This window comes from Thunnus thynnus, chromosome 16, assembly GCF_963924715.1.
Source record: "Thunnus thynnus chromosome 16, fThuThy2.1, whole genome shotgun sequence".
NCBI classification, from domain to species: Eukaryota; Metazoa; Chordata; class Actinopteri; order Scombriformes; family Scombridae; genus Thunnus; species Thunnus thynnus.
In genome coordinates this window covers 15,229,595-15,517,952 of record NC_089532.1, presented here as the reverse complement: position 1 = coordinate 15,517,952, position 288,358 = coordinate 15,229,595, and the positions used below count along the sequence as shown (strand labels likewise).

Sequence of the window (288,358 nt, the reverse complement as noted above, 5' to 3'; positions counted from 1 at the left end):
TTCCTTGTTGACCTGAAAAAAAGAAACCCCTGTACAATGAAATATAATGCAACCAATTATGATAGAACTGCAATAAAAAGTCTATAGTCTTATCAAATTCATAGAGTTCTGTTTCTGTAGATACTGTTTCAAAGAGGTGATGACTCAACACTATTGTAATCTTTGAGGTTGTAGTTTGCAATGTTGTATTGCAATTTATTACATAATATTAAAAACATATTTTAATGTAATGCAAATTATATTTTTTATTCGTTTTTTGGCTACAGCCCTTTAATAGAAGGTTTTCTTTTGTTACCTGTTGCATAAGCAAATGATTGGATGTTTTTTGGCAGTACGATTAGTTTACTTAATCCTTGCGATTTGTTTCAAATTAATAAGGTTATGTATTGAAATCAAGTCTTGGTTTACCACTTCAACAAACATGCAACGCATTAAGCCGGTTATGATTTGTGCAACTCACGCAAAGCCTAATTAATGTTATTTACACTCAACGTAGAATCAGACACCTGATTTTATGAACACCAGGAATCAGGAACAGCTGTTTGATAGAGAGAAACTAATGATGTCATGCCCAGAATCATCAGCGGGGAGCTCAACACCGTGGGGGCTGTCACTCAACAACAGAATGTCAGCAGCAGCAGGGCCTCTGTTTGGGGAAGGCACTTGTCAATCATCTCTCTGGCTGCGGGGGAGCAGGTGGGCTGACCAATCACAGGAGGTCCCAGCACAGCAGGCCCGGGACCAGGAAGTGAAGCGCCATCTGGAGTGAAGGCGAGTTGTGAGTGGGCAACTGAAACAAAGTGATGACATGCTGGAAGAAAGCTGGTTGAGTGTGCTGCTGGGTATAACAAGGGCATTTGGATTCATGCTGCCTATCACACCAATTCTGTTGTTGATTCTAGTAGTCAGATGGTGCTTATTAAATATGTGCACGAGCAGCCATTCCTCTCATATAAGGGTGGAAGACCAGTGTGTGTGTGTGTGTGTGTGTGTGTGTGTGTGATAGCCAACTAGTATGATGGGTAGAATACTGTTACCAGCATTAACATGGTGCACAAGACATGGTATCACAATACTCACACTGATTAGCGTAAGAGCCCTTCCATCACACACACACACACACACACACACACACTGCATTTTTATCAGTCAGATATTATTCTTAACTTGGGACCAGTCTATTTCCAGCTCCAGGATGTCACTTTAACTTTGACAGTTAACAATTTGCCAGCTCATAAAATAAAAAAAAGGAAAAATCGTAGCAGTGAAAACTGGCAAATTGAAAATTATGACATTGAGTTTGATTTGGGGAAAATGATGAAAAAAATCCATTAAAACAGGTTCTGCATGGAAAGAGCTCCCTCTTTCTCTCTCTCCTCTTTTATGTAACAATGATCTTTTATTCCTTTGATAAGAGACAGATCTGCAGAGAGATAGGTCAGAGGAAATGGAATTGAATGGAAATCTTTGCGCTACATTTACTGAATCATCAATGTGATTAATAGCAGTTAACACCTCGTAAAAATAGAGCCGCAATTACAGCGGAAAATTAGGGGCCAGCATTACCATCATGCTAATAAGTACTGAATATAATTACATTTATCGCAGTATTGTCACAGAGATTGATAAATTCATGCTCAATCTCGTTAATCTCTCAATAACATCCAGCACGGAATTTAACAATTATCTTTTTTGTCATCCTGAATGAAAAAAGGGTGAAAGAAAGAGAAAGAGGTGAGCGATTGCGAGAGCAGACAGAGTTAGTAGAAGATGGAGAGAGGCAGTGTGAGAGAAACAGAGAGAGGGCAGATATGCTCCTGTCCATCTCGAGTATTTTTCATCCTATTCCCAGCAGAAGGGATATAACAGATAATTACCAACTCTAAAAACTGTGTCTTTGTGTGCTGCTCTGAAAGGAGAAACTCTCCAGCACTGAAGAGATAAAGCTCAAAACAAAAGCAGCCTGAATTGGACCAGGATTAGCTTTAATGGTGGTAATTACCAGAGGGGATAACAGCCCGGTCCTCTCTGCCCATCACTGAGGCCCAGAGCAGAGGACAGCAGGAGGGGGCGAGAAAGACCTGAATCAGGGCCCATCCTTGGCTGCCTGTGTGGCTGCATGGTGGCAGCGGTTTAGCACATTCAATTGTAAAACACTTGGACAACCCATCTATGTCTGGCCTCTCCTGTGCTAAAAGCCACTACTGTATCTCACCGCCCCAATAATGGCTGTGCATAAAAAAGCACTAGGCCCTCTACACTGTTGCTTCTTGAATTACAATCTGAGCTGATGGCATGGATAAGAGTGCCCTAAATTATAGCAGCGGGGGCACTGAGGCCTCTCTTTCTCTCTTTCTCTTTCTGTGTCTGTGTCTCTACCTCATCATAATGGCTGAGTAGCATCAGTAAGCCGCACCGTGTGTGCCGATAAAACGTTATTATTTGGGCCATTGACAGTGATGGGGTCTGCTGCCTAAAAACAAGAGAAATTAAAATGCAACATGGTGCCATCTTACACCCTCAGTGGAAGATGGCCCCCCAAACATCAGCGGGAACAAAAGAGACAAACTATATGAGCCATGTGCAGGACATTCAGCTGCTCAGAAGGACATAATTTATCTAGTTTTAAGTCTCTGCTTCCAAACCCTAATTTGAATGCCAACCCTATAGCCCCCAGGGCATCACATATTGAATCTAAATCAAATATACTGTATCCGTGTGCTGCTGTTTTCTCACCTTACCACTTCCACTACCTGTATGCAGTATTTTCAGCGTCCACATTCCCAAGGTGTGCATGGATGTCTGACCTGTGGTGTGTTTGCTTCCTGAAACTCAGATCAATACAGTACAACCCACCAGACAATCAATCCTTAGGGAAGCTGGATCTATAAATATCTCATATGTCCAGCTGAGCCAGACTGTCCACACAGTGGACTGCATTAACTGATCTCACAGATTCAGGATGGAGCATAAAATGCTCTCCCCATGTTACTCATCTTCCCATTGATCATATAAATGTGTGAATTGTTTCTATATCTGTATTGAATGGATGTGTTTATTGTTTCTTTATCAATGTCAAACTGATGAGGAGGAAGAGCCATGAGCTCCAAGGTTACACTAGTGATCTGTTACTGGCATATGTTTAACTTGTAGAAATTCAGGTTAGGGCCTATACTGTAGTTGGAGGCTGTAATGAAAAACACCCAGTAGCCTGGTCCATAGTCTCTTTTTAATTAGCTCTTTTGAGCTCTCACAGAAAAGCCTTCACATGAAAGAATGGACCTGCCATTCAAAACCCCACCTGTGACAACCGAGCCTCATTGGAGGCATGTCTGTCGGTTCTTATCTAAGGGATGAATCAAGAGGCATCATCACATTTCTTGGTCTCTTAAAGCTCCTGGAGGACCCCCTCTGTCTGCTCTCTGTAGGATTTATCTTTTTAATCTATCCACAATAAACCAAGAAGAGTGTCTTCGTGTTCACCTCAAATGTAATATGGATTATTTGCAGGCACATCTCCGACTAGTAATGTAAATGGATATAAAAAAAAATTATAATGACGACCAGATTTAGTTTTTTTACTGAATTCTAAAAATGTTGCCTACAATTGGATGACACCAAGAAGGTGATGCAAGATAACTCAGCAAAGCTGAGTTACATCAATTTAGTCAGCATATGAGCCGTTTGTGCATACAAATTCCTTGAGGCTGACATCAAACGTCCAACCACATGTCTGCCTGCCCTTGCAAGGAAGTCAGGATGGAAATCCCCCTCCTCCCTCCATACCTCCTAAATAAGTTTGTGGTTAGCATCTTTTTTTTCTCTCCTCATTTTAATCCTAGAGAAACTCTGCAGATGAAAGCAGGCTAATGTTGCTAATGTGTGCAATAGTCAGAGCCACATAAACCTACGACAATAAATTAAAGACCACAGGCGTTCTTCTTGGCCTCATGTGACCAAACCCCCCACATACAAACAGACATACGGTCACACTGTCACACATTGTCTTCCAACACCCTCCACACCAGAAGCAGCCAGCAGGCAGGCGCCCACGTTTCCCACTCCAGACTTATCTGGCTGTGGAGATAAAACCATACTATAAACACAACAAGATTTGACTCATCTCAAAGACATGACTGGGAAGCTGAATAATGAGAGAAATCTAATAGCTCTGCCACATGGGAGGATATTATCTGAGTGACCTGTAGCTTATGCAACAAAGTTTCAATTACTTCAGTATTTGAATGAGGTGCGACTTAAACACTCTTGAGCCATACTGTATTGCAAAACTGCTTTTTATACGTGGTCTAGCTTTAATGTGAATCTGCCAAGTGTGACATGAGGACATGATTTGAATAAGTAAGAACTCTTTGCACTATGCATTATGCACATTTACAGTGTATATGTACATGTTCAGTTTAAAGACATGCTTTTCCTCTACACACACATTCACTGACAGACAATTTATGTGCCCTCTCTCTCACACACACATACGTACACACACACAGCACCCATAAAATTCAGATGTCTCCACACTCCATCCTTTGTGAGACCTTATTGTCCTGGTTATTACCCTGGGTATTGTTACAGAGAATTGGTATGCTTATCAAGGCCTGTAGTCTAAAGTTGATACGACACTGGCCTGGCAGCTTCATTAAGATTGATATCCTGCCGCAGCACACCCAGATGAGCTGATCTAGGACATGGGAGGGAGCAACCGAGCAGAGTTGGAGAGAGAGTTAGAGAAAGACAGAAAGAATGAGAGAGTGGGGAAGAGAAAGAGACTGCAGGTCCACCTCCCAAGTAGCTCAATTGCCATCTATTGAGCCACTTGAGCTCAGGAGAGGGGCCAGGCATGCATACCTCTCTTTTAAGGGGACGCTCCCCCTGTAACCTCACCCTGCCAGTCATAAATTACCTTCCCTGGCTCAGTCCTTTCACAGTGGATGCACAGAAGGCCCCTATAGCCTCTCTATGAGCAATTAAGGCCTCCATAGGATGGTATCAAACCACCCTGACCTCATCCAACCTCTCCTGTCATTGTCACCTCCTAAAAGGGCCCCTCCACTTTGTCCTCAGAGTGTCACTGCTCTCAATGTGCATGGGGCAGTAAGAGTACATTTTACTGGCCAGTGGCCATCCCTGTTTCAGAGTTTTATCTTGAGCAATATAACAAGGTCAGAGGTCAACAGGACTGGAAGTTTTTATTTTGTGTGTTTTTGAGCAATGTTTACAGCTGGTTAAATACAGGCTAGTTCACTCTAAATGTGCTGAACTCCAACTGTGTCATTTCATTAGCTGTATGACAACACTACTGTCTCATTTAGCAGATTATTTTCATTCCAGCTGATGGCCTTTCTAGCCATCCTATCATCTGAGACACATTCACTCTGTGTAGCCAAGTGGAATGAAACTTCTGCTTTATGAGAAATCCCAAGTGCTAAATTCAGCCTGTATAGGTCAGGGAAGATTGCAGTGTGTACATTAACTGAGCACACTGGCGTGTCTAATTTGCTGTGGTGGACAAAACAAAGGCTTTCATTGATATCTCCATATCGAGTCAACCCTGGATCCAGTGGATAGCCCTGGTTTCCACTGGCCAGACCTAATGATTTATTGCTCCACTGACTAGCCTGCACACTATCTGATTGGCAAGGCTGGGGCCCATTAAAAGGCATATATTTTTAATCACTGTTTACCATGTCAATAGCAATGCTAATCACTTCAAAGGTGTGTTAATATCCCTGTGCTGGGTGAGGAGACCTGATAAACAAGAACAACTCCTTCTGGTGTTCTTTTTTTTTTTTTTTTTCTAAATCCTAATAAAAAATGACATTGAGTCAAGCATTACTTCTAAAGCTTTCATTTCACCTTTAAGGACCTTCATTAAATAAGGGAGCCCCAAATGTGAGCCACTGAGTAAACATCTGTTATGAAAGGCATAATGTCAAACCAAATGTGCACCATTCTCCTTGTCATGACTCTGTGTGTCAGGTTTAAAAAAGGAGCAGTGCTTTTCAGGAAATGATAAGACCAGCAGAGTGGGGTGAATTTTTTATTTTTTTTTCAATTGTCTGCGGACACTTGTTTAATACCAGCGATGACATTGTAGTGGTGTGACCATTTATTGTCAGTTGATGCAACATTATGACCAAAACACTAATTTTATGTTTTTTTTGTCCCAATGCTTCACCACTGTTATGCCTGCCTTTTTATGATGTTATATTTCTTCTAGCATCTTGAGGAGAATGGGATGACGTGACAGCGAGTTTAATGTGCGTGTGGTGAAATGTCAAGCTCTATCAAGCCCACTGGCCAGTGTGGTGCACACAGGCTAGTATTATGGAAGTGGGGCAGTTGCAGCAGGCCCCTCTGATGGCCTATAGAGTGCTCCCTATATGCACACAGAGTCATTGGGCAGATGTGACCTCGCCAGCACACAGAGGCTCTTTGTGTCCAAGGGATTTAGAGTCCCCTGGGCCTCCTGACTCTAAACATTAACAGACCTACTGCAGAAGGAAAGAGAGAGACCCTTACTCCGCTGACATGCAACATTAACCGGGGCCAAGTCTCTCTCCATACTTACAATATCAGGAAGGGCCCTATATGTACGGATGCATGCAAAGACGCATGTGGTGGGTTGATGCAGGACAAGGCTGCAGCTTAGACACACACTAATGAGGTGAAACAGTGTACTTAGTGAAAATATACCACTTATTGGACAGAGGACATATATATTTATATATATATATATATATGTTCACATCTTCACACTTGTTTACATACAATAAAGAGGTCTCAAAGCACTCCACTTAGAGGAGATCCAGTACATGCTTGGTCCATTTCATTCATTTTTATGCTGCAATATGAGCAGAGGTCAGCATCCTTAACACGATTCAACTCATCTTCAGGGATGCGACTGTTGTCTTGTTACACGAATGTGCTGGGAAGACACGTCCCTCGCCATGCTGTATTTAAAACAAACGTTTTAAATAAAGGACCTAATTATCTTTCAAGGATTGATGTTATGAGCCTGACGTACATGAACTTATCTGGATTCTTGGTGCTTTCTTTCCTCCCTGTAATAGTGTGATTATTCACCACTGTAGTTAAAGCTGCCTTGTGATTCACTGATATTTTCATCATTTTTGCTAATAATAATGATACAACATTTGCATAAAGGAAATGAAACAGGTTACATTTGCATATATTAAAGATTTATATGTATGCATATAATATGTTTGCTCATTTCAGGAAACTAAGCAAGATAATAGTAAGACTAAGACAGGAAATAGAAGGAGTACAAATCCACAGTAAATATTGGCTTTCGTTATCTGCCATCCCTTCAGACAGGAGGCTGTATCATTTTTCAGCAAAGAGCCCCCTGTTCTTGAGGACTAGGCCAGGCCCTGCTTTATTAAATTATCTCCCTTGCTTCGCAAATACAATTTCCTGCATAAATCACTCAAATGATCCTTCAGACTGTCAGGTCCAAGAGAGTGTTTTTCTATCCTATCTGCCTCCGACCAGGTTATGCAAATCCCCACCACTGTGTGTTCGATATCTATTGAGATGCTTCAATTGTCTGCATTTGGCCCTAAATCCTTAGCTTGTCCCCATATTATTCTCCTGCCCTTGATAAAAGTGACACTAAGCATCAAGCCATCAGCAAGTCGGTAATCCATTACCAAAAAAAGAGCATGCCAATTTAACTAAGCCAGAAACACTGACCCTGCAACCTTGACCTTGTAAACATTACAATGGGGGGAGGCCACAGTTTGTGCATTGGAGATCTGCTTGGTGGAGCATTGGGAAGGGCTTATTATGGCCCCTAAGCCGGGGCTGAATTCAATCACATTGGAAAAGGACTGAACAGAGAAATCTTTACCAAGGGTCAGCTTGGTGTAAGACCCCAATACAGAAATACATAACTGCACCAAGTCGGCCAGATAGAAGTCTGCATTATCATCCTCCCTACAGCTAGCTAGCCAGCAGTCTAATTCTGAGGGATAAACATCTGTAATGCATTGGCTCAAATGGGAGCCAGCTTAGAGTGACTTCAGCTTGATCCCGGACAGCTGTTTGGGGACCAGCTATGGCCTGACTGCACAGGGGGTCTCGGTGGATGTCTTGAAAAGGGACCTCCAAAAATCTAAAGGGACAAAGGAATCTCCTGAACAATGTTCTTGCTGATACAATGGTGGTGCACAGGGAGGAAGGGGCAAAGGAGCACTGCCTATTCTAGGGGGTGAATGACCAGCGCATTCCTCTCCAGTCGCCGAGCAGTAAGCGCAGTGACCAAGAGTGACAAGTCTTTACACTGCTTTGTTGACACTCTGTGTGCTTGACCAATACATTCCTTCTGTTCTCTCCCTCACCCTCCCTACTTTTCCCTTTCCCCCTTTCTGCTTCCTTCCTCCTTTGCTTCTAGTTCTCCAATTGCACCTCTATTGGTTTATTTTATTTTCTGCGTGGGTAGCCTTGAGTCGACTAAGCAGTGTCACTCCAGTTACACATTGCTTATATTCAGAATGAAACATAGAACGGCATGGTACGGTACATGCACATAAATACACGTTGGGGTCAGGTCACTGCGTAGCATTACTGACACACATTTGGAACACATGTTTGTTCTCCATACAAGCTACACATCAGCCCTTTGACAAGTGAAATGGGTGAATATAACATATGGGACAGTATCAGGGGTTCATGTGGAGGACAGGGAATTACAGGCCTCTTTCCTCTCTCTCACACCCTCTCCCTCTCTCTCTCTATCTTGCTCATAGATGCACACATGCACACACAGAGATGAGGGTTCCCTGGACTGCAAAAAAAAAAAAGCCCTAAATCCCAAAGACTAACAGCCTAATGTAAGAGGCCAATCCCTGATTAAATTTAAAGTTATGATAAAGTAAGGCAGCTGTACTGCACTCGTAAGGAATTAATTTAGGAATCAACAGGGACATTTGATACAAGAGCCACGGTATAGCTGGAAATCAAGTGAACTGTGCCTTTAAATGCATTGGCACTGACTGATAAAGATGTGAAAGTTATATTTGTCTTAAAATGTGAGTACATTTCTTCAGGTGAGAGGCGTCTGTGTTGTCATCTACAAGCCATTGATTTCGAGAAAGAGAAGAGAGTGGCAGTGGGAAAACAAAGCCACTCTGTGCATAAGTTACGCTGCTTGTTCTGTGTGAATAGCTTATACTCTTTAATTGACTTGGTAAGACCTGTGTTAAGCCCCACAGAGCTTCAGCATCAGCGGATCCACACCTGTGACAGCAGTGCAAGAATGACGGGGCTCATTAAAAACTTGATTCAGATCCTCGGCAGGAACCCTGTTGAGTCGCTTTAAAGCAATGCGCTCATCGGAATGATAGGTGGCAAATACAGTAGAGGGGGAAAATTGGACTTGAAAAGGAATGTCTGTCTCTCGATTTTTTAAAGCCTTCCTCTTAATAACCTGTGTTCCTTTGTACTCTCAAACAAAATGGCTTCTACTGTTGTACACAGGGCCTTTGAAGGTGAGCCGTGACTGGCATACACGGATGTCTTCTTGTAGGGCCTTAATTTGATGCTTGAGCACTGCTGAAACTCCCTTATGTGTTTGTTGCCTCTTTTTGAAAAGAGTAGACTTGCACTTGAGTTAAAGTAAACTGCATCAATTTTTCATGTACCTGTCCTAAAGATAGGCATCGCACTTCCCTACTCCAAAAGCATGATATCCACCGTATATAGTGAACTGCAAGCAATGTTTGACCTTGTAACTCTGCCTATCAATGTGGGAAGTGGTTCTGGAAAAGGTGAGGTGGTGTATGCTTGTGTGGTGTACAAGCAGTGAAAATGAATTCAGTGCAGCGTGTGACGCTTGTGATGAGGAATGTTCTGGTAAATTATGACACAAAGCATAATTCATGTGATAAAAAGAGGGAAATATTGCATAGATGGAGCAGATTATTGGTTTGAAGGCACGTACCTCCAGGCTATGAATATCTGAAGTACCTAGTATAAGAGATAATAAGCACCATCTTAATGGTTTATGAATCTCATTTGATTTATGGTTATTAACCATAGGAGAATTATAGTGGTGTTGTATTGATGGACGGGGGGTATTTCAGGATAGAGCTCACATGATTGTGATGGTTTAACTTGCCAGCTTACAGACAGACAACCATGGTTAGTGAACACTGAATTTGCACAATAACCTGACCTACAAAACTTCATGCTTTTAGTTCTATTCCTGACAATCTTTCCACTGGTTAAAAAAAACTTTCCCCAACTAACAAGTAGCTTCAAGCCAATCATCAGTTCTTCGATTTTTTTTTCTTGTTAGTGATGCCAGAAGTAGAAGTAAAAGGGGAGGAGGGAGAGGAAAAAAGAAAAGGTTTTATCCAGGGGACCGACACCATTCCCGTCCCACACACGCCTCCAAGCAAGCACATCCCCTTGTCGATCCCCTCCCCAAAAAAAGGGGAAAAAAAGAGCATCAATAAAAGAACTGTGGTGCAGATTGGAGAAGGCATGAGTAGATTTTCAATGGGATTTCAGGAGAAGGCACAAGGGGCAGAAATCTTTTGCTTTTGTCTGCCGTTCAAATGGGTCTGATGAGCCTCAAGCTGGAGGCTCTGCTTGTCATAGAGGTCCTGATCTCTTGTGTGAATTGATTTCCATCATTTGGGGGGAGCTGTACAGACTGAGGGTATATTCCTGCCTGGGAGTGGAAGATAAGGGCCAAATGAACTGAGACCAACTTACTGTACAAAAAAGCCATAAAAAGCCATAGAGGAGGGTCTTAGGAGTGTGAAAAAAGAATGAAAGAAAACAAAACCGAAAATATGTTGTCTCATAGTCCGTTCTCAAATGTTAGATTAGTTTTCAAAGAGTAGGAAGCCCTGTCCTGTTGTGACGTTTTCTCTCTGCCAAGCATTTCATCTGATTATGAGTACTTTGCAATCTGCGACAGCATGATTGATGCTCCACTTTCATGAGGGGAATTTTAACAGCACCTCTTCAGCGCTCAATGCGCACCCAATTATGCGTCTGAGCTGGTAACCTTGAATTTATGTCACCATGGCAACAAAACCTCCGGTCATGCATTATGGATTATCATTGAAATTCTACACCCCTACCTAACATAATGAGAGCCCAGGACTTAATCAAATCAGCCCATTCTGTGTGACACAAAGTGAAGAAGGAGCTCTCATTGTATTGGGGTTGAGGCTGGGAGAAGCCAGCCAGGCAAGCAGGCAGGCAAGCAGGCAGGCAGGCAGGCGGGCGGGCGGGTGGCAGACTGGGCTGTGACGGCCCCAGCAGCTGCAGGGCTAGCAGCCTGATAGATGGCTCCCATATACATCAGTGAACATATAGACAGATGGCCCTCAATGCCTGGAATTTCCAACCCAGGAAGCAGCTGTTCAGCCTAACCTCTGCTGTCCGTCTCACCTTGTTGTCATGGAACATTGAGCAGAGAAGGAGAATGTGGATGGTGACATGGTGTGGAGTGTGGTGGTGTACGACGGAGCTTTAGGGTTGGGACAGGGGAAGGGGCTTGACTAGGACCTCAGGCAGAGCTTGCTGAATTTACATTAGGTTGCACTTTCTCATTCTGTCCTGCTCTCTTTAGACCCCTCCTCATTTTTCTCTCTCTCTCTTTTTTTGGTGGGTAGCATGAGAATCTGGGTGGAACTTAAGTTTGTCTTTCGTACCCATGATCACATAAATAGATGTGGAGGCCCAGAATTATTTAGTCCTCCTCTCTCTCTATCTTTCTCTCTCTCTCTGTCTATCAGATGGATGACATAATTGTTGTAAATCACTGCACTGGATTCATGCAATCTATTTTTCATCTCCTCCCTGGCTTCTCCCCCTTCACTACTGCAGGCCCAGCCCGAGCTGTTACATAAAATATTGATTGCTCTTGTGTATTTCTCTCATTGTATGTAAGCATTTTTATTAGCTAACAGGCAAGCAGAGGAAACCAGTATTGCCCCCCCTTTCCCTCACTCTCTATAAGAACTTTTAATAGCTCAGCAGATTTTTGTTCCTCTCTCTTCTGTTTTCCCTGCATCATCCCTGTAGACTACTGGGAAGCCCTGAAGATTTCAGCGAGGGAATAGGAGAGCTGGAATACAGGAAATACAGAAATAGGCCCTTCTCAAGCAATGCTTAAGAAATTGTAGATGCACAGGTCTTTGGGATTCTAAATCATAACCTCTTTTGTGGAAAGTATTGTTTTAGTAAACTCAAAACTAAATAATAAATGGCAAAATGTCCAAAAAACATACCCAAATTTGGTTTAAAAAATGATCTCATCATGACTCAAATGTATTACTGTATTAGATGTATCTGTCATTCACTGGTCAAATGTAGTCTACTCTTGTTTTTTAAGTCTAATCTTACTGTAAGTAACCAGGAATTTAAAAAAAAAGAAAATTCCCCAGCTCCAAAATTGTAGACACATGATTCAAATTGACGTTGCAAGCATTATATGTTTTGGCCACATCTTTATGTCACTGGGAGGAGCATTGTACTAAATGATTAATTCGCATAACTTTTTATAGACTCAATGCAATCATAACAGTTTTTGAGGTGCTCTCTCACTGAAAAAAACAGGGAATCTGTGGGTTGGATATTTATTGAACAACCGCTTTTTGGAAGCAAAACAAAGTCTACCGCAGGCACTCAGGCATATCAAATTTATTCTGAGCACAGCAGTGAAAAGGGACAGTCTATCAGCATCAGAATACTAATATCCAATATTCTGTATTGAAAAAAACAAAGAAAGAGTATTTTAAAATAATAGAAAAAGTTTATGTAAAACAAATGGGAATTCAGTAATTCATCTACACCCCGGGTCCTCTGCAGCTGTCTAACACATCTGCATATTTCCAATAAACATAACCGGGTAATAAATGTTATTTTCTCTGAAGTAAGCGCATCACAAGTGGAGGTGTCATCTAAAATGTATTTGTGATGTGCTTGATGAAGCCTGCTCATCCCTCTGTAATGACACCCCAGCCTCTCTCATGTGTTATGCATCACATCTTGTTACCATCTTCCTCTGAGCATGGCTGTCATCATGTGTCTTCTTAGGCCCCTCCGGAAGCGTCGCATCAGCTAAGGGATACATGGCAAAGAGAGGGGAGCGGCGTTATTAGATGCCTCTCCAACTTCTCAAACTCCAGAAGGTGTCACTCTCATCTGTATTTGCTGAGGCCACCTTTTTCCCCCTGCCAGACTGATTCATTACAGAGCAGACAGGAGACAGTGGAATCAGGGAAGTAGTAGGTGTGAGAGCATTTTGCGTGAGTCCATTCTCACAATACATTATTGATGTTGTATTTTTGTTATTAGAACATCTCTCCTGCATTATGTATATCAAGTTCATGGAGAGTATCATCGTTATATTGTTTTACAGACCCTGATATATATGAGAACATTTTGGCCCGTATTTGAACCTAGTGTATGTAGAACATACAGGAGGCACTTTCACCATGAGTTTTTATTTCTGTTAAAACACTGATTTTTTATTGAAGAAGCACTCAATTCTTCTGTGGCATTTCAGTCCACCGTGAGTGCACGGACATTTTCTTTTGTGATTGCAGAAAGAATATCTTACTAGATGCTATGTCCACTCTACCATAATCACAGTCTAATGCAAATCAGGTCAACCCGTGGTGTTCACTCTGGATCACGCGAGGAAAATAAATAATCACTTATAAATTATGCTTCTTAAGTAGTGCATGCATAATTGAAAAAAAGAAACATTACCATGGTTTGGGGGATAAACTCAGGTTTTCCATAACATGGGGATGCATTTATGGCACAAATGTGCATAGACTGCTTCTCATCTTTAATTCTCCACAGGCTCTTTGTTGTGTGTATCAATGTACTGTGTGTGACATAGAAAGGCATACAAAAGAACATACATCACTGAAAAGTTACTTTTGCTCATCTTATTCATTAATCATCAAGAGGAAGACTGAATCTATATGGAAAGACTGTTATAAACTAATGACTTTGCCTCCCTTAGTAACCTTCCTCTGACAGCTATACTATTGGGTTACAAGGAGAGTCACACTACTGCAGTCCCCACTGCCTCATTTGCATAGAATTAATGATGCATGCATATGCAAATGAGCATTTTAAACAATGTTGATTACTGCCTATGTATTCATAGGCCAACAGTCACACATGTCTGACATGCCACTTCTGCATGTAATTTTCACCACAGTAAAGGGCAACTGGTACAGTCTCTCACGGAGGCTCATCATGGCTGCAGGCAGCGGTGATAACTGCTTAATCTGTGTCTTGACTGATGTTTATTTATTGGTCTGAATCTCTCTTCTCAGATGTGACTGTATTACTGATAATGTCAACAGAGCAGAATTAGCTGTTTACTAGAGGGAAATGTAAGATTTCCATTAAATTCAAGGCTACATGAAGATCAGCAACAATTGACAGGTTCCACATAGCTACTTGTTAGATTTGTCCTCCAAGTATAACATTAATCCTCTTCCAGTGTCCACAGTGTATAGCTCACTGCACAAACACAGGGGCATTGGTCTGACACACACGCACACACACATGCACACACACAATACCCATTTAAAGCTGCAATAGTTTTTCTCCTTGAAGACACGATGAGTCAGGATGGGATCTTGTTTCAGACCCCAGATGTTCTCGACCCTCTAAGCCTGTGGATACATCATAGCATGCTTTCATCCAGATCCTGGCCTGCTGAGGCCCACAGAGGCCCATGGAAGCCATCCAGACCAGCCCTCTCATTTGGTTAAGGGCTCTTCAGTTGTAGGCCAACAGCACCAAGAGCCTCTGCATGTCAATCCCTCCCCCTTGTCTTCCTTCCCTCTACTCTAACCCCTTGAAGTCAGCCCTGTTCTTAGATTGTTGCATTTCTAATGTCTGCATGTCGTGCTATGACTTACTACTGCCCTACAGCAACAGTCGAGAGTGGAGAATATATTTAAAAGGGACAGGAGATGGGGGGAACTCTATATTAATATGAGGCAAATTGTGAGGAAGTGGACAATTACGACTGTGACACATTATGACGTTTAGCCACCAATCTTTCTAGATTTTGAAAACAAATTAACCAAGACTGCAAACGGGTAATTATTCTAAAATGTAAAAGGGATCTGCTATAATGTTTATTACAAGAAGGAATTTGCACTTTTGTAGTCTTATTTTCCCTTTACAATCAGGGTCATAACCTCTGCTTTTACAAGGTTCCATTTCAACACGTATTACACTTTATTGTGTCAATATTTACGATCTGGTTGTAACCTACATCCACATTATATCCGCACTTTGTCACAATTTGCATTTATGGACTTAGACTAAATGGCCTATTTCAGTTGTATATGTTTTTGTAAGGGTAACTCTAAAGTCGTGAGTGTTTTTATAATGCACAGGATCACAAGGTTTTTGCATACAACCCATTCCTTGTATGGGCTGACACCTATAAAAAAGTACTAGAATCAATATACTAATGTATTTTTTCTTCTATTTTTTATTTCATTTCTGTAGCCTGACACAAAATGGTAATGAATGCTCAGGGGATGTTTACCCCATTTAGATTTCATAGAACTTGGTGTCTGCATTGATTAATGTGTGCCTAACCTATGTTTTCATTATGAGAGGAGGAGGTGGTTTGTGCATCCACATGTGTGTTTGTGTGTGTGTAAGTCTGTTTAGGGGCTGGATGGGGGTTATATTTTGGGGTGGTATGATTGAAACCCCCATGCCTCCATGTGGAGGTAATGAACCTGAAGACAAGCAGCGGCTAGCCTGAAATTTCATGCATTGGGAGAGCGTCAGGGCATACATAAGGCTGGCTTGGTCATTTGTTATCGTTAATCTTTACGTTTATGGCTGCAAATATGTTATTAGGAGGCGTGTCCTGAGTATTTCACTTTGATTGGGCTGTGCTCTATGACATATTGATCAGTTCTGTTGGGGAAGGGACAGGCAGGAGGCCAAAGTGACCGAGACCTTGACTTTGGACATCTGCAAAGGCATGACCATGAATGTCTGGCTCATATTCAGCATCCCTTGTAATTTCCCTTTGTAGGGGAATCAAGGGTACGTAAAGCCCATCACATTTAAACCCACCACTAGCTGGGTGGGTGAGTAAGTGACAGCATACACGAAAACCAAGATGGGGTCCGGCAATGACCAGCAGCCTCCCCTGGATTACATTCCAGGAAATCCTATCCATCTTCATTCAAGCATCTCAGTGTTCACTGAAATGGTATGGTGGGGTGGACCAGATTCAGATTGGTTCTATGTGTTTGTGTGTCTCTGTGTGTGTGTACGCATAAGTCATATCCAAGTCACTGTTACCCCCGACTTCACCTGCTATCCCCAGCTATCCTATTTTGGATAGCTCTTAACATGCATGCTCACACCCCTCCACTGGCTGCAGAATTGAGTCTTAATAAGATGACATGATTCCTGTATTAATCATCCATGGAAATTTTTATAGGTGAGCTGCGACTGCCAGGGGCCCAGGTCAAAGCCAGCAGCCCTTGCGTTATCTTGCATACAGCTCATGTCTGCTGCTATCCAGAGACGACAGGGCCTGGATCTCAATCAATTATATAGCAGTCTGAAGCTATAACAGCACTTGCTATTTGCTAGTTCAAGCAGCAAATCCCATGATAAAACCAACAGCAACCTATCACATGCAAAAAGAAAAATGTGAGAGTTAGTTTATTAATGAACCACGTCTAGCTTACCTATTTATGCAGTGGCATTGCTTGCACCATATCCGTCTTTGTAAGTCAGAAAACAATATGCCATTAGTCATATGAAAATTCAGGGATGGAAAATTTCCAATTCATGAAAAAGGTCCTGTATATACATGCACATATACATTTGGGGGCAATGTTGTGGAACTCACTGATCAGTGTCTGATGAAGGTAACATTTCTCTCTGTCTACAGTTAGACTAATGTGAAGGGGAAAGCTATTTGGCACACTGCACTGGGTGACGTTTGTGAAGATTTAGTGATTTGTGGAGAAAGACAATTGCAATAGAATGTGTGTGAATCAGCATTACTTTACAAGGTAATGTCATGCTTGTGGACACTAAGCTGCATTTGCACTCACATGCAGAATGCGCTGGGTAATTGTGGAATGTACTTAATCCAGGTCCTGAGATGCTTTGTAATGTGGATACGTCACTGGTTACGGATTTATCCTTGTGTGGGACAGGACTTTCTCTGAATTTTAGACCTCATCGTCATCTTGATGATTCTTTATTGCTCACATGTCTTGAGTTATTTATACCTACTTGCAAGGATTAGGAGATTAGGAAACATTAGATGGAAGAAAAAATGTACAAAAATGATCTGATAATAAACCACAGCACAGTGAAGACAAATTAGGAACAGATGAATTTCAGCCCAGACAGAAATGCAGACTGTAGTAGTGTATGTGATGTGCAGAGTGCTTTCCAAACAGTTTTTGCAAGTTGACAACGTATTTAGCCGATTTTAAAATGAGGATTAAGCAAGGTGTTGACCCAGCTACCAAGGGACTGTAATCCCAATCACACCTACAAGCCATATTTTATGCTAATAACAGTTCATTTTATTAATTCACCATTAAAAGTGGTGATGTGTTTTCATATACATAAATAAATTATCATGCTAAAATGTCATCAAGATTAATGGAAAGACCAACAGACACAGCATTTATGGAAATTGCAATATTACTCTTTGTAAACCATGGTCTCAGTTAATGGATTTTACGCACCTTTATAGCAGAAAGCCATGGTACCTAGAGAATAGAGATCAGGTGGAAATGTGTAGGTCATTATGCATCTGGACTCCCAACCTTCCTCTCTCCTTAGCCCAGTGCCCAGCTCCAGGCTGTAAATTAGAAGGACAAGTTGTATGCGACAATCACTGTTTATTGCTCTGTTTAAATTCACCCTCCAATCGGAACGACATATTACAGGGTGTAGCTTAAAAAAAAAAAAAAAAAGACAGCATTTAATATAAATGATCTGGCGTTGATTGTGATGGATATACTATGCAGAGACACCTTGCTTCAAGGGCATCGAGGGATAAGCTATCATTTTCTTCCTCTTACGCATGAAGGGAAGAATGACGGAGGGTCCAATGTCATCACAGTGTCTGCAATAACACACCGCAACTCACAGAACCACACACAACCTGATATGCAATAACAAATTGTTTTTACAGCCTACATGAATTGCTCTGGATAGTTTGCATGGTTTTAAATGTACGATGAAAGTGCGGGCTATTTGCATTTAGGAATGTATTGATATGAAACGTCATCTGAAATTCTCTCCTTTCACTGTTCTTTGCAAATATGGCCTCATATGTTAAACTAAACTGTGCACCATGCAAACAAAAGGTTCCTCATTCTGTTGAAGTGTGGGTGACCTTCTGTCACATATTTTGCTGAAGCTATTGCAAGTTTTAGTCTCGGTGGTGTTTTACCTCCTTTCACCTTTGCTGATATTTCAATAAAGAGGGCCAAAGTGACCCAGCTTTATAAACTTGTGCTCAGCATAATAAGCCTATGTTACGATTAATGAGATACCCAGGGCATTATTTGTTATCTTATATATCTTATTGATTGCATTGTCTTTCATCTTTGCAGGCGCGCTCTCTGACTCTCTCCACCGACTCTCCTTCCACCCTCTGGCTGTCTGTTTTGCTCTCTCTCAGTCTCGTTCACTTGTTCTCTCCCCTGAGCCCTCTGTTCTCGGTTATATAGGAGTTGTTGAAGGTTGAATAGTCATGGCATGCAAAGTGCAAGCATGTATATGTAACTACGCTTCCATTACCTGAAGCATGTGTGTGCTAATAAGTCATCTTAAGCCAATGACCCGTACATATCAAGCTTCTTAGAAAAGCGATCCAGGATCACTGCCCATGCAGGTCCTCTTAAAGATCTTATTTATAACAGACATCAAAGGCTCAACTGATTCTCAATCAGGCCTCACACTTTGAGATGTTTGGCAAAAACCAACCGGCTTCAGGGGAACTGAGAGTCACACACACATGCATATACATGCACACACATACACTCATATGCACACTCATCACACAAGTGGTCAAGTAGTACTTTAAGTGTTGATTGACCTCGTCTCAGTTCCAGGATATGAGAGTGAAGCCTGCAGGAAGCCAGACAGCCACGTTTTGTTTGATCACATCCAGCAGTGCGGCTACTGGCAAATTCCAAATGCTGCTCATTTATTGAAGGAAAGCTCAACTGTTTAATGGAAACAGAGAGGATTGGAAGTGACACAGCATAAACAGGAACTGTCAAACAATTAAACAGTGTAAACAGCACAGATGAGCCACTGATGAATCTGGCTGTCGGAAGCCATTTAGCAAGGCTAAGCCAAGTCGCCTGAAAGGTGGTTCTATCTGTCCATCCTTCCATCTGTGACAGTTGCCAACACCGACTTGGACGGATACTTTTAAGTGTTTGCAGAAATGCCGTAGCTTTTAAAGAGAAGGACTATGTTTTAACTTTATAATTTGTCTTACATTTTGCTTAATAGTGTGTACATGTAAAGTGCAAATTGTTGTATATGTCATCTTAGCTGGTAGAACCTGACAATTTGAGAATATGCAATGTGCAGCCTGTCCTCACAAGAAAAATTACATTATAGGTAGAAAATGCAGCCACCAAAATGTTAATATAGTGAAGTTTATGCCACCTAGCGTCTGTAGTAATTCTGACCCGGGGAAGTGACACAGTTCAGTATAAGATGACAAATTGTTATCATTATTGTTATTAAATTAGGAGGAGGCAGGTTGGGTGGATGGCTAGATCGATAGATAGATGGCAAAAGTGGACTTAGCTGCAGGATAAAGCTGTTTGCTTCCCGTTTCCACTCATGAGTTGGGACAGTTTTTTAAAATCCCTAACTTAGATTGTCGTGGTGTTTACTGTTGCCATGACGACATCATGATCTTTCCCTAACCCTAACCAAGTGGTTTTTGTGCCTAAACCTAACTAGACATTAACCCCAGCATTGTTACACCATAAAACATCATTATTTTTTATGATGACTACTGATAGAGGCAGCATATTAGAAAATGCTCCTATGGGTCATTCTGGAAACGCTCTTATGAGTTGTTCTGGAGTGCAGGTACAATCAACCTATGTGGTCGTTTGATTATGAGGATGTGTTGCAATATGAGCACTATTACTGAGGCTATAAACCTTGACAACATCATGCAAAGTGAAGAAAAATAACACTAAATAGAGAAAACACTTCACAGGGAAAGCTGTGAGCAAGTAAAAGTTCTTAGAGTCAAACTGAGAGAAACAGGGAAAAAGAGAAAAAAGCATTGTTGATAGCACAGCGATTCCAATGAAGCAATGAATATTAATACACAGATGCAAGGTTTCTTTGTGAGCGTCTGAATCACTGTTGTGTGTTTATGATAAATGAGCGCTGCTTCTCTCTGTGTCAGGGTCTCTTGACCGACAAATAGCAGGCTAATGACAATAGCTAAAACATATGGTAATGGGCCTTCACAATGCTCTGCTATCAATGACACCTGGAACCTGCAGGGCCACCATTCATGTGAACTATACAGTCATCTTCATATTTAGTGTCTACTGTGTATTGTTTGGGATGATTGAGTGTCTGATTAGCATTATGTTTGCTGCTGGTTTTTTCACTCCAACCCATTGTGTCTCACTGAATGAGAGTGTGTTCTCAAACATTTCAATGCACAGAAACTAGTCTAAGGCAATTTTCAAAGGATATTCTTCTTTAGCTTTGGTTCTGTGCAACATTTAGTCAAAGCTATTAGACCTGATTAATAGCCAGACTCTTTAATATCAAGTTTATAAAAAAGATCTTCATGTTGTGTGTGAAATCGATGATTTTTTACCACAAAAAAAAAAGCCACATCTCGAATATTGTTGGGCATGCCATGTGTTACATGTGATAGGACATCTCCCCTAGTGAATTAAGATCATGTTGCCCATAAAATATATCCCTCAAACCTTAGGATTAACTTTCTAATCTTATTTTAATTCTACTTCAAACATCCTAGGAAAGACCCACACACATACACATGCACGCAATACCTCCCAAAACTCTCATCTACACCCCATCTCCCAGTAGGCAGTGACCAGAATCCTGAATCCCCTCTTAGCTGTGTGTGAAATGTAGAATAGCTCTCCTCTCCCCTGTGCTAATCCAAGCCCATCCATCCCCACAGCACTGGCCTGTGACAAATACAAAGTATGGGGAGGGCTGCTAATCTCAGAGCCCCTGTAGCCTGGGGGTCAGTGGGGAGCTCCTCTGCCGCAGGGCCATCCTGTGAGGCCAAGGCAGGAGATAGCTAGGCCTCAGCCCCTCTGCGCCAAACCGTGCCTCTCGGATTAATGCACCTAGAGGGACATGGTGTTTCTGATGGGCCACAGGCTCACAAGATCACAGGATCACAGGCTCACAACTCATGGGACTCTGTAGTTATTACAGCAGAGAGCTGGAGATCTGGCTATCACCCTGCTAGCGTCCAATCCACTGGTACATTTCTCAGTGAGATAAAGACAAATAGAGAGACAGCAACCAGACAGACAGACAGCTACTATGGGACATACAGATAAAACGAGTATGTTATGTTTACATGTTGAAGTTGTAAGTGTGAATCTAGCTCGAGGGCAATATGTAGCATAGTAGAGAACTCCAATTGTACATTAGCAGAGAGAAACATGTTCCTGTCTCCTCCCTTAAGGATGCAGCCGTGCACTTATATGATGATGGAGAACTAATTCAATAATTAATGGTGATAACCATCATCAGCAGCCCAAATCGATTCTTATCTTTGCCTGTGTTGAGCAATGCTACATTTTTAATGTTCTTGTCATTTTGATTAAGATCATGTCATTGCCTTTGTCCTCACTTATAATGTGAGTCAGAGGGCTGTGAGAAGCCTGTGTTTTTTTTTCTTTATTTAATTAGGCGTATCCCTCACAAGCTATCATATGCACTCTTGCCTTACAGTATTTATATGTTTTATGAATTTAAAATTATGGGTTTTTTATTGGAATATAAATAAATACATTTAATATGGGTGTGTGGCACTAGCTATATGCTTATGCTCATAAACCAATATTCATGAGCCATTATATCATTGGTGATTTTAAAATCAATTGACCACAGGAGGCGTTAAGTTGCAGGTGAGCACTTTGAAGGTTACTATGGTATTTACCCTGCTAATTCCTGTTTCAAATCATGCAAACGCATTTTGTACTGGCACACACACACACACACGCACAATTGCACACTAACACACTTGCACCTGAGCAGGCAACACAGCAGCATCAGTATCCTGTGGTAGATACACACCAAATGACTGGAACCCTGAGGGCTCAGGCAGCCATGATGAGGAGGGATTAGGAGTGGTGGGTTGTCAGCAGGATGCATTTGTGAGAGAGCGTGTGTCTGTGTGTGTGTCTGTGAGTGTGTAAGTGTGTAGGAGAGACGGAAATCTTGCTGTTTTGGTATTGCATGCCTGCTGAATTCAGTGGGTGGAGGCTTTTAAGGCCTATAGATGTCCTTGCTCTTGAAATCCTGAAATCTGCTGCAGAAGTGATGAGGTATTAGAAAGGGTTGCACAGGTAAATCAGGTCCAGGGCTCATATAGTTTGGTAAATGTGGAGAACGAAGCAATTTCATGTCATAATCTTGATCAAAAAACGGAAACTGTTATTTCCATTCCCACAATATTACAATGCTGCGTTTATATCACATGCATATTCAAATATCAGTTTCTCTACAACCAATCAAGTTAAATGATAGAATCCCGGCTACCCAGAATGCTATTCTGCGTCTCAATTTAACCCTGTTTCATATTCATAAACTCTCCACATGACATTTTCCCACTCTTGTGTGATATCCTGTGTCCACACGGCACTCCTGTTTAGAGTGCCTTCTCATCCAAGCTCTAATTCAAAGCCTAAAATTATGGCTGAGTTAAATGTTCTGTTCCTAATGTACTGAAATAATGCTAAATTACAGATGGCTGGTTTTATTTGTGTGAACAAATTTGTAAGCTTAATGGTTTGTAAAACATGTTTTCTATGCGTAGTTTACAAACAGCCTAGGATGCTAGAATCAGTGTTATTCCATGAAATACAATTACCATTAATTTAAGCAACATACAATAATTAAGTGAAGAACAAAAAAAAAAAATCCTAGTTTCCCACTGTGAGTTGGGGAAATAATTCCAGAAACAGTTATGACTTGATTTCTGTGCTGATCAAAAACCACTGAAGCATTCTTGTGTCTTTTTTTGGCACCCGAACACACTGTGGCTCTCACCCAAATGGGTTGTAGCTGTACACATCGTACCTAACCTATGAATAACAAGATAGCTCCAAATCATGCTATAAATAAATACATATTCCCCATTTAGGATAATGATAGTAAATGTGTACCGTATCTGATCACTTTGTCTGAAAATTATATCTACTCCTAACAGATGGTAAAACACTGCCCACAATTAGGCAGCACATGGCCAAGATCTGTCCATTTCTGGAAAGTAAAGCTGACATATTTTCCAGTTATCTGCCAGTATCTGACATTAATCTGGCAAAAGAAAAAAGCATTTGGCACGGCCTCCAGTGCCCGTAGTGGTGTGTGCTTCCTGTCTGCATCTTTGGATGATACTCTATCTCAGGCCATAATATCTTTTTGCTTATGTTGGATTCAGGATGACATTCAAAGCTGATTTTGATGTGAATGTGAAGACAACCTGTTGTCATAACAATTTCCAAAAGCATCTGATGAACAGCTGTTCACTGATGGAAGAAAACTAAACTTGCAGGCTTGGAAGTTCTGTTTTGTTCTGCTTTTTTTTTTGTTTGCACTAAGCACATTCATACGCCACATATCAGGATTGTCAATTATTTACATAAAGAATGATATGAGAATTATCTATCAATTTATCAGCATTACAATCTCTGACATGCTAAATGTGCAATGTTGTTGACAGTGACAGTTCAGAACATGGGGGATGGCTGGAAAGCAGACTTAATCAAGATTGAGCATAGCAATAATCAAACACCATTGGACGCAACACCTGCTAACACTGCAGAGATCTCAATTGTTCCCCCACGTGAGAAAGATGGGTACTATCTAATCAACAGAGCAGGGCTAGTGTGGTGTTGGCAAGGCTGTGAGGTTATGGCCCCCCACTCCCTCCAGTTGTTCTTGACACACCACACACTCATCTCACACCACAGAACAGAAGAAAACGGGTAGTTTCAGGCAACCGCAAGGAGTCTTTCATTTTTAGTTAATGATTGAACAAACAATCCTAGTCTCAGAGCCGTGCCCTCTGGTGGGTGTGGCTACCCCTGAGGCCGCGGAGCTGCTCTCTAATAAGCATCCCCTCACAAAAAAGCCCAATATTTGCTCAGCAACTAGAGGAGGAGACGGAAGAGCCGTTAGGGAGCAGGATATTGGTTGGCTATGACAACGCACATGAAGACAGAACAGGACTGTGAGGGGGGGGGGCATAGATTGAGGGATGGATGGAGCGACAGAGGGGGAAAGAGGGGATGGTGTACTAAAGGAGGAGGAGGAGGAAGGGGATGAAGTAGTGGTGAGTGCTGATGGTTGGGTAGGGGGCCTTTTCTGCCACATATAGCACTACGAGGAACAGATGGGGCCTGATAAATCCTGAAAGGGAGGCATTACCTGCCCAAGTCACCAAGCAGCCACAATTATCACAGGGCTCTGGGTTCATTGTCAATTAGAGTGGCAGTTAAAGCCAGGCAGCAGCTGTGGCAGATGGCTGGGATCCAGAGAGGCTGGGGGAGCCGGGACATAGGCCAGCCCCCAGGCTCTCTCCATCTCTCCTCCTACTTTTTTCTCCATCTCTCTGTCTCTTTCTCTAATACAGCAAGGTCTGCTTTGGAGCAGGATTTACTTTCTTATATTGTGTGTGTGTGTGTGTATGTGTGTGACAGAGAGAGAGAGAGAGAAAATGAGGCTGAAAGAGAAGGAAGTGTGTAGTGAGGACCTGAGACACACTCATTAGAGAGACTGCAAGAAAACAGTGTTGTTTGACATGTTTTTTTTTTTTCTTGTACAGTGCCTGAAAAAAAAAAACACTCATATCTACAGAGCAGCATATTTTGTGATGTAGTCAGCAAATAGCACATTCATTATTTGAGTGAGCAATTAGTATTTTCCATTTTTGCGGTTATAGCAAATGTCTTGGCTGACATTCCTGACCACAATCAGTAATTTATGGATGTGAGCTCATGATCAATAGTAGAGAAGAAATATCCTACCAGATGCATTAAAAAGAATATATAGGCTTTGTAAACTGGAGAACTAATTCACTGCAGTCATATGGTAACAGTTGCTATTTGTTGCAAGCGTTGTGTCTTTTCACTGCCAGGATTCCTCACTCAAACAGTGTTGGAGAAAGCTTGAGACCAAAATGTGCCTTAATGGATTTGATTATGATTCTGAATCCCTGTGCGATGGAAAGCAAGAGACTCTTATTGGGCATGAGTTAAGGCTCCAGCTCTCTCTTTTTTTTTCTTGTTACCCGTTTCTGTGGTTGTGTGCCACCAGTGGGCCTGCCATCTTGGTGAAGTATATGGGCGACTGAAGGGCAGCCTTTTGCTGTGTTTGTCCCCGTGATCTTCCAAGCAGTCTCCCCCTGCCTCCCAGCCTGAGCCAAGGCTCACCAGCAGGCTTCACTTTCAGCAAGTACCACCATTCATCACCAGGCAGGGGTGCTGGAGGGGGGGTTAGGGGGCTACGGCAGGGGGCCAGTAACGGGGCAGTGTGTGCCCCTCACCCCTCCTCTTTTCTTCTCCACAGGCTGCTGAGAATATAGGCCTCTGCCACAGACAGCAGCCACACTCCTCTCTTACACCCTTTACAATGGAGCTCCAAATTTATGCAGGGGAGGAGAGACCTGCTCCCTCCTATTGCTCCCTTGCTCCTTCACCCTTGTCTCTTGCCCCCTCCTATTCTGCTTTTTTTTTCACTGTCGCCCTCTTCCCTTGACTCTCCTCCCTTATCCCTTTCCCCTCTCCCTCCTCTCCGCCTTTCTGGTCCCTCTCGCCCTTTTCTCCCCACTGGGGCATCATTCCTCCTACTTTGTTCCGCCAGTCCTGGGTCCAGCGTCTGGGCTGTCCTGATAGCAGAGAAGAAGTAGCAGCCTATCCATCTGCCTGCCCGGGGCCTGCCAATGAAGAAAGAGGAGCAGAGGTCCTCATTCATAACAATAGCCATTAACAATGCTAACAGCACTGCTGTTGCTGCTGTAGAGGCTGGGGAGCAAGAGGTTGCAGGGACTGGGACAGGGGGCTGCAAGGGCTGGGACTGCAGGGGCCAGACAGGGAAGTGAGAGCGGGGGCCAGGGAGGGCCTGTCGCCGGGCAGAGTTGGAGATTGCAGAGATCCGATAGGTTTACGGGACAGACAGTGCTCTAAAGCATGTTGTTAGGACGTTAAGCAAGCCCTCAGAGTCTCCCAGGCCTGTAAAGAAATATTGATTTCTCTTTTTTTTTTTTCGCCTGTGGTCAGACAGCATGTGAAGTCCTGTCCGTGTGAAGCTAGCTGCTCTCTCATATTGCCCTGTGGCTTCATGCACAGTTATTTAGGAGTCTGTAGTTCAGCAGTAGTTATTTCAGATGTTTTAGAGTGTTTTTATTTTTATTTCGTTTTTTCTTGTATAAAAGATTCTTATTAATAAAAAAATATATTAAAATCAATTCTTACGAGTGAAATTTAATTTACTTTCAGATAAGTGGAGACTGCCTAGCAACTCCACAGAAAATAAGAAGTAATTTATGAAGCAGGCACAGCATCAGCAAAAATACAGTATGTGGGTGAACTTACTGACAGTCACACAATAGCTGTAATGATGCCCAAGTGGGCCAAATATACCTCTGGTACTTTCCCGGCTTCCCTCCTGAGTTTTGACACATTTTCACATTTATCGGGAATGCCTATCTGTCTCCAGCAACAACAAAAGGCACCCCTCTAAAGAAAAACACTGCATGGAGCCTCCTGTGAAATGGTTACAGTAGGCCCTCCCTCACCATGCCTCTCATCCCTCCAATCAAACTGTCAAAAAAGCACAGTCCTTTGTATTGAGTGTTTTAATTAGATTTGGATGGATTTCAAATATGCTCTTGTTTCCTGGAATGATTCTGAGTGAAAGAAGAAACCCTACAACAAGATTAACCACTAATCTATCCTTTAGTTACAGCTACTAAAATCTGTCCATCTGCCCATCCATTCAAACACACAGTGGAGCTTTTGCAGATATTAACATTTGCATATTATCTCTTGCTTTTGTTTAAACAGAGCATTTATTCCTTAGCTTGAGAACCTGTATATGAGACTCGAGGGGGGTATCAGGAACATACAGAAGATTTACAGTAGATTTATGTAATTTGGATTTCTTTCAATGAAATGTTAGTCTCTTCAGCCACCACTTGTATGCAGCATGTCTAGACCGATGTGGGTGTAACTTAACTTGATTAATCGGCTTTGCAACACTCTCCTATTCCCCCAACATGCAGTATGGTATGTAGGTATACACATGATCCTCTCAACATGCTTTCATCGATAGAATTGAATTTGTCCACAGGGCAGAGAAACATACTGTATACCATCAATGATTCTGGTCAATATGATCCCGTTATGGCAACTTATTCTAGGTGGCACAATCAATACTGCACATCGTCAACATCACTGTCTTCTAGACTAATAGTCTTCAGTATCCAATATGGACTTCAGCAATCTCTTTCCAAGAGCTTTAGCAGAAATACAATACAGGCTAAAAGTATGAGTGCATGTAAAGGTATGGACAGTTCCCAGTGATCCACCAACAAAGAATAAAGATTTTTCCCTCACAGTGTGTTTTAACTGTTTTTTTAGTGGCAAACGCAGCGGGTAAACAACTTGATGGCTCACAAGGAAATTGCCTGGAAACCTGACGCAGACTACGCATAATTTGCTGACAAAATTGTCAATGAGTTAATAATCATGGAGAATTGGCAGAGCATTGCAGCTTTTCAATCCATCTCTAATGCTTTCATTTCTATTGGCAGGCGCTGATCTCTCTCCTCTTGGTGACAACAAAGACCTCGTAGCAACACAGAACACACCGAGACAGAAATGAAATCATTTTTATGTCTGTGAGGAACTTGTTTGAATCTGTCTCCAGCACGATTTTGGTGAAAGTTTAGGTTGGGGATTTTTAGTTTGTTACAATATGTCGGAAAAGTATGTCAGTAATATTCAGAATTGTTTCAGTGCTGTGACCCCCTGGTCAGCTGATGAAAGAAAGATGACAGAAACATTTTGCCATTTTTGTTGATTGTTTAGGTCACCCTTGACTTATTCATTTACAGCATAAAAAGACAAAGCAAAACACTTCTTAAATTAACCAGAGAATCGCAGAGAAAATGCAGTTTGAAAGTTTCAAGTTTCGATTAAAATCCCACACCATGACACATCAGCTTTTTGGGAAAGGATGATGACCATGGCTAATATTTTACCCTCACTACCTCTCATTGTCTTGGAAATGTACCCACATAATACTATGCAATACCTTTATTACATATATAGAATGAGTACTTCAACCTGACTCAACTGCCAGATGATTTACACTATGTAGGCTTAGGGTGACCATATTTTCAAACCCTCAATCCGGGACCCTTAAGTGTGCCATACATCCATGAACATGTACATGTATGCACTTATGCACGCACCATAGGTGTTTTCATCAGCATGGGGGACAGTTATTTCAGTTCTTAGCACACCTACTGAGCACACCTTTCAACACCATGGACAGCGCCTCAGCAGATGAAAAATTATGTTTTTACTCCCAAAATCCACCAAGGTATTTGTCAATGTGCACAAGTGCAGTCTGCTGGCTAAATGGCCGACTGTAACACATTCTCTGCCAGCTTCTTTTTTTTTTTTTTTAAACAAAACAAGGAACAAATCTCTTTGTGCCCTACAAATAACTTTATAGGCTATAACATAAAAAAAATAACTGTAACTTACATTTTCACAATGCTATGCCACGAGTTGGTCGTGAGTTTACAAAGATTAAAACATCAGAATATTAAATCACAATTGCATCTTGTAAATAACAAAAACCAAGAACTTTAAGGAAAGTTACCTTTAAGAAGATCGCTGCATACTTTACACTTTGCAGTCTTTCTTCTTAGTTAGTTTCTTTTTTGGAGCTCTCAGCTCTCAGAGATACCACTGCTTATGTTTGGCTGTCGTAATATGATCTTATATATGGGCATTTCCATTCTTGCGCAATCGAAAATGTACTCTTCAAACTCTTCAATGCAGTGTGTGCAGAATGCAGAATTTTCATTGTCTGGTACTTTACAAAGGAAGCAAGACTCCTGGAGCTCTTTAGAAAAGGCTGACTCTCTCTTCAGCATGATAGCTAACCATTAGTATACTGACAGGTTCTGTAACAGAGAGCCGCAAGAATCATAGGCTTAGTGTTTTACAAATATTTGTCAGGACTTGGGACACCGAGCTTGAAACTGGGACAATGCTGGAAAAACTGGGTTGTCTGGTCACCGTGTGTAGGCTTAGCTAGCTCAGCTGTATAGTTATCAGAACCGGTCCTGCAGGCTAACTGAGAGAAAAATGTGCTTCTCTGAGAAGCTGTCTATGTAGTCTGATTTATTAGCTGATGCTACATGAACACCTTCTGTTCTGTTGTTTTTGTACTTAAAGAAAGAAACATTGTCAATGTGCTGTTTTGCAATATAAACTGTTTCTGGCTGAATCTGATGCAAACAATGTAGTTGTGACATCTGCGATTCAGTTCTTTTGGACGGCCAACTATCTATTAAAACCAATCTCACACAATCTAGCCATTTTAACTCCACATAATGTTAACGGTTAGATATAGGGATACTCAACCTCATGATCTGGCAACCTTCAACTTCAAACTGTATTACACATCGTTGACTAGCAGCAGCCCAGCAGAAGCAGTGGTAGTTGAGTTGATGAGGTGGAGAATCTGAAGTGGTTAGTATTTATAGTTTAAACATTTCAAATGTCACAGAGTTGAAAACACTTCAGGTGCTAGCCGTTGTTAGCTAATTTGCTATTGCTGCTCAGACATGTTGTTTAGTTAAACAACTTTATTACTGTTGGTGAAAATTCTTCCCAAAAGGGAATTAAGTCTGATGACACAGAGACACTGAGTGAAAGATCTAGACATAAGTTCAGGAGTTTAATGAAAAATAATACAAGTAGATGTTTTTGAGATGACTTAAAGATAGGTTCAAGCATTGCTGTGGTTCTGTCATGAAACGCTTCGGTTGTGTCGCCAAAAATCCACAAACTGAAAGAAGGACAGAATCTCAGGTGACGTTTGAAAACCTTACAGCAGCTAGTTGGTTTAAACACAGCAGCACATTACCTCCAGGTTTCAATACATTTATTTTCTTGTAACACTTATCGTGACAGATTATGGTATGTTCATTTTAAATATCAATTTTGGTCTCAGATTTTTAGTTAAGTAGTCTATCAAAAAATAAAATATGAAAATCAGAGAGAAATTCATGATACAAGTCTGGTTTCAGGCAAGTCAGGAAATGCATATTCAGTAAAGTAAACATTTTGCAGAGTCAGTGTGCGCTGATATGCCTTTAAAAGAGAAAAGGGAGCTAGAGAGCACGTACACATACACAATTATCTTTGCCTCTGACAAAAAATGTCCCTGCCGAAGTTAAAAGCAAGCCTACACTGTTGTATTAATGACAACATCTGTCAGAATGTTGAGTGAGAAATTCTCTCTTCTAATTTTATATATCTCTCCCCTGATACTCTCTCTCTCTTAATCTCACACCGTGTCTTTAATACACATAATCATGTAAACATGATTTTTAACTTCTTTTCTACCTTAACTCACTTGGCCCCAGAAGTATCCTGAAGAAAATTAAAAGTTTCCATCTGTTTGATGCTGTGAGTCAATATGCATTCATTGAGATGGTTTGTGATACTCTGGTGGCTGGTTTGTTTCAGAGCCTAACTTCCTCAAAGGTAACTTGTTAGAGTCATTATTCAAACCCTTAGAAGCAAATTATTTTCTTATTTGCAATAGCTGAAAGCGGTACTTTTTCTTTGCTAGACTTGCCAATAGAATCCAATTCAGAGCCCTGAGGTATACAAGAGCTTAGATTTTCTATCAGAAGTGGAACAATGTTTCAGGAAGACTGGCCCCCTTACCCTCAACCCTCTCCTGTCAGTATAGACCCGGGATATTCTACTCAGACATTCTGTCTCCCCATAAAAAAGGAAAGTTGGCAAGAGAAATGTTATTGCTTTTAGATTATTATGGCAGATGATATTTGTAGGACATCGGGGTCTTTAAGGAAAAATCAATATCTCCCCAAACGAATCTTGCTAGCCTGCTTCCCCAGAACTCCCAACTATCCCCTTTTTCTTTCTAACCCTTTTTATACAGACAAACTCGCAAACGCTAATAAAAACCCGCCAACATATGCACACGGATACTGCATCTATGGAATTTATGGTTCCGTAGGTGCAGTACATAAATTACATAATATAATAAATTATATAAAGCAACCTGAAAGAACAACCCGCATAAATTGACTAAACAAGTGCAACCAAATTGCATCGATGCATCAAATTATATTGATGGTTCTTTCTGCAAATCCCCATAAATTGGTTTTAAGCCAGCTTTGTAGGTCAGAAGGTGACTTATTGCTGGTATCAAAACTGCAAGGGCTGACCCTTTCACATGGAACATGAATCCACTAGACATGGTCCAAATAGGTCTTGAATCCCTGCCTGTTTGTCCTTCCACTCTTTGCCCTCTTCTAAATGTGTTGATCTTCTCAGCATAAATAATTCAAATCATTGTAACCATTTATTTTAAAAAGCATGTAAAAATAGTGACCCTACTTAAAAAAGTGTCACTATCCCTGTTTTAAGATGCAGGAGTTCCAGTGTTTGTCTTTTTTGCCTGTTTTTTGTCCCCAAAAAGTCTTTGCACAGTCCTAGAAACATGCAAGAAATCTGCTTCAAGTAATTGTTTGATACATTATGTGAAAATGAGAATTTCACACTCACTTTTTTTTTTTTTTTTTTTGTGAATCAACCCCTGCATTGGATTTTGTGCAGCGGCTGACACTACTCAATAACTGTAAGCTCTTGATACATGTCATAAAGCATGAACTCTGTCTGCTGATAATGAAGCAGGTGACTGCTGTATGGCTTCAGAATGGTCTCAAATGCACAGTTTAATGACTGTGTATGTGTGTGTGCATGTGTGTGTGTGTGTGTGTGTGTCATCCTTGTGTGGCTCTTTCACAAGGCTCCTGTCAGGTCCGTAATTGACAGTCTAAGTGGGGCAGCCGAGAGGCCAGGCCCTGTTAATTTATTTTCTCAGACTCTCCATCCATATTTATGAGCCCCTGCTGTTTTGTCTATCACCGCCGATCAAACTTACTATGTAATTGTACTCGCCAAAGCAAGAGAGCCACGTGTGAGTGGTCACTCAGCCCGCAACATTCACATTAGTCTTTATTATTTTATTAATTCATATCCCCAGACCTGGAGAGAGAGAGGGAGAGAGGAATTGAGAGAGAGAGACAGAGAAAAATGCCAGTAGCAACCATGATTAGAGATCAGGAATAGAATAAGCTGCCAGAATCAGGTCATTATGCCAGCACCCTCTGATCTGGCTGAAACTAATTGCTGTGGCTCCTGTGGGTGTATGTCCCATCTCCTTTTAGCCCTAATAGCCATGTCTATCATGGCGTGGCACAAACTCATTCATCATAACTCGCCATTAACACAATGATATTCTAAACACAATAAACTCTGAGCTTAGGGAAAACACAGTCACATTAAAAACCAGTGATGATCAGCAGCGTTCATCATCTAGCTTTAAGATGACCTGTTATACTTTAAGTCCAATTACACTGTGTTGAATTGCAGAATTTTTTACCTCAGCGGGGAAAATTCCTTGCCTACGAGCAACGCACGAGGCATGTTGCTGTTTACCACCAGTCATCCCACTTTAATGAATTTAATTTGTTTACAAACTAACCTCAAGGAAATATTTGCTGGAGAGACCTTGATGTTTGTGGTGTTAGATGGGGGCATACCTGTATCATCAGGGGTAATAGTGTAATTACGTGCTATTTTGATCCCACAAACATACATTAATTTCCATTCATTATGACTTGTTATGTTTTCATCAAAACAACACTGCAGCCTGATGTAAGCATGCATAATGGGGATTACTGTAAGTGGCCCAGTGTTGGCCGGCTCCAGTTTCTCTCCAAACCGTCACTTAAAACAGTTAGTTAAGCTTTTGGTTAATGCAGATTTGTGCTCACTTCAAGTAAAGTTTATGATCATAGGATTAAGTAACATTGTGGCATTCTTTTTGCATGAATTATATTGCTCTGAGGTTGTTCTGAAAGAAATATTTATAAAAGTATTATGGATTTAGTTTTTTTTTTATTATTAAGTCCAGAGACTCAACAATGCATACTTAAAAGGCAGCACTTAATGTGCACTGGATAAATCATTTAAGTCGCTCATTTACTTGAGCTCAAAAGCTTTAATTTGCATGTTGTTTTCACATTTTCTGTCTCACTTTTTTTTTTCTCTCTCTCTCTCTTTTCAAAATATCTGATTGAGTGCAGCTGCTAATGGCTGCATTGTGAGTTATAAAGTACAAATGAATTCTCTTCAGTCCAAATGAAACTTACTCTGATATGGGCTCCCAGCATGCATTGATGATTATAGAAACCCTCCCCGTGAAATTGTCTTTGTAATTGTTTCACTGCTCATGGTAAGCCAGATACTTCCCTAATAAACCAAACTGAGGAGACATCGGAGGCGTTTAGATAACCTTGCAGAGTAAAATTGCTCCCCACAAATGTTTTGCCTTCTAAATTTTATGAACAATCCCCATTTCATTTGGTTGTTTTCGCCAACGTTTGGAGCGTATCACTTTTTATTTTCATTTGATCATTATACTCTGTGCTCTCAAATCACATACACAACCGAGGTTTCAGAATAAGGTTCCATGCAGCCTCTTTCTTTTGTTTTTCAAAATAGTAGCAAAACGCGTGGATTCTTTAAGTTTTAAGACGTTATGGTAACTATTCTTGTATGCAACAACAATGCAAAACAGTTCTGTGGTTAGCATCAGACAGTCAGAGTCAACCAGGCCTGTAATTTCCACATATTGTGTTAACAACATACTGTGCTACAGTCTGTTTACCACATATACAGCCTCTTCATCCTCTCAGTTCCAGACTCCATTGAAACATCATCTGTCCTACAGTCCTGGGGCCAGTCTCAAATCTCTGATAGTCCTGCCTTTTTTGTGTCCTCTCTTGCTCACACAGTACTACCAAATCATCTGCTTGCACAATTTAGTTTTTTAGAACGATTAAACAGCTTTTTAACATATTCAATTACTTCGAGGAAGGAGGAGGAGAGAGAGAGATGAAGGAAAGATATAAGAAATTTAATTAAGGAGAGGAAGCAACTTCAGAGTACTGGAATGTGCCCCAGGTGAAAACATGTCATTGAATTGACTTCTCTGAGAACAGAGGTTGAACCTGCATGCCTTGATTAATCAATGCGCTGTGTTTTCTCCCCTACTTGAACCCAAGGCCAAGCCATATTTCACAGGAACAAATTGAGCGGGGGACTGACACAGGTCTGACCATAAAACCAAAGGTAATTAGGAACCACTGGAAGATGTTCCATAAAAGACAGTGGGTCAGACACATTCAATATACCCTATGGAAGCTGCACAAAGGCAAACAGAACCGATGCCTGTCTGTAGACTAAGCAGAGAGACCACAGGAATATAGTGGTTGAAAAGAGAGACGAGGCACTTTTCACCGGATCTATTATGAATTCACTGTGTTGCAAGTGTGCAAATTTTGATAAATAATACCTTCACATCATGGCGGTAATTTGATTTCCTTTGAGGTAATCTAAACTAATTGACATGAGAACTGAGTGAGGAACACACTGATGTTAAAGCTTCCTGGCACAACATTCACAGCAAGATGTTTTCAAAGTGTCACGACGGAGTGAATACATCACCACTTGTCCTGTGTGATTCCTGTCGGTTTAGTTGAAGCAGCCTTCCTCTCTCATCCCATAACACGCCGTCATCTTACCATGAAGATCTCTCATGTTTCATGGTATGTCTATCCCCTCACTCTTCTATTTTGAAACACGAGCACTCATCATTGTGGCGATGCAGATGAGCAACATAAGAACACTTCAGAGAATCTCTGGAGTAGCTTGAAAATGAAGCTTTTAGTTGAGGTAGAGCAGCAAAGAAGCCAAGAAAAAGAAGGAGGCCTATCAGTTAGTCATTTTACCTAAATGCCTTCGCTGTAGTACACCACTGGTTAGAGGTCCCTTTTTTATTATACCACTGTTATGAAATCTGCCAAGGAGCATCTCTTCTGGCTCTGTGGTTAATGTAGCTTGAAAAGCAAATGGTCAGACATTCAGTCTTCTGTGCTCTCCTCATTACAGTCAGAGACAGAGAAAGAGAGAGTGAGTACTTCTTTTCCCTTTTAGACATGTATTTTGATGTTTATATGCACAGTGAGAGAGGGAGAGAGAGATCCAGATTGCACTGTAAGCATTTCAGGCCACTGATGAAAAAAACAGCCACTGTTATTAAATCTATATTTAGATGTATGGGGTATAACAGCCCAGATCCTGTTGCATGGTACTCACTTGCCATATTAATGCATGTAATTTAATCATATCCAGATTGTGGAAATTGGGAAGTGTCCACATGAAAGAATAAATAATGATAATAAAAGGGGAAAGAGAGGAAGAGACCACAATTGCTGTTTCCAGATACGAAAGAGCATCAAAATACAAGAAAAATTAGATAAGTTTGTCCTCAACTTTATCAAAACCACAACTGTCACTCAAGCCACTGTACATTTTCATGCTAATTCCACCTGCAGTCAATTAAAATCAACATTAATACTCCCTTCCAAACACTATGCACACACTATATTTATTGTAGGTATGTGTATGTATACGTATATGTAATATTGTGTGACATTATTTGGGTGCCCTGGTTTCTATAGTGATATCTGTCTGCCATCATAACAATGAGTACAGATAGCCAATATATTTGACTAGTCATGCTGGAGTTCATGTGGTGGTATGCATGTTGACAAAAAAATGACAAAAAAAAAATTGGCAGTTATATTTCCAAAAAACATGTATTTGGTCAGTCCACGAGCTGGTTATATCACTCGTCCAGGGTGGCATGAGTGGCTGCTGTGGCAGTCAAGCAGACCATCCAGATGGCAACCACAGCATATGTGGCATGACCTTCTGCAGCACGGGTACACGGGGGCACCGAGTCACTGTGCAAACAGCAGGCAGGGTCCTCAGATGTGTGCGGCCCCCCTGGGACACGGCAGCAGAATGAGATGCCCATCACTCTGTGGCTCTGCAGATGCTCCTCACAACTGCCAGGCTTTCAGCTTCATTAGGCCTGGATCAGATACATAGAGAGGAGTGCAGCCTCGGGCTATAACTGCAGCCTCCCCGTGATGCGGGCACACACACACACACACACAGACATGCAGACACAGACACAGTCACATTTGGAATCATTTCTAAAAGGAGCCAATTTCATCAGTGGAAAGATGTGATGGCGAGGGATTTCTCTTTTTTTCAGTTTTGTGTTTTGAATTTGTGCATGGAAGGGGAGATAAAGCCCTTGTGACATAAAGGAGTCGGGGAATCTGTATGAATACAGAAAACCTTTTAATGAACACAGAGAGGAAATTTGTTTCATGTTTGACCAAATTATGATGGAGACGCAGTGATATGGTGATGTCGTTCATGCTAGTAAATCTTAGGATAGGTGCCTCAAAACAAAGTCACAGGAAGACTTTTTTTTTTCAATAAAACGACAAACAGGAAGCTTCCAGAGATAGTGACAAATAAACAGATATGACTGGGTTCAGGAGGTCTTACTCCGATTCATTATCCTCTTTACTGTGAAGCTAACTTGATTGATAAAGAGCAGCATTCCCCCTCGGTGAAATAGGAACACTTCCCCGTGAGCAGTTGGACTTTTATTCATCACCAGTGGAGACGTTCCCCACCATGCAATATGTAATTAGTGTGTAATCCCCTGCCTTTTTAAAATGAGACCAAAAAATGATGATGCGGAACCATAATGAGATATTAATTCAGAAACACTGCAGATAGGCATTTATTTTCTTTTTTTTTTCCCCTCCTCACCTCAATAAAGCAATGCTGTATAAGTTATTACAAAGCTTTAATGTAGATATGGTTATTACAGCAATTTGTATGGGCAACCAGTGTTTCATTTCCGTTTCTGTCTGTCTTTTTCTCATTAAAACCTCAATCCCTATCCGTCAGTGGTCTGTTTGTTTGGAATAACTTATTGGTGTAACAGACATGAAGGAATATAGTACAGGTGGGAGCACACAGATGCACACGTTCGCATTTTTCTTGCCAAAAAACGCACATTCTTATCCAGCCTTGCTTCCTGAATGTTGTCATGTGTGTCCAATCTCAAGCATTTGGCTCAATCATGTAAAATATGTCCCAGGTGACTGAAGCAGGTGGTCCAAAATTTAATCCCCCCCACAACTACTGATGCTGTTCCACCCCTCTGAGGTTGTGAATGTGCGTCCGCTCCAGTGTGTGCATCTATCTGGTGCATTTCAGATTGAATACTTGAATTAGACAGAAATTACTTAAATGAGTTCCCACTTTAGATAGAGGGGTTTGAGCAGTGACAAATGAAAAATGAGTGTAGAGAGTAGAGGAGCATTGTCCAAATGTGATTAATATGAAGAATTGTGTTTGAATAATTGTATTTGAATATTTGACTAATCTATCAAAAAGCCAGTGACAATTCGTTTTAGCTAGAATTCTTCACAGGAATTTGGCTTGACAGTCGTCACTTCTAATGTGAGACACAATATTTAACCAAATGGCCTCAAGCATGTATTCATGTGATTAAATTACTACACACCCTACATCGTTTCTAACTGAGAGTCTACCATTATTTTCATCATTCATCAAAATGCCACAAAGTCACTACAACACATTTCTAATAAGAATTAGGAGGCCCTGCATATCAGTGCATTTAAATAACACTGCTTTTGCAGATTCAAGTTTTATTTTATTTTATTTTATTATGAAACTTTAAACAGTGGTTTCATAAATAAAAAATAAATAAATAAAATGGTTTCATGCAGGAAATTTCAAGTCAAGAAATTTTATACCTTCAATAAAAACATGCTTTGCCTTCCAACATTGATTTGGTGTTTGCATGTGCTGAAACATATTTGTCACCAGCATCTTTTCATATCTCACATTAGAAGGAGGAAAGGTACTCTCAGATTGCATTTTTGGCACTGTGTCAAGAGTGTAATTGAGCATGTGTGTTGGTGTGTGTGTGTGAGTGTGTGTTTGGGGTTGTGGGGCGGGTTGAGGGGGCTTAGGAGAGTTGGGTCATCCTGTTGCCTGGTAACAAGCCTCAGATTGACAAAGGAAGAGCAATTTAGGACTACTTTCCCCAGAAATCAATACAACAGGCCTGATGTGATGATGTGAGCTTAGCCAAGGGAGAAAAGCCAAGATATTTGGTAGGGGTTACTTCATAACCAAGAGAAGAGGGTGTGGAGGAGATTGCATCTGAAACACTGAATATAAAGATATAAGGTCTGGGTACCTGGCTTCTGAAATCTCACTAAAATGAGGCTTCTCCAGCCTTCGTCTCCCTCAGGTAATGAGGACTTTAGCAAAGTGAACACTCATGGGTAGGCAGGAATCTGATTTTAGCTTTCTTGTTCAATACCGTCTGTCAGACTGTCGCTAATATAGCCCTGGGCAAGAAGATACAGTGCAAGGCTGTAATATTGGAGAAGATTGAAATAAGAAAGAAATGGAAGTTAAATAAAACTTTTGGACAGCTGTAGACATGTAGACTTAACATGTGCATTGCCTCTTGCTCACACTAGAAGGCTCAATCTAACTAGACTGGAAATAATTTTATATGCTAGTGTTACAAGTCAGTGAGACATTTTACTTTTAACACAAAGTAGCTGTTTTTTGGTCACTTGGGGGAAGTAGAACAAGCTGTAAACACAACACTGAAATATTGTCACCTTATAAGCATATGAACATAAGCTTCCATTTAGTGTTTCTGGCTACCGGACTAATATAATTCCAATATTCACTCCCTCTTTAGTTCTGTTTTGGTCTCCACCAACTCCTGAGAAAAAACATCTGGCTCTTTAGCTGCTAAATGCTGCGCTAGGTTCACAAGCTAGTTGCAAACTTTGTCTGTCGTTTGTTTGTTCATCTGGTAGCGTACAGTGGGTTTATCAGAGCTTTTTAGCTCAAAACATCTGCCTGCTGAAAACAAGGTGAGTGAGAGCGGTTAGACTGCAGCCAAAACAGTGAAGATGCAGGTCATAAAACCAAAACAATGAGCTGAAAGAAAGACGCTAAAAGCTTCCATAATGCTGAGGGGAACTACAGAGTTGGGTTATAATTCTCTGTCAGCTTTAACATTACATCTAGCCCTATGACCCATGGTTGCTTGTTACCTACATTGTAAAAATTAAAGAATTAGCTTAACAGTCTATGTCATTCACTTACACTGAATAATTTTCTTGCCAACTCTTCTCCACTGTATGCTGAGATAGGCTCATTGCAGCGTCTGTGACCCTGAACAGCGGCTGTGGGTATAAAAACAGATGGACAGATGACTTATGCGCATTTTTTGTTCCACACACAAGATTGTTCAAAATTCACTGTCCAGACATTAATGTGTTAATATGTGTAAGTTACCCTGCAGAGCAAAATATGAAGTTAATGTTGAATACAGACATTTTATGACATGTGAGAGAAAGAAATTAGAAATCACATAGGGGAAACCAATGGCTCAAATTCAGTTTCTGGACTATAATGTCTTAATTTGCACAGAAGGTCTGCAGGGACAAATCTTGGTAACAGGCAAAGACCAGAGGCCATATATAACCAAGGAATTGGAATGCTTTTGTGTGAAAAAGTTATAGAGGGGTGTGTTAAATGACCCTTATTGATTTATCCTCCAAAGACAAATATTGCTGCTAATTTGGCCCCTGGCAGGTGGTAATTTTGAACCCTAACTAGATAATCTACAATACGTATGTGGAGGACTTCAACTGGCCTCAAAGGCAGAAAGACTGTGAAGAAGTGATACACACACACACTGATGAGAGAGGAAGAGCAGACAGGCACGTAGAGGGAAAGAAAGAGAAAGACTGAGATACTCACAATGACTAATCTGGAAGGCTGGAAGAAGAGATGAAGGATTAGAGAGAGAAACATTCACACAGGCTTTTCTCCCACTATAGTCCAGTGTAACCAGACCCCTGTAAGGCTGGACGGTGTGAGCTCTTGATGGGCAGGAATGTGGCTCCTGAGAACACCGAGAGCAGATTGGTGGGGACTGAGAACGGGGAGGAATGTATCGACTCCTGGGCCAGTGGGAACAGAATGGCAGGAGAGGATCGCTGTGACCTGTGCTGACACCTCTGTCATCACATGTCCTCTGTCTCAGGCCAGGAAAAAGAGGGGGTAATAGGGAAAAGGAGGAGGAAAGAGGAGGAGAAGAGGTGAAGGGGGAGTGGGTCTCCTCAGCGCAGACAGCAGGAGGCAGAATGTGTCCAGACTCAAGAGGAGAAGCACGGTTTGTATGCAGTCTGGGATTGAGAAAAAAGGGATAGTAGCCTATGTAACCAAAAAACGCACACTAACAAACCTTATTTGCCTTTAGAGAGTGTGATGCCAAAATCTAATTTCTTTCAAATTAAAAACATGACGAGGCGTGTTAAAAACTGACCTTCAAAGACCTTTCTCTAGCGTATAATTAAAAGTAACCACCCCCAGACAGCGACATTTTATCTGTGCGGTGCAAACAAAGTGTGAATAATGGGCAAGGTGAGACACTTCAAAAGACTGTCACATCAGCTAGTCAGCAGCAGTATTTGGTATCTGCCAGATTCGCAATCAGCTCTCATATCAAGTCCATAATCAATTCATTGATCAGTGCCTGGGATGAAGTCGGGCAGAAACAGAGTCACCCTGGAGAAATGAACTCCATAGTATTTCTGCTTGTCTTCCCTATACAATGATGAGGCAATCAGCCTTAATAATCTCACTCTCTCTCTCTCTCTCTCTTCTCTCTCTTCGTCTGTCTCTGTCTCCCTCTAACATTGTCCGTCATTTACCAATGTCTGCATCATTAGTCTGCCTAGGCTGGCCCTTCTGGACTGATGTCTCTGTGTCAGGACCTGCCGCGTTAGACTGCCGCTCAGGTGTCATAATTCACCTCAGTATGGGCAAGGGGTCAATAGAGAGATGAGGCCTGCTGGCCATTAGCTACTCATGGAAAGACAGTGAGGTTGTGTCAGGGTCAGTGAGGGCCATAGTTGTTAAGCAGAGTACTGCAGGAGGAAGAGAAGGTGGGAAGAAGTGTTGGTATTAAAATGAAAGGAATGGAACAAGGAATAAAAGCGTGAATAGGTTCATTATGAGGCTTAAACTGGTTTTCTAGAAGGATGAAGGTTGAGCTCAGCTGATTTTGGTGTTATGAGTTGCAGAAATGAAAAGTGAAGTATATTGTTCCTGACATGACATGGCAGCATATATATATGAAATAGCTTGGTTTAGTCTTGCTAATAGGTAGCATTTTTTGTAATTTAATTTCCAATTTATTTTATCGGGGAAAAAAAGACTATTAGGTGTTTTGTTCTTTTGTAGACCTATCTAGCTAACGTAAATAGTGCCACCATGACACTGAAGGCTTTTGGCGCTCTTGAAATGCAGACCTCACTTCTCATAAGCAGACATTCAGACAGCTCTGTGCCAAAACAACACATGGGGCTACCCTGGAGGGAACATGTTGCTTTTGGTACCAGTGAGACATAAAATATGATTCAGGAAGTCTAGTTTGAGTAACACATCCATGGGTTTGAAGACATCAGACACCAAAACACTGCACAGTGGTATATAATACTATGAGTCAGGATTTTACAAGTCTGGAAAGTTATAATGGCATGGAGGCCAATGTGAGGAACAGATTTAGACAGGTATTTTACAAATGTGTTTTTCGGGGGGTGGATGGAAGCATCTGTCTAAATAGACAGTGAGTGAAGATACAGAGAGGAAACACAGGGAGGGACAGTAACAAAGGTCAGCTGGAATTAAAGCATCAATGAGAATGTTTCTTAACTGCTATAGACCACCAGTGTGCCAGACATTTACTTTACTTCTGTCCACAAAACCAGACATTTTTCAGTTTTCATATGGTCTTTCAGAATCTGGCCTGTCACACTACACAGCAGCTCTATTCATCATTCATTGAATATAGCAAAACTGCTCATGTAAGACTCATGATACACTGAGATATGTCTGAGATAAACAACATCAACATGTTGTTTTACTGTGGCCTGCTTATTGCCAATTTTCTCTCCACATGACTTTTCAAAAAAAAAAAAACCTAATTTATTAGTTGCTGACTGGGAATTTTATCTATCTTCATACAGTAGATCTTGCACGCTAAAAGAAAAAAAAAGTCCATTGAAGAACTGAGTGACTCAGTCTTGGCTGGCAATTGCTGCGACTCAAATATCTGTTAACAGACTGCTTCCTGGCAGAGTTACATCAGCTCTGGCACCAGCCAGGCACACAGAGAGAGACATTAGTCAGCACTATCCTCTCTCCGGCTACAGCTACTGTGGCGCATCCGGTGGGGGGTTCACAGATCAGGTGATAACTCATAGTTAGTGTCATTTATTGTAATCTGGGCCACTTATAAAATCATATTTGAGGCTAAGGCAGTCATATTATCTATTGCCAAGTTTCAACATTATGACCCAGTGGCATAGGCAGAAATTGTATTTTGGGTGGGCCAATACAAAAGTGAATGGGCCATCTTTTCCCAGAAAAAACTGACTGACTGACTGACTGACTTACTGAAACGTTAGAAGAAGAAAAAAGAACAAACATAGACAAACTGAGTTTACTTTGCAACATTCTGCATCACAACAACAAAACATTGCCTATCCAACATTCCAACATGCTATAAAGGCTGTACACAACAGTATAAAAGCAGGCTTTTATAGCCCTGCCCAGCCTAAAATACAGCATATTTGCACTGGCAAGATCGGCTGCACATGGCTCTACAGCGCATGGCACTGTTAATTTTATTGCACAAAGTGGCAACTAAACATAAACGCGGACAGCAGACGTATTAACTTAGACAGAAATGGCACATGTAACATATCCCTCATGCATTCATTATAGCCTACAGCCATTGTTATTTGGTATCAGTCAGCTCACGAAAAACCAAATCTGCACATTTTATATAAAATTGCATCCATCCACTCTATTCTCAAATTAAGAAAACCATCCATACCATTTTGATAAGAAGCACCTTCATTTTCCATTCTTGGCTGCGCAGGGAAATACATACAAATTTAGCTGTGAATGTGGTTCATAAATGGCACATAAATCGGCAGGTGAACCCATAGCTGTGAAAATATGATTTCAGTTGTGAGTGTGGGGAGGCTGACTAATAAACACCCCCTCCCAAAAAAATGTTTGAGTTTATTAAATACTTGCAGTGATCACACTACAGCAGAAACGATAAGTGCATCTTGCCATTGAGAGAGACGCTGTGTGCATTTACGCACAGGGCACAGCAGTGTTACTTCATTGATTATTTAAATCCCCCGACATGCCAACAGGATTGGTCAGGAACTAATGTTAATTAATGTTCTGTGTTCCTCTACATTTCCAAATGGTCACACACGCAGTCCAGGTTCATACAGTGAAATAATCTGGAGTAAAGCAGCTGTCCTCATGATAAATCCTGAGCTCCATCAGAGCTGTTTAAAACATGTATTTCAGAAGCTAAAAGTTTAATTTTGTTTCCTCTGGAAAGTTTCCTCTGTGCTGTCAAGTTGAAAAAAGTATATATATATTGCCACAATACGAATAGGCCTATAGGTTGGCAGCCACCTGGAAGCTGCAGGTCCCCCAGCACCCCTACTTCCTGCGGTTATGGCTGAACCCGCATCAGTCTGACCAGGAAAAGTGCTATATCACCAGGGAGCGAGCGGCCAGGCTTACCTCATTGTGGGCTGATGAGTCTGGTGGACTCAGTCGATGTAGGCAGTGGAGTTTCTACTTCCTCAACTTTTTTCAATTAACACATTAAAAATTTAGTTTAGCCATTGTTGTAGCATTGACATTACATCACCTGAAAAGCCAGCTATTGGCTGAAGGCAGCTCTGGAATGTCTGCATGTCAGAACCAGAGCAACCAACTACATTCTGGAGACTTCCTACAACAGTTCTGTTTTAATCAGATGACAAATTCAACACACACATCAAATCAACAATAAATCAAGTTTATATTTATTTATTTCCTTTCATATATATATATATATATATATATATATATATATATATATATATATATATATATATATATATATATATATATTTATTTATTATTTATTTATTTATTGTTACAAAATGTATTTTGATTAAACTTGGCTGGGTGTAACAATGAGTAATGTGGGTGAGTCAGTGCCGCCCATTACCGGCTACATGCCTGTCATGACTATGTGCTTCTGTTTCATATAGTCTAGAAAGTGGTTTATGTGTGGATGCATGTTCAGTGTGACACGCTTTGTGCATGCATGCGTGTGTTTGTGTTCATTTGTGTTTACAAACCATAAGCATGCAAACCACATTGAATGTCATTCCTGTAACATGACGGCTGTACAGATGCCCAGTCTTCTGCAGGCAGGATCTCTTCCTTGATAGGGCCCATTATTCTATGGCAAATTGCTTAATGCCCGCATTGAAGGCGAGGTGACAAGGAGAATGCAAGGAATGAATCCTCTGCTTGTAATCTGAGGCGGGATGTGTCACGCTCGGGAGTGTTATCACCGACACAGCATGGGATGAATTCCGCCATTTTCTCTCTACAGGGCCATGACAGAGCTCTCCTTTCTAGCAGGCCCCGAGGGGGAGGAAGAAGGAAAGGGAACCCAGAGAAGGGAGCACAAAGGAGGAACGGATTGACTAGGAGCTGTTGATAAACTTTCAGAATAGTTCTCTGTTGGAAATGGCTCAGTGGCCCCATCGTGAAAGAAAGAAGAAGAAAAAGAGAGAAGAAAAAAGAGCAGACTGAGGGAGAGGGATTGAAGGGTTTCCTTTGCTTAATCAGAGGCAGCTGAGTGAAGGGCGACAGTTAGGGAACAAGTGCTGTTTCACTCTTTGGGCTGTGTTTCAAAGTATATTTAAAATCTACACGGCCGAAGTACGGGTCTTTATAGAATGTCAGGGCTCACTGCTGTTTGCTGCTATAAACGTAATGTCTGTGAATTCTTGCATGCAGCAGCATTATGTATTTTGCCCACAGACACATGCAATAATTTTTACAGGATTCACTCAGACATTTAGAGAGCTGTCAAGACTCTATTTCCTCAAATGAGTCATCAAAAAATTTGCCTTCAATCAAACAGAATGTGGTCTTCTGATCCTTCATACTGTAAGAACCTGACAGACCCTAATAACTCAACTTCACATAGTAATGCTTAAATAATGACTTATCCTAATTATGATGGCTGAGGAGTGTTATGCATTCTTTTTCGATAGCAATTCTCTAATTAGCATATTTTCATTATCTTGGCAAATGAATAATTTAAAGGGTCTGTAATAGACATGAATTATTAGACTATGGTACAGTGATGGATTTAAACGGGTAGTACACTCAATTTGTGTCTCAATCCCTCCCAGGGTGACATGAATAATTAGTAGAAAAGCAGCCGTCCAATGAGTCTTTCAGAGTATACAGAAGTTAACATTGCCACACTGAGTGACCGACTTCTTGATAAATACTTGCCCCTTTGCATTATACTCCTTATTTTTTATGACAAGTTAGCCTATTTGCACTTTAGAGCGAGATCAAAGGTATGCAGGAATCCAAAGTGAGGATCGTAATTACGGGTCAAATAGTGGCTCATTTATACATATGTGTCTAACACTCCACTTGTTTGATTTTTATCCTTTTTAATACATCTTTAAAAAATCTTCCTTCTCTTTGTTCTTATTGTTGTTTGCAGGTTAGACTGAACACTTCTTAGATGATCTAATCTTATTTTTTTTAGAGGGTGCAGAAGATTCAATAAGAAAAAATGTGATAATGTCTTTGCTACCTCTCTCTGTCCTTCTACGTGTCACTTTAGATCACTCTTTCTCTTTTTCTGATTGTCACTTTCACTCTCAACTCCCACTTTCTCGGCCATTTCTCTCTGGTCCAGTTCTAAACAGACTCTGTCAGTGTAAGATGAAAATAAAATGATTTATGTTGTCCCCCTCCCCACTTGTTCAAAGTAATGAGATTCCATATTTCACTTGACAGATGGATTGGAAATTAAAAGCCTTAGATAAGTAATGCCTTTTTGATGTTGGACTGTGAATAACTCACACAGGCTGATTGATTTCAAAACTCTTGTGACAAAGTGCACATGCTGTACAGGGGACAACATGCCCATACCACTATATGTCACACATAATGTGGAGGGTCCGTCTCAGAGAATGCACTTTCCAGGAAGCCTTATTCTCATTCATTGCAGTACATTAGAATAGTATATGGTCGATATTTACAGGAGCAATTGTTGCCAAATGAAGAGGAGAGGCAATGCATTATGTAGGAGTAGGCGTTTCATGTTGAAAATTAGGGTAGTGCAGCATTAGTTTGAATTCCATGCCAGGCACTATTTCCCATTTTTGAGGTACATATAGTTGGATTTCAGAGCTTTTCTTGCAGTGTGACAGCTCTATACAGCAGAGTACAAAAAAAGTACAAAAATAAGCTACATTTTCCTGATGTTATTTTGCATAAACAGCAACTCAATTTTCCCCAAACTTGAACATTCTTTTGTAAGTATCTTCCTCTCTTTGCATCTCCTCCTGTGATTGGCACAGTTTAAATAAGAGAAATCAATAAGGGATAATAGCTTTAACTCAATTTAAATGCACCTAAACTGTGTTCATGAGAAGAGGAAAAGCCTCTATCGTTTCACACCTTTAGTGTACAGTGCTCATCTGAGCATTGCACGTTATATCATTTCTGCATATGACCTTTGCTTCAGCATAATTCTGCTTTTGTTCTTCACAGAAGCCAGTATGCTTTCATTACATCAGCACCTGCAGTCAATTTGTGAAAACAGACAGCTGTCAATTGCTCTGGAGGAGACAGAGTGAAAATATCGAACCGGCTCATTCCACCAAGAGACAACACCACCAACATAACAGTGATTCATCAAAAAAAGTGCTTGACGAGCAGAGTCTTCACTCCACTTTCTATTTTTCATTTCAGACGCAAAATGTAATGTCCCATGTATGAGGTTATGCGCAGGTGCTCAGGTATCTGAATGAATGGTATTAATGGTAATCCATGCTGTCACCTGCTGCTGAAAGACAGAATTTTAAAACAAGCGACTGAGTGATTGATTATGCCAATGTGTTTTCTAGAGGTCATATTGATTGGGGTTGTAAGAGGTAAACTCCCATTTTTACTATCTGACCAAACTGACACTCTACTGACATTCTTATGGAATATATAAACTCATAGAGAATACATGGGAGCTTCTGGGAAAAAAAAGTGATTTTTGAGCATTTTTTTATAATGTATTGTTGTTTTCATACTTCAGTTTCCTATTTGAAGGAAATGGGAAGCTGAAAACCCAGTTAGTGGATATGACTGATGTTAGAGCAGCGAGCCTCATTAGGACCACAGGTGTGTAATGCCGTCACCCTCCCCTGTTGCTCCCCCCCTGATGTTTCCTGGCTTATTTTCTGTTGTGAGGGAAGGATATTAACTGTTACAGAGATCCTTTTGCAGATGAAAACAATACAAACCCAAATATACCAACTCTCTCCAAAAAAAGCACACGAAAATGGATTTACCGAGTCAACATGAGTGTAAGTTGTGTGTGTGTGTGTGTTCCCCCAAAAATGAGACAGTTGCACAAATAATCCATCACACAAACAAATACGTACAAATGAATAAATAAAGACGGATTCCAGGAGCTGGCTGCCATGCTTATCTCTTCCTTGTGTCTCTGAGAAAACAGTGGGTGCTCTCATTAGGCACAGGGACGACATCTAGTGATTCATTACCCGCTCCATGCAAAACCCTGCTATTAAAACTCTAAAAGCCATTAGAGAAATCCATAATGAACCCCACCAGCAGCAGGTGCACATGGGGTGCTGGCTCTCAGAGATGACACAAACAACACGGCTACATGACAGTTTGGGACTCTGTTGCCCATTAGCATTGCTGCCGCCGCAGCCGCCGTGACCATTCTGGTGTAGTTTAATGCTGGGTGGTTTAAAGTATCTGTTGGCTGGTTTCAAGGCAAATGTTGCTCCAACTCCCCTTATTTGACATGCAGTGCAAGTCAGTAAGGCACTGGTTGTTGGCTTGACATGGAGGTGTTAGTCAAACGTGGTGTGACAGTATTGACTGCGGCCTGTTTACTGAAAGGAGTTCAGAACAGGATCAGCTAAACATATATTATGGTAGATCGATACTGGCTGAAGAACTGAGCAATGAGCTTGATATTAGTCTGGCTTCCCTACCAGCCAGCACTTGGCCACTTAAGACTTCCCTTCCTGCAGCTTTTTCCCATCTCCGCCACACAGACCAATAACTGCTGCAGGGGAGTTATTCTTCTACGGTACTACAGATTGATCTGGTGTGAATCTGGTCTGAGGCTAAATAAGCAAACAGTTCGAGACCAGCCAGGAAAAAAAAAATGCAAAACAGAGAGCAGGCGGGAGAGAGAGAAATGTGTATTTGGTCTCCTGGGTCCTGGCTCCCCATCATTATAACCTTAGTCATACTTCATACTTCCTTCCCTTTTATCTTTGACACACTCCATCTGTTTCTCATCATGTGAAACTCCAATATAAATACAGTACCAGGCCTGTATAGTGCACAGGGAACTTTGTGTTTAAGATACAGCCCTAGTACATGTTATTTCTGAAGTGTACATCTAATAATACATTCCTTTAGAAGGTAGAAGGTTTAAAAAAAATGCATTTTAAAGCAAGTAATCCTCAAAGATAACAGTACAAGTAAAGGGAAATGAGAAAGCCTGTAGTATTGTGGAATCACAGTAGAGGTGCATTTGGATCATACAATATATACTGCCCTTAAATCCACATACAAACTGAATGACAGACAGACGCCACAGGTAACTCCCCAGTTTGCAACCCTTCCATGTCAGAATACAATGGTCATACTGACCTCCTGGGAGAGCAGAGTTCATGACCAACTGACCCCTAAATTCCCCATCAAACACAAAAACAAAACAAGTGCGTTCATGCAGGGGTCACAGTTTACGTTGAGAGCCGCCCTGCCTTTAGCCCGTTCAACCTACAAGGTGTGTGGGTGGATGGCGGACCGATCCATGGGGAGAGGGGCCTAGAAATGAAGTATGTCCTGGGTGGCTATGATTGCCCCACCGCAGTGCACCTCATCCCTTCTTCCAGGGTATGCAACCATGAAGTCAATCAGCACGACACCAGGACATCAATCACTCAAACTCCCTTTGGGGTGACCTGCATGCTCCTGGAAAGCATACAGAGTAAAAAAAAAAATAAAAAAATTGCAGCAGTTATTCCAGCAAAAGGGCAGCAGGCTTGAGGTAGGCATTTGTTCCAACCCATTTCTAAGCATAGGCTGTACAATGCAAAGTTATCAAGGCATGAGATTTATCAGTTTAGTGTACTTTTTAATCTCATGGGTCTTCATATTGTATTTTTTGATTAAAATGATTTGGATGAAAGAGTATCAACGATACATTCTGTCCGGATCCTCATATCTTCCAATTTCACATTGTGCGAAAGGAGAGAAAATCAGTTTTTTCCCTCTCGATTATCTCGCATGCAGTTTTGCATCCTCCTCCAAACAAATCTCCTGCTCCAAAGGGCCCTGGCCCCATTAATAATTCCCTCTCTAATCTCTCCCTTCCATCTGATCAGGTCTTTTCTTCACAGCCTCTCTCCATTTCTCACCTGCCCAGAAACTCCATCAACACCTCCTCCTCTCCCTCTGTGCAGGGTTCACCGCTTTTGATGTCCCGTTGTTAGCTTAAAATGAGCTTTAACAACTGTATAATCTGAAATAACATTGCCTTAGCCAATTCCTGGAAAGAGAGGAAGAGAAAAAGAGAAGACGAGGGAGAAGAAAGAACATGTTCCGAGCTAATGGATGTTCCCTGGATGTGTAATGTAATAATTTTGGTGAAAAGGAGCAGGAGAGTATAGGAGTAGGAAAAAAGATGAAATGGATGGATGAGTAGGGGAATAGATGAATAGAGGGCAGGGTGAGAGGCGGCGAGTGAAAGAGTGAGAAAGAAAGAGGGGAAAGCAGATGGAGCCAGAAAGAGGTTGGGCTGATTTAATCTATTTGCAGGGCCTGTGGTTGCTCCGCTCAGACCACTCTGACAGGCAGAGGGGATTTGGCAGACTGATCAAAATTAGAATCTCATACCCTTCTCACATCACATTGGCAGATGGCATGCATGTGGTCATTCTCCTGAGATCTTCCTGCCAATAATGCCATTGAATATGTGATACTGGTTGATGATCTATCGAAGGTACAGTCAGTGCTTGACTTGACCTGACTTTGACAACATAGTGCAACTTAATTCCCTTCCTGTCACCCAGAATGCATTACTTACACTGTCTTTACAGTATGAAAGAGCCAATTTTAGAATCGCCTCTATGTGAATTGTTGATGCACACAGAGTTTAAATGTATCTCTGTGTGCTTGCATGCTTGGCTTGAAGTTCCAGGGATGTTTAATTCATAATCATTATGCAACACAGCACTGGGCTAGCCTTTGCTCGACCCCAGTAATCTTTGAGTATTTCATTATTAGAGATAGCAATCTCTGATTCTGCAGAGGAAAGAGGACCACACTCTAATTCACTCTACCATGACTCATCATTACACTCTAGAGCCTCAGCAAGTAGCTGCACCACCTCCTCACTGTCCTCATCAGGACTAATTCCCATTTCCTTCTTCCCTTTACCTAGCATTAAGTAGTCAGCCCTCCTCCCTCTCCCTGTTCAAACCCTTGGTGTTGGATGTCACTAACAGCACTTACTGGTCCTGCAATACAGCAAAGAAGCCTGCAGCTGCCTGGCCGCCAGTCCCTGGTGTGGTCAGAGTAGTAGGCCTATTGTGGCCAAGCCATTGATCGAGAGGAGTAATGGATCTGGCTTTGGCTGATAATGCATGATGTAATTGTCAGAGGAGTTTAATTATATGCTTATTACATGAGGCACTGAGTATTCACGCACTCTCCCCACTTACTGCACACTCCCTGTGAAGGCCATAAGGAAAATAGTAGGAAAAAAAAACATGTGTTATTTAAGAAGAAGATTTAAAGTCTTAAGTGCACATGCTGTACACGTCCACCAACCACTGTGATTAAAATAATTAAACTTATATAATAATTATATGATAAAAAGAAATAATAATAACATTGTTTTGGCCATCATAACCTTGTATATTTATGGTTTTGAGATTCCAGTTGCCATATACACAGGTATTTCCAGTTCACCCATTGACATTGAGAGGACTGTGAGGGTTCCAGTTAATCTAAAATTTCTATCATAGCACGCAGCCCTTCTATCCCTCCATCCCCTCATCCCTCCAGGCCATGCTGAACCGTAATGGTGGCCTCCTCGCATGTCTGAGTGCATACGCTACACTGAGCAATGCTTTTCAATTACCTGCGCTGGAGCCCTAGACGAAAATACATAGCGCATATTTCTGAGGCAAAATGCTTAGGTCAGACGCACAGAGAAATAAAATATACCTTATGTCATTTAATTTGACAGTTGTCCTTTCCCAGCTATTGAATAGAGGTCGTCACATGTACAGCTGTGGTAGCGTTGCTCATGTACAGTGTGTGTGTGTGTGTGTGTGTGTGGAGGTGTGCAGTCAATGCAGATGTTTGTATGAATCAGGCTATTCATGCTGGGATTTTCCTTTGAAAAAAAAAGAAAAAAAAGAAAAGAAATAAGATGAATCCATACACAACATCTCAGCTACATTATTCACCTCAGCAGGTGAAAAAAAACAACATAGTCCTTATCACCTCATCATCACCTGTGTGAGAAAACCACCGGGTTTAGGTTTCCTCTACGAGCAACACATGAAGGATGTAACCTATTCATTAACAGCAAAAAACCTGAGTGTTTACAACTTCCTAACCCTGTCAGTGCATACGGTAGATGACGTAGAGAGCCCAGAGGAATTAAATGCAATTAGTTTTTAATAGGTGACATGACTTTCGAGGCAAATTAGACACTCAAGAGGCGCTAACTCGCGTACCAGGCAGTGACACATTAAAAAAACTGTAAACATTTAACACAGATTGATAGTAGAGTGGAGAAAGAAAGCATATGACACAGAGAAAAACAAAATGAATCAGAAGTAGGCCTCTAACTACAATGTTAATTTCCACAGTGTCTGAGTAATTGTGCAACAAGCCTGATCAACAGCAAATCCCCACAGGACATATTTAGAAAAATCCCTCATCGGACAACAGCTTACTTATGGTCTCATCTGAAATTACCCCTGCTGATTAATAATGTGTGAGACAGAAATGTGTCAGCACTGCACTAAGTCGTGGCCAGTAATGCTCAGGCCAGTTTTACCTGGGGTTCAGACCGTTAAATAAATTCCATTAATCATGTTTGGGGAGGGGAGGGGGAGGGGGGGGGGGGTGAGGAAGAAAGAGAGGGGAGAGAGGAAGAGGATTTGAAATCTCCTGGTGTCCGCCCATGTCAGAGGCTGCATTAATGAGCTTCAAGTAGGGAACAGAGGCTGAGGCCGTCTGTAATGGTGTCCGCCTGGAATAGACAGGGTTGTGTTTGTGTATATTTGTGTGTGTGTGTGTGTGTGTGTGTGTGTGTGTGTGTGTGTGTTAGTGAAAGAAAGAGAGGAAGGGAGAGAGAGAGTTAGAATACATGGAGTTGTTTGTCAGGGGTGAAACAGGACACCTCTGATCTCTCACACACATCATAGAAAAGATCACTAGCTCTGTCTGCTATAGTTCGCTCCATGTATCTGCCCCCCTGCACAACATTCAACTGTGCTGGATTTGCTGTTTATGAAGTTGGCAGACACCCAGCTATGCAGCTATGCTTCTTCTGTGTTTCTGATATGGAATCAACGGAGCTCTGGCAAAAATACACATTCACCTGATTACACATACAAACTTTGGAAAACACAGATAGAAAACACAGTGAGGCATTTGAACCGAAACATAACATCCAGTCGCCTTGTGAACATCAGTTTGGAGGTTACACTCTAGCCCTATTTGCAGCATTTAGCAATTAGGTGGAAAAGCTCAGATCAAATATGGAACAACAAACACTAGCAGTTATCTTTTTATAATCTCATGTATGGAAATGAGTGTTTGATTTTCTCCTCATGCAAATGAGATTTTCAATTAACTAAAAAAAAAAATCTGGGGCTTGGCAGAGCGTTGCAGGCTTGTCTATTGTGTCCTCCCCACACAGAAATAAATTATGAATACCTAAATAGCATTTCACATTTGAGATAATTATGGTGCTGGGAGAGAGAGAGAGAGAGGGAGAGAAAGAGAGTATCTTTTAACATGCAAATAAAATACACCACTTTGTTGTCTCTTGCAAAGATCAATCATAATTGGGCAGGTACACACAATCACAGGGGTAATTTGATGACCCATTTTATTTTTGGATCACGCAAATCTCTCTGCTCCCTTACCATGTGTTCTGCTATGTGTGTTACTCTGCATTCACTGACTTTGGTAAAAGAATAAAAAGTGTGATTATCAAACGCTCTCCATGCTGATGGCGCAGCACACAGCCGCGTTTCATTTTATTTTCCTCTTCACTACATCACTAAGATATCCCCAACTTTTTTTTCTTCTTTTCTTTTCTTTTTTTTTTTTCTTCTTCTTGAAAAGAATAACATGCCAATTCACATTTCAGGCTTTCTGGCTCCATTTGGAAGTCTATCTGCTTTTCAAATGGCAGAGAAGTAATTGAATGGAGTTGTACTCTGATCTCTAGTCATTCTGAAATCCTTATCACAGCGTCTGAGTTCAAAAGATAAGGGGTTACGCCGTGGAGCAGCTTTTTATGCACCGCTAATGAATGTTCCGTCATCAGATTGGTGAATGAGGAACCAGATAAGTCATTAACAATGAATAGTGTACATATACAGAGAACAAATGTAGAGTGCATTATATAAATACACAGAGAATACACTCATATATGTGTGAAGACCAGCCCACCAACCCACTGACACACACACACAAACACACACACACACACACACACAAATGCCATGATTGTCAAGCCAATTAAGCTGTACAAGGGTTGACATAAACATTGTAGACCATTGGCTTTGTCCTCCCTTAGGGCTGGTGGTTTGTGAGTTTGGCCTGGCCTTATGTAAGTTGCCTCCTTTGCCTTTTTCACACTCCCTGTGGGCTTTGTGAACAGTACAGAGTCACTGTCTCTAATGTAATCTTGTAGACTCTGGGGAAAAAGGCCAAAGCTCTCAAAAAAAAGAGATGAGAAGAGAAGGAGGAGGTCATTCAAAGTCACTTCTAGAGGGAGATTTGAGGAACTACCAAGACCAAAGGCTCATAAAGAGGTGAATGTTTGAAACATACTGTATGGCACCTCACAGTACAGTGTATGCCTGTCAACACATGTTTGCACACGCCGCCGTGCACACATCTTGTATATTGCAAGGCAGCCGGGGGAGGGGGAGGGGAGGATGGCTGGTATGTCTGTGGTTTTAAAAGTGCTAAAAGCAAAAATCGCCAGGTGAAAAGATAATGGAACAAATTCTGAAGTCAGAGTCAAAGATGTTTGGATTTTCTGTGCTGTACGTCGCTCGCTGACCACTTTACTGAGACAAACACTTAGAGACAAGAGTGTAGGTGTGTATACACTGTGCACAGCAAAACGACAGTGCTGAGATTGATGTGAACACCTTTGAGAGCTGCTGGGTGTGTTTACCAGTGGATTTCCACTGTACCGGGGGCTAATTCTGCAGGCCTCTACACACTCACAAGTATCAATCTTCTCTGACCTGGCCTAGAGCTGTGTCCTCCCAGAGGAAGTTTCTCTCTCCTTCTTCTTCCCTCTCTTTCCATCTCACCGCCCCCTATCCTTCCACTATCCTTTCCTCTTACAACCTCTCTTCATTTCCTCCTTCTGTTTTCTCATTTTCTTTGACTCACTCACCTTCTCCTTCCACGTCCCACATCCCACCCTCCCTCTTCCTCTTCCTCTCCCCTTTCCCTCCATCTCTCTTCCTCTATCTGACCTCATCCCTCCACTAAATCTCTCTCCTGTCAAGTGAAGCACCAGGAACGCGGAAGTTGTGAACTTGTGAGGAGTGAGATCAATAAAGCAAGGACAGGCTGAACGATCTACCCAGAGACAATGCATTTTGTGCCGAGAATGGGCACCGCAGGCCATAAATCCTGCCATGCAGCCGTCTGCTGGGCAAAGAGCATTGGTCGTCATCATCATCATCCTCGTCATCTGCAGGGAGCATAGGAGTCACTGTAAACAGTTACGTCAGCCGTCCCATCACTGCCGCTGGAACAGATAAATCCATATTAGCAGGAGTGATGAAAGAGACTTTGATGCATGTTCATAACTGAGTTGCGTCAATGAAATATGAGTGGGCTGTGTCATATATGTCATGACAACATACTGTAGATGGGTTTTCATATGAGGGAGGCACATAGACTGGCTGGGATGAGCTTACCATAAGCTGTTGATGATAAGTGTGATTGGCGACTGAGCAGAAGCATAATCTGCAACCTCTGAGAACTTGAACGCATCTTTGACCTTTTATATGACTCTCTGTAATGATCCATGTTATTGTAGATGCATGCTGATCTACTGACAGATGACAGATATGTAAATCAAAATCACAATATACAGAAACACACACACACACACACACACACGAACACAGTGCCTTAAGTTCTGGTTAAAAAAAATTCAATAACACTAACCAGAGCAGCATTTTAGGGGAGTGTGCGTGTGTGTTTGGGTGTTCGTGTGGGTTAAAAGAACCCACACAAAATATTTTATTTATATTCCATACATAAATAGTAGGCTGTTTGGTCCCGTCCCAGCAGTCTTCATATTTCCTGGTGACATTATCAGCTGTCTCCATCGTGTGCAGAGCGGGAAATAAATTGCATTTTTGCCGGTGGTTCTGTGGCTGTAGACGGCAGGAGGAGCATTATAATATAAAACATGAATAAACAAAATCACTCATGAGCAAATGTGCAGGAGCATGGGGAGGTAATCTCCTTTAGGCATGGTCCTTGAAATTAACTCAAAGAATCTGCACATGAAACGTGTTAAGAAGATTAATCAAATATTTCTCCTCCCCACCCCCTATCCCCCCACTCCCCAACTCCTGCTTCCATTCAAAGTTTTTTTTTTCCTTCTCTTTTTTTTTTTTAATTCAAACATTATGGTAATTACTTATTATTGTGCTTACTTGAGGAAGATTGCTTGGCCACAGGTGAATCGGAGTGAGGCAAAGGATAACGCTATATGTGTGAAATTGTCATATCATCTATTTTCTAATGTGGTTTAGGCTGGGCATGAGTGTGCCAAATGTGAGAGATGTGCATGGCAGAGAAGGCGGTGTGTAGCGTGCACAGGGGCAGTGGGCTTGAATAAGCCAGAAAGCACGTGAACTAGGCAGATAATACTTTTAAACTTTGAAAACTGTAATTGGAAAACTTGAAAAAACACACAGAGGAGAGGGCAAGCAGTGGGTCAGAGAATATTGGTTGACTTTCAGGATAGAGTATTAGAAGGTGCCTGTTGATGTAAAGCAGTAGGAATAGACCTTTTTCTCCTTCTGTCTTTCTGTCTTTCCCCTTATTTCACAGAAAATACTGTATACTGTGGCATCCAAATAAGTTTGAAGAGTGAAGAGAAAAATCAGTAATCCTAAATCCTGAGTGGAAAAACAGTTGACAGTGATTTGAATCCCAGAGGATGTTTTTGTGTCAAGCACTGGATCAACAAAATTGTGCATTCCCATAATGCATCTGTGTCCCAATAGTGGAATTTGCTAGATAAACATCATTCCCTGTATCTTGAACCTCCTCACGGTCATACATCAATTACGGGATATGATGCAAGCTTTGTTCAGGAGCTACAGTTAGACACAGGATCAGGTGCCACTCATACGTCTTTCGTCTAAAATGGCTGTCAGGCATAAGTGCAGGTAAATCACTCATCTGTCAATGTAATCATGCAAATTTGTATTATCCCTCATGTCCCACACACCTCTTGTCACTCATTTATGCATGTTTTCTTCGTACTTCATCGCCCACATCATGTTGAACAAATGCTATTTAAAACACACAATATGTGTATTTTTTTGCTATGTCGCGGTGTTGTTTTACAATTTTGACAAATATTAGATGGAATTTTGGTACAGACATTCACAGACGCCTGAGGATGAATCCTAATGACTTTTGTGATTCCCTTACTTTTCAACTAGCACCAACAACAGGTCAACATCCCCACTTACCCAATACTAATGTGAGGATATACACTTCTTCAGTCTCATCAGGCCACTAGCATGATTATATACTTCCAGTCTTGTTTTTTTTTTTAAATACAAGAAAAGAATAGCAACAAATCTATATATTCTGTGAAGAAACATGCTTGAAGCTTGGCCAGTTTTTAATGACTAGATTAAACATTTTAAAAAAAATTGTCCTTAAGTGTGCAAAATGTGCACTCAAAAGTTAATGACACTATGTCAAAATGAAACATGGAACATAAATAAACACTAAAGTAAAACTTTGTAATGCGTATTGTATGTGTAATGTATATTATATGAAATTCATATTAGTCTGTATTATTGAAGACTTCCCTGTATGACAAAAATAGGAGTACTCTGTAACTGCTACCTAAAAACATTACAGCTATAAATAAAAGTATGGAAATCAATCTAGAAAGAGCACCCAGTGTGACAAAAGAAGTCTCTGTGGCCTTCACTTTCATACACAATCTGAGAAGAGTGACAGAATTTTGAGAGGCAAAGTCACACTCAGACCTTGGAATATGTTATGCTATGGTTTCAGCAGAGAGTATGGATATTGGTATGGATATAGGGGGAGAGGAAAGGAGGGGTTGAGTTTGTGAATGTCCCCAGTGGCCAGAGCATGTGCATGCCTGATCAGTCTGTGGCCTGGTCTAGTCCACGATGACTGATGAGTTGGCAGTGGACCTTGGAGGTTTGGGTGATAGCCTTTCAGTGTGTGATTCACGGGGAGCGCCCTGTGCACTGACATCCCCTCGCACTGTGATTGAGTTCACAATCCTGCTCCATTCCTCCCAAGTATATATGGCTCCCAAATAAATAAATGGCAGAATCATGAGATCCCAACTGCAATACAGTAGCTGTAACAGTCTGGACCACATCCAGCTACATTGCAGATAAGATTATCTTTAATAGTATTTTTTATTTTATTTTTTTTTTTACTCATACTCCTGCATACCTACGGATGTAGCTGGGTTAGTTTGATTTTATCAGCAATGAGATATGGGTTAAGCTCATCTGTTGTACTGAATATAAAAATTTAGATGAGCTCTTGCTTATCAAAGAGGTCAACTGTTGCCTTTGAACTGCTTGCGCTGCTTTGTTCTGCTCTGACTTCTCCACTGTTGACCCCAAGTATGGCTGATGCCAGCATCCTCATTATCAATCTCATCGCTCTCCTCACCTTCTTGCCTCCTCCTGTCATGTTAATAATCGGTGAACTCCTTGAATCACTCAGGTTCTTCAAGAGCCCAGACAGTCTGATTGTCTCCTCCTTGCCTCGTGCACAGACCTCTGGCAGAGCATTTGATATCATGTAAAAAGAGGATTTGCGCAAATAACTCCATAATCTCTAACAGCCAGTAAAAGGGTGACGTAATTGTTGCTGTTAGTGAATAACGAGGCAATATGGAGGTGAGTCATTCCTCGGTGAGAATGGGGTCTTAGCCAAAGACTTTAAGCAGATAAGCCTGTTTGGGCTAATGAATGGACAAATTCAGAGATGTCATCTGATATTTATCTTCCTCATGTAAATGGCAATAGGACACACTGAGGAAGGGCAAATAACTGTACCTGCGTAAATCCATTAGAGTCAATAAAAGGAATTAGAGAATTTACGGTTTTATCATTCATATTATGCCAAATCTTGTTAAGATGCACTAGCAACTTTATTATAAACATACTGCATGAAGCACATAAAAAGACAACTGTCTTTGATGTTGAAAATAAAGACATCCGGCTTGCGTGACTATCCGGTCGCTGTACTAATATCAAAGCATCACTATCAGCACAGCAACATTTGTTTTTCACCATCGCACCCTTATTAAGGGTGAAATTAGCTGTACTTGAAATGAGTGAGAGCTGCATACTGAGCTCCTCATAATGCCAGAGCTGGGGACAGAGATAGGGATCAGGGAGAAAGCAGGACGCATCGTCTGTCCAGACCTCAGATGTTCAATGTGAGTGCTGCTCGTCTTATCAGTCCCCTGAAATGGCCCTCTAATTGGGGACATGTTTCTATGAAATGTGTATAAATTGACGGTAATTGCTTTTGTATGCATGGAAATGCTAATTTTCCTCTATAATGGCTATCAAGAGAAACATACAAACTAGTTCAGTGGGTTCCTGTATCATGGACGGGAGAACAATAAATAAATGCAAGCCATGCGCACAGTCCTAATGTAAAGCAAATGCAAATTTGAAATGGGACTACTATATCTCATCCTTTTGAGTGCTCCTATTGTAATTACTGACTAAAACCTACACGACTGGCCTCCCCATCTCATGTTTTCTCTCCAGAGAATAGAACGCGGACATGAAATGCGGCATCAGAACACTTTTCTGAGGCAATGCACCCACTTGAGATGCTGACTGCTTGTGATAACTCCTGGGTTCAGCGTCCCATAGGCAGAGCTTTGGAATAATCCATTCTCCATACAGATTTCTCCCACGGAAGCTGCTTTATCCCATTATCACAGGCATTATACAAATGTATACCGCTGTAATCCACACACTTAGAGCCTGATGCTTTGGAAACAACCAGCTAGCTTCTGATACAGTATAGCGCAAACAGAGTCACCCTGAGTACAAGTCAATACATACTCTAGAGGAAGGCTGTGTTCACAACAATGTTCAAATTAAAGTTTGTTTGTTTGTGGGTGTATGTGTGTACACATGTGTTGGTGCAAATGAGTGCTCTGAGCAAACTATTTTCTGAGGGAGATGTTGTGAGTAGAAAACTTGGTCTTGGCCGTATGGGGGTGTTTAACATATCCAAGGTCTCCAGCAGAGACATACAGAGACACAAGCGGGTCATGGGGGATGCTGATAGCTCTGTGAACTCAGCAGGTGGTTGAGCGCAAGACGTGATAACTAGATGTTCTCGATGACAACAGTGGTGGAGCTGGTCTGTCCCTAATGTACTGTATTTGCCTAATAGCACAGCAGGCAGCAGAGGTCTGGGTGTGATGAGGAAGAACCACCCCATCACAAACACAGAAGAAGACATACAGACATGCCCCATATACCCTCCAGGCCATGTGACCCATGAAGGACAAGGGATGAAAAAAAATCAGTGTGTCTCTACATCAAAGAAAGAAGAAAGACAGGAAAATGAAAGAAAGGAAAAAGAAGCCAAGAAAAAAATAACCTATTTAAAAAAAATAATCCAGCAAATTATAATTTACTCAGCTGCTCTTAATTGCTGCATACCAGATAGGCTTTTTTGGTCTGGCAGCGTCTTGCAGACATTATTGTTAAGGTGAAGCTTGCCAACTGATGGTTGCGATTTATGCTTCATTGGCTTGTGCAGTGCTGGGGGAGACATCATCCACTGGCAGATGTGCACAGCTCACCACTCTCTGCCACCTCTATAATTGACATCTGCATGTAAGAGAATGGCAGCCGCACCAGTCTGCACCATGTTTCTGGGAAATAAGGCAGAGAATAAGCAGAGCACATCCTGAGAGGTTTGCATCAACTGTCTCTCTAATGCTTGTGAGTGCTCCAGCATTAATGGAACATATTATGCCTCAAATTATGGAATCATATACAGCAGCTGTCGATCCAATTTGGATGTGTTTCTACAGCTAAAACAAGTCCCTCCAGGGGAGAATGTCTAGTTTAGGTTTATAAGGCAAGATTCTGGTCTTTTCAGCTGGCATCTGTGGTGCATTTTATGACTTTATGCAAAAATCCTCCGATATTTTAGAAAGGATAAAGACATGCCTCTGAGGATGGAAGTGCAGAACTAACAACAATGGAATGATCAATAGAACAATGCAATCTGCAAAGGCCTCTGAACAAGCCACTACATTCCAGTGATTAAATCCATACAAGTGTATCCTGTTATTGGTTCAAATCTTGGGCTATTGGATTCATTCAGTTGTAACAAACTGTCACAGAGTTGCCTGATGACTTAATATTTCTTGTGCCTGAATTTCTTTTTGCAATAAATTGTCTTTTCCCAGGGTTTTAAGCTCTCTGTTTTCATATATATACCAAAGTCTCTACAGATCACACATTATTACAGAACTCCTAGTATGATATACTTTAAAAGCAGTTGTAGAAAACATAACGCTTTTATTTCGCATCTTGAATTATTGCATATACACTAGACAAAATTAACTTCTACCTTCAACTGGGATTAAGTACAGCCACCGTAACTAATCAGATTTCTACGACGGAGAGAATTCATCGAGATTTACTGTGGGCTCCCCTCCATTTGGGGTTAATGAGTGTCTTCCACAGCCTCCTCATAGCTATTTCATACCTCGGGGATTTGAATAATTCCCATTGATAGTTTCAAAATCTCCAATGAGACTGGATTAATCAAAAGCAGAGAAAGTAAAGCTGATGAGGGTGAAGCGGCACATGAGGATGAGGATGTCCAAATCATGAAGAAGGTGACTAGTTTTACACAGTGGGCTACATATTCACATTATTTTAATGGCTGGTGGGGGTCTATGACTAAAACAGTGTCAGTAGCTTCACACGAAAGCATAATGATATTTAGAGCTCAAAGTGTGCTACCCCACTACAATCAAACGACGTTTCAACATACTGTAGCTGTCATTTTTGATAAAAAGTGAAGGTAGCCGAAGGTATCTCACCTTCTTTCTTACGATCTAGTAAGGTTCGCATAAGTACAATTCATCATGGTGGTACTTAATTGGTGATCGGCTGTTCTGTTCACTGTTTCTTCTTTTTTGAGCCATGAGGAAAAAGGATTGCTTTGTCTGACAAGCAAGACCTTTGAGTTTGAGCAACCACTTGTATGAAAGGTACATTTTCTGCCATATATGAAGACAAACTGAGGCAAAATGTTAGAAAATTGAAAAGATTTCAGTCAACTAACAAGTTGTGTTTGCCTTTTACTTCATTCTTAGTAAGGTCTATGTTTCAGATTGTTCAGAAAAACACCATTGTCTATCTTCCCACATCCATTCATTCATCTTAGACAAGTCAATTTCATTATTCACAGCAGGGCTGTTGAAAAGCATGTAGAACCTGAGCACTTGCAGGGTGGTAGCCCTATGTGGTATGGGCATTGGTATTTAAGTTCCCTGGGATAAATCATTTACATCAATTCAGTTACTGATGAGGCATGAATACATATGGCGAATTCTGTTCAGATGTGATTTATTTTAATTGTCACACTGGGACCGACTATTACACTGCTGCAGAATGGGTCACTGCATTAGAAAATTAAAGCAGAGGCTCTAATTTGAAATCTATTTGTAAATTCTGGCCTGTGGGATAAAGATGTGCTGAGTGCATATAAATGCCCTCCCAGAGAGGCTTGGACTTCTTCTACACATGGTGAACAGTCACCTGGGTGCGTCACTCCTCCCAGGTGCACTCTGCCACTGTGCTCACTCTGAGGGAACTCAAATTAAGCTGCAGCAAAGGCACACGTTTTACATGAACGAGCATATGCGTGTGGTGTCTGGGGTGCCATGTGGGCTGTGAGGTCAGCAAGTGTGTGGAATGCCGGAGGCTACTTATGTTCTGGATTTCATGGGCTCCATTTCCATGGATCATTTAATACTTTCCCTCATCCACTTTTGGGGATATACCAGTGGAAGTTGGAGCTAGTAGTTGCAGTTGGCAGCAATCCTCGTTCAACTTGGGATTTGTGCAATTAAAGTTCTCAAACTACTGTACAGTTGTATTATTCAAACCTCTTAGTTTGTGATGTGACAGCAGCAGTCTTTGTCAAGGGCAGATATCATCTAAACTGCTTACTGTTGGACAGGTAGTCAGTGAAGAGTAAAAAATTAAGTCTGACTCTCAAACTGTGTAGTTTGAGACTGTACCCAAAAGGTGTGCTCCCTGGTGACATGTCATATCCACTGGCAGACAGGCCAAGACCCCCAAAACCTTGTCTGACAGGTTAGAAAGCATGGAGTAGCTTATAAAGCCGATCTTTCACATGGCCTTTTGTCTTTTGTTGTCATCAATGTCTTTCCTGCTTTGATGTTTCAAGCAGTTTGGGACTACAGTGTTCCAGACCAAAGATGTGCTCTCCGTACTTGCTTTAAGGGAGAAACAGAGGTCATGGTTCAGTCAGACTGTCTGGAAAATACGACCTTCCTCTTTCACAGCCAACTTTTCCCTGACTTGTTTTACATCCTTTGGCAGCATTACTGAGGGGAGAAATCAAGAAAGAGCAGATTTGAATCTGAATACTATCCAAATTGGCAATGACATACTGAAGAACAAGAAAGTCCTTTCAAGTTCAGTATGCAGGAGCGTTTGTCAGACATGATTGTCAGTCTTGGATGATTTTGGAAAGCTGGGTCGCATTCACATTTTATAACACCTAATTTTCTGAAAACTACTCACACACTTGTCAGTGCAACACAAACAAAACACAAACCTAACTATACATTAAACCTATTTGTATACATATACTATGCATGCAGTGCTTGTGCTGAAGAACCCTGAGATTGCAACAACACACTTTCCTCACCGAAACATTTTTTCAGTTGAATTTAACATGGTACTTTGTACTGTTTTCTGAAAGCAAGGTATTTCTTTACAAGAATTTTACTTTACCTGAATATGAAACAATAAAAGAAATGACTTTAGCAAATTCATCTTTTTCCTATTCTTTACTTTCTAGCATTTGGTTAGTGAATACAACAAGAAATACTGTATATACCCTCAAATATGGCACAGTTGAGGACTCAACTGAGTATTGTTTTCACCATAATAATTTCGCAATATCATCGCTCCACACACACAAATCTAAAGCCCCTACGGTTGTAACTTTTTAAATATTAATAGAAACAATAACCAGCCTTTTTCAAAAGCCTGTTTTATGTGCATGGTGAGAGACTGATCATTTCATCACAGCACCTGCACAGAAAAAAGTATGGTTTCCTTTATTCTGTGAGGACTTTGAGTATATATTTTTTTAATAGACCTATGTATTCTTTCTCTTCTAAAGCTGAAATCACTTGCTTCCAAACGGGCTTTTTTTCTGATAATGATCAATCATGAGCAGAGTGAGCGGTGGGTCTGAAATAATGAGATCCTATTTCCCTTTCATTCTACCTTTGCCTTCCAATAGTAAAGTCAGGTTTAAGTAGAGAGAGAGGATGATAGATTAGTTGAGAGGGTTTCTGACAAGAGAGGGAGAAGGAGATAAAGAGAAAAATAATCCAAGGAACAGCAGCTGTTCCATCAAGCTTGGATAAAAGTGCTGCGTAATGCGCCCCCCTTTTGAAATGCTGTGGTACCTCTAGGTCCCCCATCGGCATCTCGGCAAGCGAAGGAGGAAGTACAAATGAGATCATGACAATTGGAAAAATTCCCTGGAATGTCATTCAAATCTAAAAATAAAAAGCAAGGCAAATCAATTATCCAGTTTGTGGCCTACAAAACAGACTGTATGACAGCGCAAGGAGCTCAAGAAACAGAGAATAATATAGTATAGTAGATAGTATAGTAGAAATGATGGGCATGTGAATGTGTGTAAATCTTTCAATTGACATTTTATCATGTGTGCTCTGTCCCCTCATAAACTCATAAATCAGCAGGTAGAATGCCATGATTTACATATACAAACAGCGCGGAGACACTATGAATTGAGCAAATGGGGATAACGGCACACATTTTTGGACAGTTTCCTCAAAGGCATTCATATTGCACTTGTTTGCACACTGCTTCCAGGGTGATGGAAGTAGTTGTATGAAAAATGAAAAGCTTGAGAGAGTTCCTGCCTACTTTTTCACTGCTGCACTTGGACTGTCAGTTACAAAAATTGTCTTAAAGGGGACATATAATGCTTATTTCCAGGTCCACATTGTTATTTTAGGGCCATACTGGAATATCTTTGCATGATTTACAAGTCAGAAAAAACGTTATTTATCTTATACTGCAGCCCCTCAGTTCAGCCTCAGTCTGAAACAGGCTGTTTTAGCTCCTCCTTTAAGGCCCCCCTCCCAATGAGCCTATTCTGTTCTGACTGGTTAGCTCTCCAAGCAAGTGGACAACACCAACAAACCTTAGCAACTCGGGATGTGCAGAGAGCCCAGTATTTCTATTTGTATCTATATTTGTTGAGGCAGCAAAATGATTTGTATTTGTGTTCGAATAAAAGTGGAAAGAGGCCTAAAAATCCTGTTTTTGTTTTTATTACGCGTTTAATTTTAGAAAATGAAAGTGTTACAATAACTGTTAATGAATAAACTACCTTACGAAGGAGGTCCCCACACCAGATCTTGAACTGGAGTCTCCCAGATCATAGACGACTGCGCTGACTATTGAGCTAAAACTTTACTCATCGCATCATTGCAGAAAGGCCTCTACCTATTTGTACACCCAACTCCAGGAGTGATGTCCAACTTAGCAAATGTGCGTCATGTAGCAGGTGGATATGGCTCCCGTCATTGAGACCTGCTGATATTCATTAAAAAAAAACACTATTTGTGCTTAATAACGTATTTGTATTGGGGCAAACCCTTGTTAGCAACAAAGGCTACGGAACAGTTGGCCATTTGTGGGCGAACAGTCTTATGTCAGTTTGTTTGGGGAAGTAGAGGTAACATTGCAAACAGAGGATTCAGAGCAGGCTGGAGCCATGGCTTTTGACTTGAGGGACACATTTTTACCTACCTTCACCTCAAGTTTGGAACATTGACTAAGTTTAACATGTACACATCCAACATTATAACAGTATATAAATGATAGAAAATTACAAAAAGCATGTTATGTCCCTTTTAAGCAGCCACCCTCAATTTTTACATCGGAAAGGTGTTGGTGGAGGGGTTTTCAGATGCTCGTCAATAATCCGACAAGCAGTTTGTTTGAAGCATACTGACCCCTTTACTGACATTAAACAAATGAAAAGTGAGGAGAAAGGGCTTTGCCAAATGTCTTTTGGATACATGTGAGTAGTAACTTACCAGCTTTTCTTTTTTACTGCACTGACAGTGCTGAGCATTGTTCTCAACACCTCCTACTGAATCATGTTTTGTTTTAAGAAATGGCTACAATGCAAAAAAAAAAAAAAGAATAATCTTTAAAAATACTGCATCGATAGGAAACAAAACTTGCTCTGCCAATTGTGACATCTGCTTTGACGCAGCCCATCTTCACTGTCCAACGACTTTGTACATTAGCATGAGTAAAGTTGATGGCACTGAGCACTGTGTAGTCTGAGTTGGCTGTGTGACCATCTTTGTCACAGTCAGTGGCAGGGTGGTGAATGCGAGGTGACAGTTTTCTTTGAGAGTTACAATTGTCATCTCAGAACCTCTTACTGTATTCCGTAATATTTGTTTCTGGTGAATTTATAGACTCATGTTTTGTTTTGAGCATTGTCTCGAAATGAAAAAAGAAAAAATAGAAGAAGCCATCATGCCTCTTATGAGACCAGCATGGAAAATTCATACCTCTGCTTGCTACTTCTTATTGGAATGAAAAACATTACTCCAACACCCATTTCTTGGACTGAAAATAAGGTTTGAATCATGTGAATGAATGTGTTTTGGTTTTCTATGCTACAGTAGCTCCCACTCCTTTTCCACATTTCAAATCTTGTGATTGGTTCTCAGACAGTGCATAATACAGATGTGATATCTAGGTCGCGGATGTCCCAATATGGTAGCTATGTTGCCTGCATGATAATCAGTAATCCACTTTGCTCTGGCTCTGGCCTGGCCACTGACCCCTGCTGACCTCCTTCGAATTGATTTTGCGCTTGAACCCAAAGCAGGCGCAAATTAAGCCAAGATATCAGTGGAAAGCGAGAGAGAGGGAGAGAGAAAGTGACTGGGAGAGAGAGGAGCAGAGGAGAAAACAAAAGAGATGACAGAGAGCAGAACAGCACTTTGAGTCTACTGAAAGAAGGTATTTAGCCATGGGAAAGATAGATGGTTACAGTGACTTACTTTGATAGAACATCTGTAGGAAAGCAGGACTAAATGACGAGGGCCTTGTGAAAAGCTGTAATTTAATAGCCTAATTTCCTGCCCAGTCCGGCAGAAATATCTGTCTGACACTGACAGCTGATGAAAATGCAACAGGATTTGATTTTCTCCCAAGTGGAGAACAAGTTCAGACCTATCTCTCGCTCTGTAAAGTCCCGCAGGCAATCCTCTGTGTGTGTGTGTCTCTGTAAGAGAAAATTCTGGCCATGCTGCTTCATCCTCAGGGCTAATGACAAATTTAGTGATAATCGTCATGTTTTAATTGATGTTTCCGCACCACTGACTCAATTCACGGGTGGATTACATCATGGGGGATGAGAGATATGAATAGTTTTGTAAGTACAAGGCCCGCAGTTCCTTTTATTGCACCGGTTCGCATCCGATCTGTCCAACACTCAAGGCTTTAATGCATAGCGCAAGCAGCCCACCTCTGGGACAGTACAACCTGCTGACAGTCACTGGATGAAGTAGATGGTACATGCTGTCCCATCTTTATGCTGCCAATATTGGACTGGGTAAAAAGCAGCACTATACGTACAGCAAGCTGCTTGATTGCCCAGCGGCCCCCCAGTGCGTCGCGCTATGGAGAGGACTAATGTATTTATAACCCCTCTCATATGTGCACTGGGAACAAATTAGAGACAAATGAGGCAAGATTCCTCAGCTCGCCCTGGAAAGCCATGAAATTAGGGCAGCATCGTTTACAACTAGCACCAGATCACAGCAGCAAACTAATGCAACTTTAAATATGCTTCTAGAAGTGCAAGTGTCTGCACAGTATAATGTGGAGTGATTTACTGTCCAAGTGTTGCACCACCTGAATATTTTGTACATGTACATGTTTTACTCAAGTGGTTAGTTGGAGCTTAGCATGAGAGACATTCTTTGCTTCCTCGTTTTTCCTTCTATTTTCTGTTACGACAGCACTCCTTTGACAATCAAGTCATTGACTACACAAGAGTATCACAGCTGCACAAGGCAAGAGTTTTATGTTTAATGTAACCATCTTATACCAGCCTCAATATATTGAGGCTGCAATAGAGAAAAAAAGGTGTCATAAGGTGTGTTCAGACTGAAAGAGAAGACAATTGTTGAGGAAGCACGATTGCACACAAAGATGCAAGTTCACTCTAGACTGTGCTGAGGCAAAGATGAATCAATATCAAGAAAGCTTTAACTTGCTGTAGAGCTGTACTTCATGAATGTACAGAGACAAAAGGGAAAAGGAGAGGGTCTGTGGGAATTAACAGAAAGAACCGGAGTTTCTGGAACACTGTGAACTGTGTACTGTTTGTGGCGAATGTGCAGATTCAAAGTGTAATATGGAGTAAAGCACTGCACTTCATCTTCAGTCTGAAGGTATGTTTACAGTTCTTGTAGATTCTCTCTTTTTGCCAAAATGACATTTTAGTGCATTTTTGAGTTTTCCACTCACCTTTTGATGTCCTGTTTGTTCTCAGTATTTCTGCTCCTTTGCATTGGCTTTCCATGGTTCAACTTTCATTGGTCTTTCTGAAAAATTGAAACACGTTCAATTAATATTTTGTTAGTACTCAACACAAACATACCACATGTTTCCATTATCACTGGAACACTGTCATATTGTTTTGTTGTTTCAAAAAGTATTCTCTATTGAAAGCGATACTTCAATGTTACGTCAAAATGTTGATTTGATATAACAGATACCATAGCCATATGTAGATCACTTAGTTAGGCTAGTCTGCAGATACATTTTATGACAATATGGTGGCTTTTGTGATAAATGTTTTGTCACTGGTTGTATAAAAAAAAACTTCTCAAAGTGACAGAGAATGTCACATTTTCAATAGTTCACTTCCAGACACACAGTGTCTGCTCAGCAACAAACAACAAACTCTCTATATATGTAAATCAGATCAATAGGATATCCATACAAACGGCCTGCAGCTGTGTGTTGCCATCAAGCAGCTCACCTAATGTAATAAGGAACATCAATAGTTGATTTTCAAACCTAGTGGTGCAGAGAAAGAAAACGAGGATGATGAGATTAGCGCAGCTTGGCTCCAACGTCGAGCTCCATTTTATAAACAGTCACAATTAACACAGGCTGTCATTATACAGGGGACAATGAGATGAGTTGGGGAGGACAGATTAATAACTTCACTGCGTGAGTCAAACTCTGCTGCACTACAAAGACATGCTCATATTTGTTTCTCAGAGTCAACACTGACATTTGGACGTTTGGATATGATCATTAATCATGATAAGCTGAAACGCTTGCATGCTTAGACAGAAGGTGTTGTGCAGTGGCTTACACATCTATTGTATGTTGCTCTTCAGACAGGTGTAATAATGCAGTTTGACAATCTACTGCACAATATGATAACACAAAATTAGCAGGTGTGCTCTCTGTCAAAAATGCCTCCATTAACGGTACATCCTGGACTATGTTCCCTGAGGTGGATTAAGCCTGGTCTTAACTAATTATGTGTTTACTAGAAACAGACATGTTTTCATAAAATGGAAGTAGCTTCCGTTGAAAATATATCACATTCACGTGTAGCTGCTTTTGAGGTAATGTTATTTCATACTCATTACATTTTTGTGACAATGGGAAAGCCAACATGTTATTTTTTTCAATTGATGCAAGTAATTGTTATTTACTTCCTGAAACATGCACTGGGCAACACTATATCTCCTCTATTCTGTATACGAGTTATGTTATTTTTAGTCATGATACATGAACCTGCCACTTCTGTTTCAAAAATAACAAAAGGCTCACACATTTAACATGTGTAATTAGTCTACCTCTCCTTTCATAATCATGTTTCACTTCCACTCCTTGCTTCAGAGCTCCCCACACTTTCAGACAAAGCGAGAAGAGTACAAGTGTATACTCATAATCCTCACTTCCTGCACAGCCAGGGGCTGTGTTTGGAGTGTTTTACAAGAGAAGGGTGTCTGAAGGAGATGAAGCTCTCAGGCCTTCTCTCACTCTCTCGGTTGCATTGGATTAGTCAGTGCATGGTGAATCAGCCGTTTGTCACTGACACAGCCTACCAGTGGCTTTTATAGGCACCAGGTGAACCAATAAAAAAAAATCAGCTTTGGTATCCTCAGGCCAACAGAACAGCAATTCATCTACAAACAGTAAGTGCATAAAAAAACTCTGTTAAACATCCAAAGGGGTGTTTCAGTTTTTTTTGTGTCTTATTTCATAAATCCTCCGTTCCCCAACACACTCACTCCAGCCAACTGCATGAATTAGAAATTACTCTTAAGAGGAAAACATGCATTTTTTGATAGAGACAGAAAAAAGGACCCCTAACAGCAGAGACAGAGAATAAACTTCATTTAAAAGTAAATATGTGTTTACAGGGCTGTGAGTTAGTGGCCTTACAGGTTATAGAAGCATTGTATACTCTAATTGTGTTTGGTAATGTGTTTTCGAAGCGCTGTTATTGCTATTCATGGTATTCAAGCAGGAGCAAATGGCTCTTCCTGCCCATGGACACATAATTGAGGAGCCTGAGGAAGATTACCGCAGTGAAGAAATAAAACAGGGCTGGAAGAAAAAGACAGTTTTGGTAAGAGGATGAAGCAGCAGCCAGAAAAATCAGGGAGCGAGAGACAAAATATGTTTGGAAAGTGTTCAACCACATGTCTCCAAATTATAATTAACATTTTAGAACCTTCACAAAGCCACGGGTGTGGGGCTGATGCCAGCGGAGCTATTCCTTTTCACTGGCAGATGTGATTCTGCAGTGTTTTATTATGTTTATTTACATGTTTTCTCATTGCCAACCGTACATGAGGTCGTTTGAGGAAACACATGTTGCCAAAGGGCCAACAAGCACACACTTTGTCTGCAGGAGAAATGGAGCAGTGCTTAGATATGATGTGCGAATGGATGGATTTATTTCTGAAACAATATCATGATTTTTCTTGTTTTTTTAATTCATTTTTTGCCTCTTGTGTTTGAATGTGGTACTAAAAAAGCAGAATGTTATTAAGCAATCTATTTCCATATTAATAACTACACCTTAGGCAGCCATCAGGTAAGTTAGGTACGTGACTAATAAAACAATAATTGTGCAAATTAGATGTTGTGGATCTCTCACTGAGTCAGGCAATCATCACCCACTACTGTATGTGGTTAGTAAATCACTGTCAAGGGTTGCTGGTTAATGATGTTGACTCATTGCGGGTTTGAACAAATCACTTGCTTCCTTTTTGTCGAGGAAGTGAGTCACGAAACAACTGTAGAAAACAGAAGCTCTGAGACACTTGCAGCATTGATATGAGTGCTGTATCTTATTATTTTTTCACGATAAAAGGAATAAAGAGAGAAATCTTATCTTTCTTTTCAAGGCTGTGATGTCTCTGCTGTCCTGGGGCCTCTGTTCTAATCACTGACCAGTGGATGTTGAGTGGCGGGCACATGGTCCTTGTTAATCCTTTCTCTTTCTTCGCAATAAATTATGCATCAGAAAAAGCTTTTTCCACCTCAATGGATGTGTCCCTTAATCCCTGGCTCCTAAAACCTGTTTAATCTGAACTAAGTCATTAAAACAGTAAAGGGATATCACAAAGGACTTTCAAGGCAATTGGCTTAACGGTAACGTGATTAGATCATTGATCTCTCTGCAAAGCTTTGGGCTTCCAGGTGCGAAATGACTATTTAATGAAATCAGAGAAATCTCGTTACTAGAAAATTACTGATCAAAGTTAAGACCAGGTGACTGGGGTGGCATTGGTATCCATGTATCTGGGCAAAGGTATTTATTCTCCATATCCCCTCTTGACATTACCGAGAATGTATGGGGCCGGAGTGAGAGATCGTGTTCTTAATCCCTTACCAGCCACCATCCATACCTCTATGCATCTTTAACAGGGATTGCTGCTTTAAGCTTTGATAGTGATCACCATTGAGCAACACTTTTTTCACCCCAAATGCACAGAAAGGAAGTGGTCTAATGTCATTATAGCCTGATTAATGCAAGTACCATCTTACAGATCCTTTTCAATTGTGTTTTTTGTCCTGCAGTCTACTGGTTTAGGATCACACCTTTGACGGTATCAGCTTGACGCTGTGTAATACCTAAAATATCACTCCCTAGCCTGGTCGTTATCAAGAGTCAATGAGCTCTGAAAATCTCATGAACTACACTTAAACATGCTGATGACGAGGATCAAGCATATACTTCCACCAATATATCTCAAATGTATCCAGACCACCACCTCACCTGAAGTGGAATATTAGCTGACATCACCATGTAGATTATGATTGTCCCCTCCTATTGCTAGAAATAAATAATTATACCACAGAAGACCTCTTTTCTAATTAATGAGAAGAGATGAAATATCACTTAATTTCAAATTTAATTATGAGCCATAATATTTCCTTCATCGGACCGCCTGCTAATGCTGTGCAGTTTCCTGCTGCTGATGAATGCGCTGTGTATTAAAAACATGAACATTTACAGTTCCCTGGACCGCACATGAAATTTCCCAAGGTAGGAACATTCTGCAGAAGGTGAAAAATACCAGGAAACACACACACACTCACACACACACATACACACACACACATACACACACACAAGCACAGTCACGATATACACAGGACGGACCACCATCAGGACTACACAAGATAAAAAGGTTAATAAACACTTGGTAATGAAAATTAATGACACAAATCATACACAGGCCCTGACACACTTTTCCCTGTTTAATTGCAATGGCTGCGACGAACTCATTTTAATTACCTATATTGCAGCATTGATGTCCTTCAGTGTCAGGCTCCAAAGTTCTCCCTTTGCATATCACTACAGATGAGCATTTAAGGCCATTATCATAACCATGACAAAGGTATTGACTTCTACCCTCAGATGAGTTTTGCTTATGCAATAAGAATTGCCATTAATTGGGGTAATGAGGCTTGCATACTGACTTTCACCACCACTTTTGGTCTCAATCATATAGTGATGATTTTGCATAAAGAGGATTGGCTGGACTCCAGGCTGAGGTCATTAGTAATGTATGGTTGTCATTTAGTTTCACTTTAAATGTAGAAAATGTTAACGAGGTTTTTGAAAAGAAAAAAAAAACAAAAAACGTATAAGATACTTGAACAAATATTTATAAAGCTTAATAATGGTGGCTCATCTATTTCTTTGACAGATCACAATCTCAGAAATGCTCTTTTTACAGGCATGCAAATGCTTTACTTTATTAAACAGCACAAATTGGCATATTCACCTTATTCAGCAGGGTTGCAAGATGTCAATCAGTGATCAATATAACTGACAGATGTGCTTTAAAATGAATTAGCATCCATGCAAACATCGAAGACAGATTAATTTGGTTCAAGTTGGAATTCCACAAAGGCCGGGACTAAATTGGTTACCAACGACTGTCTGGAATCATCTCTAGGGAGTGAGTGTAAATGCACAAAAAGCAACTTGCTGATTTCGCTATTTGTTGCAAAATAAATAAATAAAAAACTGGAGGACTGCTGCTGGCTATGTTTTGATGATGGATTTTGAATAATGCAAATATGATAAATTAGCCAACATGTAGCATTTCACTAATTAATTATAATTAATCATGTTGAAGTTTTCAGAGGTGTAGTCAGTGATAATGTTGTCTGTTTGATGTATTGCCCATATGAAGCCCAGCGTGCGGATCAACCCTTGTCTCTGGGCAGAAGCTTACTGGTCTCCAGTTTGGTTTGGTCTCAAGTTTGTGTCTGCGTGGTTGTGTGTGTGTGTGTGTGTGTTTCATTCAATGTGTCCTCCTCATTCTACCCCACAGATGGGATTTCATTTTAATTGACAGTTACCCAGATCCATTCGTCAAAATGACAAGCAAAGGGGAGGGGGACTGTTGAGTTGAGGTGCACCCTGAGTGTACTCAGTGAGGTATAGAGGTGGAAGTATTTCATTTGTGTGCATTTCCGTCTGTCTACTCATGTGTTTGTCTGCATGTCTTTCTCAAGTTTTTTTACGGGCTCCAGATAGGTCAATCTTAGCATCAAACTGCAGCATCTTGTGTTTGTTAGAGTGTGTATGTGCATGTGTGTGAACTTGTTTATGAGCGCAGGGTGCATAGCCTGCTGATCCATTGATCTCAAGCTATCTCTGTGAAGTCTGGCCTTTGTCTGCCAGATCTACCTCTCCTGCCGTCTTTCTTTTCGCTGTCATTCCCTGACACATGACTCTGACACATCCTGAGTGTAGCACTGGTGGGAAAATAACACATATCTCTGACCTCTTGAACTCTTTCTTCTCCGAAAGCCCTAGAGAAAGAAAGCTTTAGCCGCCCATGCCTCTTTAAATGTCCACCAAGGGACAGGGCTATTGAGACAAGGGGGGTAGAGAGACATTTCAAGACAGGTATAGATCTTCAGCTGGTGTCAGGTATGGGTATTGAGCAAAACAGCCAAGGATTTATAGCATGCACACTTCATGTATTGTGCATGGACTACAAAGAGCCCAGAGTAATAGACAGTGTTGTCAGCAGTTCTCTGCCTGGCTTTTCCTATGAGCTCTGTTCAATGTTAAATCACAGTCTGTATACAAAGCCGGTCAATTCTTTTCCGGGCCACTGCGCTCAGTGTTTACTGTATCATGCTTAAGATTCCAAAACAAATTGACATGCGGAACACTTTTATTATATGTACAAGTCAAGACCAAGAGATTAAGTTAAATGGAAATGCTTAGTTAACACACACACACCCTCAGATGATGGGCTGTCACATGTCATATCAGACCCTCATGGGGCCCGCTCGGTATTCTGCTCACACAGTAAGCGACAAATAGCCATGAACACTTCGCATCAGGTGATTCGAAAGCTGAAAGGGGGTCTGTAGGGGGACGGGTGGGGGGAAGTGGGGGGGGTCCTGAACGGTCACATAATGTTGTCTTTGGATCGGCCCAAGGAAGCGATGTCACAGATCATTCATGGAGCCGGTGTTGTATACATTAAGGAGGGAGGGGAGGGGATTGGCGGAGGCCTCTCCACAGCAACAGAGGAGAGCCTATGGAAAATGCCCCAGCTACCTAGCCAAGACGGTGATGTCATCAGAGTGGAACATGCATTTCCACATGCTGTCTGCTGTACTGCGTGTGTGTGTGTGTCTCCTCCTGTACGTGTGTGTGTGTGTGTGTGTTTCTGGTGGGAGTAAAATGAACACATACACACCTCCTACATGCTGCATCACCTTCAGGCCGTCCTCAGCTGTACCACAGGGATGTTACCTCTTGAATGATTCTCTCATGTTTATTGAATGAACTGCACAACAAGCTCATGTTCATGGGTGATTTATCTTGTGCAGGTGTGATTATGTCAATATATTGATTAATCAAGCAGTGATTGAGGACCATATGCTCTACTGATGATTAATATTGATAACTACGTGCCACCCCGCACTTGACAATACAGATTCAATCACACACATCCGTGCTACAGAATACAAGGTTGAGTGTGTGTGTGTTTAAGAATGTTTTACCATGTGTAACTGGTGACCCGAGGGATTACATCTCCCCCCCAAAGCTCCCGATCACATTGTGTACCGGCAATAGCGTATTGTATCACTGGTGGCAGCCTCTTAAAGAAGTTTGAAAATGTGTGCAGCTTGCTCTTTATTCCTTGCTTTCTAATCCGTTTTGGGCTCACAATGGCGCTTTTCGCAACAATAGTAAAAGCAGTGAAAAGGGACAACTGCAAGCGTGGCCACAGCATCTGAGCACTGATTTCATGTGCAGGAAGAAAAAACAGAGAGTGTGTGTGTGCGCACATGTGTTTTCTGTGCGTGTTTGTGCCCATGCACAGTATTAAGCACAGTGTGGACATGCCAGTCAGTTTGCATGAGGTCATTATACTGTCCCTTGCTCCCTTTGCACATAACAGAAAAGTATGTAAGTTGTACTCATCAGAGTGCTAGCAATGTGTTAATCTAGTTAGACGGACTGTTTGAATGACAGTGGGCGTGACGGGTTTATGTTTAACAATATATCTCTTTAAGTCGCTGGTCCCAGTGTTGTCACAGCTGCTGAAACTTGGCATGGGACAGGCAACAAAGGGGAAAAGAAGGCATCAGAGCATGGGCAACTAGGGCATAAAAGAGAAAGGAAAAAAACATCTATACAGTTATCCACAAGCTGTCAATCTTCACTGTCAAATGTATCTACTTTGGAAAGTGTTTATAAAAAAATGTGAAGGTGCGAGGCAGCAGCTTATCAGGACAGAGAGGCAAAAACGTTGAAAAAAAAACAAATTTATTCACATTACCTTCAACATAATTAGGTATTAATGTGGTGCTACTAAGAGGAAAATTTGTTCAGACTGTAATCTGACACCACTTAAATACAGGATAAATTCCTCATTAGTAAGTTATACTAAGGTATGTGAGTAGATTCTTTTACAGCTCCCAGCAGCCGTGACTGTTTTTTTGCTTTCTTTCTTTTCTTCTTCTTTCCACTACTTGGCCACAGACAGAGACTAGTGGCAGAGCTGATTTGTTGCACTGCATTATGCTGACAGATGGACTGATTGTTGACAAACAGTTCAACTCAATGCCAGCACCGCCACGGTCATCTTCACTCCACTGCCTGACTGTCCACTGTTGTGTGCTGATTTGCTGGAGCTCCCCTGGATGACAACCATGCTTCATCCCTCACTTTCATTGCACCATAAAAGGGTCCTCTGTGGTGCTGGATGCTGCTGTTTACTGGTTAGTCTTTGTCATCATTAGGGTGTCACAGACAGGATAACCAGAATGAGAGAAGGGGTGTTGGGAGGACCGTCAGAGGGTGGAGACTATAACCGTAGCCGGGGCAGGAGTCACCTAGGTCCACAAGAATCAGATCATCTGTCCATTCATCTTCATATGTCTGAATCCCAAATGGCCGCTGAGCACTTGGGAACCCAGAGGGGAAGGACACAGACCAGTGCCCAGACTAACATACATATATCTGATAAAGCTAAATCTTCATTGAGAAGCTATGTGGCTAAAATCTGTTTTTTGTTCACAAAAATGAATCCAACCAAAGGATTTGTGTTTGCAGAAAAATTCAGTAATTCAGAGAGATTAACTGAATGAGTCCTATAAGTTACAAGGAGTCTTTGATCTTGAAAATGATTTGTATGCTCTGTGATCACACAGCAAAGAGGTTCTGGGTATCTGTGTATATTTGTGCCTATCTGCTTGTGCGTGTGTATTTAAAGCCATATGCAGATTTTCTTTGCTCCGCACCTGAAATAGAGGCTTCACCTGAGGATGAACCTGAGCTGAGATCTGAGTTTTTTTGGGGGGTTTTGTGGGCTGCAGACAACCAGCGTCTCACTGACTGTGGGAGAAGATCCTTTAGGTCCTGCAGCAGTCTGTTCTGCTATTGGGATAACGAGGGGGCTCTGATCTCATCGTGCCACGGCTCACTTTGCCGGGAAGGAACGGGATGATGTAATGCTGCTTGCGCAGCAGCAGCACACACTTATCAGATGCACTACAGGAGAGAATGGCTGAGGAACCGATAATAATAATAAAACCTCTACGGTGATCTTACGTAGCATCATCTTTATCATAAACATGATTATTGTAAAAGTCATCCTCATACTCATATGTACACTACACATCTCTACCTCACTTAATTGGAATTAAATTAGTAATTTTATTTTCTTATCAGCAGGATGTGTTGAAGTTATACCTTAAGTTTATATTTCAGTTACATTGCCTTTATTATGTGCTTGACAAATCAAAAAGAGGTAAATAGTACAGCGACAAATGTGTTGTGAAAAAGCAGAACACGCTCACCAGATATTCAGGGCATGAACAGCCATCTAAAGTTGAGAATGATGTGTCGGACAGTTTAATGGCAAATCACATATTCCATCCGATTCACCCTCTACTGAGATGTATAAATTACCAAATTAATTAATTGCTTTTTACAGCAACCTACAAAAGAGCCCATCCATTTACATTACCTTCATCTTTCCCCTTGCCATAGTACCAGACAGTCACCTCCAGAGAATCATACTACTCCCGTCCTGTATAATTCTGGGGTGAGAATATTATACTGTGGATTTTATGCTAGGTAATTAAAGAGATCACTGTTTTATGTCCTAGGCAGGGATGGACCTTCCCTGATTCACAGCCCTACACACTAAAGTGGAATAGCCTTGTTCCTACTCTTGACTTCTCCAGTTTAATTGTCCTTTGTGTCGGGCTTATTTCTTCTCTAACTGCCCTAATATATGATACTTTGAACGCAGCATTCTTCTTTTATATAAAAAAAGGGCTATTGATGCACTGAAGCAAAGCATCGCACCTGTCAAAATGTGATGATGATAGAGACTGCATCACCTGCCTCTGCCCGCTTACCTCACCTCTTTTTTTACATGGTCTTGGCATAGTATAGCAGCATGACTGAACTCAGCGCCTGCAGCCACAGCCCAGCCCTTGTCCTGTCCAACGCTCCTTTCGTGTACGAGTGCCTCGGAGGTGAAGCATGTGTCAGGGGCCATAGATGAAGCCAGAGAGTGGGAGATGAGTCAGATGAACACTTGTCAGGTGATGTCATCTCCAGTGAGCGCTGATGACCGGTCCCAGCTGTTTCCGTGCACTGAGGCACACTCTGCAGCACCTGTCTGAAGGCGTTTTATTTCACACAATTGCAGTACAGAACAGGCTTGCTACTCACAAGGCTTTCATAACTCCCTGGTGATGAAGCCAACAGAGGTCAAACGGGGCAGACAGTACATCTCCAACAGAGCATGGTTCTATACTGTCAGTGGGGCTGAGACAAGTTCCAGAAGGTGGAGAATATCATTGTTTAGTATTATTATTATTATTATTATTATTATTATTTATTTGCATAATTAGCTGTTTTTATTTTAGCACACAAATGTGTCACAGGTGTTACGAACCTCTTAGTAATGCAACCATGAGTATTTCTGATGACATCATTTCTGACACAGACATGGTCATCCACATTATGCAAAGTGTAGTCATACAGTGTAACATCCACCTCACATGGTCTCTCTGAAAACATGATGCTTTCCCAGAGCAAAGTTGTCAAAGTTGATTCTCATGCATAGTTATTTTGTAATAAAACTCCAGGAGTTGAATGGAAATGTAGAGACATGCTGCGGAAAAAAAGAAAATGTATTTCCAAACATTGTATAAAGATTGGATCAGTCGGACTGAACTACACACACTTGCATACACAAGCACCTGCACACATATCTCAGCACAATACACAGACAACACAGCAGCTCCTCACTTATAGTAAATCAAGAACTGTTTCACTGTAATAGCTGTACTTTGTAATAGCCATCGCAGTGGAATAACTCTGATTTAATCTCGCCAGCAATCAATATGTTTTGACCGCTATGATTGATGAGTATTAAGTAGGACTATTAACCGAGAGAAAAAAAGTGTCTAAGTCTGAATCCCACTGCCCACCACTCAGTCAAAGCACTAATGTGAAAGGGAATAATTTGTCAGCTAATTCATAAATAGGTTTAGAACTGTGGACATATTTTCTTCATGAATATGTGAATTACTTGTGCATTGATTTCTATTGTGTGGGAAAATGGGAAATGTATAAAGAACCATCTGTACAGGCGCCTGCAGACACACTTCATTGACGTTTCACTTGGAGACTACGAGAAATATTGCATATGCTGAAACCAGCAGATTGTGTATTTAAAGCCTCTGGTGAATCAAGGTCACATCAGTGACCCTTTTAGTAGTAGCTTGTCATACATTTAGCAGAGCAGGGGATCATTTCAAACTGTCCTCCATCACATTATGACAGATCTTAATTGACTACCGATACAGCTTTGCTGAGTTGACGGAAAAATCGGATTTTAATCTAATCACTGCAATATACCTGATTGGCTCCCAGCAACACTCTGGCATATTAAAACATTTGCATTGCAGGGATAGGTCAGAGAGCTTGTGAAAAACTAAATCCTACACACTGTATATCAGGTTTCCAAATGGATTCATTATGGCTTTTATATAACATTAAAGACACTCTCTGGGTAAAATGTGTCTTCATGTGCACATTTAATGTACGCTAATCGATAGATCTTCCTTATTTTCCAATGTTCTAGTTAGCCTCAACCACTTTAGGTTTTGTTAAAATTATGTCCCTGCTCCTGGGAATCCATTTTTCATACACTCTATAATGCAAACATTTGGTGAATGAGGCAAGTTTGAAAGTTCAAAGCTTTCAACTATAGTTACCCTCTCACTATGCTTTCCCTCAGCAGTCTCTACACAATATGCCTCTTTTTTTGTCTTTGCTTTCCCTACCACACCAAGACAATTTTCAGTCAGTCAGTCTTCCCATGTTTATCACTGAACCACATCATTAAGAAGTGCCCCATGGATCCCTGTCTAAACTGCACGTCGACTTGCTGCCGCCAGCTCCCTGGATAAAAAGCCCAAGGCTGAGCTTGCTGACATTCCCCTGCACAAAGGTAAATGATGGCACAGAGGATGGTGGTCCAGAGTCCCCTCAGTGGTCTTGGGGGAGAAGACAGAGAAGGAGAATGATGATAGATTGCAGGGAGAGGGGGCTGAGAGGACGGATCAGGCCTCTCATACCCAAAGAGCACCATCTGCTGTCAGTTCAGGTGACTCATTCAACTGCGCTGACATGTGCATGTAAAGGAGCACGCTGAGAACACATCAGACTGCCGTCAGGCGCATCGATGATAGGCTGAATATGAAAGAGAGAAAGAGGAGGGTTTGGAGGGAGAGCACTGTGAAAAGAGATAGGTGGGGTACTGAATGTACCATCTCTTTTATCTTCACAGAAAAATTCTGAATTAATGCAAACAAACAACTCTGATTTTTTAAATAATGGATGTTACTTTATTTTATTTTTCATATCTTTTCTGAACATGTTTTATGCTGCATGCTGCTTTAAGTTCATTTGTTTTATGAGAACCATTTCAAAGAAAAATGCAAATATAGAAAGGTACTATAGAAAAATATTTGTGATACAGCTGACATTCTTGAAAATGAAAGCAAAATGAAACTGTTATAATGCACTGTAACATTAACATCCCCCATTAGTTTTCAGTCTGAACATTTCCCCTAGTGTAAACGAATGCTCTATACACATCCTTCCCAAGCAGTGTGTGCTTGCCTTATATTGGCAATATTTCATCTGTAGAACCCCATGTGTACTACTAGAGTGAAATAACAGGATAGCTAAGGGGCGAGAAGCCAGTCTAGTGCTGGTATCAAATGACCGTGTCTGGCCCTCTTAAAACAATGAGCTGTTTATGGTCAATTTTAACAAGCTAAAGTACTTCTGAATGCTGCCTTCTCCTGAAAACTCATACTGCTTAAAGCATCAGAGAAGAGAGAATAGCACAAGATAGCTTAGTGTTGTTGCAAAGGCATACAAACAAATATTCTCCCTGTTCACTGTGGGCTATGGGTCACACAAGCACATGAAATGCAAAATGTGGGCTATTGGATGCCTCTTTTCATATATATGGGAATCACTATCGAGCACCAATCTTCTCATTTCTCATAACCCTCCCTTAAAACAAGCATTGCCTTTTTTTATGTCTTAATAAAAAACTGAATTCCCCTGGAGGGCCCACAATTACATATTTCTGGGATGAGGTGTGGGGTCAGGATCAAAGTCAGGGACTTGTCATCTCCGATTTCATTTCAAGGGTCCAGAGGAGCCTAATTGTCAATAAGGCGCAGCTGTATTGACACCTGTGACACTGCACTGGTTTGCCTCGGACTCCCAGCCTCTCACTCTGCCCCACTGGAGAGAGACTGTCTCCGGGAGTGACGGGGGCGTGCCAATACTAAAAAGGTCGCAATTTATGAAAGGCCATGACATCAAAGCACTGATCAATGGCTTCCATAGGCCTCAAATACAGTGTTGCGATTGATTCTATAGGTGATATTGTTACTGGAGATGTGCAGATGTGCTGGAAGTGTCAAGAGGGGACGCATGCTCAAGTTGAAAACAGGCAATTCTATAGGATTTGCGTCAGTCACACTGCGTGGTTGGACAGTGATGGGAGATCCCACTGACCCCACAGGGTGATGCACGCTTGTCAGTGTGGGACAGGTTTAAAGCGCAGACAGGAGGAATATTATATTATGGTGAATAGCTGCCTTGCTGGCCAGCAGCAATCAAACAGCCTCTCTCGGCTAAAACCTTTTTATTACAGACAATGATGACGGTGTAAGGCTGCGCGAGATGGGATGGACGGATGTATGGGATTCTGATGAGATGATCCAGACAGGTCTACCCAAGGGGAGGTGGAGTACATTAGTGTACATCAATGCCAGAGGAGGGGAGCTCACAGTGTAGACCCATACACCGTGTTATGCATATAGGAACACTCTCCTGAGCTTGAGAGCAACTTAAGAAGTGTGGAACTACTTTCAGCTACAAAGAAACGCATTACTTTCATAATTTATTGAGAATATAAGTAATGTCAAAAAATAAGTTGCCATTTTACTTGATTGAATTATGGGTATTTACCTGGATTGACTAACAAATGCAAAAGGACTATTCATAGATTTCTTTTTTTCCTTGAATGTGAATTATATGGATTCCTGTTGGAAGAATTGGCAAAACAAAAGACCACACACTGATGCAGGCAGACATTACTTCATATGTCAGTGTATGACACATACACACACACACACACACACATATGCTGGTGCAAACACATATGCACACACTACACACTATACACAACCACTGCTATCTCCTTTTTGTGATCTGGAGATGTAGTTAGGCCAGTGTCACTGTCTCCACAAAAACAGTGAGAGAAACAGTGACAGAACATTAAAATAATGTCTGGAATGGACAAGCAGACTCCAGGGCGTCATGAATAAATAATAATACTCCAAAAGCGAGCATTCTTTTGTATTGTGTTGTATTTGTCAGTGCCGGTAGAAGCCCAAGGATGTGGGTGCAGGACTTGCTAGCAAGCAAATAAATAAATAAGTAACATGTTCAAAACTGCAAGCTGTTGTTAAGTCTGTGTGACATACATGCAGTGTCCAGCGGGTTGCATTCCCGCAGCACTGCACATTTAGGTCTGTTATTCTTTCTTTTGGGACACACTTTGCGTTCTACAAATTCTGACTGTTTCCTCGGATTTACTTTATTGTTTGACACCATTTGGTGCATAAATCAAAAGAGTGGAGAATGTTATACTTAAAAATAAAACAATACATTTGATTACCTTGACAGCTAACGTTCTCACCCATCAGCAAGATAGGAAATCTTTCATTTTTGATGAATTACAGGGCGGTTATAAATAAATAAACAAGACTGATGATGTGGAATAAATCCGATTTACCATGCAGAAGATAATCAATACATTAACCTGGAATCCCGTGCTAAAGCACCTTTAGTCGTCAGTACAGTATGTGCTTGTTGACTTTAATTGCAACAGTGTTGGATGCTGAAGCCGTGGGCAGGCAATTGATAGTAGCCATTAGCAAATGATTAGGTGGACAGAGATGAACTCTCATGCATTGATTTGGCTGGCTTACATTTCCGACTTTTGCAGGAGAATAAATAAATTCACCTGCAAATCTATAATGCATGACTTTATATTCATAATTTCCACCAGAGAGGCTCTTTGGCTCCCTGCTTTCCATCGTGTACACAGAGAAGCTGGCAGCTTGTTGAAGTCGGGCGTCCGCGGCGTCTGTTTTGTGCCAAATCGTAACTGTTTATTCAGCCAAACACAGCATTATAAAATGTATTGCTGTGAAGATTTATAATGAGACTGAGATTGTGAAGTGAAACCGCAGGCTTCCCTTCATTCTGCCTTCTAGACATGGTGAAGCCACCAACATATCAAAGACGTTCTTTATCATTTCCAATTATTGAGAAATATTGTCATTTGAGCCATCTGAACCACCAAGTCTAATTTGTTTACTTCAAGTGCCTTAGAAGCCTCTTTAATGTTTGAAACGAGATCCATTCTCTGTGGGTTGTCTGTTGCCCTGAAAACAAATGACAGATTGCACAGGAGAAGTCCTAACTTTTCAACAATAACAGACACATAGTACTCTTTCCTTCCCCATTGAGATGCAGCACACTGCCAAGTACTTTACCTCACCATCTCAACATGGTTGCTTTTCTTCAAACCCAGCATTTGTTTTAACCACATGAGATCTCAATCAAAACAGGACCGGTCTGCTGAAAAGTTCGGCGTTAGTGCGTATTCAGACCAAAAACAGTCCTGCATTAAAAGAAAAGGCAGGATCATGTGTTGGTGAGGGTGTAATGTTTAAAGTACCAGTGAGACAATGAAATATGATCCAGGAAGTCCAGTTTGAGTAACAGATTAATGCAATTTATCTGTTGTCATGATGATTGCGAAATAAATCATAGAAATACAGGCTTGGTTCAGCTTTTTTGCTGGATGACCCTGCATTTTTTTGCTGGGGCCCTCTGCATTTGTAATCTCTGAGAGGCCTGCATTTTTTAACACAGGGCTAATGTCAGTCTAAAAACAGCCTTAGATGTTGAAGGTGACTGAATTACTATGTGTTCACCTTAATTTTTTCCAACATTAAGCTCACCAGTGAGCTGTTCTTGGGTTGTTTGTCCATGTTGTAGGACACATGGGTAGGCAGTAATCAAATAGAGGGGAACTGAGCGTATGGTGTCCTCAAACCTAATTTGGCTGCTTGCTGCGCTGACCCTCTGACCTTTGACATTCCAACCCGACCGACGAGGGCACTGAATCATTTATTTACTTTGTCAAGACATAAGCCAGACGAGGGGATTTCAGCCGCATGGTAAGAATCTTTGGAACTCAAAACACAAATAAGAGCCAGATTAAAATGTAAACAGCGAAGGCTATCCGATAGATGACCCCGCAATAACAGCCTAGCCCTTCTGACTAATAATCAGTATTGATTCACAAGAAACATCTTCACCTATTAAACTACTCATTTTGTTGATTTCCATTGAGCCAGATCAATTAGATCAATTATCGAGACAATAACTTGTGGTAGCAGCAAATGCTCGTCAATAAGAATTGTTCAACTGCAGAGGAGACCTGGGCTGTGGGGGCTAATATACATATCAATACCTGAGCCATTTCTCTTGCATGTTCACAAAGAATCTGTTGTGTTGAACAAATGGCATTAATCGGGGATCATTCTAGGCTCAAAGGTGAAAAGGAGAGAACGGAACCTGAGAGAGCACTTATGACAGACCTTAATGACAAAAAAGCAGCAGGCTACTCCTTTCCCCTTTTCCTCTCTCTCTCTCTCTCTTTATAGCTTATTTGCCTTTGCTAGTTTCTAACCATGTCTCCAGAGGATTATGCAACGGTGGCTTGCCACATATCTTTTTCCAGGGCTATATTTGTGTAGCTCCACTTACCCTTTACACAAACTCTCAAGGCACACCCAACATTAAAAACTAGTTTTTGGAGTGCCTCTGTACAAGCAATTCATCTCCAGATCTCTTGTTCTCCTGCTGAGCTTGTCTCACTGCTTCTTCAACAGTAAGCCAGCCAGCATACTCACATGTGCTGCTCAACTGCTGCATTCCCCCTCCTCTACCTCTAGCCCTTTCCCTAAAATAGACCCATCGCTGGGCCTCTGAACATTTGGCTGTTTCCTTCCTCCCATCTCGTCCACGCCTGTTAGAGGGTTACAGCTGCTCTCTTGCTGACCACAGTTTCCATTGCTCATCACTGTTTAACTCCCAGACCCCTTCTGGAGTCCATTACCAAGGCTAACTTCCCCAGATTTATCACCACTATGACCTGCTGCAGCCAAAACAACAGCAGCATGAACGCGCTGAAGGCTGAATGGGGCTATTCTGACTGTTTGTAGGCTCGATGAAAGTGCTGCAAAGAAATGAGGCCTTTGTTTATTAAAGTATATTTCAAGGATACCTTCTGTACAACGTGCCTGTGTCTAGACAGTGTTGTCTGTGTATGGTGCAGACATTTGGAGGAAGCATGAGTGTGCGACATTGGAGGGATGTAGCCAAGATGGCTTTGATTGAGTCTGTGCTCCAAGTGAGTGGATGATGGGATCACTGCCATGCTTTTTTTCTTTTAACTTCATCCATCGTTAAGTAATTTCCATCTACATTTTTCAGCCACACTGTTTGAAACTCACACAAATCAGTGATGGAAAGAAAATGTGTTCTCAACATAACCCAAAACACGCCCTGTTTCAGTTTGAAGTTCCCAGAACCCTATGTTTGTCAGTCACATCCCGCTAAGGTTATTGAAATGACATGAATTCAAACCATATTGCCATATTGCAAAGGGCTCATCAGCACTTTTAGTATCTTGTGTTGGCTTGACTTTTTAGTATTCACAGCACAAAAACACATCTATCCTCTATAAGTAATGCATACTGGATGAGGTGCTGCTGATGGTCAATAGATTTGCCACCCCGACCTATACCACTGTCTCTGTTTGTTTCCATTACAAAGCAATTCTTATCATGCATAATGCATTTCTAAAATCACTCTGTCATTAAATCATCAAAAAGTTAGAGAGGCAATGGTGAGAGAGAAAGCAAAGGACGAGGGGAGGAGAGAAAAGCATGAGAGCAGCTAGATTATGCATCCCTGAAAGAGCTTATGAGAGAGACAATGAGTCTTGAGATGCAACACTAAAGTATTTTTGTTTCACATGATAGGCTTATTAATCACAGTAATGAATCACAAGACGGTTTGCAGAACAGTGATAAACAAATGCAGATGATAAGCCATGTATAAGGCCCTCTGATCCCAAATGCAAGAGGGGGAGACAGAGAGAAGAAGAAGAAAAAAAACAATGTTTGAGGAACTGGGGTGACCTTATATCCAACCAATAATGGCTCTAAAGGTAGGAGATGCCTATGCTTTGTTTGTTTTTTTCTATTGGCCTGCGTCCACATCATGTGACTATCAAATTTCTGTCTGCGAAAACAAACAAAATGGTTGACATTCCTTTTATTCTTGGTGGAAAATACAATATTTTTTCTGCATTAAAGTGTGTTTTGATATCATTTCTAGCAAGAAAAGTGCATTTTACTTTTGTAATCTTCAGTTATTGTATATGATGTTGAGATTGTCAGTTATTAGGAAGATTGTTTCAGTTCCCACCAGAAAAATGTTGGAATGCAACGTTTTCTATCATTGCTATTGTGGTTGCTATGGACATTGTCTCTGCATTGTGTAGTTATCTGAGCCTTTATGTTATTTGCATTATTTCTTATTTTATTTTTTTAATTTAAAAGGGACACTGTACGGTTCAAACATAAATGTCACCATTTGATGCGCCGTACCAGATTATAGCTGCGGGCTAATTTGCATCTGGAGTCCCTTAGCAGGTCAAAGCAAACAAGAAAAAAAAAACAGCACAATAACAAACAGTGCAGAGTAAAAACAACATGCAAAGTTATGCAAAAAAGAACACACAAGACCCGAAATACAAAACTACACACAATAGCACATCACAATGTATGCTTGTCAAAAGTCAGTGAGTACAGAGCTGAGCAGCTTTTAACAGACTTTTTAAGTTGGTTTTGAAAGTGCTGATAGAGCTGCAGCTCCTCACATCGTCAGGCAGGGTGTTCCGCTGATTTGTGGCTGTTACAGAGAAAGCTGATTGCCCAAATGCAGTGCAGCGAAATGGTATAGTATAATCTCATATAGAGGATATTCTGGAGGATCTAATAGAATTTAGTAGTAGAGGAGGGGCCAAACCATTTAAAATTTTATAAACCAGGCACAAATTTGAAAATAATCTAAAATTCTTGAAGCTCAGTAAACTGTATTTCTACAGTTTCCAGTATCCTACAGTGATGGAAATGCATTAGCTTTTTGTCCAGGATTTTTAAAGTTTGTTTGTATAAAGACTCAAGAGGGCTTATGGCTGTTTCTCCAGCTTGCCCCCAACATGTAATGCAATAAGACATATGGGAAAGAATCATTGCATGCATAAATATCTTGGCTGCGTCCAGAGAGAGAGACAGTTTCTAATATGTCTGAAACTTTTATGTAACTATTTTATGATGTTCTTTCAATAAAAAACATTGATTTTAGACTGCCCCAGGGAGGACATATTTCTTCTTCTTCTTGGATTTCCGACAGACTGCATCAGTCCAGTGGGCAGAAGACAGTCCGCTTTGCATATGTTACAAAACTTTTATTTACTATCTGCTATTTACTTTTAATTACTGAGTTTATTCCAAACCGATCGAGATTTTTGTGTGCAGCTGGTTCAGTCCCCCTCATTCACACACACACAAACACACACACACACAACATTGGCTGAACAAACATTTTGAATCCATAACAAACAAGCTCCTTAAACACAGTTTGAAGCGTTGCATAAGTCCCACCAACACTGCACACCAACCCAAAACCCAATTTCTAGAGCACTAGCTAAAATATCTGAAATAAACCAACATTTTTTACTTTTTCTTAACATAGATCATCTAGATGCAGTGTAATTACTAATTTGGCTGTACTAGATTTGATATATTCAGTAGATGTATATTTTACGACCCACCCTGCTTTGCAAACTGGAAGAACTATAACTGTGGGGCTGATTTGTATCAAGCTGCATGGCGCGGCTCAAGGGAATTGTGGTTTTTAAAACATATTAGTGTTTTTTCTAGAATTGGAAGTTGTAAATAATGAATTGAGAGTACAATGAGGAGTTTACGGGGATAGTAAACACATTTGTTTAATCAGATTTTAAATATCTAATTGTTAAATGGTTGAAAGTTAATTTTAACCATATTTTACTCATATTTGACAGCACCCCCAGTTGTTGAATATACTCACATGATAGCTGAGGTCAAAAGCTCTCTGTTGGTCCCATGTCTGTAGCCTCTTTTGTTGCTGAATTATAAGCCTTCAAATATGCACAGGAGGTCAAGGTTCAAAGGTCAGTATTTCAAAGCAGGAGCCATGTAGAACCTTCATACTCTCCAGGCTGAGAACTTTCCAACAATGTATTTGGTTTAGCTCTATGACAAAGTTTTATGAGGCCTTTTGTTTGTTTATTTGTTTTTTCTTTTTTTAGTGGAAATAATGATCACAATGAGTCACCTTTAGAGATTACAATACTGCTGACAATCTAGAGCATTACTACAGTCTTGGAGGATGGCCTGAAGTGTTTGGGTTAGGTTATGTTCAGGTATATTAAAATTAAATTGGAATTTTAAAATCTGTTTACAGAATGGACTAGTAATAGTAATGAAATGGGATATGAAACTTGAAATAAAATATTGACTGTACAAATGAAATATAGACTGTGCTATGGACAAAGAAATGAAGTTTATGAAATATATGAAAGTGACAAGAGCAACAGGAACTTCCACTGAGAATAAAAGGAATGCCAATCATTTTGTTTGTTTTTGCAGGCAGAAACCTGACATGTCATGTGATGTGGACAAAGGCCAATCGAAAAGAGTAGGCCAAAAACACATAGGCATATCTCAATTTTCGAGCCATTAATTTGAAACTAACGCATTTAGCACTTTGGACCAACGTAGCTATTACAGACTGGGTTGTCACATGCTGCAAATCCTACCTTTCAATTTAGGTCTGTTTGTTTGCTCCATCTTTATCGCCTTGTTTGCTTGTTTGTTTGTTATTTCACTTATTCATTTGATGGCTTGCTTTATAATATGGTAAAAAGCTAGTTGTGCATCTAAGTAATTACACTGTAATTGATGAGCTAATAGACATGTAAATTATGCAGTAGTGTGATGGCAGCAGAGTAGAAAGAGTGGATTGTGCTGTATAATTACAAACTCCAGCTGCCACGCTCCCATGCAGGAGTCATAAATTAAGCACACAAAATTTGAATAACTATGATTGGAGCAATTGTGCACTGTACCTTATGGCAATTATATTCCATGTGGTTCCTATATGCTGTGGTGTCTTTTGCAAACACACAGCTCACCTTTACAAGGTGCAGAACCATGTGGTCCGGTGTAGTTTAGTTGATAAAGCATGTGGTTGTCCTGCGTTAGGAGTTCACTTCCCAGTGGGGTCACAAAAATGCACTCAAATTACAGTAAGTTCCTTTGGGTAAAGCCATCTGCAAACAGCATGTAGGCCTATTTTACTGCTTTACTTGCTGCACAAGCAGGGTGTTTAGTCTCCTTTTTGAGTGAATATGATCTTTGTACCTGAACTGAATCTCTGTGGTGGTTTAAACACTCCTTGCTTTTAATGATCTGCTGCCATATCTGACAGTTAGAAATTTTCTCATTCACTCTTGCGATATAATTCAAGACCAGCTTGAGCCATGTTTAAAGAGGCCACAAAATTCATCAGCAATCAATCTAGTTTCTGTACACAACCCAACCCACAACCCCCCTTTTTTTCCTTTTTACAGTGAGGTGGGGTAGTGGTGGCCTAAAGGTTAGAGAAGCAAGATTGTCAGAAGGTTGTCGGTTCAACCAGACCGGCAGGATAAATCTAGGTGGGGCAAAATGAAAAAGCAGCACTCGCCCCTCTCCAATGCCCTTCTTGCCCCCACTCCCTCATTATCACCACTGAGGTACCCTTGAGCAAGGCCCTTAACCCTGACTGCTCCAGTGGAGCTGCTCAGTGGCCGGCAGATCAGACTGTGGTTGTACTAGAGAGCTTCCAGGTGTAAATGTGTGGAACTGTGTAAATGTGATCAGGGCGTTCCTACAAAAGAGAGGCTTCCTCTCAGTGAAACTTCCTGAATAAATAAAGGTTAAAAAAAATGTACATTTGCAACCCTGCTCCTGCAAAAAGCACCAGGCTGTACTGTTGTCTATATTGACATCATTTAAAGCCCAGACCTGTTGGTAGCACTGAAAGCAGAGCCATGATTATAACCCTGGCATCAGTGGAGTCATTGGTGCAGCCTGATGGGTTGAAGAGCTCTCACGCTATCTGTTACTCATACTGTCCCAGTCCTCCTCTGTGCTCCTGTGCGTAATTACAGCGGTTAATCTTCTGATCCTCCCTTGTCTCCTGCCTACTCTCTGCCTTCCTTATTAGCCCTCTCTTGCCCACCTGAGATTTTTGTCTTCCTCCTCTCCAATTTTTCCTCTCCTAGTAGTCCAATCAGAGTTGCCATTGTTTATTGTGATAAGTTGGGATAATGAACAAATGACCTGCCACCTGGAGCACTTAGAGCCTGGTGTTAAACTCGGGTTATAAAAACCTCTTCCAGCTCTATTGATTTACTGGCAACATTTGATTGTACCCACGGGGCAGGGGGCCTGCAAGGCTGCACAGAGCTCTTACTGTTTTACAGTCCTTATTACACCAAACAAATAAATCTCCTGACCATTAATTCACTGCCTGTGCCCTCACTCTCCAGACTGATAGGCCAAAAATCAGAGCAGATTCAGACTGCTTGGCAGACCCAGCTAGATAACTAGGTAGTTAGAGGCAATGTTTCTTCTCCTTGTCCCTGTTCCATATTGGATTAGCACACCGCAGACAACTTTGAGTGTTCTCGGAAGATTTTATGATCACTCAGGACAAATACACAAGGAAATGATTTGAGTTGGACTATCCTGTTTTTGCAAACAACGGTCATTATTTCTATATCCTGTGAGGCCCTTTTACGATGCCCCCATGGTGCTTCTTTGGCTGCTTCTCCCCTACATGTAGAGAACTAGGACGTGGCACCTCATAGTTAACAAAAGTCAACCGCAGGGAGAGTCAGACCAGTCTGATTTTTACAATGGAAGGCAATTGTAAACACTCAGGGGGCCCGACAAATGGAACTGAGAAGAGCGTTGCACTGGTCCCAGAGCAAAGGCTAAATCAGCAATACATTCAGCCTGTAATTTCAGAATGAGGCAATCCTCTTGTAAAACATTAATAAAGGGCTGTCCAATGAAATCCACTCCACCAATTAATGATTCGAAGTGTTTGTTGGAATAAGCTGCTTGATGAGGATCTTGCCTGCTCTGAAAAAAAAAGGTGTAGACTGTAACGCTGCTGTAAAATGAGTGTTGTTAATTATTTATGGGAATAGACATGTTTGTGCACCTTCAAACCCCTATCTCTCTCTCTGTCTTTCTCCCTCTCTCTCTCTCTCTCACACACACACACACATTACAGTCCCTCTACACTCCTACATTACAGTATACAGTACTGTGCCAGAGTGATGAATAAACTTCCTGCAACACTAGAAGATGAAAGATTCACTGATTAGTTCTTGCCAACATGTTTACCATACTTTGAATCACTACCATACCCCCTGATTGTAGACTTATGTAACGTGGGTTCAAATACACTTTACATCCTGTCCACTGGTTTCCCTGTGGAAACTGACGTATAATTGTCAGCATATGTGTAACATACACACATTCTGTAGCTTCACTCACATAACGTATACACAAACACACACACACACACATACACATAGCATGCACACTCATGTGACGAATCCTCAGTGATGTCACCTTCAAACGAAAGATGAAAAGCTGCCAAAACCATGCTAACCTCAATGACTGGTTCAGATTAAACAGCTTGGTTAGCTCACACAAATGCATACACACACATACACAAACACACATGTATACACAACATGCGTTTATAGTATGCAATCCCGCTCTCAGAAGTCATCACTCAGTTCTGATGTCTTCATCATCCAACAGGGACCGTGCTGGAGGAGAGAGATGCCTGCTTATCATGCAGGACTCACTGGCCACAGCGTGACAGTGGCTTTGAACACTTAAGCTCTGCTGGATATACATAGGCTACAGCACCTGGAAGGTATAGGAGATGTTGGCTCACAGATACCTCTGACTCCAGTTGAAGGATAAATCCTTTTCCCTTGTGGCCAAACATGACATGTAAATATTCATACACATACATCAGTGAAGTTATGATCAGTCAACGTTCAATGTAAACATTTAGAGACAGCATAATCCATCCGAACCTTTCAGAAACTCAGACCTGATCAAAAGTAGGTGTGCTCCTTTACTACACACCACCTGGGATTGCTGCCATTATGACGTGTTCAGTCAGGGCACTCAGTCGCTGGATAAAAAACAAGACCACCAGACAAGCTAACCAGCTAATCTGCCGAATATTCTGTTAATCTGACAGGCCTTGTTGAATAATGAATATGTACATTATCACAGAGGGAGGTATCGCGGGGGACGCAGTGGATCACTTTCCATGTGGTAGCTGGACATGACATGTCTGTTATCAGCGTGATTTCTAATGAGTTAATTCGCAGGTAAGTGTACATTTAGCAGGCCGTGTATGTGTGTGTGTGTGTGTAATTATGACAAAGGTGGAGCTTTCTTTATTGGGAACATATCGTACTTTTGAATTAACCAGCAATAATTCTTTCAATTACAGTAAGATGGCAAGTACAGGGCTCACAGGTTCAGTTTTAAAAAAAAAGATAACCTCTAATCGATGCGTATGCTTGTGTATGTGCATATGTTTGGGCCATTAATGTAGCTCTGAATCTGCCAACGATCTAATCACCAATCTAGAACAATATGACCCATGAATGATAAATGAAAGCATGCATGCTGCCATGACAAAGGACCTCGTCTTGTCAGCTGCAACAACGCTAAATGACTTTCCACTCTGAGATGGTTGTCTCAGTGATTTACACCATCTCTTTCTGGGGCAGTGATTTAAATCAAATACACATTTTATTGTTTATGTATTGATTATCAGGATTTTTTCCAAGCTCAGTTTGAAAACATCTCATATACAACGTGACATTTTACAGCCGCGGCTTCTACTGACAGCCTTTTGTAAAGTTCACGCTGAACACCAGACAACAAGGTGTCTACATCCAGAACCTATTTTCATACAATTCTTTTTATCCCGGTGCCCCTTCCCCCTTTATTGGCCCCCATTTCATTCCATTTCCTTCTGGGAGTAAGGCCCGGCTTTACCTTTCAACCACAACACGTTACCTGTCACAGCGCAGAACACACACACGCACATCCCTGAGTGTGGTGCAAGAGGCATGTGACATCTGTTCTCTCTCCGGTGGGCTCCTCGTGTCCTCGACCTCATCCACATCGTTTCTGAGCACCTGGGAGGGAGGAGGGGAGGATGTATGACAAGGGGACATAGTAGAGAAAAGGGGGATGAAAGGGGGCTTCTATGTGTGTGTGTGTGTGTGTGTGTTTGTTAGTGGGAGGTAGGTGAGGTTATAGAGAGAAAGCAGTCAACCACAACATCAGTCAAGACTGCCACCACCCTTCCTCCCACCATCACTAACTTTTCCCTCCATGACCTTGACCTGAGTTTGGTGCTTTTTGACAGCGTAGGTCCTTGTTGACACCAGCTGTGCTTACCCACTGTGCCAGATGCACAGAATGTAGGCTACTGTGAGGTTGAAAAATCAGAGGGTGGAGTGACATAAAGTGCTATACCGTAAATGCACGCTGAGGTATAGTGCTGCAGTTCAGTGACCTCAATGTTCGAGGTAGTCTGATAGGTAGTAAAATGGATAGCTTTGCAGACTTTTGCTAGCTGGTGGTTAGAAAAGTAGGGACATGGAAAGCCAAGCTGGAAGCGTCAGAGCAGGGAAAGTAAATGCACACTCCCAAATAACTACTATGGTAGCGCCCTTGAGCAATAGAACTGCTTGAGTCATACTGCTTAGCAGCAAGCAATGACCATTATGGCTCACCACTGAAGCCAGCACAGAATAGCCTTAAGTTGCAGCTCATGTAATGGCTAGTAGACGCTGGCTCAAAGAAAACTCTATATTAGTGTACACCCACGTCAAAAAGGAGAACTCTCTATATAAAGCCAATACAAAGGTTTTCAAAATTCCTCCATTTCCTGCCGCTATGCAAAAGTGAAGCGATTATATATCTAATTTCTGGGAGCTGCCATCTTGCTTGTGTGATGTCATTTGGAGCCAGAGTCTGTGCAGTAGAGTCGGGTGGCGGGATGACGGCCCGTGGGACACGTCCCCTCAGCCGTCCTGCCACCTGACGGAGGTTTGAGAGCGGCGGTCACAGCTGTCAATCATGATGTCACACCCCTTTTTATATCAAATAACAAAATTATCAGAAAAATGAGTACTTGAATAAGCATGTCAGATGTGTTCTCACCTATTGGAAATACTCCATTTGGTTTAGGCCCCGGTAGAGCATGCAGGAGGCAGGACATGACGCAAAAAGTACATTGCAGGTGTAATTCTGTGTTTTTAAGGTTTTCACCAGAAATAAAACAGCTTTTATTTTACGAGAAATCACAGAAAGTCCTCTCTCCCATTAGCGTTAGCTTCACAGCGGAGCATTCAGGCCCAGTCAAAACAATGCAGCTTAGCTGGCTTTGAATTCTCCAGAAAATGATCTCCTGTATTCACACATGGGCTCAATCGGACATTACACAGACTTTGTACTAAGAAAATGGCGGGGTAAAGTCTGCTTAATGTCCGGTCTGACTGATTCACACATACAGGTCCTCTGGGTAATGTCCAGAACATTTCAGGGTTGCAGTGCATGTGTGAAAGGGGCTTAATATACAAGTTCCCTATGTCAAATAAATCATCTTAAATAGCTAACTTTGTATGTGACATCACCTAATATTTTTACTAGTTTTAAGAGGAAGTTAAGGCTTAAAGTATATTTTGGTGCATCTTTCCTTATTTTGAGTCTGTCAGGCTATCAAACTCAACGTTTTCTCCATTGTGGAATAACCTCCCTACTAATCTAGCATATTATGTAAATAAAAACAATGCATTTTGGTCAGATACTGCACAAATCCAGAAGCAAAACACCTCTAATCTCAAGCATAGGAGGACTTGAGCAGTATTGGTGGTGAAGGTGTCAAAGTGGTCATGTTAGAAATAGAAGTTGCTTCTGTCAACAAAAAGAAGCTGTCTTCACCAGAACAGTTTGAGACATTTACCCTGTTAAAGTTACAGAAATTGAAAGAGACCTAGAGTTTGCTTTTCTATTACTATGCATACCATTATAAATCTCTATTCTTAAAAAACCTGCAATAATTGACTTTCTGGTCACTTGGGAACGGAAACAAGCTGCGACCACAACACTGACATATCATCAATAAAGTTAATGCGGGAAATGTGTTTGCAATATGTCTATTTACACATTCAGCAGACACACAGCAATGTTAGCATGCATTTGGAGTCTTGTTTGTGTCCATGTGATAATTGTAAGTCTATATTCACTCTGCTTTTAGCTCTGCTTTGGTATCCACCAATTCCTGAGGGAAATATCTGGCTGCTTAATGCTCCACTATGTTCACCAGCTAGTCACTAACTTTGTCTGTGTCATTTGTTGCTGATAAGTAGTGTACAGTTGGTTTGTGAAGCTTTTTCTGTGAAAATACCTGCCTGCTGCAACTAAAAACCACACTATAAGAGCAGTGAGAGTGAATTAAACCAGTAAAACCAAAACAATGAGCTAAAAGATGCTATAATGCTCTGTAAAGCTCAGGGGAGCTGCAGAGTTGATGATAATTCTCTTTGTCACTACAAGTGACCCATTTGGCAATGATCTATTGTTATGAGAAAAATATTGATTAAAGGTGATCTAACAAACTTAAGTTATATTTGTACAAGCCATTGTATTTTCATCAAGTCTAACGTAGCTTCCTTTATTCCATACTCATGTGTCATATTTTGATAGTGTGAGAAGCGTAACTGCTTGAAGCAGAGCCTGTGTCTGTTTAACACATTGACTCAGCAGGGTCATGGGTTCGTTGGCTCAGGCTCAGCTTCCTAACAGCCTCTTCAAATCATTAAGTAATGAAGTGAGTGCCATTCAAATATAAATGCATCCACAAGCCAGGATCCTTTCATGTTTCAAACCATAAATAGTCTTGGTTTTTCCTCAGAGCAATATACCTATCAAAACCATTTCCAACATCTGTTATCCCTCCTAAATAAACTGCAGGATGCTGAGCCAATTGCTCTTGCTGTGCACCAAAGTGTTTTATAATGCATGGGATACAAGGCAGTTATGCTTACTTTTTCTTAATTTGTTAATTGATTATTGCCTAATCTGTCAAAGATCCTGGCTCTGAGCCCTTGTGACTGAACGCACTGTGGTTGTGTTTGAAGTCGCTGAAAACACACACACACAAACACACACACACACACGCATGCTGAGACACACAAACACACAGTGAGATAAGCAAACCCCCAGATGTAAGTCTCTTGATACTTGCTGATTATTGCGAGTGCAGCCACCACTGACCTTGGCACACATATCCATAGCAGCCTCCTTCCCTCTGCATCCATCTCGCTCTCCCTCTCTCTCTGGAGTGGCCCCTGGCCTGCAGCTTATTGGGGGGCCTGGAGCCAGCTTCCCATCTTAGACAGGCCCTAATCTGGGAGGCAAATGATAAGGCTGAGGTTTACAGGAGGGGCTTTGCACACTCACCAAAATTTGCATTTAAAGGCCCTCAAGTAATCTTTAGGCTTATTTAAATCTCAGCAAGACACTAGCAGGAGAGATGGAGGGGGAAAATTCTGCAGATCCACCTCCAGTGCTTCTTTCCCATGGTAGACCAAATCCCCGCCATAAATGAGCGAGGATGTGGATTGCTTTGCTGTTCTCACAGCAGCCCGTCTCTGTGTTATCAATGGCATTTAATTGACTGAGAATTATTTTTGCTCCCCGCATCCAAATAAAACCGCCACATGGGACAAAAGCTTCAACCATCACTGTAAATCGGTTTGTGAAAAAGGCCATTTTTGCCAGAAAAATACAGAGCTATTGACACACAATTGGCTGTGCTAGAATGGAGTTTTTTTGCTTATTTGTTTGGCTGCTTGTTTTACATGAGTAGGTTTGACTATGTGTTTTTTTCATGTGCTCTTTGTTCATGTGATTAAAATAAATATGAAAGAAACATTTGCGAACATTTGTGTTTTAAGCCCCCACAAAGGATTGCTGCTGTATGACCACCTAAGCAAGACATTATTGTCATGCAGGTTCTTTCTATTTTCTTTTTTTTTTTTAAAGCCTCCCTCAAACTTACAGTTTCTCCTCTGTTATATTTATTCTCTCTGTATTTTCTATCACCAGTCAGAATTATTCATTCGATGAAAAAGCCAAAAATGGAAAACACAATAATGAAAACAACAAACAGTTGCTGGCACACCGCTAGAATATATTCTGTCCCAGTTTTTGTGTAAGTGTGTGCATATTTACCAGCTGCTGCAGCTATCGAAGGTACTGTATTGCTGTCAGCATATTCACTAGTTTACTGGCATCACGTCTTGCAGTATGTATACCATAACAGCACAATGCTTCTGCTCAGCCGATTCGCGTCAGCGTCAGGGGGGTTATTTTCAGTGTGGGACTATATGGTGGATCCTACACATCCAGAAGGGATTTGAAAGATTAATCCTCACCTTTCCAACTGAATGTATGTAATTTGGTTTGACAAACACCAGCCCTACAGGGACATTTTCTTCATTAATACTTGACAATGTGCCTTGCGTCTCAGGCCTGAGGAGATGTAGCGGTGTGACGGACGAGAGCATTAAAGTGACCCAGATTCAATCTTTCTTTCTTTACTTGCAAGCTTTTAACACTGAGTATAGCACCTGTGATACAAAATTCAGTTGAGAAAGCAACAAAGACGGGGTGTTAAGGGCCATTATAACAGGCCACAGAGACGAGATGCGATCTGATGATCCACTCAGACTGTAATACACCCTTAAATATTCAAGGGCTGCAAGGTGTTTAAAAGTAGCTTTTGAAGAGCTTAAAAAAACATGTAACAACCTTGCGCACAATATCAGCTAACAGAATAGGATGGTTGTCTAGTTCAAGTTAACAATGTTTTAGAGTTTTAAATCTAAGTTGTTCATTACACATACATCTGCAGAGGAGGTGGTGATTTTAGTCTTAACAAACAACTTTGCCATTAAAAAATTATGTCAGCAACGAACATTTATGTCTTTCCTCCACCACAGGGCAAAACAAACTTTACAGAAGGAGCTGTAAGTAGAAAAACACACACCGTACTGTATATATTCTTTATCAAAACAATAAGACTAGACAATATTAAAGCACATGGAAAGGCTAAACCTGATATCATATTTAATATTCTGCCTGATTTTCTCTTTTGCATAACCCTCTTCACAGCCTGGAGACAGGTCAAATCAAGCTCATGCATATAAAAGCTGTTGCCCTGGGCAAAGATTTAACCAGCCCGGATGAGTCTCAAGGCTCATTGCAGTGAACAAAAAAAAAAAAAACATTCTTGCTGCCATTCTAGCTCTGAGAAATATGAGGAGACGCGAGAAAAGAGATCTGGACAGAAGCCCCCTCCACCTCCGAAACTAACCGTTAGCTTGGCTTCTCAGTCACACTATGGAGACCCTGCTCACTCTTCCATGCCGCAGCCACTTCCTGCTGGCTCTAAACAATGCAGACTCCATTTGGGCCGCCGTAATGGCTGACTGCTTGACATAACCCTTGTCAGTGAGAGCTGAGATAGGTGACACTTGACAGATGTGTAATTGCTGGAAGAGCTCACTGACAGGTGGATGAGCTTAAAGACACCTGATATGCTTCTGAGGCTGTTGACGCAGGGGATTACACCTTTAAGAGGCACCGGCTTCCCCCGGTTGTTGTTGCTTTTTTTCGGTGTACTTCAAGTAAGGGAAAAAAAACTATTTGGGTAATCTATTGGAAGAGAAATTGGTTTGATTTGTTTGAGCCAAGATATGAGTCAAGCATGACAGCGAGAAAAGGTTAAGTCTCCTGAAATAGCCCTCATTTAATACATCTAGATGTATATTCTCTGTGAGGTAATGTATGGTTTTGACATCATCCCGAGCTGGCTTGTAAAGCCTGAGCCGAGGCGTGATAGCTTTCCCTCTCAGGTCAGCCCAGGTGAGGCGGTACCAGAAGCCGGAGATAACACTCCACCCCTATAAAAGACAGGAAGTGAGATAAACATTCGCTCCTTGATTAGGAGCCGAGGTGGGGGCTGCCAAGTGGGAGGTGGTGCAGTCATACGGGTGGAACAGTAAGATGTGGATGGGGGAGCGTGTGTGTATATGTGTGTGTGTGTGTGAGTGTTGTGTTTTATGTGTGGGACTGTAATGCAAATCAATGATCTCCTTCAGTGCAGAGCAGAACAGCACAATGCCTGCACACCTGTCCATCATTCAACATCTCCTGTTCCACCTCTTAAAGCTGGGTGGGGAAAAAAAAAAAATTGCTTTAGCTCACAGTCAAGGGGCTGAAAGCAGGGGAGGGGAGCGAAGGAGGTATGCTTAGAGGCCCAGACATTCACTTTTCTTTTTTCCTTGCCGACAAGACCATGTTATTAGAACTGCAGTTACTAAATTGGGAGGAGGGAGACCGATGCTTTTGGATGTGACCTCAATTGCACTGGCACACTATCTCAACCAAAGTCTCATTTCACCAAGCAAGACAGGGGAAGAGAAAAGAGAAATTGACAATATCTTTTGTACCATCATGCATAGACACCAGATAGAGATTTAGTGATGATATAGGGGGGGTGGTGGCTCTAGCTGTACCCCAGAAGCTCAGCTCAGTTCATTGGGGGTATTTTCACTTATAATTGGGGTAGCTTTCATCTTGCCTGCCAAAAGGCGAAGCAGCGAAGAAGAGCACCAAGAGGGAGCTATCACTTCCCCTATTTCCTGGCCCCAGACAAAGGCATCCAGGCAGGCAGCCTGCTGAAGATGATGTATTTCTGATCAAAGAGCCTGGAGTTGTCAGCAGCCCAGGCTAGCACAGCAACCTGATTGCTCCTGGATAGATTTGTCCCTTTGATCAGAGCAGACTCTGACTGCAGGCACTGTTTATACAAAGGGAAGATGGCAGAGCGAAATCTACTCAGTGTTATGTGGAAACAGGCGTCGGGCTGGGGGAAGGACTTTTGCTTCAGGATATGTTGGCTCACACAATAATACAGGATGATATCTGTTATAATTACCACTAATGAGATAACATTGCAAAAAGCCTTTACTGCAACTTGTTGCTGTGATGCTTTTGCGCTGACAGCAATTTTTTTTTTTTTTTTTAACTTGCATATTACTGTTGATTAGCTGATAAAATTCTGTGTCTAATTACAACCACATACATCAGATATGAGAGTGAGATAATGTAATGTACTTGAACAACTGGTATTTTTACAAAGTGATCAGTTAGTTACACTAGGCAAACATCTTACACATAATCCAAATAACCACTGGCTATGAATTTATGTGGGCTTGAGATGGCACATATTTTGTCATGATATATTGATGTAAATTCAGTTAATGGTATGAGTTAAGAGTAGTTTTATAAACGTGCTACAGAGAGATATTAATGCCATCAGTCTGTGGGATTGTACCTACAATTCCCACTGTGACCTCGGCCGTGTTTTGTCAGGAAAGAACAGCCTGCTTGTACCGAGCTACACGGGTTCAAACACTAAAATGTCAAACACACTTGACTTTAAAACACTCCTGGAAGGTTATGGTGGGGTATGAGACACAACATGAAATACCAAGAGACTAAGGCTGGAAGACTTAAGATGTCCAAAAGGGTCTTCCCAGTTCACTAGATACTGGTAGAATTTGTTAATGCCAAAGACATGCATAGACTCAGTGTTGGAGAGGCTTCATTAGAATAAATTTAAGTACAGAATTCTTAGATCAAGCTATGACAATTATATTGTTTACATCCTTTTAAAACTATCTTGGCGATATCTACATAAATACATATTTAATTATCACTGTCAAAGTATTTCTTGACAGACAGAAAAATAAAAAAGAATAGTCAACATAACATTGATCTTGTTTTCCTCCTCCTCATTCTGCATGTTAGATAAGTTCAGGCCATAGCTTTCAGGGACATCAGCCTTTTCTGTTTTTCTGTATTTTCTGTCATGTTAAACATTAAAAAGGTACAGCTCAGCACACCTCCCGCCGAGCGACGTCAAAGTCAAGGTTAATTTATGGATGCAAAATACTTCATCTCAAATTTTTCTTTTATTCATTTTTTTTTTTTCTCTTTATTTTGCTCTGTTGGTGACAGGTGCTATTTAAAGAGGTTCCAGGCACAAGCATACACACAGTTTAAGTCAGTGGAAAGAGGCCTGAGTGGTTATGTAAGCTGTGATTAACATATCTGACGGCTGCATTTGGGTCAAACAGTGATGGGTAATTCAGGTCATTTCTGACAGCTGATGAAAACAGAAATCATCATGGCGGGCGGTGGGCGTAATTATGTATTTATGAGTGGAAGAGGACCTTGGGGGTAGCAAGCAGAAGAGATGAGCACATACAGAGAAGTGCGCCTGAGTGCTGCGTACCCTGCCTTGCTACTGTAATGACAGCTCATTTCCCTGTGTGGATGTTTTTCTCAGCTCGGTGCCAAGCTTTTGTTAGCCCCACCAGCTTACTGTACCTGCCAGCCAAGCCTTTTATGGACAATACAGGAGGGTTAAGTGTTGTATTATTAAGGGATGAATGCTCTGCTGAGACCCCGACCAAGGGAAACGAAAGCATGTAGGTTTTACCCAAAGGGCCCTCCATGGCAGCTTGTTTGTGTTATGTGAAACACTGTTGGGGTTTAGGCAGATGTAAAGATGCATTTGATGTTGAATAACTCCACGTATATGCGGTTTATGCATACATGCATACATCAACCTCCAGCACTGTATGGATCTGCTCCTTCCTGTAGTATCTCATTGTCCTACTGTGCTCAGCACAACATATAGATCAATATGCAATAACCTACAATAAATGCTGTGTTTTTGTAGTTAGTTAATTAGTTAGTTAGTTAGATTAATTAATTATTCTTCCAAAATTACTTGTGTGTTTGTGGCAAATTTCAGACAGATAAAGCAATCACAAAAGACATTACAGCTAAAGACGGGTATTAAACAGCATAGTGCTCCATAATATCAGGTAGTATAATGCCTCATGGAAATATCACTTTTTTTTTTTTTTTTAAATTTATATCCTCGTATTCGTAACTTCAGTGTAGCACTCAAATACACAGTTCCTCGCCTCACATACAAAAGACAGTGAACTAAAAAAGGAGAACGGATAAAGCCGAATGCAAATAACTCTGGAGTAAAATCAAAGCCATCTTCAAATCAAACCCCCAGTAACGCTCTCCCCTTTCTCTGTCAATCCACTGTGACATTTGTGATATGGGCAACACTTTCAATCTATGGCTGCCTACTCCATTGGCTATGTAAAGTTTAATGAGCACCTTTTGTGGAGTGATATGAATAATGTATACATTACGGAGCTTTAAAGCGCCTATGGTGCATCTGTCTCTACGATGGACGGAAGCCGTGGGAAGGACCAGTGAAAATTAAAAGGCCTGAGGGTAAAGAAGGAGAGAGATAGAAAGAGCGAAAAAGTTGAAGGCAGTCACATTAATTTGAATGCCTCAATGTGCCACTTTCAATGCAGAATAGAAGTCATCAGCACAAGCACAGACCCCCGCCCCCTACCTACACAATCTATCTCTCGTCTGTTGCTCATCTGTGTCAACCTGCTCTTCTGAACACGCTGTGACATGGAGGGGAGGGAGAATGTTTTCTTGGAAATTCTGGAGAGCGCAGCAGGTGATGGGGGGGAAAACACAAGTCAGTATAAAGCAGACAATCCTGTTCCTGCACTCCTGCAGATGCTCATTGATCTCTGACGTAAAAAGGAGATGGAGATGCACTGTACTCTGAATGACAAGCTCACTGTTGTAAAAGGAAGTGTTTTAAAAAAGACTCAAACTCTGCACTTTAAACACAAAGAGCGACGGAAAGTACGCACTTCAAAGTTTACTGTAACTGAGGCAAGAAAATAAATTATTTGAAATGAAATTCAAAACCAATGTTTTAGGAGTTGCATCTTATAAAATAATCTATCTATAAATGGCGAGGATAAAAGCAGGTTAATTGTTACTTGCACTTGATGCTAATTTTTTCCTTAGAACATACTTTGGAAACCTTATTGGAAGAGAAGTACCCAAGCCTTTAACCTCTAAGAGCATTACAGCAATAGCTCTTCCTCCTTTGCCTGTCCTCTCTACCTCGCTCCATCCTCTGCTCATCCAGACCGCTCTGTCACAAACCCCCTAAGCCGAGAGCTCACTGACAAAATTAGAAATCTCCTGCACGTTGGCTACTGCTCCACCAAAACCCCCCATTCAAAAGATTGGTGGGCCTCTATCTTCTTAGAGATCTGCTCCCTGTTGAATAAGCAATGGAGCGTTCCCACTTCACTTGTCCACGCCAGGCTGGCCTGAGCGACCCTTCCCTCCCTTACCCTCTCCCCCCCAACCCCGTCACCCCCCTCCCCTAACCAATGTTTCCATCTCCACAGATTGACCCCCCTCTCCCCCTCTCCCGTCCTCCTCCTCCTCCTCCTCCTCCTCCCTCAGCCCTCGCTCTCAGCCGACAGGGGTTACATGGACACACAAAAGAAGGCTCCGGCTTAGTGGCCTTGTGATGGATGCATTTTCATAGGCCAATCTCTGTTATCTTGGAGAAACAGGTCTCAGCCTCCATTCTCTCAGGGCTTTACAGTTTTCTCTCTGCCACTCACCCCACCCACCCTTTCCTTCGTTTTTTTTCCTGCGCTCCTCCCTCCCTCCATCCCTCTGTCCTCCTCCACCATTTTCCGAAGGTCACTCATTAATACTCCTGAGCATTGATGCTGACCCTGTGACCCTGAGCTTGAAAGCCTGGCTCTCCCATATTGAGCATCCCCGCTCTTGTCCCAGTATTCTCACCCCGGCCTGAGTGCGGAGGCCTGGACCCCCCCAAGGTCAAGGACTGGCTGACATTGGGCCCCAAAATAATAGGAGGCCCTTCCTCTCCGCATCCCCATGGACGCCCCCTGGGTTGTCCCTCTTTAGATTGATTGGCTATGCAGCAACATCTCCAAGTCAATCAATTTCATTCATTTAATGCAGATGCGCCAAAGTTGAGAATTTATCCATGGATTTCAATTTCTCCTGGAAAATAGAAACTCTGAAATGTAATGGATTTGTCAATCTCAATTCAAGTGCAAACACGTATTCTCCTTTTTATACCTCTTATTAGATGTTGCACTTCATTATCTTTAAATTTACACTTAAAGATAAAATTGGATGCCACTCAGTTCACCAGACTGTTTAATGAATTTACCCCATTTCTGTTTCAGTGTTATCTTGTTATTTATTTGTAAATGATTGAAAGTAAGGAAGGCGAAAATTATATGCAAAGCTTGTGACAGACAACCTCGCATTCATATCAGGTTATTTACAGAGTAGAGACATTGCAACACATTGCCATACAGTGTGTAGCAATCAAATAACAATCAAAAGACAAAACTTGGACTTGAACTGGCTTCGATCACACAATGTATGAACCTTTGATTCACCCTCAAATATGAATTGCAGTGTTAAAAATCCCCCTACAATAAGCTCCTTCATTTTCTGCTCACTCTGCAGTTTGCAGCTTCCTCATTTCCCAGCCGTAGAGTTTCACTAGGCCTTGATGTATCATATATCTCTCTGTTTTTCCTGCGTGGCTCTTTTTGGGCCTAAGGTCAAGGGGTGAAATAAAGCAGACCCCATTTTGAAGCTGACAGGGTCTCCAAAGCCTGAACCCGAGGGCAGTCCCCCCAGCCCCGGCCTGACAGAGGCCGCGTCCGACAAAGGTGCAGTTTGTTACAAGCTTCAGAGGAAAAAAAAAAGAAACACAACAGGGAGGGTTATTTGGTGTTCCTTTGACCCCTTAAGCCCTCTGAGATGAAAGGCTTTCAATTTTTACCAGACGAGGAAGACCACTTCAGCACAGAACACGAGTATGGGCTTCAAAGCTCAGCAGAAATTTTAATCAGAGACAAATTACTGTATATTGTGTGGTGTACTGCGCTCCATCGCCACAGTCTGAAGGGGCAAAGGGGCAAAAATAGTACAGCATTACAGAGAGGAGAAACGGCGTAGTAGTAAAGCTCATATGGTCACTGTCTTTTTAAATTATGAAAATCAACTGCAAGATTATGTCAGAGTAGTTAGTTGTGAAAGGTAGGGGAGGTAAAAGCCTGATGGGCTTACATGTATCTGCCATCTTAAATCATGCAAGCTGAGGGCAAATATCAATACCACAATGCTGCTTAAAACAGCATTCTGCCTAATAAAAACATATCTATCATTTACAACACAAGGGTAAGAGAAAACGTCCATGAGTGCTCTGTGCCTTATACCATTTGCTAAACATTTTATCAAATTTTACAAAGCCTGCTTAATATTTAAAGCCTCGGTCATGCAGCCTAATGGTCTAGGGCAGGAATAAGCTATTCAGGGGTCAATTGTTTTATTAAGATTAATGAGGGGGAGCAAGAGGGTACGTCATATCTGTACTGCTTTCCCTCTTTCTCTGAGCACCAGTGAGGCATATTAAAAGGAGTGAGTAAGGTTTGCCACTTAGCTTATCTACGTAAGTGGCTTATGGATGTATTTGTCCAGGACACTCAAGGTACATTTTTTTCATCAATTCATTTTTCATCAACTGATGAACTTACTTCCCCCGCAGAATATATCAAGGAATGCTTCAATTCTTGACTACCTTTAAGTATGTTAGATTAGCATAGAGGGAAACATAAATGCTGCAAATCCACAGCATATGCGCAAGTGTTCTTCTCCACTGGAGATTAGCAGGATATGCACCACATATTAAAGATTTGAACTGTTGATTTTTCCTCTTTTCAGAATTAAAAATGAAGAGCAACAAGGCTATTTTATTAATTCCTGCCCGTTTTATTAATACTACAAAGGTTTTACTGCATCAGGCATAATTTGTTTAATGCAACCGTCTATTTGTCTCCTCAATCAGATAAGAAAAGACTGTTAGAACCTTATGAATACAATTGTGAGGCTGGAAATAAAAAGCACTGAATGGCGGTTGCAGATGACTAACGGCCACCTTTAATCTACCCAGCAGCTCAAACTGCCATGACTCTGATGGACTGGTGCATCTTTTGTCAAAAAAAATACCCAATCTGATGCATCAGAAAGAGGAGCAGATGGAACTAGAGGGTGGGCGGTGACAACTGAGAGCTAGTAGGCGTTCATCTCCGCAGACATTTACACTCCATCAGCCATAACCCCCAAACCACACTGATGTCATTGTTGTAATTGCTTTGACACTTCGAAGCTGGCACTAATCCTGTTTGGACAGTGACTTAAACTGTATGGAAAGAGGGGACACATTGGTTATGTCCACCAGTACATCTGTCCCTATTGGCTGGGACAACATCTGTTTGTGCTGCGTGTGACTGTGGTGTAAATGAGAGGCCAGAACTTATTATAGCGCAAGTTTAAACGGACCTTTTCTCTGTGGTGAAAACCCTCTTGAAATGTTACATGATTCAAATCCCAGCTTAACGCCCACAAAAAGAGAAGAGTTTAAAAAAGGAATGTTTTTAATGGTGCGGTGTCTCTTTTGCTCACTGATCTAATGTGATGCGACACTGAAAATGTTTTTGGTTGAGGCAGAATGACAAGACTTGTTGTGAGAACAGTTTTAATGTGTCTGCTTAGACATGCTGAGATTATACTAGGGCTGCAGTAAAATGCACGGTGCACAGCGTTTCTATGGGAGCATTTACATGATGATACATAACTGTCAAGTATGTATAGCAGTGTAATGAATTAATTTTCAAGCCAAAGCATTAGCAAGAAATAGATTAAGAGAGGACATTTGATTCATGCTGCTGGGACAGGTTTGAGATACATAGGGGTTGGATTGCAGGCTTGGAAAACAAAGATGTCACATGACAGCAGGTCCAGAGGGGTCATTTCATTTCCACTGGACTGCCTTTTTTCTCTAGGCAGAGCATAATGTGAACAATGTTTTAGAGGGCCATCTTCAACCACCATCTTCACAACATGCAAGCCTTTCATGTGTCTGTCTCTCTCCTCGCCTCAGCCCCATCCGTCCTCTCCAGCACGCCTGCATGCACCCTGACACGTTGACAAGCTGGGAGCAAGTCAATGTTGTGGTTGACCTGGGAGGCTAGGCCAGAGACGTTTGGTTCGCAAAGTGAGAGGTAGACAACAAAGTGCAGTGAACTAAAATGCCCCAAGCCAACCTTTAGTCTTGGTCAACATCTGCAAGCCGTTGGGGTTGGAGGACAGAATTGGTGAGTAGACATGGAAACTCGACCTTTGCCTGTCCAGACCACAACAATAGTGCTTAACAGGACAGTTCATATTAAACCTAGTTCCCTTAAACTGAATTGTGTTGCAGATAAATTCATAATCCTTGTTATTTTCATGAATTCAGACCCTGTTTTTGATACTATTTATCAATCGTCATTTTTCAGAAGTAGCCACCCAATGCATTGATTACCTCTCTAGTAGTTTTCATTGTTCGAATCGCCTTCACATGCATCAGAGTTCACAGGAAACAATGCGTGCATGTAATCCAGAGTTGCTATTAATTTTATGTAACTGATGACAGCCTCACTGTTTACTGCTGTTCACTCATATCAGAGTTGCAAGTTACTGCTGATGCAAACCAAACATTTCCTACTGCTACTAGTTCACATTAAAAGCATCAACCTGGCTAAACACAATGTGGTGTTTATTGTGAATAATTGTGAGTTACATGAATCCCAGTTTCGGATCGCTTTTAAATATTACAGGAAGTGATGGAACACAAATGGCCTAAGGGAGCTTGACCTTCAACTCCTCAACAAGATAACCAACTCCATTATACTGTGCTGTTGTGTGGAAAACTACTGGTGCTGTGAGCAGCATGAAATAAGATCACATTCAAGTTTGTTTGTGCTGCCACCAGTGTCGCTGCTGTTCATTCATATAGCATTTCAAAAGCCCCCACAGCATCATCCTGTAGGCTCTGCGTCTTCCCCCTAAAGGGAAAGCAAGTATAGCTGTTTGGTGCTTCCTTGTGGGGAGCGACGAGGTCAGAGCCTGGACGCCATACATCATGGTTTACATTCACATAATAAACTATTCCCCATGAGTTGGCTGACTGAAGTGTGGATGGTTATCTGGAATGTTAGCGGTATTTAAAATAAGCAAAACAAATAAAGATTCAGATTCGTCTCATCATTCATGTATTAACTCAACAGCATCTATCTAATCTAATCATTAAAGGGTCAGTTCACAAAGATGGTATTAAATAAATAATTTTCTAATTTAGTGGTAATACATGTAGCCACGCAGATAGTTTTGTTTTCATGTGCCAAAGACAAAGATATATATCGACCTCTGAGACCTCTGCCTCCCTTCCAATACATTTAAGGTGAATAGTATTTTGTTTTCGATGCTCACAGCACTGAAAAAGATAATATGAAAAATTCAACAGCAGTGTCTCTATCCATAGACAATATCTAAAATACTCCCAGACCTTACTTTTCATTGGGACTTTTTCTTCGGGTGAAAATAATTCCAAAACTTATTTTTAGAGATATAAAATAACAGTCTCCCTTTTTATGTTCAAATTTGTATGTAAGTTTATCACACCAGTCCTGACTGCTGTTTACTACAGATGTTTGGCTTTAGAAACATTAGTGGGTAAAACAATAAACTCAACCATGGCTTGGGATAATATGTAAATGATCAATATTTCTAATTGCAGAGAGGAATGATTGCCATAATTATGTTGACTCTCTAATGAGTCCACCTGTTGGCACCATGCAGAAAACAATTTTCCACTTGAAGAAACATAGCATATGTAAACTCTCATGAAATGTAAAACCAATGGAAGGTCTGCCGTGCTCTGGCAGCTGCAGCCTACAATTATGCAGCATCCGACGGTAACTTGAATACCAATCTGACAAAACAGTGTCTTTCCTCCAAAGAAATGGGATGCCGTTTTACTCTTGAAAAGAAAAGTTATAAAGTACATCAGTCAAACCTAGAGCATCCGTTTCTATTACTATGAATGTAGTGAAATTTTGAAACTCAAGCTTGAACCCAGAAGCAACTGATGTTGCATGTATTGGATATGTTTAGAGGACTGTTGGGAATATAAAAAAGCTATGAAGTTTAATATTTGGTTTATTAAGTCTGTGAAGCATCAATTCCGGGAAAACAAAATATACAGTATTGTACGCATACTGTAACCCCACTGCTCACTTCAAAGGCTTGTCCTGAAATTCAAGAGGACAGTTATTGATCCAATCCCTCAATGAATCGGGAATTGATAACTGGACACTTCAGAATGCACTTTTATGTCTTCTCACTTTGAAGCTCTCCACTCCCATCTTTCCAGGGGATGTTATTTTACGCAAGCGCCTCTTTAATGTTCGAAACCCACACTCCTCTTTGGTTTCACCAGCATTTGGAAGCCTTGTGTCTATACATTCTCACACAGCGTATTGGGAATCCTTATTCTGAATGTAAATGTAAATTAGTGTTGGGCACGACAAAGGGCACCTTTCTTTCATTTGAGATGAAGTTGAACAGGTTCCAGGGCAGGATCAGGTCAGGTGTAGTGAAGGAAGAACCCTTCCTTTATTGTCTCGCACTCCCTGCCAAACCATCATTTTCAATATCCCACTGGGGCCTCTCTAACCCTCAACATCTGTCCCACTTTACCACTCGGATGGTAGAAAGCCGGCTAGTATGACGGGGCACACTGCAGCAGCGCGCAGGGTTTAGAAACTGCTTCCAGACATCTCAAAGTGCTGTCATCTGTAATTTCGTGCATTTACTCGTTCAATTTATTTGTCTGCAATTTACTCCAACTAATCACAGGTGTGTTTGCACTATCTCTGTGAGAATATTTATATGGATAAAACACACATGAAACCAAAGGCCACGTTGTTTAGAAGTGAACCTGGGATGAACAGTCTTCAAATATTTTTAATTGCAAAAGTTGTATTCAATCCATCTTGTCCTGGAAAACCATTTATTCTGACTGTCACTGTGAAGCACTGTTTTTTGTCTTGAAATGACATACTTTTCACAGCTGGTGAAAAAAAAAAACAACAACCTGCAGGTCAGTTTAAAAAGTCTTTGCCCAGTTGAGTAAATAGACTATAAGGAGACAGAAAGGGAAACATCCACAGTAGTCGAGCAACACCGTGGTACCATGTAAGACATCATAAACTCATGTAAGTCAAAAACAGGATGCTATATATTTTGTGAAGGATGTTTGGGGCAGCTAGAACATTATAATTGCATGCCAGTTTTCCCTTTGGGAGAAAATACCTTTCCCCATATGTGGCAGTGATAAAGTATAGGTTTCTCCTGTCTGGCGAGAAAGGTATATCTGCCCTCTAACTAGACAAGGGGGAACAGTAGAGAGAGGGAGAAACAGAAAGAGAGACGGAGGTGTATTAAGGCTGCTGGAGACAGACAGGAAAAAGAGAAAGTGAGAGAGAAAGAGAGGGAATCCAAACCACTGTCTGTGCAGTTAGTAGGTCTGGGGTGATTGCATGAGGGACAGGAGGGAGCTCCATTTACATTGTAGCTGCAGAATAAAAAGCAGCTTTGGCTTGTCAGTTTTCTGACTAGCGTCATGAACCGGGAGATGCCCATGGCTGCTCGTTCTACTTCAACGCAGTTCAATACCTGCCATCCTTACCCTTCTCCTAGTCAAAGGGAGGAATACACAGATGCATACACACACACAGGGTCCCTCTGGTGTGTTTGTGTTTCTGTTTGTGAGCATTTGTTCCGAATCAGGCACCTGGCATCTTTTGGGAGAGCAGGCATCACCAATGAGGCCCCCTGGACTGTCACATGTCTGGATGCAGACCAATGCCCATCACGGAAAACTGATCAAAAGCAAAGGAAAGTACGAACCTTGAACTTCACAGTCCAGTATGCATCCCTGTTGCTTATTATATTCACACACACAAACACACACACACACAAACTCACAGCATGTAACCATATGAATATCTCTCTGCTGATCAAATATTCTAGAAAGCAATTTTTTCTCTTGTTTTGAGTGAGAATTGAAATTCACTGCAGGTTAAATTGGACCCTCTCTCCAGACTGCTGTAATACCCCGTAGTAGGTATAATCAAAGTAATTACAACAATACACAGGTGTTCCACGCCGCACGCCACTGAACACAGCACACGTCAGTGACAGTGGATGGAGTAAACATCACTGAAAAAAAGAGGGAAAAAAAACCCTAACTAATTCAAATCAAGTGTCATTACGGTTACTTTATTGACAGACCGTAAGTGCACAAACAAAATGGCATTTTTTTGTCATCTGCTGCTTAACATGGACATTTTAGTCTCCGTCTGTTCACGTTGCTTTGCTTCCACTTTTCAATTATGATAATCTAAATCTGGTAGAGTGAATTATAGACGAACGACATGATTTTTTTAAGCCCTACAGCAGAGAAAAAGAAAGTGAGTACAGTATATAAACAGTATCAGCAATGCCGATAAGCTCCCTGTGATGAAAATCCCTCACTATTACAGTTATAAGATATTTTCTTTGAACATTTTTAAAATATTTGTATATTTAAATTTGTGTTATTTATTTCTATCAGATCACGGCAAAGATGTGAAGAGGCATACAATCACATTAAAAGCTCCCCATCTGCATTCTCTAAATCTCATCTTGGTGAGAAAGAGAATGAAAAAAATAAAAAGGGGAAGCGTGAAGGGGGGGGGTCAGAGAAGAGAGAGAGAGAGAGAAGAGAAGAGAAGGTGCAATTACCAAGAGCGTAGTCTGAGGGATCAACTTCACTTCAAAGAGGCTGGGCCCCGCGTCCCATGCTCCACACAGCCCCAAGTACCAGTGTTGTGCGAGTAGGTAAACATGAGCAGATCACAAGACTGTTAATAGCAGCCAGATCTGAAGAGGTCTCCACCTTGTGCCTTCCTGCCTGCCTCTTAGATTCTCAGACAAGCCCTTGCCTGGAAGGAACAGACTCACCCGGCACACTCAGCTACTTAATATGTGTGTGTGTGTGTGTGTGTGTGTGTGTGTGTGTGTGTGTATGAGCTCATGAGAATTATCCCAACAGCTTTTTTCATAGTAATTCAACAGCATAAGCACACACAACTCCATGCTGGAGCCTTTTAAACCCTCTCAGCATGCAAAACCAACAGCATGCAATGCAAACCCCTAAAATATGTGCATGGTAAATGTGCTATATGATATTTCTGAATCAAAAGGATAATGCTGCAAACTGTATTCATTTTTAGCAGTAGTTTCAGATACAGCAGTCACTGGGTACACTACATTTATCTATCTGTGTGTGTGCATTGCTGCTGAATTATTACAGTGTTCACTTTGAGACTTATTGCCAAGAATTATCTTGTTCCAGTATGCAGCCAACTCCACGAGTGGATTTTCATTCATCTTTTTTTTTTTTTTTTTGACAACAAAAAAGATACTCCGTCTAAGCCCACCCTCCCCGAAACTCGCTGTACCAATCCAGGACGATGTCTACTGTATGTGAAGTGCATTTAACGCCCACTAATCTGTCATCACTGGATAAATACGATAAGGATAGCAGCGATTCCCCAGGAGTTATCACAGGCCTGACGGCTAAACAGGATTAAACGGTTGGCATTATGCAATGCAAAGAGTGAATAGCGACATTTTTTAAGGAAACACACACCAGCTTGTAACACACAGCTTGTACACTGACATTCACTACCTGTGATTGTTGTTGTTTTTTCATTTCCCTGCACAACTGGGGTGGCATGGTGGCATAATCCATCGAGAGGCTATTTTCAGTCACATGACCAGGGTTCAAACCCCCCGTGTCAGGACATATTCACCCTGATGAAGTGTCACTAGACGCAGGATTCCTACCAGCTCCGGGGGTATGAGGTAGGGGGGGGTGGTGCTGTATCTGACCCTGCTGTCTGACCTCCCCCAGAGGAGCCATGCAAAAAGAGACTTTCCCTTGGGGGATCAATAAAGAATCACATTAAAAGTGTAAATCTTAGACCAGCATGTCCTCAGCATTGCTAATTCTAAGTCTCAGTGCATGTTTGAGGCTGTAGATATGAAGGCACTGACAGCACTGCTTTCTCAAAGCAATATTTCAAGGAAATCAACTGGAAAGGCTGACATCTGTTGGCTAGGATTTGTAACTGCAGCTGAGCGGATCTTAGTGGAGGCAGCATGGTGACAGACTCGGGTGTTATTGCACTGAGGTTTGAAACAGTTCAGAACTGCTGCCCTAGAAGAACAGAGCAGAAAAAACACTTAAAGAGACACATGGGGCAAAACTCCCGAGTCATGAAGCGAGATGAAAAGATGCCTCCAGGCTAACCTCACAGCTGAAGCGGAATCACCCTGAGTGCTTTTAGTGTGCCTTCTCCTCGGATGTCATTTGTTAAGAGAGTAAACCCCTTCATGCTTGTGTGAAACTTAATTCCCTGTTCTGTCCTTGAGCAGTAAACTCTCACCCACTCCCCGGCAGTTGAGAGTGACCCCTCCGTTAAAACAAAAAAAAAAAACAACAAAAAAATCACACACACAGTCCTCCTTTCCTCTTCGACCCCTACTCCGCCAGATGTTACTTTTTGTCTGTGATTTATCGTGCAGTTTAGATAAGGGTAAACAAATAGTCATCACAGTTATAACTGCAAACACTGCTTTTCCGTCGGGCTTATCGCAGGTCACAGTATACAAAGTTAACCGACGGTGTAGAGACAGGAGGAGGGAGTGGAGTAGGGAGGGAAAAAAAAAAAAAAACTGACAAAATTGCAGCTTTTTCTCTGAGTCGCCAAATCAGCCTGAGCATAAACACACCTAAAGTCCTTCTGCACACACACACACATAAATACAACCCTGAGCCCTGACCTGTAGGAATGTGTGCACTCTGTGGAGGACGATTAGCTGGCCTGCCTCTAGCTTCTCCAACACAGAAACCTCATTGTGATAAAGCCCAGTCAATGTTTGCTGACACACGTTATCTCCCGTCCCCTCTCTCCCTGGGCCTCCGGTCGGATCGAGCTGCCACAGCTCTTTACAACAATTTAGGGAACCATTTGTTTTTCAAGGAGCTGTTTACACAATGGCCACCTACAACACAGGGGACACAGAGGGAGAGGCACGGGAGAGGGAGTCGTTTGAAATATAAATCACAACCGTTGCCGGCTTTTATCGGCAACAGCTCTGCCTTTTTTTTTTTTTGTATTCGACTTTCCGATCTGCATCCTTTATCGTCGGGTGAGGCGATAAGAACAAACAAGATGAGGTTTTGTCAGCCACTGCCAATGTATGTAACTACGAGAGAAGAGGGAAAAGAAACACTTATCTATTGTATGTGCATGTGTGCGCATGTAGAGGAGGGGAGGTGATAAAAGAGAATATTCCTCAAGGAGGATCAATAGTTGTTATTCAGACCTGCATGGGTCCCTCCATAGGAAGCACTGACACTGTCCTAAGAGTCTGCCAGCTGTATTGATTTTAATTTATTTTTAACTTAGTGATGGATATGGGACATGTCATGAGAGAGAGGCATTGGTCAAATAATTACCAACATCTATTCATTAATTGGAAGGCAAAAGAGATAGAACACTCAATATTCATTAAAGCCTGCAAAGACTTTGCAAATGTGCTGTCTGACACAAGGATGTCAGAGAAATATGTCGATCACCTAATCACACAATGCAAATTTGTCCCTGTGAACCAAAGTGGACACAACACACTGACCTGTGAGTGTTCTTCACTTTGTTTTCACTTCCTGTTCAGTGAATAAAATATATAAACTTAAAACATATTAAATAATTTATTATTAATATCAATATATTATTAATAACTTATTAACTTATTATTTTAATTCCTTTATCTATTTCTACAGTATATTCTCTACTTTTGTTTATGCTGCACAGTGCATTTATAATGCACAGCGCAATATTTTTTAATAATCAATAATGTAAAGAGTCTACACCTGCTCTATATGAAAAGTGCCCTGAAATAACCTCTGTTATGATTTGGCGCTATATAAATTTAATTGCCTTGACTTGACACTGAATATTTATATTAAACACATTTAATAAGATCTGCTTTGCGATATAACTAAAATTATTCATGATTATTCGTGATTCATCATCTTTAAACACTGCTTTGCCACACTGCAGCATTTTTTTTAAATCTGTTGTTTAGCCAAGAAACATTTTTTTTTCTTCTTCTGGCAGAACACGTTCAAATATTGACACACATCTTGTGTGTGGCGCAGCTGTTTGGTCAGTAGGTACCAAAAGTAGCAACTGGCAGAGACAGAATGCTCAAATGCACACGAGAGGCAGCGTTTTCTGAAAAGCTTACAAATAACATCTTCAGTTATTTCTTGATTAATCCAGTTTATGAAATTCAATCCCAAATAATGAGCCGCAATTAAACTCAAACACTGTTTGAGAGAGGTAAATCTAATTAAGTGAGTGTGTGAAAAGTGATCAGATGACAATGTTTTGTATTACATCCTTGGAAGTTTCGGGCCTCCACAGAATATGAATCAGACTATTCAGCAGATGGAAGGTGCGGCTGTTATTGCTGTAACAGAATCAGCAGTCTTGTCATACATATGCTGCATAAATATATCATCAAAACCCTTGTAACCTGCAATTACCTGATTGGCTCACTGAGTGTGAGTTCCTTTGGTGTGCATCAAGTCAAACTGACCAAAGTGGCCTATGGGTTCTTGCAGACAGGCACCCGTGGTTATTGAGTATCACAACACTAATTATCCTGCATGCAAGCTACTGCAGGGCTTTGCCCTTTGAGAGAAGCAATCAAACAGCTGACGAAAGGCTGAATAATCACACTGCACTGAATGTGCTGGGCATAGCACATGTGTGTATGTGTGTGTGTTGTTGTTGTTGTTAAGGGTAAAACAGGTCAACAAGTAAGTTTTGGTGATAAATATCGATCGCAATGCTCAGATGAAATCAAGCAAGTTTAAGTGTCTTTTTTTTTTTCAGGTCATGTTTCTTTTGGGATTTAGATGAGAGAAAAAGCAAAGAGGCTGCTCATCTGTGTGAAAAACCAAATCAATGTCTTATGTTGCATCATACAGCCTCCTTTCCCACCAAGCTAGGCCAAGGTCGTGGTTAAGTTATGATTACAGTATGATGCACTCAGCGAAGATACGCAATAAAGAGGTCTCTGCTGAACCATAAAACTGTCAAAATACATCACAAATTGTCAGATGCACCACGTACAACATCGCAACAAAAAAAAAAAAAAAAAAAAACACTCTCACTCTTTCTCCCACTCCTCTCTCGAAGCAATCATCACTTCCTCAACTTGACACGGGCTGAATATTGCATTAAACGAGTATGTGTTGGAGAAGAGAAAAACTACATTGATTTTAAAATCCCTTGGTTCTGCTATAGTGCCATGCAGAGTAATGATCAATTATTTGGCCTCAGTCTGACGTTACTTAGAAGCCCCTCTTCCCCTAACAGCAATATGAAGTCTACACTCACTATACAAATCCACCAAAGAGAATCCATTGATTTAATCCTTGGCTGTTCAACTCCTGCTCTTCTTTATCTATGCATTAATGCTGTAAACATCCACCAAACTGGGGGAGGTTAGGTTCTTCCTGCAAACCAGGAAAAAACAAGAATAACAAGTAAGTTTTACTGTAGCCAACATACTGTGTACTATACTGTATATACAGGCAGTGATATGCTGTAAAAATAAGCCTTTAAAAAGTGAATCCTTTTAAATGTATATTTAAATGTTAGTGAGGCCTCAGTGGCTGTTGCAAAGATAGAGAATAAGACTGACAGAAAGTGGAAGGAAAAAATGGAAGAAATTGTGATGTAACATGATCTTCTGAAGTAATACAGTGTTTTTTACTGCTATTTATTAAATGTTACCACAAAAGGTCTCTTTTCCTCTCTTTGAATTCTAACATAACTCACGGCAAATGTGCTATTAGACTTCACTGGCACCTGCCGTGGTTTCATTTCAAGGTGGTTAAGATACTTATCAAATTTATTTTGCTGGAAAAACATCAGTACGAGGAATATGATTTTTTTCAGATCCCTACAGAGACCAAATTTTGACACATTTCCACACTCAGTTTGAAAGCACCATTTGAAGATGACGGTAAATCACACTACACCACAGGGGCCATGAAGCAAACTGCACTTCGGTCCAATTTTTAAGCCTGGCTACAACTCTCCCCCTTCGCACCTCAATCCACTAGCCCAATGGAGAGAGGCAGCCTAAATGCACCATCAGCATTGAGGTTTGGCTGAGCTGCTACAAGGGTATTATGTTCCAAATTCTCTCCAGCTGGAGTGAGGAGAGGCTCGCCCATCTCCTTTTTTTTTTGTTTTTTTTTTTAAACCCATTCCCAAATCACAAAAAAATACCCTTCTTTTACACCATCCATCCATCCCGTTCTTGTCTTCCCTTTCTCTCTCTCCACAATTCAGTGTTTAAACAATCAGGCGCCCGAGAAGTAGCGTCTGAAATTTGGGGGGCATCAGGGAAAGCCTTGTTACAGTGGTCGGGGGAGTGATGGAAAGGGAAAAAAAAAAAAAACATAGAAAGAGAGTGAGAAGGAGGGGGTTGAGAGGAAGAGAATTGGAGAGTGAGTAAGGAAAAAGGAGAGAGCTGCTGGGGCAGGTGCAAGCCGTCCGCATACAAGGTGGCGATTAGGGGGAAAGTGGCCCTGTGTGAGGCAAGAGGAACATCTGTGCCTATTACCGCAGCACACAAAAGACTAGGAGGGGGGGTAGGGGGAAAGACCACGGTCTCCAACATGAGCAGGGCCTCACCAAACACCACAGGCTGAATTGCATGGCCCAATTTGAGGCTTTCAGCGCTGCTCGTCATTAGCATTTGAAAAAGCAAGGCAGGAGCTCGCTCAGTGAGTAACTCATGGGTCGTAGCAAGAGAGTGACTTAAGAGCTTGGAGGAGGTGGAAGCCCCCCCCACCCACCCCCCACTCGGCCTTGTGCCTTAAGCACCTTTCAGGCAGAGGTCTGTTGAATGGAGCATGTTGTGGAGTCATATCTACATTACCACTGCTTAAGATTATGGATAATTATGTAAGAATCAGTGTAAAAAAAGAAGAACTGAACACACTAGAGTAGAGAAATGGCAACCGTATTTGTTGATATAACTGGTGCTGTTTAAACATGATCAATAAATGACATTCTCAGAGAAAGTGTTGTATCCAGTGAGGCTTTTCAGACTAATACGGCGCTATCATCTAAGTAGTTGTCACAACTGCACACTTTTAGCATGTGTCCGTGAATGAACTCGCTCCGCTGAATATAAACTCAAAGCCCATGATGCGCTGCGTCTATACGCATCATTGCTTACTGTATCTCCGCGTTGGCAAATGAATGTTCAATTTGACTCCGACCTTTTCGAATAACTGTATTTCAAAGTGTGTCAACCTGGTTCAAAAACACAGCTAATGGATGGCAAAAGCATGAAAAATAAAACACTCATTCTGGTGAGCGGTGCATCAAACTTGTATACTGGATTGCACTCTTTTTTTCAGAATTGAGAACACTTGGGAGGGAGATGTATTACTTATTTAAATGCCACAAGGCATATATCTGTTTGCTTGAATATTCTAATTTATTCCAAGACAGTAAGTGCCTTGCTGGAGTGAATTATGGATGGTAAATCAAGACGCTGAGTTATTAGTTATGACACCATAAGGTTCTGTCTTAGTCAATATATCTCTCTTGGAAATTGGTATTATTTAAATGGGTTAGAGTGTTGAACTGGTAACTCGATGAGAAATCCTGATTTGAGCAACACTTTAGAGGTAACATGATGATTCATAATGTTACAACAGGAATCACAAACCAGTGAAAACAAATGTCTGTTGTCAGCTTTCTAAATTAATTTAACAGACTGATTTCACAGCAAAGAAATAGAGAAAAAAAATCATTACGGTGGGATTTAATGTTAACTATGACCACTGCGATTTCATTTGCCATAAGCAAGGTCATATCAGAGGCTGCTCAGTGTTTTAAATTGCAACAGAGACATACAGGTGAACTTCAGCTTTACACACACCCCAAAAGTTCTTTTGAAAAATTACCTTCATTTTTGCCATAAGGCTGGTGCCCGGTAACTCTCTCTGTGGGACTCATCTGTGAGAAAAAAAACATGGTGCCTATCTTACAGCCCAGAGCTAAGCAGTCTCTATTGGAGGGGGAAAAATGTTCAGTATTTTTCAACAGTTAAATATCTAAAATTAATTTGGCCTCAGGTTTCAATTTAAGCACCTAAACATTAGTTTTTGTTCTAGGTCACTGTGCACATACTCTATGCTTTAATTGACTATTTATGACACATTTAATTTCTATAGAGATATTTTGAAACCAGGGATATTACGCTTGAAGGCCAAAACATTACCTGATTAATTAATATCTGGAATGGCTTTAACCCAATCCAGAATATTTTATTATGTTTGGATGACAACACCTGTCCATTCACTTATAGTTGCAGTGCTGTAAGTATAGCTGTTACATATGTAAATCACAGTGCCAGTACACAGCAGCTGTTAAAAGTTAAAATTCAAAACACGGCATGATTACTCCAATCGTAACATTTTACCTCCTTAAATATCAATTCACTATCACAAATATCACTGCCTTCTGCGTATGGGAACACAATAGGTAACAGTCACAGGCAAATCAGCAGGAAGAGCTGACCCTTTTCCCTTTACATAAGTACATTTCCTTGATCTTGAGTAAGATGTGTAAAGACATAACAATACATTATGCATGTTAGAGAAGTAATTTGGTCCTATCTGATGAAATTCTGCATTAGCGAACATTAAAGCAGGTAAATTCAAAGGCAGGTCTTCACGCAACTATGACCATGCATGCTGAAACAGAAAGAGATCAACAAGGAGGCTTGAGCTCCCCGTTACTTCAGCTGGCACAAGGTGGTTTCATTCATTAGACTGTTTATGTTATTGGGCCATGAGGTTACACTGGTGAAACATTAAAGCTGGTTTTGAACAGATTAGTAAAACCCCCCTATTTCATCATTTGAGTAACTGCTTTCAGAGGGTTTCAGGATTTCAGTGCACATAAATGTTTGATATGCTGCAGGAGTGATGCATGTGGGCTGCATTGTGCTTGAGAAGCACGCTTCCTGAAGGTCATCAGATCTAATTGTCAGATGGACCAACTCTTGATTGCTGCAACAAATCCCCACAAGGATCGTAGGAAGCCTGGTATAAGGAAATTGCAGAGTGTGTTGTCAGCACAATTTCATGTTTACTGAAAATAAAGCAAAAAGGAGGGCATTTAGGTCAAGTACTGTAAAGAAAAGCCAATAGAATTCAAACGTGGCACCATGTATATTGACAAAACAGTCACTTTCTGTCTTAAAGAACTGTGAAGATGTGTATGCTTTAATACACATCGCATCTACTGCACTATAAGTGTGTATGCACTTGCATCCTTGCAAATAGTGATCAATGCGCACTATCAGTCCTCTAACCTCTCCATCAGTGCAGCAAAGCAGGCACTGGCTCAATCCTTTCCCAGCGTATGATGTAAATGTCCTGTGGTGCACATTTAATGTGATGTCACTGTACTATTGACATGCAGGGATGGACCGGCGGCCGAGGCTGATTTGTTTAATATCTAGTTGAGAGAATTCTATTGACTTTCCTTTTTTCCTCATCTGCTCACAAGATGAAAACATATCTTCCTACGCAGAAGCTCTGACCTAATATGCCTTTCTAATGTTTTTCAGAAGGACATACTATATTGTGTGTGTGTGTGTGTGTGTGTGTGTGTGTGTGTGTGTGTAGGGGGACGAGGGGGGGGGGGTATGTGTGTTTTTGTGCACTGTATGTGTATGTGTGTGTGTTTAGGTCCATTCAGGACTTATATCGATATAAGCCAGGCTTAATCCTTTCACTCTGATGGCTTCAATGACAGCAGCACACCATCAGATAAGAGGTCATTGAACTGCAGCAGCCACCTCTTCATTCAGAATAAATGGGGTGCACCAAGAGTGCACCTTACTATGTGCCACATTGCTCTGGTCATAATGAAAATGTAATGCATTTTAGGGTTCCAGCTGCCATCGCTACTGCGCTAAACAGAACTGATACTGTTGATATTACTCGTATAACTTGCCCCATTTGTTTCTAGAAATGATGCACATACAAAAGAGAAATTTCAACATTTGGTATGTATGAACTTACTCTCCAGGTGTCTTTTCTCAAAAAAAGAAAAAAAAAAAAATCAATTGAACCTATTTGTGAGTATCTTGGCTCAATATTGGCTGCATCATGAGTGCACATATCTGTTTTTTTTGTATGAGTACACCATGATTGGTTAGACTTTCAGCCTGAAATTGAAAAAAAAGGTGTATCTCCTAAATATTCCAGTATGTCCATCAACCTTGAGGCCAATATGAAGCAGGCATCTATCAAAGCCCGTGTCAGACTAATGCTCTTTCCTGTATCTTGGCACAGCATGACCATATGGAACTGTAGATGCTTCCTTTTGCTTGGCTAACCAGTCAGGTTGAAAGGAGTGAGTAGCGCGGGGCAGAGAATTCTTTCTAAAACCATCTAATATCCACACGGGTGTTGCTTTCTGCTCTGTCTGTCTCCAATCCCACTGAGGGACATGAAAACCAGAGACCACAGACAACCTTGATTGAGGCACAGCTGAAACATGCTAATGCTCTGATTTTGTTTTCATTGGGAGGGCTCCCTGGCTGTGGCATATCATTTGATTTTTGCATGCATCGAATCGCTCCATGTGAACTGTCACAACATGTGTTTCTGTCTGCTGACGCCTCAACGAGCACCTCTCTTTGAGCAATCATCTGGGGACAACGCTGGATGTTTATTTTGGCAGAAATCCCATCATGCATTCATGCCCATTTCCTTTGGTTCGAGTAGTGGCCCTGCATGTCATTGTAAACTAGACTGAAAATAGAATATGCACATATGGAGTCCTAAGCCATGCACAAACAGGAAGATTTGAAGATCCCCACAAGCTTTGAAGTGCTTCACAACCTGAGCAATTTCGCAGTAAACTAATTATAATCCAATTTTCTAATCTCTCTTTTTTCTTGCTGCAATATTCTACCTCTCTCTCTCCTGTTCTCTCCACTCTTGATAGTTTAAGACCTGGCCCATTAAAACAACCGGCGCTTTTAATGACAGCATGTTAACGCAGCACAAAAAGAACATTCTCCTTTGCCTTTTCTTCATTTAAATTCAATTATCACCGAGAACAGTTAGACAGCAAGGGAATAATAATAATGAGGGGTGTGCACAGGATGAAGGTGCGCAATGGCCGCACGGTGACATCTTTTGTTCTGTTTTCGGATTGGCAAGATAATGGCAAGGGCTGCCGTGAGGGGGGCCAGGAAAAGTGGAGCTCACCACGCAGGTTATCTTTCATGCTGTACAGGATAATCACGGAGTGGTGAAAGCTGGGGAGCAGCAGAGACATATCTTCTTGGAGATCAAGGTCAAAACAACTCAAAGGAAGGTGGAAATTCAGTTTCAAAAACACTCACAGCTGCCTGAAACATATTGATCTAGCTCCTCTTCCCTCTACCTCCAAAGTCATTTCTCTGATAGGCCCTGGTAGAAATACATTATTTTCTTGTCATAGGCACCACAATGGATCACTGTTAAGAATACACTGCACTTATAGAGAGAGGAGAGGGAGGAATGTTAAGAGCATTGCGTGCTATATTTGAAATAGCAATTCGCAGAGTGACCCCTGCTTCCCATCAGTCCTGTAACACTTTACCATTCAACAAGCTGAATTTCCATCAGTCACAAACATATGACTAGAAATTAGGACCATCAAGAACTGGACATCTGACATCTGGACACAAATAAGCTAGGTGAGCTCAAAAAAACAACAATTCGTCAAGTGTGGAATTGCTATAATTAGGCTTTAAGGTATAGATAAATGTTACGTGTCCAGACTGGACTCAAGCTTGCCTTTAAAAATGCATAGCTGCTTTATACACGGAATCACTCTGCAGAAACTTTACACAGACAGATCAATAACGACGCCTAGCACTGAGTCCTCTAAGGCATTGCAGTAAGCTCAGTCACTGATGTATCTGAGCCAAGTGGCCTTTGCAACAAAGGAATAGCAACTCCCTCTTATTCCTTTGATTCATGCCCTTGGAAGTTGGCACATATTCCCACCAAAGCATGTCTAACTATCTGATTGAAGTGCTTGATGTTAAGCAAAATTGTTATCCTTAATTCACAAAGAGCTACAGATCAAAGTATATGAGACAAGCTTTAGTGAATAGATTATTTAGCATTTGATTTAATTCGCTCAAACTGATAAAACCAGTTTTCTATTGCTTAGCAGACAGTGATGGACAGTGACCATGTTTGTGAAGCTGCACAGTGTGCTGCCAGATGTAGTATCAATAATCAAGCATTTAACTCTGTTGTCTTTTAAATAGTTTATTGTTCCTTGGTATATTTTGGTCATCTCAGGCTGACTGACTGCTGGATGTTGTTCAGACGTTGTCACTCCCAAGTCCTCCACCTCTCCTCTTTTGTTCTGAGCACAAATCCTTCTTTTATTATCCAGGCAGCAGCATAAGGTCCTGACCCCACTTCCCTATTGCAGTTTCCTCCACATTTGATGCTTGCCTCCCCCCTCTTGGATTATTGTAATACTCTATGCACTTGCTTTGATGTAATAACTATGTGCAACTTGTAGTCGGTGTGGAATTTGATGGAGCAATGACCTGACAGATGAGGGAGCGCAACAGACAGCTTGTGTCAAATGTATCCATGTTTTGGATTTGTCATACAAGCATCTATTCTTTATGGGAATTTTGTTGGAATGTTTTCTTCTTGTTTACTCTAAACAGAATTACACTTTTTTTCTGTAGCCATCCTTCATATTTTTGGAGGAAGGCGCAGCTATTTACAGCATGTCAAGTAACTGTGCTTTCCACAGTACATTTAGTTGACTGTTGTAAGTACTACAAATGATCCATTGCTGCAATTAATAACCTTGAATATATTGAGTGACCAACCTGAAAATGAACAATACAAATAAACATTACAACCTTGTATATTGTCATCTTTTTAAAAGTAAGGTTTAATCATTCAATCAATGTGTCAAAGTCAAATCCAAGACTAGGTGGTGGCACTACTGTATATACAGTACTTCTTATTATCTTCTGCCATTTTAATTTATTGACTAAGGACTTAATTGATTTACTGACACCATCCTCAAAGTCACCTCATCTGAAACGTTCCAGAGGAACAACATCACCTCCGTGGATGAGTAGCTTATCCAGCTAATTAACTGTTGTTAATCAGAGGAAATAGATCTAATGAGATAATCTCTTACAAAAATGTAATGGTTGATATCAAGCAAAGCACAACAAAACATGCATTCTGGTGATTCGCTAGGTCTGTATACAATAATACAGGAATGTTAGAGTATATCATTATCATGTTTACATTCTACTGTATCTGAGCATCAACATGGATACTGTGAGTCTGTGTATTATTCTCTTACAAGGTTGGGGCTTTTATAGTGTGGCAAAAAAAATAAATTGCTTATGGCCAAAAACCTGACTTCAAACAGCACAGCTGACAACGAAGTCAATAAATGTGTCACATCAGGCAATCCAGGGAGCAGACAAGGCCAGGCTATTCTGAGATCAGAACCCCTTACTGAACGCAAGGCATTCTAGGTGACTGACTTCATGTTGATGAAACTCACCTGTGTTGGGATCTGACAGGGCAGTTCTACCGAGATTTGGACACATCAATCATTAATAAGAAGAATGTGGCTTTTGTTGGCTTCATAGGGACTTGCAGGAGATGGTGACACAAGCATGCACTCTTTGAGTCTTTCTCCCTGGCTTCACAAACACACAAACACCTCACCTACACACACCCATTGACATGAAGTTTTCTCCGGTAGAATAATTGTGTGCCACCCCTGGCTGTCAAGCCATGTCAGTGTCTCGTTAGCACTGGTATTGGCTCTGTCGTAGCTGGTAGCATCAGGAAAGGTCAGAGTGGCAGTGTCTGCACTGTCACACTGAGCACAGGCTGGACAGACACAGCAAGGCTCTGCCCTGTCTGTCTGGGCAGATCCCAGACAGACTGATCCATGGAGGCTGAGAATCCATGGAGGCTGGGTTTTTACAGAAACACCTCAGAGAGGACCGGATGTGTTTGGTTACTACTGTGAATAAAACATAATAGAAATTAATAAAGCAATATTGTAGTGGTTACCAAAAACAATGATGCACAGTAAGTAGTGTAATTTGCACGGTTTGAAAGAGTATCTTAGCTATACTCTTACAAAACGCAGTGTGGCCATATTGTCTACAACAATTAATACTGCATGTTTCAGGCTGCCATGTTTCCACTGTCTTGTTTCTCTCCTTCACCAATCTGAGTTTGACTCGCATAAGCAGCACAGAATGTATTTGAGTTTTTGAAACAGTCATGATATAACAGTATTCAGATTGGGGAGTGGATGAAGGCTGACAGGTGGAGAGACACAAACAGGAAACCTTGCTGATGCCCTGTCTGCCAAACCCCTCTGATACATGTCCAAAACTCTGACGGGACTGAGACAAAAAAAAACTAGACCCAATTTATTTCACTCTGTTGCTAGCCTTTCATTTTTGTGACTGGCGCCAGGGTGCTTATCAACTGCAAGACTATTAGCCGCATCAAATCAATGTGTTCATTGCTTTCTCTTGCCTCCATTGCTCTCTTCCTTTTTTTTTCTCCTCCTGTTCCTCCCTCTCTCTCTCTCTCTCTCGCTCCCTCTCACTCTCTCTCTTTCTGCCAGACAGGTCAGATATTAGAAACCTGTATTATCAGGTCTTCCCAGGATGCTGGTGGAAAAGTTGATTTGCAACGCCCGATTGAATCTACTTATCCTTCATCCCTTTCCAACCCCCAGCCAGCTGCCCCAGCAGACAGAAGCCCAATGGCCTATCTACACTGAGGTGCCAAGGAATAAAAATATCTATCTACAGAAAAGGGGTTGGTGGGGTGGGGGGGTGGGAGGCTGGGTGAAGAAAGGGGAAACGAAGAGAGGGACAGAGTGTCGGCCCACATGTCACAGATTTGGACAGCTTCGGGGGGACAGAGGGGAGGGGGTATAAATGTACTCCTTGCCTCTTCCCATCCCAACCCCAGCCCCATCCCCTTTGCAAACCTTTATCTACTTGCATTATACATCCATTTATCAGTCAGCAAACAAAACATGTCAACCCCCCCCACCATCCTGAATCCCACCAGCTCACACTGCACACACATATGGGGGCAGTGCTGAGCAAATCATTCAGACAAAGTTAAATTAGTCAAATCACTGAAAGGAGGCGAGCAGAGCAAAGGTCACAGAGGACATTCATTAAACAACTGTAACTTGTGCTAATTGAAGCCAGCTTGCGATAAAGGAAAAAACGGAGAAAAGAAATATTTATCTGTTGACTGGGCTGCCACGGCTGAGTGGCCGTCAGTAGCACAAAGGGAGCCATTATGGCTTTATCTTTGTAAATAGAGGGGAAAGTGAGTCTTGGCTGCAGACGGAGGGATGAAGGCTTGACGGAGGAGTCGGAGAGGAGAAAGAGGGAAGGGGAGGAAGTGGGTGAGGTGACTGATGAGGAGAGTGTGGAGCTGTGGCTGGTGGAGAAAACGGGGAAGAATACACGCAGTGGCAGCAGAGGGGGAACAGCTCCAGAATGCCGCCTTCATCAGGAGGCGATGGCAGGGTGTGTGTGTATGTGTGTGTGTGTGTGTGTGTGTGGTGGGGGGGGGGTGCTCAATTTGTGAATGCAATTACTGTAGACCTCCCAAGTCTGACTACTGAATCGAATCAACACTGTGGTGGCAACTCGAGTGCCTAATTTCATTCTGTATGCCCTTCATTCACAAGACAAAACAGACAATTAAGAGTTCTGACTATGGCAGGTGTCCTCATATAAAGAGTGTCACCAAAAAACTTCTTTGTAAGTGCGATGGCTATGAAAAGTAAAACACTGAGTTACAGCTAACTGACTGGCCGGAGCTCTGTGCTCTGCTGCAGTGACACAGCCACAGATCTAAAAGGACAGCTGTCAATGGAGACACAGATGTCACCGGACCAGAAATCTGTGGTTTGGACAGGGCTTACTGAAGTTTCAGTCTTTGACTTTAATCTCAGACACGGTTGCTCCCTTTAACAAATTCTCCTCCGCACAGAACTCTTTGAGTTATTGGCACGGCTGCACCTGCAATTAAAGCCCAAAAAAGAAACCCTATTACTACCTGCGTATCTTTGGGGTTTCCTGCAGACGTTTTCTGACATCCGAGCCAAATGATGTTTGACTTTTGGGCCTTGGAAACTTTTAATGGAGTTCATTGTGCAATCAACCTGGCTGGAGGAGCCAAGTGAACTCTGACTTTGTAGTATTGATCTCCCCCCAATGTGTTTACTGGCTGAGGTCACCAGAATCCCTTCTCCAGCCTGTAAAGGGGTCAATAATGTCAATACAGTAAATTAGGTAATTCTGCTGTAAAACATCTCAGGATGGTCAATTTCCATTTTAGTAAACTTTATATGCGTGACATACAATTACGTCCACACGTCAACATGTCAAGTTGTCACACACTGCAGCAGACAGAGGAGATTGAATCTGGACCAGGCGTCTGGATGTATATCTAAAGGGGCGGATCTATGAGTAAACAAATCACCTTTTGTCAAGTCCAATGATAAATCACTCCTCTATAGAAGATGGAGGATTAGTGGCATTTAACCCTTTACTACCTTGCCTCTAAAGAGATAAGGGTCAATAGACCACTATACTACTGTTGCTGAGGGGAAACAGCACATTTTTGCAAAGAAAAACTGAAATTAGATGCTTATAATGAACACTTACTTTTATTTCTTTGTTTCTAAAGACTTGATTTAATCCATTTTTACCCATTTGTTTTGCTGATATTGGCTTTATTTCATCATTGTTTGGGGTCTTCCAGATATTTCATGTTTTATATGTTATACAGTACCAGTCAAAAGTTTGGACACACTTTCTCATTCAAGAGAATGGGACGGTGTGTCCAAACTTTTGACTAGTGCTGTATATATATATTCCTTTTGTTTGCCAAAAAATCATTCGAAACACAAGGTAACATTATTTATGTATGGGATCAATTAGAACCCAAAGAGGTCTAACTCCCTGTGAGACCTATTACGAGTAAACTCTTAAAAAACTTCAATATCAGAAATCCAAACAAACAAATTACAATGTGTGTGCCTGCGACTCAAATCATAGATGTTTTCAGAATGAACAGTAATGTAGCTTTTGCATCCAATGTAAAAAACCATTTGATGAGTGAAAGTGCCACAAGTAGTTTGGCTCCTTTTCTTGATGTGGCTATTGTGAAAAGACATACAGTATATTCTAAGACTGCTGGAACACTGTCTATACCCTGATATTATTTAATATGCACTAGGTAATTAAAAAAGTACTTTGAGTATAATTTATCTCTAGGTCCATCTAAATGACACCTTTATTCCTTGTGCTTCTTTGCTTGTACCTATAGATAGGTACGCAGTAAGTATTTCATTGGGACCCTGAATGTATTAAACATTGACACAGTAATGTGTGAGCTGTATCTAAAGTGTTATTGAAAATCTTTTATATTTAACCATAAAATTAGGAAAAGTCTAGAAGTGTCAAACTGACTAAAAAATGTTAAGTGTGATTTTTTAGTTTTAAAGGAGGGCATGGGGTTTCCAGTAGCCTAAACAGAACATTAGAGTTTGTCCACACTGTATTGTAACTCTGGTATACACTATAGGAGTGCCTACAGTCAACCATCAGCACTGCATGTCACAGCAATCAGCAATCAGTTATTTCTTTTCCAGCACTCCAAATATCTCCCTTTTTACTTTTAGAAAAAGACGGATGATTGAACCATCAATCTGGTGCTTTGGGGTCATTTTCAAGACATAATTCTTGCTTAACGGCAATTTATAGAGTAAGGAATAAAGTAGCATCAGTAGCAAATGCATACTCCAGGAGACACATAATGTAGGCACCAGAGGACTAGCAAAAAGGTAAGTGTAATAAAAAATGAAAACGTACCGAAGAGAAATATTACTTTCGCTACAGTGGAATTTACATAAAACTGCAGCATCTAATAACGATAATACAGACCCAGATATAACGTCTGTTCACATTTTTGAAATATAAGACTACTTATCAGGAGATAAGACTTTTTTGTAGGTGAAAGAATCATGGCACCAATCCCGTGACAGAGAGACTAGATGGATCTGTATTACATCTGTGCCATTTCACTCTGCCTCTCTGCAAGACAGCTCTACAATTCAGGGCTGTGAGATTAAAAAAAATATATAAAAAAAAGGGTACAAAAAAGTGCCACAATTTTCTGAAAGCACTGCCCATTTAGTTCTGCTCAGGGTGGACACAAAAGGTTGAGCCAGCGGCGAATATTGGAAAAGCTAACGGTAGGGCTTGTATAATCATTGGGAATGGTCGGGGGCGGACAGAAGCATAAAGCTCCAAAGCACTCCAGACAGACACACATCACACCAGGCCTTCTGAGATGGAAGTCCTGGGTAGGGCCTATTGCTTGATACCACAAGGGAAATAAACTGCTTAAAATAGGCACGAGGGCAGGAAATGGATTTTATTGGAGAACTAATCAAGGGCGCCGTTTTAGTGGGGCACAATTTAGATTTTGATTGGATTCCTACTGACATCGGGGTTATCAATGCGTCTCATACTGGGAGGTGTAATTTGATCTTTGATGTCCACACGGTTGTCGTGATGTATGTCCTGCTGCATGGGCAATGACTGCTGTGCATGTGTTTGTAACAGCAGCACGTGTGTGTGTGTGTGTGTGGGTGAATGCCAGTGTGTACAGGGTTTGTTTTTGGGTGAATGTCAGACAGGGAGGTGCAGAATATAGTGGCTACTTCCCTCTTTCCCTTTTTTGTTTGAAGTGTCCCTCTGGACCAAACTGAGTAAATAGTGATAATAATTCTAATCAGTATTAGTTGTATCAAAGAGAGAGAGAGAGCCCAGAGAGCATTAGGGTCCAAAAAAAGAAAGCTACCTATTACAACCTACTGCACTCACTGACCGTATCCTTATAATTCACACCAGATACTTTAGAGAGTTAAACATGTTGAAAAGAATAGGAGCAGGTTTAGTTCAGATGATTAAAGTCCACCAATTAACCATTCAACTAACTGAAATAATTGAATCAAAAGTCTACAAAAGTGGAAAAAGTAGTGCATTTATAAGGAAGTGAATTGCTTTGCTTACCATGATAATGAAATCAAAGAGATAAGAAATGTTTGTAGCATAAGCTTTTACTCACTCTGGCTTTAAAACATCTAAAAAATAGCAGGGCGCTGGTTGATGTTTGGTTATCAGTAATGAATCACATTAGTTGTTACATACATGAACTATGAGTTGCATATTAATCATGATGAAATCCTTTAAATCCTGATTGGTTCAGAATATTTTGCACTCTTATTCTGTTCTCTTATTTTTAATGATGATATGATGTTAATAAAAAACATGAACACTTCAGCCTTTTATATAAGAAAAAAATAAATGCACATGAAGAAATGAAGATGTTTCCCCGTTCAATTATACAAGAAGCATTTGAATCAAGCAGTCTCCTCTTGAAGCCTTTATTTATGCAGCTACAGTACTTGTCATTTTCCTCTCTGGTTTAAGCAGCGGAAAAATTGTTCAGTGTTTGTTTCTTTATCTATTCATAATAGTTTGTTTATCAGAAGACACGTAGCACATGCAGTATGTCAACTTAAAAAAAAAAAAAAAAAGCAACAGTAATAAAGTGACAATAAAGTTACCAATAGGAATGGTATTATCATGAGTTTAACTTGAGCTGCTTTTCACTCATTGTTCTGATTTTCCAGCCTGCATATAGACTTTATTATTGGCAGTTGACTCTCGAAACAGCAGAGAGTCAAAGTAAACTTGTGAAAAGAGTAGTGGTCCAGATTACAACTTAAAGTCTGTGTAAAAGAAAATCAGAGATTTCTTTCACATTATACATGTTAGAAAATAATTGCTGAAAACACACGAAAAGACTGAACTATGTAGTACTGAATTGTAGAGTCAGAGCATTAAACTGTTTTTAACCATTTCAGTGTTCAGGATATTTTGGGTGGATGATGTACAGGGGTTACTAGCATGACCCCTCCCCACTATATAAACACTAGAATGCACAAATGCATAGTTACTATTTTTACACCAGGTAGTTTTACAAACTTTCATCAGAGACAACCGGGATTCACTTCAGATAATCTGCTGTTGTTGGAGAATGGGGACATTTTCGGTCAACATTAGCACTCAAGGAGTTATTTTAAACCCAGATGAAGCGTCCGCTGATGGCAAATGCTCCAAGGTTGACGGCCACGATGAAGCCACTTTTCAGCAGGAAAGTGAGTAAGATTAAGTGCACCAAACTCCATTGAAAAAAATTTAACATAACAATATTTGGTGATGTTGTTAACTAGTCATTTAAGATACATTTTTACTGAAACAAGTCCACATTTACCTACAAAATATGTGCCGAACTAAAAAGCGGCCCCTAATGTTATTTATTTTAAAAAATATCATCCATGTTGCTTGCCTTAAACCTACAAACAAGGCCTATTTTAAATTGTATATCTTTTATACGGGAGTTTGGTATGAGCATTGTTAACCCAGATTTTAAAGGAGAATGAATATTTAGGTAAGCAGAAACGTTACTCCAATGGGTTCCTCATGTTGCTCTGTGTCACCTGGATGTGTAACTTTCATCTTAACAATGTTTGCTGTGTTTCTGAAAGTTTGTTTTGGAGTCTTTCTACCCTCTAATGGTCAAAAATCAAGCAATGCAGCTTTAAATTTTCCTTTTTGGGGAGGGGGGAGATTAAAGTAGTTTTTGCTGCATCAGTAGTGCTGCTCCAGCCTTAACATGGATCAATATTACAGTCAGAAACTAGCCTAGCTTGGCAGTTAAAGAACAATAATTAAGAACAGAATGAATTGGCAGCTAGCAAACAATGTAGATGCACATCTGTGAACAGCACGTACTGAATTTACTTTGATTTTCACACTGGCTTCTTCCCTTGACTTGTCTGTTCTGCCCACACCATCAGGTGTCATGAAAAACGTTTTTATTGAATTCGACATCTGCTGTGCTGACTCGCAATATCTGAACCCAGTTTAGCTTGTAATAATGTTGGCAAGCAACAGAACTCAGTCAAAGCTCTGTCCAAAAAAGGTGCACTCGACCGGACTGTTACTGGACTGGTCTATCTGCTGCATGTGTCTATAACAATAATAATGGATGGAGCAGAATAGCTGAGGATGAATGAATTGCTTAACACACTGTACATTTACAGACTCTGTGGGCCTTTTTCTGTTTTGCAGCTTCCTTTAATATCTCACAATTTTATCTTATAACTTCTGACTTTGAAAAATACTTATAATATCCTGTTATGCTGAGATGAAGAACAGCGGCCTTTTTTAATGTGCAACATTCTAATCCCATTTAAGTTGCAGCCAACACAGACTAGTGCCAAAATATCATCAAAACCAGGCGGCTTTGATGCCCGGGCCAAGGCTTTAAAGACAGAGGAATGTGGTAGTGGGGGCTAGTGCCAGGTGTATACCACAGCGTAATTAGGCCTGAATCGAATTATAAAGCAGCATATAAAATATAATGTCACTTATTAGCAACATATTTTAAGTGTATTACTGTTAGTATGATTGCAGATACTCTAAGAATAATACAGAGAACCCACATCGGCTAACAATTGAGTACAAAGGGTCAAACAAGTCCTCTGCATATAAAAAAAGCATGGCACTTGAACAATCCATATGAGCAAGGAACACGTGTTCCAAGAAAGGTGTCAACAATTCAGACCAAACTCAACTGGATAATGACTTAAGAGATTCTGAAGGGAGAATACAGGCGAAGCGGACATCACGTCTTCAAAAGGGGAACAGACTGACCCAGACTGCTTTTCATAGCTTGACAGCTCATTCAGTGCCTACACATTTCCATACAACTATTTTTCACATGTGGGGTGTTTGTGAGATTAAAAGCACTTCAGTGCAACATGCTATGTTTGCATGTGAATGGAAGCCATACAGGGAATGTCACATCACTTATCTTTTGTATAAAACTATGGTGTTCCTCTTGTCAGCCGCAAATAAGCCCATTGTATCCTGCTGATAAAAGGCAATCAAACAAAGTATATAATTGTGAAGTCAAGCATTAATTGCCTGTATAACAACCGCCTAATGCTGAAATAATTAAGAATGTCTCTTACTGGGGACTGGCAATGCAATTATCACCTTGATGACTGTGCCATACAAAGACATTCAGAGGAGGGAGACAGAAAATGAGAGAGAAGCAAATAACTAAAATGACGGGGATAATGCAATTAGAATATGGCTGAGAGGGGAAGGAAACAAAGGGGAGACAGCCTCAAGGCTTTTTCCAACAGGGTTGCCATGTCTACATGCTTAATTTGCATCCTTATAATGTCGCACAATTATACTAGATAAGCATCCAAAGTGGTGCAGGGAGCTTGTGCAGCCCTTACATAACTATTTCATAGTTTGTATCTTTGTTTCTTACTTTACTTTCAATATCTGCAAAGACGCCGCCGCTTGAAGTGTCACTTCCTGCTCCTGTCTCTAACCTGCTAGCTGATTCAAAGTTAAATCCAATAAATATTCAGAATGAGCAGGTGTCAAGCAATGCTTCACTTTAGACATTTACTTAAACCTTCATCATTCTGATTCACTACGTTTCAGTGACAGCCAATATGCCCTAAGCTGTGCCATGATATCCACTGCAGAAGGTGCCACTTTTAAACTACACCTATATTAGATACCACAGCTTGTAATGCAGTATGTGATATATACAATAGTGGACAAAGTCATCATCTATAGGAAAAGCGGGGAATGTTCTATTCCTCATTTTGCATTATTAAAGGTGGAGATCAAATGAAATATTCAACAGATGATGTGCTGCTTTAATATTCATAGAAATGAACTTTATATTAGAGAACACATTTTTATGGGAAGTAGACTGGAGGCCACTGATTAAATTTCATTGTTTGATCACTATGCAGGGACATTATGGGGTATTATGAGAGCCAGCCGGTGCCCCCCTTTAGCAAACATTTAGGGGCAGTCTCTGAGGCCACGCCACTTTGACAGGGCACATCACAAGTTTACGATACTTAGATGTGTTTCAAAAAATGGAAAAAAAAAAAAAAAGCTGACTTTTTAATGCAGCGCCCCAAACGTTTTTGAATAAAGATGGGAGGTGTGTGGGAAATATGTAAGTCATAGCATGTCTCAAAAAGCAACGATACATATTCATGTATTTACTGGCAAAGATATCACCTAAGGCGATCATGATTCTGTAAATATGAATAAATCAGATAGGTCCCTGTAGTGCAGTTTCTGTACTTTTATATGCTAGAGTGGCTCTTGTGTTGTTTTGTTTTATTTTGTTTTGTTGTGTTTACATAAGAGTATTAAAGAGTTAATTAAGTTTAAACTAAAAACAAACACAAGCTTCATTACACAACTATCAGGAGAGACGCTTCAGACACTGATCTATTTTAAACTTGGATGAGATGTAGACTAGCTGTTATACAGAGTCTGGACCATTTATTGCTCTCTCTTTCTCCCTGTCTCAAACACACACACACATACCCTCTGGTCAGAGAGATCAAGAGAGGGGGATAGGGATCCCTGCTGCGACTCTTAACAAGATGGCATTCTCCGAGGTCACAGAGGTTGCCAGAGTTCGTGTCTACTTTTAAGGGACGTGAAACTCTACTCACGGTTTTCTAACAGTTGTCTAATTGGATTAGGCCTCAAAGAGAGGCCCCCTTTTTTATCCCTGGCTTTTGTCCATTCGCCTCAGCAGCGAACGGAGCTTAAAGGGCTCCAGACACTGAGGAGGACGGACGATGGATTAGGTGAGGTATCCTGACCAATTAAGACGAGGCCAGGTGTCATGCTGATTGCAGGAAAATTGAGACCTCGGCCGACATGTGTCTAATTCCCCGCTCACTGCCCAGCAACCACTCATTTGCCTGTACGCCACACACTGCACCGCCCCCCCCCCCCTTTTTCTCTTCCTTGCCTCTTCTGCAAAGGTAACCTGAGCTGTCTTCCCTTGACCCTTCTCTTCCGTGGAGAGCTAATCAGACCCACCTGGAGCTCCCCAGGGGTGTGTTAGCTGCTGGCTCAGCTAGCAACAGCTGATCCAAGAAGGAATCCCTGGGACCAACGCTGCAGGCCTGGCACCCAACACACATTGACTCAGGATCAGCCAGGGAGATTTTCCAACTGATGGTTCATTGAACCTTGAGCAGAATCACCACCTAGCTAAGATAAGAAGGAGAGAGAGTGTGTGCGTATGTGTGTGCATTTTTGTCACTTCATGGGGACCTTTTCCAGTATAAACACCAAACCTTGTCGGGACCAGTAGTCCTCATGGGGACCAAAGCCCGGTCCTAATGAGGCAAAAACATCATTTTTGAGGTCCTGGTTAAGGTTGGGGCAAGTTGTGAATTAAGGTTAGGTTAAGGTTAGACATGTATTGGTTAGGGTTAGGGCTGTCCACAATGAATGGAAGTCAATGCAATGCCCTAACAAGGAAATCTGCGCAAACTTATAAACAAATACATTCATACAGGCTATCGTGCAATGTCAGGTAATAAATGTACAAAGTTTTGCATATATTATGCAACAAATGGTAAAAGAAGAAAGAAGAGAGCTGCTTTTAATATAACCCAAAGTTTTATCCTGATATAGTTTTTTTTCCCCTCAATTCCCAGGCGTTCTCTACCTAACTGACTAACTTAAAGCAGCTGTATTAAAAATGTTTATTCTAGAAATGGCTCACAAGACTGCTTGTTTGTCAAAGGGTCGGTTGTAGTGACACACCCAGAGAGACTCTGTAGTTCTCCTCAACTCTGTGGGGCGTTTCAGCAGCCGAATGTTTTGGTTTTCTAACCAGCAACTTTACTGGTTCGCTCTCACCACTCTCATAGCGTCAATTTTTGACACAGCAGGCAGCTGTTTCAGTGAGAAAGTATCAGCACCATACAGCACACAAAATTAGCGACTAGCCGGTGAACAAAGTGGTGCATTTTAGCAGCCAGATGTGGAGATGGAGACCAAAGACAGAGCTGAAAGGAGAATAAATATTGAACTTAAACTTGCCAGACTGTCAGAAACATGACTCCAAACGCCTGATAATGTGGCCAAAAAAAATATTGCAGGTTATTGCAGGTGTAAATGTTTCAAATAGAATAATAACACTACTAGTAAGATACTAGGAGTATAGTGCCGTGTGTGCCAGAATGTGACATTAAAAAACACTCCCCTTGATATGGCATCCATAAAACAAACAGTAAAAACAACTAACACCTCATTGTTTCATTATAAACACGCGGCACTGTACACAGGTATAAATAAATCAAATAGAATGATTCATATATACTTTATATATGTGCTTTTGCTTTACACAATTTTTGTTACTCGGGCTCAGGCTCACTAACATCACAGTCAAATGACTGTCACATGCAAACAGCCTCATATTCCATAATACATGTAACACTGATTCCCTTAACTATTAATCAAAAAAAGCAATAATAACAACAGCTTTTTTCATATTATTTGAAGCATTAAATTATTCTAATATAGCCGAAGGCCAACTGAAATGGAAACAGGAACATGCAGATCCAGTCCATTATGCATTGTTAAACGTTGATCTATGGTTTAATATTTGCTTCCCAACAGCAATGACAATGTGTTATTACCTTGACAGAGGGCCATAATGTTCGTTGACATGTCGGTGATTATTTAAATAAGCTGCAACAATAAATACGGCTCCACATGATCTGAGGTATGAGCCTCACATGGAAAATGTGCAGACAGAGGAGTAAAAATCTAAGTTTGGAACTGAGATCATTGGAGGCTGAGAATGAAAAATATTAATGAGGTGTATCAGAAAACCAGCTCATTGTAATAGTGAGATTAGACTCCAGAACAAAGCTCAAGTATGATGTGAAGGGAAATGACTGAAATGAATGATTTAAGACTTGTTAACGTGTTAGAGCAAGAAAAAAAATGTGATTATGTCTGTTGTCAACATGGAAATAACTAGCTGTATATGCCTAAGGCCTAAGGAATTAGTGAAACTGGTAAGGCTGCTCTTACTGTACATTGTTTAATCCACACAGCTGTGCTGCAGCGCCTCTATATTCTTCCTCTATGTACAGAAGTTTCTTGTAAATAGTTACAGAAAACACTAAATCAACATCAGATTGTTGCTGGAAGTTTCAAAAGTGGCTGTTTCACTGAAATGTGTCTCAGAGCAGTTGGCATCCACATGCGCAAGGGACACACATTTCACTTCGGCTAAGGATGCAAACGTATTCCTTTGACAGAGACACAATAAGTAGCAAAGCATCAGCTAAAATAAACATAAAAGCCTCTTGCCAAACACCAACTGTTATGAAAGGCAGCGGATAGTGAGCATACTGGCATCTACAGCAATTAGAGGAGAAGGGTTAGCGAGGACTCCGCCTGGCCCAGACTTGCACGCCCGCTCTCACACCTGTTTCTGCTCCTGGTCCAAACCAAAGAGAGACAGAGAGAGAGAGAGAGAGAGAGGCTGGTTACTTTGTCGCAGTGCCATCTTAGCCCAGCATCGTCTAATGAGATTAGATGGTTCACTAATGAGCTCTACAGTGAGGAGAGTCAACTGTGAAGTGAAGGTCAAAAATTTCATCACTCAGATGTGCTGTTGGACTTCAGGAGTCATTAACTAATAACAAACAAATGATTTAAAGGAGCCCAGCTATGGTATTTTGGTTGGCCCCTTGAGACTTTCTCTCTCCCTCTCTCTCTGTTTTAACGAGCATCTAAAGTATGGAAGTAAAAGAAAAACACTGAGTAGCTCCACTTCATGAATGGAAGTGATTTTGGGGAAGACGTGCAGACTAAATTAAATGGTCAAATGCTTTTTTCTGTAGGAAGCCACAAATGACACAATTCAGTTGACTGTAAAGAAGTTAAATGGTATCTGGAAATTAACAATGCACAAGTAGTTTATATCTTTTCTGCAGATTCAGATCAAATCACAAATGTAGGCACATTGTATTCATTATGGTCCTTTGAGAGGGTACAAAATTGCTGAGAAAGACTGCAAGCTTTTCCAATAACTTTTTTTCCCCCCATCTCTATCTGGGATCTTTACCAGATGCCCCAGTGGTGAGCTAAGCATCAGGGCAGCAAATGAGCATTTTTCGCTGGCACCTTTATTAATGTGCTGACATAATGTCATACATGTTTAACCAGGTAATAGAAGGCTGTAAAATAATGATCCATATTGGCTTTTAAGACAAGGTATTAATCTCCGGCACCTCTTTTGCCCCTTTACTCTGCCACTTCATTCAGCGGGGGTTAAAGCAGATTGACCTCCCTTCAAATAAAATTAATTGTTTTCGGTATTAATTTTATTTGCCACAAAGAAAAGCTGCAAGGCTGGTGAAATGTTTACCCATATGTCAGCATTTCCCGTTATTGGCACACAACTAAATGTTTGCATTTTTTTTTATTCCGGAAGGATTTCTTATTATGTGTAATACCCTGTTAACCAGTGATAAAATGAATTTCATTTTAGCAATATCAGGAAGATGTAATCAACATGCAATTTGCTTAAGTGCACAAAACTATCATTTTTGTTAGCACTGCATATTTGCTGAAGAAATATCGCATGCCAGAGTGTATTAACACAGGGAGGATGCCATGCATCTTCCCATCAGACCTGAGAGATCCTTGTCACCACTATCTCCTGTAATCTGTTTAATACTGTTTATGTCTGTCCAAATTGAACATGTGGTATGGAATGACTAATGTCAGTCTCATAATTTAGTCATAACGCTCTGTACCCTATAGGGACCATCTATGGATGCTTAGTCCATGAGTGCACTGCATGAATAGTGATCCATTCACCCTTCACCTTTAAAAGCCTTGATGGCGAGCCCCATTCAGATGCAACTACTCTATCAAGCCCAAACCATCTTTTAGATAAAACAATAAAGATTCGATGTGGACGTGTGTGTGTGTCTGTGTCTTCATGCCTGCGTGCATGTGTGTGTGTGTCCACAGAGCCAGCTCCTGCGTGAGGATGATCTCACTGACCCACGTGCTGAAGGAGAGAGAGAAAGAGAGCACTCGAGGTGATGACTTCTCCACTCACTTAGAGAACTTTGACTTATGAGGTGCACTGCATTTAGCCAAGCTAATGCAAGTGAGGGCTGTGCCATTAACCTCGGGAAGAGAGGCAGGCCTAGGCAGTATGATGCATTCAGATTGGCAGAGAACAATATTTCACCATGACAAGCATTTCCAATGAATAATTAAGTGTTTAATATAATGATCTTGAGAGAGAGTGAGAGAGAGAGAAAAGAAAGACAGAAAGAGAGAGAGACAGAGACAGAGAGAGGAGAAAATGGTAATTCCACAATTCATTGCCCTTAAAACCTATCTAGCATTATTACCCAGCAGCATTGCATGGGGGAGAGGGCTTTTGTTGAAACAAATAGGTTTTTGATGGCTCCGCCAGAGTAGGAACGGTTATTAGGTTTGAGAACTCTTTCATGATGGAAGTGGTATCCTGCCGAGCGGAGATCATGAAATTTTAAGTGGGGAATTTACAGCAGAAAGACTGCGGGACAGTGAGGCCGTCTGGGCAATGCCTGGGGACACATGTGTTTTGGTGAAGCATAATGCTCGTCTAATGTCACCGCGAATAAATAGTTAACAAGCTGGAGATAGTTGTGCTTGTTGGAACTGCAGCCTGGTTCACAAAAATATCTTCTTTTATCATTGTTACAAGAAGAATTTGGGTTTAGAGTCAGTTGGGAGAGATGAAACACATCTACAGCAGGGCCAAATCTTACTCTGACAAAATAGTGTCAAGTTGCAAAGTCTGCGGGACAAGTTGTTCAATCAAATGCCAATAACAGAAAAGCAAAAAGATGCTGAGATAAAGCAAAAACTACTCAAGCTCCTTCAGTGTGACTGGCATCATGTCAATACAGTGCAGAGTTTGTACTCAGTGCACGTTTGTTTAAAAAGAAAAGCTATAAAAAGTTTTGGGATTTTATATTTATCAGAGGAGCAACTTAGATCACAGAGCATATACCTTCAATCATCACATTGATGACAGTGGAGCCTGACCACTACTGAAACTTTTTAGACTGGTATCAATATCAATATATGAGATTTAAAAAAGAAAAAAGAATTGATAGGGATGCTCTGGAGGCGTGGGAGTTAAGGCACTGACCACAAACCACAATGTCCCAGTCTGGTCAGGACCTTGCATGTCCCTCCCTATCTCTCTCTCTCTCTCTCTCCATATATCCTGCCATCTCTCTACTGTTAGCTATCTAATAAAGGTAATACATGGCAGATAATGATATATTGGCTGATAATAGTTTCTCAACAACATAAAGAAAAATTCCTGATATGTGATGTATTGGGTGGCAATTGAACGGCACATTTTACAGCACAGAAAAGAACTAGTGGAGACCTACAGTATAGCTCAAATAGTGATATCACAAAGACTCATTTCAGAGTGTTTGTAATGCTTATTTATTTACATAAACAATATGCATTTCTTTCTGTGGCCACTACACCACAATTGCCTCATAGACCTGTAATGTTCCTGAAGGCTTGTTTTACAGTTAAAAAACTTTGTCAGTGCTCTCCGTTGGAAACATTGTGTTAGAGTGACACAGTTTCTAAATAATTTCAAAGTAGTTATTTATTGTTATTTATCAGCCGGCACATACAGCAGTAGAATATATTAGTAATAAGCTAAAATTGTCAGATAGAAGCAGCTATGCTAATGTATCTGTCAGGCTCTACTTTACAATACACAAGACAAGAGTAGAAGACAAGTTAAGTGTTAGCAAATACCCAAAAAGTTGGTTAATTTTTTGGAGCAACTGTTGGATAGTCCCATTACGTTCAACATACAGCATCACCTTGGCTTAAAAAAAAAAGGCTGTGCCAGCAGTTGCTACAGGAAGACATACACATACATTAGTGGACCATCTCTTATGTGGCCTTAGTATATCTGAAACATGCACCGATGGACTTTACCATTTTTTCTCTACCTCTAACAAACTTCTCAATCAATGTTGTCCTCTAAAAGTAAGCCAAGGACTACATTCACACATTAGCATGATTCACAGTCCACCCACGCCCTCCAAACACAGTCTTACATGTCTCCAAATGCCCAACAGAGAGCTAATTTCACTCCTCACACTGGTGACCTTTGGCATCATATATATGTAGTGCTTGTTGCCTGTATGACAGATTCCCATGCATATTCATACCTACATATGGCCCGCCAGAATGAAGCCTGTCTACTTGCTGCAGACTGTAAAGCGCATGAGGCAGTTCATTACTGGGTGTTCTCAATCGGGTCCAGTCGAACCCTTAGGATTTGACGGTGTGTATGTGTATGTGTGTGTGTGTGTGTGTGTGTGTGTGTGTGTGTGTATGAGACGGGTTGATGGTGGTGAGATCATTTTTGGTTGTATGTGTGTGTACGGGGAGGAGGATGTATTGATGTGTGTTTTGTTGTGGGTTGCAGGCGAGAGTGGGATTGCGTTGAAAGAGGGGAGGGATAAGTTTGTGTGTCTGTGGTGGAAGTGATGGCGGCGGTGGGAAGTGTGCGTGTAAATGGCGGGGGTGGGTACATGTCTGCGTTTGTGCATGTGCTTGTGTCTCTGAGCGGTGTGTGTGGGAGTCTGTTTGTGTGTGTTGTGGCACACGCTCACAGGCTTTCTCTTGTTTGTGAGGTGAGAAGAGAGAAAAGTGGAGTCCCTCAGCATGCCTCCACCTCCTCTTGCTCCATCTGCCCATTTCGCTCAGTTCTCCATAAATTAAAAACGCTCTACATCTGCTTTGGGGTACATTGTTAGTTGTGTGCATTCGGTGGTTCCTCTGTTTATGAAAAATTAAACACTTTTCTGCATTCGATTATTCCCCAACTCCCGAAAGCCCCTCTGCAGCAAACATGACAGAGGCCCATGCTTCACCCCAACATGCTGAGAAGAAGACCAGGGCCTCCACCTACGGGAGTGAGGAACATCTCAAGTAAAGTGAAAAAAAAAAAGAAGAAGAAGTAATTAACATCTGTTCATGGTAATAGTAAGCACATGTGTGAAGCTAGGAAATGCTATTCAGCACTGGCAAGTTGACATGCTTTCACAGCAGAAATCAGCCATGACAAAAAACAGTTTGATAAACACTGACAACAAAACCAAGTGCGCTACATGTGTTGGTGTATTTATCTAAACTGTGCATGATACACATGCCTGTTTGAAAGCAAGATGGTAAAATAGCAAAACATGTTCACATTGACTTAATAGAGAATGAATGGTGAGGCTGCAAAACAGCAACCACTCTTAAAACGAAGGAACCTCCACCACTATTTCCCTCGAACTGTCAATTAAACAATCCCCATGTGCCGCAAAATTCCCCAATTGTGCACTTGTTTCCCTCCCTGAATGGATTCACTGAAGACAGGACTGGCTTGATGAAATATCATTTCCAGTAAGTCAGAGCATCTGTATGCAAGAAGATGTGTGCCTGCAGATGAATAGACATTTTAAGGGACAGTGTAGATAATTGGGACAAAAGGGACCACAGGATGCCCCCTTAGAGCAGTCAGCCTTGAGTGGAATAATGAGTGTAATCAGAGGTTGTGGTCACAATGCTGCCCTATACAGAACACCCAGGCCACTGGGGAGGACCTGTGTTTGTCTTTGACATTAACATGCAGGGCTCCAGGGCAGTCATATTTGGCCATGGTTTGGTAACTGTGAGCCTTGTAGCAGAACAGGTGTTGCAGGCCGACGAGGCCATCAATCTCTCACTGGCCTGTCTCTGTAGGATTCAGGGTTAATTATCGTCAAATAAGCCATTAAGGAGAAGGATGGAAGCACAGAGGATGAGGGGATGCTAACCTTGGCAAGAGAGGGACAGCTGGGTGGCTGAGTTAGGTTAAGTTGGCTTTGATTGTTGCTAAGGTACTAATTCTGCCTTGGTCATGTTTATATAAAAATGTAATTTCTGGAAAGATTAACTTCGGTCACAGAGCCAAAAAGAATGTATCACTTTTTAAGAGACAGAATTGAAGAATAATATTTGAAATTTATATGTTTGCATTATCATACAATAACCTTTTAGACTACATTCCACAGTGTGTTTGTAGTGGTTGAGTTGCACCAGCTAATTATAAAGCCAAGTTTGTGTGGGAAGTCCTTCCTAAGTTCTTCGTTACTACAAGCTAGTTTTTGGGAATTTACTAGATTTGCTCCATTATAACTTAAGAAATGTCTTAGCTAGTAAGGACTTTAATCATGTATAACACTGGTGGCTAGGAAATGTTTGATTTGCGGTGCCATCCAATCAAAAGCAATAAACTAAACAGGAGTACAGAGACTTCCAGTAAACAAGAAGTCTCTGTGGCATCACAAGCTGTAATGTAACTACCCACAATAACAGTTTTAGGAGGCCACATATATATATTAAACTGTCAGTCCTTTGTAAATGTAGTTATGACTTTGTTTTAATTATGGACAAATATCTGTGTTTTAATGCAGTTTAGAATGAGAGGGAAATATCTAATTAACCTATGCTAATCTAACCAGTACTACTTAGTCATTTAGACTGTCATTTTCATAATGCTTTGTAATTTGAGGTAGAAAAGTTTGGTACTGGTACTGTATAGCGTCATATTTGTGAAAATCAGCTTACATCATTATTAAACAGCATTTTGATCAGATATGTTTGACCATATTCCAAATTACATTTTGGACTGATCACACATTAGCAAGATAACGTTATAGTTTTGCCAGTTTGTTACACAACAGTAACACCTGGCAGTTAGTGGGTGTAAATACTTAGTTAACTAAGTTAATTAATAATTATGTAGGAACTACTTTGTGTTTGTTTTTTTTGTTTTAACTAGACTAAGTTTGAAATTGGTGGTGCAAACAGCTCCTGAGTGCCTGCAGTACAGATGCCTTGATCACTTTTTTCCAAGAATAATATGATAAACTGGGAAATAATTTGACCACTATACTCAGGTTATCAAGAGAGAACACATGCTCAGGTAAAAAGTAATGACTGAAAGCATCAAAGGTGAGAGTCTATGTTAGAATTATATAGATTCATACCTATATAAAACACCCTCATAAAGCGCACCTTTTTATTGCCGTTCACCTTTAGTCTTAACAGTATCCATCTCATTGTGGATTACTTCATAATGCATAAATGGAAAATGCCATTAGGGTTTCTTTTCAAGCTCTTAACATATTAATTGGCATTACAGCGAATGTCGGATCATACAGTAAATTGTATCCGGTGAAGTCACTGACACCTGACCTATTGAAAATTTTACAGTGTGCTTATACCTTCATTTATCTACTCAATGTGCCCATGAATATTTAAGGCTGACAATTAAACCCCAGCTGACCTGCAGGATGGAGCTGGACCAGCGCTGTCAAAGTGATGCTGCATAAATGCGCCCACACAATCGCACTCATCAAAAACCCCAAAATGCACCCCCACCACCCTCCTACCCATGCTCCCACCTCTCACATGTACACAAAATTGCACATAGGCATACGAGCTTTGTCACAATGTCACACGGTCACAGTGACACGGCCCGTGTATGACAGGCACATCACATATGTGTCATGTTTAGGGGGCATCAACAGACATGGTTTGTGTTTTGTGTATGTAAATGTTTGGGCAGGGTCAAAGTTAATGCATGTCAGTATCCTGCTTCACCTTGGTTTGGTGATGCAGACTGTGTATGGGGTATATAACTCGACAATGGAATATTGAACAATGTAATAGCATGTTGCATAAAACAGCTACATACTGTGTGTAGCAGCTAAATTGTTTTGCAGTGACAAATGACAGGTTTGCAAAAATTAGAAGAATTATCACCTGACTGTGCAGTTTCCCTCAGTTCTGTGGAGCTTTATAGTGTCTTTTAGCCGTTTTGGTTTTCCATTCTCACCAATCTCATCGCTGTCATTTTTGGCTGCAGAAGGCAGCTGTTTTTTTGGGTAAAAGCTCTCAAGACCCACCGTACGCTACAGTAGCACCAAATGTCAGGCAAAATTAGCATCTACTGTAGTTGGTGAACCTAGTGGAGCATTTAGCAGCTAAAGAGACAGATATTTTCCTCATGAGTTGGTGGAAACCAAAATCAGATCTAAAAAGGAGAGAGGATATTGAACCTAAATTTGCCAAATGGTTAGAGACACGACTTAAGATGAATGCTACTGTTGTTCCGTATCTGCCAACATGTTCACCATATCAAGTTAAAAGGTGATATTACGTGTATCAATGTTGTGTTTACAGCTTGTTTCTGCTGCACCCAGGCCAAAAAACTGTTATTGCCAGTTCAAAGAATGAAAACCTCAATTGTGAACTCTTTGGTGACATGATAATTGTGTAGATATTGGCTCTCCCATAATTGAAAGAAAACTGTTTTAGCAACACATCTAATTATTTAATCAAAAGGGTAATGTAGCGAAAACTGATGCACCTCAACACTAATAATATATGGAGTTCAATCAATGTCTCTCTGCTGTCAAACTCTCAAGTTATATTTGATGTGATCCCAGATCAACAGCATGCCATATTCCCTGACAGATATCCATACACACAGTCTGAACGTAATAACCATCACATTATGTTAGACTGATCAGGCTGATTAAAGATATATCTTCGGAAAGTGCCCATGCTGTCACCGTATTTTCATCTCCAACCTTGTATTAGTGCATTTGTCCCCTGAATATGGGTTATACAGTATAGTCTTGGTTTTTAATGACATAAATAATACAGTAAGTCCATTGAAATTAAGCAGTCTTATACAGATGTAGGCTTTCTTACTTCCCTATCCAGCATGAACCACAGTGTCTATAGGTCAGATTACTTTTTCATATGTTATAAAATATAAATGAACCAAAGCTTTTTCAACCCCCCTAATCACTTTCCTATATTTTTATCACAGTGGCCGTGAGGATAGAGGGGGAATGACTTCCCATTCTAATCATATTGTCATACCCTGAGGTTAGACCTTCCATTTTGCATACTAGAAGAAAATGGCATTGAATGAGAGACTTGATATACCGTGAGTGTTAAATATATGTAAAAAGTATTCCATTTATTCATGCTTCAGCAGTGCATTATGTCAAATGTCTCATCATTAAAAAAATAATTTAAGACAAGCCAGATAAAAACTCACTAAAACTTCTCCTAGCCTGTCAACAAGACTCTTCAAACTTTCATGGATTTACTGATTCTACCCAGATGTGAACTCTATTACTTTAAAGCATCCCGAGCACCCACGATGTGGCAATTTAGTACAAAAACATTTTCTCTAAATTGTCTCACACGTCGGCATACCCATTCTAGACTCCTTTCAGGCCCAAATCCAAGTTTCCATACATGAAAAATGTCTGGTTAGGGATCTATCATTATGGCAATCACTCCCTCACTGTTGTATCATTTCTTCTCAAACACACATCTCATCTGATGGCCTGTAGAATGTCTCAGCTAGGGCCAGTATTTCCAGATACACTATTATTTTGCACAAGCGGTGATCTCCACAGGCAATCTGCATCTAGCTGTGGCGTGTGTTTGCCATGGGAATAGAAATCAGACACCTGTCGGTGCATTTGGAATGTTTTTTTTTTTTTTTTATACAACAGCTACCAAGCAGCCGGGCATATCAAAGGAGCGGAGTGAAAATTTCTCCTTGTGGAGTAAGAGAAAGTTATGTTGTAAAATAGGAAAGATATTATGGTTTACAGGCATTGGGGACTAATATAACACTCCTTGTTGTTGCCTCCATCATTGCTGACATCTGGGACAGTAATCATACCTTAAATGGAATCACAGCAATGATGACAGCTTTTCGGATTTATCACTCTTCTCTAAATACCTCTATATTATTCTGCCAATTTTCTATCACAGAGGATCAGTGAAAAAAGAATATGCACCTCTCAATCACAATAAAAACAGACCCCTATAAATGCAGTATATATACACACACATTGTTTTATATTATTTTGATTGAAATGATTCTAATTTGTTGTTGTGTCTATTTTTTCATACATGTTTTAGTGCAAATAAAATAATCACATATTGTGGCAGGTGATATGGTCTATATCTCTATTTGTCGCTCTTCATGTTTCTCTTTTTCCCTTTTTAAAGTCTGTTAAAAGCAGCTGTGTGACAGTGACGTTTGAGTTACCAGCAGTTTGGATCGGTCCGTTGTCTAAATTTGTCCCTGGAGGATGTTTCAAATGTGTGATACCAAGTCCTGGGGGAAATAACAGCAGCTGTGAATGCCATATTGATGATGTTCTTTGCCTCGGTGTTTTCACTGTCAGATCGGCAGCCACTGTAAAGCACAAGGAGAAAAAAAAAATGATGTCATAGGGTCACGGAATAGAATATCCGACTGAGAACCTGGATCATGTGAAGACTATGTGGTGAAAAACAGCTTTATGGTTTAAACAGTGTGAACGCTCATAGTTTAACCAAATTGATGTCACATTATCAATTCAATCAGATAATTAAAGGAAGGAGAGCAGAGTGTTTTCTGTTTATTTAGAGCATGTTGTTACAATTTAAATTTTAGTAACAGTGCATACCACCATATACAGTCTAAAGGTCAGATCTCAATTTATTCTGCAGCAGTTACCCTACCTATATTACATATATAATACCATTAATTCTTGTTGAGTGTCTTATGCAAATTCAATTCGTTCTTATCTCTGCAACTTCATTAATCTGCAGTTACATCCATCCTCGCCTACTTCTTGATCAGGCTGGAGCTCAATACTCTTCATTAACTGAACCTTTTTCCAGGGAATATTCAATCTTACATGAGCCAGGTCAAGCAGGACTACACAGCCGGGGATTGTGATTCTAATCATGTAGAGGAGGACAACATACACCCGTACTTGTTTAATTGGCTCATATACCCATGTTGAGCAGGTGCTGATAACATCCCACATGCACTGTTTTTCATAAGTGCATGGCTCCTCCACCATCGCCCTCCACGTGCCCAAGAGAAGCAAAGAGGGCAAGTAAACGGATAGTCTGCTTGAGATATCCTCTGAGTAATAGCACCCTGTACGTTTGAGGCTTTATAGGGGCTTCATTTGGAGGACCCTTCCCCCCCCGTCCCCCTTCCCCCTTCCCCCTTCCCTCCTCCCCACTCCACACATACACTATTATATAAAAAACATTATTAATATTCACCAGAAATTACTAAGGAGAGCAAGAGAGGGTTGCCATATCCAGATGGATGCCCCTTAAATCTGTCTTCAATTAGTCTCCACTAACTTACATCTTCCAGTTGAATTCTGATTAGCTGATCTGGCAATTTACTGAGCCTAGCTGGAGAGCACTTGGTCCCCCTCCTGAGTGCAACCTAGCTGCATTTGAGTATTATGAACCTTTGATCAGTGTGCCCTTATTACCTATAAAAGCCAATACCATTAGATTTTGCATTTCCTTCCATAGTGCTTTCTCCTCATTTATATAAAAGATCATAGGCTCATGTACAGAAAAAACGTCCAGTGAAATAAAACAGATGATAATACCTTTTAGTTAATATATCTCACATCTCTCTAATGCAACTATGAACCTATGGCCTATCCATCTGTCTCTGTAGCTAGCTACTTCCCTCTTGTGGCAAACCAGGACACAGAGACGCCTGAGAAAATTACTGAGGTCAACATGTTCACTTTCCTTCTTCTTGCATTTTTTAAAGCTTGAAAAAGGAGGTTAGAAATGTGTATATCAAAACAACACTCTACTGACATTCATCTTCACTGCCGACCCCGTGCTCCTTCCCTCCCTCCCCACTTCCTCTCCCTCAGTCCAGAAAGTGGCTCACCAGGGGAGCTAAACCCCTGCCCATTAACATATAGAGTCTTTATTTAAATCCCATTCACTTTTCTATCCATTTCCAAGAGTAATGCCAGCAGGTTACAGTGATGGCATTGCATGAGGCCCTGATTGAGCTTCAATTTGAACATTTTATCTGATTGTGAGGTAAACAGTATCATGATGGATAAGATCTCATTACAATAGGAAAGTGAGAGTTTAATTTCCTGTACATGTTCCATCTTTATTAATGTCAGAGGCAGCTGGTCGTCAATTGCATTACAGGCCTTGGTACTCTGGCTAGGCATCCTGCTTGACACAAATGAGGCCAGAGAGCCAGCTTAAAGGGATTACATTTGGCACAATCCTCCAGCCAATTTCGATTTTAACATTGTTGTATATAAAGCATCACACATTGTAAAATGCTTAACAACTTAGTGAGTTAAAATAGCCTACAAAACATTAAGTGTTATGCCATTCAATTAATCTATGTTATTGTTGTCTTGATGAGTCTTCTCCTAATGTCTTGAAATGGCTGCCGGAGTGGCGAGAGACCAGCTTGCGTAGAAGCAGCGGACTTGTGTTGTTGTATGTCAAGAAGGAAACTTACAGAAGAAGACAGTGACTGTCACACCCTGACATTACTCCACTATTATTCGTCCACTGAAAGAAAGAAGTGAAAAAGAAGAAAAAAACCTTCAATAATAAACCTGTCAACACTCAAATCTGAATACCCAGGAGCCACAGCTGTCTCAACTCTCCTCCCCTGGCGATAGTCATCATCACGGACACTCTCCTTAGAGACAGCATCTCATCTATCAGTCAGTCACACACACACACACACACATCAAACACACAGCCCTCCTGATCACATCATCCCTATTCGTCCCATTATATCTTTAACACGGTCTAAAATACCTCTGCTTCTCCAGGAAGGGAACGGTGGAGGATTGAGGTGCTGTTGAGGTGTGTGTGTGTGTCTGTGCATAAGTGTGTGCCAGTCAGTGGCTTCATTACTAGCGCAGCCTATTGCCTATGCCTGTCGCTAAGACTCTGAGACAGCCTTGTTTGTTTGTTTCCCTGCTGTAATCCTCAGTCGAGGTTTGACGTGCAGAGGGGAGCCTTGGCTGTGTTACCCACAGGCCTCTGGGAGCTGGAGCGCTGTGCTTTGTACCAGGAAAAGAGAGAGAGAGAGGCACTGAAGACTTACACCCCCTGCACCTGATCATTACCATGCTAAATTTATATTGATTGCTGTAGCTTAAGAGCTAAATGTGAGTTATTCCCCCGGCGCGGTCCATGTGTAGGATCTGTGGTGCTGGGCTGCTGGTAATCCAGAGAAACCACAACATGTAGACTATGTTTGGCCATAGATACGGCGGTACACATTATACAGTGCCAGGGAGCATTTATGTTAACCTGACCACCCCTTCCAGCAGTGATTTTCAATGATGAGTTGCACAGCTCTTGGATTTCACATTACATCCAACCTTGCGTGCAGAAACTTACATGAAGCAGGGAAGGTTGCGGACCTGGAGGAGTGGGCAGTCTTCAAGATGTTTCCAGCTTTTCCCGCCCTTGCTCCCCTGGATAAAGTTGTGTATTTGCAGTGTCTCTTCTCCTCCAGGCAGCTTTCATCACACATATGCATATGTGCTTGCCCTTGACATTATCATCAGCAGATTTGTGCTAGGGGCCCCGAGGTAAGGTTGAAATACTGCTGAGGCTTCTGAGAGAGTGGCCTGCTTTAGAGAGAGTGTCCGAGGGCTAAATAAGCACCCAGAGACGAAAGCAGAGGAAGGGAAAAAGCTCAGTAACTGAACCTAGCAGAGCGCCCCTCAGGGGACAGCAGTAATTAAACAGTGATTAAATTAAGGGGCAACGCGGGCAAAACGCTGGCTGATTGACACTCTGCTGGCTCCTCTCTCTCTCTCTTTCTTCCTCTATCTCTCTCTCTGCCTCGCTCTCTCTGCGGGTTCAGCTCTGTCGTGGAGCATTGCTTTCTATTGACCTCCAATTACACACCCACTCTGAATTCTTCAAGGTCCAATTTTCGAAAACTATTTTCTTAACTGTGTTAAGAACATGGATCACTGCACATTTGCTTCTGAGAAGGCTGAGCTTCAGGACTGGAATACAGAAGTTGAGTAAAGGAAAAAAAAAACACTTAAATGCATAGTGTCTTTGTTCTCCCAATACTATCAATGTTTACTTCAGATGAACTCACAAACTACAATCGCTCTAGCGTTGCACACAGAGTACTATCAGTCTTTACTACAAATAGTCTCACAAAAGTACAATCACAAGAAGCGGCCAGTGACTTAGAAGCCGTACTCATGCGGAATCCAAAGTGAGTCTCACCCTTTTCAAGCCTGTAGTCGGGCAGCTTCAGAAGTGCCTTATCAAATACTTTCCTATGGGGGGAAATACCATAAATTACCTTTGGTGACTCCTTAAACCCAAAGCAAATAGACAGACAGAAGAGCTGAGAAACAGCAATAAAACCAGCTTTAACAAAACAATCAGAAAAACCGAGACACTGAAATTGCCTTCCTTCGAATCTAAAATTCTCCCCACGTTCCCGGCTTACCCTGCTTGCCACAGTGCCCCAGGTCTTCAGGCCATTGTATAGATTTTTATAAACCAGGTCTTGTGCTTATGAAAATATTGAGGGTCCTTAAACAATCTGTTAAGTCTTCTGATAGTGAAGAAGGTCCTCTTAGTGTGTAATACAAATTCAAATAGCTGTATGGAGATGGATTATGGGGCAGACAAAGAACAGGGGCCCACTTTAGAGGATGAGTTCAAGATGACAGGTATTGATTAAGTGCTCAATGAGAGCATGCCTATGAAAGGCCAGCCACCACACAGCTCATGAAAGAATCATATAGCTCATACACAAGACGCTCAGCAAACATACAGGCGTGGAGTGTAGGCGTGAGCACATTCGAGCTTGTCATATCGCAGGCCAAATAGTAGACAACCTGCTCACGATTTCTTGGTTTTCTGTGGCTAAAAGTCATTAAAAAATGATATCAAACTTTTCTTATGTATTTTGAAAGCCTATTAGTACCTATATATCTGGTTAACTACTGAAGGCAGCAGACATTAACAGCCAGAAGATACGCTTTTGTGGCTTTTGTGAGTTTGCCCAGTAAGACAGAAATGATTCCTTATGCCAGAATCCATTATTCTTTGGTTTGAACAGCACAATTTGACGCCGCACATTCCTTTACTCCTGACACTGGTATTGGAGGTAAAGGGGGAAGGATGTTCTCAAAGATAACATGTGAATTTAATTTCTTGGTGAAACAGCGGAACTGGGAGACTTAGCTCTCCCGAGCATAAATTGTGCAGTCGATGCGCGGTTGTCAGAGTTTGTGATGATGCTGTGCGCAGACAGCCGTAATCGCAACAGCACTGCCAGCCTGACCCACCTCATCATCCTTGACATTTAGCACAGCGCTTTTCTCTCTCTCTTCCTTCTTCACAGTAAACAAATGTTTTAACCCTGATTTGTATCAGCGTAACCAGAGGACATGCGGTGACGTAAAGTGTGGAAAACTTATGAGAGAGGGTGGCAGAAAGAGGCAGACGAGGGAAGAGAAACACAGAGCGAGGGGAGGGAAATTGAGTAAATGGAGAGAAGGGAGTGAGAAGAAAAGAGATAAAGACAGAGGGGAGGGAAAACAGAGAAACAGAGGGAGAGAACAAATCAGCAGGGAGAACAATCTGGTCAGACTGCCACCTAACAGGGGGTATCTGAGACTAATCTCTAAGGAAAGCTGTCAGGTCTCTGCAGACAATGTTCTGATGGAAACGAGGCAATAAATGCTTCTGCATAAATATGCAGCTTCCTGCCTAACAGTCACTGCCCAGACCTGGGTCCGACCTCATTATCCTTCGCTAGTACTGGCAGGTTTGCATGCCAAGTTACAGGACCACTAAAAAACTCCTAATGCTGACCTCAGTGGGAGGTCCTCTCCAGAAAAAAAGTTAATCAAATCAGAGGGTTGTTTTTTTTTCTCCTTTTAAAAAGCGTAAGTTGTGTTGAATAAAATCTATACTTGACTTGTGAGGTTTGGTTAAATTTCAAAAGCACTCAAACAAACCGTAATTGTTCAACGAGCAATAAGACTTTCTGAGTGGAAACCCAAACATTAAGTATGTATGGTTACTCTTTTTTCCTTTATATATGTAACTACGTGTGGTTTAAAAGTGGATCATATGAATAATCAAAGAGTATGGAAACATCTCCGCTTAAATCAAATGTGTCAGAAAGGAGCATTTTCACGGAGCCATCACCCAAATATTTTCAATATACAATTTCAGATCCATGAATAGCATTGACAAAAAGGCACATTTGACTTGATTACCTCTTGGCATTTCCCGCCATGAATGACGGCAGCAGTAGATAAGGCAATCACGGCACTGACATAGTGTAAATATATGAATATGCTCATTTATCCTGCTCTTCAGATAAAGATATAAGGGCACGTAAACGCATGAATGGACAACGTCTCCCAGCAGCCAGGTCCCTGCCTGCCTGCCTGCCTGCCTGCCTGTCTGTCTGTAGAGGCTGACAGTACAGCAGCGTGCCCTTCATTATCACCGGGTAATGCTCATCACAACGGCCATGGCTTTTCTCCATAAAACCCCCAAGTCTCACTCACAATGAGAAATAGGGGAGATAAGGTGCAGGAGACCATTTCTCTTGACATTCACAACGGCAAACTCATCAGTCATGCTGTCAAAGGCACTGGTGTTGGCTAGTTTGGGATTTATGAGAAATAATGATGGGTTGAAAATAGCCGGTAAGGGCTTTGCTTTTACCTTTGGTTTGGGAGTGTTGTGTATTGAGACACGCTCTGCATAAAACCCAATTTCTTTTGTCAGTGACCCTTGCACTGATTTCACATCCAATCTCACAATGTTCGGGGAGGGTTTGGCTGGGCCTGTTTAAGTTCGCGCTGACATTTCCTCCTCACATGATAAAAGAGTACGTCAGCAATAAGTTTATTTAAAAGAGAGAGCATTAAAAATGGTCACCACTCCCTTATATTCGCAGAGTATTATTCAAGTGAGGGTCAAGGCCTCTGTGCTGTTAATCACTCTTTAATTCATCTTAAGAAAAGAAAAAAATAGCTCTGACTAAAGAACATTAACACGGACCTGTCCTCTCCAGGACTAGATCTGAAAATGGGAACAACAAAACAGTAATAGCATGTGTCAAACACTCACATTTTCACTTCACACTAGTGACAGGCAATGACAGATGCTCCCAGTGCAATTCCCTTTGTAAACATTCTGGGACACACTATCACTCATGTACGAGCGGTTATTGTGATGTTCCACAAGGTCTACAAACTTAACATAAATTATTAATTTTCCAAAGTCATTTGAAAGTGGATTTCAATATTGTTGCAAGAGCAGCATGCTTGAACCATATAGCACAACTGCACAACTATAGATTATAGTCAGTAGGACTTTTAATAGGATCCCTCTGGGACCATACTGCAGGGATGTCCTCAAGCACCAAATTATTAGTCAATTTCAGATTATCGACTTTATTAATTACTTTTCTTAATATATCTTACGAGAGTGCCAGGAGATATAGCCTAACTACCTAAAAGCTGCAAATGAAATGCTCCACATACATTTATATTAAATATATTAATGAAATACTGGATTGCTGCAGTGTGTGGCTCACATGTAACTTGAAAGTTTATGAACCAGTATTAAGGTGCACCTGCTAAAAAGTGTTAATGCTCTACCAAACATTGCTGATAACCAAAGTGTTGTGAAATTACTGGACAAGAGAGCTCTGGGCAATTTTGTTTCAAGTGTGTGAATGAGACCTCTTGAAGCTCAAGGGTACTCGGATCAGTGTGGAAATTAAGCCGTGAGATTGTAGCTGAGGGGATGGTGGATTGACAGCGACATTAGCCCCTTAGCACCTCTGCTGTATCACACTATAGCTCTGTAAAATAGATGGACAGGAATAGCAAATTAAATCTTCTTAATAGTAGCAAGGGATGTACAGTCTGGTTGGTTTGAACTGCAGCACTGTACAAGTGCGGGACATGAAGGGTGGTGTTTTTAGTGGAATAAAATGAAGTGGCTCTGAAGTGTTTTGGTTAATGGGCCTACTCCAACCAACTTCACACAGACGGGACAGTAATATTTATATCAATTTGAAATGAGCTCCTTCACAATGCCTCCTGCCCTATTCTTGAAAAAAGTTCAAAGGTCATGCTCCATTCTTTGCTGTTAATTTGGATTGATTTATTAAATTCATTACATTACTAACATGAACAGACGCTAAAGGGTTACTCAGTAACAAAAGAGTGAGAAAATACTCATGGCTACTGCACTGAGAGCGCTCTGAGCTGCATGCTTTTGTTGCAGCTTTGTTGTTGATGGTTTTCTTACTACCTGTTTTTCTTTTCCAGGTTCAGTGACACCACATTGCTTTGCTACAAAGACCGACCTTAATGTAGACAAAGCCAAGTCGGCAAATCTTTGCACAAGCAACATGCATGCACGCACACACTTTTAACAGTAGGAGGTACACTGAGGGAGCAAGGCGTTTTTCAATGCATTTAGATGAGACCTTTAACAAAGGTCCCTAATGCAGATATCAATGAAGCAAGGGACTGGGCTATCGGAGCGAAATTGGCTGACGGAGGGATGTCACCCCTGTGCATGAAAAATGATGGATCCCATTTGTAAACTTCTCTTCTACCCTACTGCCCCCCCCCTTTTTCCTCATGGCCACATGCACATGCATCCCCCCCTCCCAACCCTCCATCCCCCCTTCATCACCTTCTCTGCCATTGGTTATTAAACAAGGAAGTAAACCTATGACTTTGCTGGCAAATAACAAGTGATCTGGTAAAAAAAAATTGGCACTTTACTGACCATTTCATGTGACTGTCAGGAAGCCCACAGAGGACTAGGAGAGTTCAGTGACAGGATAGATTAACATCATGGACCTTGTTTTTCATCTTCCTTTCATTTTTCATACTATTCTCCAAGGACAACAACAAAATGAAACCAATATCTATGAATCCACAAACAAACAAACAACTAGAGCTTTCCAAATATTAGATTTTGTATGTTGGATTGGACAATCTACTGTTTCTTTCCACTGACTCTGAGGTGGGGCTTGATTTGCGAGGCAACACCTAAATCTATCTAATGCACGGAAGATGAGCAGACTGCTGCATTAGAACATACGCCTTTGTACTCTGAAATAAAACAGATTTATACCTCCTATATAAAACTTCTCTTTTTTGTAAGTGTAAAGATGACATCTGAATGCAAACATCAACTCAAACGATACAACACATGCACACATGCATAATACAACAATTTACAGAGCTTGCAGAAATCATGCTAAGCATATAAAGTGCAATAAGCAACATAATATGCATAGTGAGCATTTCTAAGGAAACAATGATATATTGCTAATCATCTTAGAAGAAATTACTGCATATTTAAAAGCAGTGTGTTGAGTCAAAGGTGTAGAGGTTAATATAGGCAAACAGGCATCTCTGCTGGAAAATGAAAACTTCCCAGTGAAAAGTGATGGCCAGCCTAAACGCTGACATTGCGGTTTCGGTGATTGAGTGACTTTGGGAGGGTTTGTGGTCTGCCAGTGTTCAAAGCTGTGCCTTGAGGGTAAGAGGTAAATTTGCTAAGTTAATCACATAATGAGGCCAATTAAACATTGGAGAACCCTGGTGAAATGAGAGCTGCCATAGAGTGTTCAACAAATGAGGCTTTGTGGCTCTGCTGATTCCCTCTCTGGACAGGGGCTGGACAACCCAGTTTCAGCTGATCTGGCCTCCAATAATCCTCTACTAAGTATTCACTTCAACATTTACGCAGTGTATCTTGTTAATGTATGTAAAGTAGACTGGATTATGTGTCTGTATTGGGTGAATTTAAGCAGGAATGTGTACATTAACATCCAGGGCAGTCTGGATTAGAGCTGTATTTAATGATTTATTTCATCCTCCATTAATGTGTAGATTATTTATATGTAGTAATTGACTATTCATTTACTGTATAAAACAGAAAATAGTGAAAAATGCCCACCACACTCTGAGAATCCACAGTGATGTCTTCAAATTGCTCGTTTTGTCCAAACAACAATCCAAAACACAAAGATATTCAATTTACAATGACATTAAACAGTAGTCCTACATGAAGTCTTCCAAAGTTAGATAAGTTTGAGTTGTTTCAAATAGGTTTCTGTATTTGTGTTTTTTTCTATGCTCTTATCACTTGTCACTGAAGTGGACAATGATGGCAGGTGCTTATGCTTATCAGGATTTATTAATATTCTAATCACAGTCTGATTCTGATAGTTTGCTTAATTTGTCAGTTGGCAGTTACATCAAACCAAACTCACATAATCCTGATTTGAGTAGTAAACTCTTAATTTATTCAATCGTTTTTTAAAACTTTTACTTTGATTATTGCTTATTAAGTCATTTACATGTTATGTCATTGAGGACAACTTTTGGATTTGAATTTTAAAAGATTTGAGACCAAGTTTTCAGGGTCTACAGAAATTCAACAAAGCAAAATCAAAAATTAAACAGTTGATAAATATTTTTTTAGCATCCAACTAAGTGACTGGTTATTTCAGCAGTAGACTGGATTCATCCTGACGGTGTTCAAGAGGAGTGTTATGCAGACTTTCACTTGAACCCTGAATGACACTAGACTTGTTTCACCAAAATGAATGCAGAAATTTACCAAATATTTCCTGACATTGCACCTCAGTTGGTCCCCTTGATGATAACTGCTGGGACGCGTTGTTGACAAGAGTATCTGAGTGTTAAAGTACTCTTGGGGGAGTCTACAGGAGGATAAATCACTCCAGCTGCAATTAGACTTCCCTGAGTGCTTCCTACACTACCTGTAACTCCACAGGCATAGCAGGCCTGAGGTCAAAGACTGAGGGTTATACACTGAACAAGATGAATGGCAGTGGAACAGTGTATTCATGTGCCATCATCTTACACATAAGAGTGCTAAGAGCTCAATAATCCTGGGGTATTGTCCTCTTCCGAACCATCTCTTGTTCACATACAGACCAAAGGGCTGGAGTATTATGACTCCTCGCTTTATGATACTGAAATTTCTGCTTTACCTGTTCATCTACTGAGAGCTAAGGCCCGTAGGTGTGTAGGTTAATTTGGAATGCAGATCAGAACTAGCCAAGGATAGAATATATTGCTCGAAAGCTGTAGGGCTACCATAAATGAAAAGCCATATCACTGTCACAGACACAACACAAAGCAATAAGGAACTGCAGAGAGAGCAGTACATTAAAACATGAATACATGGGGAGATATATGGACACTAATGAAAGAATATTTCAGCGCCATCAAGGGTTTATAAAAGGCCCACCACGCTCCGCTAATCTGGATGTAGAGGATTTGCGCAGAGTAAGATGGACAAGGGAAATTAAGGCAGGCACATTTTACCAGATCATATGGCGATGATTTGTTAATAAAATGCAAAGCGACAGGCTAGATGTGAGACAGCGACTAAAGCATGGCCGTGATTTAGACTTAATCCGTTATTATCCCGCCTTTGAAGTGACCTCGCTGTGCATGTTCCCACTGTGACCCAGAAGCACACTCACAGCTTCTTCATTAGCCAGGATGAAACAGAGCCACAGCACACATGACTTTGATGTCCTGACCTGTCCACACAGATCCACAGACATACAGATGCACATGCAAACAGCAATACCTACATACACTCACACATCACTGGTATCCTTATCACTGACTACACTGAGGCATGGAAAAACATTACGGTTTTTAATCAATTACGGCACTCACCTTTGGGGCAGCACATTCATTACATATGATAGGAGCAGCTAAGGGACAATATTCCGATTGCGTGCTGAGATTGAAATGAAAGAAATTGTATGGTTAGAGGGTAGACAAAGACTGCAATTTCGCACAGCTGAACATCCTGGGCTGAATTTACATATGTGCACACAAAAGGGCTATATCGCATGTGATTTCACTGATATAATTTATGTGTACCTAGTGATTTATCATCCTTAGATCACTGTGTAGAAATAAAGCGCAGATCTCCTAAAGAGGTCCACACATGCTGCCAGTAAATGATAGCTGTTGTAAAAGTTTATCATGGCTATGAAATGGAATGAATCAATCAAAAAAAGGCACAGGTTCCCGTCGTGCAAAATGGTGCCCCAATCAGAGGTAGTTATTCGGTAAGGGCCCGGGGGTTAAAAAGATTAAATACATGCAGCACATGTACACAGAAACACCGGTCTTTGTTAAAAACAAATCAGAATACTCACACGCTGTAATTGAAAAATGCAAGTCGTTGGAAGTAATATTAAACCAGAAGTTTCAGAAACTTAATCTGACTGTTCAAAGAAGCGATCCAGATGTGCTGATAACCATTTATAATGTATGTATATATACTAGCATCTACATATACAGCTTGGCAGTAAGCTAACAATTAGAGATATGTTGATGTTAAAGTACTTTACTGAATCCCCATGCGAAACTATAGATACATACAACATAAAAGGGAAACAGTTCTGGAATTAGGTACAGTACATGGTAATTATGTGGGATAAAATCTTGGAGGGCACAATTTTTACCATGACAGGTTATGGTTGTGTTAGGTAAATTAAAATGTCAACAGACAGCATTAACATAGGACATTCATAGTAAGCATAAATACCGGCTTAATCACGCTTTAATGAAGGAAGCTGAACATTTGGCGGAAGATGGCTCATCGGCTGACATGACGGTAACAGACACAGGAACGGAAATGACAACGAATCACATAATTGGCACAGAAACAACAGCTGCTGGACACGAGCTCTGAACATGTAGCTGTGGCTGGTCCAAAGTAACATCTCTCCGAGGCCTAAGACTACACCAAGACCGGATGAAATGCCTGAAGCAGGTGAGACTGGGACCTCGCATCAACCAGTGTCTCCTGAGAGAAGAGCCAAATCAGTCGAGTGAAGCTCAGCGGCAGGACACAACCCACAGTCCACCAAGCATCAATATTCCAGTTGTTGAAGGAAGGTAAGTCATCCATGAAATCTGAGAACCTGGAACCAATCCAGACAATCCAGAGGTGTCATGGGCCTATCAATGAAACACCAAGGGAGGAGGGTGCCCACCTGATGACCCCAGTGAAGCTTCTACCCCTTGCCCCACTGCTGGTTGTGCTTTACAGTCTGCATAAACAGGACTGAATCATTGACAGAAGAAGCCTAGACTCGACTGATCCTCCTGAAGTTCTGTTGCTACTAGTTTTGATTTACAGTCCACATGAACAGAACTGAAACATTAACAGAAGAAACCCGGATTCGACTGATCTTCTTGAAGTTCTAGGATTGTAAAACCAAGTCCTATGACCTCAACAGTGAGTACCTTCCAGTGGAAGTACATGAAAATTTATCTCAAATAATTTTAACACTTAAATATAATCTTAATATCAAATTTGCTCAAGTCACAAAATGATTTCAGTTGACAGAAATACTTGAAGACATCATGTCTAACAAACTCTGGGACAAATAATATCACTGGCAATAGAGACTCTCAGGTGGGTCACATGGACTGTGTCGCAGTTCAGACGTTGGATTCTGCAAATGTTGTGGCCCAACATGATGGGTGCTTCGGAGGACTGAGACTGCTCCTCCTCCCCAAAACCTACAGAGCAGTGCATTCAGGCAGTCCTCCTCACCAACTTGTAAAGTCAAATACTTTAAAGTTAAAAACTTCCTTGGATGGCAAGTTTCATGATTGCTAGATTTGTGACTTTTCACTGTGACACAAGAGGGAGAACTAGCAAATAATGTACCAGGTTTCTGGTATAGATATTGTATATTTATATATATTTTTTATTTATAATGTGAAGACTATAGGAACAAGAAATGTCTGGGAGATGGCTCTGGATTAAACAACTGGTTACAAAAGTTGACAGAAACATCAGTGATTATGGGGTACTTGGGAATACAAAGGATACCTTTTAGTATCCTCAATATTAAGGCAAAAAGAGGCTCTATTTTTCAAGAAAAAAAATGAAATGGGACATTCCTTGTGGTTTGTTGAAATTTATTTGTTCTAAAAATTCAGACACTTTAGATGATCCATCCCCTGAACTGAAACCTGGCAACTGTCTACAAGCCATTAAGATACTATTTGCTCATATTTTGACAACTTCCTTTCCAACAGGAAATGGAGGTCATCAAAATAGTCCATTTCTAGCAGATGTCACTAATCTAATCTAGTCACCAGAGTCAATACAGTCCATAAATACAGTTTTCCATCTTTTTCTGGCTGCAGTGCCAACTCCTCTAGTCAGGGGGCTGTAGAGATCATTATTTTTAAGTATGTATGTTACTTTGGAAATAATATTTTAAATATCTCCATGAACCCATCAAAATTTCCAACACAATACCTTACTCACAAAGTGCATTAATGTATGGTTTATGTATATGTAAAGCTTTCCTTTAACAAAACCTGGAATCCTTAAAGAAAGAACCCATCTGTGTATTTGGCACACAGTCTGGTAGAGTCTACTCCCTAACAAAAAAGGTGTGAGCACCCATGCGGTTAGCTGCACAACACACATGTTTGCTGCACCTTGTAGAAGTGGAGTTCTTTCCCCAGGCAATGGCCCGTCAGGCCAGACAAGCAGGCCGGGTGTTAAAGTGTGAGCTGGGTACACAGAGTAACAACAGGGCCATCTGCCCTGGGAATGCACACATCCATCTTACTAAGGACACCAAGTCTGGGAACAGATAAAGGAAAACAAGGGGGGGCGAGAGAGAAAGAGGGAGACTGATGAAGCAAGAGAGGGGCAGAAAAGGAGGCAGTTCAGATGAAAGGGAAGAAAAATAAATAGAAACAGAGAAACAAATGTATACACGCATGTCTGTGTGCACAATGTTGATGATGGACTGGAGCTGCAAAGGAGAAAATGAGTGAAGACAAGGTGAGAGAAGAGAGAACAGAGAGGTTGGTATAACAGTAATGTAGATAGAGTTGCACTACATAGAGAAAGCTTAATAATTTCAACAAGCATAGTACATATGTAGGATTTTTCTCTCACTGATGTGATCATTTACAGGCTTACAAAACCTGAAGTGGACATTAGACAAGTAGGTAGTCAGAAAAGAGCTCAAATGTCACTATAGATTAGTTTAAAGCTTAATTTTGCCAATTAATACACCACAACACAATTACCACAGTGCCACACTAGGAAACTTGAGACTTTTGTAAGGTTTTTAATTTAATATTCACACTTTTATTCATAATTAATTAATGTATTTGAAAAACAGAATGCTATTCTCTTTTATTTTACCCAGCATGACATCAGGAAGGTCAGCAGAGATGACAGCAGCAAGTCTCAGCTCCCACCGTCATCCCTGCTTCATAACCATCTGTATACTGTATGACTGTAAACTCTGCAGTCAGCAGAGTGATATCATCTAGCATTCTCCATTTGTTTTTATTTTTAGACCATTTCCTCATCGCTGTGTAATCAGTATATATGGTCCCACTGATATAGCGCGCTCTCTCTCTCTCTCTGACTCCACATTACCTTATCACACTGAGAGCTTTTAGCTGTGCTTCCAGCCATTAGCCTCAGACAGTAGGTAGCTACCAGGCTAGAACAGTAAGTGAGAGGGAAAAGTGGCCTCCTGGTGGCACTAGATGATGTCAGTGGCGGAAAAGGGCTTTTTATAACACCACCTGTCCATCTTGCTAGGAGGCCTGATACAGGTCTTGAGGCATGTGGAGCCTCTCTATGAAATTACCTTTGACAATTTTCATTTCACTTACACGACATATAAAAGTTCACAGACACTTTTGTCCTATTCAGCCTGTGGCTGCAGTGGGCTATAAAACTTCCCACTATGTGCCCTTGAGCAAGGCACTCAACCAAGAACCTGCACAAAAGCTGCCCAGTAACTTGTGATACAAGACTGTGATACTACCGGGGCAGATCCCAGGTCAGCACACCTAAAGCATTTTTTCCAGATGTTTGCTGTCAGAAGCTGTTTGTAGTATGTGGGTAAAGGTCATAAAATGAAAATATGTACTTTATATGTGTATATTCTATTCATCATCAACTATAATATTTTGTGTGTTATAGAGTGAACTGCACTCAACACTGTAAGCCATCATTTAAAATCACTGCAATTCTAACACAGAGAGAGAACAGAAATAGTGTGTCCATTATTTCCAGCAACTTTGAGGCTCTCCGGCTGAAACAAACCTAAAACACTTTAAGCTTCCAGCCTCCATTCAGAACAGAATAGCTGGTTTAACGTCACGTTGAGAACAATTGTTCAGCTGCTTACTGAAGCGTTTGAGCTGGTCAGAGTGCTTGCCATGTGAAACGACTGACGTGTTATTGACAGATGGCCAGGCTCCTGCCCTCCACGGGAGACTTCTAAACAAAACAACTACTGGATACACCAAGGTGATCCTCACATCAATATCAATCAATTATTCACTTATTTGTGCTGGCTTGCGAAAAGCAGCTTGACTGCATCTCATAAGTGCTAGACCGACATGCATTTTGTAAGAGGAGAATGGAGGGAGCTCGGCTATTACCCTGCGTTTCATCCTACAGTTGTGGTGAACTAACTTTCACACTGTCACAGCGTGACATAGAACTGCGATTAAGTGGGTCAATGATTCTTATTGTCTACATTACAGCCATTAGCTTTTATGGAAGAATACATCATGTGCGCCAGCTCTATATTTGAAGTAACATGCAGAGAAGCCTGTTTTATTCATTTTCAAATTTCTTTCGACACAAAACCGGGGTCAAGCCTTAAACTTTTCTGCATGCTAAGTGCACTTGAACTGAATACATAACTAGGGAGGAATATTTTTGTGTGGGTGCCTCAGATATAATACATGCTGAAGAGGAAGAAGTGGCAATAGTACTGTAGTTATACAAGCAGCTGTGTCTAGTGGCTTTAGCAGTACTTGAGGGAGATCTAGTTTATTATTCCTTGTTTAGTCAGCCTCTCTGGACTTTTTCCTTGAAGTGCTTCATGTGAAGTATAAAGTAAAGAACTACTACACTATGTTTAATATGAGGTGCCTTGGTTTGCTTTAGCACATACCATCACACAATCTCTTTCTCTGCCTCATGTTACACAGAAATATTATAGCTGTGCCCTGAGGTCAATGGCAAAGGCCCTCATTCTACACATCACTACGCCCTTGTGTTCTTCATAGCCACCACTATGAAAGGGAGTGATTCACTTTTTTTGATCCACTCCAATATCATTAAGTTATTAGTTGATTTCAGTGGATTTAATCAGCATAGTAATTCCTCTCCATGGGAAGATAAGTCTCTCTCAAGAGCAGTTACGCCGTCCACTATGCCTGCTGATTAGACACAAGCCCCCCAAAATAATTCATCAGAAAACTGCAAAAAATAATTTATCAAAAGTGCTTCTCACAAAACCCGCTCAGGACCTTTGCTTCTTAATAATTAAAGTCCGCAATTAGGCATCTTACCATGCGCTCAGTGTGAGGCTCCATGTAATATTCATAACCATACATAATTATGCAATATATTCACTGAAATAAGAGGCCATATATTCACGGTGGGGCTGTCAAGAGGCAAGACATTTTTATTTGGTTTATAACACTGTTTCATCTTATACATGAGCAGCTGGCTTCTGGAGACAGAAGAGAAGGAGGACGTCTGGTCCTTAGCAGTCTGACACTGTATTCTATGGCTCTGGCTTTTAGAGGAAAGAGAAAGAGAGAAAGGGTGAGAAACAGGGAGAGAGAGAGGATAAGTATTGAGTGATGCTCTAACCATGGGAACCTCTAATATCAAAGTCTGCTGGAAACAACTAAGACATACCTTAGTGGTATCATACACTGACCACAAAGTCTGTCAATGCAAGATGCAGAAAGAAAAGTAGGGGCATTAAATTAAAATGGAGACGAGATGGGGTGCTGTCTCACTTGCATTGTATGATAAATTATACATAATGCTCATACCAGCATGGTAAAGAACTATAGAAAAAAAATAGTCCCAAAGCCCTTGATGGAGCCTGAAGCAAATAAGCAAAAGCAGCAGTCTACAGTGGACACACTGTGGACAAGGTTGGCTTTCATCTTGAGACGCAGTTCAAAGCTACGGGCTACGCACAGAACAAACTGGCAATCAAAGCTACTGTGTAACTGGGCAGTGGTGTACTTCATAGAGCCTGTCGTCTCGAGTGCAGCAGAGATCACACGCAGACGCCTCTCTCACATCACAATGGCTGATTTTCAACACAGTCTTTGGAACTTATTATTTTTCCCCATGTTAAAAAAAAAAAGAAAAAAAGAAGAGACTCATTGCTGTTGGGACCTGCTGCATTTTGAAGGCCTTTCATGACATGTATATGATGAATGAGAAGAAAAGCATACATTTTTATCCAACTTTACTGTAGTTAACAAAGCATCTCATTCTCCTGCAGCGAAGCCATACCCAAGGATACCATTTGTCCTTTGCCTGAATAAAAACTCCACCAGTATTACTGAATGAAAGAGAGGAAGAATATATATTCTGTATGATAAGATGTATTGTAGAGGACTAAGATCCACAGAATATGTGATTACTTGCGTGTCATGAATATCATGGCGCTCTTTGTGGCGAGATTTCATAAGCATTTAATATCCTCACCACGCATTTATTGTGCTTACAAGTTGTTATAATTTGTTACAATAACATGGAACACGTTGTATCCCCATATGGTTGATGAACACTGCTGTGCTCTACATGGAGCTCTACTACACAGCATTGCGTGTTATGTATTTGAGATTACAATTTGGATTGATGACATATTTAATAATGGTATTATTTGCTTAGTACATACCTTTGGAATGAATGTCATGCCGATCAAAGCAAGGAATGTTAATTTTTGACTTTTTCTGTGAAAAAAAAAAAAGAAAGGATAAAAACAAATTTGTTTATATGTAAACATTCAAGAGTCATTTAAGGCTTCTTCCTCTTAGTAACAGACAAAACCAGTGTGTTTTTTAGTCCCCATTGTATGCTGTGCAGCAAAACAATGACCTTTTTGAATATGACACAATTTTACTGTCGATATAATACAGATGTGATTAACATAAATAAGAGTTAAAGTCAAATAGGCGTAAAGGTCATCACTCAGGACTAGTCTCGGGTCTGCAAGGTGATTTACAACAACTTAATTTGACAGTGTGGAGTAATTTATCTGTGACAGAGCAAGCCATGCAACTCTCTGCATGTAGTGTGCACATACAGGGGACAATATGCCATGACTGCACACATCTCATATCTACCCAATCAGTCAAGATGCTTTACAACTTCTGTCAGAGGCCCTAACAGTTCTCATAAATTACAAGGCTATTGTACATGGTGCCAATAACTTTTGAAGGAGAATCTCAGCCAAACTGAACCTAGTAGTATCTCTTGCTTTTATACATGGAAGTCAAAATGGAATATCCCTGATAAAGTATATGGAGGAGGCAGGGCAAGTACTTTGATGGTAGATTTGCTTTTAAAAAGGCCTCCTTTTTTCACTCAGCTGAAAAATTCCTTTCAAGGATAAAAACTGGCCCAGATATTGACATTTTGATGCAAAGCAGGTGGCAGACAGGTTTGATTCTATCTCTTGCGTTTCCTTTCACATCCCACTTCCCTCCACTACAGCTCTGAGTCTCAAGTTATGCTTTGCATCTGTGTCATCTGCAGATCCACTGCGACAGCTGGGGAATATGAGGCATGAATGATGCAGAATCATTTATAAACAGCGACAACATTATAATGTGATAGGGACAGAAAAGTGAGTACGTGGGTCTGGAGTCTGCAACCAATAATGGGCTGTGATTTATTTCAAATGCCCCCTGCAGTGCCCATTGATATTCTGTAGGGAAATCATAACCCGTACTAGAGTGTACAAGGCTGTATCTGGACCACTGGTACAATCAATATGTGGATAATTGAAAGAGAATACATGTATATACGTCAAAATCATGCACACATGTACGAGTGAAACAATACTGATAATGAATGTTGTCAGGTAGATACATCTGCACACATGTGCACGCACATGTATGTGTATTTGTGTACTTTTATGATAGCATGGATGACACATGAGTGAAGTTGGGAGCCTGCTGTTAGCGCAGGATGCAGTGATTTTCCTGGTGTCACACTGACATAGCGAACCTCAGATTGAAGGGCAGACAGTGATAACCACCTGCAGGGATTCACATCTCGTTCCATTTAGTCACCTTTGGAATTTTCACAAGGGACAATAGAGGATGCCAAGAAACCACTGAATGGGCCTCACTACCAAAGCCTATGTTTTGTAGGCAATTAGAATGAAATTGCCTGAACCAGCTGAAAGGCACACTCCCCCAACAGAGGAGAATGTCAAGTTTACATCATTGCTTCGGTTTGTATTTTACCACTATGCTATCTTTTTTCCACCATAATCAAATGTGTATTGCACTTATTTCATTTTTTTTTTCAGATGTGTTCTTCTTTAGATCAATCAAATAAATGTCAGACCATGCAATTCTACTTATAATAAGAAGTCCTAGAGAAAGAAATGGATTTTCACAGTAACAAGGTACATATTCCTCTCATTCTGTCTGAGTGCTTCCAAATTACAAACGACATGGGAAATATAAAGAGTGGTGAATAATCCCTGGTTCTCAGCATGGCACACCTTGATGTGCAGGTGCCTTTAATACTAGAATAAGTCATCGGAGATTGGGGAAGCAAAAAAAACCCCACTCAAGCAGATGGTCTCCATAAAGCATGGCGTAAAGCTCTCCCAGATGTTGAGAGGTGGTTGCGGATCTGGTGACATGCAATGTGAGAGAGGAACTGGTAATGCAGAGTGTATTAGTGGTCTCTTTATGGGTGCATTAGATGCTGTGGAGGGGAACGCGGGGGCTGCTGCTGCTGCGACTGCCAGTGAGCTACTACCAGGCTTTATGCTTTGATGAACCTACCCTTGAAAAACCAGAACATCCGTGACCGTAATTTGCAGAGCCTAGAAGACACCTCCCTCTCTTTAGCCTCCTGGAAAACATAAATCAGTTTCTCATATCATCATCTAGTCATATTCAATGCATATGCAGCTCTAATCAGTAAATGTCAGCTTTCTCCTCTATTAGTGATATATCAGATTCGTAATACTCTTCCACATATGCAGTAAATCTCCGACATAGCCTATGTTTCTTAAAATTCAAATACAGGGCTGCATGAAGTGAAGAAGTGAGGACTTCGCTCGAAAGTTAAGATACAGGGAGTGGAGTAGCAGTTCAGTTTAGGATGCCTCTGTAGTGAAAGCATCAGTGCATTCCAAAGTGTCATCTCTCTCCTTACCACTAAACAGTAGCCCAGACAGGAAGCCAGAATAAATTTCCCCAGTTCACTGTCCCCGCTGAGGACTCGCAGAACATCTCAGTCTGATTAATGGCTGTACACTGTCTAATGAACAGTAATTGAATGGTATAATGCAGTAGGTCCTTAAAAGCCCAGAGGAGTCGTCTTCTTCTGCCTAGCTCTCTGGAAAAGCAAGGCAGTGACATTGTCTAGAGTTGATTATAGTTGACCTTGCATGGGGAGAATAGGGCCTCTGAAATGGCTAACCTAAGCTTCGGGGAATAGGAGCACAGAAAACAGCTGAAAGACAAATGAAATGGACTTGAATTGGAAAAGGAAAGGAATGGATCAATGCGGCGGTCAATAATGATTCGATTTTTTATCACAAAATTCTTAAGAAGAGGAAGACAATTGATCAAACATCCCTCGTCGTATTGGCATTTCTAACAATATTAATTAAGAAAAAATGCTTAGCTGACTGGTTGATAAATCAGTCAATATTGTTAAATCAAAACAAATGATAGTTGTAAACACAATACCACACCAGTGAGTACAAATCTACCCTTGTCCACATTTCCTACAAGTGTATGACATCTACAACATAGACAGAGTCCCCCCTCATAAAATCAATCAGCTCTTTAACAGAGTGCACTCTAAAGGAAAACCCAACCTTCAGAAAGTCCAACAAAAGTCAGTCAAGTGATTATAAGAAAAGCTTTGATAAATGTGCATCAGGCTCTGGCCCGCCATCCTTCGCTCTCTTCCACTGAGATAGCCTGCCTTCACTCCCAGCGGACATCTCCACTTGGCAGAGATGCTGAATCTCGTTATTCTTTATTTGGCCTGGACCACACAGGTCAATATCACACGCACACACACACACTGCCTCACCAGTGTACTGTCTGTAAATATATTCACTATTTAAATTCAATGCAATAAATCATTTAAAGCTTCGGCTGAAAATGTAATCATGTAATTGAATTTGGTCATCAATATCTACTATATACATGCACATATACCGACTGCATGGGGTATTTCACAAGCACATATGAGCACCAGAGTGGGAGGAAATCTGTCCGAACTCGGCTCAAAGTATGAGTCATAGCAGTGCAGTTATCCCTCATTATTATTCACAGCCCTCTAAATGATGAGGTTGCCGACAACGAGACAGCGACAGTCTGTTTAGCCTCAAAGGGAAAGGGGAAGCATATGCATGAATGATGGTTAGACTTTCAGTTAGGTAAGTTTCACCTGCAATACTATTATTTCTGATCTGACAACAACTTTTATCAATCTAAAACATAGATGAATATAAAACGATTGCAATACAAAATCTTGGTACACTAGAGAGTGGTCTGATTTTTTTTTTTTATTTCTCTCCTTTATGGTGTCTACTATAACTTTCCACAGTTCAGGCTTAAATTATACTGCACGGTACTGTAAACTGGAATTACCTGCTAAATCCTGCTTAAGATGTGGTGAGGCATGATGTTTTCAACTGACTAGCTTGCTACCAAAATCCTACTTTCTCCCTATGTCAGTCTTCATTAGCTGACAAATCAAAAACATTCTTGGTAAGATGATTATTGCAAAAAGTAGCTGAGTCTGTACAGGGATTATTATTATTATTATTATTTTCCATTACCTAATGGTCATTCCTTGCAATCCATAGCCAATCTGAATCAGCAACATTCATGTATGACTAAAAGCGATAAGTAATGAACGAAGCTATTGATGAGGTCTTTAGCCAGGGTCATAACTGGCCCCCAGAAGTCAATAATTATCCTGATAAGAATATCTTTATTGCAAAAGTGCATACGGCAGCAAAATCATCACCACACCAAAACATTCCCCTATGGTGTAATTGCCACTGCTTGAAATTATAGTTTTCATTAAAACGAATGTTCAAGGTTATTGATTGCTTAAATAAGACTCAATATCTTCTCATTTTAAAAGCTAAATGAAATTGCTTGGAATAGTAATATCACCCAACTATTGTGTGCATTCATCACAGTTACACTGCTTCATATTGCTGTCCCTCGAGGATTATTAGACCAAAATAAGCGTATTTAAATGAGTGTAATTTCTAGGAACCACAGATCCATGCAAAAACATCTGTATACACAGCTCAGGCCTACTTCATCACTGTGAACATACAAAATAATCAGAGTAAAGGGCAAACATCAAATACAACAACATATTGTTATGGGGCTCTACTCGAATCACAAAGACACACTTTTGTGTATTTTTTAAGCTTGATGCTGTGGTCTAACAGGACATACTGTACATACTCACAGTATCGATAGCTACAGCTAAGCGCTATAAACTCCTACTCTGTGAAGTTGTACCTGAGGCTCAGGTGTCTTTGATTCTGTGTCTCCAGTATTGCACCCTCTGCCTTTTACTGACTCTGCTTGCCCTGAAGAAAGGCTACACTGGTAAATACAGAGTACACAATACGCAGAGGACCATGGAGAAAGAAAAACAGGTTACACACTCATTAGATAAAAGTATAGTTGCTGGAAGCAGGTCTATGTGACGTTCTTGTAATTATGGAAATGGTGATTACCATAATTGCTGGTTAGACCATTTTTATGTGAACTAATCTAAAAGCAAATGAAAAAAATGGACATAATAATAAAGTAAAAATGAACTAAACATGAAATAGTGACTACAAGAAACTTATAAGTGTACTTACATTTTTCCTGGAACCTCCAGACAAAGACCTCTGCAAACACAAACCATCTGAATCATGGAGGGAGGCCTTGCAGGGACTTGCAGAACATCCCCTATCCTCATACTCCTCATCAACTATCTTTGCCTCAATCTGCAGAGAGGGAAAAAAACAAGATCCCCCTTGGCTTCCATTGTACTGTTGTATTGATTTTGTCATACATATTTAGACTGGGAAAAAAACATGGACGTAGTCACCGTGACGTCACCCACTGGTTTGTCGTCTGCGGTTTTGAAGCCTCGGGTTTAGCAATATGACCGTCACCATCTTTGATTTTTTTGAGCCAGAAGTGACCATTTTTGGACGAGAACGTGGACCTGATCCTAGCGCTAGCTGCTAGCTTGGTTAGCATGGTGCATTTACAGCAGCAGCAGTCTATGGTTAACTGTGATAATACTAATGCTAATGCTAATTTTCGTTAGCGAAAAACAGGCCTAAAACCATTAAAACAAAATGTACTTACTGGACAAACTGAACGGCCGACTCCTTAGAGCAGGGGTGTCAAACTCAAACACACAGTGGGCCAAAATTTAAAACTTGGACAAAGTCGCGGGCCAACACTGATATTTATTGAAAAAATATTCCTCCAGATATGACAATGAACCTTGTGCCATGCATAGATTTTAATCCCAAAAGTTCCTCCGCAACACACAGATTTGAGTCCACTCCAAGGATGAAGACTGACAGCTGGACAGTATCAGATGTGTCGCTGCTCACATCCACAGCAAGGGAGAATGCAACGAAATCTTTTCCCTTTTCCATCAGCTGGTCATATAGATTGGTGGCAAGATCACATGTGCGATCAGCTACTGTGTTTCAGCTCAGGCTCACATTTGAAAATGCTTGAATTTTCTCTAGACACACGAAGTCACAAACTTTCATCATGCACTTTTTCACAAACTCTCCCTCACTGAAGGGCCGGGGTGATTTTGCGATATTAGCTGCCACAATAAAACTAGCCTTTACTGCAGCCTCACTTTGTAATATGGCTTTTTTGAACATAGTCTGTTGTGAAACCAAAGTTCTTTTCATCTCCTCTACTTTCTGGCACCTTTGGGTCATGTCCAGGTCTTTGTACTTATAGTGGTGTTTCGTTTCATCGTGTCGTCTAATGTTGTATGCTCCGCATACAAGACAAACAGGTCTGTCTTTTACATATGTAAACTGATATTCAGCCTCCCACCTGTTCGGAAAGCTCCTGTTTTCTGTCTTTCTTTTCGCTACTTTTAGGAGGGGTAGCACGGTGCCATTAGTAGCATAAGGAGAGGGTGTTTCTGGGTCCTGTCCTGATTGACGCGCCAAAACACCAGCAGAGCATTCTGGGATTTGTAGTATTAGCGGTACATGCGCTGTATAATACCGGCGGGCTAGCTCTAGTAGTCATTTGGTATTGCCTCGCGGGTAAAATATAATTACACTGCGGGACTTTTAGTACAACCAAACGCTGAACAAACTTTTTTTAGGCGACCAAAATGTTACACTTTACTTTCATGAACTGAAAACACACTGTGAAATAGCAGTAGGTACGCCTATACCCTGTAAATCTGGGGTTTTGTCATGGTTATGTTGCGTAACGTTAACCGACGTTGTCGCCGTGGCAGCAACTTGTCAATGACATGATAGCCACGCCCAAAAGCATACGTTGCTTTATCGTCTATTTTACTTTAAATGAGACCATAATTTACAAAATGAACATCATGCTGTATTGAAAAAGACTTGAAAATTGCGATTGAGATTTTAAACTTATTAGGAAACAGTTTACTGACATAATACATCAAGTGAGAAGTAGGGTAATTTTCTTATAGACTTCCATAGAATCGGAGTCGCCCCCTGCTGGCCATTAGAAAGGCATGGAGGTTTACGGCACTTCCGCATTGGCTTTATTTTTCAGACCTTTACATTTTGCTGGCATGGTTTGGGTTCACCAGTTCCCTTAAAGCAGTGGTTCTCAACCTTTTTTGGGCCAGTACCCCCCTATCCGTTATCCAGTTCCCCCATGTAGGCTAACTGTCTTCCCTCAATGCTAATGTTCATTATTATTCTGTTATATCATTAAAAAAGCATGTCATTAGAAAAAAAGCAACAGGGTTATAGTGAATGGATTTGAACATTGATTTTCTCATCCTCCCATCGTCAGGCTTTAGCCACTAGCCAGCAGGATGGCAGGAATTTTGTCTTTATCTTATCCATAGACTTACACCTATTGGCCCAATTCTTTATCAGTACTTTTATCAGTTATTTTTAATGACTAAAGATCTTTTTTTTATCATCTTTTTTTCAAAAAAGAAATTAAGAGAATTCAGAGCAGGATTACAATAGATTTCTATTTTAAATATGACAAAATATTGTTTCTATAGCAGCAACAGTAATGTTTCAATCAGCAAAGTCACTATATAAATCCAATATCTTATCTGGAAAGAAATCAGAAATATCAGTAAAATAAATAATATTCCTGACATTAAAATACCAAGTGAAGTTTAGAAGGAATGAAGAACACAGATATCAGTCACTATCAGGCATTCCTCCTGTCCTCCTCCCTCTGCTGCTGGTTGAGAGGAGGAACTGGTTTGAGAAGCTAAGTCTAGTCAGTAGCTAAGTTTACAAGAATTTGACAAATTTTAATACACATTACAAACTAAGCTAAACACAAACACCGACAAATAGAGCAGAGGAGAGGACAGAGAAGCTAGCATGACCATAAATGACACAAAAAAGCAGTAGAGACTCAGCATAGTTTCCTTGTGTCTACACAGAAAGCAGAGCATGTTTAGCAAAGCAGCATCAGCAAGAGCTCCGTGTCTACACCGCAGGCGTTCAGGTACAGTATTGAGCATAGGTCACCCGCGTTTTGGAAGTGCTCAGAGCCCAATACACAAATTTGACTGTAGTTACGCACGTAAAATGGAGGAAAACAGACTCTGATGATAAAATTGTGAAAATGTGCATGTAGGACTAAACTGGCATTAAAAACAGACAAATGCTCCCCAACACCACCTCAACACCCTCCTTTTCAAAAATATTGGTTCCAGCACCCCCAATGTTCTCTGAACATCCTCTGGGGGGCAGTACTGCCCGCGTTGAGAAACGCTACCTTAAAGGGAAGGGTCACACAAATCAACACAAAGTTGTTCTGAGTGATCACCTTTATCCTATGATGAAACATTTCTATCCTGATGGGAGTGGTCTCTTCCAGGATGACAATGCCCCAATTCATAGGGCACAAAGGGTCACTGAATGGTTTGATGAGTATGAAAATGATGTGAATTATATGCTTTCTCCTTCACAATCACCAGATCTCAACTCAAGTTAACACCTATGGGAGATTTTGGACTGACGTCTTAGACAGTGCTCTCCACCACCATCATCATAACATCAAATGAGGGAATATCTTTTGGAAGAATGGTGTTCATCACTCCAGTAGAGTTCAGAGACTTGTAGAATCAATGCCAAGGCTGAGGAACACCATACACATATATATATATATATATATGTGTGTGTGTGTGTGTGTGTGTGTGTGTGTGTGTGTGTATATATATGCAGCTTGTTGTATTGATCTTTCTTGAGCCTTTCTTGGGCAGAAAATTATACTATACTGCACTAGAGGTATATTCTTGATTCTGTTTGAAGGTGAAAATTACACAGACAGGTAAAGCTTAATGGGAAGAAGATGGAAAGTCGATGCCATAATGGCAGACACTTTCTTCATCTTATAAATTCACAACTGGCATGAAATGTAAACAGCTTGCGGTGATATTTTTCAGTGTTCATACTTTTGTGTGTTTGTTTGCTTCCAGTGACAACAACCTCTAAAATTATGACAACTGATGAGCCTGTATAAAGTCAAAAGCGTACTGTTAAGTTAAATGGATTCAGGCAAGTGTCCAGGTGGCCTGTGTTTGTCTGCAATGATGCTGATGATAGTGTTTTTAGAATGGAATCAATTCTTACTTCCTGTCTGATAACCAGACCCAAGCTGTTTCAAGATTGTATGTTAAAGATCTCATCAGGCTGCAGTATGGGGTTGCTGTTTTACCTGATCAATTGGCAGGTCCACCTTCAACTGGCCGTCTTCCTGCACCTCTGTTGCTCCTGCCGTCTCACTTCTTTTGTTTTGTGCATTGAACACACTGCATTCTGAGAAAAGTGATTAATCACAATTACCTCATCTGGCGGCAGTCACTGCCTCATTCTTTTGCACACTCTCATTCTCTCTCCCTCTCTGTCCCTCCATCCCTCACTGCCCTCCTGTCCTCTCCCTTTTCCTTTCCTGTTCAACTTCACAAGAGATCAATGTTGCTGTCAAGCCATTTATTTATTTAGAGTGGTCCCGCAGACGAAAGGGCCACAGAAAGCCACAGCTGCCCTGCCACAAATATGGCCAGGCAGCGTGAACTTTAAGTCTAGGGTTAGTTCTTGACAGTGACAGGTTGCTCTTGATGCATGTAGGGAATAGCTTATATGGCAACGTCTGTTTTTTCCTTGTAAACAAACTCCTTTTGTCTGAAGCTGCTGGATCTGATACGGGGTGGAATGTGAATAATGAAACACACTATTGGACTTGAATCTACTTCAATAGCCTTAAGTGATTTAATTTAAATAATAAATAACCAAGCATATTAGATTAATCGGTGATAAGACAAAGGAACAATGTATGGAAAAATACATTCGGTTCAAAAAGTAGGTTTAGCTGAAAGAGGCAATTATGCAGCTATAGGCTTTATTGTAGGCTTTATTATGTTTTCCAATCAAATATTACTTTACTTTTTTCTTTCTAGACCAATTTCAGTTGGGAAAAGGCAAAATGATTAAAGAAAGCTGGTGCCAAAAGTGCTGCTCCCGTACCAGGTGATGCTTGTGAGCACTACTTTGAGCTATTGCCTGCATGATGGCATCTAAGAGGTGACTGAGTTACAAAGAAGACTTATAAATGTTATCTTTTTAACTCTGGGGCCTTTAGAAACGTGTTTTGTGGGAGGAAACCATAGTATAAGTATGATCAAGTGTCCAAAATGTGACCAAGGAACTGCACTTTGGCTTAGATACAAACAACAGCATCGGTATGAGCTGAACAAGAGAAAGAAAGTCACTTATATTTAATAATGTCACCTAACTTAGTTGTAACATATGAAAGGATGTCAAACTGTGGTAATTAGCCTAGCTATGCTACCATATAATGTATTCGTGGCCCGGGATGAGTCTTTCAAGTTGAGTCACTGTATTATTGTGCACAGATGGTAAAGCGAACACCCATTAAACAACAGCTACTGAATAACAAAATAGCGGAAGCAAAGACACAATTACTGTCTATTAATGATATACAGAGTATCACTTTTAAACAGCACAACCGCTAATGTTCAAACCCATCAATATATAGCAGTATTTTGTCATTTTTATGATCCTTCGTCTGCGTTATTTGTGATTAATAACTTATTACCATTTTGATTCCCACATCAGAGGAAAATTAGAGCATTTTGTTTTTCTCCCACATAGTTAACAAGGCTTTCTGGATAAATATTCAACAAAATGGCCTGATTGAATTCATCTATGATTTAAGCCTCCTTGACGGTGTTTGAAGTCTTGTTCTGTTTAATATTCACAGAAAAGAGTTGTGTTTCTTTCAAAGAGCAGTGAGCTGTGTTCTGTTTGGACTTTAAAGAGCAGGTTAAGAATCCAAAGAAAGCTCCGTCAGCTGGCAAACTGGTTTTTCTCTACATTCCCAACACACACTAGACCCATATTACAACTAATTTGACATGCACAGATGGAGGATTGTACAGTAAAACGGTACATGCGTTCACATACCCAAACATTCGCATATACACATAAATTTTGTAATGTCTTCATAAGCCAACAGGTTTATTCATATCCGCATAGTGAGAAAAAAAGGTGTTGGATTAAAAAAAACACTATGACGACAACAAGGGGCAGGGGAGAGAGCCAGGAAGAGAGATATTTCTATAGAATTGCTCTGCTTACCGCCTGCTGGGAAGAGAACTGGGTTCCTGGACACCTGCCTCTGTTGTTTGGTTCTCTCTGACTTGGCTGTGTGTTTCTTCATCTGGCCCCTGGCTGTGTGCTCAAGGTCCTCTCCAAAGCCTGTGTGAGCAAACTACATAGAGAGACAAAAGAGAGGAGAAAAAAGGAGCACAGATTAAGGCATATCTCCTCAGATTTCTCTGTGATTCATTAATGACTTTTTTTTTGGTGTTGTTTTGTTAAGAGGCAGAAGAAAAAAAGACAAAACATGGCGGGGCAAAACTTGTTTCTCCTCTCTTTTCAAAGCCTTTTTACATTTTCCATTGATCTCTATTTTTCATGAGCTGATATGCTTTGTAGCTCCCCCGTGACTCCTACTGTATTGAATTCATCTGGTTCCAATACATCCCGTGCACAACCTATCAATCACTAGGGAGTGTGGCAAACTAATCATTTATTGATGAAATGGGGCAGCCATGAATTTCTAACTGCATTTGTCTTATTTATCAAGCCAGATCAAACAATGAAAATCCAAACAAGCTTTAAGGGAAAGGGAGGGAGTCGGAGGGAATAACTTATTCTTCAGCAGTAGACAGCAGAAGGTTATTGATGGAGAGGGGAGGGAAAAAAAAAGAGGCTTGGGACATAGTTGCATGGTGGGAGAGTGAAGGAGTGAGAGAGGAAGAGAGAGAAAAAGAGAGAGAGAGAGCAGTGGGGAGAGTTCAGAGTGATGTTCAGACAGCAGGGTACACATCTGAATTAATGCTTCCACAAAAGGCAATTTTCTCCTCACAGGCTCCTCATCCCCTCTGTAGGTAGCAAGGTGAGGTATGTCTCCCTTACAGAGAATGAGAGACACAGACACAGAGAGCAGGAGAGAGCAGACTTAATGTTTCTTTTCAGCTACAGTGCTCTTTACTGCAGCTGCCTGGCTGGATCCCTGGGCTGGCTCGGGGGATAGTGTAGTGATCTCAGGCTTCCACCAGAATACACTTCTAGCAATGGTGTTTGCAAGCTCACTAACATGGAGTCTGGGGAATAGCAGCGTTGTTTCTTCACTTGTTTGCTTTCTTTAATGTACAGGCAAATTCTGTTGATATTCTTTTGAATTTCTACAGCCGTTGGTGGGCTGAGGGAGAAAAATAAAACAACAAAAGAAGAGTGAAGTTTGCCTGGTATATTCAGCGAAGGCGAGTTGAAACAGAGTTCACATTCTAGCGCTGTAGTGTCCACAGCCACACGAGATCAAAGACAGAAGAGCAGTGGCACTGTCGCAGTGGTGAGCTGTTAATTCAGTTTCAGTAACCTCAATTCATCTGTGAGTGATGTGAAACAACTTCACGGTAAAGTTCCAAATCAAAATACATCTGGGCAATCAAAAATTGAACAGCTTGTTCTCTGTGTTTACAGCCTGGTGGTGAGATGTAAATAGATCTTATTTAAATCAACACAGTTAAATCGAGAATGTCTCACTCAGGGAGAGTGGTGAGGAGGGCGCAGGGGAGGAGAACACGGAGGACAAGGGGTGCTGCGGAGCCAAGAGAGTACCGTACAAGTAGCAGCACAACTAGAAACACGGGAGTGGAAAAGCTGAGGTCATCTAGTCTCTCGCTCTGCATTACATATCTACAGTACCGTGCCCTGTGGGAGCAGACAACTGGGTGTATCAGGAGGCCCCAGAGAGAGAGCAAGAGGGAGAAAGAGAGTGCTAGAGTTAGTGTGAAGGGGGCTCAGGGGGACCGAGCAGCAAGTAATCTGTGGCCCTCTCAAGTGGCACAGAACAGGAGTCAACAAGAGGACACTGTGATATGATAGCCAAGGGAAAACGGGGGTCCCAACCAATTGGGCCGACCAGCCTCCAGCCATACTGGCTGTGGTATCAGTAGGAGCCACTCCCTGGCTAGGTCCTCAGTGAGCAGACATGCTGGCAGCAGTGAGGGGGTATAGTTTTCCACGGGGCACTGCTACTTCCCCTCAATGAGATCATCCAGGAATAGCAGAGAAATGGGGAGCAAGTCATCGCTGATGTCAGGGAGTGCAGCTTACATACTGTTTTCACAGTATGCGTCATGTGAGGCACATGTGAAGCACAATTGCACTGCTCATTATGATTACTATAATATGAGAGTACTTTGCTTTGATGCACACCATTATTCTCCTTTTCTTTGTCTATTTGCATTCCTCTCTTCCCTATTAATCTTCTCTTTATGCTATGTCTACCTCAAAGGTTTCTACCTCATCATGTCTGTGAGCACCTAACTCAGCATATATGCTTGCTTCCAATGGGAACATGGTGTGCTGGAGAGTTTCAATATTACTCTCTGCAGAGCCTTCAGTTAAGACTTCAGTGGATACACCGGACCAGATGTCCCATTCAGCTACACAGTCACCGGTGCAGACAGGACAGACACCACCGTTCCCATACAGGGAGGTTGTGAGAGCAAGGTTACATTTTACGCAGCCTCAGTGGGCATGTTTAAAGGATCTTTTTACAGGCATTTCAAACCAGACTGCTGTTGTTTTGTGAGGTCAAACTGAAATTAATGATGGACATGACCCTATAAATGTATGTGTAATCAGTAAGCTAAACAGCTGACAGATCAAGACAGAGTGGGCAATTTTTGTCACATGTATCTTTCCCCCTGAAAGGTCCTTATTAACTGGTCAAATCATGTTTACAAATTCATGAGGGATCAGATATAGAGGCAAGGAGAGTAAAATGCGGCAGCATCATGTCTAGTGAATGACTAATACTACAATGAGCGGCTGGATGCAAAACACAGCCATAACTCTGTCTCTGTCTCCACCTCATGGTATTGTGTGAAATGGCAAAAGCTATGGTAGTGTTGACTCCAAATTTCCTACCTAAAGTGTTAGGACTGAACCTTGGATAAGCAGTTAAGTCCGATAACAGTATCTGGGGTTTAAATCTGTTTTATGCTTGGATAAGTTTTAATAAAATGAAGAAAACTTACAAAACAGCCACAAACGGATTCTAATATTATTAATAAATATTAATCTTATTTCTGAATATAATGATAATCAACCACAGGTACAGCAAGTAATAAGGCAAGGGGCATTTTTCTCCATCTGAAAAAAATTGGCATCTGCCACAGCACTGTCATCTTTCATGGTTAGAAAAATCAGATGTCAGACACATCCTTCACAGGGGGCCCCCCATCTCCACCTCAACCTGCTGAGTGGGCATGTTCTCATCTTTACTGTGTGATTTGGTGTTCGTCTTGGGCCCACAGCAGTGCAATCCTCATATGGATTCAAAGCCTTTCACTGTCTACTTAATCTCAATACAAATTGTCCCAGTTCTGGTTTGAATAAGAGATTTTTTTTTTGTTTTCAGTCTGTGAAGTCCCCCTGGTGCATATGATCTGTCTATGAGGCTCACTGCACTTGATCAAGTGGGCCAGCCTGTCTCTGTGGGGATTACCCATCAAAGTGGAAAGCAACGGTAACTCAATGCCTCCTGCAGACAGTGATTGATGATAGCGCTGTTTCATAACGAATTGCACCCCCACAACAAGTCTCACACGTGGGAAATGTTAATTGAAATGCTGTGTGTGCAAAGATACGCTTTTCAAATGTGATACTACTAAGGTGTTACAGCAATAAACTAGAGGGAATTTAGAGAAAAAATGCAACAATTTCACACGTTGCAAGAAAGTTAACAGCCAGTTGGCAAACTGCACCCAATTCTGAAGCAATAACACTTACCGCAGCCTTAGCATGTCTTGTCTTTCTAATAGCGGGCAGGAAGTCTTGGCTGCGGGGAAAAAAACCAAAACCAGACTTGACAAATTTATCTTCTCTTTCATTTTCACATCGATACAGGAATGATCCAGTGCTTATTTTCAACAGTATGTATACATAAAAACTTACCCTTCAATCATGTGGTTTTCCCTGCTTAAATCCCTGCTGGGGACCCACTGGTCATATGGGAGAGCTTTAAACTTTTCTGCACCAACTGCGACATAGTGCTGGTTGTTCTCTAGCTCAGTGGGACCACAAAGAGCATGTCCATTAAATGTGCAAAGCCTGGGGACTCAAATAAAGGAATATTACAAACTGGAGTAATGTTTTGGGGTGGTTTGAACTACATTTATATGCATAAGTGTATTGAATAGGAAAGAGACATAGTTAGATGTTCTCAAATAGTGCTTGAGTGTCTTAGTTTAATGTTTGCATATTTTAAGAATTCTTTCCAAGCAGTGTTGGCCTAACAAGCAGTTCTGTATTAACTCCAGTGAGCATGTCACAACCAGACATCGTTCCAATCACAAATTAATCAGAGAAATCCTTCCACTCTGCTACATTTTTCTGCGTTTGAACTGAGTAGAAAACCCTCTATATTAGATGAGGAGAGTATTGTGACTGGTTAAATCTTAACACCTCAGTCTTAAAATTCTTGCAACTAATACAAGTTTTGATCAACTACACTTCCTTGCACAACAAGAACATTACTTGTGTCATGAAAAAAAAATCACAGAAACAAAAACACAGAAAAATTCTTTGGAGTCATGGCCTACCTTCTTGCTACGGAGAAAATACAGGTATACTTTTGCCCATCACTCACCCACACATGACTAATTTAAAAACTGTAAGGGCTCATAATGTATCGATGCTGTACAGTACCTTTGCACAGCACCAGTACGAAGACAAACTTTCTCGGTCACCATGGCTAAAACATTCTCCCAGCTTCTGAGAGTATACTTTGGAATCCGTATTCGAGCTGGAGGAACCAGGACTTCTCCGTTGGTAAAGACACTGTGAAACACAACAATACATGAGACATGGAGATCATCCCATCATTGAAAAAGAAAAAAAGAAAACTATACCAGATTTCTATCACTGCATAACATAACAGAAAATAATTTTGTATTCAGCTTAAAATCAATACTCACTTTATCGTGCAAGACTCATCTGTAGTTCTCCTCCAGCGAGCTGAAACCACAATTCTGCTATGAACAACAGGACGGATCTGAAAATTTCAAGAAAATAAACATACACCAGTGGTAGATAAAAATGGGCCATATTCAGATGTGTGATTCAAACTCTCTACATTAGGCCTACTTCACACAAATAACACAACATTTGTGTTTATTTTATAGTTTTATTCTTATTACTGTCATTCAGTCCACTGTAAAGTCAGTGGTCTTGCTTCAGCCACCAAAATAATGCTCTAGGCCTATATCATCATATGATCACACATTAAGTTTTAGGCCTAGCACCTGAAAATAAAGGTAGTTTGATCATTTTCTGTACTGTATAACTGATTTAAAAACACAGGAAGTGGCCCACACCTGTTCTTTCTTCTTGTTCTGTGGTTTCTTGGCTGTTATCTCGCAATAGCTGGAAGGCATTAAAAAATCATGTAAATGACTCAAACAGGCTTCAGGTGTTACAGGTGAAAATATACAGTTACTGATGGTCTAAGATACACGAAAGACATCTCTAGACTTGAAAATGCAAGTTAAAATAAAATACTTTACTAAAGCTATGAAAAACTAATTGTACAACTGAATATATAACAAAAAATTGCTCTAGAAAGTATGCTAATTACGTAAACTAAGGTTAGCTGAGAGGAATGTGGTCTGCAAGACAGCACAAATACGCAACCGTTAACGCAACGTTTAAACTACTGCAATGGAGTTAACAGCTATATTTTGAGGACTAAGTTAATTAATGTCCATCCACTAAAAGAAGCGAACAACATGGTACCTACTCCAGCTTTTTGAACTGCTCATTTCCCGCTGCTACATAAACACCGCCGTGCGTCAAGTCGTCCAAATGCTGAACTCTGTGGCCCTGCCTGGGAGTGTACAGCTTCCTCACGGCGCCAAACGGAGCTTCAATTCCCCTGGTTAAAGAGGTCATGAAATTGTCAAAAGTCACCACCTGACGCGGGTTCACAACTATTTTTCTTCCTGGAAAGAAAGCGTCCCCGTTCCTGTAGACAATTATTGTTTTTGTCGGCGGCAGGTCACCTCTCCCTGATGTCCCGGGCATAATTTTCTAAGTTAGCTTCAACAGTTAAAAAAAACACTATAACGGCGCTTGGTGTCAAAAGTCACTAGCAGGTGTTTTGAGCCTCCGGAGACGTAACTGGAGATAGCATCTGATATGGAAACCAGTTCCTCCACATCAGAGGTGTAGCATCAAGAAACCTATACCCCGTCTGTGTTGTTGTTGTTTACCGGGGTCTTCCTTTTGTATGAAGCTGATTCCAAAACTTAAGGGTTTCCAAGGCAACCAGAAGGGGAAAATTAATCGACTGTAGTAACCGCAGCAGCTTTAAGATGACCACAAAGTAGGCCTATACAGCCAATAACATATCTGGCATCCATTAATTTGAGTTCTTATGTTTACAGCTAAGTCAACATTTTGTGCTATATGTTGAAATGTCTTATTTCTTTGCATGTGATATAATAGGCTGTGTGATTTTTAAAAAATGTTTTACAGGGTTTTCTTGCCAGTGGCCCATAATCCACATTCTGTGATCTCTGGACTCCTACCGTTGAATGAACCAGATTCAGAAGTCCATGGTGGTTTGCATTTTGAAGGCTGACTGGTGTATCATGTGCTGGAGCATATATACAGTGGGTGAGTTTTACATTGCAACAACACATAGGCCAAAATGTAGACTTGTAAGTTTAAAAAGAGAGTAGATTATAACAAGATTTAGTTTGGGCAAAATTCCCTAACAGTAAAATAAAAAGTAACACTAAAACTGGGTCAAAACAACCCCTTCTTGAGTGGCTTTCTGGGTAACATTAACCCAGTATTGTGTTGGTGCTTTACTGACCCAAATTGGGTAAAATTTTAACCTAGTCTGTAGAGGAAAACCACAATATGGGCATCTGGTTTAGCTGAGTCATCGCTCTCACATTCTGAATGTGTGTCTAATTGGCTTTAGTTTAGCCTGGATTTTCTTCACCAACTTGTTCCCCAGCGCCACTTTTACTTATTTTCACACAGGCTTGTGCTGCTCTTCTGACATTCTGAAATCTACTAGATCTACTAGACTATGAATGCTTGTTTACGTTACCTAAAAATATTAAATACTGTGGCAAGAGCAAGTAATGTTATCCATTTATTTGTTAATGTTTATAGAATTTTATGTTTTATTTAGGTGTATGTCTTAAGTACACCTCTGACCTTTCATCCCTCTATGCTCCATGTTTCTTTACACGTCCATGTACACCACTACTTCTGCATCTGAATTAAAATAATATATTTCTGTAGTGGATATAAAAGTGATAATAAAGTCACATGCAGTGCTGTATGTGTTTTTTTCTTGTTTTCATACACTGAAGCCCTAATCTCCCTTTTGCAGGCCACTTCACCACAGACTGTCCACTGTTCGACAGAACTGTCTAAATTGTTTACCACAAAGGTAACCAGAGATTGCACCAACAATGGCACCTAATTGGTCTATGCCAGACAACTCCTGGTCAATTAAATGCATAATTCATCTTGGCATTAATTATTCATCTCTTAAGGGACTGGTGCTGTGCTTTATTAGGAGGACTGCATCATGCATATTCAAATTCATTTTCTTAGTGGGACGCAATAGGATATCATCTCAGCTGGGAGGCCCATCCTAAAAACAATACGACTGTAAGACAGCTTGTATTGATCGCACAACTAAACCAAAGAGGGTTTGCAAAGAGGAAGGTGTGTAATGTCTCATTTTTGTCACTCAGCAAACATTACACTGTCTAACGGTTGCTGTATAATTAATCTGTTATTATTGCTAACTCTCTTGTGTTTAGATAATGTTATTTTTAAATAATAGTCATGTCACTGTAAAATTGTCTGTTAATTTAAAAAAAATAACACTATATGCCATTGTGTTTAGTCTACACATTGTGTTTTCTAGTGGTATTCCTTCACTGTTACTGCACAATTCCTCCTGTGTCTTGTTGAGTAGAGAAGCAAGGGGAAAGTTTACTTTAATACGCTTAAAAGTTAATGCCACCCACTTTAAAAACCACAATTTCTACAGTAATCACTGTGCCCTGGTGGTTAAGTCAATACTTCACATTCACTCTAGAGATTGAAAAGTGAATGTTTTATGATGTGAGGTCACTTTGATGTACTGCTCAATAGATATAGATACTATACAGGGCACAGCCTTTGTTGACCCACAAGGTTTTTGTGTGAGTTATTGCACCCAAAGGATTTTTGCATACTAAAGAAGGAGGACTTATCCGTTAGCATTAGGTTAGGGTTTTGAACAGAAGACTGAAGCAGCAAAAACATTTTTTACCACTAGGTGGAGGCTTTTTCAGGATTTTGATCGAGGCGCTGCTCCACAAAATAACTGTAATCAACACAGGCAGAGAATAATGTACAGACACTGTCTCTCTTTTTTAAATTATCAGTGAATGTTTATTGTACAGCAACCACCATAAAATGTATAATATGAATATAAAATGCATATTGTTTTCTATTTCTCTGATTAAAAGCACCCAACTGGAACAAAATTTTTATTTAATTTCATATTTTATGCAGAATATACAGGCCTCTACATGGATGGATTTGTCTTGTTTGTTGATGGCATGGTTGCAGATATTGCTCAGTGGATAGTCTTCATAATATAAAAACTCAATACATTGCCTGGCAAGCTGCTGGAGACACTAATGAATCACACAGTATGGGATTAAGGGTGCGCATAAAATAAGAGAAATTCTAACAAAAGAACAAAAATGCCTGTATAAATAGCTCATAAGGAAAAAGATAGAAAATACAGTATACTACTTTCCACAATTTGTGTGTCACTTTGTCATCTTATTTACAGATAGAAGATAGAACACAGAAAAGTTCATCTTACTTTTGCTTTTTCATATATATATATTTAAGGTTTTATCCATTCTTTCAGAAGTCTCTTCAACATGGACTAAACTCAGACACTGTCTTTGTCGAATTCACAAACAAAATACATGGTGGGGTGGCACGCCACATCAGTCCACTCCCCAGAGGCCACCATCTCAGCACAGTCCTCATCATCATAGGCATTGTTGGGCTCTCCTTTCCTCCATTTGCTGAAAGTGGACATGGGAGACTGATCCACATAGGTGAAAACACCCTCACGGTCCAGGTCATGAATGCCAATATAGACTCTGCTCAGGCCTGCTTCTGTAATGTACCCTGCGATGGCTGCGTTGGCTCCCTCATCCTTGGGCATGGCCAGGTGCCCTCCCCTCGTCTGACAGTAGACTTCGGCATCAGTGTAGCGTTTCTCCTCCTTCACCAACAGATAGACCTTACTGTCTGTCTCTTTTATGCCAGCAACAGCTGCAGGGGAGGGCAGTGCTGAAAAATGAGGACTTGTATTTCTATAAATTTCACATTGACATGCCCAGCATTTGCAGTTCTTTGAGTATAACAAGTGAAGCAATAGCATGGATATATGAAATGATAACGATGAAGAAAAACAAACATCAAAATGTTTTCAAAATTGAGGACAAGTATTTTTGCGATAGACACAGAATGCTAAAATCATACCATTTTTAATGAACTTCAGTTCGGAGGATAGCTGTGCCACAAGAATGTCCATTTCTCCAATCATCTTTCTCATTGGTGTGCACTCACATGGAACACCTAACAAGACAAAAAATGTGGGTGATTACCATATTAATTAGTTGTCAAAAATTTCACCAAATGTGTGTTTAATCCTGCAGAAATGACAAACTGAAGAAGATGGTTTTATATTTCACCTGGCTCTCCATCAGGGCCCCTTGGACCTGGATCTCCCATATCTCCCTTTGCACCTGAGATAGAAAATATGTGATTATTAATCAAAAATGAAACATGCTGTAAACTATGTATTCAAAACAGAGGAACATGTCTGAAGAATATTTTTATAATGACCTTTCATTCCACTTGGGCCCACTTTTCCATAACGTCCCATTACGCCTTTCTGTCCTTTAAGCCCAGGTGAACCTAAAAAGGGTGTGTGTGACGTATTTTGTACTGTGCAATCTATTACAAAAACTATATAACATCTAAACAACATTTCTGTAGACATTGCGCACCTTCAAAGATTTTCAAGTATTATAGATTACCTGAAATTTTCAAACTCGCTACCATTAGAATGCTGATGCTGTGTAATCTCCTCTAGTATGTTAAAAGTATGTGAACACCACTCCTCATTAACGTCTTCAGTAAACACTTCAACACTGAAAACCATTTCTCCTCCAACCTCTCACCCAAATGTAAACACACAGCCATCTCTGGATGGCTTGTTAGTGATGTAACAGCACATTATCAGCCCGAGCAATGTGATCTTTGCTCCAGTTCTTTTTGTTTTAGCCAAATGGTAGTGGTGAGAAAATAAGGAAAAGCATAACATTTGGGTGTATTGCAACTCCTTTTCACCGTAATGAGAAACAGTATATTCTTCAAGAGGTATGATATTCTAAGCAAATACATTTTTGTTGAAAATAAAAATCAAGACAAATATTCTGCAGTACAAAAAAATGATACCAATTTCTCCTGGAGGGCCAACTCTTCCTGGTCTCCCCGGTGCCCCCTTTTGCCCTTTCTCTCCTGGTTCTCCTTTTGCAAAGAAGACAGCAAAGAAAATTCAGAAAACATGAAAACAGAGTCTATTTGTGCTCAGTTTGTATGGTGCATGTGTAAAAGCATGTAGAACAGCATGCCTTTGAGTCCCGGGACAAGGATCTGAACAGTGCAGGGCTCCTCTGTCAAGTGCTGTCCATAAGATGTCTGCAGTGTTAATAAACTCAGCACATACATTAGTATAATTGGCAGTAAATGCTTCTCTCCTCTCATCCTTCTACATGGGCCGGTTGGTAGGCTATACTAAAGAAACAGGAGAGATTGAGAAAATACAAATTGTTAAGAATTATGCACAAAATAACTCAATCTTGACTAGATATCTCTAAGAATATGCAGTATTTCAGATCTGAAATAGGGGAATCAGAAGTGAACATTTGTTTCAGCAGCAAATAAATAACGCTACAAGTTAATCCCATCATATAGTATAAACCTATCTTCCATTACATCCAGTTTTACTGAGGCAGGCTAACAAATTCCTGCAAGAACACACCCTACTGCAATCAAAACAAGCAAACATCCCATTTGAATAAGAAACTATACATGCAGCATTTATTTCACAAAAATATACCCCAAAAAACTTTGAAAAAAAGCATCATTCTTTTCCCTGAGAAATACTCGGGAGTTGCCTTAACTCCTTCCACGTGTTTATAGCCAGAGACACTAGTTTAATGAAGAAAAACATTGTTTTAAACCAATCCATATATATCTTTCCAATGAAATAATGCTTAATGTAAACAGCTAAGGATATGGAAGCCACATTCAGAATCTCATTCACATAAACCAGCCTTGCTATAATAAACTTGGCATCACTAATATCAGGAATACATATAATATCTGAAAAAAGTTATTATGACTTGAACAGTTTACTGCATTTCAATGTGTATAGCTTACCTGTAGAGGAATTATCCAAACAAGAAGCAGAAACTGTTGCCAGCTTGCAAGAGCTTTGAACACTACTGGTCCAACAGAAACATTTCATGCTCCTCCACAGGCACGGCAGAATGTGTGTGATAGGACATTATAAACACAGATAAAGTCCAAAGCAGCTGGGGCCCCACAGATAATTAGCTGGGAAAGTAGTTGAGTGATTGACAGCAAGAGGGGCCGATAGCTACACTGACTCAACTGCAAACTTTATCAGATGGAAAAGCAAATGAATCTACAAAGCTTTTTGGATCATTTCAGACAATCATTCTAATATTTATTCACTCTGATGTTCACTACCTTTGTAGTTGTAGTGCTATATTACTTTGCTTTAGTTTGTGTAGGGTGCCTGAACTTTTTAAAACAATTTAATAAGGGTGTGGTTATAGCTAATGCAGTTTATTGTATTAATATGCTAGATGACATAAGAGTCCCAGTTCTCTTAAAGCTTTCTGGGTCTATGTAGTATGAAAAAATTACTTATCTCTATATGCTCCTCAGAAAAAATGGAGTATATTTTGTATGAGATTAATGATACAATAGAACCAAACATATAGTGTTGTTTTTCTTGGGAGGACAGGTTCATATAAATGTGCAAATGTTTACTTTCTACAGCAACACAGCAGGGAACCATGAAAAGTTGTGGCAGAATCTAGTCCTCTCATTCCTCTACAAAAAGCTCACTGAATTATTCAGGGAGTCCATTTGATGATTTTTCTTAGTTCTTACACAAATAACAATGTGATTCAATGTCAAGTAAAGAGTATTTATATTCCAGTTGCAGTTAGGCGTGTGTTTCTGTGGAAAAGCAGAGATACTGCTGAAGCTGGCACGGACTGTAGATCTTTCACAATCTTTGTTCTTATGAGTGATGGCTCTATCTTGTTCATATTTTCTGTGGTGTAACTGCACATTTTCTGCACTTTGATGTCCAAGAGTCAATCCAAGTCAAGCATTTAGATAAATACACTAGTTCAGTTGTGCTTCATAGCATTTGTGCCATCATCATTTCCCCAGAGTGCAGTGGTTCTATGTGATGATCATCTCTCCAGTGCATCCCTTCTCTGCTCTTCACTCCTCTGCATTCCCATAAGAGGGTAGAGGGAAGTCTTAACTGGTTAGGGATTTGACTTCAGACATATAGATCTGCTTCTCCCATATTTGGCCACCTGATGGAGCTATTGTCCATGCAAGCACAGCAGTGGACTTCGGTAGAAGTGGACTTCAGCAATGGAAACTGTATCAGCCTTTTTTTCTTTGCAAAATATCAGTCAGTATAACATTACCTCACACACCACATCATCAAAATTATAAAAAAGTTGTCAGTTATTGCTTGAAGGATGTGCTTTTGTTTCCAAAGATAAATTATATCAGCGTCTGATATGGTCAAGTGATGCTTGTTTTTGTTGTGCATTATTTAAGATGACATGCAATTACTAACTTGGACTTTTAACTTGTGAACAAAAAATGCCCTGTTAGTTTTTATATGCTGTCATCTAGTGTCAGTAATCAGATACGCTCCAATACAGGGGTATCAGATATCCTAATTAGATTTACAAACCCAGAGGCGGCTTTCAATGGTGGATTGGGTGTCTCCTTCAAAAATCCCCCCAAAAGTTTTAGATTACCTGTCTCTGAAATATTTATGACTCTCAAGGCAACATTTACTGTCTTTTCATTGCAGCCAATGCACCCAGTAATCGGGTGTGTACTTAATAGACCCTCTCTCAACTTTGTTGAAGTTTAATCTATATCATAAGCTCCAATGTCAATATATTTAGTAACTTCAGTGGTATAACAAGAGTCATAGTGAGTGTAATTGTATAGTGCATGTGGTGACATATGGATAAAGATCGCTGGTTGCTGACTTGATATTCTTTATATTATTTATTATTTTTTGACCTCCCACATTTCTTAACAATAAAAGCAATAATAACTCATACTCTAAAACAAACAAACACAAAACAGCCCCACCCTAGAGCTAAAACTGCATAGTTTGATTTATGTATAGCCTGTTTATGCTATATCATGCATTTCAGTCTTCATCAGATTAAAAAATATTTTTTAATTTTAGAGCACTCATACTCATGCATATTTGTAAAGGGATTCATTTGTGTGTCATTGTGTTCTCTGTCATGTCGCTGTGAGGAAACTATGTCAAGTTTGGAAATATGTCTGGGATTTACCTGACACAGGATCTTACGAGCAGCACCTCAACGCACCTTTAATAGTTTACAGTCAGAGTGACGTCACCTGTGCTCACCGGAGCGTGAGCACAGCCTGTCATCCAGACAGCTTGCAGCAGCTCCGTCCGTCCTGCACCGGGAGGAAAGAACGAGAAAGCTGGGACTATTGCTACAGCCACTCATCCGTATGAGGGACCTAAAACTCTTCACTGTCGCCCTGAAAGTAAATTTGACTGTCTGAAGGATACGAGTCGTAAGTGTCCACGCTTGTGTCTAACTTTTACACTTTTTAGCAAATAGCCAGTTCCAGAAACAGCTTCAGGTACTTCGTGTTATCTTTACAGTAACCTTATCCTGAGATAGCCTAGAGTGAGTGCAGTGTCTCTATCTGCGTATGCTAACTATAACTGTCTTTAATCACAGCTTGCTGACTTAATGAGTGTTTGCTGTCACACTCCTACAGTAGTCATTATGGCTTATATATAGTGTTTATAACGTGCCGTTAGTCTCTTGCACAGAGGTTGTTGATATGTTTAAATTCACCTAATTATGAGGTTGTATTGAACTGACTCTAAAAATCACAGTACCTCTTTTGAACTTGTATGACATCATACACATTTATAGTGTCTTTATAGGAATAACATGGTTACATTAGGTGTATGTACTGTAATATTTATTTCATTCAATTGCGTTATCTCCTCTGTCTGCCTAAATTTTACTATCTCTTACACATAACCACTCATGTCTAAATACCAGAACACCATCTTGTCTGACCTTTTTTTTTTTAAAGATATACCTCTGAGAGTGTGACCTGTGTGTACTGTACATCTCTCTTCCTCCTGTTGGCCTGTAGCTGATATGCATTTTCCGTGTGCCTTCCCCTGGTAGAGAACAGGAAACAAGAGGCAGGAAACAAGAGGCGTGTTTGTGTGTCCTGCTTCAACTCTGACTCAGTGTCCATTCATGTCTGTGTATATTTATGTTTCCTTCTCCCTGTACTGGATGTCTCTGTGTTTCACAGGACATTTGACACCCCTCTGATCTACATTGCCTCGAATGATCACTGACTTTTATTTGTTAGACTTGGACCTCTCTTGAAGCGTCTCACCTCTCTCTGTCTGGATTAGGGTCAAACACTAAGAGGATTTAAGGCTGCAGAGTCAAAGTTACTCATGAGACATCGGTCTCAGTTTTGTTGAGAGCTTTGAGATGCTTTGAGATGTGACTCCCTAAGTGATATACCAGATTGTTTGGTATGCTTTGAAAGTAGCATATGAAAGCTCTTGGTTCAGAGAACAGAGCTGTATATCATGAGGGCAGATGTGTCATGTATGGAGTTGTGTTTGCAGCACATGGGCACGCTCTTTGTGTATGAGGTTCGAGCATGAATTTCGCCTTTACTCTATATGGAATATTTCCATTATATGAAGATGTGTGTAGCTATGTAGGCTTTCAGTGTTCATGTAGATTTGAACTGGACATGCTGTAATAAAAGCTTTGTGATAGGCAGCTGTCTAACATAAACAGTCTTGAGGATTCCTCAGCCTTGATCTCACGCTTGGAGGTCGAAGATAAAGTAATCTTATCCTCCTTTCTCCTTCTGGTGCATTTACTCAAGCTTTTCCTTGCCACTCCTGCTCTGAATGCAGAGTTGTGCTATGTATAGTTTTAATGTTTGTTAATCAAACGATCACCACTGCAACAAGTAGTGTGCATGCAGTCTAAGTTTCTAAGAGCTCCAGATAAAGCCTCCGCACTTGTTGCAACCAACTCTGATTAGTGTTGTAAATTCAGATTTCTGTATTTACCTCTTGTGTCCTATCAGTGTTAAGACAATTCATTGGCTTTACTGCTGCTTTTTACAACTAGCAGTGAGGTTCAAGAGGACTGGTATTATCTTTCAGAATTGATAATTTGCTTTTATGTGGGCCGCAAGGTGATAACATTGTAACATTGGTGCGAGGGTTTCCTCTGGTTGTCTCCAAACATACCAAGAACAGGCAGTTTAGGTTGATTGACATCTCTAAATTGCCCATAGATATGAATATGAGTGTGAATGCCCTGTGATTGACTGGCATCCTGTGCAGGGTTTACCTCGCCTCTCGCCCAGTGTCAGCTGGGTCAGCTCCAGTCAAAACATTTTTTTTTTTTATTCATTTAACCTTTACTTAACCAGACATTATTTTACGAGAGCATCCTGGCCAAGACAGGCAGCAGCACAATTAACAGGGTTGCAGACATAAAAAAAACATATCAATTTACAATGGAAATAAAGAAGAAATTACAGAATTGTAAAATATTGAAATATTCATCAGTGTTTTTTGAAATCATCAACATCAGGGATAAAACAGGGACAATATGAGTCAGTAAAAACATCTACAGCCAGATGTGCCTGCCTCCAAGTCATTTAGAATTACTTTAAATGCATCCTGTGAGACCAGCTCCCAAAGATTCAGGTAGTTTTGCAACAATTTCCAAACCATATTTAAACACCTAGCTCAGTAGTCCAGGCTTTAGGGACATCTACTATAAACAGAAGATTAATGCTCTAATAATAAATGGGCCATGTAACAATAAATTGAGATAACAGCATGCCCTTTGTCCGACATAACATTCACTTTTTGCGGAACCAGTTAAAATATTAAGCTCATTTAGGCCTACATTTTTGTAATAAATCCATCACAGATTACGTAGATGCAAACTAGGTTTTCACTCATTATTCATACAACTAAGTTGTTAATTATTTTGTATATCATTACATATGTTTATTTTGCATCAACATAGTTAGACAGGTGCTCTTCAAATAATCCAGTTCATTTAAATTTGTAACAGTATTCTCCTAAAGCAAAGCATTTGATGAAGCTTAATGTAGAATTTGTAGAATGTAGAATGTTTTAGATTTAGCCAGACAGCACCTTTCTACTCTGATGGGTTTACCATCTGAGTCTTGTGTTACAAAACCTTTGAAAGGAGTGACAGACTGAAAATTGCAATGGCGTATCACTCGTCAGTCCGCAGTCGGCTCCTGCCAGATGTACTGTAGGTGTACTGACCATACATGACATGTGTTGATAATAAAATCAATTAAAGTCTGACTGCTGCTGCCTTATTACTCTTAGCACTAACATGCAATAATTTATGTTTAGTTTAGGAGGACAGAAATGATTAACTGGTATTACAACAAAGTTATTCTGCTACAAAATTGATCAACTATTCAAAAAGGCCTTTTAAATTCCTATTTCAGGAATATTATATAACAGAAAATGTTCAATAATGCAAGATCGTTATTGTGTTGCCACATCTATGTCCAGAAGGAAGACAGAAACAGATGGAGATGGTCACAGGTACAGGTTACCATCTCCAGTCTGCCCCTTCGTTGGATCCAACATAATACTGAGTTGATATACCTGGTGAACTTTGGGTCCTTATTGAAGGCTGCATCAGCAGTTTCAAGCACCTGTCTTGTCTGATATTTGACCTCAATCCCTGAAGCTAATTAGACACTCAAGCATAACGTCAGCACTTTTGCTGTGAAGAACTCTCTGGTTGTAGGATTAACTGTCAAGAGCTGTCAACGACACGCATGTGAAAAGCATGATTTCATGCTGATGATGCTTTGAGGGTCTGCCAGGGTCTAGCTGCTGTTGTCAATTACAAAATAAAGACCTGCAGTTTTGATATACAGTTGAATTCATAGTGTGTGTATTTTGGAAAAATAACAGTGTTCATTGATACCAATATGTTGTATGTAAATGCAATATGTTTGTGCCTGAGTCAGACTAAACTAGAATGATCAGAAAGCTTTATGTGTATTCCCTCTAGTGATTTTAGTCTGCTGCCTGTATTTGTTATTTGTAGTTATCCAAAACTTAGATTTCATCTTCTATACATTTCAGTGTTTCTCTGTATTCAGATGTGAATAATAAACTATATACTTTCATAGCATGCATCCCAGATCAATCAACATAATATAATAATATCAACATATTAACACATTTCTGACCTGCTTTAAGTAGCGTTGCCTCTTCGAGAATTTTTCTTTACTTTGGCTTAGGTGTAAGTAAAAAAGATTAGCTGTCATTTCCCTGCAAGTGTGTGTTTGTCTCTGTGTGTGTGTGTGTGTGTGCAGCCTAGGAAGTAATTATTACTACTTTATTTGTGATCAACACTAAACTTTAAGCTTTAGCAAAGGGCTGACTCCAATTTAGGTGCATAAGAGCCAATATACTGAAACTACTAACTTCTATAGTACTCCACAGAATTTTACATACTTTGCCAGTGGCCATTGACAGAGTGATTTGACAGTCAAATTTTAATTTTTATAGTCGCAGTCTTAGGTGCTTTCGTGTGAACACTGCAATCCAAACATCGACTGACAGGCCTGAGATGCTCCAAACATGGCTGAACAGTTTATGTCAGGTCACTTGGGATAGTGTTGTCCTCACTAGGGATTGCATAAGTCCCTCAGGAGACAACTCAAGTCATGCTCCACTGGAAAATCCTCTCACAGAAGATCAGTAAGAGGAATAACAGGTTAATGGAAAACAAATGAAACAGCAGTAAGTGGGTCATGTCCCAATCACACCATGTAAATGGCTGAGAAATGCTACTGTAGATCAGTTTGACAATAAAATCCTACCTCTATTTGTTTTTGTAGGATTTCAATCAAGGTTCAGTCAGAGCTCTGATATTAGTCCCCATTTCAAGCAAAAGTTCATTCTTTACACAAAAGGTTATTGTGGCTTTTCACTGTATTGTAGGGTTAAGCAAAGACATGGATGTTATGAAAGGACACAGGAGAACATTTTGCCATGCAAAAAAGGTTCAGGTGCTTCTAGCCAGGACAGAGAAATGGAAAAATAACTTACTGAAGATTCTTATTCATGCAGTCTTTATATTAGCAATGTTGAAATGAAAACATTTATTTGTTAGGTATGCAGCTGTGAAGCAAAGTTGAAGTTATAAATTCAGTTGCACTTCAGTAAAAATGCAAAACTGCGTACAGCACTTTGCATATTGCCTATTTTAATATATATGTACTTTACTTTGTTCCTGTTGTGTCTTTTCCTCTTTCTGTTTCTCCCAGTTGTGTGGCTGTGCTGACTGGAGGTAAGCCATGGAGGATGGGAAGCCAGTATGGGCCCCGCACCCTACAGACGGGTTCCAGCTGGGCATGATTGTTGACATAGGAGCCGACACGCTCACCATAGAACCACTGAACCAGAAGGGCAAGGTGGGTTACCACACACACACACACACACACACACCCTGGCTTTCCATTTACAGGCAAAGTGAGTCCAACTGGGAAAATGGGCGATGGTAATGTTTTCCTTTCATGTGGTTCTGCAAGTTGATGGGAGAATTGCGTTCACTGAGTGGGTCACATAAATTGGGTGTTGTTTTCCTCTATCCCAGGAGGGGACTTACCACACACTCCAATACATACATTTATAAATTAATTTACAGTTTCATGAAGATACTGTACTTACAGTTTTTATAATTTTGTCAAACTGTCTGTATAAACTGCAATTTAAGGTTATAAAGGCATTAACACAACAATGTGTAAAACGTGAGAAACATGAGAGACCTCTTGTACAGAGGCATGAATAAATAAAAAGAAAAGCAGCAGGTGTTCTGATAGTGTTGCCTAGAGGGAGAGCTGCTCATTAGGAGGTAGAGGCCACCTGTTACACCTGAGCCATCATGTGTCCCCAGCAAGCAGGCCTCTGATGTTTACACCCGACATGTAGCAGTTGCTTTTGAATTTGTTTTGTTTCAAGTGCTCTCATCACAGCTACTGTATATGACTTTCACACAGCAGGCTTGCTATAGAAGGAATAGCACAGATGTATCTAGTATCATTAATGATGGCTCTGTTCTATGCAGCTGAGCCAGTAAACAATTATTATGAGCCAGCATGCAAAACACCAGGGCACTGTAACTGATATTATATACTATTATTATTATTATTACTTTTGTTATTAGTTACAGCTGTATTTGAGTGAAAATACCCCATTTAAGGACAATCTATTACTAATCATTGATAACTTTATGTTCCTCTATATGTCATATTCATGTATGAAATATGAATTCCTTGCTTGACAAAAATATCTTAATTCCTTGACAAGTTACTTTTTGTCTAGTTTGAAACCTTATTTTCCTTGAAATATGTCTTCAGAAAAACATGTCTTTCCCTAGAAATACAGTCTCTTCTTTTTGAGAATCATTTTGAATCACATTTTTATATATTTAAAATTGATACTGTACTTCATTCTAATCTCAAGATAACACCAGTTACAAGAGACCTGTTGAAACAAAGTTGCATAGGAAACGGGCAATTATCTTACCCAATTGACAGAAGATAGCATAATATTAAAGCCTCTGGAAACGTGACTTGAAATCATAACAATGCATATATGATATCAAAGTTGAGTGTCTCATTAAGCATCCACAAAAATCTGAACGAAACTTAACATTCATAACTATTAGAAAACCTAGCTCTAAAACAGCTCATTTGGCTGCTCAAACCATTTCGCAGGACTGTGTGGGCATGTCCAGATCACGTTTGATTGACAGCTCACTTTCAGCTCAAGTACCACTTTATTTTCTATTCATTCACTAAAACGTTTTGCTGATATGGAATAAACTACTAAATCTATCAAATGGACCCTACTTGGTTAGAAAGCTTGACTGATTGACTAACTAGCAAAACAGGTTAGACCACCCAAATCTGTGTTTTTATTTAACTATACCTCCCGGAGTATGATGCTAATCGTTTTAGCATTCTCCATTCACATACATGAAAAGGTTAGCATAGCTTAAATGTTTTGCTATTAACTACCAAATCTATCAAATTGACCCTACTTGGTTGAAAGCTTTAATAATCCACTAACAAACTAGGTACCACCTGAAACTGTTTTTATTTAACTATACCTCCTGGAGTATGGCGCTAATCATTTTAGCATCTTCCATTCACTTACATGAAATGGTAGCATTAGCTTTTTTATTCAAAACTTTTGAGCTTATTATCAACTACCCCAGTAGTCTACTAGTTATCTTGACTAATTGGCTAACTAGCCGACTAGAGTAGACCACACATATCTGTTTTTATTGAACTATACCTTCCAGACTATGAAGCTAAGTGTTTTAGCATCTTTCATTCACTTACATGAAACGGTTAGCATTAGCATTGCTATGCTACACTTTTGAGCTACTTATCCACCCCGTGATTAATACAGATTTGGATGGTGTACCCAAGTCTGCTAGTTAGCTTAACACAGTAAATTTCAAACCATATCAGGCTAATTTGAATTCTCATTCTAGCTAAAAGCAAAGAAAAGTGCAGTGCATTGTTTTCTCATGGGGAAGATGAGAGTACGTGTTGTGAAGTCAGTCTGGCCAGATAGCCACGTCAATCATATTTCTCTTAAATATGATTGGGCAGGTATTTATTACGTAATAAATTCCCTAGTTTAGCCCCGCCTAACTGCAACCCTGTAACAAGGGAAGGGAGAGAAACCTTTTAAAGAATTACATAGGCTATGTCAAAGGCTATGTTCTCATACTTTTTAGGTGTTTACTATATGCACATTTGATCCCAAATTACATGATTAATAGCCAATCATGGATTTGCCTTTCCAGGGGCTTTAAGACTGGAGCAGATTTGAATAAGTAAGAATTGAAGCTCGCCTCGAATAGCTGTGAACTTGGACTGATCGTCGCAATGCATAAACTCTGCCCCATTTAGTGAGGAAATAAAAGGCCCATTGAGTATCTTTTTTTACTGCAGTGTTGAGCTCATTAGTGCCTCAGCCTGGTTGTCTCTTCTTTGTCAGTTTTATTAGTTAGACATTTCTCACATTATTGTTATTGTGGCTGATTTGAGCCAAGTTACTGTAGAAAGCACACAAAGCAGATTCTGTTTATGCCAACAGCCTATTAGTGGTAATAAACCATGCATCATAGCACAGACTGGGTCACACTCACACACACAAGCAGTGGTATTTATATCGGAAGTGTATAATGAAGATCTAAAGAAGTTTATTATGTTGATCTATAGGTAATAATCAGAAGGTCATTGTTCTGCTTTTACCATGTCACTTGGTCCGATTGCCTTCCTATATGTGCAGCGTCAGTAAATTCCGTGGGCCTGTTTAATTGTTATGGTTGGAGTTTGGTTGGTTTTAATAATACAGTGACTTCATTGGTTCCCACAAGATCAACACAGAGCGCCACCACCGTCTCTTCTGTACCACACACACACTCACTTACTCACTCAGGTGTTCAGATCCTGTTGCTCTCCCACCAAATTATTCATTATCCTGCCATGTCCCCCCTTGTTTCTCTCACAGCCGGCTTGTTCCATTGAGTTTATTTCCATTAACTCAGACTCTTAAACAATAGAGTGAGAATATCAGTAACTAATTTAGCCTGGGAACATGTAGCGCCAAACATCATTACTGTGATCTTTAAGCATGATGAATGATTCATGTTTATGCATGCTTGCTTAGCTATTTTATGACTTTTTAATATGTATTTTTTTTTAATGTGTCTGCTACCAAACATTTGTTTTGTGTCGTAAGCTTTTCAAAAAAACAGAAGTAAACGATTAATAATCTTGTACATGTTGACACAGATAAGTAGAGACAGTGCTACTTGTAGTAAGTCTATCCATCGTGGAAGCCATTTTAATGTTGTAGTAAGGAAAACTATTTATGTTTCAGACCTTTCTTGCTCCGATGAGTCAAGTCTTCCCTGCAGAAGATGATGTCAACAAACACGTCGATGACAACTGTAAGTTACAGTAATGCTCAGTCGGTTATTAAGTCCATTTTCACAATCAACAAGAGCTTTTTTCCCAGGAATAATTATATTTTATTTGTCTTGTCTGTTTTTTCTCTCTTTTCAGGTACCCTTATGTACTTGAATGAAGCCACTCTTCTCAACAATGTCAGAGTGCGGTACAATAAAGACCACATCTATGTATGTTTTCTTCTCCTGTTATACTTGTCTACGTTAGCACCAGTATAATGTATTCTGTATATGCTCTTGCCACAGTTTAACGCCACTGCTATCCAGTTGCATCATAAGTAGATTCTTGATGGAGGACAGAAGGAGAGAGGATCCCTTTCCTTGTTCCCCTGAGGGAAAAGTGCCAGGTGGTAAAGAGGGAAGGGCTAGCAAAGGGTCACAGAGTCAGACTGGCAAACCCAATCCTGATCCCAGTCACTCATTTAGGAAATGAGGGACAGCTGGTAGATGGGAAAAGTAAGGCAGGGAAACAAGTTAAGGCGGGTCTCACCATCCTTCATTGGACTCTTTTTCACCTCTGTTGTCTCTCATTATTCAATAATTGATGTATTTTTGCTATTTATGTATTAATTTCCTCTAAATGCAGTGACACTAATCCTACCTATATTTATATCTTTACAGACTTATGTGGCCAACATCTTGATAGCTGTGAATCCTTACTGTGACATACCCAAACTATACGGCCCTGACGCCATCAAGTCATACCGAGGGAAGTCACTGGGCACTCTGCCACCTCACGTCTATGCTATAGGTGAGAGCTCACACCTAAAAGTAAGAGCTAAAAAAATAAGTAACAGGTCTATGTGAAACACATTATTTTAAAAAATGATAAGCACTGCGAGGTTACTTTCTAAAGAGACTTTAAATGTTATCCTTTATTAACATAACTGAATTGAAACATATTCATTTGCTTGTTTGTTTCTTGGGGGGATTGGCAGGCTTCACCTTGTCTTTTCGTAAGCCTTCTTGTAAAAGTCATTCAAAAGTAACAACATGAAATTGAGCCCTGATTATTCCCTGTAGATGCTGTTATTCGCACAGTACTACACTGTCATGCTGGAAAGGCAATTAATCTGTGATATGTTTTTTTTTACTTGTTTGTTTTAGCTGACAAAGCCTACAGGGACATGAAGGTTCTAAAAATGAGCCAGTCAATCATAGTTTCTGGCGAATCTGGTGCTGGAAAAACTGAAAACACCAAGTTTGTTCTCAGGTATGAGCCTACATGACATGATGTGTCTCATTTCTTCCCTTCATCCTTACCTTGTGCCCTCTCCATTCAGGTTATGTGTTGAAAAATCTCCCTTTCCAAACCAAGATATTTCACCACCATACCTTCACTGCACTGCATTTAGAACTACTAATATACCTTGCAAATATCTCACAAACCAAGATGAAGAGTAGTAGAAGGTAATAGAAGATTAAACTGGATGCAGTTGCATCAAAAAGACAACTCTCCTCACACTTGCCATCAGCCTTATATGAGTCACAAGTGGTATTTTATTCCATAGTTTGTTTTTTCAACTACCCATCATAACTGTGTCTGTGAAGGGTGATGCCAAATGTTACAGAAATCAGAAGAAAGGTTTTCAGAATTGTTCAAATTGGATAAAAAACCCTTATCCACTGCAGTTGTATGTCTGGAATGTGTTAGTGTGTCACTTTGTCATGTCATAGCTGCTTTGGAAGTGAAAACAACTGTTATGTAGTAATCTTTAAACTTTTGAGTGACTTTTTTGTCTTTCTATTTTTATCTTCTGGTGATTTGCTGTATATATTCATTATTGTTGCTGTTCTCCTAATTTCATCCACATCCTGTAGATATCTGACCACAACATATGGAAGTGGTCAAGATATTGACGAGAGAATTGTAGAAGGTAATACATTAACAGACTAATAACTCATCAGTACTGTATGTACTGTGTGGGGGCAGTGTGATCCTGATTGTGTTTTTCCTATTCAAACTTCAGCAAATCCCCTTCTTGAGGCCTTTGGAAATGCAAAGACAGTCCGGAATAATAACAGTAGTCGCTTTGGAAAGTTTGTGGAAATCCACTTCAACGAGAAGGTAACAAATGACCACTGATTACGTTCGAGGTCGATCTGTTGTTGTTGATCTGTTGTATGCTGTGTATGAACCATGAATAGTAAAATCTGCTTTTAAAACCTGATTCTTCTCCTGTGTCACCAGAATGCAGTCGTGGGCGGATTCGTCTCCCATTACTTGTTAGAGAAGTCGAGAATTTGCATGCAAAGTAACGACGAGAGAAACTACCACATCTTCTACAGGCTGTGTGCCGGGGCATCTGAGGACATCAAGAAGAAACTGCACCTGGACTCTCCAGACAGCTTCAGGGTCAGTGAGCTCAGCCACACAGCAGCATCTTCAGTTTCAGTATTTGTCAGTAAAAAAAAACACATATGATATTGTCACCCAAGATCAGCAGACAAGACAATATAATTTTGATTGTGTCAATAATTTTGTCTAGACTTTGCCAATATGCAGTTTTAATTAGTTATTTGGAGCAAACATGGGTTGGCAGTTCTGTGGAAGCCCACTAGATGTCACATTAGTGTATTTTTAGTGGTATCTTGACACAAGTCAAAACACAAGTCCTCTCAAGTGGAATCAAAAAATCCCTTCAGTAACAAAATATTTCAAAATTGAATTATGCCCCCGCCCCAAATGCAATTATCAACACAGTGGGTGCAGTCAGAGACCATAAAGGTGTTTATCCCAGCCGTTATTTTCTTCTGCATGCTCTACAAAACAATACTTAATGGAACAACAGGCAACTCGAGCTGTTCCTTTAGATGTTTATCATAGTATCATAATATCAGGTCCCTTAGGTGACACCCACATCAACAGAGGCAATTACTTCATGCGATTCACTAGAAGACAGCTGTGAAGCAATATTGAAAGACAACAGTAAATCTTTCAGATGATGAAAATCAATACAAAAATCCCACCAAGAGTGAAATGTATTTACGTTATTTCTGATACATATTTGATTTGAATTACATATTTTCTGATTTTAATTCATGAAAATACAAATTTTATTTAAATGTTTTTAAGCTGCTTTTTCTCTGTTGCAGTACCTGAATCGAGGTTGCACCAGATATTTTGCCAGCAAGGACTCCGATAAACAAATCATGCAGAACCGCAAGAGTCCTGAGGTAATATCAAGTTCTGATGTAGTGTAATCACTCTAATCTGATACATTATTATTTTACTTTGGATGAGTAAGTGTCTAATGTCAAGAAAATAAAAGTAGTTTTCAATCCTTTCCTGTGGAATAAATGATTAAGATAGATATAGAGTACTGTAAAGCAAATCCCTGATCATATTTAAGTAAATCAGTTGCAGGTTAAAGGTGAAATTATATGCAAGAATTGGTCAGTAGGAATATTTTATGCCAAGAAATTAGTTCAGGTCTGTGTATTTGAAGAATTATGTACAACATGAAAAAGAACCAGTGCCTTGTTGAGTTGAGCTGCAAAGCCTGCAGGAAATGTGTAATTAAGATCAAGAAACTATTAGAAGAATAAGTGTGATGTGTTGCTCTCTCAGGGACTAATTATGAATGTTCAATTCACTTCTTGTTTTCTAAGATGGAATGATATCTTCTTTTATGCTGATCACATTTCTGGAAAAATCAGATGAAGTAGTGGTAAACAAAAGAGCTTTCAGGTCACTATTAATGGATTTACTCTTAATGGGTTTTATTTAGCCAAGAACATCAGGAGCAGTACAATGAATGAAATGTATTTGACCTTTAAGGGAATTCATAACCTCTATTGTTTGAATTGTCATTCACACTTAATTATGCTTTTTGTATATAATGGTTGTAATGTATTGATGGAAGTCATGTAAGCTGTGTGGATGTAAGTACATTGTGTGCCATAATTATGATGCTAATTAAGTCATCGTGCATCTTTCTGTCCCGCCAATCGTCTGTCTTATATAGGACAATAAGGTGATGTTTCTTTTTTTATCAGGGCTTTGTGCTCCCTGTTCTTTATCCTGTATTTTTTCCAAAGTAAACACTGAGACTCTCAGGTTTTACGTACTGCTCTTTGTAGTGTAAACAGGGAATAAGAGTGCATGCTTCCTCTTTGTCTGCATGTGTCTGACAGGTTTGAGTGGAATTGGTGCTGGGTGGTGCTTAAATGGTAAAAAAACAAAGGACATTTGCTTATTCAGCTTGTTTCAATCATACAATGCAGGGCTGTACAATTATAGTACATGGTGTTTTTTTCATAGTTCACAATCAATATGTGTTAAAGATTGAAAATGTATGTTACAGTGTTAATCAGGAGTAAAAATGTAGTCATAATTGTGCAGCCCTTGTTTATTATCACTATATGATTAATCTACGATCTTGACTCCTTCTGTTCAGTGAAATTTCACACTGCATGCCTTTTCTTTCTGCTTTCATCACTCCTGAGAAATTGCAAAACACTACATTGGCTCTGTCTTTTTTTGATGCATGAATAGTTGTCAAGACATTTGGAAACAAAACTACTGTAGCAGAAAAGCCTTAGTTCATAGGATGGTGTGTTTGCTGTGGCTGCTGGTGGAGGCTAATTTAACAAATTAGTAAAAATATTTTGGTTTATTGAATGTGCAAAGTCCACGTTGAACATGTGGCTTTTGTTGTATGGGCTGTTGTGCTCAATTGAGAATCAGATTTACTCCGTATTTAAGGAAAATTAGATTAAATCACTTAAATACAGAACTTAGATTGCTATTCATAAATTGCATCTTGTTTGAGTAAATCATGATCTGAATTGAATGCTCACACATCGCCTATTTCTCTCTGTGATGTCTGTTTAGTTTCTCACTCAATTGTATGTTTTGCAGCATGTAAAGGTTGGTGCACTGAAGGACCCTCTTCTTGACGACCAGGGTGACTTTAACAGGATGTGCGTGGCCATGAAGAAGATTGGTCTGGATGACACTGAGAAGCTGGATCTGTTTAGGGTAGTTGCTGGAGTTCTGCACCTGGGCAACATTGACTTTGAGGAAACAGGAAGCACTTCAGGTAGGACAGATGCTGAAACTAGAGATGTTTACAAGAGTTTTAGGGTAATCTGTGATCACTTTGATGTCCTTTGCCCTGTATTTTCTGTCTTTTTTGTAGTTTTTTAGCCATAGCCATAGTGGTTATCACTGTTCATGTAAACCACCAACATCATCTTAATTTTTCCAGCTTTTCTGCCGCCAGAAATAAGAAAAACTTAACTTTCTTATTAAGAAAGTTAATTGTACAATATTTTATGAAGTTAATATACAGTCAGCTGAAATGAACTGAACAAGTTAGCTTTTTCAATAAATATGATCTCACATATTTCTGCAGACGTGTGTCATCAGATCAGTATAATATTTTTAAGAACAGATCTACAGTATGTCCTTGGATATCACCATAGTTTAGTCTGGAGATAAATAAGACTTTGGTTACCCTGGCAACCATGATATCTCTCTCTCCTTGTCCTTTTTTGCTCATTCTTTCCCTTCCTCTCTCTGCAATCAAGGTGTTTATAATTTATTAAATAACTATACTTTAAAACTTTCTTCAGGGCAATTTTCAGTATTTTCTCACCCGCTACAATTGGTGCTAGCTCTTGCATTTTGTACACTATACCTTACACACAGTGAACCTGAACACCAGCTCTGCATCAGGTTGTTGATTTCACTTATTCATAGCTATAAGATCTAACCATTCACTCTCCAACCTATGAACGTCGCTGTGCTGTTTTTGATGGGTCCCAAGAAAGTAAAAAAAAACTTGACTATGCATGTTCTATTTTGGGACATAGCTACAAAACTCAGCTATGTCTGCAAAATCAAATTAATAAATCATGGTCTGTAAAGTGTAGATTCACTACTCCAACATCATCATCCAACATCGAGTTACAGTATTTGAATAGTGTGATCACATTGCGGTTTTGTTATGAAATGTGTTTGTAATCATTTCCCTTAAAACTTGCTGATAGGAATTTATAAAGTACAGTTGGTACAAAGAAAAATAAAGGTATTTTGCAGAACCGTGTATTGTAGTTGGAGGATTATTAAGGCTTACATGTCTATCTGTCTGTTTGAGGTGGCTGTGTTCTGAAGAATCAGTCCGGACAGACTCTGGAGTACTGCGCTGATCTGCTTGGTCTGGACCAGGATGATCTGCGGGTCAGCCTCACAGCAAGGGTCATGCTCACTACAGCAGGGGGCGCCAAAGGAACAGTTATCAAGTAAGAGCAAACGCATTCAGCTTTAAATATCGGTGACCCTTTGCAACTTTTGTTTTTTGGAGAAGAAATGATCCTCTTAGTTTTGTCCAGAAGCCACTGTTATTGTTTGTTGATAAAAAAAACTGTCAGCTGTACTCTCCGAACTAACATGAGTTCATGATAGATTTGTAAATGCCTGATGATCCTTAGACAGAGATTAACGAACAGGAATTTAAGCTAAGCAGTTGTTGCTGTACTTATCAGTATTAAACCACAACATACTAACATGTCTTTATTGTGTAAGACATTTAGATTAAATCCTCAATTAAGCCTTACTTCATGGTCTTAGTATGAAGAGAGAGTATGGTTGATCTAATTATTTTCTGCAGGCAAGTGCTCTGTGAGTCTGTGCCTCAAACACCATTGCAACCCCCAGTGTAAAACTGACACACTAACACAAATGTTGACAGATTTTGGCGATATCTTGCTTAGGTAAACTGTAAAAAAAAAAACACATGTTCAGAGGAGAATATGGTGCAGTATCGTCACTGCTCCTGTGTACTTTGGTAGTGATGTGGTGTTTGAGTGATGGGGCCAGGTTTGGTAGATTAATATTTCAGGAAGGCCAGATGCTGGCCTGGCCTGGAAGTGTTTTCTCCACATAAATAATGCAGTCTGTATCTGAGGAGGCAGGCGAGCATGGCTGCACTACAGTAGAGGAGCAGGTGGAGCGAAGGGGGCCTGGCTTTGTCATTAAGCCCCAGACAGATCCAACCAACACTTGGGAGGGTGAGGGCAGCTAGAGGGCGGTGGATGTGATGGTATCAGGGATGACTGAGTCTCTAGCTAGTGTGCATATGAAACATTGCTATGGATAAAAATGCCTGTCAGTGAGATGAATCGTAAATATTGCATGTGTTATGGCATTCAACTCACGGCATAGTGAAACGGAGAAAATGTAGCTTACCCTTTGTTGAGCTTCAGTAATGATAGGTGGACTGTTTGAAATGGATGAGGTTTTTTTATGAGGACCAGGTGGGTGGAATATCAAAAGAAAAAAAGCAGACAAAGATCTATCATAGCAAAAGACAGACCTTTTTAATTTCAAATTCACCTTCTTCCCACCGGGGACGGCTAAGGTGAACTCTGGGCCACTGTGGAACTGCACTTTGTCCATACAGTCAGCCCCTTCTAAATAATTTAAAATAAATGGTGTTAAATTGCCATTAGAGAGTCTAGTAGAGTTCAAGGTTCATATTTTAGTTTTAATACCTTATCTTTGGCTCAGAAACTCTCATTTGAAAATCATCGCCTACAGTAGCTTGAATATAGAGATCAGAAGGACAATAGCACTATACAGCACAAACTGACACAACTAAACTTTTGCTACCATATGAAAATTGGGTTGATTAAAAAAATAAAAAAAAAGAGGTTTAATAAGAGACCAGAATGTCCCAGTTTCTGACTGTCTGTCACTGCCCCACTTTGTGTGTCCCCCCAGGGTGCCTCTAAAGGTGGAACAAGCAAACAATGCCCGCGATGCCCTGGCCAAGGCAGTGTACAGCCGCCTCTTTGATCATGTGGTCAAACGAGTGAACCAGTGTTTCCCCTTCGAGGCTTCCTCCAACTTCATTGGGGTGCTGGACATCGCTGGCTTTGGTAATAAAATGCAGTTAGTCTTCGAGAAAATGTGGAAGTTGTAATTAAACTCAAGTCAATGTGTAGATTCACATTAAATTCATCTTACTCAAAAAGCAAATTCATGTAACATAAACTTTAAACCTGAGTGTGTGCAACTTTCCAGGTTGACTTCATTTTGCTGCTGTTTCATTGGTTTGTTTAGAATTCAGTCTAATAAAGAGACACTTGTCTGTGCAGCATGTTTCTCTAATGCATATACTCACTTCATTACCAGGGCTCTTGCTTGTTAATTAATTTTCTTCGTCTGCCATAATTAACACAGGCTTTAAAAATGTTCATTTTGGAAATTAATTTAAATATACTGCATGTTTTTCTTCCCATCTCTTAGAGTATTTTGAACATAACAGCTTTGAGCAGTTCTGTATCAATTACTGCAATGAGAAACTGCAGCAGTTCTTCAACGAGCGTATTCTGAAAGAGGTGGGTGAACAGCGTCTAGATTAAGGTGATTTGGTGTGATACTTTTCTTTATACTGGGAAACCTGCCAGTCTTGTCACTCACAAGCCAAACTTACTGGTTCTTTTATTAGACAGGAACCACAGAAGTGGTTGGCACTCTAAGCTTCTCTCTCTCCCTCTTGCTGTTTTTTCACGTGTATTTTCCCTCCATCTCTTCTGCGCTCTTTCATTAGAATGCTAATTTCTCAAGGGACATGATGAAGCCTGTTTCTCTCCTGTGATCTCTTAACGTTATTCTCTTCCAAGGTCTCCAATTAAAGCTCCAAAATTCTGGTTTAAGCCCCCTTTTCATTATCTGAATTGTGTGTTGTCGGTTTAATGTTTTTTGTTTGTTTTTTTGAGATGGATAATGTTCTGAAGCCACTCCAAAAACTCTGAGCAAATTTGCACTTTTTAAAATAAAATACTCTTTTTACTTGTTAATTTTTGACTTTTGGTCATGTCTGTGCAGGAGCAAGAGCTTTATCAAAAGGAAGGGCTGGGAGTGAATGAAGTGCATTACGTTGACAACCAGGACTGCATTGGTAAGTTCTTCTGTGCCACCTTCCCTCCCTGCACCTCGTTAATCCTCAGACTCTGTGCACTGATTTAAATTTCACTCCTTCACTTCTCAAAAGTTCCCTGCTGAAAATTAAAAAAAAAACTATTGAAGCACTGCATACTACCAAATAAAAGAAAACATAATGCAGGACTTTGATCATATGTGTCTCTAATGTTCTTTAGTTTGAGCTGGTTTCTCAAATGACCAAAATCAAAAGTATATGTGTGTAGGAGTATGTGCATTGATATCTCCATGTACTGTATCTTTACCATCTGTGATTCTCTGGCATGAAAAAAAGTGACAATCAGTGTCACTTTAAGTGTTGCCTTTGAGGGCTTGTGCTGCAAAACACAAGATGTACTGACAGAGACGCTGCCGTCTGGAGAACCCACACACAACAAATGTATTGAGGATGGTTCAAGTGTAACATCAGCTCACGCACATGGTATTCATCTGGGCCATACCTCATGCTCAGGGCTGGTCATCAGAGCAGTAAAAATACACCTGTCAATGGGACAAAAATACCGATTTCTCATTATCCAGGAAGTTTGTATATCCATGTATCTGAAGGGAGCAAACATAATGAGTATTTGTGGGTTTTATGGCCTCTTTTGTGCTACAAGAAGCCCGGAGAAATGATACCCCCTTGTTTTTGTTGTTTCTGTCGTCCAATGAATCCTCAAATAAATGGGATGAAGTAGTCAGTGTATCAAGGTGAAGCAGTCTGATTTGTATTTCAAAGGCTGTGATTATTCAGGTACGAGGTTAACTGACAGCCGTGAATAACATTTATGACTTGCAAATGACCGTTTGGGTTAGCCATTAATTCACTCTTCAATCTTCAGGATTTATGCACAGGTGCTTGTTCATGCAAATTTTTTCTGGGGTCCTTGGCTATTAGATGATATTCTAAACACAGCATTCCGTATGAATAATTCAGATATATGGCTAAGTGAGCATCCTGATGAACACGTTTTGTGCTTTGAATATTCACATCCAGAAACAGTAAACAGTGGAAATTTCCAAGAAATCTCACATACATAAACTGAATGTTTAGTGATTTTTTAACCTCTGTATTATAATCGCCACTGAGATCTACATCTCACCCGTTTCAAAATACTTCAATAGGGATTCATTTGTTTTTTTTACTCTTTGTAAACATTAGAGAAAGTTACGGGTAGGAAATATTGCCAGTTTGGACATGTTAAGAAGACTAATTTCCAGGTTGTGTCCTGAAAATATGAGGCATCTTAGAATAATTGATATAGAATGAATTAGTATCCATAGTGCGGTTTGCTATACAGTACATTGTAGAGCTGAATTAAATACTGAATACTGTTGCTGATACACATATAATTATTGTTTCCAGACCTAGTTGAAGCAAAGCTGGTGGGAATCCTGGACATTTTGGATGAAGAGAACCGTCTTCCTCAGCCCAGCGACCAACACTTTGCACTGGCTGTTCACAACAAGCATAAAGACCACTTCAGACTGACGGTCAGACCTCTAAGCTGTACTCTCTTTCCATCACCCTCTCTCTCCCTCCTTCTGTCTTTCCCACCCCTGCTCTCTCTTCAGCACTCTGCTTTTGTTCTCTTTCTTTGTGTATTATGTTCTTTTGTGAGAGCAGGGAGATGCAACTGCGCATTGGTTTTGTCATTGTGATCATTTTTACTCTGCCTGTTTGTAACAGCAATTTTTGTGAATGACGCACAGTCCCAGTTCCTCCCCCTGTCACCGTCTTTGTCGCTATTGTTCATCACTCTGCCAGTATCTTCGCAAGCATGAAATCCTTTTAGAAATGTAGCCTTGACACCAATTCAAATTGAACATTAGAGGAGCTAGCTGCAGCCACACTCAACTGCAGGGAGTTATTACTCAAATAAAGAATATTTTATACATTTAATAGGGGATAAGACATTAATCTTAATGTAAAGTGCTTGAATTTGCTAACATTTCTGCTATACAGTTTTCACTTCAAGGATAATTTATAATGGCTCTCCTCACTGATGAAGCTAATGGAGTTTAAAAATGTTGGGTGCTACATTTTAGTTTTTATTCAGAAGAATACTGTTGATAATGGATTTTTGGGGTCATTTGTAATACTTTGGCCTCATAAGAAAAATATGGCATTTAAAAATATATCTGAACTGTTTGCAGTTATTTTTTTGTGGATTCATACAAGTAAAGATGTTAAATAACTACAAATGACCTTGTATAGAGTTTGTGAGAATATGTCTGTATTTATCACATAATTTCTGGCTTTTTTTTGCTGGATTTTACTGCACCTTATTGAATTGAGTGTTTCATTCCCCAAACTCATTCAGTCGTGTTGTGGATAAACAAGATTCTTCTGTAGAGATAGCGATGGACGGAATTAGAAATCAATACATATGTGTTTTAGCACTGTCATTAAATATGATTTGCTTTCTTCTTCTCCCTCTCAGGTTCCCAGAAAGTCGAAGTTGACGATTCACAGGAATCTCCGGGATGATGAAGGCTTTATCATCAGGCACTTTGCTGGAGCAGTCTGCTATGAAACAGTAATTATTCACACAGATATTATTATATAGGGATATACGGGCAGGGTAGTATCCACAAAATCAAATATTATAATATTTTTCACCATAGACCTCCTAAGACAGTGTTAGTAGTAGTTAAAGCTGACTAAAAGTCTAAAATTATAGTTTAGTGGCAGCCATCAATGACAAATCACAGCAGAAGCAAAAAATCCGGATGTTTTGGAAGTTTTATGTTTTGTAGCCTTTTCTTCATCCAACCTTCATATTTTTGTTCCCTGAAACACATTTGTTGCCGTAGCACAAATGTCACAACAATAAGTGCATTATCCCTACGAAGGCTGCTTCTATAATGTGCATTTAGAGGCATTTTGGCAGTATGGGGAGCTATAAGGATTAAGGCATTCTTTCTTTGTTATCTGCATTTTGTACATTTGTATAAAAGTCTGCCAGTATATACATGTATGCATTTGTGTTTGTGTGTGTGTGTGTGTGTGTTTGCCTGCCTGTGTGTGTGTCTGTCCACACAGACTCGGTTTGTGGAGAAGAATAACGATGCCCTCCACATGTCCTTGGAGAGCTTAGTGTGTGAATCGAAAGACAAATTTGTTCGACAGCTGTTTGAGAACTCCAATACCACCAAGGACTCCAAACAGAAGGCGGGCAAACTCAGCTTCATCAGCGTTGGCAACAAGTTCAAGGTCGGAGTGACTGTTGGAGTTTGTCAGTTTTGATTGTTAGCGTAAGAGCAACTGAAATAAAACCTGCGCATGATTAGTGCATAATAATAGATTTAAATTTTTACATAATAAATAATAATTAGAAAATAAATTGTAATATTTCACACTCATGATGAATCCAATAAGACACTTAAACGCTACTGTCTTTTATTTCAAAAGACATGTGAAATATAATTAGATTAATTTTATATTTGCATTTTTAAAGAGTTTTTGTCCTACCGGATCTGTGTATATAATCCAAATTAAACATGCACAAAAATACATGAAAACAAAATCCAATTAAATAGATGTACAATTTGAAATACACATTGCTGCTTTATTAAATGTTTACAGGTTTAAAAGTGCAAAATATTGTGTTTGCAAGTATTGCAAGTACAAGTGTTTCACATTGCTCCGTTAACTTTTTTAGATTCTTTTTAGACCCTCCTAACTCTAATCTCTAGACCTGTTCTGTAACTTTTCCCCTTTACACTCTTCTTCCCATCCCTCCTTATTCAGGGTTTCCCTCTTAGATTTCTTCCAGTCTTCCTCCTCTTTCCTCTGAGAAAACCTTCCTTGGTGGATAAAGCTGGATAAGGTCTGCTTGAGGTATAATAGAGAGGAGATGAGAGAAGTAAATAAGAGAAAGAAGGAATGAGACAAGTTCAGAAGTGTGTTGAGTGGAACAGTAGCACACAACTTTCAGCAGCATGTCTTATGTTTCAGCAGAGACCAAGAAATCCAACTCCTGTGTTATTTTGTTCTTCATTTTCCTATATGTGTTGAGGCAAAGTGAAATTAGATCTGTTTTTTCCATCAGATAAAAGCTGTTTGTGCATCATTTCTAAACTGCATCTTTTTCTACAGACTTGACGTTTCTTTATCACTAATTCAGCTTATTTGCTTTTATCCTTAGTGCACCAGACACAAGCACAAAGATGATGTGCATGTTTCAAAATGGGAACAATAGCTAGAATGCGTTCAATACGGAGAGGAAATGTTGGACTGAGTGTGTTCCTTCCCTAACCTGTTGACAAGGATGTGTGGTGCTCTCAGCTCACGTGGAAACAGCTTTTTATTATATGCTGTAGAAACAAATCATTTAACATGTCCTTTTGTCTGCTTGCATACACAGACGCAGCTAAACCTGCTGCTGGAAAAGCTTCGCAGTACTGTGAGTTTGAGTATTTTGCTTTTCTCAGAATGAAAATAATGTAAATCATCCTTTACAACATAAACAGTATGTATTGTAGATGAATGTCCTCTCAGATGCTAATTATGGAGATGACAGATACAGGCTGAGAAATACAGCATACAGTGGTGAGACAGATTGATTTTTCCTGATTAACATTTATGTTTGCAGGGCTCAAGTTTTATCCGCTGTGTAAAACCCAACCTGAAAATGGTTAGCCACCAGTTTGAAGGAGCTCTGATTCTCTCACAGCTGCAGTGCTCAGGTAGGACCAAAAACAGTGTGTGCAATATGTAGAATTAGTTTTAAGTTGTTTTATTTACAGTTTATAATCTTTTGGATGCATAGTGGACCAACTTAAGTAGATTGTCCCTAAAGTTGGTCATTCTCATCCCTCCCACACATGTATTATTCGCTCTAGCATATTTAGGACCTACAGTCTATTGGTGGAGATACAGGAGGCGGGCAGCAAGTACCCAATAGTAAAAATATTTTAAATCCAGCTTTGATGCAATTTTAGATCTGGAACTGAATATTGGACAATTTTTCATAAAGGAAATTCACCAGTTCTTTGTGGGAAGTAATGTTTATTATACTCTATTAGAGTGCAATTTGTCATGATTTTCGAGTCAGTTTCTGAGTCATTTAAAATAATTTTTATGTTTTTATACGCAAATGTTGCACCTGCACTTTGTGCACTGACTATACTTATATTTGGAGGTCTGCTATTTGCTTCTCGTTGATTTAAATTTAAAAATCCATATAAAGAGTGCTTAATTATTCATTTTAAAGTCGATGCATACTGCTGATTGGCACAAAGTTAATTTGATCCCCTAACAGCCTGTGTGATTGTGATTATTTATATCAAAGACTTTCACTTCTTTCACGTAGTTTTTCTATACTTTGCGCCTCTCCTGTGGATATGGAACTTCCCTCACTTACATGCACACACAAATACACACATTAGACATTGATAAGGTGCTTGTCAGGGATAAAACAGAACAGTGCATGCTGCATGTAGGGGAACAGAATTCAACTCATAATGTTTCTTCAATAGACTGTCAGTAGTGAGAATGTTTTAGTGTACTGTAATTTATAAGCCTTTTATATGTCAAGAACATTTTTTCTTGGTTTGTTTCTCTTGATTAGGAATGGTCTCAGTGTTGGACTTGATGCAGGGAGGGTTCCCCTCCAGAGCCCCCTTCCATGAGCTCTACAACATGTATAAACAGTATATGCCCGATAAGCTCACACGACTGAATCCACGACTCTTCTGCAAGGTTGGATTACTTAAATAAAATAGTTTAATTAATTGACAAGACTTACTTTACTCCCCTATTGGAGTGATGCAAAGTGTTGTGCTGAGTTTAAATAACAAGCTAATCAGTTTAAAATAAGGCCTAATTAGTTGTGTAATTTGTTCAACACAAAAAAAGCCTATAGCCATACTGACACATTTGGGAAATGATTAACTAATATAAACAATTTTTTGCCCTAATTTCTTAACACATATATGATATTGCTGTGTAACTTAATATGAATTTATTCCTCTGTAGGCTTTGTTCAAAGCTCTGGGACTGAATGATCATGACTTTAAGTTTGGATTGACCAAAGTGTTCTTCCGCCCTGGAAAGGTACAAAAAAGTCAACAGAAATAATCATGCTCTACCGTTGATGGTTATTTTGTGTAGCTGCAGCTTCAGAGAACACAAAAATGCCCCAAAATAACGATTATAGCTTAATTACTGATTGTGTGTTGTATGTCTGTGTGCGTACGTCAGTTTGCTGAGTTTGACCAGATCATGAAGTCTGATCCGGATCACCTCGCAGAGCTGGTGATGAAAGTCAACAAGTGGCTGGTGTGCAGCCGCTGGAAGAAGGTCCAGTGGTGCAGCCTGTCTGTCATCAAACGTAGGTTGACTCCATTAAACAACAGAATTCTCAATGTATTACTCAAGCTGCCTCAAACACACCAACACACAAAAATCCCTCACTGGAAAACAATCCACATCTCAGAGAGTATTTCCTACATGAGACTTTTAGACAAAAACTGCAAATGAATAATTGAAGAAAGGCCAGTAACACAACTTACTTTTCTGGTTAAGCTATTTCACTTTTCATTGCCGGACTATGAGATGATTTGTCATTTCCTCCGACTTTATTATACAGCTTCGATAGCCATATTAAATCATATTTCATACCTTTCCTTGCATTCTGAATATTGAAAGGAGCCTCTAGCAATACAGAAGAGTGATCTAAAAGCAGTTCCTTGAACCATTACTCTTTATGCCAAGTTATTGATTCCAACCATTGAACAAAGTGTAGTCTGGCTTCTGCTTGTTGGTGTAAAAGCATCAAATGAAATTACATTGCAGTTATAACAGAACACCGCCTCCGCATGACCACATATTTCTTGCATAAGTGACATTTAAGTGTCCCCAGTCCTGGTCGTTTATTCCCTTCAACACTTCACCTTATTATCGCAGGTTCATTTGTGTGTGCTGTGTGTACTTGGTGTGAGCTTATACGTGTATGAGCAATATTCTGTACTGTTTATATTTTGCATCCCAGATCAATAGTATCCATTACAGCAGTGTATACATAGCTATGTTATTACTGTAGCTGTATAATAATTTGAGCTTTAACTTTTCAGGTCAGTTTTTCTCATGGCTGTCTGCTATTTATCTTTAAAATAAAGTTTTTACAATTATATTTTATATTTAAATCTCAAGAGGGAGTTTCTGAACTGTTTTAATGCTATACTGGCAGTTCTTGCAGATTAGTATAGTGATTCATTCAATAACATTGTGTCCAATAAATTATATGAATTATATATGAAATGTATTAATTTAGATCTGCAACAATTAATCAATGAATCAATAAGTCTATCAACAGAATATTAATTGGCAACAATTGTTTTAGTCATTTTTTAATCAAAATTGACAAATATTTGGTGGTTTCACCTTCTCATATGTGAGGTTATAATGCTTTTCTTTGTCATACATGATAGTAAACTGAATATCTTTCTGTTTGGGACTGTTGGTAGAACATAAAAAGAAGTATGAAGATGTCCCCTTAGACTCTGGGAAATGATAATGGTCATTTTTCACATTTTATAGACATAACGACTACTTGATGAATCAAGAAAATAATCCTTAGTTGTAGCCCTACATTAATTTCAAATGTAGAAGTTGTGTTTTTTATGAATGCTGCAAGAGACAGTATATATATTTGTTTGAATCCTGCTGCTTTTCTCATCCTATTGTCAACAGTTAGGAACAAGATAAGTTACAGAGCTTTGGCCTGCATTAAGATTCAGAAGACTGTCCGCATGTGGTTGTGTAAGAGGAAGCATAAGCCGCGGTGAGTCTCCTCCTGGTTCTAGTATCCAACCCCCCCCCACACACACACACAGGCACACACACTCACACACATGCATCATTTTTACCATCTTTCAGTTTGTCTGTGCCTTTTGCTCTCATATTTTGTCTTTCGCCCTGTACTCTTAATGGTTTTTTTTATATAAACGGATTCACACTTGGTGGGTTTTGATGGCTTTCCACATTGTGCATTTAGGAGTTCAAATCAATCTAGAAAGTCATTGTGGAGACGATGTCTCACTGCACTGCTTTGAGAAATATAGCATATCCTGCTGTATTGGGTTGCATTCAGAAAAATGGCTGTAAGAAGCCAGAAGAGTTTTTGAATGTATGGTTGCATGTTTTATACCAACATTCACTCATATAGTTCAAGGATGTCACAACCCAAAAAATATATCATTTCTTTGGTAAAAACAAAAGATAGAATAAAGTACCAAAGATATTATCTAAAATGTATCAAGTCTATGAAAGTATAGTAATCATTAGAAAGTGTTTTCAACTTAATCACTTACTTAATATGCCATTTCTTTTAGTTTAATTAATTTAATTGCTCTAATTTTGACATGTTTATGTTCAATATAAAATCTTCACTCCTCTCATAGCATTGATGGTATGGTGAAAGTTCGAAACCTGAAGAAACATATGGAAAGGTTCAACGAGGTGGTGAACGGGCTGAAGGAGGGCAAACAGGAGATGGCCAAACAGGTCCAGGAGCTGGCCACCTCCATAGACTCTCTGTTAGCCAAAATAAAGGTGAGTCATTGGTATGTTGATGTTAAACCTCTTGCACATCACCCAAGGATAATTTCCAAATTGTAGAGATTAAGTATCACCTTTTAATGATGACTGAAAAGCTGCTTACAGTATGTCATAGGTTTTTAGGTGCTTTGAGCATGATACAGGCTCATGAAACATTTTGCTGTTCTGTTTTATTTTTATCTATCAAGTGTACTGTGTCGTTCTTTCTCTCAGAATCAATACTTTCAATCACCTCAGGATAAAGAGCGAGGTGAAGAGGAAATCCTCTCCTCTCCAATAATTTAATTTAGTGAGGCTGTTTTGCTAAATTATCAAACTTGGTTAGTGAAATCCCAGCTCTCCCTGTGCAATAAGCATGCATCTTATTGGACCCTCTAGGTACAGCGGATCATCACAAATAAATCCACATATTTTCCAGACATCTGGCTATAGAATTTCCCAATAGGGTTGATTTTTTTTGTACTCTGTAGTGACTTGTATGCAACAGGTATGATTAGACTGCTCATGGTTCCTTGAAGTATCCTGATTGACAATGAAGCACCAGTCTTCCCTTTCTTTCCTCTCTACCCCAATCAGCTTCCCCACCTCCCCTATGTTCCTCTGTTAGCCTATTAGCAGCCCTACAGTCGCCACTCGTGATGCTCTGAGTGCTTAGAAATTGCTCCTGGCGTGGCGTCTCCGAGTGAATAATGTATGAGATGCCAATGCCTGTCATTCAGGCCTCTGTACATTGGGGACAAGACCTTGTGATCTTCCCTCCCTGCATCACTGTTAGAGACTCACACTAATGAATTTTCACAATATGGTGACCTCTTCCCCCCCTGATGATTGTCTGACAAGTATAGAGGGGAATTGAGCATTGTGGCTGCAGTGTGCAAGTGACAGGCACAGTGTCAGTCAGTGTCTCCCTCATTGCCACATGGGAAGGTTGCGCCATGGTAACAGTGGAGCATGGGCTGAGTCAGGGAAAGTGCACTTGGTGTCACTACCCTGAAAATGTACCTTTCCCTGATTGAAAGTTGGCACAGGGTTTAAGTTTCTTCAAACAAACTCAGCAGAAAATGCTAGGCATCCTGTTTTTATTATTAATAAACACAGGGCAGTAATGGTGTCCAAGGCAACCCTCTGCTTTGAACTCCACTGAGCCTTGAGGCTGAAAAGTAGATTGAAGAGTTAGATAAGTAAATAAAAAGTAGGTCTTCATTTTGTGACCATGACCTTTAATGCTCTTCCTTCTCTTGACCCCCCCCCCCCCCCCCCCAGGCCACAGTCATGACCTGGAAAGAGATTGACACAGAGTACCAGGGGCTGGTGAAACGCTCAGAGCACCTGCTGTCCTCTATGCAAAAGAAGAAGCAGGAGGAGGAAGAGACTGAGAGGCTGAAGCACATCGAGGAGGAGATGGACAAAGAGAGGAAGAGGAGAGAGAAGGAAGAACAACGACGCAAACAGGAGGAAGAGGACAGAAGACTGTAAGGGGAAGATTATCAGTAGACATTTTAATAAATATAATGTTAAATGTTTTGAGATTATAAGCTGAATTTCAGTCTCAGTCAAGTTTTCTCAGAGTAACAATTTTGTCCTTTTTATCCAAACATTTTAGGAAAGCAGAGATGGAACTGAAGAGGAAGCAGGAGGAAGAGGATAGAAAAAAGCGAGAGGAGGAAGAGAAGGTTATACAGGTTTGGACAACCCTGAAATATGATATTTTTCCATTCTGTACTATTGTAGTCTCCTGCTGAAAAGTTGTGATGCCCAAGACAGAAATTTATGACCATGAAAAACAAACAAAATGTTTAAGGACACTCCAACATCATGAGATTTCAGAGTTAGATGTCGAAAAGTGCTGCAATAAGAAGCTACAGTATGTTGTAAGGAAATCGGTCTAGAAGATCAAGCAAGCAGCAAAGGCTTTGTGATTTTTGAGCTTTGCTGTTTGGCTACTAACTCTCAAAACTCAAACGTCAGAGTTTCGTGTATCCATTTGAACACATCAATATAAATACATTTTGATACAATAATAGCATATCAGATTTAGTTTCTCTCAAAGTTGATTTTTATATAGTATCATACTGGTACAACATGCAATATATGTGGCTTCCAAAGATGTAGTATAAAATATGTGAATTTTGCAGTTAATGTGCATTGAAAAAAAAGCCTTCATTTTTCCTCTTGGTTGCAAACTCTGCATGCACTCCCACCTGAGTGAAACATTCACTTGCTCAAAGGTCATGACATTGGTCAGATTCCCAGAGGGTTGCTTACACAAGTTTGATTGATGATACCACTTCCCACCAAGCTTCTCCTAACTAAACTACTTTGTCCCTCTGTGCGCTCTCCTGTGTTTTATTATCACGCCTCTTACTCGCATCTGTGCTTTGTTACCTTTATCCGTCTCTGCCTGTCCTACGCATTCACGTTTTATTGCACTTTTTTGTTTCATTGTTCTTTCCTTCCTTCATTTCTCTCAGCTGACATTACAGTTTTACACATTACTATATATTGTTTCCTCTTTGCTTTTTCATTTCCTTTCTTTTCCTTTCTCCTTTTTGCTACATTCAACCTGTTCATCCATCTGTCCATACATCCACCTTGCACTTCCTCACATCACACCTCCTGCACAATCTACAGCCTTTTTTATACACTCAAGGCCAGTTGGATATTTGCATGCTGTAATTTTTTTTTCTCTCTAGCCGTGAGACAGTTGACACCAGGCTGTCATAAGCCACATGTCTCAGGAGACTCTTAGTTTGTTTATCCCCAGCTGCGCCAGTAAACTCTCTAAGTGTGTGTTACTTCAATGGCATTTTGCTTTGTCTTCTCTGTTCTTTTCTGCTGTGTTGAAGGTTAGTCTAGCACGGTATCTTGCTCTCTCCAAACTTTTTATGGTGTCTTTCATCCTAAACTTGTTTATTGTAGTGTCACACTCAACAGTATTTATTTTCTTGAAGGAGAACACAACTCAATCAAAGGTTTCCTGTGTGTTATCTTTATCATCCTCAGTCATGTAATGAGTATTTGTGAACATGAAAAACATGTACATAATCGTCTCTGACATCTGGAGCTGTTTGATTTTTTTTCCAGGATCTTCTTGAGAATGAGTTCAAAGGTCTTATCCTGCAAACAATGAATTTGTAAAATTAATTGAGAAAGTAGGTTTTATGGTTGGTTTAAAGAAGTCCTTGCTGTAGAGAAGCTATTCCAAGTATAATTCAAGAGTTTTGCGGGTCCGTAAAACCTGTCTTGTATTCAGTGGCAGTAGAGCAGCTCAGCATTCAGATGGTGAGTTTGGGTTCTCATGCTTCAGGCTAGTCATGTATCAGAGCTGCTGATCGGACCATCCCACAATATGAATAATATATTCTTAACTGGAAAGGTATTCATATTTAAAGCTCCTTAAAAAAAGTATCCATTGTGGGCTTCATTAGTGGCTTTATATGATAGGAGATAGGAGATGTCTATATATTATATGTCTATATATTATATATATATATATATATGTATATATATATACACACACACACACACATGTATATGATATTATAATATTAAACTTTGTGCTAGTACCAGATGTGTCTGCTTAAGTGATAAATAAAAACCCAAAGTTTGAATCTAGGTCAAGTCTGCTGAATGTTGTTGAATTATTTGTCTGTTGTGTCTAGACAAATAACCAGTAAATCTTTATTAATACCCTTTCCACCAGGATAAATAGGTTTAATCAGGCTTGGGCACACAGCAGTCCTGTAATTGTTATGAAGGTTCTGGCAAACAGGGCAGAATTAGTATTTAGACAGGATCTAGATTCGTGTAGATTTTATGAAGTCACATTAAGAGCGGAAGTGTTGTGGTGATTGCGTGTGTTTACAGGCGGAGTTGGAAATCCAGCTGGCTCTGGAGCGTGAGGAGCAGGCCCAGAATGCCGCCATACTGGAGCAAGAGAGAAGAGACAGGGAGTTAGCCATGAGAATCGCCCAGAGTGAGGCTGAGCTGATCACTGAGGAGGGTCAGATGGATCCAGGCCTGCGCAGGTATTGTATACGTAAATATAAGATACACGCAGCTCTTGTGCATGATCTGCAGTGTACAGTCAATAAGCAGTGTGAATAATAACCACTGTGTCATTTGGACCTCATCGTGCATGTATAACTGCATTTCTTCTGTTGCTGTGTTCTCTCCCAGTGATGAGCCTTTCTCAGATCTTCCTATCTCTTCATCCTCAGCCAGAGCCATGTAAGATATCAGCACAGCTTTCTATAACTGCCCACGTCCAAGTGTAACTAACACCAGCAGTAATCACTCACTCATTCCCCTGATGTCTGTCTTAATCTCTATCGTAGTCCCAAATCTCTCAGCCGCTTTGAATAGATGTAAGATTATACCAGCAATGCAAAGCCACCATAAAATCCTTTCATTTTAAGAAATCTCCAGTCAAATTTTGAATGTATTCTGGGTGTTCTTTTATGTGGCACGAATCATGAGATATGCCATTTGCAGAGGATAATTATGTGTCATCATGGGTAACTGCAGAAATTAAGGTGGCACACTAAATCATAAATGAGAGGTGGATCAGAATGTCCAGCAAGTGATTTTTGTGTCTCTGATCTGAATGTGCTCTGCATGAGTCTGCAGTGTTTAAAGCTCGTCTCTATCCTTTGCAGTGCTGGTGCACAGCACAAGCCCATCAAGGCTATCTATGTGATTTTCTTGTCTCATACATTGATTTTTTAAACTTGTTGGGTCATCATGTCCTCTGGATACATGTATAGTAAATATCCACGTTACGTGTTTGATAATTACAAGAGAAATTTTGTTGTAAGTCGTAACTAACTAGCTCTGCTTGCACCTTAAATCTCATTAGTGATATCTGTGTTCCCTAATTACCAAGAGCTTAGCATTGTAGCTATTAGTAGACTGTTGTTTGCAAATATTTGTTCCCTGACGACTACTCACAGTATTCACATAATAGTCGATATTGTTACAAAATGTAGGATGCTACCAAAAGTGTACCATTATTATCAGCAGTTTTGTGTGTAAGTGAATACAAGACAAAGTGTCCTGATTATAGACAAGGTGGAGGCAAAGAATGCTTATTTTCTATATCAGGACATCTCATCATGTGTCACCATGTTTATACCATGCAGGTAAAAAGGAGAGCTGTGTTCAAAATGTCATAATTTTTTGAATGTTTGTTGTCAGTTTAACCCAGTGGTTCCCAACCATTTTGGCTTGTAACCCTCACAGGTTATGGCCTCAGTGTGGAGTTGTGAGCAGCTCAAGCAGAGAATAATCTTGTAGCAGTCATCCATTTGTGGGACTCGCTATCATTTCCCTGTGCCAAATTCGTGTCCCCCTGTTCCAAATTTGTTGAATAGTTGATTGGAGGGTTATTCAGATCACCTGTTGTGCAGGGTGTGAGGACTAGCTCCCAAATAGTAATTGAGAGCAGCTGGGTGCATTCCCCTCTTGGCCAATCAGGACGTGACACCGCCCTTTTTCATGGGTTTAAGAGAGGAGAGAAAGTTCTTTCCTCAACTGGTTGCAGGCCTCATTTGTAGACAGTGTCTGACAGAAACTCTGGTCTGTTCAGGCCCTTCTGAGTCTTCCTCCCAGTCTGTTGCCTTTCTGGTTTGAGATTACCTTTGAGGGAATACAAAAAATAAATCTTTTGACCAAGCAACCTGCATTGGGTTGATATTAGTGCTATTTGAGCAAGAGGTTGTGCTTGCCTCACAATAGCCTAACACCTGCAGGCTTTGTATTTTGTTTATTTAAAGAAGCATTTTTTCATTAGAATTATCGAAGAGGCATTTGTTTATTATTATTACTAAAGAGGCATTTTTTCATGATTACTAAAGAGGCATTTGTTTGTGAAGGGGACGTTTCCCAAGTGACTTTTACTTGTTTTTTATTTTTATTTTTTTATGTGGCCGGGAGCTGGTTCTCAGGTTACTTTCCAATCAGCTGTGGTCTGGAGGATCAGTACCACCACAATCTTTCCTTCTTAAACTTTTGTTTTAAGGATTTTTAGAGGCCTGAAGAAGTCCTGACCCCCAAGTTGAAAATCACTAGTTTAACAGGTGGTTTGGGTAAAGCCATTGTAGTTTAATCAAGGAGGGTTAACAGATTATGTATAGGAACACAATGCATAGTACTGTTCCCATGGTTACCTACAGTTTAATTTACCTTACACACTAGCTGTGTTCAAAATCACTCTCACATTTACTCATTCACTATTTCCTGTATAATAAATTCTCAGTAGTTTTACTCTATAGTGAGCAGTGAGTTGAACTTTCTAACAATCATTGTCACACCATCACTGTCAGCTGTAGAATTGCACAATGTAAATTTTTGCATCTATGACTCATTGTGACTCATTGCATTGTGGGATATTTAGCAAAAAATAATGTACATGCCATTGACACTATTTTTTTTTTCCTTCCATTGTGGGAATTTTTGAGGGAACTACATAATGTGCATCACACTCACAAATTCAGACACTCAAATAAAATGGTGGTCGGTAAATAAATTGCACTATATAGTAGATATAGTGGTTTCAGACACAGCGATTGACAGTGTTTAAACTTCTGACTGAAACCACTGTATGTTTAACAGACACATGCCTGACAATATTCAATCAAACACAGTATATCATAGCTTCACACCTCATACTCCTAAACCTTAATCTCAGTTTGAACTCAGATACTGTCAGTGTATCTGTTGCTCTGCATTTCCTCAGCCTCACTTTGTGTTTTAAAGCCAAGAGAAATCCTTTCAAAGCCTTATTTGTTCGCACAAAATTACATTTGATCCAATAGTCTGTACAGTAATCTTGTCAGTGTTGGCTCGGGCATCCACGGGCCATGTTGCATTTGTGTCCTACTCTCCCTATGAGTCAGCTGATCCCTGGCAACCAAAAGGAGACTCAAAGGACACGTGTGTTGCATGTGCACACCGCAGTGCTTAAGCAAAGCATGCATGCAGTAGATGCATACCCACTGGATGGTGTTGCTTGTGTAGTAGCTGAAGGACAACAAAAAAAAAACCCGGCCTCCCTCCACCTCCCTCTTTCTCCAACCAGCCATTTCCTATTCACCTGCTGCCAACAGTAAAGCCTTGGCCATCACTTCACTTCTTTTTCCCTTCCTGCAGCAAAAGTAGAGCATCAGCTCTGGTTCATCACACACTCACACATGTCTCAGCCAGAATGACATGATCCTGAATCGGTTTTATCTTTTCAGTCTATGGGAATTATAAATGGTAATGGTAATCTGGCTAATGATTCGTAGATCACTAAACCTCTACTCTGAGACATGAGCAGCTATGCCGACTGTAAATAGGGAAGGTAAATCCTCAGCGTTATTGAATTAGCAGCCTCAACTCAGCAGGGAAGCTGGAGATACGATTGACACAAGCTCAGACCTGCTGCGGCAGTCTGTTAAGTAGCTTAAAATCTGTGCCTTCAGTTTGATTCATAAATTGAAGTAGCACATGAATACACCTCTCTGACTCCTGCATAACATAAGCCTGGCAAAAGAAACGGCTACAGTAAAATGCCAGCAGATGTAAGCCGACATCTGGCGAGTTGTAACATTAGAAGAGCTTTGCATCATTTTAAGTGGAGTTGAAACAGGAGGCTGCAAGGATATGGACAAACTGCTTCTCAGCTCCCCTGCTGACCGGCCTCTAATGTGAATTTAATCGTCTGAGACAGTGAGGAGGGCGCGGAAGACGTGAGGCATCTGTTTCCATTTCTCACCAAGAGTGGCACACTTAATATAGTCTGTTGTCTTTTTAATATTCATTTATTTTCTCTGAGATTGAAATTCAGTTTATTTCTCATCACACTATGGTTGAAAATCATTAGAAGCAGGATTATTATACATGAGGTGTTCCTTTACTGTCAATTCTTGGCTTTGTAAATGCTGTTAGATGCTTTTTCTGCAGTTCTTTTAGAAGATGACACTGTTGTGAAACTTGAATCATATTCAGTGGTAAAAAAATAAGAAACCTAATGTCCTGAACCTCTGTTACTCCCACCTTGTCACACTTGTACCTCTCTGCTCTCTCGCTCTCTCTCCCTCTCTTGCCCTCCCTCCCTCCCTCTCTCTCACACCCACTGCATCTGTTCTTTGCCATAGGGGTCCTCAGGTGCAGGCAACCAAAGCTGCTGCTGGTGTGAAAAAGTATGACCTCAGCAAGTGGAAGTATGCTGAGCTGCGAGATGTCATCAACACTTCCTGCGGTGAGAATTCCCAGCATGTTCAGCATCAAACATCTAAACACACACAGGATAGAGTGTTTGTTTGTCTGTGTGTGTGTGTGTGTGTGTGTGTGTGTATGCACTGAACCAGCCATTACAAGCAGACCAAGGTGGTAGAGTTCCTACCCTCTTTCCCCCACATTAAATAATTCAGAAGTAGCTCATGTTTTGGCACTTTTTATACCACCAACTCTGTACACACAAGTGTTTCATGGGCACTCTGTGGCTTTTTTTTTTCTCTCAGTAATTTTTTTGAGTAGCCAAAGTGGCTGTTAAAAAGCTGAGACTGCAGCTGTACAGAGCGTGGACACAAGATGTCTTGTCTGACAAATCAAAAGGCCGATCTGAGGATGTTCCCACAGCTGCTGCAGCTCATCACCATTTGTTTTAGTGGTGGAGAGAGGAAATTATCACCATTATGGAGGATGGCTTCTGCTCTTCCTAGTCATTCCCAGCCAACCTCTCCTCAGTCGGCATGAAAAGCAGATGCCTTTCCTCCGGCTCCCTCACCAATGTCTTTATAACTGTCACTGTACTCTGATCAGTATGAGGGACTCTGATATCCCCTGTGGGATTCCAAGGACATCTGGCTAATTTGTGGAACCCATTTGCTGTGGTGGTGGTGGTGCTGGTGATACCAAAAAGCTGTGTTTTAAGTCCAACTGATGATAGCCTTATTTTCTCGGACCCTAACTCCTCATTATACTACATTATCTACATCATCTTACAGCTCTTATTAGCTCCAATACAAGTTTTCTCTTACAATTACACCATACTTTATTCCCTAAACATTTTTGTCTATTTTACCTTCACCGTGGAGGTATCTGAGGTTGTTTATTTTGTTTATACACAATACATCAATTAGTCATGAGCCTTAGAAATCATTACAGACACCAAATGTTCTCAGCAATAGTATTTTTTCAAATTACTTTTCATAGAAAACACAATATTTACCCCCAAGAGATTAAAAAAAAAAAATGAGAATACAAGTATAGATACATGATATACAATATGAGAAACAACTTTTCAAAATGTTTTTTTAACATACAGTATTTCATAATTACATATAACCCATCAAAAGGCAGGTTGACGTTTTCAGTACAGAAATGCAAATTCTACTCTTTTAAACTAATTTTTCAAAACACAATATACTCTTCCATCTCTTTACACTTGAAGTTAAACTGCAGTTGACCTCAATGCATCGCTCTTTTAACATACTCTTTAAAAAATCTAGATATTTTTAGCTTGGCATTGTAAAACTCCATCCTAATATCAAAATTAGAAAGAAGTGAATGTTAACAATCAATGTAGAGCTAATACCTGCAGATCAGTCAACATAGGATAGAAGTGATTATGAAAGTCATTACTGTTATGTTGTGTGCACAGACATTGAGCTGTTGGCGGCTTGTAGAGAGGAGTTCCACCGCCGTCTGAAGGTTTATCATGCATGGAAGTCCAAGAACAAGAAACGCAACGATGATGGAAGTGATCAGAGGGCTCCAAAATCTATCACTGATTACGGTTAGTACAGTAAATGTTGTCTGTATTGTCCTGTTGCTCCACTGTATATTACCTCAACGCTTCGCCTGTGGACATGAGCACAAGTCTTTATATTTGCATATACAGCACATAAACATACTGTTCATTCACACATGCACCCTACACCTCAGGCACATCAAGTTACAGGTGACAAGTGTTTATTTTCTCCACTTTTGCCCCATGCTTTCATTGGCAGGGATTAATGACCTGCACACAAATAACCTGCCTGTGTTTCCTAACTTTCAATTAGCCGACGAAATGCAAAGGCTGAAAAATGCAGCTGCCTTCTGTCTGGCTCTGTCAGAAATATTTGTTCTAATTAGCAAGTAACTGCCAGCTATGCCTTGTCAGGTCCAGTGGCTGCTAGTATGACAGCTCGCCGCTTTGCTCATTTCATTCTCAACTCAACCAAGCATGCTCTCTGCCATAAACACACACACACGTACACGTTATTTAGATGCTTGAAAGCTCACTGATGTGCTGCATTTCCCCTCTTTTTCATCTTAAAAACAAATATTAAGTTTGATGGGGAATGGGAACATTAGATTTAGTGTTGCTTCTACTTTCACTGTATTTACTCGCCGTTCTCTTTTGATATGATGGCTCCTGAAAGCTGTGCTGATTTTGTTTTCCTTGTATTCGGATCCTGTTCTTGGCCTCTGCTGATGCAGCAGGGGTCTTATAAAGGCCATTTCATAAGAGGCTAAAAGCTGCTTTACCTGGCTTTTCCATGTGGTATTTACTTGGACATTTCCTGGATTCTTTTTGATCTTGTATGTTTTGAAAGCTTCATATTTTGTTTTCTCACCCACTCGCTCCGTATTCTTTGCTGTTAGCAAAACATGAGTATTCTAAGGTTACATTTCTTATAGGTTGAATAATAGATCCTTTTTCCTGAATACTCCCCTAACAAATCCCTAACAATGCTACAACAATCTCTACTTCAAACTCAAATCTGATATTTTAATGATCGCTCCCAAACGCTCTGTCACTCCGCAGCTGAACAGAACCCAGCTCCTCCAATAACAGCCCAGCATCAGGAAGTGGCCATGAACCGCCAGCAGCGCTATTTCCGCATTCCTTTCATCCGGCCAGCTGACCAATACAAGGACCCGCAGAATAAAAAAAAGGGCTGGTGGTATGCTCACTTCGATGGTCCCTGGATAGCCAGACAGATGGAGCTCCACCCAGACAAACGACCCATTGTGTTGGTCTCAGGTGAGTCACAGAGAGAATATCTCTTGAAATCATGTTCAGATTGCTTTATATTCTGCAACTAAACGTTATTTTCATTAAAGATTAATCACATCCCAGGTTATGGCCTGTAGTTTGGACAAGAGTTGTGTCTATTTCAACACAGGAAGGCTTTTTCCTTTTCAAAATGCTGAGGTTTTTAAGGATTTTAGGCCTAAATCTAACAAGTATGCAGTATTTCACAAGAAAAGTACAAAAATCAGAGAAAAGTTAGAATTTTTTTGTTTTACATAGAACACAATTTTGTGTTTTCATCTGGTTTTCTTCCATTTTTTTATCTTGGGACCCCTTTCTGTGTCCCAGCCCTCAGTTGAGGAACTGCTGGTATAGCCTATAAAATGTCACAAGCCCAAGGTGAAGTCTACCAGTTGCTTGAACAGTCCAAAATCCAAAGAAATTTGCAGTGATATAAAAAAGCAACAAATCCTCACATTTGAGAAGCTGTAACCAGTGAATGCTCAGCACTACACGTGTTTATTCTTGTGTACAAGTACATGTCCTTTAAGTGAGAGTCTGTTATTATTCGTCCTCTACTCAGGGAAAGATGACATGGAGATGTGTGAGCTGAGTCTGGAAGAGACGGGTTTAACCAGGAAGAGGGGGGCGGAGATCCTGCCCAGGCAGTTTGAAGAAATCTGGGAACGCTGTGATGGAATTCAGTACCTCAAGAAAGCCATTGAGAACAAGCAGGCCCGTCCCACATACGCTACCGCCATGCTTCAGAGTCTCCTCAAGTGAACCAGAGCACCCAGATAAGCGCGCAACCACGAGTCTGGTCCTGAAGCATGACACTTGTGGACACACTCACAAACATAAACATGCACATTCAGAGACACAGCGTACTTGTGGTGTGAGAGATGGGAAATCTTACTGTAGGCACTCAGTGTTTCATTCACTGAAATATCTCCTTTTTAACTACCTGTATGTCTTTTCTCTTGTTTTATTTTCTGTTTTTTATATCTTTTTATTTTGCTGTGTAACACCGTATTGGTGTAGACTTAGATTTGTAGACTTAAGATTTATTTGTGTTCACTCCTCTTCTCAGTTTATGTTTTAATGGAATACCAGCCTGAGGCCTTAAATTGCGATAACACTGCACTACACCAAGGAAGTCTTAATTGGTGTGTAACCTATATAGCTATTAACCTGAAATCTTAATGTTCGAGAATAGGGGCAAAATATAATTGACTTTTAGAGAAAACGTGTAGAGATGCTTCAAATAGTGTGTAACAGTGTTGTTTTTCTCAAGTCATGCTTTATGGTCTTTAATTATTAAGAATCTAATTACTGTTCAACCTTCACATATACATCCAATTATAATTTTTGACAAGCATGTAGTTTAGTATATTGGATGACAAAATAGTTTTTCTTCCTTAGTTTTGAATTGAATACTGAGGTGACATTAATCATGAATAGAAACACAGTAAATAAGTTATATTTACAACATACTTATACAATGTTATAATGTATTTTATAATAAATAAATTCTAAAAGGTATAATATTATATCTCAGTTCTCTCATCTACTACACATGACTTCAAGTTGGACAAAATCATGTAATGGCTAAATTTCTCCTTTTTCATGACTGCACATGAAATAACACCTCCAACTCTTTTTGCTCCAGAGTGCACCTTAGAGATTAATCCTTTAAAGGAGTGCTGGGTTTATCTTAGAGGTTTTGTCTTTTCATCTCATATTTTCTTGCTGCTTATACGGCTCTTGAAATTCTTGAAAAAGGAAACTTTTTTTTTTTTGTATCGTTGCTCATTTGATATGCAAGATTGAAAGGTAGAAGTTTGTTTTCACGTTTGCAGTTTGGTGGGTTTGGGGTTGTTTTACAGACAATGTAATTTGTGTGTGTGTTTTTGTCCATGTATTTTATTAAACTGATCGCTTGACGCCTCTGTTAGGCCAGGCACATTTCAACCATCTCATTTTTCTGATGACGTCATCTGATAGCAGTACCTTTGTTTAGGCTCACACTTATTGAGTTACAGCAGTTGACTTTTAATGATTCACTTCCCTCTTTGATCTTATGTTGTATGTTTGCCTTTGCTCTGGAATACTGTAGAAAATAAATGTATGCCCCCCCCCATATTCTTCATTGTTTTGTCTCACTAAGTTACTGTAGATAATTGACAAGTGTGAACAAGTTAATTCACAAACTTAGTATAATACATTAGCTATTAATGGTCAGTGCCCTGTAACTGGATCTGACATTCGAATGGTAAGACCAGCAAACAAGATTAGCATGTAGATTAATTAAACAACAAAGGCTAATGTACTGCTGATGTCATCACTGAGCTGAGGCTCACTCCCATTAAGTAATTAATGGGATTAAACTTGACTTAAGGTTCTCTTCAGTGCATATTTTCTTCATATTGTAGATTTCCTGTTGTTGTACCAACAAACAACAATAGATAATCAACACTATTAAACCATAAGTAAATGTGACCTTTCTTTATCCGACTGAGATTATTGTCTATGACAGTGATTAACTAGATTTTTCATCTGTTACATCTGGCTCAGTTAGACCAATCTAACAAGCTTTGAGCATTCATAAACAAGCGGAGAAATATTTAGTGCAAAAAAGAAAATATTTTATTGTTTGCTTTTAAATGTAAAATGTGTAAAAAAAAAAAAAAAAAGAAATTGTCCAAATCTCAAAAGACAAATGATTAGTGAGAAATTTTGAATAGGACAAACTGATGGAAATATAACACAGCAGCCAATAGTTTCTTTTACAATATGTCATGACCAAAGTCATCAGCTTATACATTCTTTCTCTTTTTGAGACACAACAACAGTTAAGAACGGCATTAAAACAATAAACAGCATGTACAGTCTAAACTTAAAGATACCACCATGTGTATCAGTTTGTAAATAATAAATACCTCATTGTGAGGAAAGAACAACCTTTGCCAAGGGTTTACAGGAAATGTTCCTACCATTCAATATATAAAATAAATATTAGGTTCCACTTTAAGACAACCTAAATCAACCGTGTACTTTAACATCCACAGCCTTCTGTCTAACAAGACACTTTCATCACTATGAACAATGAATCTCAATCACTTTAAAACACCATTTAACTGATCTACTGTACCTGTGTACCAGGTGTCCCATATACAGTTAAACAGCAACAGCTCAGTCTCTTCTTCCTCGTGTTTCGCACTGCGTCGCTGCGTCGGCTGTTCCTCAGAAGTTATCAAAGAACTGTTACTTCAAAACATTCGTTATCCGATGCCCTCAAAAGACAACATGTTCTGTATTCATTTGGCAGTCGCCACGTCTAGGGGAGACAAGAGGGAGAATGACAAATAGCTCATTTCAGGTGGAATTAGACAATAAATGACAGAATACTCTCGTAAGTATATCTTCAAGTTATTTACAATTGAATACTTACTTAAACTCAAAAAGGGACTATTTTTCATAGCCCTAAGTACATTGCAGATCAAGCCATGCATTAATTTATACGACTATCACATCAGGAAATGATTTCAAGGTTATAATATTATATTTGAATAATATTTTTTTTAACGGTAATGATTTAAATGCACACCAATGATTTGGTTTGTGAGTGAAAAATCAGCAGCAGCTGCATGCACAGATGTTTTACCTTTGTATGCGTCATAGAGCTGTAAAATATTTGTAAATGTTAATGAATATTAACAACACCAGAAGATAAAATGCATATTGAATGTCTAAACTGTGAAGATATTGTACTATAGTCTTATTTTGGTTCATTCCCTGAATGTATTTCATCATAGTACCCAATAAATCCCCAAATTATCTCCCTTTCACTTTTCTGAGGGTATGTTTTGGGATTTGGGGTCGAGTGGATATTTAAATCAGCTTCAAAATCAGTGTTCATTTTTCCTCACCTCATTGTGTGGTATGCAGTGATGGAAGTCCACCATTTCTGAGACTAACTTTTCTGATCTGGTTGTGTAGAGTTGTCTGGGGATCTATTAAGACAGAAAGTAGGGCTTCATTAATACATTATAGAACCAGAGGCACTTCAACTAGATAAGCAGATGTAAATAAAACCAAGCACTATACAAATACAAGGGATCGGTGGAAACAAGATCTACTACAAGCCATTCATTTTACCTACAGCCGCAACTACCTCTTGTTGGATTTGGCAAAAAAAGATCTTCAAAGTTCTGGATCATAAAAAGGCTTGAACTGTGTTTGGATCAAGGCCTCTGAGCAACTTCTGAAGATCGGTATTTAATTATGACCATTAAAGCCAAACTGCTTCAAAAGATATTTTGAAGACACAAGTTCTGAATGCAAAACATAGATGAAACATATATGGAGGATGAGAGCGATACAAACTTTGCTGCATTTATTTGGTGAGAGTTTGTTAGAGCAAATTAGTATTAGTTGAACATTCAGGGTTAGTAGTTTGGTCAGTTTAGCCGTTTGTGCAACACAGCACAATGTACCTCAATACTCAGATGTATATTTTCAATTGAGGCAAAATGTTCTTGTTCAGACTGTTGGGATTGAGAAGAAGCTGAACTTGAAGGACACGGCAATGTGGACACTTGATTTAAGACACCATCATCATTCTCAAACACTGGGTTCACCCTCAAAGTATTCTCAAAGGCATAGGGAGCAAGGGTGTGCCTACAACGTAAAGGAGATTAAGTGGTGAATGAAAATACATCACACAGCGAATCACAGCAAAAGCAACACCCTGTAATAAAAAATGATTAAAAATATAAACGACAAAATGGCTCCTACTTACACCAAAGTGACAGCCTTTCTCGTCTTTACGCACTTCTTGTTTATGAATACTAAGATGCCGATGACGGCACAAACAAGGCAGAGACTTCCCACGAGACAGGTTATAATTAGTGGAGGGTCTACCGGCATTGACACCAGCTCATTGCAGCGTTCTCCGTGGTAGTGCCAGTATTTACCTACAGGGCATCTGAAACACATGTGGAGGAAAATATAGGTTAGAGAGAAGCAACCTACATACACAATGTGATCACGTTTTCAGTCTCCGGAGAGTAGTTCTGTGTAAGGCTGGCAGACCTTCACTAGCTTGTTGTGCTACATATCACAACCTCTTGACTTTGTACTACATACATTTCTCAAAGAACTTCAGTATAAAGTCAAGAGGTTGTGATATGTAGCACAATGAGCTAGCAAAGCACTGGCACAGTGGTGTCTGCTGTACACAGAACTACTCTCCTGAGACTGAAAACGTGATCACTGTTATTAGTCTTTGGAGATGTTTCTTAACAAACTAACATGACCGTAATCGTCGGGGTTAAGGAACATGTCACCCAGTGCAGCAGTGTGACTCACTGACGTGTTTTTAATAGTTTTGGAAAAAAAACAGAGGTCTACAGCACAGAGGAATATGATATATCAGGCTTTGGATACACACACAAATACTTGTAAGTAGATAAATTCATTGTTGGTTTGACTCTGTACATGAGATTTGATGACAATAAGAAAAAAATAGAAAATCACCAGCCATATTCTTTAAGTTAGATAAAGATGTGTCTTTTTCTGGGCTACAGTCAGACTAGTTGGCTGATCTTGTATTTTTCTTCCTATTGGTGCATTCAAGGAAAGTCTGACATTCAAGGTTTAAAAGTTGGCTGCTGAACAGCAATAACAATTGCAAGAAACTAATAAATACACATAATCCCTTCCACAGCATCAATATTTGCTTATTGTTTTTGTTCTGGGTGTTACAATGCTTGTTTTTCAGCAGTCAACTCTCAAATCTTGGACATCCTTGATTTGCACCACCAAGAGAGGTTTTTCAGTCCCTCTTTGCATATATTGCATTCATTACACTGCATTACAGCACAATAAAAGAAGTTTGAGAATGACTTTTTAAAAATTGTGATGGATTTCCAATTTCAAGCAAATCTTAAGTCTTCTCAAGTTACAATAATGAAATGAGTGCAAAATAATGGCTGATAGGAATTGTAAAATCTTAGAATAATTCTTTTGAAATTGTAAAAAAATAGAAATGTACAAAAGAACTGTAAATACACCTTTTGCAGTTAACAATGCAAAAAGCTTTCGCTTAGCCCACGTGGTTTGTGTTTTCTTTTCATCGTTATCTATTGAGTACCTGCAGGTGGCTCCATGTCCTGGGATTATTTCGCACAGGCCTCCGTTGAGGCAGTAGTTTGGCTGCACAGTGCAGGTGCTCTGACAAGGCAGGCCATCCACGGTGCTGTAGCCTGGATCACACAGACACTCTGCCTCATTCGTCCAACTGTTTACCACGCAGCGTGAAAACTCATTGCAGGCCAGGAACTTGCAAGGGTCTGCTTGGTCAGCTGAAACCAACAGAGAGGAGAGAATGGAGACAAGAGGAGCAGCAGATGAGAAGAGAGAGGTAGGAGATATTCAGTGGAGTTAACATTAATGCAGTGCCCACCTGTCTATCACTGTCTGCAGATTTAGAGGAGAAATTAAAGGGCATTTTGATTGATGAGAATGAAGGTGTCTGGATCACACAGAGTCATGAACTCAATCACATTTATACTGCACCTCACCTACAGACTGTGACAGACAGCAGAGTGAGGATGTGTGATGTGGACAGGGATTCTGATCTTGTGGCATGAATGAGCATAATTCACTTTGAGTGCAGACCATGGATTTGTTTTATTCTGCATGAGGTGTCTGCATCCTGTCATCACATCATCCAGAATTGCCATATTTCACTCACAAAACCGGGAAAGATGTGTCTTTTAGAAACTGTGAATTTACTTTTACTTGAAGAATCACAAAAATTGAGTGTTTTAAGGGCAAAATGGTGATTACATATAACGATTGAGTGCATCTCACCTGGTTCTATTTCCAAGGAACGACTGTCAATCTCAATGTCAAGCCGTTTAGACGCAGCGTTACAGAAGTCTTCGAGCACACAGTGAACAGCTTTGGTCACATTATAAGGTACTGGCTTGTCCAATTTCATCCTGCTGTTTACGACAACACTGCCATTCCTAAAGTTGAGGATCTCCAGCTGCTTAAATCCAGTCAAATTGGACTGTAGATAGGGTAGAAGCTGTGGGGAAAGGAAGGGAAAGCAAATTAATTTTTCCTTATTTAATCACTTTATTCAAATATACCCTTTTCATTTTTTCATAGCTTATGTAAAGCCATTTTCTCATTTGAAAGGATCAGCTGTATGCTCTGTTAGTGATCAGCAAGAAAAATAAGTTAAATAGGCAGAGTCCTATAATTATTTGTTTGTAGCAGGGACAAAGCGGTTGTAAAATCATGACTGATTTCATTTTAAAGGGTCAATAGGGTATCCTTCTTGATCCTAGGAGGACAAAGGTTTCCACTTGGATATTTAGCCTAATGAAATGACGTCAGATTCATGTCAGCGCCAGTAAAGATCTGTGTCCTCCTGAGAAGAAGACCAGAGCAGCAAAGATGTACATTTAACCCTCTGGTTTTACTTCCACAATGACAGGACGGAGGTTGTCACAGCACGGCTGATTCTGAATTATTCAGGTCACATTTTACAGTGTGAATGCTATGAATAGTTCATAATTAAATTTTGATGCAAGCATGAAATCCTGCCATTACTGTGCAGAGTGTGTAATTAGATCCAGCACAAAATTAGGGTTAGCTTTATAAGCATTAGTATGAGAGCACAGAACGTGCTAATTCTAGTCACGGAGGAGTGAGAGAACACATGATGAAAAGATCAGACACAGCATGACAACAAAGCTATCTCCAGTCCAAAAGAAATCTATAATAGATGCTGTTTGGTGGAGGCTTTTGTCTAAAGTGTTAGGCCAACTATCAGCAATACGTCATCTGTAGTACGCATGATCACCAACGTATGGTTAAAAAACATCACTGCAGCCACATCTTAAGTCATATCTTTTGATTTTCCACATTTTTGCATTTTAAAATGTCCCCACTGACTCAGACTTGCAGCTCAGATAACTGATAAAACAATCTATTAAGACTGTGGACTCGCACTGACGATGGTGGTGATATTTAGGCGAGGAGGGAGTCAACCAGCTCAAGTAATGGACTGCATCAATGTTCATCGATCTGAGACGCTCTCCTTCCAGCCACTTCACGTTGACTACAGACAAGGCAAACATCAAACCGCCGCAGTGTGAGAGGGGGGAGATTACGATGCTTTAGCTGGCCTGGCTGTGGAGCAGGAGATAAGAGGCCTTAAGGAGCTCTGCTCTGATCGGGTTACTTCACTTATCACTGGCAGACAGTTTACTGAGGGCCAGTTCCCTGTAGCTAATGGTCTCCAAGGTCTAACATCCCGAACAAATGGGCATCAGCATGCAGCACAACCGGACACACAGCTTGCCGTTTGGTCTTCCATTTGTCTCAATGCAGAATGTCAAGTTATACAAGAACGCTGTGGATTAGATACCAATCTGTACCTCTGTTGCATTCCACACAAGGTCAAAGTTCTTTCACAACAAACCTCAGCGCTGTCTGTATTGAAGAAGTACAATAACAATAATGTCGATTCCTTCATCTCTTCTATATAAGACAAACATTCATATGCTCCGTCTACAACATGACACAATCACATTTGCTTCTCTGAGGTTACACATGTATCTACTGGTTCTTGTTTTGGAAAAAAAAACAGTAAAACATTCCTTCTCTGATGTCTAAAAAATGAAATGTCACAAGGAATATTATAATAACACTGCCATGAAAATTTTTCTGATTTACAGTAGTGAAATAAAGTCATTTCAACCTCCATGTCCAATTTTATTGGTTGCTTCACAAACCAGTAGGTACAGGAGTAATGGAGGAGTGTGGCAAAGGCAAACAGGGGAATTGCAAGCTACTGTAGGCTAATGGTTCATATATACAGATGTGTATATATATGAGAGACAGTAAATGTACAGTATCACAAATGGGGTCCAATATCCAGCAGAACGTGACATTATGTCCATTTAAATGGGCTGCATAATGTATTTTATTTGACATTTCTTCATTATTGTTCCTGTTATTTCTCTGTGATTTATAAACCAGTTTGAAATAGTGTCCCTTCTTTCTCAAAATAGCCCATTTAAAAGAAGATATGTGGACTATTCCTAATGGGTTATTGACCATAGATAGTATATGGTAAATACTTACCAGTTCAAACATCTGACCACATTAGATTTGCCAGGAAGCTAAATACATCAATTAATGAGTACAAACTGCAAAGATCTCAGTTTGGGCAACCATTAAAGATTGGAGCTGGAGTGTTATTTTATTTTTGCTTCGATTTGTGAGTATAATATGCCTCTGTGCATGTAATTTGTGTCTGTGTATCCCTCCCTCTTCATATTGTATTCCCTGATCCAGTGCTGACAATGATTATTTCTATATCTGATAGGAAACATTAATTGACAGGAGATCTCTCGGTATGATAAATAAGTGAAAATACATTATCACCTATTTATCTGAACCCTGAAGGCTTGTCACTAAGAGAACTAAGCCCACCTGCCCCAGTAGCTCACATTCCCTCTGCTCCTTGGCATTTCAGCAAACAGAAAATCCAATTTGTATCAATGCACCTCCTCAGTTAGAGGCTGAGGCCTTTACATAACACTGAGCACAGGGTGCCTCTGAGCAAGCCTAAAAATACGTCTCCACCGTCAACCTGGGGGTAAGCCTTGAAACTAAGTGGGGATGTCAAGTAATGCTTCTTTCTTTGATTTACGCTAATCAGTGCAGGTTTAAAGAGACACAATCCAGCCGCTTGCCAGCAGTTATGGCACATTTAAAACTCTTGTTTAGAGAAAGAGAGGGATATAGCCTTTTCTATAAGAGTCATTCCTGTATTGATTTTGACACAAATGCTCCAACACCAAATGACCTCGACCAGTCTTTGATCTATTTTATTTAATTGCCTCCTTACCTACAGTCGCACATACAGTACATAAAGTATGTCTAAGTAAGAGCACGGCAACATGCATACAGATGTCCACACAAACCTGACTGATGTCGCACTAAGCAGATTGGAACCATTAATAGCACAATGTGTGTGCCGTACTGGAACTGGCCAGAATTACTTAAAGCTTCTTACCAAGAGTCACAAACCTCTGAGTCGCACAATGACTATGGCAGACCCAGGTCTCATGATTCAGACTACGATGGGCTAGTTTGCCCTTTGCCATGTACAAAACAATACATTAATAACAACACAAATTGCTTAAAGCTGGGTGACTTTCCTATCATTGGTCTGTAGCAGGTTTACTATGCCTTTTATCACATTATTCTGCTCCAAACTGATACATTTCTTTCAGTCATTCACTCAACAAATGTATCATTAAGGCCTCAAACATACTAGTCCATGTTGTAACACACTTAGTAGCAACATGTACAAAAACACATTCTGGACATTATGGATAAGTAATTAACTAGCCTATAGACCTTGTTTTTTCACAACATAATACATTTCTCATTTCCAGGATGCATATACTATACACATTAATATAAACTTTCCACACACACTATATATAATAGATGCAAACTACGTTATGATACAAAGAGACTTCAACGAGCAGCAGCTCTACAGTTTATCACACCAAAGAGCATGTCTGTACAAATAAACTGCAACAAATGCTTTGCTTATGATGTTCTTAAGGGAAATAGTTCAATGCTCTGGGAAATATGCTTAATTGCTTTCTTGCAGAGAGTTAGATGAGAAGGTCTGTATTGCTCTTATGTCTGATAAGGCTACAACCAACAGCGGGCTAGCTTGGCTTAGCTTAGCTTAGCATCAAGACTGGAAATGAGGGGAAAGAGCTAGCCTGGCTCTGTCAAAATGTAGAAAAAAGTACCTACCAGCACCTCTAACTCTCACTTCACTTATTAATACAATATATTTTGCTTAATCAGTACAAAAACTAAAGTGTGTGGCGGTTTTCCCGCTTTATTTAGGACAGATGTGAAACTGGTATCAGTCTTCTCATCTAACTCTTGGTAAATAAGCATTTCCCAAAATGTCGACCTACTCTTTTAAGCCATTTTGCATGTTTACCATTGTTGGTTCATGAAACCATTAAATAACAGAAGCTTCTTTTGATTTTATAGCCCACATCTCTTAAACACACGAACTTTACAAAATGACATGGTGGAATATGAGTCTAACAGAGTCTCCACAGTCCCTAAAAAAGCCAGAACTTAAGAACAATTCAGAAAATTAAGGCAAAACACACCAATACAAGCTTGCCAAATCAAACTCACACATAAAACCAAAAAAAGCTGCAGCACGAAGGTCTAATGTCTAATGTGAGGAGAGAACAAAGCTGACTATGTTAGAAATGTTAGGTGCTTGTTAGGTGTTTATTAGATACTGCATTTCAGAAAGGTTAGTTAAGAAATAGATGGGTCATGCTCTCCCTGAGGCATCACAGATGTTCCAATATGGAAAAAAAATACCGGTATGGAGGCTAAAGTCGTCTGTTTCTTAGGCCCAGATTTACGGGAAGCTCCAGGGTTTGGCGATTTTCTGGACCCAGAGTGCTGTGTCTAAGTGAAACACAATAATTTGACCATCTCTTTTATTCTGTTGACACTCTGACTCAAAATTTATGACACTTTTACAAAAAATAAAACTTACTGAGGAAAAAATATAAATTTAGTATGATTTACTGATATTTTTAGGAGAAAATGGCAGCTGTGAGGATAAGGCTTGCAGCAAAGTGCATCCTCACTTGCGCAGGACAACAAAAGAGATTAAGTACCCATCTGGGGCTACTCTCAAATTACTAAAACCAAAGTTAAACAGTAAATATTGCACACATATACTTTTACCACACGTTTCAGCTCTGGGCTAGAAAAGAAAGTATGAGAATAAAGCATGCAGAAGCATGATATCCAGTACAAAAGCTTGTGTACCTACCAGCTCAAGAAAGGTATTCTCCAGTGATTTATACTCTGGGGAGCTCTTGTTGAACAGGTCATCAGAAAACATCATGTTAGTGACCCTCAAGCTAAAGAAAACCACTAACTCTTTGCTCCTGTCCACTGTTGCCATCAGAGGAGTGCTGGCTTGTCTCATTGCCGGTGCAGCCGTAGATTCGTACGGCCGTTCGTCAGGCTCTGATGAGAATCCATTACCGCTCTCTTCCTCCAGAGGCTCGGTCACTTCCGCCACAGTCCCATTCTGACTTTGTCCTATATCCTCTTGAAAATTGGAGTTCTCAGGAGGATGGTCCGCTGAGGCCGGGGTCCCTCCGCTGTGTCCTCCACTAGACTCATCTCTTTCCTCTGGGGCTTCTCCGCTCTCTGAAGGGGATGGCAAAGGCTCTATGTCTGTTTCTGGTTCAATGCCTTGAATTGCATGCTCATCAGTTGATGGTGTGGAGACTGGGTCTGCTGCTTCTACAACAGATATCTCCATAATTACTGAGTCTGTAGGCTCATTCGGTTCCTCATCGGCTGGTTCAGGTTCTTGTAAAATAAAACAAAAAAGTTATCATACAAGAATCCATGACATGAATGTCTAAGACCTTGTTTCCCACATTTACTCTGTACACTGTTGACTTGACCTGATTGTTTCCCCCTTCTTTTCCCCCCTTCTAAGCTAAGCTAATCACCTCCTGGCTTGAGCTCCATACTTAATTTACAGAATGAGAGTGGTATCGATCTTCCAATCTACCTTTGAGAGAACACAAATAAGCATATTCCAAAAATGTCAACTTATTCCTTCAATTAGCTTTAGGGTTGATAAAATGTTCTTTTTTCATACTGCCATACTGACAGTTTCTTTCTATAAAAACTTGTTCCAACTCTTCATTTAAGCTGTATGATGTTTACACTTAGTTAAATATTCAACCCAAGACTCTGTCTTTTAGATGTCTTGTGCATCATTTTCTAAACATTTCCCCCCAAATTCAGCTTGACAATCCTGAAATATTTGGTATCTCTGGAAACTCCACTAGACTTTAAACTACAGTTTTTTTGGGTTTGAGTCAAATTTGGCTGCTCAGCATGAGTTTGTAATGACTCGACCACCGGCAGGCTGCTGCTTGTTAATGGGTTTTAATATGACGTATTGCCCCAGCAAGGAGCATCTCAGACCGCAAAACTGAACCACCAAGTCTAATTGTATTGCCATTTCTATTTCCTGTGATAGCTGGGTGTTCCTCACTGATATGTTTTACTGGAATTAAAAGTAATGATTTATTTGTACAGTCCAGTCCTGACCATGAAGACTTGACATTCAAAAAAGTAAAAATGATTATCCACTAATTACTCTAAAGGTTGGGTTTGATTTAAGTTTTGTTGAATTGTAATATAGTAAAATGAAGCTTACATTTTTATCTCCCCTTCATACATGAGTTCACCCTCCCACCGGTTTCCCAGAATCAAGATTCAACCAACATTTTGCCATAATCATCTGGTTTTGAGGCACACTTCCTTTTATCTGCCAGTTTCTCCAAATGGAGGCCACACCACAATCTAATGTTTGGTTAATCAATAAATGTGTCTCTCCTGATTGAACCTCCTGCTTTAAAAACAAGATTAAACCTGAGGCAGTCTTACCGTCTGTCACCAGCTCTTCAGCCTCACCTCCGTCGTTAAGTTCAATTGGTGGTATTTCCTCCACCTCTGGCTCTTCTTCCTCTTCCTGCTCTGTGATGGTTTCCAGTGTTGCATCTAGAGTTATAATGTCACTGGCCTCCCCTGCAGCATCCTGTGCGGACTCCTCCTCCTCCGCTGTCATTAGAGTCTCATCAGTGACAGCAAAAGTGGCCTCTGGGAGGATGCTTGGGATGAAAGGCACAACGGTGTGTGTTGATTGATCTGGTTCGATTGTGGAAGCCTCCAACGTGTTTTCTATCATTGCCACCGTGGGGAAGAAACTTTGGGTGGGTGCGCTGTCCTCTGTCATGGCCTTCGTGGTGTCGTCCTCAGATAATACGCCCTCAACAGGATTTATACCGAGCGCCGCGACTGGATAAACTGTGGTAACTGAAAAGAAAGAGTTGTAAAATGAAGAATGCTAAAGCATTTACACAACTTTAAAATCCTACTCTACCCTATTATTTTATTCTTGCTATTATGCTTACCAGCCTCAAAGCTGAGTGTCTGTATGTCCAGCGGTAGTGATGGCTCCTGTTTTAAAGCCTTCACAATAATGTGCTTCAGTTTAGGTGCATTCACATCCTCATCTGTGTCTGTGTCAGGCTCCCCAATACCCTCAGGGTCGTCATTGAGCTCTGTGTCTCCATTAAAGACCACAGCATAACGCACAGACACATCCTCCGATCTGATCAACAGAACAAATCACGTCACAAACCCTCTTAACAGACAGACTGCACTGGTAATGGATGTCTGCAGAGGCAGAAATTCCTGAGTCATCTCCCAAAAGAGGATATTTTTGAGGGATGTTATAGTTTTTCTTGAGACATGAGCAATAAAACACTTTACTAAAGTCACTTCAGGGGGAAAATATGAGAAATTTATGTTTTGAGTCTCTTATGGTATTTACTGTGTTGTTTTGTCAAAATCAATCGTTATTACAAGGCAAAAATATTGGGCCAAACTTCTGATAAAACCTCATTCAACTCACCGAAATCCCAGAACACGAATTTCTTTGAATCCTGGAACTTTTTGAAACACATGAAGCATCTATAGAAAGAAGAACAAGAAGAGGAAAGTCTGAATAAAGTAGGTGTCAAAGCATTTTTTCTTCATCAGTCTGTTTTTCAGTATTAAAACTCACTGTCCAGAGAAAAGCACGTTTTCACATGAACTGAAGGATCAAATGCCAAAGATAATATATCAGATTATCTAAAAATTGCATTGTCACACAGATTATAACAGGGCTGCTTATTTTATCTTATGAAAAACTGTCAGTTTAGAGACGTATGGTTTCACTGGACAGTGAAGGAGAAGTCGACAACATAGTACATTTGCATTTGCTGCATCATCATCATACTGCTTTTGTTTCTTTATCCAACAGGATTAGCAGCAAAAAATATGCTATAAATAGGAAAAGGAAAATGTCCATTATGTCCTTTTTACATTAAAAAATCATGTCACAGTGGTGATTTTTAAATGTATTGTTAATATTTTTATAGTTTAAAGGAAGAAAAAAGGTCTTGGGAGAGTTATCACAAATCTTCTTCCTCCTCCTCCTCTTTCTCTAACCTTCTCTCTAGCCCTCTCAGTGAGCATTTCAGTGTCTGTGTTTGACTGACAACAGAGCCAGCGGGCTGAGGCACAGGACACAAAGTAAACAGCCAAAGGCAGACAGCATTTTGTTAGCATGAGTGGCTAATTAGCTATCTAGCTTGCAAACTGATGTTTTTCCCCAGTGGAAGGTGCAGAAAAGAAGGAAATATTAGCAGGAAAGCTAAAGGTGGTTGTTTATTGGATGTGGAGAACTGACAGCATTCTGACTTCTGTTTAATGCAAACACAGGGGATGCAATCATGAAACCAAATATGTTAAATATACACTTCCTTCTTTTGAGTTCTGATTTTTCTCAAAGGAGAGTACAGTACATGTGATTTACAGATAGTAGCAAAAAAAACCATAATCACAATTGTACTTTATAGTCTTGATAATTAACCTGATTAGCACAGTACTGCACACATTTATTATCTTTTTGTGTGGTGGTATCTTCAGGCTTTTCTGTAGAATACCCAATGAAATTGTATCCTAATGGCTTTACACCATCAGAAGTCATCCCTGAGAGCAGTGGTAAGAGTCCCACACAATGCCTTCTTAGTCAAAGATAATCTAAATAATTAGATTGTACTATTCCAGGCTCCTGGTCAATTACATATCCCTCAGGTGAAACTTTAAAGGTGTTAAATCAATCAGGGTAAGTTTTACACCTAACAATACAATATAAGAGAAGCTAGCAATCACATTGAGGTCATTGTAAGACAATGAATAATAAGGGGGGTAATACGGACTGAAACTGGTGAGAAGTAAAAGGTGACGAAACAGCTGTTGTGTGAAATAAAGTTAAATAATACACTAAAATTGTATCCACACCTGCTACTTTCACCCTCAGTAAAAAATTTAAAAGCTTTAAAGTTACAGCAAATGTTTTAAAGGGATTCCTATGTTTGCAGAAAGGTAAAACATACAACCTAGGGGGCATTTTAAAATTTACTGTGCATCTGGAAACTGTGGATGGCTCATACTGTTCTTGGCTCTCACCTTATCTGTGAGCTCTCTCGTGATTTCATTGTACACTGGAGTCTCAGGGTCACTCTGCAGCGTGCTGTAAGTCGGGCTCACGATGGTGACGCTGAATTCAACAATGTACTCCTCATAGTTCTCTTTTATCATGTTGGGATCTTCTGGTATCTGACAAAGAGGAAGTACAGTTCAACAAGTAATAATCATATCAGATATTTTTTGTCCAACAGAGAGTCAGTCTGAAAAACAAGGTTAAAACTTTGTGGGTTAACTTACCACGTCAGCCCCCGTTGGAAGCAGAATCAGTGGGGGAGTCCAGGTGCCTGAGACAAAACAGCAACTCACGACTTAATTTTATGACACTATTATGAAAAATGATTGATAGCATTTAAGTTCAACAAGTAATTTATTTGCGCTCATTTGTACAACTCACAATCTATTCCTGGCTCCGGCGTTCCAGCGACAACTCTGGAAATGAAAGAATATATTTGTTAGGAATTAAGTTTCTCCTTTTGTTTTCAGTCATTGACCAAACTGATCTGATCCAGGTTTTCATACACAATAATGAACATCTCTACTGATTTAGTCAAGAATCTTCATCCGAAACATCAATATTTATGTTATGTTATTTTTATTAACTAGGGTGGCAAAGATTTAGTTGGTGGGAAAGTCCTTTTGAGCATAGGTGTTAATAGCTCCTTTGATGACTTCATTGCCATCAATTGTTTTCTATGAACATAATTTGCTTTAAAATTGTATCTCAAAACCTGCAAACACACAAACAAACAGGAAACTATTTAAAGATCCCCTCTAGAAATGTTTAAAGACGTGTAAAAATACTCTGCTTTGAATAATAAATTGTGTCTGACATGTTTTCTTTAGACAAACAAAAATTCAATTACATCATTGAAAAATTGCTATTCTTACATCTCTTCCCTCTTCCTCATTGAATAAAACAGAATATATGAATATACAAATATATACAAATTGTTCATTTCAAACTACTGGACACAAGATATCTCTTACTGAAAAGTCTGTTCTCAGTGTATGAGCACTGGAGGCTCAAATTTAACTTTCCACTTTCAGCAGATGAATGTAAAAACGTCTGCACATACATCATTCTGCATAGTGAAGCTCAACCATCCAACTGAGGGAACAAGAAGAGAAACACATTTTTGAGTGGAGGGGGACTTTAAGAAGCAAGTTTGCACATACCCTTCACTTTCGCCCTGCTCTGCTACTCTCTGGAGGTAAAAAGAGACAAAATCAACACTTTAGATTCACACTACAGATCTATTATGTCAAAAATTATGATATAAAAAACCAACACACACATGAAAGTCGTGTACGGTAAAGTGGACTGAATGTATGTGGGTCATGTTGGTGCATCACTCACTCTGGCCACCATGTCCAGGTGCTCTTGAGAGCTGCTAAAGTTCTGGGCCAGGTCGTCCATGCAGAGGTTTTCATGCTGGCAGGTGTAAACCCAGGCACCGTACTCCTCTGAGTTTGGCACCCTGTCCAAGAAGATGCGAAACGCTTCCCAAATTGCTTCCTGACAAACTGAAGAGATATTACATAACTTAATGGATTGTTTTCTTTTGAAGATTTTAGAATAAAAGTCTACCAAACACATGAGATACCATCTAATCTTTCGTTAAGAGAACACATACTGTACAGAGGATGACTAGACATTTTATTTCTATATTGGGAGTTACAGCATGGAGAAATCAAATTACTGCAGATAAAGAAGATTGTTCGTACTGATCTTGGCATCTCTGCATGTGGGGAGTTCGCCACGATTTAGAGATAATATGTAAAATTATCTTATTATTCCCTTCAGAGAACGATTTTAATGCATCTTTGCTTCTGAATCCACAGCACATAGCAGTCTGTGATGTTTTAGAAATGTGTTAAATCACAAAATGCATTTACCATGATACAATGGAGACAGCACAAAAAGGTAGTAACATCTGTTTCAGTAAATGTCAAACTGTACATTTAAAAGTTGTTACATGCCCATGACATTTTTTGCCAATATTAAAATCATGAGCCGAAAGACCCCCCGAAGCTACATTATGTTTTATCTGCCTCTGCGGGGGGAACAAGCTCAACATTGTCCAATATCTTGATGCTGATGGGAAATTTATTTTCTGACAAACTCATTTTCTGGAGCGACGCGATTACCTCCAATACACCAGATTAATCGGCCTCATTTTTAAATCACACGCCACAGTAGCTCTTGTGGAACAATTTGTATTACCAGCCAATTGTAACAGCCAAGGTGGAAAATCTTAGCCACTTAAATCACTAACAATCCATCTCTCTTGGACACAGGATATTTGCATATAACTTCATTACATCAAGTGTTTCTCCGTGTGTGTCCCTGAAGTCAGTAAAACAGCATCAGTGCTTCATTCAGTGGCGTCCTGTTAAGGTCATCAGGGTCTAACGCAATTAAGACAAATAATTAATCTCTAGATAGGATTATGCATTTTTAGAAAATTAAATATCTTTTGTAATCCTTTAAATTTCTATATCCTTGTTGCAAAAAAACCTACAAAAATATCAAAGCTAAATCCACCTGAGATATCTCTGGTTCTTCTTATTAGACACAGAGTCAGTGTTTTGGTTATTAAGGCTTATTCACTGCATCACGTTCAGTCATGATTATGCATAAAACTTTAAAAGGTTAATTCACAGTAAAAGTTCACATCAAACTCTAACAGTGGCCATTTCCTTTTACCTCTGAGCTTGTAATAGGCCCGATGGCTGCCGATGACCGCTTTCATCGTCTCCTGGGGACAGACTTTGACCCCTGTGGTGAGGAGCGTTGACCTCTTCGTCCGATGTCGCTCCTGATCTGCTCTGACATTGGTGGTGTGTCTGACCAGCCTTGAAGCTTCTAGAAAATGGCGGTACCTCACATCCCTGAGTCCAGAAAAACCGTGGTCATGAAGGTCTGCAAGAGCAGGTGGTTGTAAGTTGTAAGTTTAGGAGGAAATATAATAATGTGCTCTAATCTTATTAGATTAGATCTTATTAGTATTTAGCACATGCAACTATCACGTAAGTGTGAGATTTCTCACTCAGCGGTACAAAGTGTTTGTGTGGATGATTGTTATAATTATAACAGCTGAAAGGTGACAACACAAAGCCAAAATTGCACTTTTTGTAATTGCTCAGTCGTTAGTGAGTTGAATGGTTTGAATTAGTTTTGAGTTTGTGTCTTTGGTATTTCAGTCACGTCCTAAATATATAAGTTGCCTCTGCAACTTAAAGTGACAGCTGATGACTGAATTATGACTGCATTTAAATCCTTTGAAATTATGTATGAACAAAAATACTGGATAAAATTCTTCTTAAAGTTTGCACTTTCCATCACATGAAAAAAGTGACTTGCTATCTTTGTTAGTCTCATGGTGTATATCCAGGAATCAGACTTTAAAGGACAGTTTCACAATTTTTCAAGTCTGTCTACAGTGCAACAGTCAGGTGCCTAAATGAACAATGAACAATGAACAATGAAACAGGTTTTTCGTGCTTTAATCATTCCTCCTGTTCATACTGACCATTAGAAGATCCCCTCCAAATGTGCTTTCACATCCACAGCCCTCATTATGTGCAAAAATGTATTTAATAGTTTATCTGAAGACAATATGAGGCTTCGGTTGTCTGAGGGAGGCAAAACAAGTGGGAATCTTCCAAAGCTACAGTCTTTTTTAGACAGTGTTTCCCTGATGAGCTGCAATGGAGAGATAGTAACCAAAAGAGGGGATTCTGAACTAAAGAGACTCATATAAGCTTCAGTTAAACTTTTAGATCATTTTTTGCTGGGGAGGACTGTGGGTTTTCTCCCCAGTCACTTACTTTGACAGCTAATCAGGAAGGGATATTTTAATAGTCATTTTGTTTTAAGACAGACTTGAAAAATTGTGAACCTCTCCTCAGTCATCTTTTTCTCTGAGTAATGGGTTCTTAAATGAACACACACATTTTTGAATTTTGATTATTTCACAGAAGAGATTTCTGTCTGTGATCTTCTGACTGGTTTTAAGTTGGCAGAGTTCAGTTGGAGTTCAGTTGTCACATATTTATGTGCACCAGACAGATTTTGCAAATATCTGAATCTTATGACAGTCAGAGAGGTTGTTTGCTCATGTTATCACCAGGGAGATACCATTGTCAATCAAATCTAATCAAACCACGCCCACACAGCTTTTCACTGTTCAATAAATAATAGCTTTGGGTGTTTTTTAAGTTATGAATATCTAATGTTATATTTAATATTGATTTGAGACAGCTTTTTAAGGACTTAGATGCCTATTATCACTAACTAATATTTAATTTGACAGATATTTAATCCAACAAATGGCATTTGTTCAGCCCTCTTACCATGAGTTAACTACTATTTGCTGTTTATAAATAGCATAGATTTGCAAAAGTATATAGTATAAAAAGTATAAAAAGGTCTGTGACCTGAAGCTATAAAGGTGCTGGTTTGTGACTGGAAGGCTGTCATTTTAAATGCTGGGAAAGTGCAGAGATGTGCAGAGAAAGTGCATGAGTATCACTCTCTGCTCTCTAGGGTACAGTCTCTGCAATGCTCTCGGGTGACTTGACCCAAAGTGCATCAGTAAAGCTGCTCAGTGGCCAGCAGTGCGGCAGAGGTTGTGCTGGGCAGCATCCAGGTGTGAATGTGCAGAAATGCACACATGTGGATTACAGCTTAAAAAGGAAGTGCATGCACAGCAAACCTTAAAGAGCTTAAACTGATGTACATGTGGGCAACTAGCAGATTATACTTTAACAAACAAGCAAATTTCCATTAATTATACCACTGAGGATGAGCTGCTGCACACATGATGAGGAGAACTGCCCTCATTTTCAGATCAGTAAAGAAAACAAACTCAGCCACACAAGAAGGTATTTCCACTCCATTAAACAAGCCAGTATGCCAGTCAACACTCTCCAACACAGTCACACCATTGAATAAAGCTATTTCGTAAGAAAACCATTCATTGTGATGCCAGGTGGCAAACCTCAGAGGACTTCTTAAGACAATAAGCCAGGATTTATGAGCCCCAAAACACAGACTTGAGGTATTCGGATCCAAATAACAAACTGTGCCTCCTCTAGATTAAGGAACAAAATGAAGGTTAAAGAAAAATATTAAGATGAGTGCAAATAATACAAAAAATACAAAAAATAATGCCTGCAGCTGTAGATGCAGTATTTCTGTGGAGATAAACAACACAAGAGGGCAATTTTCTGTGTTTGAAGCTGTGCTGAGTGTGTTTGCATCTGCAGTGGGTGGACAGAATATCATAGACAGCTTTATAAATGTCTGCAATGCAACACAAAAGCCCAAGATTAAATGATCTTTGTTATTATTAATAACAATATGATAATGAAGTGTAGTTGATTGTTAAGTTATTTTGGACTGTTGGTCAAACAAAACAAGCTGCTGAAAGACATCACCTTGGCCTGTGGGAAATTATGATGTTCTGACATTTTATAGATGATTAAACACTTGTGTAATGGTAAAAGGTTGAACTTTTGTATTGCCAATCACACTTGTAAATGCTTTTCTTAATTGTGAAAGATGTATAATGTGTGTCTGTGCGCCTGTCTATGCTTAAACTGTATATGTTTATTTTTTGTACATAGGTCTCTCTTGAAAAAGAGATCCTGATCTCAAAGGATTAAATAAAAATATCCCAGATCTTAAAAGATAATGTTCAATAATATTTTTTTCTCTTAAAGTATATGTGTTTGTGTCTTCTGGTATTTACCTTGTTTAACATGTGATACTACATTGTATGATGTTACAGTGTTAACCATTCAAATGCTGCAATGGAAACATTGTAGCTCTTAAACTTTGTATTGTCATATGATGAACATAAAAACACTACATTTATATTATATAAATTATGAATGTGTATTTTTTGTACTGTCACATTGTTAAATACTTACTGTATGTAAGAATGGAAGAATAGGTGTTGCTATGGAGGAGCTGTGAATGCTAATAAACAAACTACCATTGTGAAGCTTATAATGTTACAGTATTTTTATGTGTCCATGAAACTGTATCTGTCTCTTATATGTTGAAACAGCAAAAATTGGTTGCTGAATGTGTGTGACTGTTGTGCAGAGTACTAGTAATCATTAAAGAATTAGAAACAAAATCTGGGCACAGGATAAGGTTCACATGCATTCATTTATGTTTTTCTTGAAATTAATGGTGGTGCAAGAAAAGAAAACTGTGTTAATCACTCTACAATGAACAATATAGTTTTCCTCAAATCCAAACTTGGCCTGACACCAAGAACATGCAAAGAATGTGTGGGCACTGAGATTGTGTAGCCTGTATCTTTGTGGGCTAATATCCCCCTGCTCAGTGACTGTCAGGCACTTCCAAACATTTTAGAAGGTCAGAAGGTGTGCTGAAACCTTGCCAGATCATGTGTGTTTTCATGAACAGTCATGCCACCAAGACAACATTTGAAAAGGTTTTTAGAGCTCAGTAAGCCTGAAGCCTGGCTCGCACATGCACAGACACGAGGGCCTGAGCGAGAGGAGGGAGTGTCGGAGCGGGCCTTAAAGCCCAGTGCAGCCGCAAAAGGCCTCACAGCAGAATTACAAGCCAGAAAAGATTAGCGTCCTGCGACACTGGGAACAGAATGGCTTTTGTTTCCTTCAGGATAATGAGCTCACCCGGGCACATCACACTGAACAAGACAACCAATGCAGACGCAAATGTTATCATTGGTCAAATGATGCAATCTGTCTCAGTGCACTTCTATAATATGTCGCCACCCCCGCTTTATTCAAGCTGAATATTCATGACCTTAATGTACCGAACAAGCTGTTTCACATTTTTCACAGGATGAAAAATCTGAGTTAGGATGAGCAAGCATTGTATAGTTTGCAGAGAAAGTTCTTTAAACTGCAGAGTCATACATACTTTCAACTGGTTGTCCTTGAAGTGGATCTCTTAAGTCTCCTGTCTCTTAAAGAAAGTGGATTTCACATCAACTTAAATGCAAGAAAGGTGGACTTTTTTTCTTTATATTTCTGAAAGTGTATAGAAGATGTTTGTAAGAAAATATATTAGACTTAATATTTTATTGACAGAATCCTCTTGCTGCAACTGTCTGCCGCTTTTCTAACTTTTCTCAGAAAGAAAGTTGCCCAGCACAAACACTCAGAATATGCTGTGTGAAAAAAGCATCTCTTTTTCCAATCATAACACAAAGGCAATGACTGAAAAAATCATCTCAAATATGTGAACAGCAATCCCAGCCTCCTTTAAATCTTACCTTTGATTTGACTTGCTTGGAGGGTAAACAGACACAAAGTGAAGAATAGTCCCGACTTCAAAAGCATGATGGGCTAATTTATGTGGTTTTCAAGCCCAAAGTTATCATTTGTGAAGAGACTGTTGCGAACAACAATAAAAATCCAGAATGTCTTTGTCTCGAGTCAATGCTGAACAGGTCATCGGCTTGTTAGCATGTACCAAAGGAGGGAGTCCAGTCCGTTCCTATCTGTGCCACAGTTCAGTTCCTCAGCAGCAGTTAGTTCCTGGATGCTGTTGGATCCCTGTAGACAACAGAGGTGGCTGCATGGATGGATGAGCAGAGGGAGCAATGGAGGGAGGAGAGGTAGAGGAAGGAGAGACGGGGAATGGCTGAAATTTTGGCTTTTCTTCTGCACTGTCAGTGTGACAACAGTGACAAGGTTAAAAAAGCAGGTTCTGTTTTGAGTCTAATCTCTTTACCTTCTTCTTGCTGCTTGTAATCCCTGCGGGGCCACGTGGCCACTCGGCCTCATCCTGTTAGCCACCTTCTGGACCCTCATCTGTCAGCTGAAAAAACTTGATGATCTGCCAACAAGCCTAGAACAGAAGACTATTCCCCACAGTCCCCCCAAACTTGTCTACTGACACCCGGCCTCTTTTTGTGCCCAGCTCTACATGTCACTGTCCAACTGCCTAACTCTTCCTCTTTTCTCTCTCAGCTAGATTTCCTTTGCCTGGGTGCCCACAGTAAATCTTTTCCTCTCAGGTCAGAAATGTTGGGTTCAAAGTGAGGTCAGTCTTGCAGTTTTGTTCTGTACTGAAAATCCAAACAATTTGCTTTATTCTTGCTCCGGTTACACAGCCAAACCCTGCTCCTTGCTTTTTTCTGTATGTTAGCTGTTGGAGAGACACCTGTTGATCCTCTGTTGGATGTACCTTTTCCTGAGAGCTGAAAATGAAACCAAAAGAACTTCCCAAGGTATCCTTTTGTTGCTCAGTTATTCCAGTTTCACTTTGAATGCGGCTCTTCTTATCTTGCCTAAGCCAAAGATATTTTGACTTTGACAGATATGCGTCACATCACAGAAAAAAGCAAAAAAAAAAAAAAAAAAAGCAATTAGGATGTCCTCTTCTCTGACTGTAGTGAAAGCAGTTGTTGGAGGCATGTGTGGCCTCTGCTGTTATGGTGTGTCATGGTGGGAAGGCTCCATATTGTAAGTCCCCACCCTCACCCCTTCCTGTGCAGGGGATTAGCCGTTCTTGTTAACAATTTGCTGCAGTAAATAAGCCTCTTCAAGAACGACATAATCCATCCCGGCAGTTTTCTGACACAGTAATCTGAACTATGAACTAATGATTGCTGCTGAAGTGTGATGCATTTTAGAGCAAAATTAGGCCATTTTTTGTGTTTTTTTATTTACACATCCAGCAGACACTGACTAATATTAGCATTCATTTGGAGTCGTGTTTCTGGCTATCTCACTGTTTTAGTCTTCGCCAACTCCCGAGGGAAATATCTGGCTCTTTAGCAGATAAATGCTCCACTTTGTTCACCAGCTGGTCGCTAAGTTGCCAAACTGGCTGTGGCAGGTAGAGTGGCTTTTTAAAGTTTTTTTTTTTCTTCTTAAATTAGCCGCTGGGTGTTGCTGGAAACAACACTGATGAGAGCAGTGGGACTGAATTGAAACAGTAAAGTTGCGGGACATAAAACCAAACTAAAACTTTCCACAGAGCTTTGAGTCTGGTGATAATTATCTGTGAGTTCTTCACAACAATCACACATAGTCATTGATACATTGTTAGTGCTCATGAATATAATAATTAGCTTTGCTTGATTTTCACATTAGTCATATTCAAGATTTTCCATTTTTTTCCTCCACTTAACCAGGACTGGGTCGCGGTGATATCAGACTGGATAAGGAAATCCAGACATACATCTCCAGGGCAATGCTCCTCCTGGGGCATCCCAGGGCATTCCCAGGCCAAGGGAGATAAGTAGTCCCTCCAGCATGTTCTGGGTCTGCCCCAGGGTCTCCTACCAGTTGGAAGTCCCGAAACACCTCCAGAGGGAGGTCATGGGAGTTCACACACCCAGTCTACATGCGCTTTGTGGACTTGGAGAAGGCTTACGACTGTGTCCCTTGGGGCAACTTGTGGGCAGGGCTGCAGGAGTATGGGGTACCAGGGCAATTGATGCAGTTTAATTGCATTGCATCTAATTGCAGTGAGAGCTGCACTCTTGGCAGTAAGTCAGACTCTCTCTCAGTGGGTGTTGGGCTCCACCCAAGCAGATTCTGTGTGATTTTCATGGGGGGAGGACAGTGTCGAGTTTGGGGACCTCAGGAATGCTTCTCTGCTTTTTGCAGATGATGTGATTCTGTTGGCTTCAACACATCATGACCTCCAGCAGGCACTGGGACAGTTTTCAGATGAATGTGGAGCAGTCAGGATGAGAGTCAGCACCTCCAAATCTGAGGCCATGATGCTCTGCCAGAAAAAGGTGGACCGCTCCCTCTGGCTTGGGAGTTAGTTGCTGCCCAAAGTGAAGGAGTTCAAGTATCTCAGGGTTTTATCCACAGGCGGATTAGTGCAGCATCAGCAGTAATGTGGGCGTTGTACCAGACCGTTGTGGTGAGGAAAGAGCCAGAGGGCAAAGCTCTCAATTAACCATTCAATCTACATCCCAACCCTCACCTATGGTCACAAGCTTTGGGTAGTGACTGAAAGAATGAGATTAGTTTCCTCTGGAGAGTGTCCAGGCTTAGCCTTAGGGATAGGGTGTGGAGTTAAGACATCCGAGGAGGAGCTCAGAGTAGAACCGCTGCTCCTTCACCTTGAAAGGAGCCAGCTGAGGTGGTTTGGGCACCTGGTTAGGATGCCTCCTGGGCACCTCCCTCTGGAGGAGGAAGATTTTATTTGTGATACTGTATTGATCGCTGAGTGACACATTTTGATTACCTCCCTCCACAGGAAGGTGAGAGGTCATCAAGGGTCACCTGCAGGTCAGCACTATAGCTTTTTCTTTTTTGAATGTTTTGCAACCTGCATTGTTGACAGTGGCCTTTTGTCTTCTTTTCCTCTTTTGTTTGAGCATTTCTACCTTTGAAATTGATGTTGATTTGCATTACCACTCTCTGCTGTTGGTGCCAATGCTCTACAGCGCCAATAGTGATCAAAACCTTCTTCTAACTTTGCATTTATAAAGCAAAATTACCGTAATATTTTAATCATTTGCTGCATAATATTTTTATGTGCACAGTTTATGAAAGTAGTCTGAAAAACTCATGTTATATAATCAAACAGGACCATTTCAGTATACGGTCCCAGTATCTGACTCTGACCCAAATCCCCCAGGATTAGGGTCAGAGTCACAAATCAGGTCTAGGTCAAGCTTAAGTCAAAGATTTTTGGGTTCATGGTGAGGATTAAGAATGAATTTGACATTCAGCCGTGAGCTTTATTATCAGATGAAGTTAAAGTCTAAAATAAGATGACATTAATGCAACATGCATAAAAGAAGCCCATGAGATTAATCATGCATTTTCAGCACTACGGTATGAAGTCACTTTTATATTTAGTCCAAAATAAACAAATACTTTTCAGTCTCAAGCAGGATTCAATCAGACAAGCTTGACCTTCTCCCAATGACTTGAATCATTGTCCAATTAGAGAGGTCAGTTTCAATTATGCAACAGAGGGAAAGTGGTACTTGCCATCTGTCAGAAGGGGTTATTTCATCAGGGACAGAGTTGGGGTGTCTCTGGCTGGTAGAGTGCACAGCAAAAGACACCTCTGCTGTTAAATCCATCATCTGTAGCTATTACTATATCTATGTGTGCATGTGAATGTAAATACCTGCACGTGTGCATTATTTATTGCTGCAGTAACAATGTTTTTTGTTTGTTTGTTTTAAGGATATTTTTGTAGAAATAAATGGCAATTTTGATGCTAGTTATTGAACTTCAATTCAACTAATGAACACTTTATAAATTCCCTGAATGTTAGTGATTACCACTCTTAAAGAATTGTGTTTTACAAATATAACGACAAAAATCCAAGCTGCCTCATTAAGCCAAAATGCAGAAATATATGATTAGGGTGGAAACAGCATGTAAAACTTGACAGCTAATGTTAAAGCAGTAGAGCTAAGTTAAAGCTAGCCAGGGAGAGTTGGCTACATCTAGCCTTAGCTGAGCTAAAACTAAATTTACTTAGAAGCCATATTCTGTAAAAATATTCATTTTGATGAATCAACATCTTGGTTAATTTTGATATTAACTAAATGAGGCAGTAGCTAAATACAATCAGGATGTAAAAATTTAAAAAACAGACTAGCTGTACCAGACATCTCAGCTTTTGACTCTCATAAAATTCATAATTTGGTGCAGTTAAGCAACATATCACGTATTTCAATGTATTAATTGTACATTATTTCATTATTGATTACAATATCCTGTAAATATGCAAATATGCAACACTTTGTTTTATGTGCTGTTTACAGTTTTTTCTTTGTTTGTTTGTTCGTTTTTTTTTACGATTTTGTTCAGAGTTTTATGACAGAATAAAACCAAATCAAACTAAACCATATATAGTATATTAGCAAAACAAAGCTACATTTTCATAACTATACTGTAGGTAATCAAAATGAAGTTTATATTCTTAAAATTTGATTTTTTTTGTGAAAGAACACATATTTCTTTTGTAGGCATCGAGTTTTCCCCTGAAGATTGGCCAATGGAGATACGCATGTATCTGCATATTTTAGATCTTAATCAGGCTCCTGATCAGCCTAAACAGGTATAAAATTAAGGCATTACATCCTTTCTATCTGTTACCCAGTCTACCATGTGAATGCTAAATGTTGGTACATGCCATTTGTAGATGTTTAATTATTAAAACTCAAACAACTACAATTTTGCGAGGCACAGTGTTTTTCTGCTTCTGTAGTTACTGCTGTCAGCCTTTGCAGAGCACTGAGACACAATGAAACCTCAAAAGATCTCAACATTACGTATAAAAATCTGTGTCATTCATTTCCAGTGAGGTCTGAGCTTTTAACCCTCCCTTGGTGAGCTAAGAAATACGAGTACCTCAGGGCTATAGCAGTCTAATATTAGAGTCATCTTTGTCGTAACACTCCACTTTGGGAAAATCCACTCTGGGCTGATTATCAGTGTGATCCGCTCTACTAGACCCGCAGCAGTGAAAGTGCCATTGCCAGTATGGAGTCTAAGTGCAAGTGCCAACATCATCTCTGTGACCTGGTAGTGGAGTTCATATGTGAGGATGTTTTTAGTCTGTGCCATAATCTGAGATGAAGATCTATTTAATTGTAGTAGCTTTTAGATTAATGCCACTGAACTTGTGAAGTTCTTGACCCTGTTACACAGGTTATAAACACATATTAACTGCTGAGTGGACAGCGAACACTAAATGTCAACTCTGGCAACATGTATTTGTGGATAATAACCATCAGAATAAACAATATGTAAAGTAAGTATTATGTCTGAGGTTTTGAGATTGCAATATTATTTTTCTGCTTTCAAATCTTTATCAGAGTGGTTATTACATTAATGTAATACTTTGAGTTCTACTTGCCCTCATTTCCAGGAAGGTCAAGGGAGTCAGTGCTTTGCTCAAGGACACTTCATATGGGCATGTGGTTGCTGTCAGATCTATCATGTATTCAGATTTTACATTCTGTTAAATACTAAGATGTGTTTTTTTACAGGCTGATTCTAGTATGTTTATATACATAAATTGGGCTATTTTTTAGGTCTGGGTATTGGTGCATGAACAATACCTTACTTAAGATATTTTTTTTTTGACCCATTTCTTTTTTCATTTAACAAAATATAGAAAAGTGCTCAATCAGTGTATCAGTGTTATATAAAAGGCTTGAACTCAGAAATGTTTCCTGTTTTAAAATCAAGAAACCTGGAGACTTTAGCTCATGACTTCAACTATTTCATCCTACATCCTTGGTCCTGCTCTGCTCCTGCTGAAGAATTACTGCTGTAACCGCAACCCTGCCAAGTCCGTAGTTGTACTCTACAGACATCCAGTAAAGTGTATAATAAAGGGGTTACACTCTGTCCCATTCATAATGTTGTGCACTAGTGTGTCCCAGTTTGCTAAAACGCCAACAGAGGGCAGCATGTTAAACAGTCCTGGCAGGAGGCAAAACCACAAGTGTTTGAAGTCAGTGAGGAGGAAAAGTATGTTCAGGCTCTGCAGATACACAAATAACTCATTCAGAAATAAACCTCTTATTTCCCAAGCTACTTTTTCCTAAAACTCATGACCCACTCTCTTTTCTTAGCACTCAATAAAGCACATATTTCAGGAAAAAATGTGGAAATCAATTATTTCTACTGAATAAATGAATTTAGAAATTATGAATGGAATGCAGTATGTGAAGTTGGTGAAAAATTAGAGCCTACATGCTGAAAAGCTGAAGATGAAGTTGTCAAGAACCTTAAGCAATGCATTCAAGTATTTTCTTCACACTAAATAGTAGATTGCTTGCAGAATGTGTTGCCTTTTACAGAGTAATGATACACGTATGAGTGCATGTGCAAAATGAAATACATCTGTCTTTCTTCTACCATTTTATGTTGTTAAGAAAGAGCTAACTAAAGAGGGGATAGAGCGGGAATAACATGCAACAAAAGTTCGTATCCGGACTTAAACGGGACATTGCGATTATGGTCAGTGTCTTAAACCTCTAGGCCAGCAGGGCATCCAAAAATACATCAGTTGTGATGGTCGCAGATGTTGGTACATGTTGGTAGATGTTTAATGATTAAAACTCAAACAAGGCACAATGCAAGTCATAATGTTGCATTATAGTTTGTAAATGTGTTAAAAACTATAAATGTGAAACATGCTTGAGTTAGGTCACTCATCTGAGTGAACATTTTGTCAGTGTTAAATTACTGTTGGCAGGCAATGTAGTGTGGAGTTTTCAAGTCAGTCTTCACTTACAACTTCCAAAACACAAAGATAATAGCATATGACAATAATAAATTTTGACATGATGTTCATTGTGATGGATTACCTAGTGTTCAACTTTGAAGTCTAATCTTTTAATACCGTACAGAAATCCATGGAATCCAAATACTCTCTGGAATATGCTAAACATGCCATGGTCTGAAAATGATCAGCAATAACGTAAGAATATTTATTCTGTAGAAAACAGGCTGAATGCCGCAGGAATACTGGTATGGCCATTAAAACCACCTGTAGACACTACTGATGGTTACATTAATATAACACTAATGTTATATTAATGTAAAAATGTCATCATCTGTACAGCTGTGACCCCATCACATTAAACAATGGCGCAACAACTCTTTTCACTTAGAATATATTTTTTACTATATCCTATTTTTAACTATAAATCTTATTTATATATTTATATCACCTGTCTTTTGTACTAGTTGTATTTTTGTATCTTACTTTGTACTTGTAAAGGTAATGAAAGACCAAAGGGTTGGCTTATCATTTTAATGTGCAGAGTTGTGCAAGGATGATCATTTGCTTTGTTAATGTGTGCATGTCTTTGCAAGAAGGAATGTGTTTTAGGAGGCCCACTCCTCTCTTTCCATTCTTGTTTAGGCTCAGATAAGGTAGCATCTTGGGTCTTGGAGTAAACAGGACAGGTTAAAGGGTCAAAAGTCACAGACAGGTTAGGGCTCTTGCTTTCCTGTATCCTTGGGAGATGTGGTTCTTATCTAGCATACATGGGCATGTAAATGTATACCCGTTGGCTGTTTGCCATTGGTTTTAATCCACAAGTTTGTATGATTTGACCAATCACAAATCATTTCTCTGTTCCTTCTCTCACTATAATAGAATAGATTTGTTCTTCGTTCGGTGAGACGAACTGATGCAAATCTTTGTGTGTTCTGTCTCCTTATTGTACAATAAGATTTTTTAATCTTCAACCCAGCAGTGTTTTGTGTATTATTTCATATGTGTGTTTAGTGTTTTCAGACAATTTCCACAACATATTGGTGCAGTTTTTTTCTTACCTTCTATTTTTTTGATTGTTATGCTTCACAACACTGAGCCAAATTCCTTGTATGTGCAAATCTACTTGGCAATAAACCTGTTTCTGTTTCTGATTCTGATATTTGCACCACACAGTTTTGACATCTGTCTTGCCTCCACCAACATGGCATCACCACCTTGTCAAACTTACTTACTTACTTGAAATCAACACCCACTTCAGAGTTTCAGAGACTTAGATTACTATAAACCTCCTATAAACAAAGCCCTTTTCTCAATGGAGAAATCTGTAGAAAACTTAAAGATGCAGAGTTTATTAATTCTTTAATGAATCTATAGTAGTGTTGAATGGATTTGTGGTTATCATGGGGAAAACTCACAACTGAGATGCAAAACCACATAAAATAAGTCCAATGAGAACATTAGGTATCAGACAAACAAGTTAACAGTTTAGCTAAACTTAATTAGCAGGTGAAAGAATTCTAAAAGTATGACACAAACTGTCTACAAACGGACCTCCTGGTTCAACTTTGACCTACAATAGTTGTTGTAGTTTTGCACACTGGGCAGTTTTCTAATGAAATTGGAATGAACATCATTACAGGTGTGTTCACTTTTAGTTTTACCTCTAAATAAAGCTTGTTTACAACCTGTGTGACCTGTGTCTGTGTTTGTTGCCCCATTCCAAGATCTCAGCCATTACATTTGAGAGGATTAAGTTATCATGACCATTACAATGGCTCGTGGGATGAGTTACAAAAAGAAAACCCAAGTTTTGTAGTTTTCCTTTAAAGCCACAGATTCATATGAAAACAAATTGTTTTGAAACTCTCATAATGATTACACAGCAAGGCCTTTTCATAGCAAAAACGTGCACTTTAACATTCATGGTTCAATTAATGATAATAAAGTCATTCAAAAGAAAGATTGTTTCCATTTAGGGAGCAACAAAATCAGTGCATCCTGGTGAAGAAAAGGAGGAAGGAAAAACAAATGAAAACAGGAAATCTAAATAATGAATTTAGAGTGGACAAAATGCTGTTTTTAATCCCAGGTTGTGAGTGTGTTTGGATTGGTCTCACAAAGCATAAAAATGTGTCCATGTACGTCTTACATAACATACTAAAGGTTGACCTTAAACTCTCCCATAGTTCCACATATCACATAAAACCTTCAATAACATGATTACACAGTCTTACACATCAGGATAGACCAAATCTAAAAACACTCAGGATGTTTGGATAACTTAATAACAGCACTTATGATAATGTTGCAGAAGGTCAAACCATACAGGGGGGCACTTCAACACTACAGGTACAGAATATCAAACACTGATTAGATTAACTATTGAAGGATGGTTTGAAAAGGCAATGATGACATCAATTAATAGACCAGGGAAATCTATCCTGGAGAAGAAATGATTGAGTCATCATATTATACATATGACGAAATGTCAGATAGCTTTAAGATCAGGGAGTAAATGGCCTAAAGATGTCACATGTGATGAGGGCTTGAATAGGCTTATGACTTAAGCTGTCTACAGTTGACAGGTGGAAGTCCAGAGATTAATCACTCATGTCTTTGTTCTCCATAAGAGATGCCAGTGTAGATGCCCTGGAGGGTTTCCTCCAGCTGTCCAAGCTGAAGAGGAGTTAAAAGGCTGTGGTCCCATGCTGGTAGAAGGAAGATGGAACAGTGATTCCTGGTATCCAGTGAAATGGAGCCTGTTTATCATTTTCACCTGTGGGCAGGCTTTATTCTATGTGTTAGGAAGGGAGTAAAGACAGTGATAGAGGGTGGGTAGGAGAAAGACACAGGGAAGTAGACGACATAAAGAAATTGAAGATAAATTGGGAAAGGAGGAGATGAAGAAACAAAAGAGAAAAAGGAAGAGGAGGAAAAGAGTAAAAGCAAGGAATGACAGAGGGGCAGCAGGATGAGAGGCAAATATAAAGGGAGGAGAAGATGGAAAAATAGTGGGATGAACCTGAGGAAACAAGACTGTATGGCAAGGGAACAAAGAGGAAGAAAGAGGGAGAAACAGAGAAGGAGGTCAGGCCAATTGACAGTCCATCAGGGATGCATCTCTGTCCTGGCATATTAATCCACACCTGCTTACAGCCCACAGCAGTATGACAGAGGCAGCACAGGAAGCACAACTTAATCCACTGCAGAATATAAACCTGTCAAAACTGCATCAGCCACAGGCCAACATACATATCGCTGTGGTGTATTTTTGGCAAGCTTGATTACAGCGTGGTTAAGCATGAACATTTATAGAAACAAGGAACTAATTTAGACATTGATGCTCTTATATGTTTAAGTCACTCAAAACACAGAATATAGGAGCCTGAGCTATGAATGCCACAAAGGTGATCAGTGCTCTTGTTCATTTGCCTATCTGTGTGCATTTTTGTGAGATTAAGTGGATCAGATATTTTTAATCATGTCAGCATGGCATTACTGAGAATAGAGAGCTCTCAATGTATCTGAAGATGCTCAGCTTTCTCACTGCATTTGAAGTCTGACTGGAGAAAGGAGTGAAATGACTGTCATGTGTTGGTTATTTATGGAGATTTTCAGAGATAAGCAAGGAAACATATTGTATGTACCTGTCAGGATGCTAAATGGCGAATGTTGACACTATGTCCCAGCATAATGATTAAACACAAACAGACTTGAGCTTAGTGGCAAAAGTAGACAACTTTTAAAATTTGCTTCCGACTATATTTGACATTTTCACTTTGACATATAGGTATTGGTTTTCTTGTCAGCTCTTCGTAACAACCCTAATGTTTATATATATGTATGTATGTACGTATGTATGAATGTTTGTTTGTCCTTCGCATATCTCAAGAATCATTCATCCGATCTAATTCACGCTTGGCAGGTGTATTGCTGAGGATACAAGGGAGTGCATTGTCAAAATTTGGTGCAATTTGGACAGGCAACATGTTTAATATTAATACACTTTGAATACACAAGCGAACAGCTCGGTGTGTCTTGATATATTTGTCAATTAATACATATATATTGGTTCTTGAGAAATAATAAGCAATCGGCCTGTTCCGAACAGGCACGATTTGAGCAGGCACTAGTGATAATGTAATTTTGCTTATCTGCTGTACAGCACGTAGCCCTAACACCTGTGCTAAAAGTGTGTCTGTGGTGCAGTCAGAAAAATGCAAACTCATTGTGAATTTGAAATGCTGTATTTCCATGATGACCAGGTACATCCGTAAGAACAAGCACTCGTGGTTCAGCTCTTTATTTTATGACATAAAGCTATTTCCCTGGGAATAAACTAACCAACGGACGGTGATCTGCATAGGTGATCACATATAATTCTGTATTTGCAAGGAAAAATCACTATTCCTTTCCATTTCATGATATTATCTAGTTTATGTTAACTTAACCCAGTTTTGTGACTAAGTATGTTTATTTATACCTTGACAAATGCATTACATTATTGTAAATACATTATTAGTAACATTTACTAAATGAAGATGAATTTTTGAGGAGCACAAAATAACACTGATTGATTTGTAAGTTGTGTTTGAATATAGGAGGTAGTATATTTGCTGATATTTAGTTGCAGACAACAACAGTCTCCTATAAGACTTGTAATGGTTAAGTCTAATAAGATGAACATGTGAAAAGTTGAGGTGAAATTATTATTCATAAACTAAACAGTCAAGCACACTGCAGTACAAGTCATTTCATCTTTTCACTCAAACACTGGAAATCGTTGGACAGCCTTGGCTTTTGGCTCAACATCAAAATCCTACGCAAATTTGCGAAGAAGGTGAGACATAATTTGCAACTACATTTTCATGTCGTTTAGCATATTTACAGAGATAAGGCAGGTGTTCGCTGTGGCTTCAGTCACGAAAGCAGCATAAAGAGCCTCTGTTGGTGGATAAATGCAGCAGACAGGATGGAGTATTTAACTTCCTAATATGCAAAATGACTGGTGGCATATTGGACACTATGGTATCTAGTAATGAATAGTTCTTACTGAGTGATTGGCTCTGAGGTGCTCACAGCAGAACACCAGCTCTCGCGTCTTGTGTATCCTGTTTCCAGGAGAACAAAAGTCTGTCCTTGTCAAACATGTGAAATTTGAGATTAAAGTTGCTCTGCTCTCTCTGGTGACCCATGGAGAGGCTCATGCTCTTGCACAGTTTCTGACTTTGCCAGTTTGGCTGCTAAAGGAAACTTGAGCCTGCACTGTGTCTTTTCTGACAAGATTTTCTGTGACGATGTGACACTCAGCCCATGCATTTTCTTTACTTGCACTTGAGGCAGCAATGTCTGTATTATGTGGGCTAGGCTTCCACCTGTTCTATTTATATATACGTAGCTGATTTTGACAACAACTCATGTCTCACGAGATTTCAGAACAATATTTCTCTTTGAGCGAGACTTCATGAGACACAATAACGAACAGACCGACTCAAGCGACAGGTAAAAAAAAAGTTTAATTTCTCTGTATGGTCCTTTCCATAATGTTGTCAGACACTTATAATTACAATCAGAGCCTGTCAGTGGCAAAAACAAGCCCTTTTAGTGGACGTACATTGACGGAGCACTATTGTCCAATCGGATTACATTGCAACCTGTTTTGCAGCTGCCAGTTTAAATTCTTGCTCGATACTGGATCAATTTAAAATATTGTTGTCCCCATTAGTCACTTAGACAGAAAAAGATGGGGAAAAACGGGTCCAGGTTGAAAAATACCAAAGTTTCCCCTTAATTAGGATATTGTATTAAGAGGTGGTTGGTAGGTGATTTGAATGCTGGAAACACGGCTGAGGTTTCCTCTGTCAAGACAGGGCAAAGTACTGGTTTATCACAGTTTTGCAGCATTTTTGCCTCACTGAAATCTATTTGTGGGTTGTGCACGAAATTTGTTGTTCTTTTTCTAATAAATAATGGAGCAGCCCATGTCCCAGACTGCAGAGGGGCATTTATGCCCAGCACAGAATCAAATCAAGAATTTAAAAAATAAAAAAAATCTTGTGCACAGATGGGTCACATTAAAAATATCTATCTGGTACTGTATGATTAAAATGTCTATATCTATAGAAAGATGAATTTTTTAGATGTAAATATTGGTGAACTTACACTCTACACAAACAGATTTGAAAGAATTACATGTAAAGTTTGGCGGTTTTACATTTTATTAAAGGTGGACCTCTTTCTCTACACAAACAACTGCACAATAAAAATTTTCTCATTTAAATGGTAGTCTGTGGCGTGAACACACAGCATTTGTACACTTTCCAATGTACAGCCAATCATAATGTGTGACATCATCTGTAAATGCAGGACCCTGACCCGATCTGGCAGGCTGAGCCGATCTGGTACCTACACATCTTGCGAGGCAGGTGGATTGCAAGATCACGAGACCACACAAGAATCTTCATGGGACACAGATTGGTCCAAACCACCAGTGGTTTGGACACAAGCGCATAACTTGAAGCCTGACAAGATGGATTCTCGTGTGATCTCATGATCTTGCAAATCCAGCTGCCTCGCGAGGTAAAAATGCCTCTTGATCCTGTTTTAAATACCAAACCTGTGTCAAACCAAAGCAGGAAGCTTGTTTTAAAGGGAAATGTGGAGGTGGTGAGGAGAAATTCCCTTATTAAGAGTGACAAGAAGCTTGGGGGTTTGTGAACGAGGAAAAAAGGCTGAATTAGGTTGTGTCAGGCAAATTTCATGCTAATAGCTTCAGTGACATTTTATGTTGTTATTGCTTGTGAAAATAGGAAATTACAAACATGCTAGTCAAGTTTCCATCTCAATGCGCCTTCTCATGCTTAATATCAAAAGGTTAATAGACAATATGTAAATTATCCCCGAGGTGAGGGAAAACCCTAATTTATATTCTTCAAAGCTCTCGATGAAACAGAAATCCATCAGTGTGTGATGTTTTTTTCCCACAAATGTATTGCTTTATTATTGCAGGAATTGTTCTGACAAATGTCCAATTGATGCAGCCATAGTTATAACACAAAAAATTACTCCTATAACTGTATGTGTTATAGCATATACATTCAAACCAAGACTGTGAATATCTGCAACAATGATCAGCACTAAGAAAACCTTTCTCAAGCCGAGCCAGTGTATCACCACATGCAAATATATTTGGGACATAGTGCTGGAAAAAGGGAAGCAGACATATACGGAGAAATAAAATGACCTCTTGTGTTGAACTGCCGTCTTCTCTGTTGTAGTGGTCTCTGTGCTCTGCCTTTTAACGAGGACTGGATAATGTGCTTGACCTTTGAGCAGGGGCATCTTTGAGTTCGACACAAATGTCAGCCAAGAACAAGACATCCAACTCCCACCAGCTCCTTATTCGACAACAGTTTCTTTCTTACTTTCATCTTTGTGCACCCTGAGTGTCCTAGTAAGCAATGGAAAGATTAGAACGGCACTAGACTTGGCAGGATTTGGTAAAGGAAGTTAATCAAGGTCAGTAAACAGGTGACTTGCAAATTAAATTGTGCACATCAGGCCTAATTTTACAATGTTTTGTTGCTTTAAGTAATTCATTTGTCCCTTAAAGAAAGATTTTGTGATTTTAGAATAGCGATAGCTAATCCGGGGTGCTCATTTTTGTGTTTACTACAGGTCAAACTTAAATAATGTTGAAAACTCACATGTACATTTATCCATCAATGGAAGGGTAAAGTCTGCTGGAGTTTAGCTACGTGTGTATATTTTACCATCTGTTAATTATTTTTCATTTAATGTCTCAGCATACAGTATGTCTCTCAAGAATGGATACTGCAGCTGGCAAAGAATGTATTTGTGATTGTGAAAACCCTGACCAATGTCCAGATCACTAGCTTCATAGGAAATACTATCAGAAAACTCACCTTACATTTTAATCCAAGTGGTTTTAGGGGTGTTTAAGAAATCCAAGTCATCCAATTTTTTCAGCCCACAGCGGAAGATTTAATCTGTTATTTCATGATAAAACCTACCATAATATGATTTTCCACGACCAAGTGCAAAATCAAGGTAACACCCTTCCGTCTCTCACTGGTAATTGAGTACCCATTACCAGTGATGCATGTATACAGTATAGATGGATGGATCATATAAGCACGTATGCACACCTCCACTACCACAACTACTACTACTGCCTAATTTGGTGATATATTGCTTGTCAGGCCAGAGTTGATGTTAAGTGTGATAGATTCAGCAAGCTCCAATGTAAATGCAGCCAGTCAATTGGATCACCAGCACAGTGAGATTATTTTACTTTATAATTCTCAAATAGCTAAAGGCAGTCAAATACGGTGTGTCTTCTAATTTGAAATGGTCCTTTTTATGTTTCAGGGAGATTTATAAGAGAAACATATTAGAAACATAGGTGAGCATATGGAGAACTAATACAAAGCGCTGTGGGCCTTTAACCCACTTTGTTGAAAGGCAAGATAAACTGCTTGTGGACATGGATCTGAAGTGAAGCACGGAAAGAACATGCATGACTGAAGGCTGTGAATTACCTCACACACACGTTTTCAATAACATAAGTATATTGTCTCAGTGAAACCCAATTCATCCACACATAAGTTGAGGTGTGTTTAGTGTTTGTGGGTGTAAATAAAGCAGCGAATGGCTCCACCTTCTTCAATTTTAGCTCCATATTGTCTTGTTATCATTAGTGTGGAACATAGATTTATGGTTCTGCCATTAGGTATTGATTACAATTACATTTGTATGATGAATTTCCACTGCGGCTGTTATGTTTGTGCAATAAACAAACCTGCAATGCAAGCGAATGGGTTTGACCGTATTCCTGAAAGAGCTAGTGGTCAGCATTTGAAAAACTCAGGTAATACGCCTTTAATTGTTCTTCACCCTCAATCTTCTTACCTTCCCGTGTTGCTTAATAGATGACATGCTGACTCGTTTACCATCCTGTCAAGGTCAATTGCTGTCACCTTGGCAAGGTAATTTATTAATAGAAGATGGGCCCTTGCACCTCCATTTTCAGGTGATGAATGTTGTGAACCTTCTTCACCCGGAAAGGATGAAACAATAAAGCTGTTAACCAATACCACATTCAGCGAAAGAATATTTTATGGGTTCATTATCCATGTGTTCAGCCTCACTAGTTGTTACGTCAACAACGTCCTTCACTCCACAACAAACCAGTAATGCAGCACATTCAACCAATAGAAAAAAAGAGTGGTTGTATAATTAATGTATTTGCTGGCACAATGCAGTCATACCATGATAATAACATGAGGTTTGTTGCTCTGCAGCTGAAGATGTTACCTACATATGCCATACAATACTTCTCTGGCTGCACAAATTCATAAACCAAACAGCAACAATCTTTCTGTATTAAATATTTATCTGGTTCGTTGACATCTGTGTGACATCCACAGTATGTGACCCTGTGCCACTGCATGTGCAATGACACGGGAGAAAAATATTCAAGCCTCCAAAATTGTCATACTACATTTCCACCTAGAAGGTCTTCTTCAGCCAAACATCTACATGACCAAAAACAGGTTATAGAGACAGAAAATGACAGCTCCACCTACAATTAGGAGATCATAAGATACAAAATAAAAACCATCATCCCCACACAATTTATAATGGACAGAAAAATGACAGAATGGACAGTAGCCTATATAGGACATATGTGATGCACATTTTTTGCTATATACATTTTTAAAAAGTTTTAAAAAGAGAGAAAAATGAACACTATGTAGAGGTATCTAAGATGTAAAAACCTAGACCTATAATAAAAAAAATTCCAAAACAACTGAAGATATGTATGACACATGTCCTGTATGGGCTACAATATCTTCTTCAGTGTGTTATGTGTTGTAAGTCTGTGAGCCTGTATTTTTCATTGCCTGAAGACGACCTTGTATGGCGTAACGTTGCATTAAAATGTTAGGAGTTTGAAAATTTAATTTTGTTTTTTTTTTAAGATATGTTTTTGGGCAGTTTTGCCTTTAATTGACAACTGAGAGGGAGAAGTAGACAGGAAACAATAGGGAGAGAGAGGTACGACATACAAGAAGGGTCCCCAGGCAGAGGTGAACCAGGGACATTATTGTTATGTGGCATGCTCTGTAAACATTCAGCTGCCACTGCGCTCCTGCATGCTGTTATTTGTCCTGCACCTGTACCCAGATGGGGTTGGATGTGCACATTATCCACAACTTTGAAAAAATGCATGAAATTCCTGTGAAGGAGGTCAACCACAGCTGTTGCCAGTCTTGTTCAGAGACCCTGTTTAGTCGCCTAAAGTGACTGTAATTTGAGGTGTTCTTGTATAATTACATTGCTTATTTTTTTTCTTGTTATGAAGTCTGATTGAAAAAAATCAGTGGTTTTAAATGAGGAGTTATATCATTAAACATCAAACTATCATTGTTGTAGCTGCTGGAGGTGGAGCTAGTTTGAACTACTTTATATACAGTTGGCTAGTTTAGTCCAGTGGTTACCAACCTAAGGGTCAGGCCCCTTCAAGGGATCACCAGATAAATCTGAGGGGTCGTGAGATGATTAATGGGAGAGGAAAGAAGAAAAAACAAAGTTCTGATACACAAATCTGTCAATCAGTCATTAGTCACTCATCTTTGATTTTTGGTGAAATATTGGATCATTTGAACATTTATTGAAATGAAACCATGTGAGAAGTTTAGAGGGAAAAATCACTATTTGGTGCAGCTGTTAACAACTCATAGACATCTGAAATGTGACCCGACTACACACTGCTTTTTGTAAGATGTCAAAAAGGTTGAAAACCACTGGTTTCACCTTTAACAATGTGTTGTATTTTAAAAGCTTGTTATTTTATCCATTGTGTCAAATCTTCATCTGTGAAGTAACTAAAGCTGTCAAATAAATGTAGTGAAGTAGAAAGTACAATATTTCCCTCTGAAATGTAGTGGAGTGGAAATATAAAGTAGCATCAAATGGAAATACTCAAGTAAAATAAAAGTACCTCAAAAAAGTACAGTACTTGAGTAAATGTACTTTGTTACTTTCCACCAGGGAGTTCTGGGAGTCCTTGCTCATAAATTTTGCAGTGGCTGATCTTTGAACCTGTCACTTTCCTCAGTCTTTCAGCTTACTGTAACAGCCACAGAAAATCCTAGACATTGTGGTTCTTTGAACATCTGCCTGCTCAGGTGCAATCATCTTTCATGCATGATGAGGCGTATGAAAATTCATATATGGAAAGCCAAAGGGTGTGTGTGTGTGTGTGTGTGTGTGTGTGTGTGTGTATGTGTGTGTTGACAATACGAGTGGCTCACTCTGTGTATGTGAAGTACACCAGAAGAGCATTGCCCATCGTCGCTCTCATGACTTATTGAACTGTGACAGCTGTTGACCACATAGACTGTGTCCTCCTCTGCCTGCAGGAACGCAGCAGAGCGACTGGAAGGACAGAAAGATGGTGGGGAGTTCAAACCATATTGAAAATCATAACCTCAACAGAATCCCAATCCTGTCTTAGAATAAAAAAGCCAGGAGGAGCTGATGTGTCAATGACGCACATTCATCTGAACTGATGTGTATTGTTTAATTCTGTGTCATGTCTGTGAGTGCCTCAAGAGCTTGTTGGACTTCATCTTGACATCATCATGATATGCTTGGCACATTACTCTAATCCTTCATTACATCTAAAGGTAACAATTGTGAACAATTGTGAAAAAATACTTGAAAGCCTTTATTGCACAGCATCTCTGAATGAGAACAGATAAATTCTTAGAGCAACATACTTTTATTTCTGACAGATCTCCAGGATTATTTCTGTAGCTCTTCAGGTCGAAGCAGTAAATCAGATTCTATAGCCATGAGATGGCAAACCATTTCACGCATGAACATGACATAGATACAGATTTAATGTAGCAGCAAACAAACCCACACAAAGCAAAACTGACCTTATCATCAGCTTTCAGCTCTGCTGGGTGGATATTAGCCACAGTTTCTTTGTTTGTATGAATCTTTTCTTAATGTCTGGAACAACAAACAGACTTTTGTCTTTTTTTTTAGCTGAATATGGCTCTCTAAATGAAAAAAAGATAATGCCAACCATAAAGAGTAGCAGCAAGCAGCCCAATACATAATCAAAATATATATCCATGTTATTATTTCCCAGGATACATCAGTTTCAAAAAAATAAAATTAATAAATATACATTATGCAACTGAATCTTGGGTCTTTTAGATTAAACTTTATATATTTGACTCATAAAACTATGCCAGATGTTTATGATCTGTGTTGCTTGGTGCAGCTGGCATTACTGGGTCAATCATCACTCGTCACATGGGAATAAAGCGCCTTGTGCTGCTTTAACATACTGTACAACCTAAACAGGGATCCGTACAGAATATTAACAACCCATCATTGGATTTTCTCCTTCAACAGAGCAAATGCACCAATTAAGATGAGAACATATGACAAGTTCAAGTGAAAGTGGAATTTCCAACACTCACACTGCAAAAAAAATGTCCATCTTCATAAGTATTTTAGTGTTAAATTCAATATTAAATCTTATTTTTTTAATATAAGCAAGTTTTTTTTTTTTTTTTTTTTTTAAAGAATTGAGCCTACCAGTGGCTTGAGCTAATTTCACATAATTATTTAAGAAAATAACTATGTAGGTTTAAATCCGTGAAAATCATGTGGAACAATTTCACTGCAGATTTTCTTTTATGAAAATTGTCATTTTAAGTCTTCATACTGAACATGGATTTTTTTTTACCCTTTGCATGCACAATTTATACTGGTTTGCTAGACGCGAGTCATAGAAATGTCATTTATTTTAACTATTCTACACTCTAATGCTTTTTAAAATGTTATATCAAAAAATAAATCTTATTGGAGAATGAAGGAACATTTCACATTCACGACCTGCAGCATCTGAAGCGTACGAGTTTATGGAAAGCTTTCTTGAAGTCCTCATTAGACATCGTGTATATGATCGGGTTGATGAGGGAGTTCAGATATCCCAGCCAGGTGAAAAAGTCAAATAACTCGGGGATTAAACATGTGTCACATGTGGCCACTACCAGCGTGTATATGAAAAACGGCAGCCAGCAGACAATATAAGCGCCGAGGATTATCCCCAGTGTCTTTGTCGCTTTTCTCTCTCTGGCTGCTGAGATGCGCTTCTTCTCCAAAAGCGCGTCCGACACCGTCACCTTCACCTGGTTCTCGCTTGTTGAAGACCCGGTGTCGCTTGAAGGAGTGTCGTGTCTCTTGCACTGCAGAGAGGCGGTGGACGCCACGGATCCGGGGGAGTTGGTGACCAGGTGCGCCGAGGTGAGTCTCTTCCCCACTTTCTTTGGGGACTGCTTGAGAATCCGCTTCCGAGCCTCGACATATATCCGCCCGTAGAGGACAATAAGCAGCAATGTGGGGATGTAGAATGCCCCGAAAGTGGAGTAGATGGTGTAGAAAATATGATCCGTGTTGACGTTGCAGTCGGTCAGCCCCCCCGCCTTCACCTGCCTCCAGAAGAGAGGCGGCAGGGAGATGGAGATGGCGATGACCCAAGCTGTGGCCACCATCCCGGCTGCGCGTCCCGTCGTGCGCTTTTTGGAGTACTCCACCGCGTCCGTGATGGCCCAGAATCTATCCAGCGCTATTACGCACAAGTGGAGGATGGACGCGGTGCAACACGTTATGTCCGAGGAAAGCCAGATGTCGCACACAATTTGCCCGAGCGTCCATGTGTGGTTGACCGTGTACGAGACGCAGATGGGCATCACCAGAATGGATACCAGCAGGTCGGTGACGGCCAGAGAGGCGATCAAAAAGTTCGCAGGAGTTTGCAGCTTCTTCGACTGGGAGATTGTGGCAATGACGAACGCGTTGGATAAAGTGGTGGCGAGCGTGATGGCAGAGAGAATCATCGCCAGACTGATCTGATAGGCGAGACTCTCTGCGCTCTTATCCACCGTGGATGCATTTGTAACAAAACTGTCGTTTGTGGTGTTCACCGGTTGAGTCGGCTCGACTTGACCGGAGTGATCCATAACTTTTAGTCACTTTTTGTCATTTTTTATTTCACCCTCTGAGATGTCTGTCTTTAAGGTGCCCCCTTTTCTCTTGATGAGGTGGTAAAACTATCCGTGCCATCCGGCCAGATGAATGGCACAGTCTGAAGTATAAATATGGATTCCTTTCTTCCTCATTTTCTTCTGTTTCATTAGATTTTAATACACAGATGCCGATGTTAGGAAGTAAATATCCATTCCTCGCAGGAATTCACACTTTTCCGTTTTTTAGCCATAAAAGCAAACTTTTCTTAACTGTAAATACACGCAACAAATAAGTCAGAAAAAGTTTGTGTGTAAGTGATGAGCAGTGCGTCCTGATGTCCCAACATCTGGGGTAAGATGTCACAGATAATCCGCATGTAGGGCAGAAGTTCTCCAGAGCTGTGTCTCCTGAAGGCCCCTGTGGTTGAATGGTGAGCCGACCCAAAGTCTCGGTTTTATACACACTCTGCATCAAACAAGCACCACTGATCACAGCCTTCTCTCTCTCTCTCTCTCTCTCTCTCTCTCTCTCTCTCTCTCTCTCTCTCTCTCTCTCTCTCTCTCTCTCTCTCTCTATCTCTCTCTCTCTCTCTCCAGGAAGAGTAGGCTATCTGCTGGGTCATAGTGCCCAGTGTCTCTCATTTGTCACATGTGCACTTTAAACATTGTGATTTGAATTGGAAAACTTACCTTCTATCACCATGCACCATGTACTTCTCCCTAACAAGTCATTAGCGATTCTCTATAGATTACTTATAAACCATAAAGAACAACTTTTTGGGCTGCCATATTGTGAAAAACCTCTCTGGCTGATGAGTCATTAACAGTCAAGTTATGATTAAGTCATTACTGGGTCAAGAGTTCTGCTCTTTCTAATAAGACGTCAAGTTTGCTGTTATAAGTTAGTAAAACGTTTATAAAGGATAATAAACATCAACTCTGCATTTACAAATGTGTGTTGCCCATGTTCTAATAAGTCACCAGCAAAAGTTAGTAAGTCATAAGCACTTCTATATGTTAACATCCATTAATAACTTAATTCATCCATTAATGTTCCTACAAAAGTTCAAATCTGCAGTTGTAACTCTTGAAGACGTTGTGAATATATATACGTTTTGGTCTAAATGCCCTTCAGTTATGTTGTCAGAGGTCAGACTTTCTGTTTGAGGGGCCTGTATGATGAAATAAAGGGTTAAAAAGACAAAGCATGCATGATGCTGGAGCAGGATAAACACCAGCAACAACCTGGTGACTCAAAAGATGTTTTTCTTAATGTTTATAACTGATCTATAAAGCATGTAATAACTATTAATGAAAGCCATTAGTTATAATTTATAAACCTCAAAGATCTCTTCCAGACATGTTGTAAGATATATTTTTTTTTAAAAAAAACAGTCTGCTTTGAATAATAATGTGTGTCTGATATAGTTTTTCCACCAAAAAAAAGTCAAATTACCTCATTAAAATCCTTAAAATTATATCTGTTCCTTATCTCATTGAAAAATCCAGAATCTATAAATATGCAAATATTGTTAATAGTTAATAGTTTAACTGGACACAAGATGTCTCCTACTTCACTGTAGAGTCCAATCTCAGTGTTTGTGCACTGGAGGCTTCAAGTTTCCACATCACACTTGTGTAAGTTGAATACTGGACCAGGATTGGCTCTAGACTAGTTGTGATGTCACAAATCATGCTTGTAAGTACATGGCTTAAACTCAGATTTAAGGTGAGCGCAAAGAAACTTTCCACTTTCAACAGATTAATATGAAAACTGCCTTCTAGTGTCAAAACATCACAGCATCCTTTTAAATTCTCAAAACAGACAATATACTGTAACTGAATTTAGGATGTGGGATTCACACACTTTGACTTCCACCACTTTTGGCACTTCTGATGTGTGAAACCGGCTATCATTGACGTTGGTATTGGGTCACTGTCAGTTACACACAAGGCTGTGAACCTCTTGCTCTCATGCAATGCATCATGTAGGTTCTCAAGTTCACATATTGCTTTCACAGAGGCTGCAATCTATTCGATAGCCTGGTTATTTTTGTGAAATTAATTTCTAGTCTGCTCAGAAAATAGATAAATTAATGAACCCCCTCCCTCCACCAACACACACACACACACACACACACACACACACACACACACACACACACACACACACACACATTTGTGCTAGGTCACTTCTGGGGACATTAAATAGACTTACCTTCATCTCTTGGAGACTTAACCTAATCTTAACCATAACCACTGTCCCAAAAATCAGCGTTTTACCAATGGGGGACACGGCTTTTGTCCCCAATCAGACAAGCCATATCCCCAATCAACTGGTCTTCAGTCTGAATTTTGTCCCCAAAAGTAGCCTATGACAGACACACACACACACACACACACACACACACACACACACACACACACACACACACGCACATACCAGGACATTGTCCATTTTCCAAAATGAGGAACTGAAATGACTTCGAATAATGAATCTAGTGTTATATATTTTCTCATCTCAAGTGGATTGTAGCAATCATATCTCCACTTCCACTTTTATACATTTCCTCATCAGCAACTTTTAATTGAAATTGACTCGTCACTTCCATTGACTCTGACGTTATTCTGATTCACTCTTTACTGTCTACATCTGTGGTGCTCAGCTGGTTTTGTTAACAGCTGAAATTTGTAGAAGTTTTAGAAGTTTTGAGGCAATGTTCCAGAAATCACATTATTCACACATACTTTTTAAATTGTTTTTGGCCTTTGACCTCATAGTTGTAAAACCCAGTCAAGTTTGATGTAGGCTGTAAAGTGATATTATTAGATAGTGATAGATAGGGACACAATAAAGATCCCCTCCAGTCATGTTTTAAGATGTATATAAAATACTCTAGTTTGAATACTAATTTGTGTCTAAGCATCTACTCTTTCTCCCTCATTAAAAAATCCAGAATCTATGAATATGCAAATATTCTTATGTCCAGAAGTTTAACTGCTGACCACAAGATGTCTCCTACTTCACTGTAAAGTCCATTCTCAGTGTATGTGCACTGGAGGTTTCAAGTTCCTACATCACACTTGTGTAAGTTGAATACTGGACCACATCTGACTCCGAGTAGTGGTGATATTACAAATCCTACCTGTAGGTGCCCACCTTAAACTCTAAATTTTTGGGTGAGCACAGAGAAAGTTCAGCAGATGAACATCCTTCAAGTGTCAAACACTGCACATACATCATTCTGCACAGTAAAATTCAAACATCCAACCAAAGGAACAAGAAGATAAACACATTTTCGACCGGAGGGAGCCTCCCATACAGAGAAAAATATATGTGACCACGACATGCCCTGCGACTTGTTGATACTTTTCACTTTTCAGCACTATACAGTTAATGGAAAACAGCTACTGCTAAATCAGGACCAGGGACAGCTCCCGGTTTTTTCTCTCACCTGAGCTGTCTTCTCTCCTCTCCTTTCTTCTTTTCTTCTACCTTAAAATGATGAATAATGACCTTATAATAATGAACAGTACCTTGTTACTCTGTTAATACCCAGTCTGTTTCATCCATTGTTTTTAAAGACTTTCCAGAACAGCAGCTGGTATTTCCACTGAAGCTAATAGTAAGCATCTTCAAAGCTTAATCTGGATGAAACAGACATGATTTATGCAATCAAAGTGCAGATGACTTGCATAATATTCACATCATGACCAGTCATGTGAATCATGTGTGGTCATATGAATGTATTTTTCAACATTTTTTTTTCATTCCTCATGTTGCCCTTGGGTCAGTAGGTCATGATCTTAAGGTCGTCGCTGTGCCACATGTTCAGGCCACATGTGTAGCAAGCTAACAAACATGGTTTTGTCTTTTATAAAAGTATGCACTACATAATCACTGCTACTCTTCTCCTCTTAAAAGAAAACTAACCTCTGTGACTGTCCTGATATTAATCTCATGCATTTGATTCACTGCACACAAAATCCAAGACAGTGATCCATGAGTATGCTGATTTTCCCTCCAACCAAAGATGGAAAAAGCTGATTATATCATTATATTTTCTTAGTGAAGGTGTTCTCAACAGTTAAATTAATCTTTGTCATGAAAAAACTTCGGACAAGCCCATTAAAAACTAGCAGGGGCATTTGTGTCAAATAGTTGAGGGTCATTCAGAGTTTGATGTAGCATGAAGTTATGTCGCTGAGGTGCAAATTAACGATGCATTCATCTGAACAAATAATCTATGGCAGGAAAAAGGGAACGGACCATCAACATCTCTCTAAGACATGTGCTACTGGGAGGCTTGTTTCCACTGATGTTGAATGAAGTTGAAGTTTCCCTAGAGGAACAGTACTTTGAGGACAAGTCCTTGTGTTTGGCTAGTGTCTATGTCATGACATAAATGTGAAGTTCTGAAATTTTCCAGTATATAATCTTCAGTTTATACCTGAACTCATTCATAAGGATCAACATTTACATGGTTAAAAAAAACTTAACATACCGTAATGGGTTAGAGTTATATAAAGTTGTGATACTTTTCTGAGGAGATTGAACATTATGGAGTGTAATGATATCTATTTTATTGACTCAACTACTAAAATAATCCATAAAGCATTCATACATGACTTTGATACCCTTGGGAATTACATTAGCAATGTGCCATGTCTCCCCCATCACAGATGATTGCTTTTAGTGTTAATGATTTTTTTTTTGTGGATAGACTGCATCTGTTGCAGAAAGCTGTTATTGACCTTGTTGTACAAAATATAACTGTATATTTTGCTTCTGCTGGACATTGAAATGTTTACTTTTCAGTAAAGTTATCATATACAAAGTCATTCTGTGTTCTTGAATTTCCCTGCAAGCAATGACAAACAACATCCTCTGTATCAAAGCTCAACAGAGAGTATAGTCGGGCAGGGCTCAGTGACTTGACTGACCATGACTGTCTGGCCCTGCTAATGCGCACCCCCTCACACAAAAACAAAACAAAAACACGCACTCTTTTCTGTTTTCACACCCTCTCTTTCACTCAGAAAACATGCAAAAACACAACATTAATTGCTAAGGTAACTGCTATCTGTATCATCAATTCTGCTCTAAAATCCATTTTTATTTGGTGCTATGTGCAGCTGAACAAGAAGAAAACACACATTTAGACGTACACATGAAACACTTCATACATCTTGTGAACCTGAATGCATTTGTATTAGAAACTAGAGTCCTAATGTGATGTTTTATAGTTTTCTGTGTGAGAAAGCTCCAGTGTGAGTGACCCAGTTCAGTAGGAGCAGCATGGAGCAATTTCTGTGACTCTGTTTCTGTTATCTCTAAACACATTGCAGCACAGCACAGTCACTGGCTACATCCAATCTCACACTGGCCCTGCAAGTCCTATTTATAGTCAAGTAATGAGGTATCCAGCAAGCCTTAAAGTCAGCGCATTATACCACATGCAAGCACTGGATGATGCGGATATTTTGAGATTTTTTAACAACTTTTTTATTCATAAAGTGGGGAATGTTATGCAAATATATGTTTTCCACAGTTTATTTGTATTTTAATTCATCCACTTAATGATTTAAAATTCTAAATATATAGTTACATATTTGAAACTGGACATCTGGCAGAATAAAAGTCCATGTGGATTCTGGCATGAGTTCATTCATTTTTAGACACTTCAACATATCCTGAGTAGGTCAGCTAGTAAATGGACCAAGTTCTTGCCAAGAAGCATCCACATTGTGTTCCAGGTGGAAAACATTTCTGCAAGACTCAATATCAAAAAGGGAACTAAATCAAATCTTAAACAGACATGTAGATTTTTGTGGCCACTTGGGAGCAGCACAGCAAACTATAACATAACATTTACATATTATTACCTAAGTTCTTACAGTTGCAACACACATGTCATGTTTCTGGCCACCTGGTGAATGTAGGTCTGTTTTGGTCTCCGACAATTCCCAAGTTAAGTATCTGACTTCTTAGCTGCTAAATGCTCCTCAGTGTTCACCAGCTAGGCAGGTAAGATATAATGGGGTTTTTAGGGATTTTTTAGAGCTTTTTCACATAAAACAGCTGCCTGTTACATCTGGAAATGATGCTGAGAGAAAGCAGTAAAGTTACGGGCCATAAAACCAAAACGATGTGTTGAAAGAAGCTAAAATACAGACCTGAGAGGAACTGCTTATTCAGGTGTGGTTCTCTATGGTTCACCACTGTGAGCAACACATTTCACTTTAGTCAAAAAATAGTGAATGCAGCTTTTAAGTGACAGTCGCAACACACAAAGGTGTGATGTTGTATTAACATGTAATTATAAGAAGACTGTTTCGACAGCACTTATTTGCACTTTAGCACTTTGTTAGACGTCATAAGCACTTTTAACACATTTTTGGGGTGACCTTTTTGTTATTGTGGTCGTCTCTTTCTATCCCTGATAACTGACAGCTGAAAGTGACTGAGACCAAATAGGGCAAACTCAAATCAGGGCAGATCCCTTGTTGTCTAGACATGCAACACTCCCTCTCCACCTACCCAAAACCATCGCTGTAGGGAATGGTTCTTCCTTCTTATCTAAATGTTTATGAGATGAGACACAGGAGGAATGACCAGGCTTAGCTGAGCTAGGTCAGCCATGTTTGGAATCTGGATTCTAAAAAAATACCATCTCTACAGCCGTAGAGAGGGGTGTAATCTGATTGTAATCTGCAACCTCGCCACTAGATGCCACTAAATCCTACAACTGGTCCTTTAAGTACAGTTTTGAAATAAGTATTTCCAATAATGCTACTTTATATTTCTACTTTTCTACTACACTATTTATCTGATAGCTGTAGTTCCAGATCAAGATTTTAAGTCCAAAACATATTTTTGGGTTTATGAATATTGATACATTGTTATAGATTAAACTACCTAATTATAAAGTAATTAACCAGCTACAATATTTAAAGGATGCTTACAATAATGCAATAATATAATAATACAATAATACAATAGTGTGAAAGGGTCCATGCTGCTTAACACATACTTTAACTTTTGATAATGAAGTACATTTTGCTTACGTTTCCTTTTTTTTTATTATTCAATTTTTAATGACAAATTTTTACTTTGGAGTATTTTTATAGTGTAGTCTCACTACTTTTACAGAATAAGATCCTGCACCACTGTGTATAATCTGAAGGCTGCTTTAAAGCACAATGATAGAACCAGATATAGGACAAATGTTGAGAACCTGTCCCACTGCAGTGCGCCCCAGCCTGGTCTGATGGCATATGTCTCCTTCTGCTCCGCCAATCAGCTCTCGGAGGCATCCAGCTAAAAATGTATCAGAGAGTTTAGAACTGGACTCTTTTTGGGTTGAAACTTTCTAAAACTGATGATGATCCTATGAAGGAGCTGTTGCCACCACGTAGGGGACTATGTCACTTTTTGGAGGGCTTTTTGCCCCATTTTTTGGAGACCCTCAGCGTGCATATTGTGTGGGCCACTCAAGTGAATGAGGTCTGCTTGCTAGTGTTGCGAGTGTTTTAGCACACAGCTTAAGAGGAAGGGAAGAAATGTACACTAAATGCACTGTATAGTGCAGAATTTTATTCCCTGGAGCATGTGACAGGAAATGAGCTAAGTGGTAACTGCTGATTGATAACAGGCCTGCATTACTGTGGTCAGACTCATTTTGGCTTAAGTGGAAGAGGCCGAGTCCATTTAGAAACTGTATGGTCAGATGAGAAAATGACTGCAGGCAGTTATCATTTTTATCAACACTCTGAAGAGCTAGAGCCGGTCCACACATGGCAGAAAAGGAAGCAAGCGTAGAAATTGATTTATTAAGCTGTGGCGACGATGCTGCAGTGATACCATTGTGTCAATCACTGAGGATTTGTTGCATAATGCAAAGCATTCTCCCTCTAAACATCAACGGTATGCAACTACAGTATCACAGATGGCCTCATTTTAACAATTAAGGGAAGATTACCCAGCGGTATAGATCGCAAACATTGTAATTGACATGTTGCTCTGAGATGTGAGCAGAGGAGGACTTGAGTTTGCGTGATGAAAATTGATTATTGCCTCCTTGAGGAATAAGCTGATTTTGTTTGTGTGTGTATGTTTGCTTACATACGTGTGAAGTTCATGTGCTGAAAAACACAGGAGGCGACCTGGCTAATCCTCAGTGGGCAGACAAGTGCTAATAGCACACATCAGTGTTGGTGTGGGTGATGGCTCGTGGAGTGTGAAAAGGAGAAGCTACTGAGGGGCACGAGGTTGATGTTTGGCTCTGTTAGAAACAAGCTACACTGAAATTTATCACCCTGTCAGCAATATCTGAAAATCAAGGTTGGGGTACATTGTTATGTATGTAATGTAAATGTTAGAAATTCTTGTTAAAGGTGAACTGCAGCTGCTGTTTCATTCCAGGAACAACTCAAGAGTCTAGAACAGATGATTAATTGGGTAAACACTTGCCCATGAACACCCACTAGCAGAAAGTTAACCCACTCCACCACAGCTGCATTTACTGAAAGTTTACATGGAATAAAAGATTATGGTATCACAGAGAGAGTCTGTACAATGAATTGCCTCCTTTAGAGCCCCCCAAGGAGCGCTAAACAGGAGAAAGCAGGAGGACTTAGTGTTCCTCAATGGCTGGAGAAACCCAATATCCCTCTGTGTGTGTTTGTGAAGAATGTTTATACCTCAGCTTCATAAGTACAACACCATCTGTCTAACTGTGTCAACTCCTGTGTCAAACTGCACCAGATGCAACCTTTAGCAGTCTTGTGGGCTGTTCTGCACCAAATACTGCAAACTGTTTCATGTCAAGCCTACACCAGTTGGTGTTGCTGGCTTCTCTTTCAGGCCCATCGCTTTCGGGCAGCACTGGGGTGCAATGGCCCCCGTGACACATCTTGTGCTCCCCCACCCGTACCCACCTATCTATGCCATGTTGCACCCTCCATCTGACAAAATTAAAGAAAAAAATATGTGTTTTGAATTGGCGGTTACATTTGAGATTATGCAGATAAAACCTGTTTTTGTGCATAATTTAATTGTGATTTAACAGCCTAATTTAAGAGGTGCACCATAACCATCAAATCTCACACATAACCGCGAGATTAAGGGTGACCCACAAGGTTAAAGGTTAAGCTCGCCGCTCAAAACAGTACATAGTTGTTTGTATAGGTTGCATTAGATAAATACGTACATAAAACATCAAAGTATCGCTTTTATTATTTTTGGAAAGTGTCCAAAAAGTTAAAAGCATGAACTGAGTGCTTTTGTGATTGTTGACAACTGATGTGGCCCCTGAGGGTTAATATGAGGGGTTCTCTTGTCACACAGTGATATTGGCATTTTTTCCCTGTAAAAATATAGATTTCCAACCATGTTTAAAGTCCAGTCCCCCTGTGAAAATTAAATGCCTCCCTGTTCAGTTTGTCTGTTCATATGTAAAACTACAATTGTGATTAAGTGTGCTGTTTGATCTTGAGGACCTTTAAAGGTACCCTGTAGAGTTTTTGACCACTAGTGGCACTATAGAGCAAAGTTCTGATGAGCAGGCCCCATTTTGTTTGCATCTTATACTCCACTAGCTTGCACATAGTGTTGCCAACTTAGCAACTTTTAAGACCCTTTTATAGCATTTTATTTTTTCAAAAAAGACATGACATGACATGAAATAACATGTAAGAAGTGACAGAAAACACATGACTCATGACTGTCACAGCTAAAAAGTGTCTTCAAAAGCCAAAATAGTTAATTGATTTCTTCAAGTTACAAGCAGTGGTATAAAAAGTACAGTTGTTTACTCAGTTTTATTAACATTCACTGTGAGGTTCAGTTACTGATGAGGACATATCAGCCATTAACGAATTGGTGGCTTGTACTGTTTGTGGTTATGTCTTTAGTCTGTCCACTGAGGGGTGCTGGTGGGTGGAGGGCATTGTATCAACACAACAGACAAATAAGTTCAGCACTTTTACTCCATATAGATTGTAGAGAGTAGTGATTCATTCATTCATGAAACTGAGGGGAGGAGGAAACTCTACAGTGAAGGGCACTTAATAAATATTATTCTTTCTGTGTTATGCTACCTATAATTGTCTCTTGAAGTGTCTCTTCATAATTTATTCTGGGAAGGAGAGCCTCCATTAATAGAAGCCTAGCTCTTCCAGAAAAAAGACAAAATAAATAAATACAACTATGAGATACTAAATCAAAATTAAGATAGAAATGAAATATTTTGACTTAATTAAAATTATGAGAAACTGAGTTAAAGTTAGTCAATTTTACTTAATCTCAAGCAAAGAGAAGAGATGCTTTACCAGGGTTTAACCACGAGCTGCCTTCCATAAAGTCCATCAACTTTAAAATACAATAAATAGTCTACTAAATGCAAATTTATAGAGACTCTCATGCTGAGATGGCTGGTTAGCCCAAAGTCCACTTTTCATCATCACTGAAAAAGGTATTAAGCCAAAATTGCGATCCGTCTATATATCTACATAATTAGTGTCTAACTAAACTCTTGCTCTCTAGCTGGTGTTTATCCTTTATCCTTGGTAATAATGCAGTTATAAATGTTAGTAAACATTATTAACTTTTAATCTATCTAAAGTAATTAATAAATGGATTTTGGTCCAGATCCTCCTGCAACCGTTTTCCAGAGGGTAAGTGGTCATACAATAAACCCAAAATTTGTTCTTATTAATGACCTTAAAGTGATCTAGCACACATTTATTGACCATTAAAACCATTAGTTATAACATATACAACTTTATGATTTCCCTGTAAAATTAGTCATTAGTAAACTTTTTAGTGTCACTACTGTAATTTACTTTAACAGTTAATTACTGTAAAAATTACAGTATTCAGCTGTAGAATGATGTTTACAGGTTGATACTATAGCTAGGCCTGCAGTAATATACTGTATTTTCAGTGTTGCTATTGTGGTCTACATTAACACTTTCTTACTGGAAATGCTACAGTAAACAACTGAAACATTTTCTTCTTATTCATATTAAATAAAAACAACTATAAATGTGTCTTCAATCTTAATCTTAATGGTCCAGTAATGAGATCAGCTCAGTTTTACATTTAAAAATGCATAACCCTTAACATGTGGCACAAAAGTGACATGTTTATGGAACTGAGCATTTATTCGTTCAAGTATACATATTTGAAAAAATAACTCTCAAGTTTGCCCTTTCAAAGGGGGTCAATGTAAATCTGTTAATTATAATATCCTGAGCTGTCAGCAAAACTTAGTCTTGAGTCTAAACAGTAACTGCTTTGCAAACTACTGTTTAAAAAAAGCACAAATAAACAGACTGCAGGATACACAGTTTGTAATGCCTTCAAATGTCCTGTTTTAATTGGCAGATGTCAGCATCCAGGCTTCCAGGCTCACAGCTCAGTGAGTGAGAATGAAACTAGAATGAAAATCGAGCGAGAGAATGGAAATAAAACAAATGAATGGCAGAAAGAGAAACATTTTACACAAGAAGTTCCCTTTATGAACTTCCCTTTATGAAGTGATGTCAAGTTCTTCAGAAGAGTAGTGAGGAGGATTCACTGTGAGCTTGTTTGTCTTCTTAGGCATTACTTTCCCCAGCTCGCCTCTGTTCCCCTCTCAGCTTAATCACAATGAAGTACCTAAAACCACATGTAACACTTGTATGAGCAAACAATATTGCCCAGAAATAATAATAATAATAATAATAATAATAATAATAATAATAATAATAATAATAATAATAATAATAACACAGTTACAAAGTGTTTTACAATAAAAACAAAACACATTAAAAACAGAGAGATTAAAACAAACTAAAAGCCATAAAATATTCACAATATAAAATACAAAGGGAGTAAAATGCAAAATAATACATAATAAACATTAAAAACAAATAAAGTCAAGTAAAATAAGCAGGCAGCTCAGGTAAAATGCTTTATGATAAAAGTAGGTTGTAGGAGGTGACTTGAAAGACACTGACTGACTCAGTCTTATTCCTCGGACAGGTCACTCCAGAGCCTCGGGCCCTGATGGCAAAGACTCCGTCCCCTTTAGTTTTCAGCCTGGACTTTGGAAGAGACAGAAGACCTCTGCCTGAGGATCTCAAACTACACAAAAGTTCATAAGGGATTAGAAGATCTAAAATATAATCTGGAGCCAGGTCATGAAGAGCCTTAAAGGTAATCAATAAGATCTTAAAATCAATCCTAAAACATGATTGTGATTGTGCCTGGCAACTGAGTTCTGTATAGTCTGTAGTTTTTTGATTAAGATAAGAGGCTGTTGCAAGGCTGCAAATAAAATAAGATAAGATACGATAAGATGAAACTTTATTGATCCCTCAAAGGGAAATTTAGGCATTACAGCAGCAAACTACAAGTAACAATCAGGCAACAAACACAACATATGAATGTCTATATAAATAAATAACGCACACAAAAACAGCAAATACATGGCAGCCAAAAGTGCAAAAACCCGAGATGTAGCTGCTCCAAAGTGACACGTGCAAGGATATGTAAAAAAATGACCTGGAGTTGGGTGGTTCAGTGTGAGGAGATGTAACACATATCAGTAGTATTACTAATAATATGATAATATTACTACTACTACCACCACTAATGATACCAGTATGACCAGTCTGAGCAGTGATGACTGCTGTTGTAGAATCTGATAGCTGCAGGGACAAAAGATCTGCAGAGCCGCTCCTTAGAACAGATTGGGTGGAGCAGCCTGTTGCTGAGGGAGCTGCCCAGGGCACAAAGGTACTCACACAGGGGGTGGGAGGTGTTGTCAAGGTTGGCCCGGAGTGTAGTCATCATCCTCCTCTCACTCACCACCTCAAAGGTGTCCAGGGAGCACCCTATGACAGATCGAGCCCTGCTAATCAGCTTATTCAGTCTCTTTTTTTCTGTTGCAGCAATGCTACTGCCCCAGCAGACAACCGCATAAAAGATGACTGGTGCCACCACTGAGTCATAGAATGACTTCAGAAGTGGTCCCTGTACACTAAAGGACCTCAGTCTCCTCAATAGGTAGAGACGACTCTGGCCCTTTTTGTACAGGGCTGTGGTGTTCTCTGTCCAGTCCAGCTTGCACTTGATAGTGCCAGGGGAGTCACATGAATAGGTTGCCTAGAGGGGCTAGGAGACGGTAGTGTGGGAGGGGGTGGTCTGTGGACTAGAGTTGGGGCAGGAATCTGGAGGTTGAAGTGAGTGTGGTGGCGGAGTGGGAAGGGGTGGCAGAGACATGTCACAGAGTAAAGTGGAGGTCTGAGGGGAAGAGTCAGAGTCAAACCTGTTGATAAACAGATTTAACCTGCCCAATCCACATCCCCCACCAGCTGTCCGCTCCTGGATTCTTTGTATCCAGAGATACTCTTCATGCCACTCCAGACATAGCATAAGCTGTTCTGTTGAAGTTTCTCCTTCATCTTCCTCATGTAGCAGTCCTGGTTTGATCCCACAAAGGAGAATGAACGATGGTTATATGATGCTGATGGTTGCATGTGGCTTAACTGTGTCCCTCCACTACTGTATTTTACCGTCAAATCTTACAGTAGCCATCGGTTAACATCTGTTCTTGGTTTTGGCTCCAAAAAGCATCAAAATGTATTTCACCGTATTTAGAAAGAAAAAAGCTACCTTACTGTTTGAATTTGGCTGTTTTTACATTTTTTTCCTTGGTTGGAACGGGTTCGCATGGATACAGACGTTTTCTAACATATTGTGATCCTAGAGTATCCTCCCCACTTAAGAGGGAAAGCCCACGCCTTTTTTTCTTGTGCTATACATTCTTGGTCACTGGTGCGTTTTTACGCACAGCCACACGATGAGCGTCTGGAAGTGTCGGCGCGCTCCCTTCACCTCCCTCTGCCTCTTTCTGCTTTTAAACATTTTGGGTCGAGGGTCGACTTTCGAGC

At 40.1% G+C, this 288,358-nt stretch overlaps 6 protein-coding genes and 1 long non-coding RNA gene across 32 annotated transcripts in view; 3 read left to right on the top strand and 4 right to left on the bottom strand.

The window, feature by feature from the left end:
* Window positions 1-138,913: 138,913 nt before the first annotated feature.
* Window positions 138,914-185,064, bottom strand: LOC137199698 (doublecortin domain-containing protein 2). Of its 23 annotated transcripts, XR_010931832.1 has the most exons (14): window positions 184,588-185,059; window positions 184,166-184,214; window positions 183,767-183,843; window positions 183,498-183,629; window positions 182,745-182,900; window positions 182,580-182,628; window positions 178,851-178,983; window positions 176,908-177,008; window positions 172,839-172,967; window positions 172,489-172,575; window positions 169,765-169,834; window positions 167,637-167,691; window positions 166,634-166,663; window positions 166,362-166,508 (listed from the first exon to the last, which is right to left on the bottom strand). XR_010931832.1 is itself a non-coding variant. In XM_067614165.1 (13 exons), exons 1-13 carry the CDS (start codon window positions 184,869-184,871, stop codon window positions 139,273-139,275), a joined length of 1,476 nt encoding a protein of 491 aa, XP_067470266.1. In that variant the 5' UTR covers window positions 184,872-185,064; the 3' UTR covers window positions 138,914-139,272. The 23 variants fall into 23 exon arrangements, 16 of the variants coding, with proteins under 16 accessions (XP_067470266.1, XP_067470264.1, XP_067470268.1 ...); XM_067614165.1 differs by lacking the exons at window positions 166,362-166,508; window positions 166,634-166,663; window positions 167,637-167,691 and adding exons at window positions 138,914-139,331; window positions 149,064-149,213 and having other exon boundaries at window positions 184,588-185,064; XM_067614163.1 differs by lacking the exons at window positions 166,362-166,508; window positions 166,634-166,663; window positions 167,637-167,691 and adding exons at window positions 140,834-140,915; window positions 149,064-149,213 and having other exon boundaries at window positions 184,588-185,064.
* A 29-nt stretch (window positions 185,065-185,093) lies between these two features.
* Window positions 185,094-187,137, top strand: LOC137199702 (uncharacterized). Its single transcript, XR_010931839.1, has 3 exons — window positions 185,094-185,172; window positions 185,325-185,465; window positions 186,199-187,137. It is a non-coding gene; the product is annotated as an uncharacterized lncRNA (long non-coding RNA).
* Window positions 187,138-187,231: 94 nt separating this feature from the next.
* colec11 (collectin sub-family member 11) lies at window positions 187,232-190,652 on the bottom strand. 3 transcript variants are annotated; one of them, XM_067614181.1, is made up of 7 exons: window positions 190,341-190,652; window positions 189,530-189,687; window positions 189,354-189,425; window positions 188,739-188,810; window positions 188,585-188,638; window positions 188,373-188,468; window positions 187,232-188,180 (listed from the first exon to the last, which is right to left on the bottom strand). In XM_067614181.1, the coding sequence occupies exons 2-7, from the start codon at window positions 189,660-189,662 to the stop codon at window positions 187,771-187,773; spliced, it is 837 nt and encodes a 278-aa protein (XP_067470282.1). In that variant the 5' UTR covers window positions 189,663-189,687; window positions 190,341-190,652; the 3' UTR covers window positions 187,232-187,770. The 3 variants fall into 3 exon arrangements, with proteins under 3 accessions (XP_067470282.1, XP_067470281.1, XP_067470284.1); XM_067614180.1 differs by having other exon boundaries at window positions 189,530-189,692; window positions 190,341-190,647; XM_067614183.1 differs by having other exon boundaries at window positions 187,232-188,162; window positions 189,530-189,692; window positions 190,341-190,643.
* Window positions 190,653-192,570: 1,918 nt separating this feature from the next.
* On the top strand, window positions 192,571-232,015 carry myo6b (myosin VIb). 2 transcript variants are annotated; one of them, XM_067614059.1, is made up of 33 exons: window positions 192,571-192,812; window positions 197,646-197,792; window positions 201,283-201,352; window positions 201,468-201,541; window positions 201,992-202,121; window positions 202,478-202,583; window positions 203,192-203,247; window positions 203,341-203,438; window positions 203,562-203,726; window positions 204,467-204,547; window positions 206,235-206,415; window positions 207,475-207,619; window positions 209,100-209,257; window positions 209,628-209,719; window positions 210,210-210,282; window positions 211,669-211,796; window positions 212,747-212,842; window positions 213,349-213,519; window positions 214,673-214,711; window positions 214,901-214,994; window positions 215,879-216,009; window positions 216,286-216,363; window positions 216,511-216,640; window positions 218,002-218,092; window positions 218,712-218,862; window positions 220,132-220,340; window positions 220,472-220,550; window positions 222,736-222,896; window positions 223,048-223,098; window positions 227,007-227,110; window positions 228,515-228,649; window positions 229,667-229,885; window positions 230,460-232,015. In XM_067614059.1, exons 2-33 carry the CDS (start codon window positions 197,676-197,678, stop codon window positions 230,657-230,659), a joined length of 3,813 nt encoding a protein of 1,270 aa, XP_067470160.1. In that variant the 5' UTR covers window positions 192,571-192,812; window positions 197,646-197,675; the 3' UTR covers window positions 230,660-232,015. The 2 variants fall into 2 exon arrangements, with proteins under 2 accessions (XP_067470160.1, XP_067470161.1); XM_067614060.1 differs by lacking the exon at window positions 223,048-223,098 and having other exon boundaries at window positions 192,572-192,812.
* A 952-nt stretch (window positions 232,016-232,967) lies between these two features.
* impg1b (interphotoreceptor matrix proteoglycan 1b) lies at window positions 232,968-253,789 on the bottom strand. The gene is made up of 18 exons (XM_067614837.1): window positions 253,384-253,789; window positions 248,808-249,023; window positions 247,458-247,624; window positions 247,277-247,305; window positions 246,495-246,529; window positions 246,338-246,384; window positions 246,080-246,229; window positions 244,476-244,534; window positions 243,973-244,172; window positions 243,446-243,874; window positions 241,800-242,350; window positions 241,337-241,426; window positions 236,753-236,972; window positions 236,031-236,241; window positions 234,678-234,863; window positions 234,373-234,556; window positions 233,806-233,889; window positions 232,968-233,213 (listed from the first exon to the last, which is right to left on the bottom strand). Exons 1-18 carry the CDS (start codon window positions 253,448-253,450, stop codon window positions 233,130-233,132), a joined length of 3,009 nt encoding a protein of 1,002 aa, XP_067470938.1. The 5' UTR covers window positions 253,451-253,789; the 3' UTR covers window positions 232,968-233,129.
* Window positions 253,790-272,068: 18,279 nt separating this feature from the next.
* Window positions 272,069-274,888, bottom strand: htr1b (5-hydroxytryptamine (serotonin) receptor 1B). Its single transcript, XM_067614750.1, has one exon. The coding sequence runs from the start codon at window positions 274,409-274,411 to the stop codon at window positions 273,278-273,280; it is 1,134 nt and encodes a 377-aa protein (XP_067470851.1). The 5' UTR covers window positions 274,412-274,888; the 3' UTR covers window positions 272,069-273,277.
* A 12,878-nt stretch (window positions 274,889-287,766) lies between these two features.
* LOC137199327 (snake venom 5'-nucleotidase-like) overlaps window positions 287,767-288,358 on the top strand; it is a 7,303-nt gene continuing 6,711 nt past the window's right edge. The window contains exon 1 of the mRNA XM_067613548.1: window positions 287,767-288,358. This exon is cut by the window's right edge and continues 254 nt beyond it. Within this exon, the coding sequence (XP_067469649.1) occupies window positions 288,268-288,358 (91 nt within the window). The 5' untranslated portion in view covers window positions 287,767-288,267.

What these genes read in the sequence shown, in the direction of transcription:
- LOC137199698 (XM_067614163.1), bottom strand. Translation starts at nt 184,871, where the DNA reads ATGCCCGGGACATCAGGGAGAGGTGACCTGCCGCCGACAAAAACAATA. An exon ending in CGTACTGGTGCTGTGCAAAG is followed by an intron (nt 182,901 to 183,497) that starts GTACTGTACAGC and finishes TTGAGTCCCCAG; the next exon opens with GCTTTGCACATTTAATGGAC. An exon ending in GAAAACCACATGATTGAAGG is followed by an intron (nt 182,629 to 182,744) that starts GTAAGTTTTTAT and finishes TTTTCCCCGCAG; the next exon opens with CCAAGACTTCCTGCCCGCTA.
- colec11 (XM_067614181.1), bottom strand. Translation starts at nt 189,662, where the DNA reads ATGAGAGGAGAGAAGCATTTACTGCCAATTATACTAATGTATGTGCTG. An exon ending in TGGCCCTCCAGGAGAAATTG is followed by an intron (nt 188,811 to 189,353) that starts GTATCATTTTTT and finishes CACCCTTTTTAG; the next exon opens with GTTCACCTGGGCTTAAAGGA. An exon ending in GGGCCCTGATGGAGAGCCAG is followed by an intron (nt 188,469 to 188,584) that starts GTGAAATATAAA and finishes TTGTCTTGTTAG; the next exon opens with GTGTTCCATGTGAGTGCACA.
- myo6b (XM_067614059.1), top strand. Translation starts at nt 197,676, where the DNA reads ATGGAGGATGGGAAGCCAGTATGGGCCCCGCACCCTACAGACGGGTTC. An exon ending in AAATCCACTTCAACGAGAAG is followed by an intron (nt 203,439 to 203,561) that starts GTAACAAATGAC and finishes CTGTGTCACCAG; the next exon opens with AATGCAGTCGTGGGCGGATT. An exon ending in ACCCATTGTGTTGGTCTCAG is followed by an intron (nt 229,886 to 230,459) that starts GTGAGTCACAGA and finishes TCCTCTACTCAG; the next exon opens with GGAAAGATGACATGGAGATG.
- impg1b (XM_067614837.1), bottom strand. Translation starts at nt 253,450, where the DNA reads ATGCTTTTGAAGTCGGGACTATTCTTCACTTTGTGTCTGTTTACCCTC. An exon ending in CCAAGCAAGTCAAATCAAAG is followed by an intron (nt 249,024 to 253,383) that starts GTAAGATTTAAA and finishes CTGCTCTTGCAG; the next exon opens with ACCTTCATGACCACGGTTTT. An exon ending in TGAAGAGCTGGTGACAGACG is followed by an intron (nt 242,351 to 243,445) that starts GTAAGACTGCCT and finishes TTATTTTACAAG; the next exon opens with AACCTGAACCAGCCGATGAG.
- htr1b (XM_067614750.1), bottom strand. Translation starts at nt 274,411, where the DNA reads ATGGATCACTCCGGTCAAGTCGAGCCGACTCAACCGGTGAACACCACA.